The 259,726-nt window shown below is 43.7% G+C and overlaps 1 protein-coding gene across 1 annotated transcript; it reads left to right on the top strand.

The window, feature by feature from the left end:
- Window positions 1–30,095: 30,095 nt before the first annotated feature.
- adamts3 (ADAM metallopeptidase with thrombospondin type 1 motif, 3) lies at window positions 30,096–173,864 on the top strand (the record flags this gene model as incomplete). Its single annotated transcript, XM_055911966.1, has 19 exons — window positions 30,096–30,310; window positions 35,323–35,561; window positions 40,350–40,433; window positions 44,842–44,998; window positions 49,005–49,110; window positions 50,365–50,508; window positions 53,137–53,269; window positions 79,095–79,208; window positions 79,288–79,433; window positions 97,527–97,702; window positions 104,514–104,647; window positions 105,661–105,784; window positions 130,334–130,414; window positions 133,256–133,419; window positions 139,363–139,519; window positions 140,974–141,106; window positions 147,333–147,540; window positions 148,522–148,639; window positions 173,259–173,864. Coding segments are annotated over 19 exons (3,130 nt in total), but the record flags the coding sequence as incomplete, so codon positions are not given.
- Window positions 173,865–259,726: the final 85,862 nt, after the last annotated feature.

The raw sequence follows: 259,726 nt of genomic DNA, 5'->3' as shown, positions 1-259,726 counted from the left end.
CTGTTAGTGGTTATTACTCATCTCCATGACAGTAGTCTGTTAGTAGTTATTACTCATCTCCATGTCAGTAGTCTGTTAGTAGTTATTACTCATCACCATGTCAGTAGTCTGTTAGTAGTTATTACTCATCTCCATGTCAGTAGTTAGTAGTTATTACTCATCACCATGTCAGTAGTTAGTAGTTATTACTCATCACCATGTCAGTAGTTAGTAGTTATTACTCATCACCATGTCAGTAGTTAGTAGTTATTACTCATCTCCATGTCAGTAGTTAGTAGTTATTACTCATCTCCATGTCAGTAGTTAGTAGTTATTACTCATCTCCATGTCAGTAGTTAGTAGTTATTACTCATCTCCATGTCAGTAGTCTGTTAGTAGTTATTACTCATCTCCATGTCAGTAAATAGTAGTTATTACTCATCTCCATGTCAGTAGTTAGTAGTTATTACTCATCACCATGTCAGTAGTTAGTAGTTATTACTCATCTCCATGTCAGTAGTTAGTAGTTATTACTCATCTCCATGTCAGTAGTTAGTAGTTATTACTCATCACCATGTCAGTAGTCTGTTAGTAGTTAGTACTCATCACCATGTCAGTAGTCTGTTAGTAGTTAGTACTCATCTCCATGTCAGTAGTTAGTAGTTATTACTCATCTCCATGTCAGTAGTTAGTAGTTATTACTCATCACCATGTCAGTAGTTAGTAGTTATTACTCATCTCCATGTCAGTAGTTAGTAGTTATTACTCATCTCCATGTCAGTAGTTAGTAGTTATTACTCATCTCCATGTCAGTAGTTAGTAGTTATTACTCATCACCATGTCAGTAGTTAGTAGTTATTACTCATCTCCATGTCAGTAGTTAGTAGTTATTACTCATCTCCATGTCAGTAGTCTGTTAGTAGTTATTACTCATCACCATGTCAGTAGTCTGTTAGTAGTTATTACTCATCTCCATGTCAGTAGTCTGTTAGTAGTTATTACTCATCTCCATGTCAGTAGTTAGTAGTTATTACTCATCTCCATGTCAGTAGTTAGTAGTTATTACTCATCTCCATGTCAGTAGTCTGTTAGTAGTTATTACTCATCTCCATGTCAGTAGTTAGTAGTTATTACTCATCTCCATGTCAGTAGTCTGTTAGTAGTTATTACTCATCTCCATGTCAGTAGTTAGTAGTTATTACTCATCTCCATGTCAGTAGTTAGTAGTTATTACTCATCTCCATGTCAGTAGTTAGTAGTTATTACTCATCTCCATGTCAGTAGTTAGTAGTTATTACTCATCTCCATGTCAGTAGTTAGTAGTTATTACTCATCTCCATGTCAGTAGTTAGTAGTTATTACTCATCTCCATGTCAGTAGTCTGTTAGTAGTTATTACTCATCACCATGTCAGTAGTTAGTAGTTATTACTCATCTCCATGTCAGTAGTTAGTAGTTATTACTCATCACCATGTCAGTAGTCTGTTAGTAGTTATTACTTATCTCCATGTCAGTAGTTAGTAGTTATTACTCATCACCATGTCAGTAGTCTGTTAGTAGTTATTACTCATCTCCATGTCAGTAGTTAGTAGTTATTACTCATCTCCATGTCAGTAGTCTGTTAGTAGTTATTACTCATCTCCATGTCAGTAGTCTGTTAGTAGTTATTACTCATCTCCATGTCAGTAGTCTGTTAGTAGTTATTACTTATCTCCATGTCAGTAGTTAGTAGTTATTACTCATCACCATGTCAGTAGTTAGTAGTTATTACTCATCACCATGTCAGTAGTTAGTAGTTATTACTCATCTCCATGTCAGTAGTTAGTAGTTATTACTCATCTCCATGTCAGTAGTCTGTTAGTAGTTATTACTCATCTCCATGTCAGTAGTCTGTTAGTAGTTATTACTCATCTCCATGTCAGTAGTCTGTTAGTAGTTATTACTCATCACCATGTCAGTAGTCTGTTAGTAGTTATTACTCATCTCCATGTCAGTAGTCTGTTAGTAGTTATTACTCATCACCATGTCAGTAGTCTGTTAGTAGTTATTACTCATCTCCATGTCAGTAGTCTGTTAGTAGTTATTACTCATCTCCATGTCAGTAGTTAGTAGTTATTACTCATCTCCATGTCAGTAGTTAGTAGTTATTACTCATCTCCATGTCAGTAGTCTGTTAGTAGTTATTACTCATCACCATGTCAGTAGTTAGTAGTTATTACTCATCTCCATGTCAGTAGTTAGTAGTTATTACTCATCTCCATGTCAGTAGTTAGTAGTTATTACTCATCTCCATGTCAGTAGTTAGTAGTTATTACTCATCACAATGTCAGTAGTTAGTAGTTATTACTCATCTCCATGTCAGTAGTTAGTAGTTATTACTCATCACCATGTCAGTAGTCTGTTAGTAGTTATTACTCATCTCCATGTCAGTATTTAGTGGTTATTACTCATCACCATGTCAGTAGTTAGTAGTTATTACTCATCACCATGTCAGTAGTTAGTAGTTATTACTCATCTCCATGTCAGTAGTTAGTAGTTATTACTCATCTCCATGTCAGTAGTTAGTAGTTATTACTCATCTCCATGTCAGTAGTCTGTTAGTAGTTATTACTCATCTCCATGCCAGTAGTCTGTTAGTAGTTATTACTCATCACCATGTCAGTAGTTAGTAGTTATTACTCATCTCCATGTCAGTAGTTAGTAGTTATTACTCATCTCCATGTCAGTAGTTAGTAGTTATTACTCATCTCCATGTCAGTAGTTAGTAGTTATTACTCATCACCATGTCAGTAGTTAGTAGTTATTACTCATCTCCATGTCAGTAGTTAGTAGTTATTACTCATCTCCATGTCAGTAGTTAGTAGTTATTACTCATCTCCATGTCAGTAGTTAGTAGTTATTACTCATCACCATGTCAGTAGTCTGTTAGTAGTTATTACTCATCTCCATGTCAGTAGTCTGTTAGTAGTTATTACTCATCACCATGTCAGTAGTTAGTAGTTATTACTCATCTCCATGTCAGTAGTCTGTTAGTAGTTATTACTCATCTCCATGTCAGTAGTTAGTAGTTATTACTCATCTCCATGTCAGTAGTCTGTTAGTAGTTATTACTCATCTCCATGTCAGTAGTTAGTAGTTATTACTCATCTCCATGTCAGTAGTCTGTTAGTAGTTATTACTCATCTCCATGTCAGTAGTCTGTTAGTAGTTATTACTTATCTCCATGTCAGTAGTTAGTAGTTATTACTCATCACCATGTCAGTAGTTAGTAGTTATTACTCATCACCATGTCAGTAGTTAGTAGTTATTACTCATCTCCATGTCAGTAGTTAGTAGTTATTACTCATCTCCATGTCAGTAGTCTGTTAGTAGTTATTACTCATCACCATGTCAGTAGTCTGTTAGTAGTTATTACTCATCACCATGTCAGTAGTCTGTTAGTAGTTATTACTCATCTCCATGTCAGTAGTTAGTAGTTATTACTCATCACCATGTCAGTAGTTAGTAGTTATTACTCATCTCCATGTAAGTAGTCTGTTAGTAGTTATTACTCATCTCCATGTCAGTAGTTAGTAGTTATTACTCATCTCCATGTCAGTAGTCTGTTAGTAGTTATTACTCATCTCCATGTCAGTAGTCTGTTAGTAGTTATTACTCATCTCCATGTCAGTAGTTAGTAGTTATTACTCATCTCCATGTCAGTAGTTAGTAGTTATTACTCATCTCCATGTCAGTAGTTAGTAGTTATTACTCATCTCCATGTCAGTAGTTAGTAGTTATTACTCATCTCCATGTCAGTAGTTAGTAGTTATTACTCATCACCATGTCAGTAGTCTGTTAGTAGTTATTACTCATCTCCATGTCAGTAGTCTGTTAGAAGTTATTACTCATCTCCATGTCAGTAGTCTGTTAGTAGTTATTACTCATCACCATGTCAGTAGTCTGTTAGTAGTTATTACTCATCTCCATGTCAGTAGTTAGTAGTTATTACTCATCTCCATGTCAGTAGTTAGTAGTTATTACTCATCTCCATGTCAGTAGTTAGTAGTTATTACTCATCTCCATGTCAGTAGTTAGTAGTTATTACTCATCACCATGTCAGTAGTCTGTTAGTAGTTATTACTCATCTCCATGTCAGTAGTTAGTAGTTATTACTCATCACCATGTCAGTAGTCTGTTAGTAGTTATTACTCATCTCCATGTCAGTAGTTAGTAGTTATTACTCATCACCATGTCAGTAGTCTGTTAGTAGTTATTACTCATCTCCATGTCAGTAGTTAGTAGTTATTACTCATCTCCATGTCAGTAGTCTGTTAGTAGTTATTACTCATCTCCATGTCAGTAGTTAGTAGTTATTACTCATCTCCATGTCAGTAGTTAGTAGTTATTACTCATCTCCATGTCAGTAGTTAGTAGTTATTACTCATCTCCATGTCAGTAGTTAGTAGTTATTACTCATCTCCATGTCAGTAGTCTGTTAGTAGTTATTACTCATCTCCATGTCAGTAGTCTGTTAGTAGTTATTACTCATCTCCATGTCAGTAGTTAGTAGTTATTACTCATCTCCATGTCAGTAGTCTGTTAGTAGTTATTACTCATCTCCATGTCAGTAGTTAGTAGTTATTACTCATCTCCATGTCAGTAGTCTGTTAGTAGTTATTACTCATCACCATGTCAGTAGTCTGTTAGTAGTTATTACTCATCACCATGTCAGTAGTCTGTTAGTAGTTATTACTCATCTCCATGTCAGTAGTTAGTAGTTATTACTCATCACCATGTCAGTAGTTAGTAGTTATTACTCACCTCCATGTAAGTAGTCTGTTAGTAGTTATTACTCATCTCCATGTCAGTAGTTAGTAGTTATTACTCATCTCCATGTCAGTAGTCTGTTAGTAGTTATTACTCATCTCCATGTCAGTAGTCTGTTAGTAGTTATTACTCATCTCCATGTCAGTAGTTAGTAGTTATTACTCATCTCCATGTCAGTAGTTAGTAGTTATTACTCATCTCCATGTCAGTAGTTAGTAGTTATTACTCATCTCCATGTCAGTAGTTAGTAGTTATTACTCATCTCCATGTCAGTAGTTAGTAGTTATTACTCATCACCATGTCAGTAGTCTGTTAGTAGTTATTACTCATCTCCATGTCAGTAGTCTGTTAGAAGTTATTACTCATCTCCATGTCAGTAGTCTGTTAGTAGTTATTACTCATCTCCATGTCAGTAGTCTGTTAGTAGTTATTACTCATCACCATGTCAGTAGTCTGTTAGTAGTTATTACTCATCTCCATGTCAGTAGTTAGTAGTTATTACTCATCTCCATGTCAGTAGTTAGTAGTTATTACTCATCTCCATGTCAGTAGTTAGTAGTTATTACTCATCTCCATGTCAGTAGTTAGTAGTTATTACTCATCACCATGTCAGTAGTCTGTTAGTAGTTATTACTCATCTCCATGTCAGTAGTTAGTAGTTATTACTCATCACCATGTCAGTAGTCTGTTAGTAGTTATTACTCATCTCCATGTCAGTAGTTAGTAGTTATTACTCATCACCATGTCAGTAGTCTGTTAGTAGTTATTACTCATCTCCATGTCAGTAGTTAGTAGTTATTACTCATCTCCATGTCAGTAGTCTGTTAGTAGTTATTACTCATCTCCATGTCAGTAGTTAGTAGTTATTACTCATCTCCATGTCAGTAGTTAGTAGTTATTACTCATCTCCATGTCAGTAGTTAGTAGTTATTACTCATCTCCATGTCAGTAGTTAGTAGTTATTACTCATCACCATGTCAGTAGTTAGTAGTTATTACTCATCTCCATGTCAGTAGTTAGTAGTTATTACTCATCTCCATGTCAGTAGTTAGTAGTTATTACTCATCTCCATGTCAGTAGTCTGTTAGTAGTTATTACTCATCTCCATGTCAGTAGTTAGTAGTTATTACTCATCTCCATGTCAGTAGTTAGTAGTTATTACTCATCACCATGTCAGTAGTTAGTAGTTATTACTCATCTCCATGTCAGTAGTTAGTAGTTATTACTCATCTCCATGTCAGTAGTCTGTTAGTAGTTATTACTCATCTCCATGTCAGTAGTCTGTTAGTAGTTATTACTCATCTCCATGTCAGTAGTCTGTTAGTAGTTATTACTCATCTCCATGTCAGTAGTTAGTAGTTATTACTCATCTCCATGTCAGTAGTTAGTAGTTATTACTCATCTCCATGTCAGTAGTCTGTTAGTAGTTATTACTCATCTCCATGTCAGTAGTTAGTAGTTATTACTCATCACCATGTCAGTAGTTAGTAGTTATTACTCATCTCTATGTCAGTAGTCTGTTAGTAGTTATTACTCATCTCCATGTCAGTAGTTAGTAGTTATTACTCATCTCCATGTCAGTAGTCTGTTAGTAGTTATTACTCATCACCATGTCAGTAGTCTGTTAGTAGTTATTACTCATCACCATGTCAGTAGTCTGTTAGTAGTTATTACTCATCTCCATGTCAGTAGTTAGTAGTTATTACTCATCACCATGTCAGTAGTTAGTAGTTATTACTCACCTCCATGTAAGTAGTCTGTTAGTAGTTATTACTCATCTCCATGTCAGTAGTTAGTAGTTATTACTCATCTCCATGTCAGTAGTCTGTTAGTAGTTATTACTCATCTCCATGTCAGTAGTCTGTTAGTAGTTATTACTCATCTCCATGTCAGTAGTTAGTAGTTATTACTCATCTCCATGTCAGTAGTTAGTAGTTATTACTCATCTCCATGTCAGTAGTTAGTAGTTATTACTCATCTCCATGTCAGTAGTTAGTAGTTATTACTCATCTCCATGTCAGTAGTTAGTAGTTATTACTCATCACCATGTCAGTAGTCTGTTAGTAGTTATTACTCATCTCCATGTCAGTAGTCTGTTAGAAGTTATTACTCATCTCCATGTCAGTAGTCTGTTAGTAGTTATTACTCATCTCCATGTCAGTAGTCTGTTAGTAGTTATTACTCATCACCATGTCAGTAGTCTGTTAGTAGTTATTACTCATCTCCATGTCAGTAGTTAGTAGTTATTACTCATCTCCATGTCAGTAGTTAGTAGTTATTACTCATCTCCATGTCAGTAGTTAGTAGTTATTACTCATCTCCATGTCAGTAGTTAGTAGTTATTACTCATCACCATGTCAGTAGTCTGTTAGTAGTTATTACTCATCTCCATGTCAGTAGTTAGTAGTTATTACTCATCACCATGTCAGTAGTCTGTTAGTAGTTATTACTCATCTCCATGTCAGTAGTTAGTAGTTATTACTCATCACCATGTCAGTAGTCTGTTAGTAGTTATTACTCATCTCCATGTCAGTAGTTAGTAGTTATTACTCATCTCCATGTCAGTAGTCTGTTAGTAGTTATTACTCATCTCCATGTCAGTAGTTAGTAGTTATTACTCATCTCCATGTCAGTAGTTAGTAGTTATTACTCATCTCCATGTCAGTAGTTAGTAGTTATTACTCATCTCCATGTCAGTAGTTAGTAGTTATTACTCATCACCATGTCAGTAGTTAGTAGTTATTACTCATCTCCATGTCAGTAGTTAGTAGTTATTACTCATCTCCATGTCAGTAGTTAGTAGTTATTACTCATCTCCATGTCAGTAGTCTGTTAGTAGTTATTACTCATCTCCATGTCAGTAGTTAGTAGTTATTACTCATCTCCATGTCAGTAGTTAGTAGTTATTACTCATCACCATGTCAGTAGTTAGTAGTTATTACTCATCTCCATGTCAGTAGTTAGTAGTTATTACTCATCTCCATGTCAGTAGTCTGTTAGTAGTTATTACTCATCTCCATGTCAGTAGTCTGTTAGTAGTTATTACTCATCTCCATGTCAGTAGTCTGTTAGTAGTTATTACTCATCTCCATGTCAGTAGTTAGTAGTTATTACTCATCTCCATGTCAGTAGTTAGTAGTTATTACTCATCTCCATGTCAGTAGTCTGTTAGTAGTTATTACTCATCTCCATGTCAGTAGTTAGTAGTTATTACTCATCACCATGTCAGTAGTTAGTAGTTATTACTCATCTCCATGTCAGTAGTCTGTTAGTAGTTATTACTCATCTCCATGTCAGTAGTTAGTAGTTATTACTCATCTCCATGTCAGTAGTTAGTAGTTATTACTCATCTCCATGTCAGTAGTCTGTTAGTAGTTATTACTCATCTCCATGTCAGTAGTTAGTAGTTATTACTCATCTCCATGTCAGTAGTCTGTTAGTAGTTATTACTCATCTCCATGTCAGTAGTCTGTTAGTAATTATTACTCATCTCCATGTCAGTAGTCTGTTAGTAATTATTACTCATCTCCATGTCAGTAGTTAGTAGTTATTACTCATCTCCATGTCAGTAGTTAGTAGTGATTACTCATCACCATGTCAGTAGTCTGTTAGTAGTTATTACTCATCTCCATGTCAGTAGTCTGTTAGTAGTTATTACTCATCACCATGTCAGTAGTCTGTTAGTAGTTATTACTCATCACCATGTCAGTAGTTAGTGGTTATTACTCATCTCCATGTCAGTAGTTAGTAGTTATTACTCATCTCCATGTCAGTAGTCTGTTAGTAGTTATTACTCATCACCATGTCAGTAGTTAGTAGTTATTACTCATCTCCATGTCAGTAGTCTGTTAGTAGTTATTACTCATCTCCATGTCAGTAGTCTGTTAGTAATTATTACTCATCTCCATGTCAGTAGTTAGTAGTTATTACTCATCTCCATGTCAGTAGTCTGTTAGTAGTTATTACTCATCTCCATGTCAGTAGTCTGTTAGTAGTTATTACTCATCTCCATGTCAGTAGTCTGTTAGTAATTATTACTCATCTCCATGTCAGTAGTTAGTAGTTATTACTCATCTCCATGTCAGTAGTCTGTTAGTAGTTATTACTCATCTCCATGTCAGTAGTTAGTAGTTATTACTCATCTCCATGTCAGTAGTTAGTAGTTATTACTCATCTCCATGTCAGTAGTCTGTTAGTAATTATTACTCATCTCCATGTCAGTAGTTAGTAGTTATTACTCATCTCCATGTCAGTAGTTAGTAGTTATTACTCATCTCCATGTCAGTAGTTAGTAGTTATTACTCATCACAATGTCAGTAGTTAGTAGTTATTACTCATCACCATGTCAGTAGTTAGTAGTTATTACTCATCACCATGTCAGTAGTTAGTAGTTATTACTCATCTCCATGTCAGTAGTTAGTAGTTATTACTCATCACAATGTCAGTAGTTAGTAGTTATTACTCATCACCATGTCAGTAGTTAGTAGTTATTACTCATCACCATGTCAGTAGTTAGTAGTTATTACTCATCACCATGTCAGTAGTTAATAATTATTACTCATCTCCATGTCAGTAGTTAGTAGTTATTACTCATCTCCATGTCAGTAGTTAGTAGTTATTACTCATCTCCATGTCAGTAGTCTGTTAGTAGTTATTACTCATCTCCATGTCAGTAGTCTGTTAGTAGTTATTACTCATCTCCATGTCAGTAGTTAGTAGTTATTACTCATCTCCATGTCAGTAGTCTGTTAGTAGTTATTACTCATCTCCATGTCAGTAGTCTGTTAGTAGTTATTACTCATCTCCATGTCAGTAGTTAGTAGTTATTACTCATCACCATGTCAGTAGTTAGTAGTTATTACTCATCTCCATGTCAGTAGTCTGTTAGTAGTTATTACTCATCTCCATGTCAGTAGTTAGTAGTTATTACTCATCTCCATGTTAGTAGTTAGTAGTTATTACTCATCACCATGTCAGTAGTTAGTAGTTATTACTCATCTCTATGTCAGTAGTTAGTAGTTATTACTCATCTCCATGTCAGTAGTCTGTTAGTAGTTATTACTCATCTCCATGTCAGTAGTTAGTAGTTATTACTCATCTCCATGTCAGTAGTTAGTAGTTTTTACTCATCTCCATGTCAGTAGTCTGTTAGTAGTTATTACTCATCTCCATGTCAGTAGTCTGTTAGTAGTTATTACTCATCTCCATGTCAGTAGTCTGTTAGTAGTTATTACTCATCTCCATGTCAGTAGTTAGTAGTTATTACTCATCTCCATGTCAGTAGTTAGTAGTTATTACTCATCACCATGTCAGTAGTCTGTTAGTAGTTATTACTCATCTCCATGTCAGTAGTTAGTAGTTAATACTCATCTCCATGTCAGTAGTCTGTTAGTAGTTATTACTCATCACCATGTCAGTAGTTAGTAGTTATTACTCATCTCCATGTCAGTAGTTAGTAGTTATTACTCATCTCCATGTCAGTAGTTAGTAGTTATTACTCATCTCCATGTCAGTAGTTAGTAGTTATTACTCATCTCCATGTCAGTAGTTAGTAGTTATTACTCATCACCATGTCAGTAGTTAGTAGTTATTACTCATCTCCATGTCAGTAGTTAGTAGTTATTACTCATCTCCATGTCAGTAGTTAGTAGTTATTACTCATCTCCATGTCAGTAGTCTGTTAGTAGTTATTACTCATCTCCATGTCAGTAGTTAGTAGTTATTACTCATCTCCATGTCAGTAGTTAGTAGTTATTACTCATCTCCATGTCAGTAGTTAGTAGTTATTACTCATCACCATGTCAGTAGTTAGTAGTTATTACTCATCTCCATGTCAGTAGTTAGTAGTTATTACTCATCTCCATGTCAGTAGTCTGTTAGTAGTTATTACTCATCTCCATGTCAGTAGTCTGTTAGTAGTTATTACTCATCTCCATGTCAGTAGTCTGTTAGTAGTTATTACTCATCTCCATGTCAGTAGTTAGTAGTTATTACTCATCTCCATGTCAGTAGTTAGTAGTTATTACTCATCTCCATGTCAGTAGTCTGTTAGTAGTTATTACTCATCTCCATGTCAGTAGTTAGTAGTTATTACTCATCACCATGTCAGTAGTTAGTAGTTATTACTCATCTCCATGTCAGTAGTCTGTTAGTAGTTATTACTCATCTCCATGTCAGTAGTTAGTAGTTATTACTCATCTCCATGTCAGTAGTTAGTAGTTATTACTCATCTCCATGTCAGTAGTCTGTTAGTAGTTATTACTCATCTCCATGTCAGTAGTTAGTAGTTATTACTCATCTCCATGTCAGTAGTCTGTTAGTAGTTATTACTCATCTCCATGTCAGTAGTCTGTTAGTAATTATTACTCATCTCCATGTCAGTAGTCTGTTAGTAATTATTACTCATCTCCATGTCAGTAGTTAGTAGTTATTACTCATCTCCATGTCAGTAGTTAGTAGTTATTACTCATCACCATGTCAGTAGTCTGTTAGTAGTTATTACTCATCTCCATGTCAGTAGTCTGTTAGTAGTTATTACTCATCACCATGTCAGTAGTCTGTTAGTAGTTATTACTCATCACCATGTCAGTAGTTAGTGGTTATTACTCATCTCCATGTCAGTAGTTAGTAGTTATTACTCATCTCCATGTCAGTAGTCTGTTAGTAGTTATTACTCATCACCATGTCAGTAGTTAGTAGTTATTACTCATCTCCATGTCAGTAGTCTGTTAGTAGTTATTACTCATCTCCATGTCAGTAGTCTGTTAGTAATTATTACTCATCTCCATGTCAGTAGTTAGTAGTTATTACTCATCTCCATGTCAGTAGTCTGTTAGTAGTTATTACTCATCTCCATGTCAGTAGTTAGTAGTTATTACTCATCTCCATGTCAGTAGTTAGTAGTTATTACTCATCTCCATGTCAGTAGTCTGTTAGTAATTATTACTCATCTCCATGTCAGTAGTTAGTAGTTATTACTCATCTCCATGTCAGTAGTTAGTAGTTATTACTCATCTCCATGTCAGTAGTTAGTAGTTATTACTCATCACAATGTCAGTAGTTAGTAGTTATTACTCATCACCATGTCAGTAGTTAGTAGTTATTACTCATCACCATGTCAGTAGTTAGTAGTTATTACTCATCTCCATGTCAGTAGTTAGTAGTTATTACTCATCACAATGTCAGTAGTTAGTAGTTATTACTCATCACCATGTCAGTAGTTAGTAGTTATTACTCATCACCATGTCAGTAGTTAGTAGTTATTACTCATCACCATGTCAGTAGTTAATAATTATTACTCATCTCCATGTCAGTAGTTAGTAGTTATTACTCATCTCCATGTCAGTAGTTAGTAGTTATTACTCATCTCCATGTCAGTAGTCTGTTAGTAGTTATTACTCATCTCCATGTCAGTAGTCTGTTAGTAGTTATTACTCATCTCCATGTCAGTAGTTAGTAGTTATTACTCATCTCCATGTCAGTAGTCTGTTAGTAGTTATTACTCATCTCCATGTCAGTAGTCTGTTAGTAGTTATTACTCATCTCCATGTCAGTAGTTAGTAGTTATTACTCATCACCATGTCAGTAGTTAGTAGTTATTACTCATCTCCATGTCAGTAGTCTGTTAGTAGTTATTACTCATCTCCATGTCAGTAGTTAGTAGTTATTACTCATCTCCATGTTAGTAGTTAGTAGTTATTACTCATCACCATGTCAGTAGTTAGTAGTTATTACTCATCTCTATGTCAGTAGTTAGTAGTTATTACTCATCTCCATGTCAGTAGTCTGTTAGTAGTTATTACTCATCTCCATGTCAGTAGTTAGTAGTTATTACTCATCTCCATGTCAGTAGTTAGTAGTTATTACTCATCTCCATGTCAGTAGTCTGTTAGTAGTTATTACTCATCTCCATGTCAGTAGTCTGTTAGTAGTTATTACTCATCTCCATGTCAGTAGTCTGTTAGTAGTTATTACTCATCTCCATGTCAGTAGTTAGTAGTTATTACTCATCTCCATGTCAGTAGTTAGTAGTTATTACTCATCACCATGTCAGTAGTCTGTTAGTAGTTATTACTCATCTCCATGTCAGTAGTTAGTAGTTAATACTCATCTCCATGTCAGTAGTCTGTTAGTAGTTATTACTCATCACCATGTCAGTAGTTAGTAGTTATTACTCATCTCCATGTCAGTAGTTAGTAGTTATTACTCATCTCCATGTCAGTAGTTAGTAGTTATTACTCATCACCATGTCAGTAGTTAGTAGTTATTACTCATCTCCATGTCAGTAGTTAGTAGTTATTACTCATCTCCATGTCAGTAGTTAGTAGTTATTACTCATCTCCATGTCAGTAGTTAGTAGTTATTACTCATCACCATGTCAGTAGTTAGTAGTTATTACTCATCTCCATGTCAGTAGTTAGTAGTTATTACTCATCTCCATGTCAGTAGTTAGTAGTTATTACTCATCTCCATGTCAGTAGTCTGTTAGTAGTTATTACTCATCTCCATGTCAGTAGTTAGTAGTTATTACTCATCTACATGTCAGTAGTTAGTAGTTATTACTCATCTCCATGTCAGTAGTCTGTTAGTAGTTATTACTCATCTCCATGTCAGCAGTTAGTAGTTATTACTCATCTCCATGTCAGTAGTTAGTAGTTATAACTCATCTCCATGTCAGTAGTCTGTTAGTAGTTATTACTCATCTCCATGTCAGTAGTTAGTAGTTATTACTCATCTCCATGTCAGTAGTCTGTTAGTAGTTATTACTCATCTCCATGTCAGTAGTTAGTAGTTATTACTCATCTCCATGTCAGTAGTTAGTAGTTATTACTCATCTCCATGTCAGTAGTTAGTAGTTATTACTCATCACCATGTCAGTAGTCTGTTAGTAGTTATTACTCATCACCATGTCAGTAGTTAGTAGTTATTACTCATCTCCATGTCAGTAGTCTGTTAGTAGTTATTACTCATCTCCATGTCAGTAGTCTGTTAGTAGTTATTACTCATCACCATGTCAGTAGTTAGTAGTTATTACTCATCACCATGTCAGTAGTTAGTAGTTATTACTCATCTCCATGTCAGTAGTCTGTTAGTAGTTATTACTCATCTCCATGTCAGTAGTTAGTAGTTATTACTCATCACCATGTCAGTAGTTAGTAGTTATTACTCATCACCATGTCAGTAGTTAGTAGTTATTACTCATCTCCATGTCAGTAGTCTGTTAGTAGTTATTACTCATCTCCATGTCAGTAGTATGTTAGTAGTTATTACTCATCTCCATGTCAGTAGTCTGTTAGTAGTTATTACTCATCTCCATGTCAGTAGTTAGTAGTTATTACTCATCTCCATGTCAGTAGTCTGTTAGTAGTTATTACTCATCTCCATGTCAGTAGTCTGTTAGTAGTTATTACTCATCTCCATGTCAGTAGTCTGTTAGTAGTTATTACTCATCTCCATGTCAGTAGTCTGTTAGTAGTTATTACTCATCTCCATGTCAGTAGTCTGTTAGTAGTTATTACTCATCTCCATGTCAGTAGTTAGTAGTTATTACTCATCTCCATGTCAGTAGTTAGTAGTTATTACTCATCTCCATGTCAGTAGTCTGTTAGTAGTTATTACTCCTCTCCATGTCAGTAGTTAGTAGTTATTACTCATCTCCATGTCAGTAGTCTGTTAGTAGTTATTACTCATCTCCATGTCAGTAGTTAGTAGTTATTACTCATCTCCATGTCAGTAGTTAGTAGTTATTACTCATCTCCATGTCAGTAGTCTGTTAGTAGTTATTACTCATCTCCATGTCAGTAGTTAGTAGTTATTACTCATCACCATGTCAGTAGTTAGTAGTTATTACTCATCTCCATGTCAGTAGTCTGTTAGTAGTTATTACTCATCTCCATGTCAGTAGTTAGTAGTTATTACTCATCTCCATGTCAGTAGTCTGTTAGTAGTTATTACTCATCTCCATGTCAGTAGTCTGTTAGTAGTTATTACTCATCTCCATGTCAGTAGTCTGTTAGTAGTTATTACTCATCTCCATGTCAGTAGTCTGTTAGTAGTTATTACTCATCTCCATGTCAGTAGTTAGTAGTTATTACTCATCTCCATGTCAGTAGTTAGTAGTTATTACTCATCTCCATGTCAGTAGTCTGTTAGTAGTTATTACTCATCTCCATGTCAGTAGTCTGTTAGTAGTTATTACTCATCTCCATGTCAGTAGTCTGTTAGTAGTTATTACTCATCTCCATGTCAGTAGTTAGTAGTTATTACTCATCTCCATGTCAGTAGTTAGTAGTTATTACTCATCACCATGTCAGTAGTCTGTTAGTAGTTATTACTCATCTCCATGTCAGTAGTTAGTAGTTAATACTCATCTCCATGTCAGTAGTCTGTTAGTAGTTATTACTCATCACCATGTCAGTAGTTAGTAGTTATTACTCATCTCCATGTCAGTAGTTAGTAGTTATTACTCATCTCCATGTCAGTAGTTAGTAGTTATTACTCATCACCATGTCAGTAGTTAGTAGTTATTACTCATCTCCATGTCAGTAGTTAGTAGTTATTACTCATCTCCATGTCAGTAGTTAGTAGTTATTACTCATCTCCATGTCAGTAGTTAGTAGTTATTACTCATCACCATGTCAGTAGTTAGTAGTTATTACTCATCTCCATGTCAGTAGTTAGTAGTTATTACTCATCTCCATGTCAGTAGTTAGTAGTTATTACTCATCTCCATGTCAGTAGTCTGTTAGTAGTTATTACTCATCTCCATGTCAGTAGTTAGTAGTTATTACTCATCTACATGTCAGTAGTTAGTAGTTATTACTCATCTCCATGTCAGTAGTCTGTTAGTAGTTATTACTCATCTCCATGTCAGCAGTTAGTAGTTATTACTCATCTCCATGTCAGTAGTTAGTAGTTATTACTCATCTCCATGTCAGTAGTCTGTTAGTAGTTATTACTCATCTCCATGTCAGTAGTTAGTAGTTATTACTCATCTCCATGTCAGTAGTCTGTTAGTAGTTATTACTCATCTCCATGTCAGTAGTTAGTAGTTATTACTCATCTCCATGTCAGTAGTTAGTAGTTATTACTCATCTCCATGTCAGTAGTTAGTAGTTATTACTCATCACCATGTCAGTAGTCTGTTAGTAGTTATTACTCATCACCATGTCAGTAGTTAGTAGTTATTACTCATCTCCATGTCAGTAGTCTGTTAGTAGTTATTACTCATCTCCATGTCAGTAGTCTGTTAGTAGTTATTACTCATCACCATGTCAGTAGTTAGTAGTTATTACTCATCACCATGTCAGTAGTTAGTAGTTATTACTCATCTCCATGTCAGTAGTCTGTTAGTAGTTATTACTCATCTCCATGTCAGTAGTTAGTAGTTATTACTCATCACCATGTCAGTAGTTAGTAGTTATTACTCATCACCATGTCAGTAGTTAGTAGTTATTACTCATCTCCATGTCAGTAGTCTGTTAGTAGTTATTACTCATCTCCATGTCAGTAGTATGTTAGTAGTTATTACTCATCTCCATGTCAGTAGTCTGTTAGTAGTTATTACTCATCTCCATGTCAGTAGTTAGTAGTTATTACTCATCTCCATGTCAGTAGTCTGTTAGTAGTTATTACTCATCTCCATGTCAGTAGTCTGTTAGTAGTTATTACTCATCTCCATGTCAGTAGTCTGTTAGTAGTTATTACTCATCTCCATGTCAGTAGTCTGTTAGTAGTTATTACTCATCTCCATGTCAGTAGTTAGTAGTTATTACTCATCTCCATGTCAGTAGTTAGTAGTTATTACTCATCTCCATGTCAGTAGTCTGTTAGTAGTTATTACTCCTCTCCATGTCAGTAGTTAGTAGTTATTACTCATCTCCATGTCAGTAGTCTGTTAGTAGTTATTACTCATCTCCATGTCAGTAGTTAGTAGTTATTACTCATCTCCATGTCAGTAGTTAGTAGTTATTACTCATCTCCATGTCAGTAGTCTGTTAGTAGTTATTACTCATCTCCATGTCAGTAGTTAGTAGTTATTACTCATCACCATGTCAGTAGTTAGTAGTTATTACTCATCTCCATGTCAGTAGTCTGTTAGTAGTTATTACTCATCTCCATGTCAGTAGTTAGTAGTTATTACTCATCTCCATGTCAGTAGTCTGTTAGTAGTTATTACTCATCTCCATGTCAGTAGTCTGTTAGTAGTTATTACTCATCTCCATGTCAGTAGTCTGTTAGTAGTTATTACTCATCTCCATGTCAGTAGTCTGTTAGTAGTTATTACTCATCTCCATGTCAGTAGTCTGTTAGTAGTTATTACTCATCTCCATGTCAGTAGTTAGTAGTTATTACTCATCTCCATGTCAGTAGTCTGTTAGTAGTTATTACTCATCTCCATGTCAGTAGTTAGTAGTTATTACTCATCTCCATGTCAGTAGTCTGTTAGTAGTTATTACTCATCTCCATGTCAGTAGTTAGTAGTTATTACTCATCTCCATGTCAGTAGTCTGTTAGTAGTTATTACTCATCTCCATGTCAGTAGTTATTAGTTATTACTCATCTCCATGTCAGTAGTCTGTTAGTAGTTATTACTCATCTCCATGTCAGTAGTTAGTAGTTATTACTCATCTCCATGTCAGTAGTCTGTTAGTAGTTATTACTCATCTCCATGTCAGTAGTCTGTTAGTAGTTATTACTCATCTCCATGTCAGTAGTTAGTAGTTATTACTCATCTCCATGTCAGTAGTCTGTTAGTAGTTATTACTCATCTCCATGTCAGTAGTTAGTAGTTATTACTCATCTCCATGTCAGTAGTCTGTTAGTAGTTATTACTCATCTCCATGTCAGTAGTTAGTAGTTATTACTCATCTCCATGTCAGTAGTCTGTTAGTAGTTATTACTCATCTCCATGTCAGTAGTCTGTTAGTAGTTATTACTCATCTCCATGTCAGTAGTTAGTAGTTATTACTCATCTCCATGTCAGTAGTTAGTAGTTATTACTCATCTCCATGTCAGTAGTCTGTTAGTAGTTATTACTCATCTCCATGTCAGTAGTCTGTTAGTAGTTATTACTCATCACCATGTCAGTAGTTAGTAGTTATTACTCATCTCCATGTCAGTAGTCTGTTAGTAGTTATTACTCATCTCCATGTCAGTAGTCTGTTAGTAGTTATTACTCATCTCCATGTCAGTAGTCTGTTAGTAGTTATTACTCATCTCCATGTCAGTAGTTAGTAGTTATTACTCATCTCCATGTCAGTAGTTAGTAGTTATTACTCATCTCCATGTCAGTAGTTAGTAGTTATTACTCATCACCATGTCAGTAGTCTGTTAGTAGTTATTACTCATCTCCATGTCAGTAGTCTGTTAGTAGTTATTACTCATCTCCATGTCAGTAGTTAGTAGTTATTACTCATCTCCATGTCAGTAGTTAGTAGTTATTACTCATCTCCATGTCAGTAGTTAGTAGTTATTACTCATCTCCATGTCAGTAGTTAGTAGTTATTACTCATCTCCATGTCAGTAGTCTGTTAGTAGTTATTACTCATCACCATGTCAGTAGTCTGTTAGTAGTTATTACTCATCTCCATGTCAGTAGTCTGTTAGTAATTATTACTCATCTCCATGTCAGTAGTCTGTTAGTAGTTATTACTCATCTCCATGTCAGTAGTCTGTTAGTAGTTATTACTCATCTCCATGTCAGTAGTTAGTAGTTATTACTCATCTCCATGTCAGTAGTTAGTTGTTATTACTCATCTCCATGTCAGTAGTCTGTTAGTAGTTATTACTCATCTCCATGTCAGTAGTTAGTGGTTATTACTCATCTCCATGTCAGTAGTTAGTAGTTATTACTCATCTCCATGTCAGTAGTTAGTAGTTATTACTCATCTCCATTTCAGTAGTTAGTGGTTATTACTCATCTCCATGTCAGTAGTCTGTTAGTAGTTATTACTCATCTCCATGTCAGTAGTTAGTAGTTATTACTCATCTCCATGTCAGTAGTTAGTAGTTATTACTCATCTCCATGTCAGTAGTCTGTTAGTAGTTATTACTCATCTCCATGTCAGTAGTCTGTTAGTAGTTATTACTCATCTCCATGTCAGTAGTTAGTAGTTATTACTCATCTCCATGTCAGTAGTCTGTTAGTAGTTATTACTCATCTCCATGTCAGTAGTTAGTAGTTATTACTCATCTCCATGTCAGTAGTCTGTTAGTAGTTATTACTCATCTCCATGTCAGTAGTTAGTAGTTATTACTCATCTCCATGTCAGTAGTCTGTTAGTAGTTATTACTCATCTCCATGTCAGTAGTCTGTTAGTAGTTATTACTCATCTCCATGTCAGTAGTTAGTAGTTATTACTCATCTCCATGTCAGTAGTTAGTAGTTATTACTCATCTCCATGTCAGTAGTCTGTTAGTAGTTATTACTCATCTCCATGTCAGTAGTCTGTTAGTAGTTATTACTCATCACCATGTCAGTAGTTAGTAGTTATTACTCATCTCCATGTCAGTAGTCTGTTAGTAGTTATTACTCATCTCCATGTCAGTAGTCTGTTAGTAGTTATTACTCATCTCCATGTCAGTAGTCTGTTAGTAGTTATTACTCATCTCCATGTCAGTAGTTAGTAGTTATTACTCATCTCCATGTCAGTAGTTAGTAGTTATTACTCATCTCCATGTCAGTAGTTAGTAGTTATTACTCATCACCATGTCAGTAGTCTGTTAGTAGTTATTACTCATCTCCATGTCAGTAGTCTGTTAGTAGTTATTACTCATCTCCATGTCAGTAGTTAGTAGTTATTACTCATCTCCATGTCAGTAGTTAGTAGTTATTACTCATCTCCATGTCAGTAGTTAGTAGTTATTACTCATCTCCATGTCAGTAGTTAGTAGTTATTACTCATCTCCATGTCAGTAGTCTGTTAGTAGTTATTACTCATCACCATGTCAGTAGTCTGTTAGTAGTTATTACTCATCTCCATGTCAGTAGTCTGTTAGTAATTATTACTCATCTCCATGTCAGTAGTCTGTTAGTAGTTATTACTCATCTCCATGTCAGTAGTCTGTTAGTAGTTATTACTCATCTCCATGTCAGTAGTTAGTAGTTATTACTCATCTCCATGTCAGTAGTTAGTTGTTATTACTCATCTCCATGTCAGTAGTCTGTTAGTAGTTATTACTCATCTCCATGTCAGTAGTTAGTGGTTATTACTCATCTCCATGTCAGTAGTTAGTAGTTATTACTCATCTCCATGTCAGTAGTTAGTAGTTATTACTCATCTCCATTTCAGTAGTTAGTGGTTATTACTCATCTCCATGTCAGTAGTCTGTTAGTAGTTATTACTCATCTCCATGTCAGTAGTTAGTAGTTATTACTCATCTCCATGTCAGTAGTTAGTAGTTATTACTCATCTCCATGTCAGTAGTCTGTTAGTAGTTATTACTCATCTCCATGTCAGTAGTCTGTTAGTAGTTATTACTCATCTCCATGTCAGTAGTCTGTTAGTAGTTATTACTCATCTCCATGTCAGTAGTCTGTTAGTAGTTATTACTCATCACCATGTCAGTAGTCTGTTAGTAGTTATTACTCATCTCCATGTCAGTATGTTCCTGTGCTCCTGTGATATGCTCCCTAAGCTACAACTCCTATGGAGGAGCCCTCTAATATGGTCAGTTTTCTAATTACGTTTGTGAAATATTTTCTTGGTCTTCATTTTATTTGCCCGCCCAGAAATACAGATATTATTTTCTTTCTCCGCCGACAGGTGACTTTCACTTCTACCTCTTTTTTAGTTTTTTCAAATCTGAAGACATTTGCCGTTGTAGTTTTTCTTTAAAGTTCCTTTTTAAAGGGTGGATAAAAATGGCAAGTAATGATGACGAAGGTTTGCACACATTTCTAAACTAAATACACCTTTAAACAACACACCCGATGAAAGGTGGCAGTGTCCTGTCTGAATCCAGGCTTTTAAAAAAGTGGCAGGATTTTTTTTTTTTTAATAAAGCAAGTTCTGAAGTGGAGACTGGAGAGAACTGGACCTCTACAGTCCGACAGGCTGTTTGCTTTGGCAGGGAGATGGGACCGACACCTCTCCCCCTCAGACCCAGCCTCTACAACCAGTCCTATACCTCAGACCCAGTCCTATACCTCAGACCCAGTCCTATACCTCAGACCCGGTCCTATACCTCAGACCCGGTCCTATACCTCAGACCCAGTCCTATACCACCAATACCTCCCAACACCACAGTACATCACAGTCCCACCAATACCTCCCAACACCACAGTACTGTACATCACAGTCCCACCAATACCTCCCAACACCACAGTACATCACAGTCCCACCAATACCTCCCAACACCACAGTACATCACAGTCCCACCAATACCTCCCAACACCACAGTACATCACAGGCCCAACGATACTGTTGGAACTCCACAGCATAAAATACGTGAATCTGGTTTCTAGGCTACCAATTACAGTTATTTTAGCGTGTGGTTTGTGCGTGCCTTTATGCAGATGGATATACAGAATGTTTAGCTTGTGTCTGGAATAATGATATGGATTTAATATTTGTTCTCAAAACTCAAATTAGCATCAGAATTCGTCCTTATTTGTGACTCACCACCTGGATTCGGTCTTATGTAGCAACATTTTAATTTCTGTTGTTTTACATTGGATAAAAGTAGAGACTCAGAGCTACAAAATGGTATATCATACACTGCATTTGAGGAAACAATCGGAAAGTAATTCTGCTTTGAAAGTTGATCAACTTGTAAACTTACTTTTGAGAAAACCGTCTTTCAATGTTTTGGTACTACTATTGGAGAGCTCTTCTTTGTTTACACCCCATATTCAGCATTGTTCACACCCTCTTAAACCTTAGCCCCACCCATCTCTTTAAGGGTTGATCCAAGCGTAGTGTACTAACCTGCCAGCTACTTCCAGACACAAATGAGAGAACAGCTCACTAAACATTACTCACCCTAGCAGAGCTGGTTAGGCTGTTATGTGATCCAGAGTGTTGGTGACTGCAACTGTGCTGTCAGATTGTCCGTTTGTAAATTCAGAGCTTTTCACGTTCAGAGCGCACACTGGACTCCCTGGCCAAAATAGGTATGATTGTTCCGAAGGCTCTGACCTCACAACGAAAGAAGCACCCAAGCTAGCTGACTAACATTGGCTAGCTACTTCCAGGCGCATAATGAGAGAACACCCCACCCAGAGCTGTTTAGGCTCATGTTATCCAGAGCATTGGTGACTGTAACAGTGCTGCTGGCAACAATTTAATTTTGTTTTGTTGCCGTTTACTGACACCAGATATATTCAACTGGTGTTGAACTTTCAAAACTTCCTCAGTGATTCTGCGCTCTGGCACACTAAGACGAGAGTATTTTGTTAAGAAATGTAGCTAGATAGCTAGCTCGGAAAACAATGAATCCCAACGCATGACGTAACATTAGTTAGCGAGCCAGCCAGCTAACGTCAGCTAGCTTGCTAACAGTACACTAACTTGAAATGAAAATGCTTTGTCAAAATTAGAGTGGGGTCTTTTGTTAAGACATGTATCTAGCGAGCTAAACAATGGACCATAATCACAACGCATGACGTTACTACCCTACTTGAATCTGCTAACCAACCAGGTTCTATGTCTATAACTAGTCAAGAAAATGTGTCTCCGATACAAAGAATAAGATCATACACAACATTAGCTAGCGACCCAGCCAGCTAAATCTGTAATATCTGAACTTGTAGCTAGCTAGACTATCTTAGCAGTATACATCATGTTTGGACGCGTCTTCTGTCTGAAACCATGCATGGTTGCCCAGTAGTTTGATGATGTAATCCATACTGGTGTTTTCTCCATCACCTTAGCTATCATACTCGAATTCCACTGATTTCAAAACTCGGTCCTCCAGAAAGTGGAGAGCATACACATAACGTTAGCTAGCGAGCCAGCCTGCTAACATTAGCTTGCGAGCCAGCCTGCTAACATTAGCTAGCGAGCCAGCCTGTTAACATTAGCTATCGAGCCAGCCTGCTAACATTAGCTAGCGAGCCAACCTGCTAACATTAGCGAGCGAGCCAGCCTGCTAACATTAGCGAGCGAGCCAGCCTGCTAACATTAGCTAGCGAGCCAGCCTGCTAACATTAGCTAGCGAGCCAGCCTGCTAACTTTAGCTAGCGAGCCAGCCAGCTAACGTTAGCTAGCTAACGGTACACTTTAATTGACATTAGGTTCATGCAGTTTTACTACGCGATACATTTTTTTTAAAGCCGCGTTTGACACGATTACCTAGACATACTGACCAGCTCCAAAAGACAGACGTGCCAGATCAATACAAAGTCATCTCTCGGCAAGTCCAGCCCACTCATTATATCAGCCAATCATGGCTAGTGGGAAGGTTGCTTGCTTTCTGTGGCTGAACCAACTAGGCTCGTAATTTAACTATTTTATTCTTATTTACAGATGGCATACAAGTTTGATATTAAGGCACATGAAAGGTTACGTTCGAGAAGGCATTTGTGCCAAAAAACGAGTTTCCTGAATCGGGTCACATTAAGCATATCAAAAGCATATCAAGTTCCTGATATGGACCTCAGTCAACAGCATATGCATCGTATACTATGTAGGCCTACTGTCAGTATTTGTCATCGTATAGAGAAATCAAGATGTCCACATAGACGTTTTTGGAGAAATGTCCTCTGGTCTGATGAAACAAAAATAGAACTGTTTGGTCCATAATGACCATCGTTATGTTTGGAGGAAAAAGGGGGAAGCTTGCAAGCCGAAGAACACCATCCCAACTGTGAAGCACAGGGGTGGCAGCATCATGTTGTGGGGGTGCTTTGCTACAGGAGGGACTGGTGCACTTCACAAAATAGATGGCATCATGAGGAAGGACAATTATGTGGATATTTTGAAGCAACATCTCAAGACATCAGTCAGGAAGTTAAAGCTTGGTCACAAATGGGTCTTCCAAATGGACAATGACCACAAGCATACTTCCAAAGTTGTGACAAAATGGCTTAAGGACAACAAAGTCAAGGTATTGGAGGGGCCATCACAAAGCCCTGACCTCAATTCTATAGAAAATGTGTGGGCAGAACTGAAAAATGTGTATGCAAGCAAGGAGGCCTACAAACCTGACTCAGTTGCACCAGCTCTGTCAGGAGGAATGGGCCAAAATTCACCCAACTTATTGTGGGAAGCTTGTGGAAAGCTGCCCGAAATATTTGACCCAAGTTAAACAATTTAAAGGCACTGCTACCAAATACTAATTGAGTGTATGTAAACTTCTGACCAACTGGGAATGTGATGAAATATATATTTTTTTAAATAAATAATTCTCTCTACTATTATTCTGACATTTCACATTCTTAAAATAAAGTGGTGATCCTAAGTGACCTAAGAAAGGGAATTTGAACTAGAATTAAATGTCAGGAATTGTGAAAAACTGAGTTTAAATGGCTAAGGTGTATGTAAACTTCCGACTTCAACTGTATATAAATATTTTGATTTATTTATTTCGCCTTTATTTAACAGGTAGGCTAGTTGAGAACAAGTTCTCATTAACAACTGCGACCTGGCCAAGATAAAGCATAGCAGTGTGAACAGACAACAACACAGAGGTACACATGGAATAAACAAACATACAGTCAATAATAAAATTGAAAAAGTCTATATACAGTGTGTGCAAATGAGGTAGGATAAGGGAGGTAAGGCAATAAATAGACCATAGTGGCGAAATAATTACAATATAGCAATTAAACACTGGAGTGATAGATGTTCAGAAGATGACTGTGCAAGTAGAGATACTGGGGTGCAAAGGAGCAAAGTAAATAAAATAAATAACAGTATGGGGATGAGGTAGTTGAATGGGCTATTTACAGATGGGCTATGTACAGGTGCAGTGATCTGTGAGCTGCTCTGACAGCTGGTGCTTGAAGTTAGTGAGGGAGATATGAGTCTCCAGCTTCAGTGATTTTTGCAGTTCTTTCCAGTCATTGGCAGCAGAGAACTGGAAGGAAAGGCGGCCAAATGAGGAATTGGCTTTAGGGGTGACCAGTGAAATATACCTGCTGGAGTGCGTGCTACTGGTGGGTGTTGCTATGGTGACCAGTGAGCTAAGATAAGGCAGAGCTTTACCTAGCAAAGACTTCTAGATGTTCTGGAGCCAGTGGGTTTGGCGATATAGTATCTGTAACATATTTTGGTATGTAATTTGTCTGCATCTTAACTTCTTAAAGTGGCAATCAGCAGTAGAAACAATTACAACGTGTCTCCTTGCTCCTCTTTCAGTAAAAAGCTGAGGAATGGAACCACTCTCAAGTTCATAGACAGGGCTATAGATACAAGGACTGACCATCCATGATATCAACATTGTAATATTGTTTCTGTGATCTATTTCCACTGGGTGATTGGGTCAGGTACCCAGTTCGCTTTGGATATATTATTAAAGTCTACTTTGATTCTGCCAACTAGCTTCCCAATGTAGTTACCATTCCTTTCCAATGGATAGCAGCCAATGTTAATTGAAGTCACTACTCTAGCAACAGGGACACGGGGTTAGTGCACGTTGAAAGCAGTTTTATCTTCAAAGCAAGTTTATCTGGTTACGCTTGAACCTGTTGTTATACATAAGGTGCAGGCATTAGGTCTATGTCTTGAAAAAAAGGACAGCAGGCTAGATTTACTAAGTCAACTGGTTTTATTCAAACTCAAACCCTATGTAAATGCCTTTGCTTCTGGGTATGCACACTTTATGGAAGATAATACACACGCAGGGATGACATGCTGTACACCTCGTCTAATTCTCCCTTGTGCCCATAGGGTGAACTGGTGATAAACTGCCAGCCTGTATGCTCTGCAAACAAAATCACAAGAAAAGTTAGTCTGATACCGAAACTAAATATATTTATAATGAGCACGCCCCATTATTGGTTAGAATGAGATTTCATGAATCATGATGCTGTCTCTAGCCATTAGTATTGAGGGGCTCCTGAGTGACGGTCAAAGGAACTGCTAGAGGCGTCACTACAGACCCTGGTACGATTCCAGGCTGTATCATAACCGACTGGGATTGGGAGTCCCATAGGGCGGTGCACAATTGGCCCAGCCTCGTTAGGGTTTGGCCAGGGTCGGCCGTCATTGTAAATAAGAATGTGTTCTTAACTGACTTACCTAGTTAAATAAAGATTAAAAAAAAGAAAATCTGACCGCATCCCCACTAACAGCAGTTTGTGTTTGGCTGAACCTCTAGCTGAGGTGTTTCAGGCAGCATGTCTGTGTTATTACTGCTACGAGAACTCTTTGTTTTGGGGCAACGATCGGCTCGAACATGAGCGGCTTCAGTAGGTTTATTGGCTCCCTAACTAACATTATTTCATTCTCTGTAATAAACTCATTCTCAGACTCGGAGCTACTTGGTAAATTCTACCATTTTTGGGAGTTCCAAAATATTCTCTCCTGTCAGTGATGCAACAATGCCAATATGGCGATTTACAGTTAGCTGGCGTTCTAAATCCTAGTGTTTCCATTACCCTTTAAGACCACACCTCTGTTACCTGATTTCACAGATGATAATGCCTTTTTAGCATAAGAGCTGTTTGAAAATACTGCCTGAAATGTCAGCCTGTTTTGGTAGAATGAAGTTTTGGCCTGCCTGGTGACATCAGCAGGAGGTAAATTAGTTAATAGACCAATAAGAAATAGTTCTAAATGTCTCTGCCAATAACAAGTTTTCAGTTTTCCCTTCCCGACTCAGACCACTCCCTGGGCAGCTCGCGGCTGGGTTTCCCTTTGTAGTCTGTAATAGTTTTCATGCCCTGCCACATTCGACGAGCGTCAGAGCCGGTGTAGTAGGATGCAATCTTAATCCAGTATTGCCGCTTTGCCTGTTTGATGGTTCGTCTGAAGGCGTAGAGGGATTTCTAATGTGTCCGGATTATTGTCCTGCTCCCTGAAAGCGGCATCTCTAACCTTTAGCTCGATGTGGATGTTGCCTGTAATCCATGGCTTCTGGTTGGGTGGTATACTCCTCAATGCCATTGGATGAATCCCGGAACATATTCAAGTCTGTGTTAGCAAAACAGTCCTGTAGCATCCGCATCATCTGACCATTTGGAGCACCGCTTCTGGATGAGTATTTTCTTGTTTGCTTATAACCTTATACAGCTGGTTGAGTGTGGTCTTAGTGCCAGCATCGGTTTTTAGTGGTAAATAGCAGGCTACAAATAATATATATGAGAACTCGATTGGTAGATAGTGTGGTCTACAGCTTATCATAAGGTACTGTACCTCAGGCGAGCAATACCTCAATACCTCTGGACTTATTTAATATTAGACATCGCGCACCAGCTGTTCTTGACAAATAGACACACATCCCCACCCCTCATCTTACCAGATGTTTCCTGCATGTAAAATCCCGCCAGCTCTATATTATCCATATCGTCGTTCAGCCATGACTTTGTGAAACATAAGATATTACAGTTTTTAATGTCCTGTTGGTAGGATAGTCTTGATCGTATATCATCCATTTTGTTCTTCAATGATTGCACGTTGGCCAATAGAACGGATGGTAGTGGAGGTTTACTCACTCGCCTACGAATTCTCAGAAGGCAGCCCGACCTCCGTCCCCTTTTTCTCCGTCTTTTCTACATGCAAATGATGGGGATTTGGCCCGTTCCGGAGAAAGCAGTATATCCTTTGCGTCTGACTTTTTAAAGAAAAAATCTTTGTCCAGTTCGAGGTGAGTAATCACTGTTCTGATGTCCAGAAGATATTTTCGGTCATAAGAAACGGGAACAGCAACATTATTATAAAATAAGTAAAAAAGCAAGTTACAAACAACTTGAAAAAATGAACAAAATAGCACAGTTGGTTAGGAGCCATTTAAACTGCAGCCATCCCCTCCGGCGCCATCTGGCAGTCCAACGGACGCTTTTGGGTTTGGTGGAAATCAGGAGAACGCTACCTGCCCCAATGCATAGTGCCAGCTGCAATGTTTGGTGGAGGAGGAATAATGGTCTGGGGCTGTTTTTCATGGTTCGGGCCCCTTAGTTCCAGTGGAGGGACATCTTAGCGCTACAGCATACAATCGCATTCTAGACGATTCTGTGTTTCCAACTTTGTGCCAACAGTTTGGGGATGGCCCTTTCCTGTTTCAGCATGGCAATGCCCCCGCGCACAAAGTGAGGTCCATACAGAAATGGTTTGTCGAGATCCGTGTGGAAGAACTTGACTGGCCTGCACAGAGCCCTGACCTCAACCCCATCAAACACTTTTGGGATGAATTGTGACTCCGACTGCGTGCCAGGCCTAATCACCCAACATCAGTGCCCAACCTCACTAATGCTCTTGTGGCTGAATGGAAGCCCCCTCAGCAATGTTCCAACATCTAGTGGAAAGCCTTCCCAGAAGAGTGGAGGCTGTTATAGCAGCAATGTTCCAACATCTAGTGGAAAGCCTTCCCAGAAGAGTGGAGGCTGTTATGGCAGCAAAGAGGGGAACAACTCCATATTAATGCCCATGATTTTGGAATGGGATGTTGGACGAGCAGGTGTCCACATACTTATGGTCATGTAGTGTACGTACATGAAAGCAGGGACAAGTGACTAGGCATCAGGATATATATTAATAAGGTATTTGAGGTAGATATGTACATGAAGGCAGGGTAAAGTGACTAGACATTAGGATAGATAATAATAAGATATTTGAGGTAGATATGTACATGAAGGCAGGGTAAAGTGACTTGGCATCAGGATAGATAATAATAAGGTATTTGAGGTAGGTATGTACATGAAGGCAGGGTAAAGTGACTAGGCGTCAGGGTAGATAATAATAAGGTATTTGAGGTAGATATGTGCATGAAGTCAGGGTAAAGTGACTAGGCGTCAGGGTAGATAATAATAAGGTATTTGAGGTAGATATGTACATGAAGGCAGGGTAAAGTGACTAGGCGTCAGGGTAGATAATAATAAGGTATTTGAGGTAGATATGTACATGAAGTCAGGGTAAAGTGACTAGGCGTCAGGGTAGATAATAGTACAAGTCAAATAAATAACTCAGTAGCAGCAGCAGATGATGAGTGTAAAAGTGTGTGTAATGTGTGTACCTCGCTTGGGTACGTGAGACGTTAGCGTCCCACCTCTTCAACAGCCAGTGAAACTGCTGGGCACCAAATTCAAATACAGAAATACTCATTATAAAAATTCAGAAAACAAAACATATTTTACATAGGTTTAAAGATGAACTTCTTGTGAATCCAATCACAGTGTCAGATTTTAAAAATGCTTAACGGCGAAAGCATAACTTACGATTATTTGAGAACATAGCCCACTAGACAAATCATTACAAACAGTAACCAGCCAAGTAGAGCAGTTACACAAGTCAGAAATAGAGATAAAATTAATCCCTTACCTTTGATGATCTTCATATGGTTGCACTCAGCAGACATTCATTTACTCAATAAATGTTCCTTTTGTTCGATAAAGTTTCTTTATATCCAAAAACCTCAGTTTTGTTGCTGCGTTTTCTTCAGTAATCCACAGGATCCACAAAAATCCAAATTGTATCCGTAAAGTTCATAGAAACATGTCAAACGATGTTTATATTCAATCCTCAGGTTGTTTTTAGCCTAAATAATCGATAATATTTCAACCGGACAATAACGTCGTCAATTTAAAAGGTAATTAAGAAAGGCACTCTCTCGGTCTGGCGCATGAAAAAGCTCTGTGACACTTTAGGGTCCACTCGTTCAGACTGCTCTTACTGCCTAATTTTTCAGAATACAAGCCTGAAACAATTTCTAATGACTGTTGACATCTAGTGGAAGGCATAGAAACTGTAATTTGAGTCCTAAGTCAATGGATACTGTAATGGCATTGAATAGAAAACTACAAACCCCCCCCCAAAAACGACTTTCTGAATGGATTTGTCTCAGGTTTTCGCCTGCCAAATCAGTTCTGTTATACTCACAGACACTATTTTAACAGTTTTGGAAGTTATATGCATATCATATCTTCTGGGCCCGAGAAGCAGGCAGTTTAATTTGGGCATGCATTTCATCCAAAATTCCGAATGCAGCCCCCTACCCTAGAGAAGTTTTAAGCAATGCAGTTAACCCCCAACAGCAGCAACGGCTCCCCGGGCGCCGATGACATTGGCGTTGATTAAGGCAGCCTCCCGCACCTCTCTGAATCAGAGGGGTTAAATGCATTAGAAACTTTTCATTTGGATGCATTCAGTTTTACAAATGACTAGGTATCCCTTTTATTTCCATTCCCAATTTGCATCACTTCTGAAGAATCACCCATTTGGCCAAATATATATTCTCTCAGACTCTTTTCCCGCTCTCTCTCCAGGCTGGTATGATCCGGACAGACTCAGATGAGTACTTCATTGAGCCGTTGGAGAGAGGGACTCAGGAACATGAGGACCAGGGCAGAGTCCATGTTGTCTACAGGAGATCTGCTGTTCTACAGGCCCCCTCTGACATCTCATTGGACTACCAACTGGAAGGTAAGCTGTGTGTGATATACACTGCTCAAAAAAATAAAGGGAACACTTAAACAACACAATGTAACTCCAAGTCAATCACACTTCTGTGAAATCAAACTGTCCACTTAGGAAGCAACACTGATTGACAATAAATTTCACATGCTGTTGTGCAAATGGAATAGACAACAGGTGGAAATTATAGACAATTAGCAAGACACCCCCAATAAAGGAGTGATTCTGCAGGTGGTGACCACAGACCACTTCTCAGTTCCTATGCTTCCTGGCTGATGTTTTCGTCACTTTTGAATGCTGGCGGGGCTTTCACTCCAGTGGTAGCATGAGACGGAGTCTACAACCCACACAAGTGGCTCAGGTAGTGCAGTTCATCCAGGATGGCACATCAATGCGAGCTGTGGCAAGAAGGTTTGCTGTGTCTGTCAGCGTAGTGTCCAGAGCATGGAGGCGCTACCAGGAGACAGGCCAATACATCAGGAGACGTGGAGGAGGCCGTAGGAGGGCAACTTCCCAGCAGCAGGACCGCTACCTCCGCCTTTGTGCAAGGAGGAGCAGGAGGAGCACTGCCAGAGCCCTGCAAAATGACCTCCAGCAGGCCACAAATGTGCATGTGTCTGCTCAAACGGTCAGAAACAGACTCCATGAGGGTGGTATGAGGGCCCGACGTTCACAGGTGGGGGTTGTGCTTACAGCCCAACACCGTGCAGGATGTTTGGCATTTGCCAGAGAACACCAAGATTGGCAAATTCGCCACTGGCGCCCTGTGCTCTTCACAGATGAAAGCAGGTTCACACTGAGCACGTGACAGACGTGACAGAGTCTGTAGACGCCGTGGAGAATGTTCTGCTGCCTGCAACATCCTCCAGCATGACCGGTTTGGCGGTGGGTCAATCATGGTGTGGGGTGGCATTTCTTTGGGGGGCCACACAGCCCTCCATGTGCTTGCCAGAGGTAGCCTGACTGCCATTAGGTACCGAGATGAGATCCTCAGACCCCTTGTGAGACCATATGCTGGTGCGGTTGGCCCTGGGTTCCTCCTAATGCAAGACAATGCTAGACCTCATGTGGCTGGAGTGTGTCAGCAGTTCCTGCAAGAGGAAGGCATTGATGCTATGGACTGGCCCGCCCGTTCCCCAGACCTGAATCCAATTGAGCACATCTGGGACATCATGTCTCGCTCCATCCACCAATGCCACGTTGCACCACAGACTGTCCAGGAGTTGGCAGATGCTTTAGTCAAGGTCTGGGAGGAGATCCCTCAGGAGACCATCCGCCACCTCATCAGGAGCATGCCCAGGCGTTGTAGGGAGGTCATACAGGCACGTGGAGGCCACACACACTACTGGGCCTTATTTTGACTTGTTTTAAGGACATTACATCAAAGTTGGATCAGCCTGTAGTGTGGTTTTCCACTTTAATTTTGAGTGTGACTCCAAATCCAGACCTCCATGGGTTGATAAATTTGATTTCCATTGATCATTTTTGTGTGATTTTGTTGTCAGCACATTCAACTATGTAAAGAAAAAAGTATTTAATAAGAATATTTCATTCATTCAGATCTAGGATGTGTTATTTTAGTGTTCCCTTTATTTTTTGGGGCAGTGTATATACTACCATTCAAAAGTTTGGGTTCACTTAGCAATTTCCATGTTTTTGAAAGAAAAGCAAATGTTTTTTCCATTAAAATAACATCAAATTGATCAGAAATACAGTGTAGACATTGTTAATGTTGTAAATGACTATTGTAGCTGGAAACAGCTGATTCTTAATGGAATATCTACATAGGCCCATTATCAGCAACCATCACTCCTGTGTTCTAATGGCACGTTGTGTTAGCTAATCCAAGTTTAGCATTTTAAAGGCTAATTGATCATTATAAAACCCGTTTGCAATTATGTTAGCACAGCTGAAAACTGTTGTTCTGATTAAAGAAGCAATAAAACGGGCCTTTTTTAGAGTATCAGCATTTGTGGGTTCAATTACAGGCTCAAAATGGCCAGAAACAAAGTACTTTCTTCTGAAACTCATCAGTCTATTCTTGTTCTGAGAAATGAAGGCTATTACATGGAACACAGGAGTGATGGTTGCTAATAATGGGCCTCTGTACGTCTATGTAGATATTCCATTAAAAATCAGCCGTTTCCAGCTACAATAGTCATTTACAACATTAACAATGTCTACACTGTATTTCTGATTAATTTGATGTTATTTTGCAAACTTTTGATCTGTATGTATATTGTATAATTTACCAGACACTTTTAACCAAAGTGACTTACATTCCTGCGTGCATCATTTTTTTTACGTGTGGATGGTGCCGGGAATTGAACCGGAAATTGAACCCACTACCCTGGCATAGCAGGTGTGTTTGTGTGTGTAAAACTACAGGTGAAACGTTAATGAAGCACCCGGAGTAGTCTGCATCACTCACCTGACATCGGCTGATGTTATAATGAGTCTGTTAGAGGTATGGTAGAAGTCTGTCATGTAGATGGGTGTGAATGGTTATCCAGCCTACTGTTCCATGTAGATGGGTGTGAATGGTTATCCAGCCTACTGTTCCATGTAGATGGGTGTGAATGGTTATCCAGCCTACTGTTCCATGTAGATGGGTGTGAATGGTTATCCAGCCTACTGTTCCATGTAGATGGGTGTGAATGGTTATCCAGCCTACTGTTCCATGTAGATGGGTGTGAATGGTTATCCAGCCTACTGTTCCATGTAGATGGGTGTGAATGGTTATCCAGCCTACTATTCCATGTAGATGGGTGTGAATGGTTATCCAGCCTACTATTCCATGTAGATGGGTGTGAATGGTTATCCAGTCTACTATTCCATGTAGATGGGTGTGAATGGTTATCCAGCCTACTGTTCCATGTAGATGAGTGTGAATGGTTATCCAGCCTACTGTTCCATGTAGATGGGTGTGAATGGTTATCCAGCCTACTATTCCATGTAGATGGGTGTGAATGGTTATCCAGCCTACTGTTCCATGTAGATGGGTGTGAATGGTTATCCAGCCTACTGTTCCATGTAGATGGGTGTGAATGGTTATCCAGCCTACTGTTCCATGTAGATGAGTGTGAATGGTTATCCAGCCTACTGTTCCATGTAGATGAGTGTGAATGGTTATCCAGCCTACTGTTCCATGTAGATGGGTGTGAATGGTTATCCAGCCTAGTATTCCATGTAGATGGGTGTGAATGGTTATCCAGCCTACTGTTCCATGTAGATGGGTGTGAATGGTTATCCAGCCTACTATTCCATGTAGATGGTGTGAATGGTTATCCAGCCTACTGTTCCATGTAGATGGGTGTGAATGGTTATCCAGCCTAGTATTCCATGTAGATGGGTGTGAATGGTTATCCAGCCTACTGTTCCATGTAGATGGTGTGAATGGTTATCCAGTCTACTGTTCCATGTAGATGGGTGTGAATGGTTATCCAGTCTACTATTCCATGTAGATGGGTGTGAATGGTTATCCAGCCTAGTATTCCATGTAGATGATTGTGAATGGTTATCCAGCCTACTATTCCATGTAGATGGGTGTGAATGGTTATCCAGCCTACTGTTCCATGTAGATGGGTGTGAATGGTTATCCAGCCTACTGTTCCATGTAGATGGGTGTGAATGGTTATCCAGCCTACTATTCCATGTAGATGGGTGTGAATGGTTATCCAGTCTACTATTCCATGTAGATGGTGTGAATGGTTATCCAGCCTACTGTTCCATGTAGATGGGTGTGAATGGTTATCCAGCCTACTATTCCATGTAGATGGGTGTGAATGGTTATCCAGTCTACTGTTCCATGTAGATGGGTGTGAATGGTTATCCAGCCTACTGTTCCATGTAGATGGGTGTGAATGGTTATCCAGCCTACTGTTCCATGTAGATGGGTGTGAATGGTTATCCAGTCTACTATTCCATGTAGATGGGTGTGAATGGTTATCCAGCCTACTGTTCCATGTAGATGGGTGTGAATGGTTATCCAGCCTACTGTTCCATGTAGATGGGTGTGAATGGTTATCCAGTCTACTATTCCATGTAGATGGGTGTGAATGGTTATCCAGCCTACTATTCCATGTAGATGGGTGTGAATGGTTATCCAGCCTACTGTTCCATGTAGATGGGTGTGAATGGTTATCCAGCCTACTGTTCCATGTAGATGGTGTGAATGGTTATCCAGCCTACTATTCCATGTAGATGGAATACTACCAAACAATATATTGTCACAACAGATAGTGATCACCACTCTGTTCCCTCGTCCCAGTGCTCCTTACTCCCATCAACATATTGTCACAACAGCTAGGGATTACCACTGTGTTCCCTCATCCAAGGGCTCCATACTGCCAAACAACATATTGACACAGCAGCTTGGGTACACCAGTCCTTTCCCTCGTCCCATTGCTCAATACTGCCAAACAACATATTGTCTGTATGTTGCATGACAGAACTCCTTGTGGTCTATGCCTGGATCCTGCAGATCGCCCAGCTTGTTTTTGAGAATGCAAGGGGCCATACCAAGTATTGGAGAGTTTAGGTTTCTGGGAAATGTAGTTATAATCTAGAACAAATACTGCATTCTAGCCGGAGGCGTCTCCAAGAACACCTCTACACACAAACTCAGCTATCTAAAATCTAAAGTTAAGACATAGCTGTTGGCTAGCTAACCACCCAAATGAAAGTTAGCTGTCAGCTAGCTAACCACCTGAATGAAAAGTTAGCTGTCAGCTAGCTAACCACCTGAATTAAAAGTTAGCTGTCAACTAGCTAACCACCTGAATGAAAAGTTAGCTGTCAGCTAGCTAACCACCTGAATGAAAAGTTAGCTGTCAGCTAGCTAACCACCTGAATGAAAAGTTAGCTGTCAGCTAGCAAACCACCCAAATAAAAACTTAACTTAACAAAAAAGTTAGCTGTCAGCTAGCAAACCACCCAAATAAAAACTTAACAACTTAACAAAAAAGTTAGCTGTCAGTGAAAGGTTTACAGCTAACTGTCTGTTCATCCTTCCTCTCCAGAACCAGAAATAGAGCTGTCCCTGCCAGGTGTTCCGGGGGTTCTAGACCAGCTGTCCCTGCCAGGTGTTCCGGGGGTTCTAGACCAGGTGTCCCGGCAGGTGAACCAGGCGGTGAGGAAGCGCCGCCACGCCGGAGATGACGACTACAACATTGAAGTTCTCCTGGGTGTCGACTACTCTGTGGTGCGTTTCCACGGCAAGGAGCATGTGCAGAACTACCTGCTGACCCTCATGAACATTGTAAGTCACTTCTTCTCTTATCTAACTCTAACCTTCATTGTTAGTCACTTCTTCTCTTATCTAACTCTAACCTTCATTGTTAGTCACTTCTTCTCTTATCTAACTCTAACCTTCATTGTTAGTCACTTCTCTTTACTTTCTCCTCCTGATACATTTAGCTCTGTGTACAGTGCCTTGCAAAAGTATTCACCCCCTTGGCATTTTTCCTATTTTGGTACATTACAACCTGTAATTTAAATTGATTTTTATTTGGATTTCATGTAATGGACATACACAAAAAAGTCCAAATTGGTGAAGTGAAATGAAAAAATTACTTGTTTAAAAAAATTCAAACAAATTTAAAACGGAAAAGTGGTGTGTGCATATGTATTCACCCCCTTTGCTATGAAGACCCTAAATAAGATCTGGTGCAACCAAAAAATGTTTTAACCTTTATTTAACTAGGCACATCAGTGAAGAACAAATTCTTATTTACAGCCTAGGAACAGTGGGTTAACTGCCTTGTTCAGAGGCAGAACGACAGATTTTGTACCTTGCCAGCTTGGGGATTCGATCTTGCAACATTCCGGTTACAAGTCCAACGCTCCAACCACCTGCCGCCCCAATTACCTTCAGAAGTCACATAATTAATTGAATAAAGTCCACCTGTGTGCAATCTAAGTGTCACATGATCTGTCACATGATCTCAGTATATATACACCTGTTCTGAAAGACCCCAGAGTCTGCAACACCACCAAGCAAGCGGCACCATGAAGACCAAGGAGCTCTCCAAACAGGTCAGGGACAAAGTTGTGGAGAAGTACAGATCAGGGTTGGGTTATAGAAAAATATACAAAACATTGAACATCCCACAGAGCACCATTAAATCCATTATTAAAAAATGGAAAGAATATGGCACCACAACAAACCTGCCAAGAGAGGGCCGCCCAGTATTCCAGAGATTTGAGACTGGGATAGAGGTTCACCTTCCAGCAGGACAATGACCCTAAGCATACTGCTAAAGCAACACTAGAGTTGTTTAAGGGGAAACATTTAAATGTCTTGGAATGGCCTTGTCAAAGCCCAGACCTCAATCCAATTGAGAATCTATGGTATGACATAAAGATTGCTGTACACCAGCAGGAACCCATCCAACTTGAAGGAGCTGGAGCAGTTTTGCCTGGAAGAATGGGCAAAGATCCCAGTGGCTAGATGTGCCAAGCTTATAGAGACATACCCCAAGAGACTTACAGCTGTAATTGCTGCAGAAGGTGTCTCTACAAAGTATTGACTTTGGAGGGGTGAATAGTTCTGCACGCTCAAGTTTTCAGTTTTTTTAAACTTATTTCTTGTTTGTTTCACAATAAAAAATATTTTGTATCTTCAAAGTGTTAGGCATGCCAAGGGGGGTGAATACTTTCGCAAGTGTCAAGCCCTGACCATAGAGAGCCCTTGGTTCTCTATGGTGTAGTAGGTCAGGGCGTGACTAGGGGGTGTCCTAGTATGTCTATTTCTATGTTGGTGCTAATATGGTTCCCAATTAGAGGCAGCTATTTATCGTTGCCTCTGATTGGGGATCATATTTAGGTAGCCATTTCCACACCTGTGTTTTGTGGGATATTGTTTGTGTTTAGTTGCCTGTGTGCACGTCATGACTTCACGTTTCGTTGGTAAATTATTTATTTTTTAATGGAGTTTAAAAATATGAGGAACTATACTCACGCTGCGCCTTGGTCCGCTCATTGCGACGATCGTGACAGCAAGGCACTGTATATCTCTAGTATCTCTAGTCCCTAGAGATATTTTTTTTGAAATTGTACCTTTTTTACTTCAGTTTATTTAGTAAATATTTTCTTAAGAAAATAGAGTTAAAACTGCATCGTTGGTTAAGGGCTTGTAAGTAAGCATTTCACACATTTATATATCTAGTCCCTGTTTCGTCTTGCTAAGCCTGAGGACTGTGTATACATCTAGTCCCTGTTTCGTCTTGCTAAACTGAGGTCTGTGTATATCTCTTGACCCTGTTTCCAGCTGCCATGGTACTAAGCTTCCTTCAGTACCATGACACACAGCAGAGTAGAGCTAGCTTCCTTCAGTACCATGACCCACAGCAGAGTTGGGCTAGCTTCCTTCAGTACCATGACCCACAGCAGAGTTGGGCTAGCTTCCTTCAGTACCATGACACACAGCAGAGTTGGGCTAGCTTCCTTCAGTACCATGACCCACAGCAGAGTTGGGCTAGCTTCCTTCAGTACCATGACCCACAGCAGAGTTGGGCTAGCTTCCTTCAGTACCATGACCCACAGCAGAGTTGGGCTAGCTTCCTTCAGTACCATGACCCACAGCAGAGTTGGGCTAGCTTCCTTCAGTACCATGACCCACAGCAGAGTTGGGCTAGCTTCCTTCAGTACCATGACCCACAGCAGAGTTGGGCTAGCTTCCTTCAGAGTAGGCCTGTTTACTATTTTATTGTTATACTCTGGTCCTAGCTGGTGAGGTGTTAGTTGCTTTTATGTATTTCGTTTTTGTGCTTTTGCTCTGTTTGTCTGTCTGCTACGTGTTGCTTGTCCTATGTTGCTTTGTCTGTCTGCTACGTGTTGCTTGTCCTATGTTGCTCTGACTGTCTGTCTGCGTGCCACGTGTTGCTTGTCCTATGTTGCTTTGTCTGTCTGCTACGTGTTGCTTGTCGTATGTTGCTCTACATTTTTTGAACGGGCTTATTAAAGATGGCGAGGAGGTCAGCCACGCTCAAGGTCTTAAACGATTTCATAACCGCCATCGATAAGAGACAGTACTGTAAAGCCGTATTCATCGACCTGGCTTTCGACTCTGTCAATAACCACATCCTCATCGGCAGACTCGACAGCCTTGGTTTCTCAAATGACTGCCTCGCCTGGTTCACCAACTCATTCTCTGATAGAGTTCAGTGTGTCAAATCGGAGGGCCTGTTGTCCGGACCTCTGGCGCTCTGTATGGGTGTGACACAGGGTTCAATTCTTTGGCCGACTCTCTCCTCTGTATACATCAATGATGTCGCTCTTGCTGCTCGTGATTCTCTGATCCACCTCTACGCAGACGAAACCATTCTGTGTACTTCTGGCCCTTCTTTGGACACTGTTAACTAACCTCCAGACGAGCTTCAATGCCATACGACACTCCTTACGTGGCCTCCATTTGCTCTTAAATGCAAGTAAAACTAAATCCATGCTCTTCAACCGATCGCTGTCCGCACCCGCCCTCCAATCCAGCATCACTACTCTGGACGGTTCTGACTTAGAATATGTGGACAACTACAAATACCTAGGTGTCTGGTTAGACTGTAAACTCTCCTTCCAGACTCACATTAAGTATCTCCAATCCAGAATTAAATCTAGAATCGGCTTCCTATTTCGCAACTAAGCCTCCTTCACTCATGCTGCCAAACATACCCTTGTAAAACTGACCATCCTACCGATCCTCGACTTCGGCGATGTCATTTACAAAATAACCTCCAACACTCTACTTAACAAATTGGATGCAATCTATCACAGTGCCATCCATTTTGTCACCAAAGCCCCATATACTATCAATCACTGCGACCTGTACGCTCTCGTTGGCTGGCCCTCGCTTCATATTCGTCGCCAAACCCTCTGGCTCCAGGTCATCTACAAGTCTCTGCTAGGTAAAGTCCCTCCTTATCTCAGCTCGCTGGTCACCATAGCAGCACCCACCCGTAGCACGCGCTCCAGCAGGTATATTTCACTGGTCACCCCCAAAGCCAATTCCTTTGGCCGCCTTTCCTTCCAGTTCTCTGCTGCCAATGACTGGAACGAACTGCAAAAATCACTGAAGCTGGAGACTCATATCTCCCTCACTAGCTTTAAGCACCAGCTGTCAGAGCAGCTCACAGATCACTGCACCTGTACATAGCCCATCTGTAAATATCTCATCCAACTACCTCATCCCCATACTTTATTTATTTATCTTGCTCCTTTGCACCCCAGTATCTCTACTTGCACATTCATCTTCTGCACATCTATCACTCTAGTGTTTAATTGGTATGTTGTAATTACTTCGTCACCATGGCCTATTTATTGCCTTCCATATCTTACCTCATTTGCACTCACTGTATATAGACTTTGTCCATTGTGTTATTGACTGTATGTTTGTTTATTCCATGTGTAACTCTGTGTTGTTGTATGTGTCGCTTTGCTTTATCATGGCCAGGTCACGGTTGTAAATGAGAACTTGTTCTCAACTGGCCTACCTGGTTAAATAAAGGTGACATAAAATAAAAAAGGAGAGAGACTTTGTATTCAATTCATTGTCTCCTCCTCACGCATCGACTCGCTGTCTAACTGTCTGTGTCTTACTGTCCGTTTCAATACTGTCTTACTTTCTGACTGCCTGTTTCAGTCCTGTCTTGCTGAGTGTTTCAGTCCTGTCTTACCATCTGTTTCAGTCCTGTCTTACCATCTGTTTCAGTCCTGTCTTGCTGAGTGTTTCAGTCCTGTCTTACCATCTGTTTCAGTCCTGTCTTACCATCTGTTTCAGTCCTGTCTTACCATCTGTTTCAGTCCTGTCTTACCATCTGTTTCAGTCCTGTCTTACCATCTGTTTCAGTCCTGTCTTGCTGAGTGTTTCAGTCCTGTCTTACCATCTGTTTCAGTCCTGTCTTACCATCTGTTTCAGTCCTGTCTTACCATCTGTTTCAGTCCTGTCTTACCATCTGTTTCAGTCCTGTCTTACCATCTGTTTCAGTCCTGTCTTACCATCTGTTTCAGTCCTGTCTTACCATCTGTTTCAGTCCTGTATTGCTGTCTGTTTCAGGTGAATGAGATCTACCACGATGAGTCTCTAGGAGTCCATATTAATGTGGTGTTGGTGAGGATGATCATGCTGGGCTATGCTAAGGTAAGTAGGATACCACTTAGAAGATTGTTCTATCCAGTACAGTGAGTGCATACAGTTACAGCCAGTGGTGTGTATTCATGGATGCCAAGGGAAGCCAGGCTTCCACAAATAAATGTTTCATAATTGTCCTTCAATTGGGGAAAAGGCTGAATGTATCTCACTGGAGAAAGCATCTGAGCGAAACGGCGCCCCTCTGTCTCAGTATATGTAGGCCAACTATCTGATGCTGTCTGGTCAGTGAAACAGTGGCCCTCTGTCTCAGTATGTGTAGGCCAACTATCTGATGCTGTCTGGTCAGTGAAACAGTGGCCCTCTGTCTCAGTATGTGTAGGCCAACTATCTGATGCTGTCTGGTCAGTGAAACGGCGCCCCTCTGTCTCAGTATATGTAGGCCATCTATCTGATGCTGTCTGGTCAGTGAAACGGCGCCCCTCTGTCTCAGTATTTGTAGGCCAACTATCTGATGCTGTCTGGTCAGTGAAACGGCGCCCCTCTGTCTCAGTATATGTAGGCCAACTATCTGATGCTGTCTGGTCAGTGAAACAGTGGCCCTCTGTCTCAGTATTTGTAGGCCAACTATCTGATGCTGTCTGGTCAGTGAAACGGCGCCCCTCTGTCTCAGTATATGTAGGCCAACTATCTGATGCTGTCTGGTCAGTGAAACGGCGCCCCTCTGTCTCAGTATATGTAGGCCAACTATCTGATGCTGTCTGGTCAGTGAAACGGCGCCCCTCTGTCTCAGTATATGTAGGCCAACTATCTGATGCTGTCTGGTCAGTGAAACGGCGCCCCTCTGTCTCAGTATATGTAGGCCAACTATCTGATGCTGTCTGGTCAGTGAAACGGCGCCCCTCTGTCTCAGTATATGTAGGCCAACTATCTGATGCTGTCTGGTCAGTGAAACGGCGCCCCTCTGTCTCAGTATATGTAGGCCAACTATCTGATGCTGTCTGGTCAGTGAAACGGCGCCCCTCTGTCTCAGTATATGTAGGCCAACTATCTGATGCTGTCTGGTCAGTGAAACGGCGCCCCTCTGTCTCAGTATATGTAGGCCATCTATCTGATGCTGTCTGGTCAGTGAAACAGTGGCCCTCTGTCTCAGTATATGTAGGCCAACTATCTGATGCTGTCTGGTCAGTGAAACGGCGCCCCTCTGTCTCAGTATATGTAGGCCAACTATCTGATGCTGTCTGGTCAGTGAAACGGCGCCCCTCTGTCTCAGTATATGTAGGCCAACTATCTGATGCTGTCTGGTCAGTGAAACGGCGCCCCTCTGTCTCAGTATATGTAGGCCAACTATCTGATGCTGTCTGGTCAGTGAAACGGCGCCCCTCTGTCTCAGTATATGTAGGCCAACTATCTGATGCTGTCTGGTCAGTGAAACGGCGCCCCTCTGTCTCAGTATATGTAGGCCAACTATCTGATGCTGTCTGGTCAGTGAAACAGTGGCCCTCTGTCTCAGTATATGTAGGCCAACTATCTGATGCTGTCTGGTCAGTGAAACGGCGCCCCTCTGTCTCAGTATATGTAGGCCATCTATCTGATGCTGTCTGGTCAGTGAAACGGCGCCCCTCTGTCTCAGTATATGTAGGCCATCTATCTGATGCTGTCTGGTCAGTGAAACGGCGCCCCTCTGTCTCAGTATATGTAGGCCAACTATCTGATGCTGTCTGGTCAGTGAAACGGCGCCCCTCTGTCTCAGTATGTGTAGGCCAACTATCTGATGCTGTCTGGTCAGTGAAACAGCGCCCCTCTGTCTCAGTATATGTAGGCCAACTATCTGATGCTGTCTGGTCAGTGAAACGGCGCCCCTCTGTCTCAGTATATGTAGGCCAACTATCTGATGCTGTCTGGTCAGTGAAACGGCGCCCCTCTGTCTCAGTATGTGTAGGCCAACAATCTGATGCTGTCTGGTCAGTGAAACGGCGCCCCTCTGTCTCAGTATATGTAGGCCAACTATCTGATGCTGTCTGGTCAGTGAAACGGCGCCCCTCTGTCTCAGTATATGTAGGCCAACTATCTGATGCTGTCTGGTCAGTGAAACGGCGCCCCTCTGTCTCAGTATATGTAGGCCAACTATCTGATGCTGTCTGGTCAGTGAAACGGCGCCCCTCTGTCTCAGTATATGTAGGCCAACTATCTGATGCTGTCTGGTCAGTGAAACGGCGCCCCTCTGTCTCAGTATATGTAGGCCAACTATCTGATGCTGTCTGGTCAGTGAAACGGCGCCCCTCTGTCTCAGTATATGTAGGCCAACTATCTGATGCTGTCTGGTCAGTGAAACGGCGCCCCTCTGTCTCAGTATATGTAGGCCAACTATCTGATGCTGTCTGGTCAGTGAAACGGCGCCCCTCTGTCTCAGTATATGTAGGCCAACTATCTGATGCTGTCTGGTCAGTGAAACGGCGCCCCTCTGTCTCAGTATGTGTAGGCCATCGATCTGATGCTGTCTCAGTATGTGTAGGCCAACTATCTGATGCTGTCTCAGTATGTGTAGGCCATCTATCTGATGCTGTCTCTGTATGTGTAGGCCAACTATCTGATGCTGTCTCTGTATGTGTAGGCCAACTATCTGATGCTGTCTCTGTATGTGTAGGCCAACTATCTGATGCTGTCTCTGTATGTGTAGGCCAACTATCTGATGCTTTCTCTGTATGTGTAGGCCAACTATCTGATGCTGTCTCTGTATATGTAGGCCAACTATCTGATGCTGTCTCTGTATGTGTAGGCCAACTATCTGATGCTGTCTCTGTATGTGTAGGCCAACTATCTGATGCTGTCTCAGTATATGTAGGCCAACTATCTGATGCTGTCTCTGTATGTGTAGGCCAACTATCTGATGCTGTCTCTGTATGTGTAGGCCAACTATCTGATGCTGTCTCAGTATATGTAGGCCAACTATCTGATGCTGTCTCTGTATATGTAGGCCAACTATCTGATGCTGTCTCTGTATATGTAGGCCAACTATCTGATGCTGTCTCAGTATATGTAGGCCAACTATCTGATGCTGTCTCTGTATGTGTAGGCCAACTATCTGATGCTGTCTCTGTATATGTAGGCCAACTATCTGATGCTGTCTCTGTATGTGTAGGCCAACTATCTGATGCTGTCTCTGTATGTGTAGGCCAACTATCTGATGCTGTCTGGTCAGTGAAACGGCGCCCCTCTGTCTCAGTATATGTAGGCCATCTATCTGATGCTGTCTCAGTATATGTAGGCCAACTATCTGATGCTGTCTCAGTATATGTAGGCCAACTATCTGATGCTGTCTCAGTATATGTAGGCCAACTATCTGATGCTGTCTGGTCAGTGAAACAGTGGCCCTCTGTCTCAGTATATGTAGGCCAACTATCTGATGCTGTCTGGTCAGTGAAACGGCGCCCCTCTGTCTCAGTATGTATAGGCCAACTATCTGATGCTGTCTCAGTATATGTAGGCCAACTATCTGATGCTGTCTGGTCAAAAAGAGTATGACATTGTTGCTGCATGTGGCATTGAATACAAGAGAAGCCAGCGAACATTTGGCCTCCCTTGATAACGAATGATAATATTAGTCAATCAGCATTGAGAAACTGAGTGAGTTTAATTTATCAAAATAAAAGTGTCAAGGGAAGCCAGTTTGGATTTGGCTTCACTCCTATCACAAGCCAAACGTAATTTACAAAAAAAACGTAAATTGTTGCATCTCGTTGTGTCATTGACCTCCAATGGCTAGTTAACTAGCTAAAATTGTCTCTTTCCTAAATTACCCATAGATGGAGACAGGGATTTGTGGTTTTACTTAATTCTCTGTACTGGCCAATGATTATAATGACGATTCTGATCCAACCATAAATTCATGCATTGTGCCCCTGGTCTGAGAGGGTGGAAGTTCAAAATGTAGCTAGATGTAATAGGCTAATGTTAACTAGCTGGCCTGGGGCATCGTTGCCCCAAGGAAGTTAGCCTAGCGAGCAAGCATTTTAGTCAGGTAGTCTAGGACAACAAAAACTAAAAGTGTGTACTGTATGACAGAGGAAAGAGAGGGGGGCGGTATTTCTGGGTGAGTCAATATGCTTTGTGGACTTGCTATCCGGTTTTGTGATGAACCAAAGGTGTGGTTTAATTTATTCTGCCACTTATTGTCTCTGCCTTTAGGCCTATATATCACGGTGTTAAGGCATATAAACTAACAGGTTATAGAGATTATCCGATTAGATTAATATTATATTAAACACAATTATCACAACACATATGATGTAATATGGCTTTTTTGGGGGGGGGGGGGGGTTTGGCTTCCCCAGTGATTTTACCCACGCACCACTACTGGTTACAGCATGTGTTTGTGAATCTTGAGGGAATTGAACCCATGACCTTGGTGTTAATGGCACCATGCCATCAGGTTCTAACAGTTTGTCTGTCCTGACAGTCCATCAGCCTGATAGAACGAGGGAACCCGTCCAGGAGTCTGGAGAACGTGTGTCGCTGGGCGTTCGTTCAGCAGAAGGCAGACCATAACCACTCTGAGCACCATGATCACGCCATCTTCCTGACCAGACAGGGCTTTGGACCCACAGGCATGCAGGGTAAGACCACGACCCCTGATCCCTAACTCTGACCCTAAACCGTACCTCTAGCCCAATGGAATGTAGGTCCAGGATTAGCCCATGTGTACTGCTTCCTCCTCCTGTCAGTCTCACTGACTTCATTCCCTACCGGGCCTGCAGTCTTCTGAAAACGTTAGGTCACATAATGTAGTGTTTGAAGAAGACCTAATGTTACTCTTAGTACTATTTGTTGAAGCAGCCAGTTGTACTATTGGTTGTTGAAGCAGCCAGGTGTACTAGTTGATGATGAAGCAGCCAGTTGTACTATTTGATGTTGAAGCAGCCAGTTGTGCTATTTGATGTTGAAGCAGCCAGGTGTACTAGTTGATGTTGAAGCAGCCAGTTGTACTATTTGATGTTGAAGCAGCCAGGTGTACTATTTGATGTTGAAGCAGCCAGTTGTACTAGTTGATGTTGAAGCAGCCAGGTGTACTATTTGATGTTGAAGCAGCCAGGTGTACTATTTGATGTTGAAGCAGCCAGTTGGGCTATTTGATGTTGAAGCAGCCAGTTGTACTAGTTGATGTTGAAGCAGCCAGGTGTACTAGTTGATGTTGAAGCAGCCAGTTGGGCTATTGGATGTTGAAGCAGCCAGTTGGGCTATTGGATGTTGAAGCAGCCAGTTGTACTATTGGATGTTGAAGCAGCCAGTTGTACTATTGGATGTTGAAGCAGCCAGTTGTACTATTTGATGTTGAAGCAGCCAGTTGTACTAGTTGATGTTGAAGCAGCCAGTTGTACTATTTGATGTTGAAGCAGCCAGTTGTACTAGTTGATGTTGAAGCAGCCAGTTGCAGTATTTTAATTTAGCCATGCTGGATTTATCTGTTATACCAGAGTTGTTCTGAAGAAGAACAGTCTGTATCTTCTACCAACATTTATAGTTTCAGGCTCTCATTTTTCATACTAAGTTATAAATTTATTTTGTATTTATTTGTTTGCACCAAAGATTATAACAGAACATGACCAAGATGTTCAAACGTTCATAGATGACCAGCAGGGTCAGATTATAATAATCACAGTGGTTGTAGAGGGTGCAACAGGTCAGCACCTCAGGAGTAAATGTCAGTTGGCTTTTCATAGCCGATCATTCAGAGTTAGACAGCAGTTGTGGTAGAGAGAGAGTCCAAAACAGCAGGTCTGGGACAAGTAGCACGTCAGGGTTCCATAGCCGCAGGCAGAACAGTTGAAACTGGACCAGCAGCAAGGCCAGGTGGACTGGGGACAGCAAGGAGTCGTCATGCCAGGTAGTCCTGAGGTATGGTCCTAGGGCTCAGGTCGAGAGAGAGAGAGAGAGAGAGAGAGAGAGAGAGAGAGAGAGAGAGAGAGAGAGAGAGAGAGAGAGAGAGAGAGAGAGAGAGAGAGAGAGAGAGAGAGAGAGAGAGAGAGAGAGAGAGAGAGAGAGAGAGAGAGAGAGAGAGAGAGAGAGAGAGAGAGAGAGAGAGAGAGAGAGAGAGAGAGAGAGAGAGAGAGAGAGAGAGAGAGAGAGAGAGAGAGAGAGAGAGAGAGAGAGAGAGAGAGAGAGAGAGAGAGAGAGAGAGAGAGAGAGAGAGAGAGAGAGAGAGAGAGAGAGAGAGAGAGAGAGAGAGAGAGAGAGAGAGAGCACAGGGACACACAGGGACACACAGGGACACACAGGGACGGACAGGGACACACAGGGACGGACAGGGACACACAGGGACGGACACGGACACACAGGGACGGACACGGACACACAGGGACGGACACGGACACACAGGGACGGACACGGACACACAGGGACGGACACGGACACACAGGGACGGACACGGACACACAGGGACGGACACGGACACACAGGGACGGACACACACACACACACACACACACACGGACACACACACACGGACACACACACACGGACACACGGACACACGGGACACACACACACACACGGACACACGGGACACACACACACACACGGACACACGGGACACACACACACACACGGACACACGGGACACACACACACACGGGACACACACACACACGGGACACACGGGACACACACGGACACACGGGACACACACGGACACACGGACACACGGGACACACACGGACACACGGACACACGGGACACACACGGACACACGGACACACGGACACACGGGACACACGGGACACACACGGACACACGGACACACGGGACACACACGGACACACGGGACACACACGGACACACGGGACACACACGGACACACGGGACACACACGGACACACACGGACACACACGGACACACACGGACACACACGGACACACGGACACACACGGACACACGGACACACAGGGACACACACGGACACACAGGGACACACACGGACACACGGACACACACGGACACACGGGACACACGGGACACACGGGACACACGGGACACACACACACACGGACACACGGGACACACACACACACGGACACACGGGACACACACACACACGGACACACGGGACACACACACACACGGACACACGGGACACACACACACACGGGACACACAGGGACACACACGGACACACGGGACACACAGGGACACACACGGACACACGGACACACAGGGACACACACGGACACACGGACACACACGACACACGGACACACGGGACACACGCACACACGGACACACGGGACACACGGACACACGGACACACGGACACACGGGACACACGGACACACGGGACACACACACACACGGACACACGGGACACACACACACACGGACACACGGGACACACACACACACGGACACACGGGACACACACACACACGGACACACGGACACACGGGACACACACGGACACACGGACACACGGACACACGGGACACACACGGACACACGGACACACGGGACACACACGGACACACGGACACACACGGACACACGGGACACACACGGACACACGGACACACGGGACACACACGGACACACGGACACACGGGACACACACGGACACACGGACACACGGGACACACACGGACACACGGGACACACACGGACACACGGACACACGGGACACACACGGACACACGGACACACGGGACACACACGGACACACGGACACACGGACACACGGGACACACACGGACACACGGGACACACGGGACACACGGACACACGGGACACACGGGACACACGGACACACGGGACACACGGGACACACGGACACACGGGACACACACACACACGGACACACGGGACACACACACACACGGACACACGGGACACACACACACACGGACACACGGGACACACACACACACGGACACACGGGACACACACACACACGGACACACGGGACACTGGATAAGACAGGAGAAGTACTCCAGATATAACAGACTGACCCTAGCCCCCCGACACATAAACTACTGCAGCATAAATACTGGAGGCTGTTTTATTCTGTGTTTCAGCATTCAACCCACATAATGCGTAGTGCATTCATTGCTTTATTTTATTTTTTTATGGGATTATTTTTTAATAATGAAACTGAAGCGACCTCAACAACCACTATTCACACTACTACGCACCATTCTCTCTAGCTCCCTGTTACTCTCCTCTCTCTTTCAGCATATCTACCTCACTGTAGAATGATTTCTCTCCTCTCTCTTCCTACCTCACTGTAGAATGATTTCTCTCCTCTCTCTTTCCCCATATCTACCTCACTGTAGAATGATTTCTCTCCTCTCTCTTTCCCCATATCTACCTCACTGTAGAATGATTTCTCTCCTCTCGTCCTACCTCACTGTAGAATGATTTCTCTCCTCTCTCTTTCCCCATATCTACCTCACTGTAGAATGATTTCTCTCCTCTCTCTTTCCCCATATCTACCTCACTGTAGAATGATTTCTCTCCTCTCTCTTTCCCCATATCTACCTCACTGTAGAATGATTTCTCTCCTCTCTCTTCCTACCTCACTGTAGAATGATTTCTCTCCTCCTCCCTCACTGTGGAATGATTTCTCTCCTCTCCAGGCTACGCCCCCGTAACAGGCATGTGCCACACAGTCCGGAGCTGCACGCTGAACCATGAGGATGGATTCTCCTCTGCCTTCGTTGTCGCCCACGAGACCGGACATGTGTAAATTCTGATTATCTGTGTGTGTGTGTATGTGTTTACACGGGGGCGGTTCAAGGTTCCATAGTGTGGGAATAGAGTGTTTCCCATATTCTATTCAGTGGTTCTGTGTTCAGTTGGCTCCTCTGTGATCTGACGTTAGCATCAACCACCTTTCAGAGACAGGTCCATCTACAGCCTCTCCTCCTTATGATATTACATCATGTCCTGCCTCCTCCCGAATTGCGTCAATCTGACATAACATCCATATAGTGGCAGGACATAGGGGCAGGCCATAGAGTGGGGCCATAGAGCGGCAGGCCATAGAGCGGCAGGCCATAGAGCGGCAGGCCATAGAGCGGCAGGCCATAGGGACCCCAGAGGAGCTGGAGAGGTAGTGGGGAGCTGGAGAGGTAGTCCGGAACCCAGGGAAGAGGCAGTGGGGAACCCAGACGAGAGGTAGTGCGGAACCCAGACGAGAGGTAGTGCGGAACCCAGACGAGAGGTAGTGGGGAACCCAGACGAGAGGTAGTGGGGAACCCAGACGAGAGGGTAGTGGGGAACCCAGACGAGAGGGTAGTGGGGAACCCAGACGAGAGGGTAGTGGGGAACCCAGACGAGAGGGTAGTGGGGAACCCAGACGAGAGGTAGTGGGGAACCCAGACGAGAGGGTAGTGGGGAACCCAGACGAGAGGGTAGTGGGGAACCCAGAAGAGAGGGTAGTGGGGAACCCAGACGAGAGGGTAGTGGGGAACCCAGACGAGAGGGTAGTGGGGAACCCAGACGAGAGGGTAGTGGGGAGCTGGAGAGGAGAGGGTAGTGGGGAGCTGGAGAGGAGAGGGTAGTGGGGAGCTGGAGAGGAGAGGGTAGTGGGGAGCTGGAGAGGAGAGGGTAGTGGGGAGCTGGAGAGGAGAGGGTAGTGGGGAGCTGGAGAGGAGAGGGTAGTGGGGAGCTGGAGAGGAGAGGGTAGTGGGGAGCTGGAGAGGAGAGGGTAGTGGGGAGCTGGAGAGGAGAGGGTAGTGGGGAGCTGGAGAGGGTAGTGGGGAGCTGGAGAGGAGAGGGTAGTGGGGAGCTGGAGAGGAGAGGGTAGTGGGGAGCTGGAGAGGAGAGGGTAGTGGGGAGCTGGAGAGGTAACAAGTCAAATTAAATCTTATTAGGACTCAACGTCCCTAACTCGTACTCTCCTCTCCTCTCCTCTCCTCTCCTCTCCTCTCCTCTCCTCTCCTCTCCTCTCCTCTCCTCTCCTCTCCTCTCCTCTCCTCTCTCGTGTGTGTAAAGGCTGGGTATGGAGCATGATGGTCAGGGGAATCGTTGTGGAGACGAGACAGCCATGGGGAGTGTGATGGCTCCACTGGTTCAAGCTGCCTTCCACCGATACCACTGGTCCATGTGTAGTGGACAGGAGCTCAAGAGATATATACAGTATGTTACCCTCTATTAACCTACTTTTACTAGTATTGTTACTTTACTATTACGTTCCATTTACTTTACCATTACTAATACTATCACTAATACGTGTACTATTACTAGTATAATTACCATGACTGTTACTTTACTGTTACTAAAGCTAATGCTATTAATAGTACTTTACTGGTACTAAAATGAATACTATTAATAGTTATTTACTGGTACTAAAACAAATACTATGACTTTTAATTTACTGTTACTAAAACAAATACTATGACTTTTAATTTACTGTTACTAAAACGAATGCTATTACTAGTACTGTCGTGTCTTTGGCTATGCCAGATGAATTGCTATGACATGCTATTCTATAAAATAATTTCTTCGTAATTAATGATTGAACTAATCATGTAAATATAATTAACTAGAGAGGGACGCCACAAAATAATATTTATAGAGCTGTTATCTTCCGAATAAACTCTTAAAGATTTAGTAATATTTTACATCCATAGCAGTCACATTAATCGTCACCTTATTTCAGTCTCATCTGAAAGTGGTAAATCCTTAGTTATCTGCAAGAATCCTGGCTAACAAGTTGAATCAGCAATACAAAATTGGGTTTAATTATTTATTTACCAGATACCTAACTAATCACACAGAATCACACATAAACAATTAAATCATAACTTGATTACAAAGTGCCGTCATAAAGAAAAACGTCCCTAGCGGGCAGAATAGATATGACAGCTTGTTACACAAAGAAAAGGCCGGGATTTTAGTGAAAGAGCGGGAGACTGGAACAGAGGCGAGCTGTGCTATCGTAAATACAGTATCTTATGCATTCTAAATTACCGCCCATTTGAAAAAGGAAAATGCAATAAATATTTACTCTGAGCTGCGCTTCAGTAGGTTGGTGGTAGATGGACTGTGTCGCCAACCCGAGTCCTCTGTCCTTTGAAGAATGTCTCTGGTAGTCACTGGATACGTTGGAGTAACGTTGTGTGTAGTAGACGGGATACTCTGACTGTCCTTCCTAACCTGCGTTTGTAGCAGCTGTTGCTAACTCAACTGCTAGGAGGTATCACTTCTGTAGTGAATACGAGTTCAAAGTTCATACCATTTACAACCAAAGTCCATGCTGATGTTGGCTTAGTTCTGTAGTTATTATCTGAACCATTCTGACATCGGATCGTCATCCTAAATGTACCCGGAACAGGAAGTTATATTTTTGTCAATGGCTTTTATAGTGGATGGAGAGGGGTGTGTCTGAAAAGTTTGTAACCCATGTCTCTTCACAGGGACGGGCCACTGGTTGAGCAGAGCCCTAAACTTATGAAAACCCAAATCTCTCATTTGGAAGCTATAATTACATTTCATCTCTTCACAAATAATGTCATATTCAAACATTTGAATTAAACAACAATTCCATGTGAATCCGATACCTCTGACGTTTAGACTTTCCACAGTAGAGTTTGTCATTCTATCATTGATGAGAATGTGTCAGAGGGCAACCGAACTGACATAATATACCTTAAGTACCACCGCATATGTTCAGTTGGTCGGATTACCAGAATATAGTTCATTTCCCCCCAACTTCTGATGTTCCCAGAATCTCTATGTTAACTAATGGGTTTTCTTATGTCACATCAGTTATAGTAGGGAGAGGGGGAAAGAGGTATTTATGACTGTCATAAACCTACCCCCAATACCATTACTGTTACTAAAACTAATAATATTACTGTTACTAAAACTAATACCATTACTGTTACTAAAACTAATAATATTACTGTTACTAAAACTAATACCATTACTGTTACTTTACTAAAACTAATACCATTACTGTTACTAAAACTAATACCATTACTAAAACTAATACCATTACTATTACTGTTACTGTTACTAAAACTAATAATATTACTGTTACTAAAACTAATACCATTACTGTTACTAAAACTAATACCATTACTGTTACTAAAACTAATACCATTACTATTACTTTACTAAAACTAATACCATTACTGTTACTAAAACTAATACCATTACTAAAACTAATAATATTACTGTTACTAAAACTAATACCATTACTGTTACTTTATTAAAACTAATAATATTACTGTTACTAAAACTAATACCATTACTGTTACTAAAACTAATAATATTACTGTTACTAAAACTAATACCATTACTGTTACTAAAACTAATAATATTACTGTTACTAAAACTAATACCATTACTATTACTGTTACTGTTACTAAAACTAATAATATTACTGTTACTAAAACTAATACCATTACTGTTACTAAAACTAATACCATTACTATTACTGTTACTGTTACTAAAACTAATAATATTACTGTTACTAAAACTAATAATATTACTGTTACTAAAACTAATACCATTACTGTTACTAAAACTAATAATATTACTGTTACTAAAACTAATACCATTACTGTTACTTTACTAAAACTAATAATATTACTGTTACTAAAACTAATAATATTACTGTTGCTAAAACTAATAATATTACTGTTACTAAAACTAATACCATTACGGTCCCTCGACGCCCAGCGGTTCTAGTGTTAAACAATAAAAATAAATTTAACAACATTTCTGAAAATGAAATGAAACTCTTCTTTTGTCTCGTAGTTCGTACGACTGTCTCCTGGACGACCCGTTCAAACACGACTGGCCCCAGCTGCCGGAGCTGCCAGGAATCAACTACTCCATGGATGAACAGTGTCGCTTTGACTTCGGAGTCGGATACAAAATCTGCACATCAGTAAGTTTGGTCGCGGACATCGTCTAGTATAGTAGAGAGAGAGACCCTATAGAGCTGTCTGATATTTCAGACTCCCTTCCGCTCAGATATCCCTTTGAAGAGCAGAGAAATATACCCTCTGTGTTGGAGGGAAATACACATGACCAAAAGTATGTGGACACCTGCTTGTCGAACATCTCATTCCAAAATCATGGGCATTAATATGAAGTTGCTGCCATAACAGCATCCACTCTTCTGGGAAGGCTTTCCACTAGATGTTGGAACATTGCTGCTATAACAGCCTCCACTCTTCTGGGAAGGCTTTCCATTAGATGTTGGAACATTGCTGCTATAACAGCCTCCACTCTTCTGGGAAGGCTTTCCACTAGATGTTGGAACATTGCTGCTATAACAGCCTCCACTCTTCTGGGAAGGCTTTCCACTAGATGTTGGAACATTGCTGCTATAACAGCCTCCACTCTTCTGGGAAGGCTTTCCTCTAGATGTTGGAACATTGCTGCTATAACAGCCTCCCCTCTTCTGGGAAGGCTTTCCTCTAGATGTTGGAACATTGCTGCTATAACAGCCTCCACTCTTCTGGGAAGGCTTTCCACTAGATGTTGGAACATTGCTGCTATAACAGCCTCCACTCTTCTGGGAAGGCTTTCCATTAGATGTTGGAACATTGCTGCTATAACAGCCTCCACTCTTCTGGGAAGGCTTTCCACTAGATGTTGGAACATTGCTGCTATAACAGCCTCCACTCTTCTGGGAAGGCTTTCCACTAGATGTTGGAACATTGCTGCGGGGACTTGCTTCCATTCAGCAACAAGAGCATTAGTGAGGTCGGGCACTCGTGTTGGGTGATTAGGCCTGGCTCGCAGTCGGCGTTCCAATTCGTCCCAAAAGTGTTAGATGGGGTTGAGGTCAGGGCTCTGTGCAGGCCAGCCAAGTTCTTTCATACCACCTCGACAAACAATTTCTGTATGGACCTCGCTTTGTGCATGGGGGCATTGTCATGGTGAAACAGGAAAGGGCCTTCCCCAAACTGTTGCCACAAAGTTGGAAGCACAGAATCATCTAGAATTTCATTGTATGCTGTAGCGTTAAGATGCCCCTTCACTGGAACTAAGGGGCCCGAACCATGAAAAACTGCCCCAGCGCATTATTCCTCCTCCACCAAACTTTACAGTTGGTACTCTGCATTGGGGCAGGTAGCATTATCCTGACTGTCGCCAAACCCAGATTCATCTGTCGGACTGCCAGATGGTGAAGCGTGATTCATCACTCAAGAGATCGTGTTTCCACTGTTCAAGAGTCTAATGGCGATGTGCTTCACGCCACGCCGTTCTGTATGGTGCTGTTGGGTTCTGTATGGTGCTGTTGGGTTCTGTATGGTGCTGTTGGGTTCTGTATGGTGCTGTTGGGTTCTGTATGGTGCTGTTGGGTTCTGTATGGTGCTGTTGGGTTCTGTATGGTGTTGTTGGTTCTGTATGGTGTTATTGGCTCTGTATGGTGTTATTGGTGCTGAGGGGTTCTGTATGGTGTTGGTTCTGTATGGTGTTATTGGTTCTGTATGGTGTTATTGGTGCTGTTGGGTTCTGTATGGTGCTGTTGGGTTCTGTATGGTGTTATTGGTTCTGTATGGTGTTATTGGTGCTGTTGGGTTCTGTATGGTGTTATTGGCTCTGTATGGTGTTATTGGTGCTGAGGGGTTCTGTATGGTGTTGGTTCTGTATGGTGTTATTGGTTCTGTATGGTGTTATTGGTGCTGTTGGGTTCTGTATGGTGGAGTTGGTGTGTTGGGTTCTGTATGGTGTTATTGGTTCTGTATGGTATTATTGGTTCTGTATGGTGTTATTGGTGCTGTTGGTTCTGTATGGTGTTGTTGGTGTGTTGGGTTCTGTATGGTGTTATTGGTTCTGTATGGTATTATTGGTTCTGTATGGTATTATTGGTTCTGTATGGTGTTATTGGTTCTGTATGGTGTTATTGGTTCTGTATGGTGTTATTGGTGTTATTGGGTTCTGTATGGTGTTGTTGGTTCTGTATGGTGTTATTGGTTCTGTATGGTGTTATTGGTGTTATTGGTTCTGTATGGTGGTGTTGGTTCTGTATGGTGGTGTTGGTTCTGTATGGTGTTGTTGGTTCTGTATGGTGTTGTTGGTGTGTTGGGTTCTGTATGGTGCTGTTGGTTCTGTATGGTGTTATTGGTTCTGTATGGTGTTATTGGTTCTGTATGGTGTTATTGGTTCTGTATGGTGTTATTGGTTCTGTATGGTGTTGTTGGTTCTGTATGGTGTTATTGGTTCTGTATGTTGTTATTGGTTCTGTATGGTGTTATTGGTTCTGTTGGGTTCTGTATGGTGTTATTGGTTCTGTATGGTGTTATTGGTTCTGTATGGTGTTATTGGTTCTGTATGGTGTTATTGGTTCTGTTGGGTTCTGTATGGTGTTATTGGTTCTGTATGGTGTTATTGGTTCTGTATGGTGCTGTTGGGTTCTGTATGGTGTTATTGGTGCTGTTGGGTTCTGTATGGTGTTATTGGTGTTATTGGTTCTGTATGGTGTTATTGGTTCTGTATGGTGTTATTGGTTCTGTATGGTGTTATTGGTTCTGTATGGTGTTATTGGTTCTGTATGGTGTTATTGGTGTTATTGGTTCTGTATGGTGTTATTGGTGTTATTGGTTCTGTATGGTGTTGTTGGTTCTGTATGGTGTTATTGGTTCTGTATGGTGTTATTGGTGTTATTGGTTCTGTATGGTGTTATTGGTGTTATTGGTTCTGTATGGTGTTATTGGTTCTGTATGGTGTTATTAGTTCTGTATGGTGTTATTGGTTCTGTATGGTGTTATTGGTTCTGTATGGTGTTATTGGTTCTGTATGGTGTTATTGGTGTTATTGGTTCTGTATGGTGTTGTTGGTTCTGTATGGTGTTGTTGGTTCTGTATGGTGTTATTGGTTCTGTATGGTGTTATTGGTTCTGTATGGTGTTATTGGTTCTGTATGGTGTTATTGGTTCTGTATGGTGTTATTGGTGTTATTGGTTCTGTATGGTGTTATTGGTGTTATTGGTTCTGTATGGTGTTATTGGTTCTGTATGGTGTTATTGGTTCTGTATGGTGTTATTGGTTCTGTATGGTGTTATTGGTGTTATTGGTTCTGTATGGTGTTGTTGGTTCTGTATGGTGTTATTGGTTCTGTATGGTGGTGTTGGTTCTGTATGGTGTTGTTGGTTCTGTATGGTGTTGTTGGTTCTGTATAGTGTTGTTGGTTCTGTATAGTGTTATTGGTTCTGTATGGTGTTCTGTATGGTGTTGTTGGTTCTGTATGGTGTTGTTGGTTCTGTATGGTGTTGTTGGTTCTGTATGGTGTTGTTGGTTCTGTATGGTGTTGTTGGTTCTGTATGGTGTTGTTGGTTCTGTATAGTGTTATTGGTTCTGTATGGTGTTATTGGTTCTGTATGGTGTTATTGGTGTTATTGGTTCTGTATGGTGTTGTTGGTTCTGTATGGTGTTATTGGTTCTGTATGGTGTTATTGGTGTTATTGGTTCTGTATGGTGGTGTTGGTTCTGTATGGTGTTATTGGTTCTGTATGGTGTTATTGGTGTTATTGTCTCTGTATGGTGTTATTGGTTCTGTATGGTGTTATTGGTTCTGTATGGTGTTATTGGTGTTATTGGTTCTGTATGGTGGTGTTGGTTCTGTATGGTGTTGTTGGTTCTGTATGGTGTTATTGGTTCTGTATGGTGTTATTGGTGTTATTGGTTCTGTATGGTGGTGTTGGTTCTGTATGGTGGTGTTGGTTCTGTATGGTGTTATTGGTTCTGTATGGTGTTATTGGTGTTATTGGTTCTGTATGGTGTTATTGGTTCTGTATGGTGTTGTTGGTTCTGTATGGTGTTGTTGGTTCTGTATAGTGTTATTGGTTCTGTATGGTGTTATTGGTGTTATTGGTTCTGTATGGTGTTGTTGGTTCTGTATGGTGTTATTGGTGTTATTGGTTCTGTATGGTGTTGTTGGTTCTGTATGGTGTTATTGGTTCTGTATGGTGTTGTTGGTTCTGTATGGTGTTATTGGTGTTATTGGTTCTGTATGGTGTTGTTGGTTCTGTATGGTGTTATTGGTGTTATTGGTTCTGTATGGTGTTGTTGGTTCTGTATGGTGTTATTGGTTCTGTATGGTGTTATTGGTTCTGTATGGTGTTATTGGTTCTGTATGGTGTTATTGGTGTTATTGGTTCTGTATGGTGTTATTGGTTCTGTATGGTGTTGTTGGTTCTGTATGGTGTTGTTGGTTCTGTATAGTGTTATTGGTTCTGTATGGTGTTATTGGTGTTATTGGTTCTGTATGGTGTTGTTGGTTCTGTATGGTGTTATTGGTGTTATTGGTTCTGTATGGTGTTGTTGGTTCTGTATGGTGTTATTGGTTCTGTATGGTGTTATTGGTGTTATTGGTTCTGTATGGTGTTGTTGGTTCTGTATGGTGTTATTGGTTCTGTATGGTGTTATTGGTTCTGTATGGTGTTATTGGTGTTATTGGTTCTGTATGGTGTTATTGGTTCTGTATGGTGTTATTGGTGTTATTGGTTCTGTATGGTGTTATTGGTTCTGTATGGTGTTATTGGTGTTATTGGTTCTGTATGGTGTTATTGGTGTTATTGGTTCTGTATGGTGGTGTTGGTTCTGTACGGTGTTGTTGGTTCTGTATGGTGTTATTGGTTCTGTATGGTGTTATTGGTGTTATTGGTTCTGTATGGTGGTGTTGGTTCTGTATGGTGGTGTTGGTTCTGTATGGTGTTATTGGTTCTGTATGGTGTTATTGGTGTTATTGGTTCTGTATGGTGTTATTGGTTCTGTATGGTGTTATTGGTGTTATTGGTTCTGTATGGTGTTATTGGTGTTATTGGTTCTGTATGGTGGTGTTGGTTCTGTATGGTGTTATTGGTGTTATTGGTTCTGTATGGTGTTATTGGTGTTATTGGTTCTGTATGGTGTTATTGGTTCTGTATGGTGTTATTGGTTCTGTATGGTGGTGTTGGTTCTGTATGGTGTTGTTGGTGTTATTGGTTCTGTATGGTGTTATTGGTGTTATTGGTTCTGTATGGTGGTGTTGGTTCTGTATGGTGTTGTTGGTTCTGTATGGTGTTGTTGGTTCTGTATGGTGTTGTTGGTTCTGTATGGTGTTATTGGTTCTGTATGGTGTTATTGGTTCTGTATGGTGTTATTGGTTCTGTATGGTGTTATTGGTTCTGTATGGTGTTATTGGTTCTGTATGGTGTTGTTGGTGTTATTGGTTCTGTATGGTGTTATTGGTGTTATTGGTTCTGTATGGTGGTGTTGGTTCTGTATGGTGTTGTTGGTTCTGTATGGTGTTGTTGGTTCTGTATGGTGTTATTGGTTCTGTATGGTGTTATTGGTGTTATTGGTTCCTTATGGTGGTGTTGGTTCTGTATGGTGGTGTTGGTTCTGTATGGTGGTGTTGGTTCTGTATGGTGGTGTTGGTTCTGTATGGTGTTGTTGGTTCTGTATGGTGTTGTTGGTTCTGTATGGTGTTATTGGTTCTGTATGGTGTTATTGGTTCTGTATGGTGGTGTTGGTTCTGTATGGTGTTATTGGTTCTGTATGGTGTTATTGGTTCTGTATGGTGTTATTGGTTCTGTATGGTGTTATTGGTGTTATTGGTTCTGTATGGTGTTGTTGGTTCTGTATGGTGTTGTTGGTGATGTTGGGTTCTGTATGGTGTTATTGGTTCTGTATGGTGTTGTTGGTTCTGTATGGTGTTGTTGGTTCTGTATGGTGTTATTGGTTCTGTATGGTGTTGTTGGTTCTGTATGGTGTTATTGGTTCTGTATGGTGTTGTTGGTTCTGTATGGTGGTGTTGGTTCTGTATGGTGTTATTGGTTCTGTATGGTGTTGTTGGTGATGTTGGTTCTGTATGGTGTTGTTGGTTCTGTATGGTGTTGTTGGTTCTGTATGGTGTTGTTGGTTCTGTATGGTGTTATTGGTGTTATTGGTTCTGTATGGTGTTATTGGTGTTATTGGTTCTGTATGGTGGTGTTGGTTCTGTATGGTGTTGTTGGTTCTGTATGGTGTTATTGGTGATGTTGGGTTCTGTATGGTGTTGTTGGTTCTGTATGGTGTTATTGGTGATGTTGGGTTCTGTATGGTGTTGTTGGTTCTGTATGGTGTTATTGGTGATGTTGGGTTCTGTTATCGGTCAGACATAGAGGTGTAATGGGTTTGCACTCAAAAAGATGTCGCATAAATCTCATCTATTGAGACAAAAATATGTTGCATTAAAATATTTATTTTTTCGCTGCATCAGGTATGGCATGCAGACAGAGAAACATAGAACAAGCAACACGTAGCACGCAGACAGAGAAACATAGAACAAGCAACACGTAGAATGCAGACAGAGACACATAGAACAAGCAACACGTAGCATGCAGACAGAGACACATAGAACAAGCAACACGTAGCACGCAGACAGAGTAACATAGAACAAGCAACACGTAGCATGCAGACAGAGCATCATAGAACAAGCAACACGTAGCATGCAGACAGAGACACATAGAACAAGCAACACGTAGAATGCAGACAGAGTAACATAGAACAAGCAACACGTAGCACGCAGACAGAGCAACATAGAACAAGCAACACGTAGCACGCAGACAGAGTAACATAGAACAAGCAACACGTAGCATGCAGACAGAGCATCATAGAACAAGCAACACGTAGCATACAGACAGAGACACATAGAACAAGCAACACGTAGCATGCAGACAGACACATAGAACAAGCAACACGTAGCACGCAGACAGAGTAACATAGAACAAGCAACACGTAGCATGCAGACAGAGCATCATAGAACAAGCAACACGTAGCATACAGACAGAGACACATAGAACAAGCAACACGTAGCACGCAGACAGAGCAACATAGAACAAGCAACACGTAGCATACAGACAGAGCAACATAGAACAAGCAACACGTAGCATACAGACAGAGCAACATAGAACAAGCAACACGTAGAATGCAGACAGAGTAATAGCACAAAAAGCAACAAAACAAAATACATAAAAGTAAAAGTGTTTCCACACCTCACCAGCTACAGACAACATGGAAAGCGGCAATACACAGCTAGGGATTATGTTCACAAGTCTGATTTGTCTTTAGCCATGTATTCATTTTATTTATTTAACCTTTATTTATACAGGTTTTTCTCATTGAGATAACATCTCTTATCCAAGAGAGACCTGGTCCAATAGCTGCAGGGGGAACAATGTTTCAGACAAAACCTCTTACATACACTAACACAACATTAAACAAAACTATAAACACACATACAGTACAACGAAAACATTTTACGTTAAAAACACGAAAGTCTTGACTAAAAACAGCTGGCCTCAAAACAATTACATTCTTCTATGATATATACATCGATCAAGTGTTTAAACTCCACCAACGAAACTAGATCATCAAATGTTCAGGAGAGAATTCTAGGACCACGGAGCTGAGAAACTAAAACTATTTCTACCATGTCCTGTTCTAATTGTTGGTACTGTTAGAAGCAAATGACAATGGGACCGTAATTGATATAGCTGAGTAACTAAAGCGATGTTTTTTTGTGTGAAGGTGTGATAGGTGATGCAGTTATGTGTGTCTGATGGCAGTGTGTTCCACACATGGGCAGCTCTCACAGAGAAAGCAGATTGACTAAAGGTGCTTTTCCTTAAAGGAACTATACAGTCACCTCTCATGGCAGATCTACTGCCATGGGTTTGGGTTTTCTGTTTAACAGAAATACTGAGTGGAGGGGGAGCCAGGCCATTTAGGATCTTGAATACAAGACATGCGTCGGTGTATTGCACCAGATTTTCCCAACTCAGGAGCTGATGCTTTCTGAGGATGTGACAGTGATGATGGCTATTGGGCTTCCTATCAAGCACTTTGAGAGCCTGTTTGTAGACAGACTGAATGGGTTTTAATGTTGTACAGCAAGCTTGGGCCCAACTAGTCAAGCAGTATGTTAAGTAGGGGACTTGATTTGAAGTACAGTTTTGTGAAGAACATGCAGGCTGTTTTTGTTTCACATAGAGATTCAAACATGAGTCATTGAGCCACTTTGTAACCTGGACCATTACAGTAGTGAGTCACTGAGCCACTTTGTAACCTGGACCATTACAGTAGTGAGTCATTGAGCCACTTTGTAACCTGGACCATTACAGTAGTGAGTCATTGAGCCACTTTGTAACCTGGACCATTACAGTAGTGAGTCACTGAGCCACTTTGTAACCTGGACCATTACAGTAGTGAGTCACTGAGCCACTATGTAACCTGGACCATTACAGTAGTGAGTCACTGAGCCACTTTGTAACCTGGACCATTACAGTAGTGAGTCACTGAGTCACTTTGTAACCTGGACCATTACAGTAGTGAGTCACTGAGCCACTTTGTAACCTGGACCATTACAGTAGTGAGTCACTGAGCCACTTTGTAACCTGGACCATTACAGTAGTGAGTCACTGAGTCACTTTGTAACCTGGACCATTACAGTAGTGAGTCACTGAGCCACTTTGTAACCTGGACCATTACAGTAGTGAGTCACTATGTAACCTGGACCATTACAGTAGTGAGTCACTGAGCCACTTTGTAACCTGGACCATTACAGTAGTGAGTCACTGAGTCACTTTGTAACCTGGACCATTACAGTAGTGAGTCACTGAGTCACTTTGTAACCTGGACCATTACAGTAGTGAGTCAATGAGCCACTTTGTAACCTGGACCATTACAGTAGTGAGCCACTTTGTAACCTGGACCATTACAGTAGTGAGTCACTGAGCCACTTTGTAACCTGGACCATTACAGTAGTGAGTCAATGAGCCACTTTGTAACCTGGACCATTACAGTAGTGAGCCACTTTGTAACCTGGACCATTACAGTAGTGAGTCACTGAGCCACTTTGTAACCTGGACCATTACAGTAGTGAGTCACTGAGCCACTTTGTAACCTGGACCATTACAGTAGTGAGTCATTGAGCCACTTTGTAACCTGGACCATTACAGTAGTGAGTCACTGAGACACTTTGTAACCTGGAGCATTACAGTAGTGAGTCATTGAGTCACTTTGTAACCTGGAGCATTACAGTAGTGAGTCACTGAGTCACTTTGTAACCTGGACCATTACAGTAGTGAGTCACTGAGCCACTTTGTAACCTGGACCATTACAGTAGTGAGTCACTGAGTCACTTTGTAACCTGGACCATTACAGTAGTGAGTCACTGAGCCACTTTGTAACCTGGACCATTACAGTAGTGAGTCACTGAGCCACTTTGTAACCTGGACCATTACAGTAGTGAGTCACTGAGCCACTTTGTAACCTGGACCATTACAGTAGTGAGTCACTAAGCCACTTTGTAACCTGGACCATTACAGTAGTGAGTCACTGAGCCACTATGTAACCTGGATCATTACAGTAGTGAGTCATTGAGCCACTTTGTAACCTGGACCATTACAGTAGTGAGTCACTGAGCCACTTTGTAACCTGGACCATTACAGTAGTGAGTCACTGAGCCACTTTGTAACCTAGACCAATACAGTAGTGAGTCATTGAGCCACTTTGTAACCTGGACCATTACAGTAGTGAGTCACTGAGCCACTATGTAACCTGGACCATTACAGTAGTGAGTCACTGAGTCACTTTGTAACCTGGAGCATTACAGTAGTGAGTCACTATGTAACCTGGACCATTACAGTAGTGAGTCACTGAGCCACTTTGTATCCTGGACCATTACAGTAGTGATTCACTTTGTAACCTGGACCATTACAGTAGTGAGTCACTGAGCCACTATGTAACCTGGACCATTACAGTAGTGAGTCATTGAGCCACTTTGTAACCTGGACCATTACAGTAGTGAGTCACTGAGTCACTTTGTAACCTGGACCATTACAGTAGTGAGTCACTGAGACACTTTGTAACCTGGACCATTACAGTAGTGAGTCACTGAGACACTTTGTAACCTGGACCATTACAGTAGTGAGTCACTGAGCCACTTTGTAACCTGGACCATTACAGTAGTGAGTCACTGAGCCACTTTGTAACCTGGACCATTACAGTAGTGAGTCACTGAGCCACTTTGTAACCTGGACCATTACAGTAGTGAGTCACTGAGCCACTTTGTAACCTGGACCATTACAGTAGTGAGTCACTGAGCCACTATGTAACCTGGACCATTACAGTAGTGAGTCACTATGTAACCTGGACCATTACAGTAGTGAGTCACTGAGCCACTTTGTAACCTGGACCATTACAGTAGTGAGTCACTGAGTCACTTTGTAACCTGGACCATTACAGTAGTGAGTCACTGAGTCACTTTGTAACCTGGACCATTACAGTAGTGAGTCAATGAGCCACTTTGTAACCTGGACCATTACAGTAGTGAGCCACTTTGTAACCTGGACCATTACAGTAGTGAGTCACTGAGCCACTTTGTAACCTGGACCATTACAGTAGTGAGTCAATGAGCCACTTTGTAACCTGGACCATTACAGTAGTGAGCCACTTTGTAACCTGGACCATTACAGTAGTGAGTCACTGAGCCACTTTGTAACCTGGAGCATTACAGTAGTGAGTCAATGAGCCACTTTGTAACCTGGACCATTACAGTAGTGAGTCACTGAGCCACTTTGTAACCTGGACCATTACAGTAGTGAGTCACTGAGCCACTTTGTAACCTGGACCATTACAGTAGTGAGTCATTGAGTCACTTTGTAACCTGGAGCATTACAGTAGTGAGTCACTGAGTCACTTTGTAACCTGGACCATTACAGTAGTGAGTCACTGAGCCACTTTGTAACCTGGACCATTACAGTAGTGAGTCACTGAGCCACTTTGTAACCTGGACCATTACAGTAGTGAGTCACTGAGCCACTTTGTAACCTGGACCATTACAGTAGTGAGTCACTAAGCCACTTTGTAACCTGGACCATTACAGTAGTGAGTCACTGAGCCACTATGTAACCTGGATCATTACAGTAGTGAGTCATTGAGCCACTTTGTAACCTGGACCATTACAGTAGTGAGTCACTGAGCCACTTTGTAACCTGGACCATTACAGTAGTGAGTCACTGAGCCACTTTGTAACCTAGACCAATACAGTAGTGAGTCATTGAGCCACTTTGTAACCTGGACCATTACAGTAGTGAGTCACTGAGCCACTATGTAACCTGGACCATTACAGTAGTGAGTCACTGAGTCACTTTGTAACCTGGAGCATTACAGTAGTGAGTCACTATGTAACCTGGACCATTACAGTAGTGAGTCACTGAGCCACTTTGTATCCTGGACCATTACAGTAGTGAGTCACTTTGTAACCTGGACCATTACAGTAGTGAGTCACTGAGCCACTATGTAACCTGGACCATTACAGTAGTGAGTCATTGAGCCACTTTGTAACCTGGACCATTACAGTAGTGAGTCACTGAGTCACTTTGTAACCTGGACCATTACAGTAGTGAGTCACTGAGACACTTTGTAACCTGGACCATTACAGTAGTGAGTCACTGAGACACTTTGTAACCTGGACCATTACAGTAGTGAGTCACTGAGCCACTTTGTAACCTGGACCATTACAGTAGTGAGTCACTGAGCCACTTTGTAACCTGGACCATTACAGTAGTGAGTCACTGAGCCACTTTGTAACCTGGACCATTACAGTAGTGAGTCACTGAGCCACTTTGTAACCTGGACCATTACAGTAGTGAGTCACTGAGCCACTATGTAACCTGGACCATTACAGTAGTGAGTCACTATGTAACCTGGACCATTACAGTAGTGAGTCACTGAGCCACTTTGTAACCTGGAGCATTACAGTAGTGAGTCACTGAGTCACTTTGTAACCTGGACCATTACAGTAGTGAGTCACTGAGCCACTTTGTAACCTGGACCATTACAGTAGTGAGTCACTGAGTCACTTTGTAACCTGGACCATTACAGTAGTGAGTCACTGAGCCACTTTGTAACCTGGACCATTACAGTAGTGAGTCACTGAGCCACTTTGTAACCTGGACCATTACAGTAGTGAGTCACTGAGCCACTTTGTAACCTGGACCATTACAGTAGTGAGTCACTAAGCCACTTTGTAACCTGGACCATTACAGTAGTGAGTCACTGAGCCACTATGTAACCTGGATCATTACAGTAGTGAGTCATTGAGCCACTTTGTAACCTGGACCATTACAGTAGTGAGTCACTGAGCCACTTTGTAACCTGGACCATTACAGTAGTGAGTCACTGAGCCACTTTGTAACCTAGACCAATACAGTAGTGAGTCATTGAGCCACTTTGTAACCTGGACCATTACAGTAGTGAGTCACTGAGCCACTATGTAACCTGGACCATTACAGTAGTGAGTCACTGAGTCACTTTGTAACCTGGAGCATTACAGTAGTGAGTCACTATGTAACCTGGACCATTACAGTAGTGAGTCACTGAGCCACTTTGTATCCTGGACCATTACAGTAGTGATTCACTTTGTAACCTGGACCATTACAGTAGTGAGTCACTGAGCCACTATGTAACCTGGACCATTACAGTAGTGAGTCATTGAGCCACTTTGTAACCTGGACCATTACAGTAGTGAGTCACTGAGTCACTTTGTAACCTGGACCATTACAGTAGTGAGTCACTGAGACACTTTGTAACCTGGACCATTACAGTAGTGAGTCACTGAGACACTTTGTAACCTGGACCATTACAGTAGTGAGTCACTGAGCCACTTTGTAACCTGGACCATTACAGTAGTGAGTCACTGAGCCACTTTGTAACCTGGACCATTACAGTAGTGAGTCACTGAGCCACTTTGTAACCTGGACCATTACAGTAGTGAGTCACTGAGCCACTTTGTAACCTGGACCATTACAGTAGTGAGTCACTGAGCCACTATGTAACCTGGACCATTACAGTAGTGAGTCACTATGTAACCTGGACCATTACAGTAGTGAGTCACTGAGCCACTTTGTAACCTGGACCATTACAGTAGTGAGTCACTGAGTCACTTTGTAACCTGGACCATTACAGTAGTGAGTCACTGAGTCACTTTGTAACCTGGACCATTACAGTAGTGAGTCAATGAGCCACTTTGTAACCTGGACCATTACAGTAGTGAGCCACTTTGTAACCTGGACCATTACAGTAGTGAGTCACTGAGCCACTTTGTAACCTGGACCATTACAGTAGTGAGTCAATGAGCCACTTTGTAACCTGGACCATTACAGTAGTGAGCCACTTTGTAACCTGGACCATTACAGTAGTGAGTCACTGAGCCACTTTGTAACCTGGAGCATTACAGTAGTGAGTCAATGAGCCACTTTGTAACCTGGACCATTACAGTAGTGAGTCACTGAGCCACTTTGTAACCTGGACCATTACAGTAGTGAGTCACTGAGCCACTTTGTAACCTGGACCATTACAGTAGTGAGTCATTGAGTCACTTTGTAACCTGGAGCATTACAGTAGTGAGTCACTGAGTCACTTTGTAACCTGGACCATTACAGTAGTGAGTCACTGAGCCACTTTGTAACCTGGACCATTACAGTAGTGAGTCACTGAGCCACTTTGTAACCTGGACCATTACAGTAGTGAGTCACTGAGCCACTTTGTAACCTGGACCATTACAGTAGTGAGTCACTAAGCCACTTTGTAACCTGGACCATTACAGTAGTGAGTCACTGAGCCACTATGTAACCTGGATCATTACAGTAGTGAGTCATTGAGCCACTTTGTAACCTGGACCATTACAGTAGTGAGTCACTGAGCCACTTTGTAACCTGGACCATTACAGTAGTGAGTCACTGAGCCACTTTGTAACCTAGACCAATACAGTAGTGAGTCATTGAGCCACTTTGTAACCTGGACCATTACAGTAGTGAGTCACTGAGCCACTATGTAACCTGGACCATTACAGTAGTGAGTCACTGAGTCACTTTGTAACCTGGAGCATTACAGTAGTGAGTCACTATGTAACCTGGACCATTACAGTAGTGAGTCACTGAGCCACTTTGTATCCTGGACCATTACAGTAGTGAGTCACTTTGTAACCTGGACCATTACAGTAGTGAGTCACTGAGCCACTATGTAACCTGGACCATTACAGTAGTGAGTCATTGAGCCACTTTGTAACCTGGACCATTACAGTAGTGAGTCACTGAGTCACTTTGTAACCTGGACCATTACAGTAGTGAGTCACTGAGACACTTTGTAACCTGGACCATTACAGTAGTGAGTCACTGAGACACTTTGTAACCTGGACCATTACAGTAGTGAGTCACTGAGCCACTTTGTAACCTGGACCATTACAGTAGTGAGTCACTGAGCCACTTTGTAACCTGGACCATTACAGTAGTGAGTCACTGAGCCACTTTGTAACCTGGACCATTACAGTAGTGAGTCACTGAGCCACTTTGTAACCTGGACCATTACAGTAGTGAGTCACTGAGCCACTATGTAACCTGGACCATTACAGTAGTGAGTCACTATGTAACCTGGACCATTACAGTAGTGAGTCACTGAGCCACTTTGTAACCTGGACCATTACAGTAGTGAGTCACTGAGCCACTTTGTAACCTGGACCATTACAGTAGTGAGTCAATGAGCCACTTTGTAACCTGGACCATTACAGTAGTGAGCCACTTTGTAACCTGGACCATTACAGTAGTGAGTCACTGAGCCACTTTGTAACCTGGACCATTACAGTAGTGAGTCAATGAGCCACTTTGTAACCTGGACCATTACAGTAGTGAGCCACTTTGTAACCTGGACCATTACAGTAGTGAGTCACTGAGCCACTTTGTAACCTGGACCATTACAGTAGTGAGTCACTGAGCCACTTTGTAACCTGGACCATTACAGTAGTGAGTCAATGAGCCACTTTGTAACCTGGACCATTACAGTAGTGAGTCACTGAGCCACTTTGTAACCTGGACCATTACAGTAGTGAGTCACTGAGCCACTTTGTAACCTGGACCATTACAGTAGTGAGTCATTGAGTCACTTTGTAACCTGGAGCATTACAGTAGTGAGTCACTGAGTCACTTTGTAACCTGGACCATTACAGTAGTGAGTCACTGAGCCACTTTGTAACCTGGACCATTACAGTAGTGAGTCACTGAGTCACTTTGTAACCTGGACCATTACAGTAGTGAGTCACTGAGCCACTTTGTAACCTGGACCATTACAGTAGTGAGTCACTGAGCCACTTTGTAACCTGGACCATTACAGTAGTGAGTCACTGAGCCACTTTGTAACCTGGACCATTACAGTAGTGAGTCACTAAGCCACTTTGTAACCTGGACCATTACAGTAGTGAGTCACTGAGCCACTATGTAACCTGGATCATTACAGTAGTGAGTCATTGAGCCACTTTGTAACCTGGACCATTACAGTAGTGAGTCACTGAGCCACTTTGTAACCTAGACCAATACAGTAGTGAGTCATTGAGCCACTTTGTAACCTGGACCATTACAGTAGTGAGTCACTGAGCCACTATGTAACCTGGGCCATTACAGTAGTGAGTCACTTTGTAACCTGGACCATTACAGTAGTGAGTCACTGAGCCACTATGTAACCTGGACCATTACAGTAGTGAGTCACTTTGTAACCTGGACCATTACAGTAGTGAGTCACTGAGCCACTTTGTAACCTGGACCATTACAGTAGTGAGTCACTGAGCCACTATGTAACCTGGACCATTACAGTAGTGAGTCACTATGTAACCTGGACCATTACAGTAGTGAGTCACTGAGCCACTTTGTAACCTGGACCATTACAGTAGTGAGTCACTGAGTCACTTTGTAACCTGGACCATTACAGTAGTGAGTCACTGAGTCACTTTGTAACCTGGACCATTACAGTAGTGAGTCACTGAGCCACTATGTAACCTGGACCATTACAGTAGTGAGTCACTATGTAACCTGGACCGTTACAGTAGTGAGTCACTGAGCCACTTTGTAACCTGGACCATTACAGTAGTGAGTCACTGAGTCACTTTGTAACCTGGACCATTACAGTAGTGAGTCACTGAGCCACTTTGTAACCTGGACCATTACAGTAGTGAGTCACTGAGCCACTTTGTAACCTGGACCATTACAGTAGTGAGTCACTGAGCCACTTTGTAACCTGGACCATTACAGTAGTGAGTCATTAAGCCACTTTGTAACCTGGACCATTACAGTAGTGAGTCACTGAGCCACTATGTAACCTGGATCATTACAGTAGTGAGTCACTAAGCCACTTTGTAACCTGGACCATTACAGTAGTGAGTCACTGAGCCACTATGTAACCTGGATCATTACAGTAGTGAGTCATTGAGCCACTTTGTAACCTGGACCATAACAGTAGTGAGTCACTGAGCCACTTTGTAACCTGGACCATTACAGTAGTGAGTCACTGAGCCACTTTGTAACCTAGACCAATACAGTAGTGAGTCATTGAGCCACTTTGTAACCTGGACCATTACAGTAGTGAGTCACTGAGCCACTATGTAACCTGGACCATTACAGTAGTGAGTCACTGAGTCACTTTGTAACCTGGAGCATTACAGTAGTGAGTCACTATGTAACCTGGACCATTACAGTAGTGAGACACTGAGCCACTTTGTATCCTGGACCATTACAGTAGTGAGTCACTTTGTAACCTGGACCATTACAGTAGTGAGTCACTGAGCCACTATGTAACCTGGACCATTACAGTAGTGAGTCATTGAGCCACTTTGTAACCTGGACCATTACAGTAGTGAGTCACTGAGACACTTTGTAACCTGGACCATTACAGTAGTGAGTCACTGAGACACTTTGTAACCTGGACCATTACAGTAGTGAGTCACTGAGACACTTTGTAACCTGGACCATTACAGTAGTGAGTCACTGAGCCACTTTGTAACCTGGACCATTACAGTAGTGAGTCACTGAGCCACTTTGTAACCTGGACCATTACAGTAGTGAGTCACTGAGCCACTTTGTAACCTGGACCATTACAGTAGTGAGTCACTGAGCCACTTTGTAACCTGGACCATTACAGTAGTGAGTCACTGAGCCACTATGTAACCTGGACCATTACAGTAGTGAGTCACTATGTAACCTGGACCATTACAGTAGTGAGTCACTGAGCCACTTTGTAACCTGGACCATTACAGTAGTGAGTCACTGAGTCACTTTGTAACCTGGACCATTACAGTAGTGAGTCACTGAGTCACTTTGTAACCTGGACCATTACAGTAGTGAGTCAATGAGCCACTTTGTAACCTGGACCATTACAGTAGTGAGCCACTTTGTAACCTGGACCATTACAGTAGTGAGTCACTGAGCCACTTTGTAACCTGGACCATTACAGTAGTGAGTCAATGAGCCACTTTGTAACCTGGACCATTACAGTAGTGAGCCACTTTGTAACCTGGACCATTACAGTAGTGAGTCACTGAGCCACTTTGTAACCTGGACCATTACAGTAGTGAGTCACTGAGCCACTTTGTAACCTGGACCATTACAGTAGTGAGTCACTGAGCCACTATGTAACCTGGATCATTACAGTAGTGAGTCATTGAGCCACTTTGTAACCTGGACCATAACAGTAGTGAGTCACTGAGCCACTTAGTAACCTGGACCATTACAGTAGTGAGTCACTGAGCCACTTTGTAACCTAGACCAATACAGTAGTGAGTCATTGAGCCACTTTGTAACCTGGACCATTACAGTAGTGAGTCACTGAGCCACTATGTAACCTGGACCATTACAGTAGTGAGTCACTGAGTCACTTTGTAACCTGGAGCATTACAGTAGTGAGTCACTATGTAACCTGGACCATTACAGTAGTGAGTCACTGAGCCACTTTGTATCCTGGACCATTACAGTAGTGAGTCACTTTGTAACCTGGACCATTACAGTAGTGAGTCACTGAGCCACTATGTAACCTGGACCATTACAGTAGTGAGTCATTGAGCCACTTTGTAACCTGGACCATTACAGTAGTGAGTCACTGAGACACTTTGTAACCTGGACCATTACAGTAGTGAGTCACTGAGACACTTTGTAACCTGGACCATTACAGTAGTGAGTCACTGAGACACTTTGTAACCTGGACCATTACAGTAGTGAGTCACTGAGACACTTTGTAACCTGGACCATTACAGTAGTGAGTCACTGAGCCACTTTGTAACCTGGACCATTACAGTAGTGAGTCACTGAGCCACTTTGTAACCTGGACCATTACAGTAGTGAGTCACTGAGCCACTTTGTAACCTGGACCATTACAGTAGTGAGTCACTGAGCCACTTTGTAACCTGGACCATTACAGTAGTGAGTCACTGAGCCACTATGTAACCTGGACCATTACAGTAGTGAGTCACTGAGTCACTTTGTAACCTGGACCATTACAGTAGTGAGTCAATGAGCCACTTTGTAACCTGGACCATTACAGTAGTGAGCCACTTTGTAACCTGGACCATTACAGTAGTGAGTCACTGAGCCACTTTGTAACCTGGACCATTACAGTAGTGAGTCAATGAGCCACTTTGTAACCTGGACCATTACAGTAGTGAGTCACTGAGTCACTTTGTAACCTGGACCATTACAGTAGTGAGTCAATGAGCCACTTTGTAACCTGGACCATTACAGTAGTGAGCCACTTTGTAACCTGGACCATTACATTAGTGAGTCACTGAGCCACTTTGTAACCTGGACCATTACAGTAGTGAGTCAATGAGCCACTTTGTAACCTGGACCATTACAGTAGTGAGCCACTTTGTAACCTGGACCATTACAGTAGTGAGTCACTGAGCCACTTTGTAACCTGGACCATTACAGTAGTGAGTCAATGAGCCACTTTGTAACCTGGACCATTACAGTAGTGAGTCACTGAGCCACTTTGTAACCTGGACCATTACAGTAGTGAGTCACTGAGCCACTTTGTAACCTGGAGCATTACAGTAGTGAGTCATTGAGTCACTTTGTAACCTGGAGCATTACAGTAGTGAGTCACTGAGTCACTTTGTAACCTGGACCATTACAGTAGTGAGTCACTGAGCCACTTTGTAACCTGGACCATTACAGTAGTGAGTCACTGAGCCACTTTGTAACCTGGACCATTACAGTAGTGAGTCACTGAGCCACTTTGTAACCTGGACCATTACATTAGTGAGTCACTGAGCCACTATGTAACCTGGATCATTACAGTAGTGAGTCATTGAGCCACTTTGTAACCTGGACCATTACAGTAGTGAGTCACTGAGCCACTTTGTAACCTGGACCATTACAGTAGTGAGTCACTGAGCCACTTTGTAACCTGGACCATTACAGTAGTGAGTCACTAAGCCACTTTGTAACCTGGACCATTACAGTAGTGAGTCACTGAGCCACTATGTAACCTGGATCATTACAGTAGTGAGTCATTGAGCCACTTTGTAACCTGGACCATTACAGTAGTGAGTCACTGAGCCACTTTGTAACCTAGACCAATACAGTAGTGAGTCATTGAGCCACTTTGTAACCTGGACCATTACAGTAGTGAGTCACTGAGCCACTATGTAACCTGGGCCATTACAGTAGTGAGTCACTTTGTAACCTGGACCATTACAGTAGTGAGTCACTGAGCCACTATGTAACCTGGACCATTACAGTAGTGAGTCACTTTGTAACCTGGACCATTACAGTAGTGAGTCACTGAGCCACTTTGTAACCTGGACCATTACAGTAGTGAGTCACTGAGCCACTATGTAACCTGGACCATTACAGTAGTGAGTCACTATGTAACCTGGACCATTACAGTAGTGAGTCACTGAGCCACTTTGTAACCTGGACCATTACAGTAGTGAGTCACTGAGTCACTTTGTAACCTGGACCATTACAGTAGTGAGTCACTGAGTCACTTTGTAACCTGGACCATTACAGTAGTGAGTCACTGAGCCACTATGTAACCTGGACCATTACAGTAGTGAGTCACTATGTAACCTGGACCGTTACAGTAGTGAGTCACTGAGCCACTTTGTAACCTGGACCATTACAGTAGTGAGTCACTGAGTCACTTTGTAACCTGGACCATTACAGTAGTGAGTCACTGAGCCACTTTGTAACCTGGACCATTACAGTAGTGAGTCACTGAGCCACTTTGTAACCTGGACCATTACAGTAGTGAGTCACTGAGCCACTTTGTAACCTGGACCATTACAGTAGTGAGTCATTAAGCCACTTTGTAACCTGGACCATTACAGTAGTGAGTCACTGAGCCACTATGTAACCTGGATCATTACAGTAGTGAGTCACTAAGCCACTTTGTAACCTGGACCATTACAGTAGTGAGTCACTGAGCCACTATGTAACCTGGATCATTACAGTAGTGAGTCATTGAGCCACTTTGTAACCTGGACCATAACAGTAGTGAGTCACTGAGCCACTTTGTAACCTGGACCATTACAGTAGTGAGTCACTGAGCCACTTTGTAACCTAGACCAATACAGTAGTGAGTCATTGAGCCACTTTGTAACCTGGACCATTACAGTAGTGAGTCACTGAGCCACTATGTAACCTGGACCATTACAGTAGTGAGTCACTGAGTCACTTTGTAACCTGGAGCATTACAGTAGTGAGTCACTATGTAACCTGGACCATTACAGTAGTGAGACACTGAGCCACTTTGTATCCTGGACCATTACAGTAGTGAGTCACTTTGTAACCTGGACCATTACAGTAGTGAGTCACTGAGCCACTATGTAACCTGGACCATTACAGTAGTGAGTCATTGAGCCACTTTGTAACCTGGACCATTACAGTAGTGAGTCACTGAGACACTTTGTAACCTGGACCATTACAGTAGTGAGTCACTGAGACACTTTGTAACCTGGACCATTACAGTAGTGAGTCACTGAGACACTTTGTAACCTGGACCATTACAGTAGTGAGTCACTGAGCCACTTTGTAACCTGGACCATTACAGTAGTGAGTCACTGAGCCACTATGTAACCTGGACCATTACAGTAGTGAGTCACTATGTAACCTGGACCATTACAGTAGTGAGTCACTGAGCCACTTTGTAACCTGGACCATTACAGTAGTGAGTCACTGAGTCACTTTGTAACCTGGACCATTACAGTAGTGAGTCACTGAGTCACTTTGTAACCTGGACCATTACAGTAGTGAGTCAATGAGCCACTTTGTAACCTGGACCATTACAGTAGTGAGCCACTTTGTAACCTGGACCATTACAGTAGTGAGTCACTGAGCCACTTTGTAACCTGGACCATTACAGTAGTGAGTCAATGAGCCACTTTGTAACCTGGACCATTACAGTAGTGAGCCACTTTGTAACCTGGACCATTACAGTAGTGAGTCACTGAGCCACTTTGTAACCTGGACCATTACAGTAGTGAGTCACTGAGCCACTTTGTAACCTGGACCATTACAGTAGTGAGTCACTGAGCCACTTTGTAACCTGGACCATTACATTAGTGAGTCACTGAGTCACTTTGTAACCTGGACCATTACAGTAGTGAGTCACTGAGCCACTATGTAACCTGGATCATTACAGTAGTGAGTCATTGAGCCACTTTGTAACCTGGACCATAACAGTAGTGAGTCACTGAGCCACTTAGTAACCTGGACCATTACAGTAGTGAGTCACTGAGCCACTTTGTAACCTAGACCAATACAGTAGTGAGTCATTGAGCCACTTTGTAACCTGGACCATTACAGTAGTGAGTCACTGAGCCACTATGTAACCTGGACCATTACAGTAGTGAGTCACTGAGTCACTTTGTAACCTGGAGCATTACAGTAGTGAGTCACTATGTAACCTGGACCATTACAGTAGTGAGTCACTGAGCCACTTTGTATCCTGGACCATTACAGTAGTGAGTCACTTTGTAACCTGGACCATTACAGTAGTGAGTCACTGAGCCACTATGTAACCTGGACCATTACAGTAGTGAGTCATTGAGCCACTTTGTAACCTGGACCATTACAGTAGTGAGTCACTGAGACACTTTGTAACCTGGACCATTACAGTAGTGAGTCACTGAGACACTTTGTAACCTGGACCATTACAGTAGTGAGTCACTGAGACACTTTGTAACCTGGACCATTACAGTAGTGAGTCACTGAGACACTTTGTAACCTGGACCATTACAGTAGTGAGTCACTGAGCCACTTTGTAACCTGGACCATTACAGTAGTGAGTCACTGAGCCACTTTGTAACCTGGACCATTACAGTAGTGAGTCACTGAGCCACTTTGTAACCTGGACCATTACAGTAGTGAGTCACTGAGCCACTTTGTAACCTGGACCATTACAGTAGTGAGTCACTGAGCCACTATGTAACCTGGACCATTACAGTAGTGAGTCACTATGTAACCTGGACCATTACAGTAGTGAGTCACTGAGCCACTTTGTAACCTGGACCATTACAGTAGTGAGTCACTGAGTCACTTTGTAACCTGGACCATTACAGTAGTGAGTCAATGAGCCACTTTGTAACCTGGACCATTACAGTAGTGAGCCACTTTGTAACCTGGACCATTACATTAGTGAGTCACTGAGCCACTTTGTAACCTGGACCATTACAGTAGTGAGTCAATGAGCCACTTTGTAACCTGGACCATTACAGTAGTGAGCCACTTTGTAACCTGGACCATTACAGTAGTGAGTCACTGAGCCACTTTGTAACCTGGACCATTACAGTAGTGAGTCAATGAGCCACTTTGTAACCTGGACCATTACAGTAGTGAGTCACTGAGCCACTTTGTAACCTGGACCATTACAGTAGTGAGTCACTGAGCCACTTTGTAACCTGGAGCATTACAGTAGTGAGTCATTGAGTCACTTTGTAACCTGGAGCATTACAGTAGTGAGTCACTGAGTCACTTTGTAACCTGGACCATTACAGTAGTGAGTCACTGAGCCACTTTGTAACCTGGACCATTACAGTAGTGAGTCACTGAGCCACTTTGTAACCTGGACCATTACAGTAGTGAGTCACTGAGCCACTTTGTAACCTGGACCATTACATTAGTGAGTCACTGAGCCACTATGTAACCTGGATCATTACAGTAGTGAGTCATTGAGCCACTTTGTAACCTGGACCATTACAGTAGTGAGTCACTGAGCCACTTTGTAACCTGGACCATTACAGTAGTGAGTCACTGAGCCACTTTGTAACCTAGACCAATACAGTAGTGAGTCATTGAGCCACTTTGTAACCTGGACCATTACAGTAGTGAGTCACTGAGTCACTTTGTTACCTGGACCATTACATTAGTGAGTCACTGAGCCACTTTGTAACCTGGACCATTACAGTAGTGAGTCACTGAGCCACTTTGTAACCTGGACCATTACAGTAGTGAGTCACTGAGCCACTTTGTAACCTGGACCATTACAGTAGTGAGTCACTGAGCCACTTTGTAACCTGGACCATTACAGTAGTGAGTCACTGAGCCACTTTGTAACCTGGACCATTACAGTAGTGAGTCACTGAGCCACTATGTAACCTGGACCATTACAGTAGTGAGTCACTATGTAACCTGGACCATTACAGTAGTGAGTCACTGAGCCACTTTGTAACCTGGACCATTACAGTAGTGAGTCACTGAGTCACTTTGTCACCTGGACCATTACAGTAGTGAGTCACTGAGTCACTTTGTAACCTGGACCATTACAGTAGTGAGTCACTGAGCCACTATGTAACCTGGACCATTACAGTAGTGAGTCACTATGTAACCTGGACCATTACAGTAGTGAGTCACTGAGCCACTTTGTATCCTGGACCATTACAGTAGTGAGTCAATGAGCCACTTTGTAACCTGGACCATTACAGTAGTGAGCCACTTTGTAACCTGGACCATTACAGTAGTGAGTCACTGAGCCACTTTGTAACCTGGACCATTACAGTAGTGAGTCAATGAGCCACTTTGTAACCTGGACCATTACAGTAGTGAGTCACTGAGCCACTATGTAACCTGGACCAGTACAGTAGTGAGTCACTGAGCCACTATGTAACCTGGACCATTACAGTAGTGAGTCACTGAGCCACTATGTAACCTGGACCATTACAGTAGTGAGTCACTGAGCCACTATGTAACCTGGACCATTACAGTAGTGAGTCACTGAGCCACTATGTAACCTGGACCATTACAGTAGTGAGTCACTGAGCCACTATGTAACCTGGACCATTACAGAAGTGAGTCATTGAGCCACTATGTAACCTGGACCATTACAGTAGTGAGTCACTGAGCCACTATGTAACCTGGACCATTACAGTAGTGAGTCACTGAGCCACTATGTAACATGGACCATTACAGTAGTGAGTCACTGAGCCACTTTGTAACCTGGACCATTACAGTAGTGAGTCACTGAGCCACTTTGTAACCTGGACCATTACAGTAGTGAGTCACTGAGCCACTTTGTAACCTGGACCATTACAGTAGTGAGTCACTGAGCCACTTTGTAAACTGGACCATTACAGTAGTGAGTCACTGAGCCACTATGTAACCTGGACCATTACAGTAGTGAGTCACTGAGCCACTATGTAACCTGGACCATTACAGTAGTGAGTCACTGAGCCGCTTTGTAACCTGGACCATTACAGTAGTGAGTCACTGAGCCACTTTGTAACCTGGACCATTACAATAGTGAGCCACTTTGTAACCTGGACCATTACAGTAGTGAGTCACTGTAACCTGGAGCATTACAGTAGTGAGTCATTGAGCCACTTTGTCACCTGGACCATTACAGTAGTGAGCCACTTTGTCACCTGGACCATTACAGTAGTGAGCCACTTTGTAACCTGGACCATTACAGTAGTGAGTCACTGAGCCACTTTGTAACCTGGACCATTACAGTAGTGAGTCACTGAGCCACTTTGTAACCTGGACCATTACAGTAGTGAGTCACTGAGCCACTTGTAACCTGGACCATTACAGTAGTGAGTCACTGAGCCACTTTGTAACCTGGACCATTACAGTAGTGAGTCATTGAGCCACTTTGTAACCTGGAGCATTACAGTAGTGAGTCACTGAGCCACTTTGTAACCTGGACCATTACAGTAGTGAGTCACTGAGCCACTTTGTAAACCTTGATCAGGTGACCTACATCATTAATGTACAGGCTGAACAAGATGGGCCCCAGTATTGACCCACATCATGGCTGAGAGTGACCTACTGGTTGTGTGTGTGTACTGACATGTATGTGTAACTGATAGATACACACACTTCATGTTCTTAAATGGAAGTATTTTGTCTAATGTATTTTTAGTTATGTCGGACCCCATTTAGACTAGCTGTCTCCTAATGGGGATCCAAATAAAATATAAAAATGCATTCAGCCATACATACATTTTTAAATTATTATTTAAATTGTATTTCACCTTTATTTAACCAGATAGGCCAGGTGAGAAGTTCTCATTTACAACTGCAACCTGGCCAAGATAAAGCAAAGCAGTTCGACACATACAATACAGAGTTACACATGGAATAAACAAACATAGTCAATAATACAGTAGAAAAACAAGTCTATATACAGTGTGTGCAAATGGCGTGAGGAGGTAAGGCAATAAATAGGCCATAGTAGCGAAGTAATTACAATTTAGCAAATTAACACTGGAGTGATAGATGTGCAGATGATGATGTGCAAGTAGCAATACTGGGGTAAAAAAGAGCAGAAAGTAAAGAAAACCAATATGGGGATGAGGTAGATAATGATATACTGCAGCTGGCTGACTGGCTTCCTGAACATTTCCTGTCTCGCTCCGTTGGAACTCCAACCCAGTAAACCAGCGTTTAAAATGTCTTCTTCTTTTTCTTCTTCCAGTTTCGCACATTTGACCCATGTAAGCAGCTGTGGTGCAGTCACCCTGACAACCCATACTTCTGCAAGACCAAAAAAGGCCCTCCTCTGGACGGGACTGAGTGTGCTCCTGGGAAAGTGAGAACTCCTCCTAAACTATGACTACGTAACCATCAGGTTGTTGTGTCTGTCTGACTGTCCTTTGTCTCCTCTATAGTGGTGCTATAAAGGTCACTGCATGTGGAAGAATGTCAACCGGGTGACGCAGGATGGCTCCTGGAGCTCCTGGACGAAATATGGGTCCTGTTCCCGCTCCTGTGGGACCGGGGTTCGCTTCAGAACTCGCCAGTGCAACAACCCAGTGTAAGACCCGGCACCACACTCCCCCCTAACCCCTCCCATAGCACCACACTCCCCCTAGCCCCTCCCATAGCACCACACTCCCCCCTAACCCCTCCCATAGCACCACACTCCCCCTAACCCCTCCCATAGCACCACACCTCCCACTAGCTCCTCCCATAGCACCACACTCCCCCTAACCCCTCCCATAGCACCACACTCTCCCTAACCCCTCCCATAGCACCACACTCCCCCCTAACCCCTCCCATAGCACCACACTCTCCCTAACCCCTCCCATAGCACCACACTCCCCCTAGCCCCTCCCATAGCACCACACTCCCCCCTAACCCCTCCCATAGCACCACACTCTCCCTAACCCCTCCCATAGCACCACACTCCCCCTAGCCCCTCCCATAGCACCACACTCCCCCTAGCCCCTCCCATAGCACCACACTCTCCCTAACCCCTCCCATAGCACCACACTCCCCCCTAACCCCTCCCATAGCACCACACCTCCCACTAGCTCCTCCCATAGCACCACACCTCCCATAGCACCACACTCCCCCTAACCCCTCCCATAGCACCACACTCTCCCTAACCCCTCCCATAGCACCACACTCCCCCTAACCCCTCCCATAGCACCACACTTCCCCCTAGCCCCTCCCATAGCACCACACTCCCCCTAGCCCCTCCCATAGCACCACACTCCCCCTAGCCCCTCCCATAGCACCACACTCCCCCTAGCCCCTCCCATAGCACCACACTCCCCCTAGCCCCTCCCATAGCACCACACTCCCCCTAGCCCCTCCCATAGCACCACACTCCCCCTAGCCCCTCCCATAGCACCACACTCCCCCTAGCCCCTCCCATAGCACCACACTCCCCCTAGCCCCTCCCATAGCACCACACTCCCCCTAGCCCCTCCCATAGCACCACACTCCCCCTAGCCCCTCCCATAGCACCACACTCCCCCTAGCCCCTCCCATAGCACCACACTCCCCCTAGCCCCTCCCATAGCACCACACTCCCCCTAGCCCCTCCCATAGCACCACACTCCCCCTAGCCCCTCCCATAGCACCACACTCCCCCTAGCCCCTCCCATAGCACCACACTCCCCCTAGCCCCTCCCATAGCACCACACTCCCCCCTAACCCCTCCCATAGCACCAAACTCCCCATAACCCCTCCCATAGCACCACACTCCCCCTAACCCCTCCCATAGCACCACACTCCCCCTAGCCCCTCCCGTAGCACCACACTCCCCCTAACCCCTCCCGTAGCACCACACTCCCCCTAACCCCTCCCGTAGCACCACACTCTCCCCTAAACCCTCCCGTAGCACCACACTCCCCCCTAACCCCTCCCGTAGCACCACACTCCCCCTAGCCCCTCCCGTAGCACCACACTCCCCCTAGCCCCTCCCGTAGCACCACACTCCCCCTAGCCCCTCCCGTAGCACCACACTCCCCCTAGCCCCTCCCGTAGCACAACACTCCCCCTAACCCCTCCCATAGCACCACACTCCCCCTAGCCCCTCCCATAGCACCACACTCCCCCTAGCCCCTCCCATAGCACCACACTCCCATTAGCACCACACTCCCCCTAGCCCCTCCCATAGCACCACACTCCCCCCTAACCCCTCCCATAGCACCACACTCCCCATAACCCCTCCCATAGCACCACACTCCCCCTAGCACCACACTCCCCCTAACCCCTCCCATAGCACCACACTCCCCCTAACCCCTCCCATAGCACCACACTCCCCCCTAACCCCTCCCATAGCACCACACTTCCCCCTAACCCCTCCCATAGCACCACACTTCCCCTAGCCCCTCCCATAGCACCACACTCCCCCTAGCCCCTCCCATAGCACCACACTCCCCCTAGCCCCTCCCATAGCACCACACTCCCCCCTAACCCCTCCCATAGCACCACACTCCCCCTAGCCCCTCCCATAGCACCACACTCCCCCTAGCCCCTCCCATAGCACCACACTCCCCCTAGCCCCTCCCATAGCACCACACTCCCATTAGCACCATACTCCCCCTAGCCCCTCCCATAGCACCACACTCCCCCCTAACCCCTCCCATAGCACCACACTCCCCATAACCCCTCCCGTAGCACCACACTCCCCCTAGCCCCTCCCGTAGCACCACACTCCCCCTAACCCCTCCCATAGCACCACACTCCCCCCTAACCCCTCCCATAGCACCACACTCCCCCTAGCCCCTCCCATAGCACCACACTCCCCTTAGCCCCTCCCATAGCACCACACTGCCCCCTAGCACCACACTCCCCCTAGCCCCTCCCATAGCACCACACTCCCCCTAGCCCCTCCGATAGCACCACACTCCCCCTAGCCCCTCCCATAGCACCACACTCCCCTTAGCCCCTCCCATAGACCAACACTCCCCCTAGCCCCTCCCATAGCACCACACTCCCCTTAGCCCCTCCCATAGCACCACACTCCCCCTAGCACCACACTCCCCCTAACCCCTCCCATAGCACCACACTCCCCCCTAACCCCTCCCATAGCACCACACTTCCCCCTAACCCCTCCCATAGCACCACACTTCCCATAGCCCCTCCCATAGCACCACACTCCCCCTAGCCCCTCCCATAGCACCACACTCCCCCTAGCCCCTCCCATAGCACCACACTCCCCTTAGCCCCTCCCATAGCACCACACTCCCCCTAGCCCCTCCCATAGCACCACACTCCCCCCTAACCCCTCCCATAGCACCACACTCCCCCTAACCCCTCCCATAGCACCACATCTCCCACTAGCTCCTCCCATAGCACCACATCTCCCACTAGCTCCTCCCATAGCACCACACTCCCCCTAACCCCTCCCATAGCACCACACTCTCCCTAACCCCTCCCATAGCACCACACTCCTCCCTAACCACTCCCCCTAGCACCACACTCCCCCTAACCCCTCCCATAGCACCACACTCCCCCCTAACCCCTCCCATAGCACCACACTTCCCCCTAACCCCTCCCATAGCACCACACTTCCCATAGCCCCTCCCATAGCACCACACTCCCCCTAGCCCCTCCCATAGCACCACACTCCCCCTAGCCCCTCCCATAGCACCACACTCCCCTTAGCCCCTCCCATAGCACCACACTCCCCCTAGCCCCTCCCATAGCACCACACTCCCCCCTAACCCCTCCCATAGCACCACACTCCCCCTAACCCCTCCCATAGCACCACATCTCCCACTAGCTCCTCCCATAGCACCACATCTCCCACTAGCTCCTCCCATAGCACCACACTCCCCCTAACCCCTCCCATAGCACCACACTCTCCCTAACCCCTCCCATAGCACCACACTCCTCCCTAACCACTCCCATAGCACCACACTCCCCCCTAACCCCTCCCATAGCACCACACTCCCCCTAGCCCCTCCCATAGCACCACACTCCCCTTAGCCCCTCCCATAGCACCACACTGCCCCCTAGCACCACACTCCCCCTAGCCCCTCCCATAGCACCACACTCCCCCTAGCCCCTCCCATAGCACCACACTCCCCCTAGCCCCTCCCATAGCACCACACTCCCCTTAGCCCCTCCCATATTACCACACTCCCCCTAGCACCACACTCCCCCTAACCCCTCCCATAGCACCACACTCCCCCTAACCCCTCCCATAGCACCACACTCCCCCCTAACCCCTCCCATAGCACCACACTTCCCCCTAACCCCTCCCATAGCACCACACTCCCCCTAGCCCCTCCAATAGCACCACACTCCCCCTAGCCCCTCCCATAGCACCACACTCCCCTTAGCCCCTCCTATAGCACCACACTCCCCCTAGCCCCTCCCATAGCACCACACTCCCCCCTAACCCCTCCCATAGCACCACACTCCCCCCTAACCCCTCCCATAGCACCACATCTCCCACTAGCTCCTCCCATAGCACCACACTCCCCCTAACCCCTCCCGTAGCACCACACTTCCCCCTAACCCCTCCCATAGCACCACACTCCCCCTAACCCCTCCCATAGCACCACACTCCCCCTAGCCCCTCCCGTAGCACCACACTCCCCCTAACCCCTCCCGTAGCACCACACTCCCCCTAGCCCCTCCCGTAGCACCACACTCCCCCTAGCCCCTCCCATAGCACCACACTCCCATTAGCACCACACTCCCCCTAGCCCCTCCCATAGCACCACACTCCCCCCTAACCCCTCCCATAGCACCACACTCCCCCTAACCCCTCCCGTAGCACCACACTCCCCCTAACCCCTCCCGTAGCACCACACTCCCCCTAACCCCTCCCGTAGCACCACACTCCCCCTAGCCCCTCCCGTAGCACCACACTCCCCCCTAACCCCTCCCGTAGCACCACACTCCCCCCTAACCCCTCCCGTAGCACCACACTCTCCCTAACCCCTCCCATAGCACCACACTCCCCCTAGCCCCTCCCATAGCACCACACTCCCCCTAACCCCTCCCATAGCACCACACTCTCCCTAACCCCTCCCATAGCACCACACTCCCCCTAGCCCCTCCCATAGCACCACACTCCCCCTAGCCCCTCCCATAGCACCACACTCTCCCTAACCCCTCCCATAGCACCACACTCCCCCCTAACCCCTCCCATAGCACCACACCTCCCACTAGCTCCTCCCATAGCACCACACCTCCCATAGCACCACACTCCCCCTAACCCCTCCCATAGCACCACACTCTCCCTAACCCCTCCCATAGCACCACACTCCCCCTAACCCCTCCCATAGCACCACACTTCCCCCTAGCCCCTCCCATAGCACCACACTCCCCCTAGCCCCTCCCATAGCACCACACTCCCCCTAGCCCCTCCCATAGCACCACACTCCCCCTAGCCCCTCCCATAGCACCACACTCCCCCTAGCCCCTCCCATAGCACCACACTCCCCCTAGCCCCTCCCATAGCACCACACTCCCCCTAGCCCCTCCCATAGCACCACACTCCCCCTAGCCCCTCCCATAGCACCACACTCCCCCTAGCCCCTCCCATAGCACCACACTCCCCCTAGCCCCTCCCATAGCACCACACTCCCCCTAGCCCCTCCCATAGCACCACACTCCCCCTAGCCCCTCCCATAGCACCACACTCCCCCTAGCCCCTCCCATAGCACCACACTCCCCCTAGCCCCTCCCATAGCACCACACTCCCCCTAGCCCCTCCCATAGCACCACACTCCCCCTAGCCCCTCCCATAGCACCACACTCCCCCTAGCCCCTCCCATAGCACCACACTCCCCCTAGCCCCTCCCATAGCACCACACTCCCCCCTAACCCCTCCCATAGCACCACACTCCCCATAACCCCTCCCATAGCACCACACTCCCCCTAACCCCTCCCATAGCACCACACTCCCCCTAGCCCCTCCCGTAGCACCACACTCCCCCTAACCCCTCCCGTAGCACCACACTCCCCCTAACCCCTCCCGTAGCACCACACTCTCCCCTAAACCCTCCCGTAGCACCACACTCCCCCCTAACCCCTCCCGTAGCACCACACTCCCCCTAGCCCCTCCCGTAGCACCACACTCCCCCTAGCCCCTCCCGTAGCACCACACTCCCCCTAGCCCCTCCCATAGCACCACACTCCCCCTAGCCCCTCCCATAGCACCACACTCCCCCTAGCCCCTCCCATAGCACCACACTCCCCCTAGCCCCTCCCATAGCACCACACTCCCATTAGCACCACACTCCCCCTAGCCCCTCCCATAGCACCACACTCCCCCCTAACCCCTCCCATAGCACCACACTCCCCATAACCCCTCCCATAGCACCACACTCCCCCTAGCACCACACTCCCCCTAACCCCTCCCATAGCACCACACTCCCCCTAACCCCTCCCATAGCACCACACTCCCCCCTAACCCCTCCCATAGCACCACACTTCCCCCTAACCCCTCCCATAGCACCACACTTCCCCTAGCCCCTCCCATAGCACCACACTCCCCCTAGCCCCTCCCATAGCACCACACTCCCCCTAGCCCCTCCCATAGCACCACACTCCCCCCTAACCCCTCCCATAGCACCACACTCCCCCTAGCCCCTCCCATAGCACCACACTCCCCCTAGCCCCTCCCATAGCACCACACTCCCCCTAGCCCCTCCCATAGCACCACACTCCCATTAGCACCACACTCCCCCTAGCCCCTCCCATAGCACCACACTCCCCCCTAACCCCTCCCATAGCACCACACTCCCCATAACCCCTCCCGTAGCACCACACTCCCCCTAGCCCCTCCCGTAGCACCACACTCCCCCTAACCCCTCCCATAGCACCACACTCCCCCCTAACCCCTCCCATAGCACCACACTCCCCCTAGCCCCTCCCATAGCACCACACTCCCCTTAGCCCCTCCCATAGCACCACACTGCCCCCTAGCACCACACTCCCCCTAGCCCCTCCCATAGCACCACACTCCCCCTAGCCCCTCCGATAGCACCACACTCCCCCTAGCCCCTCCCATAGCACCACACTCCCCTTAGCCCCTCCCATAGACCAACACTCCCCCTAGCCCCTCCCATAGCACCACACTCCCCTTAGCCCCTCCCATAGCACCACACTCCCCCTAGCACCACACTCCCCCTAACCCCTCCCATAGCACCACACTCCCCCCTAACCCCTCCCATAGCACCACATTTCCCCCTAACCCCTCCCATAGCACCACACTTCCCATAGCCCCTCCCATAGCACCACACTCCCCCTAGCCCCTCCCATAGCACCACACTCCCCCTAGCCCCTCCCATAGCACCACACTCCCCTTAGCCCCTCCCATAGCACCACACTCCCCCTAGCCCCTCCCATAGCACCACACTCCCCCCTAACCCCTCCCATAGCACCACACTCCCCCTAACCCCTCCCATAGCACCACATCTCCCACTAGCTCCTCCCATAGCACCACATCTCCCACTAGCTCCTCCCATAGCACCACACTCCCCCTAACCCCTCCCATAGCACCACACTCTCCCTAACCCCTCCCATAGCACCACACTCCTCCCTAACCACTCCCCCTAGCACCACACTCCCCCTAACCCCTCCCATAGCACCACACTCCCCCCTAACCCCTCCCATAGCACCACACTTCCCCCTAACCCCTCCCATAGCACCACACTTCCCATAGCCCCTCCCATAGCACCACACTCCCCCTAGCCCCTCCCATAGCACCACACTCCCCCTAGCCCCTCCCATAGCACCACACTCCCCTTAGCCCCTCCCATAGCACCACACTCCCCCTAGCCCCTCCCATAGCACCACACTCCCCCCTAACCCCTCCCATAGCACCACACTCCCCCTAACCCCTCCCATAGCACCACATCTCCCACTAGCTCCTCCCATAGCACCACATCTCCCACTAGCTCCTCCCATAGCACCACACTCCCCCTAACCCCTCCCATAGCACCACACTCCCCCTAGCCCCTCCCATAGCACCACACTCCCCCTAGCCCCTCCCATAGCACCACACTCCCATTAGCACCACACTCCCCCTAGCCCCTCCCATAGCACCACACTCCCCCCTAACCCCTCCCATAGCACCACACTCCCCATAACCCCTCCCGTAGCACCACACTCCCCCTAGCCCCTCCCGTAGCACCACACTCCCCCTAACCCCTCCCATAGCACCACACTCCCCCCTAACCCCTCCCATAGCACCACACTCCCCCTAGCCCCTCCCATAGCACCACACTCCCCTTAGCCCCTCCCATAGCACCACACTGCCCCCTAGCACCACACTCCCCCTAGCCCCTCCCATAGCACCACACTCCCCCTAGCCCCTCCGATAGCACCACACTCCCCCTAGCCCCTCCCATAGCACCACACTCCCCTTAGCCCCTCCCATAGACCAACACTCCCCCTAGCCCCTCCCATAGCACCACACTCCCCTTAGCCCCTCCCATAGCACCACACTCCCCCTAGCACCACACTCCCCCTAACCCCTCCCATAGCACCACACTCCCCCCTAACCCCTCCCATAGCACCACATTTCCCCCTAACCCCTCCCATAGCACCACACTTCCCATAGCCCCTCCCATAGCACCACACTCCCCCTAGCCCCTCCCATAGCACCACACTCCCCCTAGCCCCTCCCATAGCACCACACTCCCCTTAGCCCCTCCCATAGCACCACACTCCCCCTAGCCCCTCCCATAGCACCACACTCCCCCCTAACCCCTCCCATAGCACCACACTCCCCCTAACCCCTCCCATAGCACCACATCTCCCACTAGCTCCTCCCATAGCACCACATCTCCCACTAGCTCCTCCCATAGCACCACACTCCCCCTAACCCCTCCCATAGCACCACACTCTCCCTAACCCCTCCCATAGCACCACACTCCTCCCTAACCACTCCCCCTAGCACCACACTCCCCCTAACCCCTCCCATAGCACCACACTCCCCCCTAACCCCTCCCATAGCACCACACTTCCCCCTAACCCCTCCCATAGCACCACACTTCCCATAGCCCCTCCCATAGCACCACACTCCCCCTAGCCCCTCCCATAGCACCACACTCCCCCTAGCCCCTCCCATAGCACCACACTCCCCTTAGCCCCTCCCATAGCACCACACTCCCCCTAGCCCCTCCCATAGCACCACACTCCCCCCTAACCCCTCCCATAGCACCACACTCCCCCTAACCCCTCCCATAGCACCACATCTCCCACTAGCTCCTCCCATAGCACCACATCTCCCACTAGCTCCTCCCATAGCACCACACTCCCCCTAACCCCTCCCATAGCACCACACTCTCCCTAACCCCTCCCATAGCACCACACTCCTCCCTAACCACTCCCATAGCACCACACTCCCCCCTAACCCCTCCCATAGCACCACACTCCCCCTAGCCCCTCCCATAGCACCACACTCCCCTTAGCCCCTCCCATAGCACCACACTGCCCCCTAGCACCACACTCCCCCTAGCCCCTCCCATAGCACCACACTCCCCCTAGCCCCTCCCATAGCACCACACTCCCCCTAGCCCCTCCCATAGCACCACACTCCCCTTAGCCCCTCCCATAGACCAACACTCCCCCTAGCCCCTCCCATAGCACCACACTCCCCTTAGCCCCTCCCATAGCACCACACTCCCCCTAGCACCACACTCCCCCTAACCCCTCCCATAGCACCACACTCCCCCTAACCCCTCCCATAGCACCACACTCCCCCCTAACCCCTCCCATAGCACCACACTTCCCCCTAACCCCTCCCATAGCACCACACTCCCCCTAGCCCCTCCCATAGCACCACACTCCCCCTAGCCCCTCCCATAGCACCACACTCCCCTTAGCCCCTCCTATAGCACCACACTCCCCCTAGCCCCTCCCATAGCACCACACTCCCCCCTAACCCCTCCCATAGCACCACACTCCCCCCTAACCCCTCCCATAGCACCACATCTCCCACTAGCTCCTCCCATAGCACCACACTCCCCCTAACCCCTCCCGTAGCACCACACTTCCCCCTAACCCCTCCCATAGCACCACACTCCCCCTAACCCCTCCCATAGCACCACACTCCCCCTAGCCCCTCCCGTAGCACCACACTCCCCCTAACCCCTCCCGTAGCACCACACTCCCCCTAGCCCCTCCCGTAGCACCACACTCCCCCTAGCCCCTCCCATAGCACCACACTCCCATTAGCACCACACTCCCCCTAGCCCCTCCCATAGCACCACACTCCCCCCTAACCCCTCCCATAGCACCACACTCCCCCTAACCCCTCCCGTAGCACCACACTCCCCCTAACCCCTCCCGTAGCACCACACTCCCCCTAGCCCCTCCCGTAGCACCACACTCCCCCCTAACCCCTCCCGTAGCACCACACTCCCCCCTAACCCCTCCCGTAGCACCACACTCCCCCCTAACCCCTCCCGTAGCACCACACTCCCCCCTAACCCCTCCCGTAGCACCACACTCCCCCCTAACCCCTCCCATAGCACCACACTCCCCCCTAACCCCTCCCATAGCACCACACTCCCCCTAGCCCCTCCCATAGCACCACACTCCCCCTAACCCCTCCCATAGCACCACACTCCCCCCTAACCCCTCCCGTAGCACCACACTCCCCCTAACCCCTCCCGTAGCACCACACTCCCCCCTAACCCCTCCCGTAGCACCACACTTCCCCTAACCCCTCCCGTAGCACCACACTCCCCCTAGCCCCTCCCGTAGCACCACACTCCCCCTAACCCCTCCCATAGCACCACACTCCCCCTAACCCCTCCCATAGCACCACACTCCTCCCTAACCCCTCCCATAGCACCACACTCCTTCCTAACCCCTCCCATAGCACCACACTCCTCCCTAACCCCTCCCATAGCACCACACTCCCCCTAACCCCTCCCATAGCACCACACTCCCCCCTAACCCCTCCCATAGTGAGAGAGGGATTTAGAGGTATTGTACTTAAATTCACAATGGACACCAGATAAGACAGGATAATTATACCAGATATAACACATGCCATATCTATCGGCCCCATCTCACTATTTCCAAGAAAGATGACGCCAATGGAGATGGCAGCTTAGCTTCTAGTCCTTAGGAAACTGTGCAATATTTTTTATTTTTTTATGTATTATTTCTTACATTGTTAGCCCAGAAAACCTTAAGTGTTGTTACATACAGCCGGGGAGAACTATTGGATATCAGCGTGACGTCAACTTACCAGCACTACGACCAGGAATACGACTTTCCCAAAGCGGATCCTTAGTCTGCACCTCCCAGGGCATTTGAACTGATTCCAGAGGCTAACCAGAAACAACGCAGCCGGAGGAGAGGGAGCCGGAGCGGTCTTCTAGTGAGGCCAACCAGAAACAACGCAGCCGGAGGAGAGGGAGCCGGAGCGGTCTTCTAGTGAGGCTTCGGATGCGCACACACCACCCACCGCTACCAAGTATATGTCCAGCTAATGTCCAGTCCCTAGATAACAAAGTCGACAAAATTGCTTTCCATAGAGATATCCAGGATTGTAAAATACTCTGTTTCACGGAGACATGGCTAGCTGGGGACCTGCTGTTGGAGTCCGTACAGCCAACGGGATTTTCAGTCTCTCTGGTAAGAAGAAGGGCGGGGTGTGTGCTTCATGATTAACGACTCATGGTGTAATTGTAACAACATACAAAAACTCAAGTCCTTTTGTTCACCTGACCTAGAATTCCTCACAATCAAATGCCGACCGTATTATCTCCCAAGAGAACTCTGCTCGGTAATCGTCACAGCCGTGTATATCCACCCGCATGCGGATACGAAGACGGCCATCAAGGAACTTCACGGGACTTTATGCAAATTGGAAACCATACATCCTGAGGCTGCTTTTATTGTAGCTGGGGATTTTAACAAAGCTAATCTGAGAACAAGATGGTGAGTCCAACATGGCGTAGCAGTCGGAAATGTGTTTGTCTTGTCACGTGTTAAAAGTCTGTAAATAGTCTGTTTTTCGTTTTTTTTTGTGTATATATTTTAATCTCACTTTCCATCTACGAACTAAATATACTTTCATGCAACCAGCCTCACCCAATGTGGTACGGATCTGCTATTTTTTTTATACCTTATAACTTGAACCTCTAGCCAGCAAACTAGCTACTTGCTACTAGTCATTGTGAGGCGCTACTAGCGGTCTTCACCTTTAGCTCGGACACTAGCCAGCTTTAGCTCGGACAATTACCTGCCAGTATGCACAGCGCGATATCAACCCAGTGCATATCAGACTGCTTTTATATACCATATCACTGTATTCCTGCCGCAATCTCTGGACCATTACACCGGATCCTCGCAGCTAGTTAGCTGCAACCGAGTGGCTATTGTGGGATAACGCCTCTTGTTCCGAAGCAAGCACCAGTTAGCCTTGAGAGAGCCTCGAGCTAGGCCCATCTCCCGGCCAGCCGACGGAGTATACCAGCTAATTCTTGGGCTACAATACTCGCCTAGCGTAGTAGTGACTACAGAACGGCTCCCTGACTCACCTATTGCTGCTCATTGGACCCTATGATCACTCGGCTACACAGCTGATGCCTGCTGGACTGTTCACTAACACTATCTCATTTTGTTTATCTGTCATCCCAGCCTCGAACTCAGGTCCTGTGTACCTAACTGACTCTTTGCCCATTCATCGCGATTTACCCGTTGTTGTCTTAGCTCTCCTGACCAACACTGATTGCTTTTCCTCGTCACGCCATTTGCACACACTGTATGTAGACTTTTTCTACTGTATTATTGACTGTATGTTTGTTTATTCCATGTGTAACTCTGTGTTGTTGTTTGTGTCGCACTGCTTTGCTTTATCTTGGCCAGGTTGCAGTTGTAAATGAGAACTTGTTCTCAACTGGCCTACCTGGTTAAATAAAATGCCTCTCTTTAATGTCAATATGCCTTGTCTACTGCTGTTTTGGTTAGTTCTTATTGTTTTATTTCAATGTAGAGCCCTCAGTCCCGCTCAACATGCCTTAGACAGCTCTTTTGTCCCACCCCCCATACATGCGGAGACCACACCTGGCTTAACTGGTGCCTCCAGAGATGCAACCTCTCTCATCGTCATTCAATGCCTAGGTTTACCTCCACTGTACTCACATCCTCCATACTCTTGTCTGTACATAATGGCCTGAATCTATTCTACCACGCCCAGAAATCTGCTCCTTTTATTCTCTGTTCCGAACGCACTAGACGACCAGTTCTTATAGCCTTTAGCCGTATCTAATCCTACTCCTCCTCTGTTCCTCTGGTGATGTAGAGGTTAACCTTTTACGGGGGCAGCCCGACACCGGTACACTTATGACAACATCCAGCTCAAAGTGCAGGGCGCGAAATTCAAAAGATATTTTTTTAAAATATTTAACTTTCACACATTAACAAGTCCAAGACACCAGATGAAGGGTGCACATCTTGTGAATCAAGCCAACATGTCCGATTTTTTAAATGTTTTACAGGGAAGACAAAATATGTAAATCTATTAGCTAACCACGTTAGCAAAAGACAACTTTTCTAACTCCATCAGTTTCTTACTCCATCAGGTGCTATCACAAATTCGACCAAATAAAGATATAAATAGCCACTAACCAAGAAACAAATTCATCAGATGACAGTCTGATAACATATTTATTGTATAGCATATGTTTTGTTCGAAAAATGTGTATATTTCATGTATAAACCATAGTTTACATTTCAGCTACAATCCGAAATTGCACCGAAAGCAGCCATAATATTTACAGACACCAACGTCAAATAGCTAATTACTCATCATAAAACATTTCTGAAAAATACATAGTCTGCAGCAATTGAAAGACAGGCATCTTGTGATTCCAAACAATATTTCCGATTTATTAAATGTTTTACAGCGAAAACAAAATGTATCGCTATATTAGCGTAGCTACAATAGACAGACACAATTGGCCGCCCACGGCCAGTTCACATGCACGACAGATATATGAAATAACATCATAAAATGGGTCTTACTTTTGCTGATCTTTCATCAGAATGTTGAAGAAGGTGTCCTCTGTCCAGATGAGACGTTGTTTCGATTCAGAATGGCAAATTTCCCTCTTCAATTAGCATTGGCACTAGCCGAGTGGCACAAATTTCTCCAACGTAAACAGTCATAGGACGGAACACGACAAAACTCCGGAAAAAAGTTTCAATAATCTGATTCAACTATATTGAAAAAACATACATTAAACATAGATATTGTTGTGTCTTTGGCATCATTAAACTGAAGATGAATCTTTATCAAAAATTCTCTGTAATTATTATTATTACGTGATTAAACTACTTAACCTCTAACGAGCCTCTACCCCGGATCCGGGAGCACCCCCCACCCCCCCCCCCCACACTGATTAGCATCGCTAGCATAGCGTCACAATTAAATAGTAGCATCTAAATATCATTAAATCACAAGTCCAAGACACCTAATGAAAGATACAGATCTTGTGAATAAAGCCACCATTTCAGATTTTTAAAATGTTTTACAGGGAAGACACAATATGTAAATCTATTAGCTAACCATGTTAGCAAAAATCACCATTTTTCTTTGTCCACCATTTTCTCTCAACACCAGTAGCTATCACCAATTCGGCTAAACTAAGATATTGATAGCCACTAACCAAGAAAAAACCTCATCAGATGACAGTCTGATAACATATTTATGGTATAGGATAGGTTTTGTTAGAAAAATGTGCATATTTCAGGTATAAATCATAGTTTGCCATTGCAGCCAGCATCACAACTCTCACCAATGCTCCTAGAATTACTACAGACAGCAACGTGTATTACCAATTTACTCATCATAAAACATTTCTTAAGAATACACAGCACACAGCAATGGACAGACACAGATCTTGTGAATTCAGACAACATTTCAGATGTTCTAAGTGTTTTACGGCGAAAACACAATAAATCGTTATATTAGCATACCACATACGCAAAAGTTACCCGAGCACTGATTCTAGCCAAAGAGAGCGATATCATATCATCGCCAAAATATATAATTTTTTTCACTAACCTTCTCAGAATTCTTCAGATGACACTCCTGTAACATCATATTATAACATACATATACAGTTTGTTCGAAAATGTGCATATTTAGCCATAAAAAAACGTGGTTATACAATGAAAATAGTAGCAAAACAAGCCTGGAAATGTCGGTCGCCATCTTTGAGTGATCTAGTTTAATCAATAGCTAATCATATACTTGACTAAAAAATACAGGGTTGACAGGAATCGAAAGACAAATTAGTTCTTAACCTCTAACGAGCACCTACCCCGGGTCCGGGAGCCCCCCCCCCCCCCCCCCCCCCACACTGATTAGCATCGCTAGCATAGCGTCACAATTAAATAGTAGCATCTAAATATCATTAAATCACAAGTCCAAGACACCTAATGAAAGATACAGATCCTGTGAATAAAGCCACCATTTCAGATTTTTTAAATGTTTTACAGGGAAGACAAAATATGTAAATCTATTAGCTAACCACGTTAGCAAAAGACACCACTTTTCTAACTCCATCAGTTTCTTACTCCATCAGGTGCTATCACCAATTCGGCTAAACTAAGATATTGATAGCCACTAACCAAGAAAAAACCTCATCAGATGACAGTCTGATAACATATTTATGGTATAGGATAGGTTTTGTTAGAAAAATGTACATATTTCAGGTAGATATCATAGTTTACAATTGCACCCACCGTCACAAATGGACTAGAATAAATACAATGAGCAACGTGTTTACCTAATTACTAATCATCAAACATTTCGTAAAAATACACAGCATACACTAATCGAAAGACACAGATCCTGTGAATACAGACAATATTTCAGATTTTCTAAGTGTCTTACAGCGAAAACACAATAAATCGTTATATTAGCATACCACATATGCAAACGTTACCAGAGCATTGATTCTAGCCAAAGAGAGCGATAACGTAAACATCGCCAAAATATATTAATTTTTTCACTAACCTTCTCAGAATTCTTCAGATGACACTCCTGTAACATCACATTACAACATACATATACAGTTTGTTTGAAAATGTGCATATTTAGCCACCAAAATCATGGTTAGACAATGACAAAAGTTGCCCAGCTGGTCAGACAATGTCGTGCGCCATATTATACAGTGATCTAGTCGTATACATAAATACTCATAAACGTGACTAAAAAATATAGGGTGGACAGCGATTGATAGACAATTTAATTCTTAATACAATCGCTGATTTACATTTTTTTAATTATCCTTACTTTTCAATACAGTTTGCGCCAAGCGAAGGTACGTCTAATAAGATGGCGTCATAAGCATTAACATTTTTCGACAGAAACACGATTTATCATAATAAATTGTTCCTGTTCTTCCATCAGAATCTTGGGCAAAGAATCCTTTCTTGGGTCTAATCGTCTTTTGGTCGAAAGCTGTCCTCTTGCCATGTAGAAATGCCCATTGCGTTCGGCATGAACTGGAACCGTGCCCAGAGATTCACAGTGTCTCAGAAATAAATGTCTCAAAATCGCACTAAACGGATATAAATTGCTATAAAACGGTTTAAATTAACTACCTTATGATGTTTTTAACTCCTATAACGAGTAGAAACATGACCGGAGAAATATAACTGGCTACACTAATGCTTGGAAAAAGAGCAGGTCGGTGTCCACCGGGCGCCCGACGCATCTGGAAAAGAGTTCCTACCTACACGTGTTTTTGTTTTATAGGGGCTGTGATTGCGCAATCGATACCATTCAAATCGTCATCACGTAAAGGCATCCAGGGGAAGACGTAAGCAGTGTCCGTATCCTGATAGCGTTCACAGTGGCCTTTAAACTGACTCCAGATCAGGGGCCAAAATGTGTGAAATCTGACTCCATGTCAGGGAAATTGCTGTAGAATGAGTTCTCTTCCACTAGTAATAATATGCATATTGTACGAGCAAGAATTTAGTAGGAAGCCGTTTAATCTGTAATGCAATTATGCTAATGAGAAAACAGCACCCCCTGTAGTCGCAAGAAGTTAATGCAATCGCTGATTTACATTTTTTAAATTATCCTTACTTTTCAATACAGGTTGCGCCAAGCGAAGCTATACAAAACAAAATGGCGGCGTAAGCTTTAACATTTTTCGACAGAAACACGATTTATCATCATAAATTGTTCTTACTGTGAGCTGTTCTTCCATCAGAATCTTGGGCAAAGAATCCTTTCTTGGGTCTAATCTTCTTTTGGTCGAAAGATGTCCACTTGTCCGTCGAAATGCCCACTAACGTACGACCGGGACCCCGAAATGTGCCCAGCGCGTCAAAGTGCACAACAAAGCAATGCCTCAAAATCGCACTAAAAGGATATAAATTGCTATACAACGGTTCAAATTTACTGGTGAGATTTTGCCTCCAAAACACCTGGTGATTTTGCATAAAAGATACATGGAATTTTAGATAAACTTCTCCTTAATGCAACCTCTGTGTCAGATTTCAAAAAAGCTTTGCGGAAAAAGCACACCATGCAATCTGAGTACAGCTCTGAGACCAAAACAAGCCATACAGATACCCGCCATGTTGTGGAGTCAACAGAAGTCAGAAATAGCATTATAAATATTCACTTACCTTTGATGATCTTCATCAGAATGCACTCCCAGGAATCCCAGTTCCACAATAAATGTTTGTTTTGTTCGATAAAGTCCATAATTTATGTCGAAAAACCTCCTTTTTGTTCGCGCGTTTAGTTAAAAAATCCAAATTCACGACGCGCAGGCCAGACAAAGTCAAAAAATTACATTACAGTTTGTAGAAACATGTCAAACGATGTACAGAATCAATCTTTAGGATGTTTTTAACAAATCTTTAATAATGTTTCAACCGGAGAATTCCTTTGTCTTTAGAAAGGAAAAGGAACGCACCTACCTCTCACGGGGGAGCGCCTGAGTGAGCTCGTGGCACTCTGCCAGACACCTGGTTGAAACAGCTCTCATTCTCTCCCCCTTCACAGTAGAAGCCTGGAACAAGGGTCTAAAGACTGACATCTAGTGGAAGCCTTAGGAAGTGAAATATGACTCCATAGACACTGTATATTGGATAGGGAAAGACTTGAAAATCTACAAACCTCAGATTTCCCACTTCCTGGTTGGATTTTTTCTCAGGTTTTTGCCTGCCATATGAGTTCTGTTATACTCACAGACATCATTCAAACAGTTTTAGAAACTTCAGAGTGTTTTCTATCAAAATCTACTAATAATATGCACATCTTAGCTTCTGGGCCTGAGTAGCAGGCAGTTTACTCTGGGCACCTTATTCATCCAAGCTACTTAATACTGCCCCCAGCCATAAGAGGTTTAACATGGCAAAATGTGTAGAATTGCAGGAAATTTACTTTAAAACTTCAAAATGTTCTCTCGGTCCATGGCAAAATGTGTAGAAGCGGTGTGAACAATTTGAGCAGTTTGGGTCGGCACGGGCCGTGCGGTGTTTTTTGTTGTTGATAAATGACAATATCCATCCAGAGCTTTTACCACACAGGACATTTGTGTGACTGAATGTTCTAAAATAGTATTTGAGTTCCCCTGCATTACCTGATAGGAGATATGTTTGTGTAATTTGGAAAAATGTATAATGATGATAGTGTATGTTTCTCCCCTCTCCTCAGCCCCTCTAACGGCGGTGGGGACTGTCCCGGGGTGAATTATGAGTACCAGCTGTGTAACACCGAGGACTGCCCCAAACACTTTGAGGACTTCAGGGCCCAGCAGTGCCAGCTACGCAACTCCCACTTTGAGTTCCACAACACCAAGCACCACTGGCTGCCCTATGAGCACCCTGACTGTGAGTAGTGTGTACACTGTTAGAAAAAAGCTTTGCAAAAGGGTTCTTCAGCTGTCCCTATAGGAGAACCCGTTTTGGTTCCAGGTAGAACCTTTTTCACAGAACCGAACAGGGTTCTGCAAAGGGTTCTCCTATAGGGAGACGTGCCCTATTAGCCAGTCACGGAGCACCACTGTGCCTCAACGTGCCCTACTAGCCAGTCACGGAGCACCACTGTGCCTCAACGTGCCCTATTAGCCAGTCACGGAGCACCACTGTGCCTCAACGTGCCCTATTAGCCAGTCACGGAGCACCACTGTGCCTCAATGTGCCCTATTAGCCAGTCACGGAGCACCACTGTGCCTCAACGTGCCCTATTAGCCAGTCACGGAGCACCACTGTGCCTCAACGTGCCCTATTAGCCAGTCACGGAGCACCACTGTGCCTCAACGTGCCCTATTAGCCAGCCACGGAGCACCACTGTGCCTCAACGTGCCCTATTAGCCAGTCACGGAGCACCACTGTGCCTCAACGTGCCCTATTAGCCAGTCACGGAGCACCACTGTGCCTCAACGTGCCCTATTAGCCAGTCACGGAGCACCACTGTGCCTCAACGTGCCCTATTAGCCAGCCACGGAGCACCACTGTGCCTCAACGTGCCCTATTAGCCAGTCACGGAGCACCACTGTGCCTCAACGTGCCCTATTAGCCAGTCACGGAGCACCACTGCCTCAACGTGCCCTATTAGCCAGCCACGGAGCACCACTGTGCCTCAACGTGCCCTATTAGCCAGTCACGGAGCACCACTGTGCCTCAATGTGCCCTATAAGCCAGTCACGGAGCACCACTGTGCCTCAACGTGCCCTATTAGCCAGTCACGGAGCACCACTGTGCCTCAACGTGCCCTATTAGCCAGTCACGGAGCACCACTGTGCCTCAATGTGCCCTATTAGCCAGTCACGGAGCACCACTGTGCCTCAACGTGCCCTATTAGCCAGCCACAGAGCACCACGGTGCCTCAACTTGCCCTATTAGCCAGTCACGGAGCACCACTGTGCCTCAACGTGCCCTATTAGCCAGTCACGGAGCACCACTGTGCCTCAACGTGCCCTATTAGCCAGCCACGGAGCACCACTGTGCCTCAACGTGCCCTATTAGCCAGTCACGGAGCACCACTGTGCCTCAACGTGCCCTATTAGCCAGTCACGGAGCACCACTGTGCCTCAACGTGCCCTATTAGCCAGTCACGGAGCACCACTGCCTCAACGTGCCCTATTAGCCAGTCACGGAGCACCACTGTGCCTCAACGTGCCCTATTAGCCAGCCACGGAGCACCACTGTGCCTCAACGTGCCCTATTAGCCAGTCACGGAGCACCACTGTGCCTCAAAGTGCCCTATTAGCCACGGAGCACCACTGTGCCTCAACGTGCCCTATTAGCCAGTCACGGAGCACCACTCTGCCTCAATGTGCCCTATTAGCCAGTCACGGAGCACCACTGTGCCTCAACGTGCCCTATTAGCCAGCCACGGAGCACCACTGTGCCTCAACGTGCCCTGTTAGCCAGTCACGGAGCACCACTGTGCCTCAACGTGCCCTATTAGCCAGTCACGGAGCACCACTGTGCCTCAACGTGCCCTATTAGCCAGTCACGGAGCACCACTGTGCCTCAATGTGCCCTATTAGCCAGTCACGGAGCACCACTGTGCCTCAACGTGCCCTATTAGCCAGCCACAGAGCACCACGGTGCCTCAACGTGCCCTATTAGCCAGTCACGGAGCACCACTGTGCCTCAACGTGCCCTATTAGCCAGTCACGGAGCACCACTGTGCCTCAACGTGCCCTATTAGCCAGCCACGGAGCACCACTGTGCCTCAACGTGCCCTATTAGCCAGTCACGGAGCACCACTGTGCCTCAACGTGCCCTATTAGCCAGTCACGGAGCACCACTGTGCCTCAACGTGAACTATTAGCCAGTCACGGAGCACCACTGTGCCTCAACGTGCCCTATTAGCCAGTCACGGAGCACCACTGTGCCTCAACGTGCCCTATTAGCCAGTCACGGAGCACCACTGCCTCAACGTGCCCTATTAGCCAGTCACGGAGCACCACTGTGCCTCAACGTGCCCTATTAGCCAGCCACGGAGAACCACTGTGCCTCAACGTGCCCTATTAGCCAGTCACGGAGCACCACTGTGCCTCAACGTGCCCTATTAGCCACGGAGCACCACTGTGCCTCAACGTGCCCTATTAGCCAGTCACGGAGCACCACTGTGCCTCAATGTGCCCTATTAGCCAGTCACGGAGCACCACTGTGCCTCAACGTGCCCTATTAGCCAGCCACGGAGCACCACTGTGCCTCAACGTGCCCTATTAGCCAGTCACGGAGCACCACTGTGCCTCAACGTGCCCTATTAGCCACGGAGCACCACTGTGCCTCAACGTGCCCTATTAGCCAGTCACGGAGCACCACTGTGCCTCAACGTGCCCTATTAGCCAGTCACGGAGCGCCACTGTGCCTCAACGTGCCCTATTATCCAGCCACGGAGCGCCACTGTACCTCAACGTGCCCTATTAGCCAGTCACGGAGCACCACTGTGCCTCAACGTGCCCTATTAGCCAGTCACAGAGCACCACTGTGCCTCAACGTGCCCTATTAGCCAGTCACAGAGCACCACTGTACCTCAACGTGCCCTATTAGCCAGTCACAGAGCACCACTGTGCCTCAACGTGCCCTATTAGCCAGTCACGGAGCACCACTGTGCCTCAACGTGCCCTATTAGCCAGTCACGGAGCACCACTGTACCTCAACGTGCCCTATTAGCCAGTCACGGAGCACCACTGTGCCTCAACGTGCCCTATTAGCCAGTCACGGAGCACCACTGTGCCTCAACGTGCCCTATTAGCCAGTCACGGAGCACCACTGTGCCTCAACGTGCCCTATTAGCCTGTCACGGAGCACCAATGTGCCTCAACGTGCCCTATTAGCCAGTCACAGAGCACCACTGTGCCTCAACGTGCCCTATTAGCCAGTCACAGAGCACCACTGTGCCTCAACGTGCCCTATTAGCCAGTCACGGAGCACCACTGTGCCTCAACGTGCCCTATTAGCCAGTCACGGAGCACCACTGTGCCTCAACGTGCCCTATTAGCCAGCCACGGAGCACCACTGTGCCTCAACGTGCCCTATTAGCCAGTCACGGAGCACCACTGTGCCTCAACGTGCCCTATTAGCCAGTCACGGAGCACCACTGTGCCTCAACGTGCCCTATTAGCCAGTCACGGAGCACCACTGTGCCTCAACGTGCCCTATTAGCCAGTCACAGAGCACCACTGTGCCTCAACGTGCCCTATTAGCCAGTCACGGAGCACCACTGTGCCTCAACGTGCCCTATTAGCCAGTCACAGAGCACCACTTTTCCTCAACGTGCCCTATTAGCCAGCCACGGAGCACCACTGTGCCTCAACGTGCCCTATTAGCCAGTCACGGAGCACCACTGTGCCTCAACGTGCCCTATTAGCCAGCCACGGAGCACCACTGTGCCTCAACGTGCCCTATTAGCCAGCCACGGAGCACCACTGTGCCTCAACGTGCCCTATTAGCCAGTCACGGAGCACCACTGTGCCTCAACGTGCCCTATTAGCCAGCCACGGAGCACCACTGTGCCTCAACGTGCCCTATTAGCCAGCCACGGAGCACCACTGTGACTCAACGTGCCCTATTTGCCAGCCACGGAGCACCACTGTGCCTCAACGTGCCCTATTAGCCAGTCACGGAGCACCACTGTGCCTCAACGTGCCCTATTAGCCAGTCACGGAGCACCACTGTACCTCAACGTGCCCTATTAGCCAGTCACGGAGCACCACTGTGCCTCAACGTGCCCTATTAGCCAGTCACGGAGCACCACTGTGCCTCAACGTGCCCTATTAGCCAGTCACAGAGCACCACTGTGCCTCAACGTGCCCTATTAGCCAGTCACGGAGCACCACTGTGCCTCAACGTGCCCTATTAGCCAGTCACAGAGCACCACTGTGCCTCAACGTGCCCTATTAGCCAGTCACAGAGCACCACTGTGCCTCAACGTGCCCTATTAGCCAGTCACGGAGCACCACTGTGCCTCAACGTGCCCTATTAGCCAGCCACGGAGCACCACTGTACCTCAACGTGCCCTATTAGCCAGTCACGGAGCACCACTGTGCCTCAACGTGCCCTATTAGCCAGTCACGGAGCACCACTGTGCCTCAACGTGCCCTATTAGCCAGCCACGGAGCACCACTGTACCTCAACGTGCCCTATTAGCCAGTCACGGAGCACCACTGTGCCTCAACGTGCCCTATTAGCCAGTCACAGAGCACCACTGTGCCTCAACGTGCCCTATTAGCCAGTCACAGAGCACCACTGTGCCTCAACGTGCCCTATTAGCCAGTCACGGAGCACCACTGTGCCTCAACGTGCCCTATTAGCCAGCCACGGAGCACCACTGTACCTCAACGTGCCCTATTAGCCAGTCACTCAGCACCACTGTGCCTCAACGTGCACTATTAGCCAGTCACAGAGCACCACTGTGCCTCAACGTGCCCTATTAGCCAGCCACGGAGCACCACTGTGCCTCAACGTGCCCTATTAGCCAGCCACGGAGCACCACTGTACCTCAACGTGCCCTATTAGCCAGTCACAGAGCACCACTGTGCCTCAACGTGCCCTATTAGCCAGTCACGGAGCACCACTGTGCCTCAACGTGCCCTATTAGCCAGTCACGGAGCACCACTGTGCCTCAACGTGCCCTATTAGCCAGTCACGGAGCACCACTGTGCCTCAACGTGCCCTATTAGCCAGCCACGGAGCACCACTGTGCCTCAACGTGCCCTATTAGCCAGTCACGGAGCACCACTGTGCCTCAACGTGCCCTATTAGCCAGTCACGGAGCACCACTGTGCCTCAACGTGCCCTATTAGCCAGTCACGGAGCACCACTGTGCCTCAACGTGCCCTATTAGCCAGTCACAGAGCACCACTGTGCCTCAACTTGCCCTATTAGCCAGTCACGGAGCACCACTGTGCCTCAACGTGCCCTATTAGCCAGTCACAGAGCACCACTGTGCCTCAACGTGCCCTATTAGCCAGTCACAGAGCACCACTGTGCCTCAACGTGCCCTATTAGCCAGCCACGGAGCACCACTGTGCCTCAACGTGCCCTATTAGCCAGTCACACAGCACCACTGTGCCTCAACGTGCCCTATTAGCCAGCCACGGAGCACCACTGTGCCTCAACGTGCCCTATTAGCCAGCCACGGAGCACCACTGTGCCTCAACGTGCCCTATTAGCCAGTCACGGAGCACCACTGTGCCTCAACGTGCCCTATTAGCCAGCCACGGAGCACCACTGTGCCTCAACGTGCCCTATTAGCCAGTCACAGAGCACCACTGTGACTCAACGTGCCCTATTTGCCAGCCACGGAGCACCACTGTGCCTCAACGTGCCCTATTAGCCAGTCACGGAGCACCACTGTGCCTCAACGTGCCCTATTAGCCAGTCACGGAGCACCACTGTACCTCAACGTGCCCTATTAGCCAGTCACGGAGCACCACTGTGCCTCAACGTGCCCTATTAGCCAGTCACGGAGCACCACTGTGCCTCAACGTGCCCTATTAGCCAGTCACAGAGCACCACTGTGCCTCAACGTGCCCTATTAGCCAGTCACGGAGCACCACTGTGCCTCAACGTGCCCTATTAGCCAGCCACGGAGAACCACTGTGCCTCAACGTGCCCTATTAGCCAGTCACGGAGCACCACTGTGCCTCAACGTGCCCTATTAGCCAGCCACGGAGCACCACTGTACCTCAACGTGCCCTATTAGCCAGTCACAGAGCACCACTGTGCCTCAACGTGCCCTATTAGCCAGTCACAGAGCACCACTGTGCCTCAACGTGCCCTATTAGCCAGTCACAGAGCACCACTGTGCCTCAACGTGCCCTATTAGCCAGTCACGGAGCACCACTGTGCCTCAACGTGCCCTATTAGCCAGCCACGGAGCACCACTGTACCTCAACGTGCCCTATTAGCCAGTCACAGAGCACCACTGTGCCTCAACGTGCCCTATTAGCCAGTCACAGAGCACCACTGTGCCTCAACGTGCCCTATTAGCCAGCCACGGAGCACCACTGTGCCTCAATGTGCCCTATTAGCCAGTCACAGAGCACCACTGTGCCTCAACGTGCCCTATTAGCCAGTCACAGAGCACCACTGTGCCTCAACGTGCCCTATTAGCCAGTCACAGAGCACCACTGTACCTCAACGTGCCCTATTAGCCAGTCACAGAGCACCACTGTGCATTAACATGCTTTTTATTTAGTTTTATTTTGTATTTAACTTTATTTAACTTGCATCAAATCAAATTTGTTGGTTACATGCACATATTTAGCAGATGTTATGATGGGTATAGCGAAATGCTTGTGTTCCTAGTTCCAAAAGTGCAGTAATATCTAACAATTCACAACAATACACACTAATCTAAACGTAAAATAATATAATTATGAAATTTAGCAATGTCGGAGTGGCATTGACTAAAATACAGTAGAATAGAATACAGTATATACATATGAGATGATTCAAGTGGCCAGTGATCGTCTATGTAAATATGCTAGCAGCCTCAAAGGTGCATTGTTGAGTAACCGGGTTGTAGCTGGCTAGTGATGGCTGTCTAACAGTCTGATAGCCTTGAGATAAAAGCTGTTTTTATTTTTTAAGCCGGACAGGATGCTCTCAATAGTGCATCTGTAAAAGTTTGTGAGGGTTTTAGGTGCCAAGTGGTGTCAGCTGTACTGTGTTTCAGCCAATAAGAGGTGCCACCTGTACTGCCAGTCGAAGGAGACTGCTGACGTGGCATACATGAAGCAGCTGGTGCATGATGGGACACGCTGCTCCTACAAAGACCCCTACAGCATCTGTGTCAGAGGAGAGTGTGTGGTGAGTAACCTAACTCTAACCTAATGTTACCTAACCTAATCTTAACCTATCCCAACTTTATCAGGGGAGAATGTTAGGTGAGTAACCTAGCCTTAACCTAACCCAACCCTAACCCTCCAGCATCTGTCAGGGGAGTGTCTTGAGTAGGCTAAACCTAACCTAACCTCTCTGTCAGGGGAGAGTGTCTTGAGTAGGCTAAACCTAACCTCTCTCTGTCAGGGGAGAGTGGCTTGAGTAGGCTAAACCTAACCTCTCTGTCAGGGGAGAGTGTCTTGAGTAGGCTAAACCTAACCTCTCTGTGTCAGGGGAGAGTGTCTTGAGTAGGCTAAACCTAACCTCTGTGTCAGGGGAGAGTGTCTGAGTAGGCTAAACCTAACCTCTGTGTCAGGGGAGAGTGTCTTGAGTAGGCTAAACCTAACCTCTGTGTCAGGGGAGAGTGTCTTGAGTAGGCTAAACCTAACCTAACCTCTCTGTGTCAGGGGAGAGTGTCTTGAGTAGGCTAAACCTAACCTCTCTGTGTCAGGGGAGAGTGTCTTGAGTAGGCTAAACCTAACCTAACCTCTCTGTGTCAGGGGAGAGTATCTTGAGTAGGCTAAACCTAACCTCTGTGTCAGGGGAGAGTGTCTTGAGTAGGCTAAACCTAACCTAACCTCTCTGTGTCAGGGGAGAGTATCTTGAGTAGGCTAAACCTAACCTCTCTGTGTCAGGGGAGAGTGTCTTGAGTAGGCTAAACCTAACCTCTCTCTGTCAGGGGAGAGTGTCTTGAGTAGGCTAAACCTAACCTCTCTGTGTCAGGGGAGAGTGTCTTGAGTAGGCTAAACCTAACCTAACCTCTCTGAACCAGCTTAATGTCTCTCCGTCAGAATTAGTCTGACTCTTTACTGAAAGTCATGTTTTGCCAATAGCTAATCAAGGGTTTAATCTACAGCTTCAGGCTTGTTACAAATATCACTCCTGATTTCCCAAAAACAGACTTGACGGGTGTTGTTTTTCTGTGTGGTTCTGTCTTCCAGAAAGTTGGCTGCGACAAAGAGATTGGTTCCAACAAGGTGGAGGATAAGTGTGGAGTGTGTGGTGGGGACAATTCTCACTGTCGTACCGTCAAGGGAACCTTCACCCGCACCCCCAAGAAAGCTGGTGAGAGGACACATAACACTGCAACGCACAGCCACATCAGTCCATCGCCTAGCAACAGTCATCTCACTGTGTCCATAACCTAGCAACAGTCCTTTCACTTTGTCCATCACCTAGCAACAGTCCTTTCACTGTGTCCATCACCTAGCAACAGTCCTTTCACTGTGTCCATCACCTAGCAACAGTCCTTTCACTGTGTCTATCACCTAGCAACAGTCCTTTCACTGTGTCCATCACCTAGCAACAGTCCTTTCACTGTGTCCATCACCTAGCAACAGTCCTTTCACTGTGTCCATCACCTAGCAACAGTCCTTTCACTGTGTCCATCACCTAGCAACAGTCCTTTCACTGTGTCCATCACCTAGCAACAGTCCTTTCACTGTGTCCATCACCTAGCAACAGTCCTTTCACTGTGTCCATCACCTAGCAACAGTCCTTTCACTGTGTCCATCACCTAGCAACAGTCATCTCACTGTGTCCATCACCTAGCAACAGTCCTCTCACTGTGTCAAGCACTCCGTCCACATTTGTGTTTCAAATCAATATCTCATTTTATTTGTCGCATGCCCCGAATACAACAGGTGTACATCTTACCATGAAATGCTTACTTAAGAGCCCTTTCCCAACAATGTAGAGTTTTTAAAAAGTAAGTAAGAAAAATGTGCTAAATAAACTGAAGGAAAAATAGTAACACAATAAAATAACAACAAGGCTATATACCTATATATAGCTGATGATGTGTTGATGGTGGTGGTGGTGATGATAGTGATGATGGTATTAATGATAGTGATGGTGGTGATGTGGTATTGATGATAGTGATGATGGTATTGATGACAGTGATGATGGTGATGTTGGTATTGATGATAGTGATGATGGTATTGATGATAGTGATGATAGTGATGATGGTATTGATGATAGTGATGATGGTATTGATGATAGTGATGGTGGTATTGATGAGAGTGATGATGGTATTGATGATAGTGATGATGGTATTGTTGATAGTGATGATAGTATTGATGATAGTGATGATAGTATTGATGGTGGTATTGATGAGAGTGATGGTGGTATTGATGAGAGTGATGGTGGTATTGATGAGAGTGATGGTGGTATTGATGAGAGTGATGGTGGTATTGATGAGAGTGATGGTGGTATTGATGGTATTGATGATGGTATTGATGGTATTGTTGATAGTGATGATAGTATTGATTATGGTATTGATGATAGTGATGGTGGTATTGATGATAGTGATGGTGGTATTGATGATAGTGATGGTGGTATTGTTGATAGTGATGGTGGTATTGATGATAGTGATGGTGGTATTGTTGATAGTGATGGTGGTATTGTTGATAGTGATGCTGGTATTTATGGTGATGATGGTGATGATGGTGTTGTTGATAGTGGTGATGGTGTTGTTGATAGTGATGATGGTATTGTTGATAGTGATGATGGTAGTGATGGTGATGATGTATTGATGGTGATGATGGTGATGTTGATAGTGATGATGGTGATAGTGATGTTGATAGTGATGATGGTGATGATGGTGATGATGATGGTGATGATGGTGGTGATGATGGTGGTGATGGTGATGATGATGGTGGTGATGATGGTGATGATGATGGTGATGATGATCGTGATGGTGATGGTGATGATGATCGTGATGGTGATGGTGATAGTGATGGTGATGATGGTATTGTTGATAGTGATGATGGTGATGTTGATAGTGATGATGGTGATGTTGATAGTGATGATGGTGATGATGGTATTGTTGATAGTGATGTTGATAGTGATGATGTATTGATGGTGATGATGGTATTGATGGTGATGATGGTGATGATGGTGATGATGGTGATGATGTTGATGGTATTGATGGTGATGTTGATAGTGATGTTGATAGTGATGATGGTGATGATGGTATTGATGATAGTGATGATGGTATTGATGATAGTGATGATGTATTGATGTATTGATGGTGATGATGGTGATGATGGTAGTGATGTTGATAGTGATAATGTATTGATAGTGATGATGGTAGTGATGTTGATAGTGATGATGTATTGATGGTGATGATCTTGATGATGGTGATGATGGTATTGTTGATAGTGATGATGATAGTGATGATGGTATTGTTGATAGTGATGATGGTAGTGATTATGGTATTGTTGATAGTGATGATGGTATTGTTGATAGTGATGGTGGTGATGGTGGTGATGATGGTGATGATAGTGATGATGGTATTGTTGATAGTGATGTGGTATTGTTGATAGTGATGATGGTATTGTTGATAGTGATGATGGTAGTGATGATGTATTGATGATGGTGATGATGGTGATGGTATTGATGATAGTGATGATGTATTGATGGGGATGGTGGTAGTGATGGTGATGATGGTAGTGATGATTATAGTGATGATGTATTGATGGTGATGATGTATTGATGGTGATGATGGTAGTGATGGTGATGATGGTGATGATGGTGATGATGGTAGTGATGGTAGTGATGATGGTAGTGATGATGGTGGTGATGGTAGTGATGATGGTAGTGATGATGGTAGTGATGATGGTAGTGATGGTGTAGATGATAGTGATGATAGTGATGATAGTGATGATAGTGATGATGATGGTGATGATGGTGATGATGGTAGTGATGATGGTAGTGATGGTGTAGATGATAGTGATGATAGTGATGATAGTGATGATGATGGTGATGATGGTGATGATGGTAGTGATGGTAGTGATGATGGTAGTGATGATGGTGGTGATGGTAGTGATGATGGTAGTGATGATGGTAGTGATGATGGTGGTGATGGTATTGGTGATGGTATTGATGATGGTGATGGTAGTGATGTTGATGATGGTAGTGATGTTGATAGTGATGATGTATTGATAGTGATGATGGTGATGATAGTGATGATAGTGATGATAGTGATGATGGGGATGATGGTGATGATGGTAGTGATGTTGATAGTGATGATAGTGATGATGGTGATGATAGTGATGATGGTGATGATGGTATTGTTGATAGTGATGATGGTATTGTTGATAGTGATGATGGTATTGTTGAATGTGATGATGGTATTGATGATAGTGATGATGGTGATGATGATGGTGATGATGATAGTGATGTTGATGGCGATGATGATAGTGATGTTGATGGCGATGATGGTGATGATGGTAGTGATGATGGTATGGTTGATAGTGATGATGGTATGGTTGATAGTGATGATGGTATTGTTGATAGTGATGATGGTATTGTTGATAGTGATGATGGTATTGTTGATAGTGATGATGGTATTGTTGATAGTGATGATGGTATTGTTGATAGTGATGATGGTATTGATGATAGTGATGATGGTATTGATGATAGTGATGATGGTGATGATGGTAGTGATGATGATGGTGATGATGGTAGTGATGATGGTATTGTTAATAGTGATGATGGTAGTGATGATGGTATTGTTGATAGTGATGATGGTATTGTTGATAGTGATGATGGTATTGTTGATAGTGATGATGGTATTGTTGATAGTGATGATGGTATTGTTGATAGTGATGTTGATAGTGATGGTGATGATGGTGATGATGATGGTGATGATGATGGTGATGATGATGGTGATGATGATGGTGATGATGATGATGGTGATGATTGTGATGGTGATGGATGGTGATGGGTGGTGATGGGTGGTGATGGGTGGTGATGGATGGTGATGGATGGTGATGGATGGTGATGGATGGTGATGGATGGTGATGATGGTATTGATAGTGATGGTATTGATGGTAGTGATGATGGTGATGGTATTGATGATATTGATGATGGTATTGTTGATAGTGATGGTGGTGATGATGGTGATTGTAGTGATGATGGTATTGTTGATAGTGATGATGATAGTGATGATGTATTGATGGTGATGATGATGATGGTGGTAGTGATGTTGATAGTGATGATGTATTGATGGTGATGATGGTATTGATGATAGTGTTGATGTATTGGTGGTGATGATGGTGATGATGGTATTGTTGATAGTGATGTTGATAGTGATGATGGTGATGTTGATGGTGATGATGGTGATGTTGATGGTGATGATGGTGATGTTGATGCTGATGATGGTATTGTTGATAGTGATGATGGTAGTGATGGTGATGATGGTAGTGATGGTGATGATGGTAGTGATGGTGATGATGGTAGTGATGGTGATGATGGTAGTGATGGTGATGATGGTGGTGATGATGGTGGTGATGATGGTGGTGATGATGGTGGTGGTGATGGTATTGATGATAGTGATGATGGTGATGTTGGTATTGATGATATTATTGAAGATAGTGATGATGGTATTGATGATAGTGATGATGGTATTGATGTTGGTATTGATGAGAGTGATGGTGGTATTGATGAGAGTGATGGTGGTATTGATGAGTGGTGGTATTGATGAGAGTGATGGTGGTATTGATGAGAGTGATGGTGGTATTGATGAGAGTGATGGTGGTATTGATGAGAGTGATGGTGGTATTGATGAGAGTGATGGTGGTATTGATGAGAGTGATGGTGGTATTGATGATAGTGATGGTGGTATTGATGATAGAGATGGTGGTATTGATGATAGAGATGGTGGTATTGATGATAGTGATGGTGGTATTGATGATAGTGATGGTGGTATTGATGATAGTGATGGTGGTATTGATGATAGTGATGGTGGTATTGATGATAGTGATGGTGGTATTGATGATAGTGATGGTGGTATTGATGAGAGTGATGGTGGTATTGATGAGAGTGATGGTGGTATTGATGAGAGTGATGGTGGTATTGATGATAGTGATGGTGGTATTGATGATAGAGATGGTGGTATTGATGATAGTGATGGTGGTATTGATGGTGGTATTGTTGATAGTGATGATGGTATTGATGATAGTGATGATGGTATTGATGATAGTGATGATGGTATTGATGATAGTGATGATGGTATTGATGATAGTGATGATGGTATTGATGATAGTGATGATGGTATTGATGATAGTGATGATAGTGATGATGGTTTTGATGATAGTGATGATGGTATTGATGATAGTGATGATGGTATTGATGATAGTGATGATGGTATTGATGATAGTGATGATGGTATTGATGATAGTGATGATAGTGATGATGGTTTTGATGATAGTGATGATAGTATTGATGGTATTTATGATGGTATTGATGATTGTATTGATGATGGTATTGATGGTGGTATTGATGATGGTATTGATGGTGGTATTGATGATGGTATTGATGATAGTGATGGTGGTATTGATGATAGTGATGATGGTATTGATGATAGTGATGATGGTAGTGATGATGGTATTGATGAGAGTGATGGTGGTATTGATGATAGTGATGGTGGTATTGATGATAGTGATGGTGGTATTGATGAGAGTGATGGTGGTATTGATGATAGTGATGGTGGTATTGATGATAGTGATGATGGTATTGATGATGGTATTGATGATGGTATTGATGATGGTATTGATGATGGTATTGATGATGGTATTGATGATGGTATTGATGATAGTGATGATGGTAGTGATGATGTATTGATGATGGTGATGTTGATAGTGATGTTGACAGTGATGGTGGTATTGATGGTGTTGATGGTATTGATGATAGTGATGATAGTGATGGTATTGATGGTGATGATGGTGATGGTATTGATGATGTATTGATGATGTATTGATGATGCATTGATGGTGATGATGGTGATGATGGTGGTGATGGTGTATTGATGGTATGATGATAGTGATGATGTATTGATGTATTGTAGGTGATGATGGTGATGATGGTAGTGATAATGGTGGTGATGATGGTAGTGATGATGGTAGTGATGATGTAGTGATGGTAGTGATGGTAGTGATGGTAGTGATGGTAGTGATGGTGGTGATGGTGGTGGTGGTGATGATGGTAGTGATGATGATGATGTTGATGGTAGTGATGATGATGATGATGATGGTAGTGATGATGGTAGTGATGATGGTAGTGATAATGGTAGTGATAATGGTAGTGATGATGGTAGTGATGATGGTAGTGATGATGGTAGTGATGATGGTAGTGATGATGGTAGTGGTAGTGATGATGGTGGTGGTAGTGATGATGGTGGTGGTAGTGATGATGGTGATGGTAGTGATGATGGTAGTGATGGGGATGGTAGTGATGGGGATGGTAGTGATGATGGTAGTGATGGGGATGGTAGTGATGGGGATGGTAGTGATGGGGATGGTAGTGATGGGGATGGTAGTGATGGGGATGGTAGTGATGGGGATGGTAGTGATGGTGGTGATGGTAGTGCTGGTGGTGATGGTGGTGATGGTGGTGATGGTAGTGATGGTGGTGATGGTAGTGATGGTGATGGTAGTGATGGTGATGGTAGTGATGGTCATGGTAGTGATGGTGATGTAGTGCTAATGTAGTGATGGTGATGATGGTGATGATGGTGATGATGGTGATGATGGTGATGATGGTGATGATGGTATTGATGATGGTAGTGATGATGGTAGTGATGGTGATAGTGATGGTGGTAGTGATGGTGGTAGTGATGGTGGTAGTGATGATGGTAGTGATGATGGTAGTGATGATGGTAGTGATGATGGTAGTGATGATGGTATTGATGATGGTGATGATGGTGGTGATGATGGTGATGATGGTGGTGATGGTGGTGGTAGTGGTGGTAGTGGTGGTAGTGGTGGTAGTGGTGGTAGTGATGGTAGTGATGATGGTGGTGATGATGATGGTGGTGATGATGGTAGTGATGCTGGTGATGATGGTGATGATGGTATTGTTGATAGTGATGTTGATAGTGATGATGGTGATGTTGATAGTGATGATGGTGATGTTGATGGTGATGATGGTATTGTTGATAGTAATGATGGTATTGTTGATAGTGATGATGGTGATGTTGATGGTGATGATGGTAGTGATGGTGATGATGGTAGTGATGGTGATGATGGTAGTGATGGTGATGATGGTAGTGATGGTGATGATGGTAGTGATGGTGATGATGATAGTGATAGTGATGATGATAGTGATGGTGATGATGGTAGTGATGGTGATGATGGTAGTGATGGTGGTGGTGATAGTCATGGTGATGATGGTAGTGATGGTGATGATGGTAGTGATGGTGGTGGTGATGGTGGTGGTGGTGATGATGGTGGTGATGATGGTGGTGATGATGGTGGTGAAGGTATTGATGATAGTGATGATGGTGATGTTGGGATTGATGATATTATTGAAGATAGTGATGATGGTATTGATGATAGTGATGATGGTATTGATGTTGGTATTGATGAGAGTGATGGTGGTATTGATGAGAGTGATGGTGGTATTGATGAGAGTGATGGTGGTATTGATGATAATGATGGTGGTATTGATGATAGAGATGGTGGTATTGATGATAGTGATGGTGGTATTGATGATAGTGATGGTGGTATTGATGATAATGATGGTGGTATTGATGATAGAGATGGTGGTATTGATGATAGTGATGGTGGTATTGATGATAGTGATGGTGGTATTGATGATAGTGATGGTGGTATTGATGATAGTGATGGTGGTATTGATGATAGTGATGATGGTATTGATGATAGTGATGATGGTATTGATGATAGTGATGGTGGTATTGATGATAGTGATGATAGTGATGATGGTTTTGATGATAGTGATGATAGTATTGATGGTATTGATGATGATATTGATGATGGTATTGATGATAGTGATGATAGTGATGATGGTTTTGATGATAGTGATGATAGTATTGATGGTATTGATGATGATATTGATGATGGTATTGATGATGGTATTGATGATGGTATTGATGGTGGTATTGATGATGGTATTGATGGTGGTATTGATGATGGTATTGATGATAGTGATGGTGGTATTGATGATAGTGATGATGGTATTGATGATAGTGATGATGGTAGTGATGATGGTATTGATGAGAGTGATGGTGGTATTGATGATAGTGATGGTGGTTTTGATGATAGTGATGGTGGTATTGATGATAGTGATGGTGGTATTAATGATAGTGATGGTGGTATTGATGATAGTGATGATGGTATTGATGATGGTATTGATGATGGTATTGATGATGGTATTGATGATGGTATTGATGATGGTAGTGATGATGTAGTGATGGTAGTGATGATGTAGTGATGGTAGTGATGGTAGTGATGGTAGTGATGGTGGTGATGGTGGTGGTGATAGTGATGATGGTGATGGTGATGATGGTGATGATGGTGGTGATGGTGGTGATGGTGATGATGGTAGTGATGATGGTGATGATGGTAGTGATGATGATGATGATGATGGTAGTGATGATGATGATGATGATGGTAGTGATGATGGTAGTGATGATGGTAGTGATGATGGTGGTGGTAGTGATGATGGTGATGATGATGATGGTAGTGATGGGGATGGTAGTGATGGGGACGGTAGTGATGGGGATGGTAGTGATGGTGGTGATGGTAGTGATGGTAGTGATGGTGGTGATGGTGGTGATGGTAGTGATGGTGGTGATGGTAGTGATGGTGATGGTAGTGATGGTGATGGTAGTGATGGTGATGGTAGTGATGGTCATGGTAGTGATGGTCATGGTAGTGATGGTCATGGTAGTGATGGTCATGGTAGTGATGGTCATGGTAGTGATGGTCATGGTAGTGATGGTGATGTAGTGCTGATGTAGTGCTGATGTAGTGATGGTGATGATGGTGATGATGGTGATGATGGTGATGATGGTGATAGTGATTATAGTGATGGTATTGATGATGGTAGTGATGATGGTAGTGATGATGGTAGTGATGGTGATGGTGGTAGTGATGATGGTAGTGATGATGGTAGTGATGATGGTAGTGATGATGGTAGTGATGATGGTAGTGATGATGGTAGTGATGTTGGTGATGATGGTGGTGATGGTGGTAGATGGTGGTAGTGGTGGTTGTGATGGTAGTGATGGTAGTGATGATGGTAGTGATGATGATGGTGGTGATGATGGTAGTGATGCTGGTGATGATGGTGGTGATGATGGTGATGATGGTATTGTTGATAGTGATGTTGATAGTGATGATGGTGATGTTGATAGTGATGATGGTGATGTTGATGGTGATGATGGTATTGTTGATGGTGATGATGGTATTGTTGATAGTGATGATGGTGATGTTGATGGTGATGATGGTAGTGATGGTGATGATGGTAGTGATGGTGATGATGGTAGTGATGGTGATGATGGTAGTGATGGTGATGATGGTAGTGATGGTGATGATGGTAGTGATGGTGATGATGGTAGTGATGGTGATGATGGTAGTGATGGTGATGATGGTAGTGATGGTGATGATGATAGTGATGGTGATGATGATAGTGATGGTGATGATGATAGTGATGGTGATGATGGTAGTGATGGTGATGATGGTAGTGATGGTGATGATGGTAGTGATGGTGATGATGGTAGTGATGGTGATGATGGTAGTGATGGTGGTGGTGATGGTGGTGGTGGTGATGATGGTGGTGGTGATGATGGTGGTGATGGTATTGATGAGAGTGATGATGGTGATGTTGGGATTGATGATATTATTGAAGATAGTGATGATGGTATTGATGATAGTGATGATGGTATTGATGTTGGTATTGATGAGAGTGATGGTGGTATTGATGAGAATGATGGTGGTATTGATGAGATTGATGGTGGTATTGATGAGAGTGATGTTGGTATTGATGAGAGTGATGTTGGTATTGATGAGAGTGATGGTGGTATTGATGAGAGTGATGGTGGTATTGATGAGAGTGATGGTGGTATTGATGAGAGTGATGGTGGTATTGATGAGAGTGATGGTGGTATTGATGAGAGTGATGGTGGTATTGATGAGAGTGATGATGGTAGTGATGATGGTGGTGATGATGGTGGTGATGATGGTGGTGATGATGGTGGTGATGATGGTGGTGATGATGGTGGTGATGATGGTGGTGATGTAGTGATGGTAGTGATGGTGGTGGTGATAGTGATGATGGTGTTGGTGATGATGGTGTTGGTGGTGGTGATGATGGTGGTGATGATGATGATGATGGTGGTGATGATGATGATGATGATGGTAGTGATGATGATGATGATGGTAGTGATGATGATGATGATGGTAGTGATGATGATGATGGTAGTGATGATGATGATGATGGTAGTGATGATGGTGATGATGGTAGTGATGATGGTAGTGATGATGGTGGTGGTAGTGATGATGGTGGTGGTGTTGGTGATGATGGTGGTGATGGTGGTAGATGGTGGTAGTGGTGGTTGTGATGGTAGTGATGGTAGTGATGATGGTAGTGATGATGATGGTGGTGATGATGGTAGTGATGCTGGTGATGATGGTGGTGATGATGGTGATGATGGTATTGTTGATAGTGATGTTGATAGTGATGATGGTGATGTTGATAGTGATGATGGTGATGTTGATGGTGATGATGGTATTGTTGATAGTAATGATGGTATTGTTGATAGTGATGATGGTGATGTTGATGGTGATGATGGTAGTGATGGTGATGATGGTAGTGATGGTGATGATGGTAGTGATGGTGATGATGGTAGTGATGGTGATGATGGTAGTGATGGTGATGATGGTAGTGATGGTGATGATGGTAGTGATGGTGATGATGGTAGTGATGGTGATGATGGTAGTGATGGTGATGATGATAGTGATGGTGATGATGATAGTGATGGTGATGATGATAGTGATGGTGATGATGGTAGTGATGGTGATGATGGTAGTGATGGTGATGATGGTAGTGATGGTGATGATGGTAGTGATGGTGATGATGGTAGTGATGGTGGTGGTGATGGTGGTGGTGGTGATGATGGTGGTGGTGATGATGGTGGTGATGGTATTGATGAGAGTGATGATGGTGATGTTGGGATTGATGATATTATTGAAGATAGTGATGATGGTATTGATGATAGTGATGATGGTATTGATGTTGGTATTGATGAGAGTGATGGTGGTATTGATGAGAATGATGGTGGTATTGATGAGATTGATGGTGGTATTGATGAGAGTGATGTTGGTATTGATGAGAGTGATGTTGGTATTGATGAGAGTGATGGTGGTATTGATGAGAGTGATGGTGGTATTGATGAGAGTGATGGTGGTATTGATGAGAGTGATGGTGGTATTGATGAGAGTGATGGTGGTATTGATGAGAGTGATGGTGGTATTGATGAGAGTGATGGTGGTATTGATGAGAGTGATGATGGTAGTGATGATGGTGGTGATGATGGTGATGATGGTGGTGATGATGGTGGTGATGATGGTGGTGATGATGGTGGTGATGTAGTGATGGTAGTGATGGTGGTGGTGATAGTGATGATGGTGTTGGTGATGATGGTGTTGGTGGTGGTGATGATGGTGGTGATGATGATGATGATGGTGGTGATGATGATGATGATGATGGTAGTGATGATGATGATGATGGTAGTGATGATGATGATGATGGTAGTGATGATGATGATGGTAGTGATGATGATGATGATGGTAGTGATGATGGTGATGATGGTAGTGATGATGGTAGTGATGATGGTGGTGGTAGTGATGATGGTGGTGGTGATGATGATGATGGTTGTGATGATGGTGATGGTAGTGATGATGGTAGTGATGGTGATGGTATTGATGATAGTGATGATGTATTGATGGGGATGGTGGTAGTGATGGTGATGATGGTAGTGATGATTATAGTGATGATGTATTGATGGTGATGATGTATTGATGGTGATGATGGTAGTGATGGTGATGATGGTGATGGTGATGGTGATGATGGTGATGGTGATGATGATGGTGATGATGGTGATGATGGTGATGATGGTGATGATGATGATGATGATGGTGATGATGATGATGGTGATGATGATGATGGTAGTGATGGTAGTGATGATGGTAGTGATGATGGTAGTGATGATGGTGGTGATGGTATTGGTGATGGTATTGGTGATGGTATTGGTGATGGTATTGGTGATGGTATTGGTGATGGTGATGGTAGTGATGTTGATGATGGTAGTGATGTTGATAGTGATGATGTATTGATAGTGATGATGTATTGATAGTGATGATGGTGATGATAGTGATGATAGTGATGATAGTGATGATGGTGATGATGGTAGTGATGTTGATAGTGATGATAGTGATGATGGTGATGATAGTGATGATGGTGATGATGGTATTGTTGATAGTGATGATGGTATTGTTGATAGTGATGATGGTATTGTTGATAGTGATGATGGTGATGATGGTAGTGATGATGATGGTGATGATGGTAGTGATGATGGTATTATTGATAGTGATGATGGTATTGTTGATAGTGATGATGGAATTGTTGATAGTGATGATGGTATTGTTGATAGTGATGTTGATAGTGATGGTGATGATGATGGTGATGATGGTGATGATGATGGTGATGATGATGGTGATGATGATGGTGATGATGGTGATGATGATGGTGATGATGGTGATGATTGTGATGATGGTGATGATTGTGATGGATGGTGATGGATGGTGATGGATGGTGATGATGGTGATGATGGTATTGATAGTGATGGTATTGATGGTAGTGATGATGGTGATGGTATTGATGATATTGATGGTATTGATGATAGTGATGATGGTATTGTTGATAGTGATGATGATAGTGATGATGTATTGATGGTGATGATGGTGATGGTATTGATGATAGTGTTGATTTATTGATGGTGATGATGGTGATGATGGTATTGTTGATAGTGATGTTGATAGTGATGATGGTGATGGTGATGTTGATGGTGATGATGGTGATGTTGATGGTGATGATGGTGATGATGGTGATGTTGATGGTGATGATGGTATTGTTGATAGTGATGTTGATAGTGATGATGGTGATGTTGATGGTGATGTTGATGGTGATGATGGTGATGTTGATGGTGATGATGGTATTGTTGATAGTGATGATGGTATTGTTGATAGTGATGATGGTGATGTTGATGTTGATGATGGTAGTGATGGTGATGATGGTAGTGATGGTGATGATGGTAGTGATGGTGATGATGGTATTGTTGATAGTGATGTTGATGGTGATGATGGTGATGTTGATGGTGATGATGGTGATGATGGTGATGATGGTGATGATGGTATTGTTGATGGTGATGATGGTATTGTTGATAGTGATGATGGTGATGTTGATGGTTATGATGGTGATGTTGATGGTGATGATGGTAGTGATGGTGATGATGGTAGTGATGGTGATGATGGTAGTGATGGTGATGATGGTGGTGATGATGGTGGTGATGATGGTGGTGGTGATGATGGTGGTGATGGTATTGATGATAGTGATGATGGTGATGTTGGTATTGATGATATTATTGAAGATAGTGATGATGGTATTGATGAGAGTGATGATGGTATTGATGTTGGTATTGATGAGAGTGATGGTGGTATTGATGAGAGTGATGGTGGTATTGATGAGAATGATGGTGGTATTGATGAGAGTGATGGTGGTATTGATGAGAGTGATGGTGGTATTGATGAGAGTGATGGTGGTATTGATGAGAGTGATGGTGGTATTGATGAGAGTGATGGTGGTATTGATGAGAGTGGTGGTGGTATTGATGAGAGTGGTGGTGGTATTGATGATAGTGATGGTGGTATTGATGATAGTGATGGTGGTATTGATGATAGTGATGGTGGTATTGATGATAGTGATGATGGTATTGATGATAGTGATGGTGGTATTGATGATAGTGATGGTGGTATTGATGAGAGTGATGGTGGTATTGATGAGAGTGATGGTGGTATTGATGATAGTGATGGTGGTATTGATGATAGTGATGATGGTATTGATGATAGTGATGGTGGTATTGATGATAGTGATGGTGGTATTGATGATAGTGATGGTGGTATTGATGATAGTGATGGTGGTATTGATGGTGGTATTGTTGATAGTGATGATAGTATTGATGGTATTGATGGTGGTATTGATGATAGTGATGATGGTATTGATGATAGTGATGATGGTATTGATGATAGTGATGATGGTATTGACGATAGTGATGATGGTATTGATGATAGTGACGATAGTGATGATGGTTTTGATGATAGTGATGATAGTATTGATGGTATTGATGATGGTATTGATGATGGTATTGATGATAGTGATGGTGGTATTGATGATAGTGATGGTGGTATTGATGATAGTGATGGTGGTATTGATGATGGTATTGATGATGGTATTGATGATGGTATTGATGATGGTATTGATGATGGTATTGATGATGGTATTGATGATGGTAGTGATGATGGTAGTGATGATGGTAGTGATGATGTATTGATGATGGTGATGTTGATAGTGATGTTGATAGTGATGTTGATGGTATTGATGATAGTGATGTTGATAGTGGTGTTGATGGTATTGATGATAGTGATGTTGATAGTGATGTATTGATGGTGATGATTCTGATGGTATTGATGATGTATTGATGATGTATTGATGGTGATGATGGTGGTGATGGTGTATTGATGGTATGATGATAGTGATGATGTATTGATGTATTGTAGGTGATGATGGTGATGATGGTAGTGATAATGGTGGTGATGATGGTAGTGATGATGGTAGTGATGGTAGTGATGGTAGTGATGGTGGTGATGGTAGTGGTGATAGTGATGATGGTGTTGGTGATGGTGATGATGGTGGTGATGGTGATGATGATGGTAGTGATGATGATGATGATGGTAGTGATGATGATGATGGTAGTGATGATGATGATGATGATGGTAGTGATGATGGTAGTGATGATGGTAGTGATGATGGTAGTGATGATGGTAGTGATGATGGCAGTGATGATGGTAGTGATGATGGTAGTGATGATGGTAGTGATGATGGTGGTGGTATTGATGATAGTGATGATGGTATTGATGATAGTGATGATGGTATTGATGATAGTGATGATGGTATTGATGATAATGATGATGGTATTGATGATAATGATGATGGTATTTATGATAATGATGATGGTATTGATGATAGTGATGATAGTATTGATGGTATTGATGATGGTATTGATGATGGTATTGATGATGGTGTTGATGCTAGTGATGGTGGTATTGATGATGGTATAGATGATGGTATTGATGATGGTATTGATGATGGTATTGATGATGGTATTGATGATGGTATTGATGATAGTGATGATGTAGTAATGATGTATTGATGATGGTGATGTTGATAGTGATGTTGATAGTGATGGTGGTATTGATGGTGTTGATGGTATTGATGATAGTGACGTTGATAGTGATGTATTGATGGTGATGATGGTGATGGTATTGATGATGTATTGATGAAGTATTGATGATGTATTGATGATGTATTGATGATGTATTGATGATGTATTGATGGTGATGATGGTGATGATGATGGTGGTGATGATGGTAGTGATGATGGTAGTGATGATGGTAGTGATGATGGTAGTGATGAGGTAGTGATGGTGGTGATGATGTTGGTGATGATGGTAGTGATGATGGTAGTGATGATGGTGATGATGTTGGTGATGATGGTGATAGTGATGATGGTGATAGTGATGATGGTGATGATGGTGATGTTGTTGATGTTGGTGATGTTGATGATGATGGTGGTATTGATGGTGATGGTGGTGGTGGTGTTGGTGATGTTGGTGATGGTGGTGGTGATGGTAGTGATGATGGTAGTGATGATGGTAGTGATGGTAGTGATGATGATGATGGTAGTGATGATGATGGTGATGGTAGTGATGATGATGATGGTAGTGATGATGGTAGTGATGATGGTAGTGATGGTGTTGGTGGTGGTGATGATGGTGGTGGTGATGATGATGATGGTAGTGATGATGGTGATGATGATGATGGTAGTGATGATGGTAGTGATGATGGTAGTGATGATGGTAGTAGTGATGGTGATGGTAGTGATTGTAGTGATGATGTAGTGCTGATGTAGTGCTGATGTAGTGATGGTGATGGTGATGATGATGGTAGTGATGGTGATGGTAGTGATGATGGTAGTGATGATGGTAGTGATGATGGTAGTGATGATGGTGATGGTGGTGGTGATGCTGGTGATGATGGTAGTGATGGTAGTGATGGTAGTGATGGTAGTGATGGTGGTGATGATGGTGGTGATGATGGTGGTGATGGTGGTGGTGATGGTGGTGGTGATGATGGTGGTGATGATGGTGGTGATGGTAGTGATGATGGTGGTGATGGTAGTGATGCTGGTGATGCTGATGATGGTAGTGATGATGATGATGGTGGTGATGATGGTGATGATGGTGATGATGATGGTGATGATGATGGTGATGATGATGGTGGTGATGATGGTGGTGATGATGGTGGTGATGATGGTGGTGATGGTGGTGATGGTGGTGGTGATGGTGGTGGTGATGATGGTGGTGATGGTGGTGATGATGATGATGGTGATGATGGTGGTGATGATGGTGGTGATGATGGTGGTGATGATGGTGGTGATGATGGTGGTGATGATGGTGGTGATGATGGTAGTGATGATGGTAGTGATGATGGTAGTGATGATGGTAGTGATGATGGTGGTGATGGTAGTGCTGATGTAGTGATGATGTAGTGATGATGTAGTGATGGTAATAGTGATGGTGATAGTGATGGTGATAGTGATGGTGATGGTGATAGTGAAGGTGATGGTGATAGTGATGGTGATAGTGATGGTGATAGTGATGGTGATAGTGATGGTAGTGATGATGGTGATGGTAGTGATGATGGTAGTGATGATGGTAGTGATGATGGTAGTGATGATGGTAGTGATGATGGTAGTGATGATGTATTGATGATGATGGTGATGGTATTGATGATGTATTGATGATGATGGTGGTGATGGTGATGATGATGGTGGTGATGGTAGTGATGATGGTAGTGATGATGGTGGTGATGATGGTGGTGATGATGGTGGTGATGGTAGTGATGATGGTAGTGATGATGGTAGTGATGATGGTAGTGATGATGGTCGTGATGGTAGTGATGGTGGTGATGGTGATGGTGGTTATGATGGTAGTGATGATAGTGATGATGGTAGTGATGATGGTAGTGATGATGGTAGTGATGATGGTAGTGAGGATGGTGGTGATGATGGTGGTGATGATGGTGATGATGGTGGTGATGATGGTGGTGATGGTGGTGATGATGGTGGTGATGATGGTAGTGATGACGGTGGTGATGGTAGTGATGGTAGTGATGCTGGTGATGATGGTAGTGATGATGGTAGTGGTGATGGTGGTGGTGATGGTGGTGGTGATGGTGGTGATGATGGTGGTGATGATGGTGGTGATGATGGTGGTGATGATGGTGGTGGTGATGATGGTGGTGATGATGGTGGAGATGATGGTGATGATGGTGGTGATGGTGATGATGGTGATGATGGTGGTGATGGTGATGATGGTGGTGATGGTGGTGATGGTGTGGTGGTGATGGTGTGGTGGTGATGATGGTGGTGGTGATGATGGTGGTGGTGATGATGGTGGTGATGATGATGGTGGTGATGATGATGGTGGTGATGATGGTGGTGATGATGATGGTGATGATGATGATGGTGGTGATGGTGATGATGGTGATGATGATGGTAGTGATGATGGTAGTGATGATGGTAGTGATGATGGTGGTGATGATGGTATGGTGGTGATGATGTAGTGATAATGTAGTGACGATGTATTGATGATGGTAGTGATGGTAGTGATGGTAGTGATGGTGGTGATGGTAGTGATGATAGTAGTGATGATGTAGTGCTGATGTAGTGATGATGTAGTGATGATGTAGTGATGGTGATAGTGATGGTGATAGTGATGATGATGGTAGTGATGGTAGTGATGGTATATTGATGATGGTAGTGATGATGGTAGTGATGATGATGGTGATGGTATTGATGATGTATTGATGGTGATGATGGTGGTGATGGTGATGATGATGGTGATGATGGTGGTGATGATGGTGATGATGGTGGTGATGCTGGTGATGATGGTGGTGATGATGGTGGTGATGATGGTGGTGATGGTGGTGATGCTGATGATGGTGGTGATGCTGGTGATGATGGTGGTGATGCTGGTGATGATGGTGGTGATGATGGTGGTGATGATGGTGATGATGGTGGTGATGCTGGTGATGATGGTGGTGATGATGGTGGTGATGATGGTGATGATGGTGGTGATGATGGTGATGATGGTAGTGATGATGATGGTGATGATGGTGGTGATGATGGTGGTGATGCTGGTGATGCTGATGATGGTAGTGATGATGGTAGTGATGATGATGGTGATGATGGTGATGATGATGATGATGGTGGTGGTGATGATGGTGGTGATGATGGTGGTGATGATGGTGGTGATGATGGTAGTGATGATGGTGGTGATGATGGTAGTGATGATGGTGGTGATGATGGTAGTGATGATGGTAGTGATGATGGTAGTGATGATGGTAGTGATGATGGTAGTGATGATGGTAGTGATGATGGTGGTGATGATGTAGTGATGATGTAGTGATGATGTAGTGATGATGTAGTGATGGTGATAGTGATGGTGATAGTGATGGTGAACGTGATGGTGAACGTGATGGTGAACGTGATGGTGATCGTGATGGTGATCGTGATGGTGATCGTGATGGTGATCGTGATGGTGATAGTGATGGTGGTAGTGATGGTAGTGATGGTAGTGATGGTAGTGATGGTAGTGATGGTAGTGATGGTAGTGATGGTAGTGATGATGGTGGTGATGATGATGGTGATGATGATGGTGATGATGATGGTGATGATGATGGTGGTGATGATGGTGATGATGATGGTGGTGATGGTGATGATGGTGGTGATGATGGTGGTGATGGTGATGATGGTGATGATGGTGATGATGATGGTGATGATGATGGTAGTGATGATGGTAGTGATGGTGATAGTGATGGTGGTAGTGATGGTGGTAGTGATGGTAGTGATGATGGTAGTGATGATGATGGTGATGGTATTGATGATGTATTGATGGTGATGATGATGGTGGTGATGGTGATGATGATGGTGGTGATGGTAGTGATGATGGTAGTGATGATGGTATTGATGATGGTGGTGATGGTAGTGATGCTGGTGATGATGGTAGTGATGATGGTAGTGATGATGGTAGTGATGATGGTAGTGATGATGGTAGTGATGGTAGTGATGATGGTAGTGATGGTAGTGATGATGGTAGTGATGATGGTAGTGATGGTAGTGGTGATGGTGATGGTGGTGATGATGGTGGTGATGATGGTGATGATGGTGGTAGTGATGGTGGTAGTGATGGTGGTGGTGGTGGTGATGATGGTGGTGATGATGGTGGTGATGATGGTGGTGATGATGGTGGTGATGGTAGTGATGGTAGTGATGGTAGTGATGCTGGTGATGATGGTAGTGATGATGGTGATGATGATGGTGGTGATGATGGTGGTGATGGTGGTGATGATGGTGGTGATGATGGTGGTGATGGTGATGATGGTGATGATGGTGATGATGGTGATGATGGTGATGATGATGGTGATGATGGTAGTGATGATGGTAGTGATGATGGTAGTGATGATGGTAGTGATGATGGTAGTGATGATGGTGGTGATGATGGTGGTGATGATGGTGGTGATGGTGATGGAGGTGATGATGTAGTGATGATGGTAGTGATGGTGGTGGTGATGATGGTGGTGATGATGGTGGTGATGATGGTGGTGATGATGGTGGTGATGATGGTGGTGATGATGGTGGTGATGATGGTGGTGATGATGGTGGTGATGATGGTGGTGATGGTGGTGATGATGGTGGTGATGATGATGATGGTGGTGATGGTGATGATGATGATGGTGATGATGATGGTAGTGATGATGGTAGTGATGATAGTAGTGATGATGGTGGTGATGATGGTGGTGATGATGGTGATGATGTAGTGATGATGGTAGTGATGATGGTAGTGATGATGGTAGTGATGATGGTAGTGATGGTGGTGATGGTAGTGATTGTAGTGATGATGTAGTGATGATGTAGTGATGATGTAGTGATGATGTAGTGATGATGTAGTGATGATGTAGTGACGGTGATAGTGACGGTGATAGTGACGGTGATAGTGACGGTGATAGTGACGGTGATAGTGACGGTGATAGTGACGGTGATAGTGACGGTGATAGTGACGGTGATAGTGACGGTGATAGTGATGGTGATAGTGATAGTGATGGTAGTGATGATGGTAGTGATGGTAGTGATGATGGTAGTGATGATGGTAGTAATGATGATGGTGATGGTATTGATGATGGTGATGGTATTGATGATGTATTGATGGTGATGATGGTGGTGATGATGATGGTGGTGATGATGGTGATGATGATGGTGGTGATGGTAGTGATGCAGGTGATGCTGGTGATGATGGTAGTGATGATGGTGGTGGTGATGGTGGTGATGGTAGTGATGGTGGTGATGGTGATGGTGGTGATGATGGTGGTAGTGATGATGGTAGTGATGATGGTAGTGATGATGGTGGTGATGATGGTGGTGATGATGGTGGTGATGATGGTAGTGATGATGGTGGTAGTGATGATGGTGGTGGTGATGATGGTGGTGATGATGGTAGTGATGATGGTGGTAGTGATGATGGTGGTGGTGATGATGGTGGTGATGGTGATGATGGTGGTGATGTTGGTAGTGATGTTGGTAGTGATGTTGGTAGTGATGATGGTAGTGATGATGGTAGTGATGGTGGTGGTGATGATGGTGGTGATGATGGTGGTGATGATGGTGGTGGTGATGGTGATGATGGTGATGATGATGGTGATGATGATGGTGATGATGATGGTGATGATGATGGTGGTGATGGTGATGGTGGTGGTGATGGTGGTGGTGATGGTGGTGGTGATGGTGGTGATGGTGGTGATGGTGGTGATGATGGTAGTGATGATGGTAGTGATGATGGTGGTGATGATGGTGGTGATGATGGTGATGATGGTGGTGATGATGGTGGTGATGGTGGTGATGGTAGTGATGGTGATGGTAGTGATGATGATGGTAGTGATGATGGTATTGATGGTATTGTTGGTATTAGGTAGGGACCTACTGCAGGGCTTTGCTTCAACACTTTACTAACACATCAAGTTCCTGATGAACTGCTGGTCATTAGAATGAGGTTTGTTAGAGCAGGGCAGGAACAAAACCCTGCATGAGTGTTATCCCCCCTTCCTGCTCTTTGATAACCCTTTCCTCTGTCTGTTGTCACTAAACCCCTCACCTTTCTTTCCTCTGTCTGTTGTCACTAAACCCTCACCTTTCTATCCTCTGTCTGTTGTCACTAAACCCTCACCTTGCTATCCTCTGACTGTCTGTTGTCACTAAACCCTCACCTTTCTATCCTCTGTCTGCTGTCACTAAACCCTCACCTTTCTATCCTCTGTCTGTTGTCACTAAACCCTCACCTTTCTATCCTCTGTCTGTCTGTTGTCACTAAACCCTCACCTTGCTATCCTCTGACTGTCTGTTGTCACTAAACCCTCACCTTTCTATCCTCTGTCTGCTGTCACTAAACCCTCACATTTCTATCCTCTGTCTGTTGTCACTAAACCCTCACCTTTCTATCCTCTGTCTGTTGTCACTAAACCCTCACCTTTCTATCCTCTGACTGTCTGTTGTCACTAAACCCTCACCTTTCTATCCTCTGTCTGCTGTCACTAAACCCTCACCTTTCTATCCTCTGTCTGTTGTCACTAAACCCTCACCTTTCTATCCTCTGTCTGTCTGTTGTCACTAAACCCTCACCTTGCTATCCTCTGACTGTCTGTTGTCACTAAACCCTCACCTTTCTATCCTCTGTCTGCTGTCACTAAACCCTCACATTTCTATCCTCTGTCTGTTGTCACTAAACCCTCACCTTTCTATCCTCTGTCTGTTGTCACTAAACCCTCACCTTTCTATCCTCTGACTGTCTGTTGTCACTAAACCCTCACCTTTCTATCCTCTGTCTGTTGTCACTAAACCCTCACCTTGCTATCCTCTGACTGTCTGTTGTCACTAAACCCTCACCTTTCTTTCCTCTGTCTGTTGTCACTAAACCCTCACCTTTCTATCCTCTGTCTGTTGTCACTAAACCACTCACCTTTTTTTAACAGGAAAAAAGTTAAGCAAGAGATCCCAAAAAGATATCCCTTTCTTGGAAAACACAACCTGCAAGTATCCAGTGTTCCAGAACTTACTGTTTCTCAACTCCTTAGTCCCCTAGTCCCCTAGTCCCCTAGTCCCCTAGTCCCTATACCCTAGTCCCTATACCCTAGTCCCTATACCCTAGTCCCTATACCCTAGTCCCTATACCCTAGTCCCTATACCCTAGTCCCTAGTCCCTAGTCCTTAGTCCCTAGTCACTAGCCCCTAGCCCCTACTCCCTAGTCCCCTAGCCCCTAGTCCCCTAGCCCCTACACCCTACTAGTCCCCTAATGTATACCTTACCTACGTACGCAAGGCAATAATGCAAGTAGCTACCCAGAACGGTGATCCTGCATACTTACATCAAGTCTGTGTATGTCATATACTCAAATATATAAAATACCCAGGATCACCAATTTGGGTGGCTCATTTTATTAATCAGGCTTTACAAATAACTTAGAAATGTTCCACTGAATTATGACAAAACTACTGCTTTTCACTCAGTAGAATTGATACAGATATAGGATCTTAATTTGAGCCAGTTTGCTACAGGAAATGTGAACTATTATGTGGATTATAATTCATTTACATTTTGATACATTTTTCTTAAGAGAAAACCAAGTTAAATTTCAAAAGTGGAAAATCAGAAATGTCAGAAGGCTTTTTAAACCTCAAATACACTACATGTTTTAAATGTCCTGCTTTGCATGAACGTTCTCCTGCAACAGGTTGATCAAATTAAGATCCCACATCTGTATGTTGTCCTGCTTCTGTGCCATAGCTCATCGTGAGACAGGTCTGCCAACCATAAAGGGAATATTGGCCACTCCCAGGCATCTGATTGATGACAGATTTAATCTCTGTAATGTAGGACACATACAGCCCTTTTTACATCAGCGGATGTCACAAAGTACTGTACAGAAACCCAGCAAGCAATACAGATGTAGAAGCACGGTGGCTAGGAAAAACTCCCTAGAAAGGCAGGAACCTAGGAAGAAGGGTAAAAGAATGTGTGTGAGAGAGAGGAGGATGGAGAGAGAGGAGGATGGAGAGAGAGGAGGATGGGGAGAGAGGGGGATGGGGAGAGAGGGGGATGGGGAGCGAGAGGAGGATGGGGAGAGAGAGGAGGATGGGGAGAGAGAGGGATGGGGAGAGAGAGGAGGATGGAGAGAGAGAGGAGGATGGAGATGGGGAGAGAGGAGGATGGAGATGGGGAGAGAGGAGGATGGGGAGAGAGAGGAGGATGGGGAGAGAGAGGGATGGGGAGAGAGGAGGATGGAGGATGGAGATGGGGAGAGAGGAGGATGGAGATGGGGAGAGAGGAGGATGGGGAGAGAGAGAGATATCATATTGTGATTGTTGCAACAGCAAATCAATGAAACGAAGGCATCAGAAAACAACTAATTGATTGTTTTTTTTTTGAAGGGAAGACGAGAGGAGCATTTACCTTGCCTAAAGGAGCTCGGAATGTTTGTCTGAATGAAACAGAAGATTTTAGAAATGTACTTGGTGAGTCTCGATGGGTTTGCAGAGGTGGTGGACATCCTTGGAGTAGAAAAGACGGCTTTGCAGCTTCAGTGTGGATTTACTGTTTCCTGCTTATTGACACCTGGCTCTAAGTTCACCCCATTCACTCATCATTCAGTGTCTTTACTATCAATGTCATTATGAGACATGCTATATACAATACTGGACACCTACCCAGTTTGAAATGTAGGCCTGTACTACATGAAGTCTTTATGACATTTAGTTTGAAATGGTAGTGGAACAGCCATGCTTCAATAGAGCTCCCTCACCCCTCACAGCCCTGTGTGCTCTGTTCTGGAAGCTGCTGTAGAAGTCTAGAAGATTCTAGGTGTGTCTAACTGACTCTAGGTGTGTCTAACTGACTCTAGGTGTGTCTAGATGACTCTAGGTGTGTCTAACTGACTCTAGGTGTGTCTAACTGACTCTAGGTGTGTCTAACTGACTCTAGGTGTGTCTAACTGACTCTAGGTGTGTCTAACTGACTCTAGGTGTGTCTAACTGACTCTAGGTGTGTCTAACTGACTCTAGGTGTGTCTAACTGACTCTAGGTGTGTCTAACTGACTCTAGGTGTGTCTAACTGACTCTAGGTGTGTCTACATTATTCTAGATGATTCTAGATGATTTTCGGTGTCTAAATGATTCTAGATGATTCTAGATGATTCTCCAAGCTGCCAGCTTCAGTAGAGCAAAGCCATAGCCTCAGGTTCATGTCCACGTCCACCTCTGCAAACAGAGATACGTTGTTCTACTCTCTAACTGCTGCCTCTTCCTCCTCTCTTTCCCAAACCACATCCTCTTCTTCCCCTCTGCTGACTGACTCACACTGTGCAAAGGTTTCCTTAAGATGTTTCTGATCCCTCCCGGGGCTAGACATGTGATCATTCAGGAGCATGAGGCTTCTCCTCAGATGCTTGGTAAGTCAGCATATCCTCCTTCACTACTCAAGGCTGGTGAAATGCATGACATTGAGCAGTATTGTTGAAATGAGATTTGAACCCATTCTAATTCATGGAGCGTCCCGACAGAACATGCATTTCTACATTTCTCAATCTAGACTCACTTTCCTTCCAAGAAAAATGTAGGACTATATAATAGCCATACAATTAATGTCTACCTCTCACTAAACCCCTGTCTTCATAGATAGTCCTGGTTAAATGGTTTTAATGTACACTGAGTGTACAAAACATTAAGAACACTAACGTTGGAGCAGATATCATGACGCAATATGCTCCTACACATGCGATCGTTCGGTTGTCATATTGGCAGGTTTACGAGCAACAAACTATCTAGCTAGCTTCTAGCCTAGTGTTTGATATGCAATGTGATCTCCTCGTAATGAACAGAGTCGACGAGTGTCCTGTGAGAAGGCACTACGCCAGGCAAAATCGGGCATCATCAGCTCATTGTTATGGATCTCTCCAAATTAATGTCAATAGAAAACAGCTTAGACAAACGCAAGTGCAGCTACTTTGCTGTTATTTTTGTCTGCAGAGGTTGTGACTGTGTTACCCGTAGCTAGTTGGTTAGCTATCATCAAACCAGGGATAAGAACGATGCCACCGAGCATGGACACGGAATGATGAATGACTGGGTCGCGTCCATAAATATAGAACTAATGGAACGATGTGCCTTAGATATAGAACTAATGGAACGATGTGCCTTAGATATGGAACTAATGGAACGATGTGCCTTAAATATAGAACTAATGGAACGATGTGCCTTAAATATAGAACTAATGGAACGATGTGCCTTAAATATAGAACTAATGGAACGATGTGCCTTAAATATAGAACTAATGGAACGGTGTGCCTTAGATATAGAACTAATGGAACGATGTGCCTTAGATATAGAACTAATGGAACGATGTGCCTTAGATATAGAACTAATGGAACGATGTGTCTTAGATATAGAACTAATGGAACGATGTGTCTTAGATATAGAACTAATGGAACGATGTGCCTTATATAGAACTAATGGAACGATGTGCCTTAGATATGGAACGGTGTGCCTTAGATATAGAACTAATGGAACGATGTGCCTTAGATATAGAACTAATGGAACGATGTGCCTTAGATATAGAACTAATGGAACGATGTGCCTTAAATATAGAACTAATGGAACGATGTGTCTTAGATATAGAACTAATGGAACGATGTGCCTTAAATATAGAACTAATGGAACGATGTGCCTTATATAGAACTAATGGAACGATGTGCCTTAGATATAGAACTAATGGAACGATGTGCCTTAGATATAGAACTAATGGAACGATGTGCCTTAGATATAGAACTAATGGAACGATGTGCCTTAGATATAGAAGTAATGGAACGATGTGCCTTAAATATAGAACTAATGGAACGATGTGCCTTAGATATGGAACGATGTGCCTTAGATATAGAACTAATGGAACGATGTGCCTTAGATATAGAACTAATGGAACGATGTGCCTTAAATATAGAACTAATGGAACGATGTGCCTTAAATATAGAACTAATGGAACGGTGTGCCTTAAATATAGAACTAATGGAACGATGTGCCTTAGATATAGAACTAATGGAACGATGTGCCTTAAATAGGTAGTCCGTCATTTTAATAAGAATCTGTTCTTAACTGACTTACCTAGTTAAATAAAATAAATTTTTTAATATAGAACTAATGGAACGATGTGTCTTAAATATAGAACTAATGGAACGAACGACTCTAGCAACCCAAATGATGAGAGAGCATGAATATCAACTACATATCTTTATTTCTACCGGTTAATGTGTGCTTAAGTATTGTTTTCTTTGGTAACTGTGGGATAAACGCCTCCCCTCTGTACATGATCTTATTCTGTGTTTTACAGCATTCAACCCACATGAGGCAAAGTGCATTTAATTGTCACGTCGTTCGTAATAATGGTCGGACCAAGGCGCAGCGGATGTTGAGTTCCACATATTTTAATGAAAGTGAAACTTAAGTAAATACAAAAACAAATAAAGAATAAACGAACCAGGACGACAATTCAGTGCGAACAGGCAACTAAACATAAACAATATCCCATAACCCCACAGGTGGAAAAAATGCAACTTAAGTATGATCCTCAATTAGAGACAACGATTACCAGCTGCCTCTAATTGGGAATCATATACAAACACCATCATAGAAAAATAAACCTAGAACCCCACATAGAAATAATAAACTAGACTAAATCAAATCAAATGTATTTATATAGCCCTTCTTACATCAGCTGATGTCTCAAAGTGCTGTACAGAAACTAAACACCCCTTGTCACGCCCTGACCTACTCTACCATAGAAAATACAGGCTTTCTATGGTCAGGATGTGACATTAATGTTAAAGAAATATATCGAAATCAAAAACTGTGATAATTTTTAAAATAATAGACCCGAAACAGAACCGACCACAAAAAGCACTAATCGCTCAGCACTACCAGGCGCACAAGTTTAAGTGTGTCAAGAACTGCAAACTGCTGGGTTTTTCACGCTCAACCGTTTCCTGTGTGTATCAAGAATGGTCCACCACCCAAAGGACATCCAGCCAACTTGACACAACTGTGGGAAGCATTGGAGTCAACATGGGCCAGCATCCCTGTGGAACGCTTTCAACACCTTGTAGAATCCCATGCCCCGAAGAATCGAGGCTGTTCTGGGGGGAAAAGGGGGTGCAACTCTATATTAGGAAGGTGTTCCTAATGTTTTGTACACTCAGTGTAACCCTAATTCCCGGTGTCTCCTAACAATCTGTTTATTCCAGCGATCAAGAACCAGGTGACAGGCCACTACATCCTGAATGGCCGAGGAGAGGAGGCTCGCTCCCGGAGCTTCATAGACCTGGGAGTGGAGTGGGATTACATTATAGAAGACGACGAAGAGACACTATACACTGACGGACCCTTACACGACGCTGTGGTCGTACTGGTAACTATCACACAACACACGAAAGCACACCATGGTTGTTCAAGTAAAGATTATTTTACCCTCATTCCTAATTTGTCATAATGGTGTTGCCAAGCAACATGTTTAATTTGTTTTGCCGGTGATTTGGTGCCGGTTACCGTAGCGCCTTCATACAGTACCTGTAAGGTCCCTCAGTCGGGCAGTGACTTTGCTGCCGGTTACCGTAGCGCCTTCATACAGTACCTGTAAGGTCCCTCAGTCGGGCAGTGACTTTGCTGCCGGTTACCGTAGCGCCTTCATACAGTACCTGTAAGGTCCCTCAGTCGGGCAGTGACTTTGCTGCCGGTTACCGTAGCGCCTTCATACAGTACCTGTAAGGTCCCTCAGTCGGGCAGTGACTTTGCTGCCGGTTACCGTAGCGCCTTCATACAGTACCTGTAAGGTCCCTCAGTCGGGCAGTGACTTTTCTGCCGGTTACCGTAGCGCCTTCATACAGTACCTGTAAGGTCCCTCAGTCGGGCAGTGACTTTGCTGCCGGTTACCGTAGCGCCTTCATACAGTACCTGTAAGGTCCCTCAGTCGGGCAGTGACTTTGCTGCCGGTTACCGTAGCGCCTTCATACAGTACCTGTAAGGTCCCTCAGTCGGGCAGTGACTTTCAAACACAGATTCAACTACAAAGGTTTTTCAATTCCTTGCAAAGAAAGGCTCCTATTGGTAGCTGGGGAAACAAAAAAAGCAGACATTGAATATCCCTTTGAGCATGGGGAAGTTATTAATTACACTTTGGATGGTATCAATACACCCCGTCACTACAAAGAAACAGGCGTCTTTCCTAACTCAGTTGCCGGACCTCCAGCAGGCCACAAATGTGCATGTGTCTGCTCAAACGGTCAGAAACAGACTCCATGAGGGTGGTATGAGGGCCCGACATCCACAGGTGGGGGTTGTGCTTACAGCCCAGCACCGTGCAGGACGTTTGGCATTTGCCAGAGAACACCAAGATTGGCAAATTCGCCACTGGCGCCCTGTGCTCTTCACAGATGAAAGCAGGTTCACACTGAGCACATGAGCGCATGTGACAGACGTGACAGAGTCTGGAGACGCCGTGGAGAACGTTCTGCTGCCTGCAACATCCTCCAGCATGACCGGTTTGGCGGTGGGTCAGTCATGGTGTGGGGTGGCATTTCTTTGTGGGGCCGCACAGCCCTCCATGTGCTCGCCAGAGGTAGCCGGACTGCCATTAGGTACCGAGATGAGATCCTCAGAGCCCTTGTGAGACCATATGCTGACACATGCACATTTGTGGCCTGCTGGAGGTCATTTTGCAGGGCTCTGGCAGTGCTACTCCTTGCACAAAGGCGGCGGTAGCGGTCCTGCTGCTGGGTTGTTGCCCTCCTACGGCCTCCTCCACGTCTCCTGATGTACTGGCCTGTCTCCTGGTAGCGCCTCCATGCTCTGGACACTACGCTGACAGACACAGCAAACCTTCTTGCCACAGTTCGCATTGATGTGCCATCCTGGATGAGCTGCACTACCTGAGCCACTTGTGTGGGTTGTAGACTCCGTCTCATGCTACCACTAGAGTGAGAGCACCGCCAGCATTCAAAAGTGACCAAAACATCAGCCAGGAAGCATACGAACTGAGAAGTGGTCTGTGGTCACCACCTGCAGAATCACTCCTTTATTGGGGGTGTCTTGCTAATGGCCTATAATTTCCACCTTTTGTCTATTCCATTTGCACAACAACATGTGAAATTTATTGTCAATCAGTGTTGCTTCCTAAGTGGACAGTTTGATTTCACAGAAGTGTGATTGACTTGGAGTTACATTGTGTTGTTTAAGTGTTCCCTTTATTTTTTTGAGCAGTGTATATTTTTATGTGTTTGTTTGACGGGGCGCTGTCCTCAGATAATTGCATGGTGTGCTTTCGCCGTAAAGCCTTTTTGAAATCTGACACAGCGTCTGGATTAACAAGAAGTTAAGCTGTATTTTGATGTATTACACTTGTGATTTTATGAAGTTAAATATTTATAATACTGTAGTTTAAATTTCTCGCTCTGCAATTTCACCGGATGTTGGCCAGGTGGGACGCTATCATCCATAAGAAGTTAACAAACTGTAGTTTTGGCAAGTCGGTTAGGACATCTACTTTGTGCAAGACACAAGTAATTTTTCCAACAATTGTTTATAGACAGATTATTTCACTTATAATTCACTGTATCACAATTCCAGTCGGTCAGAAGTTTACATACACTAAGTTGACAGTGCCTTTAAACAGCTTGGGAAATTCCAGAAAATTATGTCATGGCTTTAGAAGCTTCTGATGCAAATTTTCATAATTTGAGTCAATTGGAGGTGTACCTGTGGATGTATTTCAAGGCCTACCTTCAAACTCAGTGCCTCTTTGCTTGACATCATGGGAAAAACAAAAGTAATCAGACAAAAAATTGTAGACCTCCACAAGTCTGACTCATCCTTGGGAGCAATTTCCAAACGCCTGAAGGTACCACGTTCATCTGTACAAACAATAGTACGCAAGTAAAAACGCTATGGGACCACGCCGCCGTCATACCGCTCAGGAAGGAGACGCGTTCTGTCTCCTAGAGATGAACGTACTTTGGTGCGAAAAGTGCAAATCAATCCCAAAACAACAGCAAAGGACCTTGTGAAGATGCTGGAGGAAACAGGTACAAAAGTATCTATATCCACAGTAAAACGAGTCCTATATCGACATAACCTGAAAGGCCGCTCAGCAAGGAAGAAGCCACTGCTCAAAAACCGCCATTAAAAAAGCCAGACTACGGTTTACAACTGCACATGGGGACAAATATCGTACTTTTTTGAGAAATGTCCTCTGGTCTGATGTCACGTTCTGACCTTAGTTCCTTTTTTATGTCTCTATTTTGGTTTTTCAGGGCGTGAGTTGGGGTGGGCGTTCTATGTTTTACCAGGCCAGAGGCAGCTGTCTATCGTTGTCTCTGATTGAGAACCATACTTAGGTAGCCTGTTCCCACCTGTGTTTGTGGGTAGTTGTTTTGTGTCGTGTCACCTGATAGGACTGTTTCGTTTTTTCGTTGTTTCACCTTTGTTATTTTGTATTCAGTGTTCAGTTTAATAAATTTAACATGGACACGTACCACGCTGCATTTTGGTCCGATCCTTCATATTCCTCGTCGTCAGAAGAAGAAAATTGTTACACTGATGAAACAAAAATAGAACTGTTTGGCCATAATGACCATCGTTATGTTTGGGGGAAAAAAGGGGGGGCTCGCAATTGTTTTATTTTTTTTATTTCACCAGGTAGGCAAGTTGAGAACAAGTTCTCATTTACAACTACAACCTGGCCAAGATAAAGCAAAGCAGTACGACACATACAACAACACAGAGTTACACATGGAGTAAAACAAACATACAGTCAATAATACAGTAGAAAAACAAGTCTATATACAATGTGAGCAAATGAGGTGAGATAAGGGAGGTAAGCCAATAAATAGGCCATGGAGGCGACGTAAATACAATATAGCAATTAAACACTGGAATGGTAGATGTGCAGTAGATGAATGTGCAAAGTAGAGATATAAATAATGGGGTGCAAAGGAGCAAAATAAATAAATACAGTAGGGGGAGAGGTAGTTGTTTGGGCTAAATTATAGATGGGCTATGTACAGGTGCAGTAATCTATGAATGACCCAACAGCATCGCCTAGGGCTATATGGTCTCCCCCAGACTCATGGATAGAAAGTGTGGAGTGTAGCATGAGGTAACCATCCAGTATGCATAATAACACAGTCCACACTCAAAGGTGATTAGTCTATCAGATTCACATAAAAAATATATATAATAATCATTTTATTAAAAATAAAAAATCTTCACATTTTCAAACAGTACCTTTTATATTTTCCAACAGGGTTATACATTTGGGTGAGTTTTTTTCTCGCCTGAGTAGCCTCGTTTCACTGCCAAAAATAAAATTAAAACATCTAGTGTTCAGTGAAATAACAACACAATGTCAAATACAGTTAGCCTAGACAAATAATTAACATCCAATCACATTAACCGTTACTCTCTCGTGGGTAACCTTCATTCTTGCGCAGACATTTAGAAAGGAAACATGACAATTTGAAAAATAAACCACGGGAGCTTTTTGAGAGAATAAAGACGACTTTCGAGTAGTAAGACATGTATAAAAGCAACAGACACCATTAATAATATTGTGGAGGACTTAATTCTTCCTGCTGCCGCGGATAGGGCTGGGGGAAAAGGCCCAAAAAACTATACAGACAATTTCTTCATCAAACAACATTGTTTCATGACGCATCAGTGACATGGCAGGAGATGTTTTGAAATAATTACTGCTTCGCATACAAGCCAGTGAATTATATGCGTTACAGCTGAATGAGTCAACAGATGAGAAGGGCCTAAATAAAGAGCAGAATGATTTATTATTATATTATTATTATTGATTATTATTATATTATTATTTGTGGTCCTATAAGAGCTCTTTGTCACTTCCCACGAGCCGGGTTGTGACAAACTCACACTAATTCTAATGTTTAATAAATGTATCGTATAGTGTGTATAGACACAGTTTACAGAGTTAGCCTAGAATTAGAGTGAATTTGATTTTGAATAGCCAAGTAATAGGGACTTTTTTATGTTGTGACACATTACCTTCAGCTATACAGAATATCTCAGCACTGTGCGTTTCTATCTCCTCCTCTCTCCTTTATTCCTTTCTAGAGGGTGCAGAGGGGCTGTCAACAGTCTAGTGAAATATGTTCAGTCCTCTAACAGATTTCCCTAGGTTTCCCAAATGAAGCACTGGGTAGCTGCAGGAAAAGGGTTGGAGAGCCCATTGCATACAGAGTTTGGCGGAATATCACCTGTCACCAAGCGGGAGCATGCTCTTCAAATTGGGGTTGATGTGTGGAGTGAAATAAGTGTTTTAATATTTATTTCTCAGCTGCTCATATTAAGCACATGCTCCGCTATAAATCCGAAGTAGCCTAATCTGTATCATTGAAAAACGGACCGGCGGGCAAGCGAGGGGAATCCATTTTCTATTCGAGTGCGTATGGATTATATGTATTTTTCCCCGGCCCGGCCCGTGTCCCTGATCTTTTCCCCGGCCCGTGTCCCTGATCTTTTTCCCGGCCCGTGTCCCTGCTCTTTTCCCCGGCCCGTGTCCCTCCTCTTTTCCCCGGCCCGCGTCCCTGTTCTTTTCCCCGGCCCGTGTCCCTGCTCTTTTCCCCGTCCCTGTTCTTTTCCCCGGCCCGTGTCCCTGCTCTTTTCCCCGGCCCGCGTCCCTGCTCTTTTCCCCGTCCCTGTTCTTTTCCCCGGCCCGTGTCCCTGCTCTTTTCCCCGGCCCGCGTCCCTGCTCTTTTCCCCGGCCCTGTTCTTTTCCCCGGCCCGTGTTCCTGCTCTTTTCCCCGGCCCGTGTCCCTCCTCTTTTCCCCGGCCCGTGTCCCTGCTCTTTTCCCCGGCCCGCGTCCCTGCTCTTTTCCCCGGCCCGTGTCCCTCCTCTTTTCCCCGGCCCGCGTCCCTGCTCTTTTCCCCGGCCCGCGTCCCTGCTCTTTTCCCCGGCCCGTGTCCCTGCTCTTTTCCCCGGCCCGTGTCCCTGCTCTTTTGAGAATGGGCCTGTCTATATCTATTTTTTTTTTATATATTTTTTTACATATTAGTAAAGACACGATGAAATAGAGAATAGTTGGATGGGTGAGAATATGATCACTTGATGAAGAGAACAGCTGTGCAGCCTGAGGCAAGGAACAGAGCACAAGCTTTTTCTGCTACCTTTCTTAAATCATCAATAGCCAACAGTATATTCACATCATGCTGACCATATCTTTTGATTTCTAAGACATACGATTTGCATAGATCTGAATAATACTCTCATGAATGTTTGAATGTAATTTCTCCCTAAACTCAAACTCCCCTTTCCTTGATTCTGTTTCCTATTTAGATAATCCCTCAGGACAACGAGACCAGGTCGACCCTGATGTATAAATACATCATCCATGAAGACTCTGTCCCCGTCAACAACAACAACGTCATTCAGGAGGACACCTACGAATGGGCCCTGAAGAGCTGGTCACAGTGTTCTAGACCCTGTGCTGGAGGTAAGGTTCTAGAGCTGGTCTCAGTGTTCTAGACCCTGTGTTGGAGGTAAGGTTCTAGAGCTGGTCTCAGTGTTCTAGACCCTGTGCTGGAGGTGAGGTTCTAGAGCTGGTCTGTGTTCTAGACCCTGTGCTGGAGGTGAGGTTCTAGAGCTGGTCTCAGTGTTCTAGACCCTGTGTTGGAGGTAAGGTTCTAGAGCTGGTCTCAGTGTTCTAGACCCTGTGTTGGAGGTAAGGTTCTAGAGCTGGTCTCAGTGTTCTAGACCCTGTGCAGGGGGTAACGTTCTAGAGCTGGTCACAGTGTTCTAGACCCTGTGCTGGAGGTAAGGTTCTAGAGCTGGTCTCAGTGTTCTAGACCCTGTGTTGGAGGTAAGGTTCTAGAGCTGGTCTCAGTGTTCTAGACCCCTGTGCTGGAGGTAAGGTTCTAGAGCTGGTCTCAGTGTTCTAGACCCTGTTTTGGAGGTAAGGTTCTAGAGCTGGTCTCAGTGTTCTAGACCCTGTGTTGGAGGTAAGGTTCTAGAGCTGGTCTCAGTGTTCTAGACCCCTGTGCTGGAGGTAAGGTTCTAGAGCTGGTCTCAGTGTTCTAGACCCTGTTTTGGAGGTAAGGTTCTAGAGCTGGTCTCAGTGTTCTAGACCCTGTGTTGGAGGTAATGTTCTAGAGCTGGTCTCAGTGTTCTAGACCCTGTGCTGGGGGTAAGGTTCTAGAGCTGGTCTCAGTGTTCTAGACCCTGTGCTGGAGGTAAGGTTCTAGAGCTGGTCTCAGTGTTCTAGACCCTGTGTTGGAGGTAAGGTTCTAGAGCTGGTCTAAGTGTTCTAGACCCCTGTGCTGGAGGTAAGGTTCTAGAGCTGGTCTCAGTGTTCTTGACCCCTGTGCTGGAGGTAAGGTTCTAGAGCTGGTCTCAGTGTTCTAGACCCCTGTGCTGGAGGTAAGGTTCTAGAGCTGGTCTCACTGTGCTAGACCCCTGTGCTGGAGGTAAGGTTCTAGAGCTGGTCTCAGTGTTCTAGACCCCTGTGTTGGAGGTAAGGTTCTAGAGCTGGTCTCAGTGTTCTAGACCCCTGTGCTGGAGGTAAGGTTCTAAAGCTGGTCTCACTGTACTAGACCCTGTGTTGTATGTGAGTGGGTCTCTCAAAAAGCCAGATCTAGTTCAGGCTTATAACTCTACTGTACACTTGTGTAATAAATGGTTCCAAAATGGTTCTTTAGCAGTCCCCATTGTCCTTCTTGGTTCCAGGTTGAGCCCTTTTGTGTTTAATGTAGAACACACTCTGGAAATGGTTCTACAATGAACCCAACATTTTTTACCTGGAACCAAAACGGTTCTACTTGGAACCAAAAAACGTTCTTCAAAGGGTTTTCCTATGGGGACAAAAAATAACCCTTTTAGCTTCTAGATAGCACATTTTGTTCTAATAGTTTAGTGGTATTCCTACATCTTCCTCTCCATTTCCTCCCCTAGGGTTCCAGTACACTAAGTATGGCTGCAGGAAAAAGGGTGACATCAAGATGGTCCACCGGGGATACTGTGATGTCAGCAAGAAGCCAAAACCCATCAGGAGAATGTGTAACCTACAGGACTGTACGCAGCCACAGTGAGTATAGCCACCAGCACACCAGAACACCTTCAGGTTTCAGACTTAGTAGATGAAAACACATTCAGGTTTCAGACTTAGTAGATGAAAACACATTCAGGTTTCAGACTTAGTAGATGAAAACACATTCAGGTTTCAGACTTAGTAGATGAAAACACCTTCAGGTTTCAGACTTAGTAGATGAAAACACCTTCAGGTTTCAGACTTAGTAGATGAAAACACCTTCAGGTTTCAGACTTAGTAGATGAAAACACCTTCAGGTTTCAGACTTAGTAGATGAAAACACCTTCAGGTTTTACACACGACTTTGTAGATTATGCATGTAATGCTTTTGTTATAAAGGTGCATTTTTTTCATGGAATTCACGCGCTGCATATGTATGCCAATTAGGCTGTACATCCATTATAAAGCAGATTAATGTGCTTAATTTTAATGTGAGTCTGGAAGGAGAGTTTACAGTCTAACCAGACACCTAGGTATTTGTAGTTGTCCACATATTCTAAGTCAGAATCGTCCAGAGTAGTGATGCTGGATGGGCGGGCAGGTGTGGGCAGCGATCGGTTGAAGAGCATGCATTTAGTTTTACTTGCATTTGGAGGCCACGGAAGGAGAGTTGTATGGCATTGAAGCTCGTCTGGAGGTTAGTTAACACAGTGTCCAAAGAAGGGCTAGAGGTAAACAGAATGGTGTCGTCTGCGTAGAGGTGGATCAGAGAATCACCAGCAGCAAGAGCGACATCATTGATGTATACAAAGACGAGAGTCAGCCCGAGAATTGAACCCTGTGGCACCCCCATACTGACTGCCAGAGGTCCGGACAACAGGCCCTCCAATTTGACACACCGAACTCTATCAGAGAAGTAGTTGGTGAACCACGCGAGGCAGCCATTTGAGAAACCAAGGCTGTTGAGTCTGCCGATAAGAATGTGGTAAAACCTTGTCCAGGTCGATGAATACGGCTGCACAGTAATGTCTCTTATCGATGGAGGTTATGGTATCGTTTAGGACCTTGAGCGTGGCTGAGGTGCACCCATGACCAGCTCTGAAACCAGATTGCATAGCGGAGAAGGTATGGTGGGATTCGAAATGGTCGGTAATCTGTTTGTTAACTTGGCTTTCGAAGACCTTAGAAAGGCAGGGTAGGATAGATATAGGTCTGTAGTAGTTTGGGTCTAGAGTGTCTCCCCCTTTGAAGAGGGGGATGACCGCGGCAGCTTTCCAATCTTTGGGAATTTCAGACGATACGAAAGAGAGGTTGAACAGGCTAGTGATAGGGGTTGCAACAATTTCGGCAGCTAATTTGAGGAAGAGAGGGTCCAGATTGTCCAGCCCGACTGATTTGTAGGGGTTCAGATTTTGCAGCTCTTTCAGAACATCAGCTATCTGGATTTGGGTGAAGGAGAAATGGGGGAGGCTTGGGCAAGTTGCTGTGGGGGGTGCAGTGCTTTTGACTGGGGTAGGGGTAGCCAGGTGGAAAGCAAGGCCAGCCATAGGAAAAATGCTTATTGTAATTCTTAATTATCATGGATTTATCGGTGGTGACAGTGCTTCCTAGCCTCAGTACAGTGGGCAGCTAAGAGGAGGCGCTCTTATTCTCCATGGACTTTACAGTGTCCCAAAACTTTTTTGAGTTTGAGCTACAGGATGCAAATTTCTGCTTGAAAAAGCTAGCCTTTGCTTTCCTAACTGCCTGTGTATATTGGTTACTAACTTCCCTGAAAAGTTCATCTTCTACTGACGGAATGTTGTCAATATCCTTCCAGGATACCCGTGCCAGGTTGATTAGAAAGGCCTGCTCACTGAAGTGTTTTAGGGAGCATTTGACAGTGATGAGGGGTGGTCGTTTGACCGCAGACCCATTACGGATGCAGGCAATGAGGCAGTGATCGCTGAGATCTTGGTTGAAAACAGTGGAGGTGTATTTCGAGGGCATGTAGGTCAGGATGATATCTATGAGGGTACCCGTGTTTACGGAATTTGGGTGGTACCTGGTAGGTTCATTGATAATTTGTGTGAGATTGAGGGCATCAATCTTAGATTGTAGAATAGCCGGGGTGTTAAGCATGTCCCAGTTTAGGTCACCTAGCAGCACGAGCTCTGAAGATAGATGGTGGGCAATCAATTCACATATGGTGTCCAGGGCACAGCTGGGGGCAGAGGGGGGTCTATAGCAAGCGGCAACGGTGAGAGACTTGTTTCTGGAAAGGTGGATTTTTAAAAGTAGAAGCTCGAATTGTTTGGGTACAGACCTGGATAGTATGACAGAACTCTGCAGGCAATCTCTGCAGTAGATTGCATCACCACCCCCTTTGGCAGTTCTATCTTTTCGGAAAATGTTATAGTTAGGGATGGAAATTTCAGCGTATTTGGTGGCCTTCCTAAACCAGCATTCAGATACGGCTAGGACATCCGGGTTGGCAGAGTGTGCTAAAGCAGTGAATACAACAAACTTAGGGAGGAGGCTTCTAATGTTAACATGCATGAAACCAAGGCTTTTACGGTTACAGAAGTCAACAAATGAGAGCACCTGGGGAGTGGGAGTGGAGCTAGGCACTGCAGGGCCTGGATTAACCTCTACATCACCAGAGGAACAGAGGAGGAGTAGGATGAGGGTACGGCTAAAGGCTATAAGAACTGGTCGTCTAGTACGTTCAGAACAGAGATTAAAAGGAGCAGGTTTCTGTGCGCGATAGAATAGATTCAAGGCATAATGTACAGACAAGAGTATGGTAGGATGTGAGTATATTGGAGGTAAACCTAGGCATTGAGTGATGATGAGAGAGATATTGTCTTGAGAATCATTTAAACCAGCTGACGTCACCACATGTGTGGGAGGTGGAACTAAAGGGTTTGTTAAGGCAGATTGAGCAGGGCTAGAGTGCTCTACAGTGAAATAAGACAATAATCACTAACCAGGACAGTAATGGACAAGGTATATTGAGCAGGGCTAGAGGCTCTACAGTGAAATAAGACAATCACTAACCAGGACAGTAATAGACAAGGCATATTGATATTAGGGAGAGGCGTGTTTAGCTGGGTGATCATAAGGGTCCAGTGAGTGGTTGGGCTGGCTGGAGACACGGCGATTCAGACAGCTAGCAAAACGTTCTCCACGGCGTCTCCAGACACTATCACGTTTGTCACATTTTCTCATGTGCTCTGTGTGAACCTGCTTTCATCTGTGAAGAGCACAGGGCGCCAGTGGCGAATTTGCCAATCTTGGTGTTCTCTGGCAAATGCCAAACGTCCTGCACGGTGTTGGGCTGTAAGCACAACCCCCACCTGTGGACGTCGGGCCCTCATACCACCCTCATGGAGTCTGTTTCTGACCGTTTGAGCAGACACATGCACATTTGTGGCTTGCTGGAGGTCATTTTGCAGGGCTCTGGCAGTGCACCTCCTTGCACAAAGGCGGAGGTAGCGGTCCTGCTGCTGGGTTGTTGCCCTCCTACGGCCTCCTCCACGTCTCCTGATGTACTGGCCTGTCTCCTGGTAGCGCCTGCATGCTCTGGACACTACGCTGACAGACACAGCAAACCTTCTTGCCACAGCTCGCATTGATGTGCCATCCTGGATGAGCTGCACTACCTGAGCCACTTGTGTGGGTTGTAGACTCCGTCTCATGCTACCACTAGAGTGAGAGCACCGCCAGCATTCAAAAGTGACCAAAACATCAGCCAGGAAGCATAGGAACTGAGAAGTGGTCTGTGGTCACCACCTGCAGAATCACTCCTTTATTGGGGAGGTGTTTTGCTAATTGCCTATAATTTCCACCTTTTGTCTATTCCATTTGCACAACAGCATGTGAAATTTATTGTCAATCAGTGTTGCTTCCTAAGTGGACAGTTTGATTTCACAGAAGTGGGATTGACTTGGAGTTACATTGTGTTGTTTAAGTGTTCCCTTTATTTTTTTTGAGCAGTGTATATACCAGTCAAAAGTTTGGACATGTCATGACTTCCGCCAAAGTCGGTTCCTCTCCTTGTTCGGGCGGCGCTTGGCGTTCAACATCACCTGTCTTCTAGTCATCAACGATCCACTTTTCATTTTCCATTGGTTTTGTCTTTGTTTCCCACACACCTGGTTTTCATTTGCCAATTACTGGCCATGTATTTTAACCGTCTGTTTTCCCCATGTCTTTGTGTGTGATTGTTTATTGGTCAGGGCAGTACGTTTCCGGCTGTTTTTTTCCGGGTGCTGTTTTCACCCGTGTTTTGTGGCAACCGTTATTGTTCGCACATTGGTATGTTTACTGTGTGCTATTTTCTTAAGTAAAGTGCGTTGTTCACTCATGTCTGCTCTCCTGTACCTGACTTCATGCACCAGCTACACCCACCGCCTGACAGGACACACCTACTCTTCTACAGAGGATGAGTTCATTAGTTCAAGTTGGCAATTAACTGCACCTTAGATTACACCTCAAAGAGTTCAAGTAACAGACATATCTCAACATCAACTGTTCAGAGGAGACTGTGTGAATCAGGCCTTCATGGTCGAATTGCTGCAAAGAAACCGTTACCAAAGGACACCAATTAGAAGAGACTTGCTTGGGCCAAGCAACACGAGCAATGAACATTAGACCGGTGGAAATCTGTCCTTTGGTCTGATGAGTCCATATTTGAGATCTTTGGTTCCAACTGCCGTGTCTTTGTGAGATGCAGAGTAGGTGAATGGATGATCTCCGCATGTGTGGTTCCCACTGTGAAGCATGGAGGAGGAGGTATGATGGTGTGGGGATGCTTTGCTGGTGACACTGTCTGTGATTTATTTAGAATTCAAGGCAAACTTAACCAGCATGGCTACCACAGCATTCTGCAGCGATACGCCATCCCATCTAGTTTGGGCTTAGTGGGACTATCATTTGTTTTTCAAAAGGACAATGACCCAACACACCTCCAGGCAGCAGAGTGGGGTTCAGTAAAAGAACCTTGGCCGACTCTATGGTTCCTCTCCTAGTGTAACCCTATGGTCCTCTCCTAGTGTAACTCTATGGTTCCTCTCCTAGTGTCACTCTATGGTTCCTCTCCTAGTGTCACTCTATGGTTCCTCTCCTAGTGTCACTCTATGGTTCCTCTCCTAGTGTAACTCTATGGTTCCTCTCCTAGTGTCACTCTATGGTTCCTCTCCTAGTGTCACTCTATGGTTCCTCTCCTAGTGTCACTCTATGGTACCTCTCCTAGTGTCACTCTATGGTTCCTCTCCTAGTGTCACTCTATGGTTCCTCTCCTAGTGTCACTCTATGGTTCCTCTCCTAGTGTCACTCTATGGTTCCTCTCCTAGTGTCACTATGGTTCCTCTCCTAGTGTCACTCTATGGTTCCTCTCCTAGTGTCACTCTATGGTTCCTCTCCTAGTGTCACTCTATGGTTCCTCTCCTAGTGTCACTCTATGGTTCCTCTCCTAGTGTAACTCTATGGTTCCTCTCCTAGTGTCACTCTATGGTTCCTCTCCTAGTGTAACTCTATGGTTCCTCTCCTAGTGTCACTCTATGGTTCCTCTCCTAGTGTCACTCTATGGTTCCTCTCCTAGTGTCACTCTATGGTTCCTCTCCTAGTGTAACACTATGGTTCCTCTCCTAGTGTAACTCTATGGTTCCTCTCCTAGTGTCACTCTATGGTTCCTCTCCTAGTGTCACTCTATGGTTCCTCTCCTAGTGTCACTCTATGGTTCCTCTCCTAGTGTCACTCTATGGGTCCTCTCCTAGTGTCACTCTATGGTTCCTCTCCTAGTGTCACTCTATGGTTCCTCTCCTAGTGTCACTCTATGGTTCCTCTCCTAGTGTCACTCTATGGTTCCTCTCCTAGTGTCACTCTATGGTTCCTCTCCTAGTGTCACTCTATGGGTCCTCTCCTAGTGTCACTCTATGGGTCCTCTCCTAGTGTCACTCTATGGGTTCTCTCCTAGTGTCACTCTATGGTTCCTCTCCTAGTGTCACTCTATGGTTCCTCTCCTAGTGTCACTCTATGGTTGAACCTCTATGGTTCCTCTCCTATTGTAACTATATAGGTGTACCTCTATGGTTCCTCTCCTATTGTAACTATATAGGTGTACCTCTATGGTTCCTCTCCTATTGTAACTCTATAGGTGAACCTCTATGGTTCCTCTCCTATTGTAACTATATAGGTGATACACTATGCGTGTCACTCTTTGGTTCCTCTATGGTTGTAACTGTATGGTTCCTCTCTTGCTTCTATCCTGTTCTAATTATGGTTGTTATCATCTCTCCAGATGGATCTCAGAGGACTGGGAGCACTGCACTAAGACTTGTGGCAGTTTGGGTTTCCATATCCGGACGGTTCGCTGTGTCCAGTTCCTCAATGAGGGGACCAACCGCTCAGTCCACAGCAAGTACTGCAGTGGGGAGAAACCAGAGAGCAGACGGCCCTGTAACAGACTGCCCTGCCCTGCACACTGGAGGCCTGGGGCCTGGTCAGAGGTAATGAGTTATAGTTATACCTGGTCAGAGGTAATGAGTTATAGTTATACCTGGTCAGAGGTAATGAGTTATAGTTATACCTGGTCAGAGGTAATGAGTTATAGTTATACCTGGTCAGAGGTAATGAGTTATAGTTATACCTGGTCAGAGGTAATGAGTTATAGTTATACCTGGTCAGAGGTAATGAGTTATAGTTATACCTGGTCAGAGGTAATGAGTTATAGTTATACCTGGTCAGAGGTAATGAGTTATAGTTATACCTGGTCAGAGGTAATGAGTTATAGTTATACCTGGTCAGAGGTAATGAGTTATACCTGGTCAGAGGTAATGAGTTATACCTGGTCAGAGGTAATGAGTTATACCTGGTCAGAGGTAATGAGTTATACCTGGTCAGAGGTAATGAGTTATACCTGGTCAGAGGTAATGAGTTATACCTGGTCAGAGGTAATGAGTTATACCTGGTCAGAGGTAATGAGTTATACCTGGTCAGAGGTAATGAGTTATACCTGGTCAGAGGTAATGAGTTATACCTGGTCAGAGGTAATGAGTTATACCTGGTCAGAGGTAATGAGTTATACCTGGTCAGAGGTAATGAGTTATACCTGGTCAGAGGTAATGAGTTATACCTGGTCAGAGGTAATGAGTTATAGTTATACCTGGTCAGAGGTAATGAGTTATAGTTATACCTGGTCAGAGGTAATGAGTTATAGTTATACCTGGTCAAAACTATGAAATAACACATATGGAATCATGTAGTAACCAAAGAAGTGTTAAACAAATCAAAATATTTTTTATATTTGAGATTCTTCATGTCAGCTTTGCACACTCTTGGCATTCTCTCAACCAGCTTCACCTGGAATGCTTTTGAAGTGTACCTATGATGAAAATTACAGGCCTCATCTTTTTAAGTGGGAGAACTTGCACAATTGGTGGCTGACTAAATCCTTTTTTGCCCCACTGTATATGTGTGTTGTGTTTCAGTGCTCAGTGACATGTGGTGAGGGGGTGGAGAGGCGCTTAGTGACGTGTCGTATTGGAGATCAGTGTAATGGAGAGAGACCTGAGGCCCACAGACCCTGCAAACCAGGACCCTGTCACGGTGAGATACAACCCTGACCTTAACATTAACCCTGACTATTAACCCTAACCCACTCCGGAGTCCTACTCCTAACCCCTCAGACTCCCATACCTAACCCTAACCACTCCTGAGTCCTACTCCTAACCCCTCAGACCCCCATACCTAACCCTAACCACTCCTGAGACCTAACCCCTCAGACCCCCATACCTAACCCTAACCACTCCTGAGACCCGAGTCCTAATCCTAACCCCTCAGACCCCCATACCTGACCCTAACCATTCCTGAGACCTAACCCCTCAGACCCCCATACCTAACCCTAACCTCTCCTGAGACCTGAGTCCTAACCCCTCAGACCCCCATACCTAACCCTAACCACTCCTGAGACCTAACCCCTCAGACCCCCATACCTAACCCTAACCACTCCTGAGTCCTAACCCCTCAGACCCCCATACCTAACCCTAACCCCTCAGACCCCCATACCTAACCCTAACCTCTCCTGAGACCCGAGTCCTACTCCTAACCCCTCAGACCCCCATACCTAACCCTAACCTCTCCTGAGTCCTACTCCTAACCCCTCAGACCCCCATACCTAACCCTAACCCTAACCTCTCCTGAGACCTGAGTCCTAACCCCTCAGACCCCATACCTAACCCTAACCTCTCCTGAGTCCTAATCCTAACCCCTCAGACCCCCATACCTAACCCTAACCACCCCTGAGACCCGAGTCCTAACCCCTCAGACCCCCATACCTAACCCTAACCACTCCTGAGACCTGAGTCCTACTCCTAACCCCTCAGACCCCCATACCTAACCCTAACCTCTCCTGAGACCTAACCCTAACCCCTCAGACCCCCATACCTAACCCTAACCTCTCCTGAGTCCTAACCCCTCAGACCCCCATACCTAACCCTAACCTCTCCTGAGTCCTAACCCCTCAGACCCCCATACCTAACCCTAACCTCTCCTGAGTCCTGAGTCCTACTCCTAACCCCTCAGACCCCCATACCTAACCCTAACCTCTCCTGAGTCCTAACCCCTCAGACCCCCATACCTAACCCTAACTTCTCCTGAGTCCTAATCCTAACCCCTCAGACCCCCATACCTAACCCTATCCACTCCTGAGTCCTGAGTCCTAACCCCTCAGACCCCCATACCTAACCCTAACCACTCCTGAGACCTGAGTCCTACTCCTAACCCCTCAGACCCCCATACCTAACCCTAACCACTCCTGAGTCCTGAGTCCTAACCCCTCAGACCCCCATACCTAACCCTAACCTCTCCTGATTCCTGAGTCCTAATCCTCACCCCTCAGACCCCCATACCTAACCCTAACCACTCCTGAGACCTGAGTCCTAACCCCTCAGACCCCCATACCTAACCCTAACCTCTCCTGAGACCTGAGTCCTAACCCCTCAGACCCCATACCTAACCCTAACCTCTCCTGAGTCCTAATCCTAACCCCTCAGACCCCCATACCTAACCCTAACCACCCCTGAGACCCGAGTCCTAACCCCTCAGACCCCCATACCTAACCCTAACCACTCCTGAGACCTGAGTCCTACTCCTAACCCCTCAGACCCCCATACCTAACCCTAACCTCTCCTGAGACCTAACCCTAACCCCTCAGACCCCCATACCTAACCCTAACCTCTCCTGAGTCCTAACCCCTCAGACCCCCATACCTAACCCTAACCTCTCCTGAGTCCTAACCCCTCAGACCCCCATACCTAACCCTAACCTCTCCTGAGTCCTGAGTCCTACTCCTAACCCCTCAGACCCCCATACCTAACCCTAACCTCTCCTGAGTCCTAACCCCTCAGACCCCCATACCTAACCCTAACTTCTCCTGAGTCCTAATCATAAGCCCTCAGACCCCCATACCTAACCCTATCCACTCCTGAGTCCTGAGTCCTAACCCCTCAGACCCCCATACCTAACCCTAACCACTCCTGAGACCTGAGTCCTACTCCTAACCCCTCAGACCCCCATACCTAACCCTAACCACTCCTGAGTCCTGAGTCCTAACCCCTCAGACCCCCATACCTAACCCTAACCTCTCCTGATTCCTGAGTCCTAATCCTCACCCCTCAGACCCCCATACCTAACCCTAACCACTCCTGAGACCTGAGTCCTAACCCCTCAGACCCCCATACCTAACCCTAACCACTCCTGAGACCTGAGTCCTAACCCCTCAGACCCCCATACCTAACTCTAACCACTCCTGAGTCCTGAGTCCTAACCCCTCAGACCCCCATACCTAACCCTAACCTCTCCTGAGTCCTGAGTCCTAACCCCTCAGACCCCCATACCTAACCCTAACCTCTCCTGAGACCTGAGTCCTAACCCCTCAGACCCCCATACCTAACCCTAACCACTCCTGAGTCCTGAGTCCTAACCCCTCAGACCCCATACCTAACCCTAACCTCTCCTGAGTCCTAACCCCTAAGACCCCCATACCTAACCCTAACCCCTCAGACCGCCATACCTAACCCTAACCTCTCCTGAGTCCTAATCCTAACCCCTCAGACCCCCATACCTAACCCTAACCACTCCTGAGACCTGAGTCCTACTCCTAACCCCTCAGACCCCCATACCTAACCCTAACCACTCCTGAGTCCTACTCCTAACCCCTCAGACCCCCATACCTAACCCTAACCACTCCTGAGACCCGAGTCCTAACCCCTCAGACCCCCATACCTAACCCTAACCACTCCTGAGACCCGAGTCCTACTCCTAACCCCTCAGACCCCCATACCTAACCCTAACCACTCCTGAGACCCGAGTCCTAACCCCTCAGACCCCCATACCTAACCCTAACCACTCCTGAGACCTGAGTCATAACCCCTCAGACCCCATACCTAACCCTAACCTCTCCTGAGTCCTAACCCCTAAGACCCCCATACCTAACCCTAACCCCTCAGACCGCCATACCTAACCCTAACCTCTCCTGAGTCCTAATCCTAACCCCTCAGACCCCCATACCTAACCCTAACCACTCCTGAGACCCGAGTCCTACTCCTAACCCCTCAGACCCCCATACCTAACCCTAACCTCTCCTGAGACCTGAGTCCTACTCCTAACCCCTCAGACCCCCATACCTAACCCTAACCACTCCTGAGACCTAACCCTAACCCCTCAGACCCCCATACCCAACCCTAACCACTCCTGAGTCCTAACCCTAACCCCTCAGACCCCCATACCTAACCCTAACCACTCCTGAGACCTGAGTCCTAACCCCTCAGACCCCCATACCTAACCCTAACCACTCCTAAGTCCTAACCCCTCAGACCCCCATACCTAACCCTAACCACTCCTGAGACCCGAGTCCTAACCCCTCAGACCCCCATACCTAACCCTAACCACTCCTGAGACCCGAGTCCTACTCCTAACCCCTCAGACCCCCATACCTAACCCTAACCACTCCTGAGACCCGAGTCCTAACCCCTCAGACCCCCATACCTAACCCTAACCACTCCTGAGACCTGAGTCCTAACCCCTCAGACCCCCATACCTAACCCTAACCACTCCTGAGTCCTGAGTCCTAACCCCTCAGACCCCCATACCTAACCCTAACCTCTCCTGAGTCCTGAGTCCTAACCCCTCAGACCCCCATACCTAACCCTAACCTCTCCTGAGACCTGAGTCCTAACCCCTCAGACCCCCATACCTAACACTAACCACTCCTGAGTCCTGAGTCCTAACCCCTAAGACCCCATACCTAACCCTAACCTCTCCTGAGTCCTAACCCCTAAGACCCCCATACCTAACCCTAACCCCTCAGACCGCCATACCTAACCCTAACCTCTCCTGAGTCCTAATCCTAACCCCTCAGACCCCCATACCTAACCCTAACCATTCCTGAGACCTGAGTCCTACTCCTAACCCCTCAGACCCCCATACCTAACCCTAACCACTCCTGAGTCCTACTCCTAACCCCTCAGACCCCCATACCTAACCCTAACCACTCCTGAGACCCGAGTCCTAACCCCTCAGACCCCCATACCTAACCCTAACCACTCCTGAGACCCGAGTCCTACTCCTAACCCCTCAGACCCCCATACCTAACCCTAACCTCTCCTGAGACCTGAGTCCTACTCCTAACCCCTCAGACCCCCTTACCTAACCCTAACCACTCCTGAGACCTAACCCTAACCCCTCAGACCCCCATACCCAACCCTAACCACTCCTGAGTCCTAACCCTAACCCCTCAGACCCCCATACCTAACCCTAACCACTCCTGAGACCTGAGTCCTAACCCCTCAGACCCCCATACCTAACCCTAACCACTCCTGAGTCCTAACCCCTCAGACCCCCATACCTAACCCTAACCACTCCTGAGACCTGAGTCCTACTCCTAACCCCTCAGACCCCTATACCTAACCCTAACCTCTCCTGAGTCCTAACCCCTCAGACCCCCATACCTAACCCTAACCACTCCTGAGACCTGAGTCCTAATCCTAACCCCTCAGACCCCCATACCTAACCCTAACCCCTCCTGAGTCCTAACTCCTCAGACCCCCATACCTAACCCTAACCACTCCTGAGTCCTGAGTCCTACTCCTAACCCCTCAGACCCCCATACCTAACCCTAACCACTCCTGAGACCTGAGTCCTACTCCTAACCCCTCAGACCCCCATACCTAACCCTAACCACTCCTGAGTCCTGAGTCCTAACCCCTCAGACCCCCATACCTAACCCTAACCTCTCCTGAGTCCTGAGTCCTAATCCTCACCCCTCAGACCCCCATACCTAACCCTAACCACTCCTGAGACCTGAGTCCTAACCCCTCAGACCCCCATACCTAACCCTAACCTCTCCTGAGTCCTAACCCCTCAGACCCCCATACCTAACCCTAACCACTCCTTAGATCTGAGTCCTAATCCTAACCCCTCAGACCCCCATACCTAACCCTAACCTCTCCTGAGACCTGAGTCCTACTCCTAACCCCTCAGACCCCCATACCTAACCCTAACCCCTCAGACCCCCATACCTAACCCTAACCCCTCAGACCCCCATACCTAACCCTAACCTCCCTGAGTCCTACTTCTAACCCCTCAGACCCCCATACCTAACCCTAACCACTCCTGAGACCTGAGTCCTACTCCTAACCCCTCAGTCCCCCATACCTAACCCTAACCACTCCTAAGTCCTACTCCTAACCCCTCAGACCCCCATACCTAACCCTAACCCCTCAGACCCCCATACCTAACCCTAAACCCTCAGACCCCCATACCTAACCCTAACCTCTCCTGAGTCCTACTCCTAACCCCTCAGACCCCCATACCTAACCCTAACCACTCCTGAGACCTGAGTCCTACTCCTAACCCTTCAGACCCCCATACCTAACCCTAACCACTCCTGAGACCTGAGTCCTACTCCTAACCCCTCAGACCCCCATACCTAACTCTAACCACTCCTGAGTCCTACTCCTAACCCCTCAGACCCCCATACCTAACCCTAACCACTCCTGAGACCTGAGTCATAACCCCTCAGACCCCCATACCTAACCCTAACCACTCCTGAGACCCGAGTCCTACTCCTAACCCCTCAGACCCCCATACCTAACCCTAACCCCTCAGACCCCCATACCTAACCCTAACCTCTCCTGAGTCCTAACCCTAACCCCTCAGACCCCCATACCTAACCCTAACCACTCCTGAGACCTTACCCTAACCCCTCAGACCCCCATACCCAACCCTAACCACTCCTGAGTCCTAACCCTAACCCCTCAGACCCCCATACCTAACCCTAACCACTCCTGAGACCTGAGTCCTAACCCCTCAGACCCCCATACCTAACCCTAACCACTCCTGAGACCTGAGTCCTAACCCCTCAGACCCCCATACCTAACCCTAACCACTCCTGAGACCTGAGTCCTAACCCCTCAGACCCCCATACCTAACCCTAACCCCTCAGACCCCCATACCTAACCCTAACCTCTCCTGAGTCCTAACCCTAACCCCTCAGACCCCCATACCTAACCCTAACCACTCCTGAGACCTAACCCTAACCCCTCAGACCCCCATACCCAACCCTAACCTCTCCTGAGTCCTGAGTCCTAATCCTCACCCCTCAGACCCCCATACCTAACCCTAACCACTCCTGAGACCTGAGTCCTAACCCCTCAGACCCCCATACCTAACCCTAACCTCTCCTGAGTCCTAACCCCTCAGACCCCCATACCTAACCCTAACCACTCCTTAGATCTGAGTCCTAATCCTAACCCCTCAGACCCCCATACCTAACCCTAACCTCTCCTGAGACCTGAGTCCTACTCCTAACCCCTCAGACCCCCATACCTAACCCTAACCCCTCAGACCCCCATACCTAACCCTAACCCCTCAGACCCCCATACCTAACCCTAACCTCCCTGAGTCCTACTTCTAACCCCTCAGACCCCCATACCTAACCCTAACCACTCCTGAGACCTGAGTCCTACTCCTAACCCCTCAGTCCCCCATACCTAACCCTAACCACTCCTAAGTCCTACTCCTAACCCCTCAGACCCCCATACCTAACCCTAACCCCTCAGACCCCCATACCTAACCCTAAACCCTCAGACCCCCATACCTAACCCTAACCTCTCCTGAGTCCTACTCCTAACCCCTCAGACCCCCATACCTAACCCGAACCACTCCTGAGACCTGAGTCCTACTCCTAACCCTTCAGACCCCCATACCTAACCCTAACCACTCCTGAGACCTGAGTCCTACTCCTAACCCCTCAGACCCCCATACCTAACTCTAACCACTCCTGAGTCCTACTCCTAACCCCTCAGACCCCCATACCTAACCCTAACCACTCCTGAGACCTGAGTCATAACCCCTCAGACCCCCATACCTAACCCTAACCACTCCTGAGACCCGAGTCCTACTCCTAACCCCTCAGACCCCCATACCTAACCCTAACCCCTCAGACCCCCATACCTAACCCTAACCTCTCCTGAGTCCTAACCCTAACCCCTCAGACCCCCATACCTAACCCTAACCACTCCTGAGACCTTACCCTAACCCCTCAGACCCCCATACCCAACCCTAACCACTCCTGAGTCCTAACCCTAACCCCTCAGACCCCCATACCTAACCCTAACCACTCCTGAGACCTGAGTCCTAACCCCTCAGACCCCCATACCTAACCCTAACCACTCCTGAGACCTGAGTCCTAACCCCTCAGACCCCCATACCTAACCCTAACCACTCCTGAGTCCTGAGTCCTAACCCCTCAGACCCCCATACCTAACCCTAACCTCTCCTGAGTCCTGAGTCCTAACCCCTCAGACCCCCATACCTAACCCTAACCTCTCCTGAGACCTGAGTCCTAACCCCTCAGACCCCCATACCTAACCCTAACCACTCCTGAGTCCTGAGTCTTAACCCCTCAGACCCCCATACCTAACCCTAACCACTCCTGAGACCCGAGTCCTAACCCCTCAGACCCCCATACCTAACCCTAACCACTCCTGAGTCCTGAGTCCTACTCCTAACCCCTCAGACCCCCATACCTAACCCTAACCTCTCCTGAGTCCTAACCCCTCAGACCCCCATACCTAACCCTAACCACTCCTTAGATCTGAGTCCTAATCCTAACCCCTCAGACCCCCATACCTAACCCTAACCTCTCCTGAGACCTGAGTCCTACTCCTAACCCCTCAGACCCCCATACCTAACCCTAACCCCTCAGACCCCCATACCTAACCCTAACCCCTCAGACCCCCATACCTAACCCTAACCTCTCCTGAGTCCTACTTCTAACCCCTCAGACCCCCATACCTAACCCTAACCACTCCTGAGACCTGAGTCCTACTCCTAACCCCTCAGTCCCCCATACCTAACCCTAACCACTCCTGAGTCCTACTCCTAACCCCTCAGACCCCCATACCTAACCCTAACCCCTCAGACCCCCATACCTAACCCTAACCCCTCAGACCCCCATACCTAACCCTAACCTCTCCTGAGTCCTACTCCTAACCCCTCAGACCCCCATACCTAACCCTAACCACTCCTGAGACCTGAGTCCTACTCCTAACCCTTCAGACCCCCATACCTAACCCTAACCACTTCTGAGACCTGAGTCCTACTCCTAACCCCTCAGACCCCCATACCTAACCCTAACCACTCCTGAGTCCTACTCCTAACCCCTCAGACCCCCATACCTAACCCTAACCACTCCTGAGACCTGAGTCCTAACCCCTCAGACCCCCATACCTAACCCTAACCACTCCTGAGACCCGAGTCCTACTCCTAACCCCTTAGACCCCCATACCTAACCCTAACCCCTCAGACCCCCATACCTAACCCTAACCTCTCCTGAGTCCTAACCCTAACCCCTCAGACCCCCATACCTAACCCTAACCACTCCTGAGACCTAACCCTAACCCCTCAGACCCCCATACCCAACCCTAACCACTCCTGAGTCCTAACCCTAACCCCTCAGACCCCCATACCTAACCCTAACCACTCCTGAGACCTGAGTCCTAACCCCTCAGACCCCCATACCTAACCCTAACCACTCCTGAGTCCTAACCCCTCAGACCCCCATACCTAACCCTAACCACTCCTGAGACCTGAGTCCTACTCCTAACCCCTCAGACCCCCATACCTAACTGAGACCTGAGTCCTAATCCCAACCCCTCAGACCCCCATACCTAACCCTAACCCCTCCTGAGTCCTGAGTCCTAACCCCTCAGACCCCCATACCTAACCATTCCTGATGGAGGGGGGGGGGGGGGGGGGGGGGGTGCTATGCTGACATATGAATAACCTAAAGTAAAAAAATATATAATAGGCTATTTGTTTTATTATATAAGGAAATCAGTCAATTGAAAGAAATAAATTAGGCCCTAATCTATGATTTTTACATGATTGGGCAGGGGCGCAGCCATGGGTGAGCCAGGACCAGCAAATCAGAATGAGTTTTTCCCCACAAAAGGATTTATTACGGAACATTTCTGGGATCTTTTATTTCAGCTCATTAATCATGGAACCAAGTTGAATAACTAGGCAGGGAGGAAGATGAATAACTAGGAAGGGAGGAAGATGAATAACTAGGAAGGGAGGAAGATGAATAACTAGGAAGGGAGGAAGATGAATAACTAGGAAGGGAGGAAGATGAATAACTAGGAAGGGAGGAAGATGAATAACTAGGAAGGGAGGAAGATGAATAACTAGGAAGGGAGGAAGATGAATAACTAGGAGGGAGGGAGTGAGTTGAATAACTAGGGCGGGAGGGAGCTGAATAAGTAGGGAGAGAGGGAGCTGAATAAGTAGGGAGAGAGGGAGCTGAATAAGTAGGGAGGGAGGGAGCTGAATAAGTAGGGCGGGAGGGAGCTGAATAACTAGGGCGGGAGGGAGCTGAATAACTAGGGCGGGAGGGAGGTAGATGAACAATTGGGGAGGGAGGAAGATAGTTGAGTAACTACGGAGGGGTATGAATAACTAGGGAGGGAGGAACCTGAATAACTAGGGAGGTAGGGAGGGAGTTGAATAACTAGGGAGGGAGGGAGTTGAATACATTTACATTTACATTACATTTAAGTAATTTAGAGGGAGGGAGAGAGGGAGCTGAATAACTAGGGAGGGAGGGAGTTGAATAACTAGGGAGGGAGTGAGGGAGCTGAATAACTAGGGAGGGAGAGAGAGCTGAATAACTAGGGAGGGAGGAACCTGAATAACTAGGGAGGTAGGGAGGGAGTTGAATAAGTAGGGAGGGAGGGAGTTGAATACATTTACATTTACATTACATTTAAGTAATTAAGAGGGAGGGAGAGAGGGAGCTGAATAACTAGGGAGGGAGGGAGTTGAATAACTAGTGAGGGAGCTGAATAACTTGAGAGGGCGCTGAATAACTAGAGAGGGAGAGAGGGCGCTGAATAACTAGAGAGGGAGAGAGGGAGCTGAATAACTAGAGAGGGCGCTGAATAACTAGGGAGGGTGGGAGGGAGTTCAATAACTAGGGAGGGAGAGAGGGAGCTGAATAACTAGGGTGGGAGAGAGGGAGCTGAATAACTAGGGAGGGAGAGAGGGAGCTGAATAACTAGGGAGGGAGAGAGGGAGCTGAATAACTAGAGAGGGCGCTGAATAACTAGGGAGGGAGCGAGGGAGCTGAATAACTAGAGAGGGCGCTGAATAACTAGGGAGGGAGAGAGGGAGCTGAATAACTAGGGAGGGAGGGAGTTGAATAACTAGGGAGGGATAGAGGGAGCTGAATAACTAGAGAGGGCGCTGAATAACTAGAGAAGGAGAGAGGGAGCTGAATAACTAGAGAGGGCGCTGAATAACTAGGGAGGGTGGGAGGGAGTTGAATAACTAGGGAGGGTGGGAGGGAGTTGAATAACTAGGGAGGGAGAGAGGGAGCTGAATAACTAGGGAGGGAGAGAGGGAGCTGAATAACTAGGGAGGGAGAGAGGGAGCTGAATAACTAGAGAGGGCACTGAATAACTAGAGAAGGAGAGAGGGAGCTGAATAACTAGAGAGGGCGCTGAATAACTAGGGAGGGTGGGAGGGAGTTGAATAACTAGGGAGGGTGGGAGGGAGTTGAATATCTAGGGAGGGAGAGAGGGAGCTGAATAACTAGGGAGGGAGAGAGGGAGCTGAATAACTAGAGAGGGAGAGAGGGAGCTGAATAACTAGGGAGGGAGGGAGGGAGCTGAATAACTAGGGAGGCAGCTGAATAACTAGGGAGGTAGGGAGTTGAATAACTAGGGAGGGATGGAGTTGAATAACTAGGGAGGGAGGGAGCTGAATAACTAGGGAGGGAGGGAGCTGAATAACTAGGGAGGGAGGGAGCTGAATAACTAGGGAATAACTCGGGAGGGAGGGAGGGAGTTGAATAACTAGGGAGGGAGCTGAATAACTAGGGAGGGAGCTGAATAACTAGGGAGGGAGCTGAATAACTAGGGAGGGAGCTGAATAACTAGGGAGGGAGCTGAATAACTAGGGAGGGAGCTGAATAACTAGGGAGGGAGCTGAATAACTAGGGAGGGAGGGAGCTGAATAACTAGGGAGGGAGGGAGCTGAATAAGTAGGGCGGGAGGGAGCTGAATAACTAGGGCGGGAGGGAGCTGAATAACTAGGGCGGGAGGGAGGTAGATGAACAATTGGGGAGGGAGGAAGATAGTTGAGTAACTACGGAGGGGTATGAATAACTAGGGAGGGAGGAACCTGAATAACTAGGGAGGTAGGGAGGGAGTTGAATAACTAGGGAGGGAGGGAGTTGAATACATTTACATTTACATTACATTTAAGTAATTTAGAGGGAGGGAGAGAGGGAGCTGAATAACTAGGGAGGGAGGGAGTTGAATAACTAGGGAGGGAGTGAGGGAGCTGAATAACTAGGGAGGGAGAGAGAGCTGAATAACTAGGGAGGGAGGAACCTGAATAACTAGGGAGGTAGGGAGGGAGTTGAATAACTAGGGAGGGAGGGAGTTGAATACATTTACATTTACATTACATTTAAGTAATTAAGAGGGAGGGAGAGAGGGAGCTGAATAACTAGGGAGGGAGGGAGTTGAATAACTAGGGAGGGAGTGAGGGAGCTGAATAACTTGAGAGGGCGCTGAATAACTAGAGAGGGAGAGAGGGCGCTGAATAACTAGAGAGGGAGAGAGGGAGCTGAATAACTAGAGAGGGCGCTGAATAACTAGGGAGGGTGGGAGGGAGTTCAATAACTAGGGAGGGAGAGAGGGAGCTGAATAACTAGGGTGGGAGAGAGGGAGCTGAATAACTAGGGAGGGAGAGAGGGAGCTGAATAACTAGGGAGGGAGAGAGGGAGCTGAATAACTAGAGAGGGCGCTGAATAACTAGGGAGGGAGCGAGGGAGCTGAATAACTAGAGAGGGCGCTGAATAACTAGGGAGGGAGAGAGGGAGCTGAATAACTAGGGAGGGAGGGAGTTGAATAACTAGGGAGGGATAGAGGGAGCTGAATAACTAGAGAGGGCGCTGAATAACTAGAGAAGGAGAGAGGGAGCTGAATAACTAGAGAGGGCGCTGAATAACTAGGGAGGGTGGGAGGGAGTTGAATAACTAGGGAGGGTGGGAGGGAGTTGAATAACTAGGGAGGGAGAGAGGGAGCTGAATAACTAGGGAGGGAGAGAGGGAGCTGAATAACTAGGGAGGGAGAGAGGGAGCTGAATAACTAGAGAGGGCGCTGAATAACTAGAGAAGGAGAGAGGGAGCTGAATAACTAGAGAGGGCGCTGAATAACTAGGGAGGGTGGGAGGGAGTTGAATAACTAGGGAGGGTGGGAGGGAGTTGAATAACTAGGGAGGGAGAGAGGGAGCTGAATAACTAGGGAGGGAGAGAGGGAGCTGAATAACTAGAGAGGGAGAGAGGGAGCTGAATAACTAGGGAGGGAGGGAGGGAGCTGAATAACTAGGGAGGCAGCTGAATAACTAGGGAGGGAGGGAGTTGAATAACTAGGGAGGGAGTGAGGGAGCTGAATAACTAGGGAGGGAGAGAGAGCTGAATAACTAGGGAGGGAGGAACCTGAATAACTAGGGAGGTAGGGAGGGAGTTGAATAACTACGGAGGGAGGGAGTTGAATACATTTACATTTACATTACATTTAAGTAATTAAGAGGGAGGGAGAGAGGGAGCTGAATAACTAGGGAGGGAGGGAGTTGAATAACTAGGGAGGGAGTGAGGGAGCTGAATAACTTGAGAGGGCGCTGAATAACTAGAGAGGGAGAGAGGGCGCTGAATAACTAGAGAGGGAGAGAGGGAGCTGAATAACTAGAGAGGGCGCTGAATAACTAGGGAGGGTGGGAGGGAGTTCAATAACTAGGGAGGGAGAGAGGGAGCTGAATAACTAGGGTGGGAGAGAGGGAGCTGAATAACTAGGGAGGGAGAGAGGGAGCTGAATAACTAGGGAGGGAGAGAGGGAGCTGAATAACTAGAGAGGGCGCTGAATAACTAGGGAGGGAGCGAGGGAGCTGAATAACTAGAGAGGGCGCTGAATAACTAGGGAGGGAGAGAGGGAGCTGAATAACTAGGGAGGGAGGGAGTTGAATAACTAGGGAGGGATAGAGGGAGCTGAATAACTAGAGAGGGCGCTGAATAACTAGAGAAGGAGAGAGGGAGCTGAATAACTAGAGAGGGCGCTGAATAACTAGGGAGGGTGGGAGGGAGTTGAATAACTAGGGAGGGTGGGAGGGAGTTGAATAACTAGGGAGGGAGAGAGGGAGCTGAATAACTAGGGAGGGAGAGAGGGAGCTGAATAACTAGGGAGGGAGAGAGGGAGCTGAATAACTAGAGAGGGCGCTGAATAACTAGAGAAGGAGAGAGGGAGCTGAATAACTAGAGAGGGCGCTGAATAACTAGGGAGGGTGGGAGGGAGTTGAATAACTAGGGAGGGTGGGAGGGAGTTGAATATCTAGGGAGGGAGAGAGGGAGCTGAATAACTAGGGAGGGAGAGAGGGAGCTGAATAACTAGAGAGGGAGAGAGGGAGCTGAATAACTAGGGAGGGAGGGAGGGAGCTGAATAACTAGGGAGGCAGCTGAATAACTAGGGAGGTAGGGAGTTGAATAACTAGGGAGGGATGGAGTTGAATAACTAGGGAGGGAGGGAGCTGAATAACTAGGGAGGGAGGGAGCTGAATAACTAGGGAGGGAGGGAGCTGAATAACTAGGGAATAACTCGGGAGGGAGGGAGGGAGTTGAATAACTAGGGAGGGAGCTGAATAACTAGGGAGGGAGCTGAATAACTAGGGAGGGAGCTGAATAACTAGGGAGGGAGCTGAATAACTAGGGAGGGAGCTGAATAACTAGGGAGGGAGCTGAATAACTAGGGAGGGAGCTGAATAACTAGGGAGGGAGGGAGCTGAATAACTAGGGAGGGAGGGAGCTGAATAAGTAGGGCGGGAGGGAGCTGAATAACTAGGGCGGGAGGGAGCTGAATAACTAGGGCGGGAGGGAGGTAGATGAACAATTGGGGAGGGAGGAAGATAGTTGAGTAACTACGGAGGGGTATGAATAACTAGGGAGGGAGGAACCTGAATAACTAGGGAGGTAGGGAGGGAGTTGAATAACTAGGGAGGGAGGGAGTTGAATACATTTACATTTACATTACATTTAAGTAATTTAGAGGGAGGGAGAGAGGGAGCTGAATAACTAGGGAGGGAGGGAGTTGAATAACTAGGGAGGGAGTGAGGGAGCTGAATAACTAGGGAGGGAGAGAGAGCTGAATAACTAGGGAGGGAGGAACCTGAATAACTAGGGAGGTAGGGAGGGAGTTGAATAACTAGGGAGGGAGGGAGTTGAATACATTTACATTTACATTACATTTAAGTAATTAAGAGGGAGGGAGAGAGGGAGCTGAATAACTAGGGAGGGAGGGAGTTGAATAACTAGGGAGGGAGTGAGGGAGCTGAATAACTTGAGAGGGCGCTGAATAACTAGAGAGGGAGAGAGGGCGCTGAATAACTAGAGAGGGAGAGAGGGAGCTGAATAACTAGAGAGGGCGCTGAATAACTAGGGAGGGTGGGAGGGAGTTCAATAACTAGGGAGGGAGAGAGGGAGCTGAATAACTAGGGTGGGAGAGAGGGAGCTGAATAACTAGGGAGGGAGAGAGGGAGCTGAATAACTAGGGAGGGAGAGAGGGAGCTGAATAACTAGAGAGGGCGCTGAATAACTAGGGAGGGAGCGAGGGAGCTGAATAACTAGAGAGGGCGCTGAATAACTAGGGAGGGAGAGAGGGAGCTGAATAACTAGGGAGGGAGGGAGTTGAATAACTAGGGAGGGATAGAGGGAGCTGAATAACTAGAGAGGGCGCTGAATAACTAGAGAAGGAGAGAGGGAGCTGAATAACTAGAGAGGGCGCTGAATAACTAGGGAGGGTGGGAGGGAGTTGAATAACTAGGGAGGGTGGGAGGGAGTTGAATAACTAGGGAGGGAGAGAGGGAGCTGAATAACTAGGGAGGGAGAGAGGGAGCTGAATAACTAGGGAGGGAGAGAGGGAGCTGAATAACTAGAGAGGGCGCTGAATAACTAGAGAAGGAGAGAGGGAGCTGAATAACTAGAGAGGGCGCTGAATAACTAGGGAGGGTGGGAGGGAGTTGAATAACTAGGGAGGGTGGGAGGGAGTTGAATAACTAGGGAGGGAGAGAGGGAGCTGAATAACTAGGGAGGGAGAGAGGGAGCTGAATAACTAGAGAGGGAGAGAGGGAGCTGAATAACTAGGGAGGGAGGGAGGGAGCTGAATAACTAGGGAGGCAGCTGAATAACTAGGGAGGTAGGGAGTTGAATAACTAGGGAGGGATGGAGTTGAATAACTAGGGAGGGAGGGAGCTGAATAACTAGGGAGGGAGGGAGCTGAATAACTAGGGAGGGAGGGAGCTGAATAACTAGGGAATAACTCGGGAGGGAGGGAGGGAGTTGAATAACTAGGGAGGGAGCTGAATAACTAGGGAGGGAGCTGAATAACTAGGGAGGGAGCTGAATAACTAGGGAGGGAGCTGAATAACTAGGGAGGGAGCTGAATAACTAGGGAGGGAGCTGAATAACTAGGGAGGGAGCTGAATAACTAGGGAGGGAGGGAGCTGAATAACTAGGGAGGGAGGGAGCTGAATAACTAGGGAGGGAGGGAGCTGAATAACTAGGGAGGGAGGGAGCTGAATAACTAGGGAGGGAGGGAGCTGAATAACTAGGGAGGGAGGGAGCTGAATAACTAGGGAGGGAGGGAGGGAGCTGAATAACTAGGGAGGGAGGGAGGGAGCTGAATAACTAGGAAGGGAGGGAGCTTAATAACTAGGGAGGGAGGGAGGGAGCTGAATAACTAGGGCAAGAGGGAGGGAGGTGAATAACTAGGGAGGGAGCTGAATAACTAGGGAGGGAGCTGAATAACTAGGGAGGGAGGGAGGGAGCTGAACAACTAGGGAGGGAGGGAGGGAGCTGAACAACTAGGGAGGGAGGGAAGGAGCTGAATAACTAGGGAGGGAGGGAGGGAGCTGAATAACTAGGGAGGGAGCTGAATAACTAGGGAGGGAGGGAGGGAGGGAGCTGAATAACTAGGGAGGGAGGGAGGGAGTTGAATAACTAGGGAGGGAGAGAGGGAGCTGAATAACTAGGGAGAGAGCTGAATAACTAGGGAGAGAGCTGAATAACTAGGGAGGGAGCTGAATAACTAGGGAGGGAGAGAGGGAGCTGAATAACTAGGGAGGGAGTTGAATAACTAGGGATGGAGGGAGGGAGCTGAATAACTAGGGAGGGAGCTGAATAACTAGGGAGGGAGCTGAATAACTAGGGAGGGAGCTGAATAACTAGGGAGAGAGCTGAATAACTAGGGAGAGAGCTGAATAACTAGGGAGAGAGCTGAATAACTAGGGAGAGAGCTGAATAACTAGGGAGGGAGCTGAATAACTAGGGAGGGAGCTGAATAACTAGGGAGGGAGCTGAATAACTAGGGAGGGAGAGAGGGAGCTGAATAACTAGGGAGGGAGAGAGGGAGTTGAATTACTAGGGAGGGTGGGAGGGAGTTGAATATCTAGGGAGGGTGGGAGGGCGCTGAATAACTAGGAAGGGAGAGAGGGCGCTGAATAACTAGGGAGGGAGAGAGGGAGCTGAATCACTAGGGAGGGAGAGGGGGAGCTGAATAACTAGGGAGGGAGAGAGATGAATAACTAGGGAGGGAGAGAGGGAGCTGAATAACTAGGGAGGGAGGGAGCTGAATAACTAGGGAGGGAGAGAGCTGAATAACTAGGGAGGGAGAGGGAGTTGAATAACTAGGGAGGGAGAGAGGGAGCTGAATAACTAGAGAGGGCGCTGAATAACTAGAGAGGGAGAGAGGGAGCTGAATAACTAGAGAGGGAGAGAGGGAGCTGAATAACTAGGGAGGGAGAGAGGGAGCTGAATAACTAGGGAGGGTGGGAGGGACTTGAATAACTAGGGAGGGTGGGAGGGAGTTGAATAACTAGGGAGGGAGAGAGGGCGCTGAATAACTAGGGAGGGAGGAACCTGAATAACTAGGGAGATAGGGAGGGAGTTGAATACACTAGAGGGAGGGAGCTGAATAACTAGGGAGGGAGGGAGGGAGCTGAATAACTAGGGAGGGAGGGAGGGAGCTGAATAATTAGGGAGGGAGGGAGGGAGCTGAATAACTAGGGAGGGAGGGAGTTGAATAACTAGGGAGGGAGAGAGGGAGCTGAATAACTAGCGAGAAAGCTGAAGAACTAGGGAGGAAGCTGAATAACTAGGGAGGGAGAGAGGGAGCTGAATAACTAGGGAAGGAGCTGAATAACTAGGGAGGGAGAGGAAGCTGAATAACTAGGGAGAGAGCTGAATAACTAGGGAGAGAGCTGAATAACTAGGGAGGGAGCTGAATAACTAGGGAGGGAGAGAGGGAGCTGAATAACTAGGGAGGGAGCTGAATAACTAGGGAGGGAGGGAGGGAGCTGAATAACTAGGGAGGGAGGGAGGGAGCTGAATAACTAGGGAGGGAGGGAGGGAGTTGAATAACTAGGGAGGGAGAGAGGGAGCTGAATAACTAGGGAGAGAGCTGAATAACTAGGGAGAGAGCTGAATAACTAGGGAGGGAGCTGAATAACTAGGGAGGGAGAGAGGGAGCTGAATAACTAGGGAGGGAGAGAGGGAGCTGAATAACTAGGGAGGGAGAGAGGGAGTTGAATAACTAGGGAGGGTGGGAGGGAGTTGAATAACTAGGGAGGGTGGGAGGGAGTTGAATATCTAGGGAGGGTGGGAGGGCGCTGAATAACTAGGAAGGGAGAGAGGGCGCTGAATAACTAGGGAGGGAGAGAGGGAGCTGAATAACTAGGGAGGGAGAGGGGGAGCTGAATAACTAGGGAGGGTGAGGGGGAGCTGAATAACTAGGGAGGGAGAGGGAGCTGAATAACTAGGGAGGGAGGGAGCTGAATAACTAGGGAGGGAGAGAGCTGAATAACTAGGGAGGGAGAGAGCTGAATAACTAGGGAGGGAGAGGGAGTTGAATAACTAGGGAGGGAGAGAGGGAGCTGAATAACTAGAGATTGCGCTGAATAACTAGGGAGGGAGAGAGGGAGCTGAATAACTAGAGATTGCGCTGAATAACTAGAGAGGGAGAGAGTGAGCTGAATAACTAGAGAGGGCGCTGAATAACTAGGGAGGGTGGGAGGGACTTGAATAACTAGGGAGGGTGGGAGGGAGTTGAATAACTAGGGAGGGAGAGAGGGAGCTGAATAACTAGGGAGGGAGGAACCTGAATAACTAGGGAGATAGGGAGGGAGTTGAATACACTAGAGGGAGGGAGCTGAATAACTAGGGAGGGAGGGAGGGAGCTGAATAACTAGGGAGGGAGGGAGCTGAATAACTAGGGAGGGAGGGAGCTGAATATCTAGGGAGGGAGGGAGGGAGCTGAATAACTAGGGAGGGAGGGAGCTGAATAACTAGGGAGGGAGGGAGCTGAATAACTAGGGAGGGAGGGAGGGAGCTGAATAACTAGGGAGGGAGGGAGGGAGCTGAATAACTAGGAAGGGAGGGAGCTTAATAACTAGGGAGGGAGGGAGGGAGCTGAATAACTAGGGAAAGAGGGAGGGAGGTGAATAACTAGGGAGGGAGCTGAATAACTAGGGAGGGAGGGAGGGAGCTGAATAAATAGGGAGGGAGGGAGGGAGCTGAACAACTAGGGAGGGAGGGAGGGAGCTGAACAACTAGGGAGGGAGGGAGGGAGCTGAACAACTAGGGAGGGAGGGAGGGAGCTGAATAACTAGGGAGGGAGCTGAATAACTAGGGAGGGAGGGAGGGAGGGAGCTGAACAACTAGCGAGGGAGGGAGCTGAATAACTAGGGAGGGAGGGAGGGAGTTGAATAACTAGGGAGGGAGAGAGGGAGCTGAATAACTAGGGAGAGAGCTGAATAACTAGGGAGAGAGCTGAATAACTAGGGAGGGAGCTGAATAACTAGGGAGGGAGAGAGGGAGCTGAATAACTAGGGAGGGAGCTGAATAACTAGGGAGGGAGGGAGGGAGCTGAATAACTAGGGAGGGAGCTGAATAACTAGGGAGGGAGCTGAATAACTAGGGAGAGAGCTGAATAACTAGGGAGAGAGCTGAATAACTAGGGAGAGAGCTGAATAACTAGGGAGGGAGCTGAATAACTAGGGAGGGAGCTGAATAACTAGGGAGGGAGCTGAATAACTAGGGAGGGAGAGAGGGAGCTGAATAACTAGGGAGGGAGAGAGGGAGTTGAATTACTAGGGAGGGTGGGAGGGAGTTGAATAACTAGGGAGGGTGGGAGGGAGTTGAATATCTAGGGAGGGTGGGAGGGCGCTGATTAACTAGGGAGGGAGAGAGGGAGCTGAATCGATAGGGAGGGAGAGGGGGAGCTGAATAACTAGGGAGGGAGAGAGATGAATAACTAGGGAGGGAGAGAGGGAGCTGTAACTAGGGAGGGAGGGAGCTGAATAACTAGGGAGGGAGAGAGCTGAATAACTAGGGAGGGAGAGGGAGTTGAATAACTAGGGAGGGAGAGAGGGAGCTGAATAACTAGAGAGGGCGCTGAATAACTAGAGAGGGAGAGAGGGAGCTGAATAACTAGAGAGGGAGAGAGGGAGCTGAATAACTAGGGAGGGAGAGAGGGAGCTGAATAACTAGCGAGAAAGCTGAAGAACTAGGGAGGAAGCTGAATAACTAGGGAGGGAGAGAGGGAGCTGAATAACTAGGGAAGGAGCTGAATAACTAGGGAGGGAGAGGAAGCTGAATAACTAGGGAGAGAGAGAGGGAGCTGAATAACTAGGGAGGGATAGAGGGAGCTGAATAACTAGAGAGGGCGCTGAATATCTAGGGAGGGAGAGAGGGAGCTGAATCACTAGGGAGGGAGGGAGGGAGCTGAATACCTAGGGAGGGAGGGAGTTGAATAACTAGGGAGGGAGAGAGGGAGCTGAATAACTTGAGAGGGCGCTGAATATCTAGGGAGGGAGAGAGGGAGCTGAATCACTAGGGAGGGAGGGAGTTGAATAACTAGGGAGGGAGAGAGGGAGCTGAATAACTAGAGGGCGCTGAATAACTAGAGAAGGAGAGAGGGAGCTGAATAACTAGAGAGGGCGCTGAATAACTAGGGAGGGTGGGAGGGAGTTGAATAACTAGGGAGGGTGGGAGGGAGTTGAATAACTAGGGATGGAGAGAGGGAGCTGAATAACTAGGGATGGAGAGAGGGAGCTGAATATCTAGGGAGGGAGAGAGGGAGCTGAATAACTAGGGAGGGAGAGAGGGAGCTGAATAACTAGGGAGGGAGGGAGGGAGCTGAATAACTAGGGAGGCAGCTGAATAACTAGGGAGGTAGGGAGTTGAATAACTAGGGAGGGAGGAAGTTGAATAACTAGGGAGGGAGGGAGCTGAATAACTAGGGAGGGAGGGAGCTGAATAACTAGGGAGGGAGGGAGCTGAATAACTAGGGAGGGAGGGAGCTGAATAACTAGGGAATAACTCGGGAGGGAGGGAGGGAGTTGAATAACTAGGGAGGGAGGGAGGGAGTTGAATAACTAGGGAGGGAGGGAGCTGAATAACTAGGGAGGGAGGGAGCTGAATAACTAGGGAGGGAGGGAGGGAGCTGAATAACTAGCGAGGGAGGGAGTTGAATAACTAGGGAGGGAGGGAGGGAGCTGAATAACTAGGGAGGGAGGGCGCTGAATAACTAGGGAGGGAGGGAGCTGAATAACTAGAGAGGGCGCTGAATAACTAGGGAGGGAGAGAGGGAGCTGAATAACTAGGGAGGGAGAGAGGGAGCTGAATAACTAGGGAGGCAGCTGAATAACTAGGGAGGTAGGGAGTTGAATAACTAGGGAGGGAGGGAGTTGAATAACTAGGGAGGGAGGGAGCTGAATAACTAGGGAGGGAGGGAGCTGAATAACTAGGGAGGGAGGGAGCTGAATAACTAGGGAGGGAGGGAGCTGAATAACTAGGGAATAACTCGGGAGGGAGGGAGTTGAATAACTAGGGAGGGAGGGAGTTGAATAACTAGGGAGGGAGGAACCTGAATAACTAGGGAGATAGGGAGGGAGTTGAATACAATAGAGGGAGGGAGCTGAATAACTAGGGAGGGAGGGAGGGAGCTGAATAACTAGGGAGGGAGGGAGGGAGCTGAATAACTAGGGAGGGAGGGAGGGAGCTGAATAACTAGGGAGGGAGGGAGGGAGCTGAATAACTAGGGAGGGAGGGAGGGAGCTGAATAACTAGGGAGGGAGGGAGTTGAATAACTAGGGAGGGAGAGAGGGAGCTGAATAACTAGCGAGAAAGCTGAAGAACTAGGGAGGAAGCTGAATAACTAGTGAGGGAGAGAGGGAGCTGAATAACTAGGGAAGGAGCTGAATAACTAGGGAGGGAGAGGAAGCTGAATAACTAGGGAGAGAGCTGAATAACTAGGGAGAGAGCTGAATAACTAGGGAGGGAGTTGAATATCTAGGGAGGGAGAGAGGGAGCTGAATAACTAGGGAGGGAGCTGAATAACTAGGGAGGGAGGGAGGGAGCTGAATAACTAGGGAGGGAGGGAGGGAGCTGAATAACTAGGGAGGGAGGGAGGGAGTTGAATAACTAGGGAGGGAGAGAGGGAGCTGAATAACTAGGGAGAGAGCTGAATAACTAGGGAGAGAGCTGAATAACTAGGGACGGAGCTGAATAACTAGGGAGGGAGAGAGGGAGCTGAATAACTAGGGAGGGAGAGAGGGAGCTGAATAACTAGGGAGGGAGAGGGAGCTGAATAACTAGGGAGGGAGAGGGAGCTGAATAACTAGGGAGGGAGAGAGGGAGTTGAATAACTAGGGAGGGTGGGAGGGAGTTGAATAACTAGGGAGGGTGGGAGGGAGTTGAATATCTAGGGAGGGTGGGAGGGCGCTGAATAACTAGGAAGGGAGAGAGGGCGCTGAATAACTAGGGAGGGAGAGAGGGAGCTGAATAACTAGGGAGGGTGGGAGGGAGTTGAATATCTAGGGAGGGTGGGAGGGCGCTGAATAACTAGGAAGGGAGAGAGGGCGCTGAATAACTAGGGAGGGAGAGAGGGAGTTGAATAACTAGGAAGGGAGATGGGGAGCTGAATAACTAGGGAGGGTGAGGGGGAGCTGAATAACTAGGGAGGGAGAGGGAGCTGAATAACTAGGGAGGGAGGGAGCTGAATAACTAGGGAGGGAGAGAGCTGAATAACTAGGGAGGGAGAGAGCTGAATAACTAGGGAGGGAGAGGGAGTTGAATAACTAGGGAGGGAGAGAGGGAGCTGAATAACTAGAGATTGCGCTGAATAACTAGGGAGGGAGAGAGGGAGCTGAATAACTAGAGATTGCGCTGAATAACTAGAGAGGGAGAGAGGGAACTGAATAACTAGAGAGGGCGCTGAATAACTAGGGAGGGTGGGAGGGACTTGAATAACTAGGGAGGGTGGGAGGGAGTTGAATAACTAGGGAGGGAGAGAGGGAGCTGAATAACTAGGGAGGGAGGAACCTGAATAACTAGGGAGATAGGGAGGGAGCTGAATAACTAGGGAGGGAGGGAGGGAGCTGAATAACTAGGGAGGGAGGGAGGGAGCTGAATAACTAGGGAGGGAGGGAGGGAGCTGAATAACTAGGGAGGGAGGGAGCTGAATATCTAGGGAGGGAGGGAGGGAGCTGAATAACTAGGTCGGGAGGGAGGGAGCTGAATAACTAGGGAGGAAGAGAGGGAGCTGAATAACTAGGGAGGGAGGGAGGGAGCTGAATAACTAGGGCGGTAGAGAGGGAGCTGAATAACTAGGGCGGTAGAGAGGGAGCTGAATAACTAGGGAGGGAGAGAGGAAGCTGAATAACTAGGGAGGGAGGGAGTTGAATAACTAGGGAGGGAGTGAGGGAGCTGAATAACTTGAGAGGGCGCTGAATAACTAGAGAGGGAGAGAGGGCGCTGAATAACTAGAGAGGGAGAGAGTGCGCTGTATAACTAGAGAGGGCGCTGAATGACTAGGGAGGGTGGGAGGGAGTTGAATAACTAGAGAGGGCGCTGAATATCTAGGGAGGGAGAGAGGGAGCTGAATCACTAGGGAGGGAGAGAGGGAGCTGAATAACTAGGGTGGGAGAGAGGGAGCTGAATAACTAGGGAGGGAGAGAGGGAGCTGAATAACTAGGGAGGGAGAGAGGGAGCTGAATACCTAGGGAGGGAGGGAGTTGAATAACTAGGGAGGGAGAGAGGGAGCTGAATAACTTGAGAGGGCGCTGAATAACTAGAGAGTGAGAGAGGGCGCTGAATAACTAGGGAGGGAGAGAGGGCGCTGAATAACTAGGGAGGGAGAGAGGGCGCTGAATAACTAGGGAGGGATAGAGGGAGCTGAATAACTAGAGAGGGCGCTGAATATCTAGGGAGGGAGAGAGGGAGCTGAATCACTAGGGAGGGAGGGAGTTGAATAACTAGGGAGGGAGAGAGGGAGCTGAATAACTAGAGAGGGCGCTGAATAACTAGAGAAGGAGAGAGGGAGCTGAATAACTAGAGAGGGCGCTGAATAACTAGGGAGGGTGGGAGGGAGTTGAATAACTAGGGAGGGTGGGAGGGAGTTGAATAACTAGGGATGGAGAGGGAGCTGAATATCTAGGGAGGGAGAGAGGGAGCTGAATAACTAGGGAGGGAGAGAGGGAGCTGAATAACTAGGGAGGCAGCTGAATAACTAGGGAGGTAGGGAGTTGAATAACTAGGGAGGGAGGGAGCTGAATAACTAGGGAGGGAGGGAGCTGAATAACTAGGGAGGGAGGGAGGGAGTTGAATAACTCGGGATTGAGGGAGGGAGGTGCATAACTAGGGAGGGAGCTGAATAACTAGGGAGGGAGCTGAATAACTAGGGAGGGAGGGAGCTGAATAACTAGGGAGGGAGGGAGCTGAATAACTAGGGAGGGAGGGAGCTGAATAACTAGGGAGGGAGGGAGCTGAATAACTAGGGAGGGAGGGAGCTGAATAACTAGGGAGGGAGGGAGCTGAATAACTAGGGAGGGAGCTGAATAACTAGGGAGGGAGCTGAATAACTAGGGAGGGAGGGAGGGAGTTGAATAACTCGGGATTGAGGGAGGGAGGTGCATAACTAGGGAGGGAGCTGAATAACTGGGGAGGGAGGGAGGGAGTTGAATAACTCGGGATTGGGGAGGGAGGTGCATAACTAGGGAGGGAGCTGAATAACTGGGGAGGGAGCTGAATAACTGGGGAGGGAGCTGAATAACTGGGGAGGGAGCTGAATAACTGGGGAGGGAGCTGAATAACTGGGGAGGGAGCTGAATAACTGGGGAGGGAGCTGAATAACTGGGGAGGGAGCTGAATAACTGGGGAGGGAGCTGAATAACTGGGGAGGGAGCTGAATATCTATGGAGGGAGATGGATTTGAATAACTATAGAAGACATGAATTCATCTTTTTCCACAGCGTTCAGCAGAGGGAGGCTGTAAATCCACTGCTGTATTCAGACTAAAGACCATGACAGATCGGGAGATTACACCAAACTGATGAGATTTTTACAAATAAAGTAGAAAGAGATATCCCCTAACCTTTAACTGCTTTTCGCCGTGGTGGTTCACTGGACCAAGCAGATACGAAAGTACAGATGTGGGAATCTATGATATAAGAGAATGTTCGTATTACTATTACCTCCCTAGTTATTTGTATTACTATGTCCAAACTTTTGAATGTCATCTGTTTTAAAGGCCTAATATTGTTTGTGTTTCAGATGAGCCGTGTAACGGGGATAAGTCTATATTCTGTCAGATGGAGGTCCTGGTGAGATACTGCTCTATCCCGGGATACAATAAACTGTGTTGTGACTCCTGTGGCAGACGCAGAGGAACCCTGTCCCCCCTCCTAGTAGAAGCTGCCGAGATGGACCAGGAAGTACGCTTTGCCGCCGCCTCCCAGCTCCGGGAGACTCAGTCGCCCAATGGGACGCGTGATTTGTCTCTTCGCTCTCTACTGACCCCCCGTGGATCCTCAACGCTATGCCCCAGCATCAGACACGCCCACACGGTCCCACCCAGGAAAAGCTCCTTCCACCGCAGGGTTCCATCCCCCAGTAGCCTCTCTGGCAGGAACCTGTCCATCATGATGTCATCACTTACTGCCGGTGGCGCGGTTCAGTCAGATGCCACGGAGGGTCAAAGTTCAAACACGTTGAGGGAGAGCCGTTTGCTCAAAGAGACGGAGGTTGCTCTAACGGAGGTGGAGAGATGAAGTGGGATCGTTCCTCCTCTGGACTCCATGCAGATCACACTCCACCCTGCCTTTCTCACCTCACAACATCACCGGAGGGGAGAGAGAGAGAGGGAGCGAGGGAGGGAAGGAGGGAGCGAGGGAGGGAAGGAGGGAGCGAGGGAGGGAAGGAGGGAGCGAGGGAGGGAGGGAGCGAGGGAGGGAGGAAAGGAGAAGTGCTGGTTCACTTTCGTGTTAGAGACCCCCTAAGCAGCAGTGACAGGTTGTTTGAGTTGAAACGCACCATATACAGTATCACCAGAGCAGTTGGACTGAAGCCCCAGTCATGTTACAACGTTACTCTTCGGAAATCGTTCCTGTTGTATAGAATTTCAATATCCAGCTATTTTTGTTTACTGGCGCTCTCGTCTTTCTTCAACAAATCTAGATATTTCTAAAAGTAACTGTAACAACTATATAATATACAGTACATATGTTAAACATCGTTAAAATGTCAGTATTATTATAACAAAGGCAAGATGACTCTGTCAAAGGTTAAATCCCCTTTTGGTTCCTAAACTACAGACCCACAGACATACTAACATCTCCAGAACCATATCCAGATATTCCAGAACCATATTTCCAGAACCATATCCAGATATTCCAGAACCATATCCAGATATTCCAGAACTATATCCAGACATTTCAGAACCATATCCAGATATTCCAGAACTATATCCAGACATTTCAGAACCATATCCAGATATTCCAGAACCATATCCAGATATTCCAGAACCAAATCCAGATATTCCAGAACCATATCCAGATATTCCAGAACCATATCCAGATATTCCAGAACCATATCCAGATATTCCAGAACCATATTTCCAGAACCATATCCAGATATTCCAGAACTATATCCAGACATTTCAGAACCATATCCAGATATTCCAGAACCATATCCAGATATTCCAGAACCATATCCAGATATTTCAGAACCATATCCAGATATTCCAGAACCAAATCCAGATATTCCAGAACCATATCCAGATATTCCAGAACCATATCCAGATATTCCAGAACCATATCCAGATATTTCAGAACCATATCCAGATATTTCAGAACCATATCCAGATATTCCAGAACCATATCCAGATATTCCAGAACCATATCCAGATATTTCAGAACCATATCCAGATATTTCAGAACCATATCCAGATATTCCAGAACCATATCCAGATATTCCAGAACCATATCCAGATATTCCAGAACCATATCCAGATATTCCAGAACCATATCCAGATATTCCAGAACCATATCCAGATATTCCAGAACCAGGAACATGTAGCAGAACATTAATCATCTGATCTCAAGTCACAATCAGGCTGTCAATAGTCTGTTTAATTTCTTCATGAACACACAGGGACAACAGGCAGAGTGTGATGGAATCTCACCATCACCACATCTGAGATGTGATCTGATATATAGTATCGCTAAAGCCCTTTAGAGAGGGAATCTATGGATTCTATACCACCAGGGGGTTTGTTAGTATTTAACACACACATTGTGTGAGCTCTCCATGCCAATGCTTTTGTAAAGATGGACTTACAAAATATCTCTATTGGAAACATATGATAATAGATGTCTAGCTTTGTCAGCGAGGGAGAGAGAGAGAGAGCTATTTATTGTAAAATGATTTTGTCAACCACAATGCATCTGACTGCAATAGCGAACAAGCCGCTGTAGATGTTTCAGTTGAGTTCAATGTGCAACCGATCATTCTTACTCCTGTGTTGTCATTATAGGACCTAGTGTTGTCTTTATAGTACTTGTAAATAGGATTTAGAAGGTCAATATTTATTAAGATAGTGGTGCTGCTCTTTTCCCTGTACAGTGCCTTCTGGTTGCCGAGGTGTTGTAGAAATAACCAAACAATATTATTATTATTATTATTGGTTCTAATAATAACCAAACTAAACCCAACATCAAGACCAACCACCTCATTCCAGCTCAACGCTTTCACTTCAGATGAACGTCAGTGGATTCATCCCGCTGTCCGTCAGTGGATTCAACCCGCTGTCCGTCAGTGGATTCAACCCGCTGTCCGTCAGTGGATGGATTCAACCCGCTGTCCGTCAGTGGATGGATTCAACCCGCTGTCCGTCAGTGGATGGATTCAACCCGCTGTCCGTCAGTGGATGGATTCAACCCGCTGTCCGTCAGTGGATGGATTCAACCCGCTGTCCGTCAGTGGATGGATTCAACCCGCTGTCCGTCAGTCAAACGTAGAGTGGGTAGATTAGACCATCTTGTGTTAATAACCAACAACACATGAATATGTTGTTGCCCCTAACTGAACACAGAGAACATAGAGGCTAGTAGGTGTCTCGAACTACACACTGTGCTCAGAGTTACAGTGAGTTTTTCTGTTTTCCTGTCATTTAAGGTGTATGTGCTGTCTTTAAGACATTGCTGCTAATGTTATGCAACGCTTTTAATGATCAAGGACGCTAGCTAGTTTGTTAGGGTTGTACCATTTGCCCCTCCATATATACGGTAGAGAGTATCATGGGGGTTGTAATATGTTGTGGATGTCAGGTTCTACATAAATGGTTGAACTAATTCCTGTCTCCTGTCTCATCATTACTGAATTGTTAGTAAGGCGTGGTTATGAAACCAACAAGACATAGAAGATTGTCGACAAGTAAGTTTGAACCTACAGGAAGTATTCTGTCTGGAAATAGTTGGGTTTTTACAAGTTAAAGGGCAAAATGTTGATTTCCAGAAGGCATTTCTGCCCAAAAATAAATAGATATTTTTTTTGTGATGAAAATGCTTCTCCTTTGAAGTAATGAAGTGCGAGATATGCCTAGCTTCCTGACACGGGTCACATACATGATAGTTTTCTATTCAACAAAAGTGGGGCAACGGGGCTTGAAATGACTGAAATGCTTTCTAAATATAGTAACAATCAAATTATAAATGACTTACTGTGCGATTTCACTTTGCTTATAGCTGTAAAATAAATAGGATCATAATTAGCGACTGTACAATATTGGCACTATTTCATATAATTGCTGACAGAGAATGTACTCCTAAACATTCACTGGGCAGTGCAGAGACACCATTCACATTTATGCAGACTCATTACAACTTCAACGGTAAGCACAAAGGGATTTCGTCCATCTATGACCAACAGAAAGTAGGATTGTTTAAATTCTATCAAATAATTTAGGGCTCGTGTTCAGTCTAAAACTGAAGCGTTACAGATTCCAGGATAGAAATGTACTTTCCAATGGAGGCGACATATACAGCGTTACCGTGAATGCAGTCTCCGCTAACGTGGGAATATTGCCTTTAAATTTCAATAACTCTGTAAAACTGAACTTCCGCGACGGGGATGGAATGGAGCCTTCTTTAGATTTTAGCAATAGTGAAGTCATGTGCACAGAGAACATAGAGATATGTGTAGGGTAGTAGTCTGTCGAACTATGCTGAAGCACACCGATCAGAGTTAGTGAGTTTATTTTCCCTTGTCATTTTAATTTGTTGACGAGCTGCCTTTAACACTAGAAACCATACAGTCAAGGATATGTTTTGCATTATTCTAAAGGATTACTGTGACACGTAGCATGTTTTTTGTTTCCTTACAATACATTTGATTAGTAATAGAGTTACAGTAAATAAAACAGTCCCATAACAGTTTATTTTTTATAAAGTAAAAGAATGTTATCAACCAGGAAGGCGGTCAAATTATTTGTTGCTGATTATAACACAAACTCATCATTACACTATTGTTGTTCTTAAATCGACCTCCTCGCCTTCCTAATCATTCAGTTAGGCCAAATGTAAATACCTTTGTGAAGTAAGGTGCACAATTATTGCCCATTCATCCATTGGTTATTCATTAGCATTCGCACCTGGCTGGGTATCAACGTCCCACAGCACATTGTCTTGGCGGATTAAGTTGAGAATAGGTGTAAAATAAAAGGTTCTAAATACATTTTTTGTTTGGTTTCAAAATTCTGACAAATGAGCAAAACATAAAATACTAACATTTAGAAAAAGTAATGGAAGACGCAGGACAGCTTTTTTTTTGCAGATTTTTGTATTTATTTACAAAATAAATCGCCAGTGGTTGTCGGCACGAAGGCGGTCCAGTGTAAAGACATTGCTGTTAACGTTATGCAATGCGTTTATTGATTGAGGACGCTAGCTAGTGTTTTATGTATTAGGGTTGTACCATTTGCCCCTCCGTACTTATCGTAGTTGTACAGAGAGCATCATTGGGGATCTGTCATAGATGTCACGTTCTAAACGAATGGTTGAACTAATTACTTCCTGTCTCTTGTCTCGTCATTAGGGTTACCTCCATCAATAAGGGTTACCTCCATCAGTAAGGGTTACCGCCAAGCTGGTCTGCAATAATATAGTAGAGACAGTAGATCTAGATGGTCTGTAATTATATAATAGAGACAGTAGATGTAGCTGGTCTGTCATAACATAATAGATACAGTTTATCTAGCTTGTATGTAATAATATAATAGAGACAGTAGATGTAGTTGGGTTGTAGTAATATGGTAAAGACAGTAGATCTAGCTGGTCTGTCATAATATAATAGTTACAGTTTATCTAGCTTGTATGTAATAATATAATAGAGACAGTAGATGTAGCTGGTCTCCCATAATATAATTGCGACAGTAGATGTAGCTGCTCTGTCGTAATATAATAAACACAAAATATGTAGCTGGATTGTAGTAATATAATAGAGACAGTAGATGTAGCTTTTCTGTCATAATATAATAGAGACAGTAGATCTAGCTGGTCTGTCATAATATAATAGAGACAGTAGATCTAGCTGGTCTGTCAGAATATAATAGAGACAGTAGATGTAGCTGGTCTGTCATAATATAATAGAGACAGTAGATCTAGCTGGTCTGTCATAATATAATAGAGACAGTAGATCTAGCTGGTCTGTCATAATATAATAGAGACAGTAGATCTAGCTGGTCTGTCATAATATAATAGAGACAGTAGATCTAGCTGGTCTGTCATAATATAATAGAGACAGTAGATCTAGCTGGTCTGTCATAATATAGACAGTAGATCTAGCTGGTCTGTCATAATATAATAGAGACAGTAGATGTAGCTGGTCTGCCATAAAATAATATAGACAGTAGACCTAGATGGTCTGTCATAATATAATAGACAATAAATCGAACTGGTCTGTCATGATATAATAGAGACATTAGATCTAGCTGGTCTGTCATAATATAGTAGAGACAGTAGATCTAGATGGTCTGTCATAATATAATAGAGACAATAAATTTAACTGGTCTGTCATAATATAATAGAGACAAATCTAGCTGGTCTGTCATAATATAATAGAGATAGTAGATCTAGATGGTCTGTCATAATATAATAGAGACAATAAATGTAACTGGTCTGTCATAATATAATAGAGACAGTAGACCTATCTGGTCTGTCATAATATAATAGAGACAATAAATCTAGCTGGTCTGTCATATAATACAGACAGTAGACCTAGATGGTCTGTCATAATATAATAGAGACAGTAGATCTAGCTGGTCTGTAATTATATAATAGAGACAGTAGATGTAGCTGGTCTGTCATAACATAATAGATACAGTTTATCTAGCTTGTATGTAATAATATAATAGAGACAGTAGATGTAGTTGGGTTGTAGTAATATGGTAAAGACAGTAGATCTAGCTGGTCTGTCATAATATAATAGTTACAGTTTATCTAGCTTGTATGTAATAATATAATAGAGACAGATGTAGCTGGTCTCCCATAATATAATTGCGACAGTAGATGTAGCTGCTCTGTCGTAATATAATAAACACAAAATATGTAGCTGGATTGTAGTAATATAATAGAGACAGTAGATGTAGCTTTTCTGTCATAATATAATAGAGACAGTAGATCTAGCTGGTCTGTCATAATATAATAGAGACAGTAGATCTAGCTGGTCTGTCAGAATATAATAGAGACAGTAGATGTAGCTGGACTGTCATAATATAATAGAGACAGTAGATCTAGCTGGTCTGTCATAATATAATAGAGACAGTAGATCTAGCTGGTCTGTCATAATATAATAGAGACAGTAGATCTAGCTGGTCTGTCATAATATAATAGAGACAGTAGATCTAGCTGGTCTGTCATAATATAATAGAGACAGTAGATCTAGCTGGTCTGTCATAATATAATAGAGACAGTAGATCTAGCTGGTCTGTCATAATAGAGACAGTAGATCTAGCTGGTCTGTCATAATATAGACAGTAGATCTAGCTGGTCTGTCATAATATAATAGAGACAGTAGATCTAGCTGGTCTGTCATAATATAATAGAGACAGTAGATGTAGCTGGTCTGCCATAAAATAATATAGACAGTAGACCTAGATGGTCTGTCATAATATAATAGACAATAAATCGAACTGGTCTGTCATGATATAATAGAGACATTAGATCTAGCTGGTCTGTCATAATATAGTAGAGACAGTAGATCTAGATGGTCTGTCATAATATAATAGAGACAATAAATTTAACTGGTCTGTCATAATATAATAGAGACAAATCTAGCTGGTCTGTCATAATATAATAGAGATAGTAGATCTAGATGGTCTGTCATAATATAATAGAGACAATAAATGTAACTGGTCTGTCATAATATAATAGAGACAGTAGACCTATCTGGTCTGTCATAATATAATAGAGACAATAAATCTAGCTGGTCTGTCATATAATACAGACAGTAGACCTAGATGGTCTGTCATAATATAATAGAGACAGTAGATCTAGCTGGTCTGTCAGAATATAATAGAGACAGTAGATGTAGCTGGTCTGTCATAATATAATAGAGACAGTAGATCTAGCTGGTCTGTCATAATATAATAGAGACAGTAGATCTAGCTGGTCTGTCATAATATAATAGAGACAGTAGATCTAGCTGGTCTGTCATAATATAATAGAGACAGTAGATCTAGCTGGTCTGTCATAATATAATAGAGACAGTAGATCTAGCTGGTCTGTCATAATATAATAGAGACAGTAGATCTAGCTGGTCTGTCATAATATAGACAGTAGATCTAGCTGGTCTGTCATAATATAATAGAGACAGTAGATCTAGCTGGTCTGTCATAATATAATAGAGACAGTAGATGTAGCTGGTCTGCCATAAAATAATATAGACAGTAGACCTAGATGGTCTGTCATAATATAATAGACAATAAATCGAACTGGTCTGTCATGATATAATAGAGACATTAGATCTAGCTGGTCTGTCATAATATAGTAGAGACAGTAGATCTAGATGGTCTGTCATAATATAATAGAGACAATAAATTTAACTGGTCTGTCATAATATAATAGAGACAAATCTAGCTGGTCTGTCATAATATAATAGAGATAGTAGATCTAGATGGTCTGTCATAATATAATAGAGACAATACATGTAACTGGTCTGTCATAATATAATAGAGACAGTAGACCTATCTGGTCTGTCATAATATAATAGAGACAATAAATCTAGCTGGTCTGTCATATAATACAGACAGTAGACCTAGATGGGCTGTCATAATATAATATAGACAGTAGACCTAGCTGGTCTGTCATAATATAATAGAGACAATAAATCTAGCTGGTCTGTCATAATATAATATATACTGTAGATCTATCTGGTCTGTCATAATATAATATAGACAGTAGACCTAGCTGGTCTGTCATAATATAATAGAGACAATAAATCTAACTGGTCTGTCATAATATAATAGAGACAGTAGATCAAGCTGGTCTGTCAATGGATAATAGAGACAGTAGATGTAGCTGGTCTGTCATAATATATTTGAGAAAGTAGATCTAGCTTGTATGTCATAATATAATAGAGACAGTAGATCTAGCTGCTCTGTCGTAATATAATGAAGGCAGAAGATGTAGCTGGGTTGTAGTAATATAGAGACAGTAGATCTAGCTGGTCTGTCATCATATAAAAGGGACAGTAGATCTAGCTGGTCTGTCATAATATAATAGAGACAATAGATCTAGCTGGTCTGTCATAATATAATAGGGACAGTAGATCTAGCTGGTCTGTCATAATATAGACAGTAATTTTAGCTGGTCTGTCATAATATAATAGAGACAGTAGATCTAGCTGGTCTGTCATAATATAATAGGGACAGTAGATCTAGCTGGTCTGTCATAATATAGACAGTAATTGTAGCTGGTCTGTCATAATATAATAGAGACAGTAGATGTAGCTGGTCTGTCATAATATAATAGAGACAGTAGATCTAGCTGGTCTGTCATAATATAATAAAGACAGATCCAGCTTGTCTGTCATAATATAATAGAGACAGTAGTTCTTGCTGGTCTGTCATAATATAATAGAGACAGTAGATCTAGCTGGTCTGTAATAATAAAGATAGTTGATCTTGCTGGTCTGTCATAATATAATAGAGACAGTTTATCTAGCTGCTATATCGTAATATAATAGAGACAGTAGATGTAGCTGGTCTGTCATAATATAATAGAGACAGTAGATGTAGCTGGTCTGTCATAATATAATAGAGACAGTAGATCTAGCTGGTCTGTCATAATATAATAGAGACAATAGATCTAGTTGGTCTGTCATAATATAATAGAGACAGTAGATCTAGCTGGTCTGTCATAATATAATAGAGACAATAGATCTAGGTGGTCTGTCATAATATAATAGAGACAGTTTATCTAGCTGGTCTGTCATAATATAATAGAGACAGTAGATCTAGCTGGTCTGTCATAATATAATAGAGACAGTTTATCTAGCTGGTCTGTCATAATATAATAGAGACAATAAATCTAACTGGTCTGTCATAATATTAAATAGACAGTAGATCTAGCTGGTCTGTCATAATATAGATAGTTGATCTTGCTGGTCTGTCATAATATAATAGAGACAGTAAATCTAGCTGGTCTGTCGTAATATAATAGAGGCAGTAGATCTAGCTGGTCTGTCACAACATTATAGAGACAGTGAATGTAGCTGTTCAATTTTAACATAATTGAGACAGTAGATCTAGCTGGTCTGTAATAATAAAGATAGTTGATCTTGCTGGTCTGTCATAATATAATAGAGACAGTAGATCTAGATGTTCTGTCATAATATAATAGAGACAGTAGATCTAGATGGTCTGTCATAATATAATAGAGACAGTAGATCTAGCTGGTCTGTCATAAAAGAATATAGACAGTAGACCTACCTGATCTACAATAATATAATAGTGACAGTAAATCAAGCTGGTCTGTCATAATATAATAGAGACAGTTTATCTAGCTTGTATAACATAATATAATAGAGACAGTAGATGTAGCTGGTCTCCCATAATATAATTGAGACAGTAGATCTAGCTGGTCTGTTATAATATAACAGAGACATACAGTAGATCTAGCTGGTCTGTCATAATATAGATAGTTGATCTTGCTGGTCCGTCATATTATAATAGAGACAGTAAATCTAGCTGGTCTGTCGTAATATACTTGAGTCAGTAGATCTATCTGGTCTGTCATTATTTAAAACGGACAGTAGATCTATCTGGACTGTAATTATACACTGCTCAAAAAAATAAAGGGAACACTTAAACAACACAATGTAACTCCAAGTCAATCACACTTCTGTGAAATCAAACTGTCCACTTAGGAAGCAACACTGATTGACAATACATTTCACATGCTGTTGTGCAAATGGAATAGACAAAAGGTGGAAATTATAGGCAATTAGCAAGACACCCCCAATAAAGGAGTGATTCTGCAGGTGGTGACCACAGACCACTTCTCAGTTCCTATGCTTCCTGGCTGATGTTTTGGTCACTTTTGAATGCTGGCGGTGCTCTCACTCTAGTGGTAGCATGAGACAGAGTCTACAACCCACACAAGTGGCTCAGGTAGTGCAGCTCATTCCGGATGGCACATCAATGTGGCAAGAAGGTTTGCTGTGTCTGTCAGCGTAGTGTCCAGAGCATGGAGGCGCTACCAGGAGACAGGCCAGTACGTCAGGAGACGTGGAGGAGGCCGTAGGAGGGCAACAACCCAGCAGCAGGACCGCTACCTCTGCCTTTGTGCAAGGAGTAGCACTGCCAGAGCCCTGCAAAATGACCTCCAGCAGGCCACAAATGACCAGACCTGTATTATAATAGACCTGGCCTGTATTAAATAGACTTAATCTGTATTATAATATACCTTTCCAGTATAATAATAGTATCCTGGCCTGTATTAAATTAAACCTGACCTGTATAATGTTAGACCTGGTCTGTATTATAATATACCTGGCCTGTATTACCGGCCTGTATTTTAATATACCTGGCCTGTTTTATACCAGACCTGTCCTGTATTATAATAGACCTGCCCTGTATTATAATAGACCTGGCCTGTATTATAATAGACCTGGCATGTAGAACTGGCCTGTATTATAATAGACCTGACTTATATTATATAATACCTGGTCTATGTAATAATAGACCTGGCCAGTATTATAATAGACCTGGTCTGTATTATAATAGACTTGTCCTGTACTTTAATAGTTCTGGTCTGTATTATAATAGACCTGGCATGTATTATAATAGACCTGCCCTGTATTATAATAGACCTGGCCTGTATTATAATAGACCTGGCCTGTACTATAATAGACCTGACCTGTATTATAATAGACCTGACCAGTATTATACTAGACCTGGCCTGTAGACCTGGCCTGTATTATATTACACCTGATCTGTATTATATTAGACCTGGCCTGTATTCTACTAGACCTGGCCAGGAGACATGGTCAATATAATAATATTCCTGTCCTGTGTAATGATAGACCTGGTCTGTATTATAATAGACTTGACCTGTATTATAATAGACCTGACCTGTATTATAATAGACTTGGTCTGTATTATAATATAACTGGCCTGTATTATAATAGACCTGACCTGTATTATAATAGACCTGACCTGTATTATAATAGACCTGACCTGTTTACCCGGCCTGTATTATAATAGACCGGGTCTGTATTATAATAGACCTGGCCAGTATTATAATAGATCTGGCCTGTATTATAATAGACCTGACCTGTATTTTAATAGACCTGGTCTGTAAAACCGGCCTGTATTATAATATACCTGGTCTGTATTATAGTAGAAATTAACTGTATTATAATAGACCTGGTCTGTAGACCTGGCCGGTAAAATAAAATACCTGGCTTGTATTATAATAGTTCTGGTCGGTATTATATTAGACCTGGTCTGTAAACCCAGCCGGTATTATAATAGACCTAGTCTGTATTATAATAGACCTGACCTGTATTATACTAGACCCTGTCTGTAGACCTGGCCTGTATTATAATAGACCTGCCCTGTATTATAATAGACCTGCCCTGTATTATAATAGACCTGACCTGTAGACCTGACCTGTGTTATAATAGAACTGGTCTGTTTTATAATAGACCTGGCCTGTGTTATAATAGACCTGGTCTGTAATTGAATAGACCTGGTCTGTATTATAATAGACCTGGCCTGTATTATAATATAACTGGTCTGTAATTTAATAGACCTTTTCTGTATTAAAATAGACCTGGCCTGTATTATAATAGACCTGGCCTGTATTATAATAGACCTGACCTGTATTATAATAGACCTGACCTGTATTATAATAGACCTGGCCTGTATTAAAATAGACCTGGCCTGTATTGTAATAGACCTGACCTGTATTATAATAGACCTGGTCTTTATCATAATAGACCTGGCATATATTATAATAGACCTGTTCTGTATTATAATATAGACCTGGTCTGTAGACATGTCCTGTACTGTAATAGACCTGACCTGTATTATGATAGACCTTGTCTATATTATAATAGTTCTGGCCTGTATTTTAATAGACCTGGGCTGTGTTATAATAGACCTGGCCTGTATTATAATATAACTGGTCTGTAATTTAATAGACCTGGTCTGTATTAAAATAGACCTGGCCTGTATTATAATAGACTTGACCTGTATTATAATATACCTGGTCTGTAGACTTGTCCTGTACTGTAATAGACCTGGCCTGTAGACCTGAGCTGTATTATAATAGAACTGACATGTATTATAATAGACCTGTTCTGTATAATAATATAGACCTGACCTGTATTATAATATACCTGGTCTGTATTATAATAGAACTGGTATGTAATTTAATAGACCTGTTCTGTATTATAATAGACCTGGCCTGTAGACCAGGCCTGTATTATAATAGAACTGACCTGTATTATAATAGACCTGGCCTGTAGACAAGGCATGCATTATAATAGACCTGACATGTATTATAATAGACCTGGCCTGTATTATAATAGACCTGGCCTGTAGACCAGGCCTGTATTATAATAGACCTGGTCTTTATTATAATAGACCTGGCCTGTATTATAATAGACCTGGCCTGTATTATACTAGACCTGGCCTGTAGATCTGGCTTATATTACTCTACACCTGGCCTGTATAATAATAGACCTGGACTGTATTATAATGGACCTGGCCTGTATTATAATAGACCTGGTCTGTATTATAATAACCTGGTCTGTATTTTAATAGACCTGGCTTATATAATAACAGACCTGGCCTGATGACTTGGCCTGTATTATCATAGACCTGGTCTGTAATTGAATAGACCTGGTCTGTATTATAATAGACCTGGCCTGTATTATAATTTAACTGGTCTGTATTATAATAGACCTGGCCTGTATTATAATAGACCTGGCCTGTATTATAAAAGACCTGGCCTTTATTATAATAACCTGGTCTGTGTTATCATAGACCTGGCCTGATGACGTGGGCTGTATTATAATAGATCTGACCTGTATTATAGTAGACCTGGCCTGTAGACCAGGCCTGTATTATAATAGACATGGCCTGTATTACAATAGACCTGGCCTGTATTATCATAGACATGATCTGTATTATAATAGACCTGACCTGTATTATAGTAGACCAGGCCTGTATTATAATAGACATGGCCTGTATTACAATAGACCTGGCCTGTATTATAATAGACCTAGCCTGCATTATAACAGACCTGGTCTTTATTATAATAGACCTGGCGTACATTATAATAGACCTGACCTGTATTATAATAGACCTGGTCTTTATTATAATAGACCTGGCCTGTATTATAATAGACCTGGTCTTTATTATAATAGACCTGGCCTGTATTATAATAGACCTGGTCTTTATTATAATAGACCTGGCCTATATTATAATAGACCAGCCTGTATTATAATAGACCTGTCCTGTAGACCTGGCCTGTATTATAATAGACCTGGCATGTAGACAAGGCCTGTATTATAATATACTTGACCTGTATTATAATAAACCTGCCATGTAGACAAGGCCTGTATTATAATATACTTGACCTGTATTATAATAGACCTGATCTGTATGATAATAGACCTGGCCTGTATTATAATAGACCTGGCCTGTATTATAATAAACCTGGCATGTAGACAAGGCCTGTATTATAATATACTTGACCTGTATTATAATAGACCAGGCCTGTATAATAATAGATCTGGCCTGTATTATAATAGACCTGGCCTCTATTATAATAGACCTGGTCTTTATTATAATAGACCTGGCCTGTATTATAATAGACCTGGCCTGTTGACCTGGCCTGTATTATAATAGACCTGGCCAATATTATAAAAGACCTGGCCTTTATTATAATAGGCCTGGCCTGTTTTATAATAGCTCTGGCCTGTAATATAAAATACCTGGTCTGTTTTATAATAGACCTGGCCTGTATTATCCTAGACATTGCATGTACTATAATACACCTGACCTGTAGACCTGTCCTTTATTATAATAGACCTTGCCTGTTTTATAATAGACCTCGTCTGTAGACCTGTCCTGAACTGTAATAGACCTGGCCTGTATTATAATAGATCAGGCCTGTATTATAATAGCCCTGGCCTGTATTATAATAGACCGGCCTATATAATAATAGACCTGGCCTGATGACCTGGCTTGTATTATAATAGACCTTTACTGTAGACCATGGACTTATTCCCTATATAATACTTTACTGTAGACGAGGGCCCTATTCCCTATATAATACTCTACTTTAAACCAGGGCCCTATTCCCTATATAATCCTCTACTTTAGACCAGGGCCATATTCCTTATATAATAATCTACTTTAGACCAGGGCCCTATTCCCTATATAATCCTCTACTTTAGACCAGGGCCATATTCCCTATATAATACTCTACTTTAGACCAGGGCCCTATTCCCTATATAATACTCTACTTTAGACCAGGGCCCTATTCCCTATATAATCCTCTACTTAAGACCAGGGCCATATTCCCTATATAATACTCTACTTTAGACCAGGGCCCTATTCCCTATATAATCCTCTACTTTAGACCAGGGCCATATTCCCTATATAATACTCTACTTTAGATCAGGGCCCTATTCCCTATATAATACTCTACTTTAGACCAGGGCCCTATTCCCTATATAATACTCTACTGTAGACCATGGCTTTTTTCCCTATATAATACTCTACTTTAGACCAGGGCCATATTCCCTATATAATACTCTACTTTAGACCATGGCCCTATTCCCTATATAATACTCTACTTTAGACCAGGGCCCTATTCCCTATATAATACTCTACTGTAGACCAGGGCCATATTCCCTATATAATACTCTACTGTAGACCATGACCTTTTCCCTATATAATACTCTACTTTAGACCAGGGCCCTATTCCCTGTGTAAAACTCTACTGTAGACCATGGCTTTATTCCCTATATAATACTTTACTTTAGACCAGGGCCCTATTCCCTATATTTTACTCTACTGTAGACAAGGGCCCTATTCCCTATATAATACTCTACTTTAGACCAGGGCCCTATTCCCTATATAATACTCTACTTTAGGTCAGGGCCCTATTCCCTATATATTACTCTACTTTAGACCAGGGCCCTATTCCCTATATAATACTCTACCTTAGACCAGGGCCATATTCCCTATATAATACTCTACTTTAGGTCAGGGCCCTATTCCCTATATATTACTCTACTTTAGACCAGGGCCATATTCCCTACATAATACTCTACTTTAGGTCAATGGCCCTATTCCATATATATTACTCTACTTTAGACCTGGGCCCTATTCCCTATATAATCCTCTAATTTAGACCAGGGCCATATTCCCTATATAATACTCTACCTTAGACCATGGCCCTATTCCCTAAATAATACTCTACTGTAGACCAGGGCCCTATTCCCTATATAATACAGACCAGGGCCATATTCCCTATATAATACTCTACTTTAGACCATGGCCCTATTCCCTATATAATACTCTACTGTAGACCAGGGCCCTATTCCCTATATAATAATCTACTTTAGACCAGGGTCCTATTCCCTATAAAATACTCTACTTTAGACCAGGGCCCTATTCCCTATATAGTAATCTACTTAAGACCATGGCCCTATTCCCTGTATAATACTTTACTTTAGACCAGGGCCCTATTCCCTATATAATACTCTACTGTAGACGAGGGCCCTATTCCCTATATAATACTCTACTTTAGACCAGGGCCCTATTCCCTATATAATACTCTACTTTAGGTCAGGGCCCTATTCCCTATATATTACTCTACGTTAGACCAGGGCCCTATTCCCTATATAATACTCTACTGTAGATCAGGGCCATATTCCCAATATAATACTCTACTTTAGATCAGGGCCCTATTCCCTATATAATACTCTACTGTAGACCAGGGCCCTATTCCCTATATAATACTCTACTTTAGACCAGGGCCCCATTCCCTATATAATACTCTACTTTAGGTCAGGTCCCTATTCCCTATATATTACTCTACTTTAGACCAGGGCCATATTCCCTATATAATACTCTACCTTAGACCATGGAACTTTTCCCTATATAATACTCTACTGTAGACCAGGGCCCTATTCCCTATATAATACTCTACTTTAGACCAGGGCTCTATTCCCAATATAACACTCTACTTTAGACCAGGGCCCTATTCCCTACATAATACTCTACTTTAGACCAGGGCCATATTCCCTATATAATACTCTACTTTAGGTCAGGGCCCTATTCCCTATATATTACTCTACTTTAGACCAGGGCCATATTCCCTATATAATACTCTACTTTAGGTCAGGGCCCTATTCCCTATATATTACTCTACTTTAGACCTGGGCCCTATTCCCTATATAATCCTCTAATTTAGACCAGGGCCATATTCCCTATATAATACTCTACCTTAGACCATGGCCCTATTCCCTAAATAATACTCTACTGTAGACCAGGGCCCTATTCCCTATATAATACAGACCAGGGCCCTATTCCCTATATAATACTCTACTTTAGACCATGGCCCTATTCCCTATATAATACTCTACTTTAGACCAGGGCCCTATTCCCTATATAGTAATCTACTTAAGACCATGGCCCTATTCCCTGTATAATACTTTACTTTAGACCAGGGCCCTATTCCCTATATAATATTCTACTGTAGACGAGGGCCCTATTCCCTATATAATACTCTACTTTAGACCAGGGCCCTATTCCCTATATAATACTCTACTTTAGGTCAGGGCCCTATTCCCTATATATTACTCTACTTTAGACCAGGGCCATATTCCCTATATAATACTCTACTTTAGGTCAGGCCCCTTTTCCCTATATATTACTCTACTGTAGACCAGGGCCCTATTCCCTATATAATAATCTACTTTAGACCAGGGTCCTATTCCCTATATAATACTCTACTTTAGACCAGGGCCCTATTCCCTATATAGTAATCTACTTAAGACCATGACCCTATTCCCTGTATAATACTTTACTTTAGACCAGGGCCCTATTCCCTATATAATACTCTACTGTAGACGAGGGCCCTATTCCCTATATAATACTCTACTTTAGACCAGGGCCCTATTCCCTATATTATACTCTACTTTAGGTCAGGGCCCTATTCCCTATATATTACTCTACGTTAGACCAGGGCCCTATTCCCTATATATTACTCTACTGTAGATCAGGGCCATATTCCCAATATAATACTCTACTTTATATCAGGGCCCTATTCCCTATATAATACTCTACTGTAGACCAGGGCCCTATTCCCTATATAATACTCTACTTTAGACCAGGGCCCCATTCCCTATATAATACTCTACTTTAGGTCAGGTCCCTATTCCCTATATATTACTCTACTTTAGACCAGGGCCCTATTCCCTATATAATACTCTACTTTAGACCAGGTCCCTATTCCCAATATAACACTCTACTTTAGACCAGGGCCCTTTTCCCTATATAATACTCTACTGTAGACCAGGGCCCTATTCCCTATATAATACTCTACTTTAGACCAGGGCTCTAATCCCAATATAATACTCTACTTTAGACCAGGGCCCTTTTCCCTATATAATACTCTACTTTAGACCAGGGCCATATTCCCTATATATTACTCTACTTTAGATCAGGGCCCTATTCCCTATATAATACTCTACTTTAGACCATGGCCCTATTCCCTATATAATACTTTACTGTAGACCTGGGCCCTATTCCCTATATAATACTCTACTTTAGACCAGGGTTCTATTCCCAATATAATACTCTACTTTAGACCAGGGCCCTTTTCCCTATATAATACTCTACTTTAGACCAGGGCCCTATTCCCTATATATTACTCTACTTTAGACCAGGGTCATATTCCCTATATAATACTCTACTTTAGGTCAGGGCCCTATTCCCTATATATTACTCTACTTTAGACCTGGGCCCTATTCCCTATATAATCCTCTAATTTAGACCAGGGCCATATTCCCTATATAATACTCTACCTTAGACCATGGCCCTATTCCCTAAATAATACTCTACTGTAGACCAGGGCCCTATTCCCTATATAATACAGACCAGGGCCCTATTCCCTATATAATACTCTACTTTAGACCAGGGCCCTATTCCCTATATATTACTCTACTGTAGACCAGGGCCCTATTCCCTATATATTACTCTACTTTAGACCAGGGCCCTATATTCCCTATATAATACTCTACTTTAGACCTGGGCCATATTCCCTATATAATACTCTACTTAAGACCATGGCCCTATTCCCTATATAATACTCTACTGTAGACCAGGGCCCTATTCCCCAAATAATACTCTACTTTAGACCAGGGCCATATTCCCTATATAATACTCTACTGTAGACCAGGGCAGTATTCCCTATATAATCCTCTACTTTAGACCAGGGCCCTATTCCCTATATAATACTCTACTTTAGACCAGGGCCCTATTCCCTATATATTACTCTACTGTAGACCAGGGCCCTATTCCCTATATATTACTCTACTTTAGACCAGGGCCCTATTCCCTATATAATACTCTACTTTAGACCAGGGCCATATTCCCTATATAATACTCTACTTAAGACCATGGTCCTATTCCCTATATAATACTCTACTGTAGACCAGGGCCCTATTCCCCAAATAATACTCTACTTTAGACCAGGGCCATATTCCCTATATAATACTCTACTGTAGACCAGGGCCCTATTCCCTATATAATCCTCTACTTTAGACCAGGGCCCTATTCCCTATATAATACTCTACTTTAGACCAGGGCCCTATTCCCTATATAATACTCTACTTTAGACCAGGGCCATATTCCCTATATAATACTCTACTTTAGGCCGGGGCCCTATTCCCTGTATAGTACTCTACTTAAGACCATGGCCCTATTTCCTATATAATACTCTACTTTAGACCAGGGCCCTATTCCCTATATAATACTCTACTGTAGACCATGGCCTTATTCCCTATATAATACTTTACTTTAGACAAGGGCCCTATTCCCTATATAATACTCTACTGTAGACGAGGGCCCTATTCCCTATATATTACTCTACTTTAGACCAGGGCCCTTTTCCCTATATAATACTCTACTGTAGACCAGGGCCCTATTCCCTATATAATACTCTACTTTAGATCAGGGCCCTATTCCCTACATAATACTCTACTGTAGACCAGGGCCCTATTCCCTATATAATACTCTACTTTAGACCATGGCCCTATTCCCTATATAATACTCTACTGTAGACCAGGGCCCTATTCCCTATATAATACTCTACTTTAGACCAGGGCTCTATTCCCAATATAATACTCTACTTTAGACCAGGGCCCTTTTCCCTATATATTACTCTACTTTAGACCTGGGCCCTATTCCCTATATAATCCTCTAATTTAGACCAGGGCCATATTCCTTATATAATACTCTACCTTAGACCATGGCCCTATTCCCTAAATAATACTCTACTGTAGACCAGGGCCCTATTCCCTATATAATACAGACCAGGGCCCTATTCCCTATATAATACTCTACTTTAGACCAGGGCCCTATTCCCTATATATTACTCTACTGTAGACCAGGGCCCTATTCCCTATATATTACTCTACTTTAGACCAGGGCCCTATATTCCCTATATAATACTCTACTTTAGACCTGGGCCATATTCCCTATATAATACTCTACTTAAGACCATGGCCCTATTCCCTATATAATACTCTACTGTAGACCAGGGCCCTATTCCCCAAATAATACTCTACTTTAGACCAGGGCCATTTTCCCTATAAAATACTCTACTGTAGACCAGGGCCCTATTCCCTATATAATCCTCTACTTTAGACCAGGGCCCTATTCCCTATATAATACTCTACTTTAGACCAGGGCCCTATTCCCTATATATTACTCTACTGTAGACCAGGGCCCTATTCCCTATATATTACTCTACTTTAGACCAGGGCCCTATTCCCTATATAATACTCTACTTTAGACCAGGGCCATATTCCCTATATAATACTCTACTTAAGACCATGGCCCTATTCCCTATATAATACTCTACTGTAGACCAGGGCCCTATTCCCCAAATAATACTCTACTTTAGACCAGGGCCATATTCCCTATATAATACTCTACTGTAGACCAGGGCCCTATTCCCTATATAATCCTCTACTTTAGACCAGGGCCCTATTCCCTATATAATACTCTACTTTAGACCAGGGCCCTATTCCCTATATAATACTCTACTTTAGACCAGGGCCATATTCCCTATATAATACTCTACTTTAGGCCAGGGCCCTATTCCCTGTATAGTACTCTACTTAAGACCATGGCCCTATTCCCTATATAATACTCTACTTTAGACCAGGGCCCTATTCCCTATATATTACTCTACTGTAGACCATGGCCTTATTCCCTATATAATACTTTACTTTAGACAAGGGCCCTATTCCCTATATAATACTCTACTGTAGACGAGGGCCCTATTCCCTATATATTACTCTACTTTAGTCCAGGGCCCTATTCCCTATATAATACTCTACTGTAGACCAGGGCCCTATTCCCTATATAATACTCTACTTTAGACCAGGGCTCTAATCCCAATATAATACTCTACTTTAGACCAGGGCCCTTTTCCCTATATAATACTCTACTTTAGACCAGGGCCATATTCCCTATATATTACTCTACTTTAGATCAGGGCCCTATTCCCTACATAATACTCTACTGTAGACCAGGGCCCTATTCCCTATATAATACTCTACTTTAGACCATGGCCCTATTCCCTATATAATACTCTACTGTAGACCAGGGCCCTATTCCCTATATAATACTCTACTTTAGACCAGGGCTCTATTCCCAATATAATACTCTACTTTAGACCAGGGCCCTTTTCCCTATATAATACTCTACTTTAGACCATGGCCCTATTCCCTATATAATACTCTACTGTAGACCAGGGCCCTATTCCCTATATAATACTCTACTTTAGACCAGGGCTCTATTCCCAATATAATACTCTACTTTAGACCAGGGCCCTTTTCCCTATATAATACTCTACTTTAGGTCAGGGCCCTATTCCCTATATATTACTCTACTTTAGACCTGGGCCCTATTCCCTATATAATCCTCTAATTTAGACCAGGGCCATATTCCCTATATAATACTCTATCTTAGACCATGGCCCTATTCCCTAAATAATACTCTACTGTAGACCAGGGCCCTATTCCCTATATAATACAGACCAGGGCCCTATTCCCTATATAATACTCTACTTAAGACCATGGCCCTATTCCCTATATAATACTCTACTGTAGACCAGGGCCCTATTCCTTATATAATAATCTACTTTAGACCAGGGTCCTATTCCCTATATAATACTCTACTTTAGACCAGGGCCCTATTCCCTATATAGTAATCTACTTTAGACCAGGGCCCTATTCCCTATATAATACTCTACTGTAGACCATGGCTTTATTCCCTGTATAATACTTTACTTTAGACCAGGGCCCTATTCCCTATATAATACTCTACTGTAGACGAGGGCCCTATTCCCTATATAATACTCTACTTTAGACCAGGGCCCTATTCCCTATATAATACTCTACTTTAGGTCAGGGCCCTATTCCCTATATATTACTCTACGTTAGACCAGGGCCCTATTCCCTATATAATACTCTACTGTAGATCAGGGCCATATTCCCAATATAATACTCTACTTTAGATCAGGGCCCTATTCCCTATATAATACTCTACTTTAGACCAGAGCTCTATTCCCAATATAATACTCTACTTTAGACCAGGGCCCTTTTCCCTATATAATACTCTACTGTAGACCAGGGCCCTATTCACTATATAATACTCTACTTTAGACCAGGGCTCTAATCCCAATATAATACTCTACTTTAGACCAGGGCCCTTTTCCCTATATAATACTCTACTTTAGACCAGGGCCATATTCCCTATATATTACTCTACTTTAGATCAGGGCTCTATTCCCTACATAATCCTCTACTGTAGACCAGGGCCCTATTCCCTATATAATACACTACTTTAGACCATGGCCCTATTCCCTATATAATACTCTACTGTAGACCAGGGCCCTATTCCCTATATAATACTCTACTTTAGACCAGGGCTCTATTCCCAATATAATACTCTACTTTAGACCAGGGCCCTTTTCCCTATATAATACTCTACTGTAGACGAGGGCCCTATTCCCTATATAATACTCTACTTTAGACCAGGGCTCTAATCCCAATATAATACTCTACTTTAGACCAGGGCCCTTTTCCCTATATAATACTCTACTTTAGACCAGGGCCATATTCCCTATATATTACTCTACTTTAGATCAGGGCCCTATTCCCTACATAATACTCTACTGTAGACCAGGGCCCTATTCCCTATATAATACTCTACTTTAGACCAGGGCCATATTCCCTATATAATACTCTACTTTAGACCAGGGCCATATTCCCTATATAATACTCTACTGTAGACCAGGGCCCTAATTCCCTATATAATACTCTACTTTAGACCAGGGCCCTATTCCCTATATAATACTCTACTTTAGACCAGGGCCCTATTCCCTATATAATACTCTACTGTAGACCAGGGCCCTATTCCCTATATATTACTCTACTTTAGACCAGGGCCTTATTCCCTATATAATACTCTACTTTAGACCAGGGCCATATTCCCTATATAATACTCTACTTAAGACCATGGCCCTATTCCCTATATAATACTCTACTGTAGACCAGGGCCCTATTCCCCAAATAATACTCTACTTTAGACCAGGGCCATATTCCCTATATAATACTCTACTGTAGACCAGGGCCCTATTCCCTATATAATCCTCTACTTTAGACCAGGGCCCTATTCCCTATATAATACTCTACTTTAGACCAGGGCCCTATTCCCTATATATTACTCTACTGTAGACCAGGGCCCTATTCCCTATATAATACTCTACTTTAGACCAGGGCCCTAATCCCTATATAATACTCTACTTTAGACCAGGGCCATATTCCCTATATAATACTCTACTTAAGACCATGGCCCTATTCCCTATATAATACTCTACTGTAGACCAGGGCCCTATTCCACAAATAATACTCTACTTTAGACCAGGGCCATATTCCCTATATAATACTCTACTGTAGACCAGGGCCCTATTCCCTATATAATCCTCTACTTTAGACCAGGGCCCTATTCCCTATATAATACTCTACTTTAGACCAGGGCCCTATTCCCTATATAATACTCTACTTTAGACCAGGGCCATATTCCCTATATAATACTCTACTTTAGGCCAGGGCCCTATTCCCTGTATAGTACTCTACTTAAGACCATGGCCCTATTCCCTATATAATACTCTACTTTAGACCAGGGCCCTATTCCCTATATAATACTCTACTGTAGACCATGGCCTTATTCCCTATATAATACTTTACTTTAGACAAGGGCCCTATTCCCTATATAATACTCTACTGTAGACGAGGGCCCTATTCCCTATATATTACTCTACTTTAGACCAGGGCCCTTTTCCCTATATAATACTCTACTTTAGACCAGGGCCCTATTCCCTATATAATAGTCTACTTTAGATCAGGGCCCTATTCCCTACATAATACTCTACTGTAGACCAGGGCCCTATTCCCTATATAATACTCTACTTTAGACCATGGCCCTATTCCCTATATAATACTCTACTGTAGACCAGGGCCCTATTCCCTATATAATACTCTACTTTAGACCAGGGCTCTATTCCCAATATAATACTCTACTTTAGACCAGGGCCCTTTCCCTATATATTACTCTACTTTAGACCTGGGCCCTATTCCCTATATAATCCTCTAATTTAGACCAGGGCCATATTCCTTATATAATACTCTACCTTAGACCATGGCCCTATTCCCTAAATAATACTCTACTGTAGACCAGGGCCCTATTCCCTATATAATACAGACCAGGGCCCTATTCCCTATATAATACTCTACTTTAGACCAGGGCCCTATTCCCTATATAATACTCTACTTTAGACCAGGGCCCTATTCCCTATATATTACTCTACTGTAGACCAGGGCCCTATTCCCTATATATTACTCTACTTTAGACCAGGGCCCTATTCCCTATATAATACTCTACTTTAGACCAGGGCCATATTCCCTATATAATACTCTACTTAAGACCATGGCCCTATTCCCTATATAATACTCTACTGTAGACCAGGGCCCTATTCCCCAAATAATACTCTACTTTAGACCAGGGCCATATTCCCTATATAATACTCTACTGTAGACCAGGGCCCTATTCCCTATATATTCCTCTACTTTAGACCAGGGCCCTATTCCCTATATAATACTCTACTTTAGACCAGGGCCCTATTCCCTATATAATACTCTACTTTAGACCAGGGCCATATTCCCTATATAATACTCTACTTTAGGCCAGGGCCCTATTCCCTGTATAGTACTCTACTTAAGACCATGGCCCTATTCCCTATATAATACTCTACTTTAGACCAGGGCCCTATTCCCTATATAATACTCTACTGTAGACCATGGCCTTATTCCCTATATAATACTTTACTTTAGACAAGGGCCCTATTCCCTATATAATACTCTACTGTAGACGAGGGCCCTATTCCCTATATATTACTCTACTTTAGTCCAGGGCCCTATTCCCTATATAATACTCTACTGTAGACCAGGGCCCTATTCCCTATATAATACTCTACTTTAGACCAGGGCTCTAATCCCAATATAATACTCTACTTTAGACCAGGGCCCTTTTCCCTATATAATACTCTACTTTAGACCAGGGCCATATTCCCTATATATTACTCTACTTTAGATCAGGGCCCTATTCCCTACATAATACTCTACTGTAGACCAGGGCCCTATTCCCTATATAATACTCTACTTTAGACCATGGCCCTATTCCCTATATAATACTCTACTGTAGACCAGGGCCCTATTCCCTATATAATACTCTACTTTAGACCAGGGCTCTATTCCCAATATAATACTCTACTTTAGACCAGGGCCCTTTTCCCTATATAATACTCTACTTTAGACCATGGCCCTATTCCCTATATAATACTCTACTGTAGACCAGGGCCCTAATCCCTATATAATACTCTACTTTAGACCAGGGCTCTATTCCCAATATAATACTCTACTTTAGACCAGGGCCCTTTTCCCTATATAATACTCTACTTTAGGTCAGGGCCCTATTCCCTATATATTACTCTACTTTAGACCTGGGCCCTATTCCCTATATAATCCTCTAATTTAGACCAGGGCCATATTCCCTATATAATACTCTACCTTAGACCATGGCCCTATTCCCTAAATAATACTCTACTGTAGACCAGGGCCCTATTCCCTATATAATACAGACCAGGGCCCTATTCCCTATATAATACTCTACTTAAGACCATGGCCCTATTCCCTATATAATACTCTACTGTAGACCAGGGCCCTATTCCTTATATAATAATCTACTTTAGACCAGGGTCCTATTCCCTATATAATACTCTACTTTAGACCAGGGCCCTATTCCCTATATAGTAATCTACTTAAGACCATGGCCCTATTCCCTATATAATACTCTACTTTAGACCAGGGCCCTATTCCCTATATAATACTCTACTGTAGACCATGGCTTTATTCCCTGTATAATACTTTACTTTAGACCAGGGCCCTATTCCCTATATAATACTCTACTGTAGACGAGGGCCCTATTCCCTATATAATACTCTACTTTAGACCAGGGCCCTATTCCCTATATAATACTCTACTTTAGGTCAGGGCCCTATTCCCTATATATTACTCTACGTTAGACCAGGGCCCTATTCCCTATATAATACTCTACTTTAGTCCAGGGCCCTATTCCCAATATAATACTCTACTTTAGATCAGGGCCCTATTCCCTATATAATACTCTACTTTAGACCAGAGCTATATTCCCAATATAATACTCTACTTTAGACCAGGGCCCTTTTCCCTATATAATACTCTACTGTAGACCAGGGCCCTATTCACTATATAATACTCTACTTTAGATCAGGGCTCTATTCCCTACATAATCCTCTACTGTAGACCAGGGCCCTATTCCCTATATAATACACTACTTTAGACCATGGCCCTATTCCCTATATAATACTCTACTGTAGACCAGGGCCCTATTCCCTATATAATACTCTACTTTAGACCAGGGCTCTATTCCCAATATAATACTCTACTTTAGACCATGGCCCTTTTCCCTATATAATACTCTACTGTAGACCAGGGCCCTATTCACTATATAATACTCTACTTTAGACCAGGGCTCTAATCCCAATATAATACTCTACTTTAGACCCCGGCCCTTTTCCCTATATAATACTCTACTTTAGACCAGGGCCATATTCCCTATATATTACTCTACTTTAGATCAGGGCCCTATTCCCTACATAATACTCTACTGTAGACCAGGGCCCTATTCCCTATATAATACTCTACTTTAGACCAGGCCATATTCCCTATATAATACTCTACTTTAGACCAGGGCCATATTCCCTATATAATACTCTACTGTAGACCAGGGCCCTATTCCCTATATAATCCTCTACTTTAGACCAGGGCCCTATTCCCTATATAATCCTCTACTTTAGACCAGGGCCCTATTCCCTATATAATCCTCTACTTTAGACCAGGGCCCTATTCCCTATATATTACTCTACTGTAGACCAGGGCCCTATTCCCTATATATTACTCTACTTTAGACCAGGGCCCTATTCCCTATATAATACTCTACTTTAGACCAGGGCCATATTCCCTATATAATACTCTACTTAAGACCATGGCCCTATTCCCTATATAATACTCTACTGTAGACCAGGGCCCTATTCCCCAAATAATACTCTACTTTAGACCAGGGCCATATTCCCTATATAATACTCTACTGTAGACCAGGGCCCTATTCCCTATATAATCCTCTACTTTAGACCAGGGCCCTATTCCCTATATAATACTCTACTTTAGACCAGGGCCCTATTCCCTATATAATACTCTACTTTAGACCAGGGCCATATTCCCTATATAATACTCTACTTTAGGCCAGGGCCCTATTCCCTGTATAGTACTCTACTTAAGACCATGGCCCTATTCCCTATATAATACTCTACTTTAGACCAGGGCCCTATTCCCTATATAATACTCTACTGTAGACCATGGCCTTATTCCCTATATAATACTTTACTTTAGACAAGGGCCCTATTCCCTATATAATACTCTACTGTAGACCAGGGCCCTATTCCCTATATAATACTCTACTTTAGACCAGGGCTCTAATCCCAATATAATACTCTACTTTAGACCAGGGCCCTTTTCCCTATATAATACTCTACTTTAGACCAGGGCCATATTCCCTATATATTACTCTACTTTAGATCAGGGCCCTATTCCCTACATAATACTCTACTGTAGACCAGGGCCCTATTCCCTATATAATACTCTACTTTAGACCAGGGCCATATTCCCTATATAATACTCTACTTAAGACCATGGCCCTATTCCCTATATAATACTCTACTGTAGACCAGGGCCCTATTCCCCAAATAATACTCTACTTTAGACCAGGGCCATATTCCCTATATAATACTCTACTGTAGACCAGGGCCCTATTCCCTATATAATCCTCTACTTTAGACCAGGGCCCTATTCCCTATATAATACTCTACTTTAGACCAGGGCCCTATTCCCTATATAATACTCTACTTTAGACCAGGGCCATATTCCCTATATAATACTCTACTTTAGGCCAGGGCCCTATTCCCTGTATAGTACTCTACTTAAGACCATGGCCCTATTCCCTATATAATACTCTACTTTAGACCAGGGCCCTATTCCCTATATAATACTCTACTGTAGACCATGGCCTTATTCCCTATATAATACTTTACTTTAGACAAGGGCCCTATTCCCTATATAATACTCTACTGTAGACGAGGGCCCTATTCCCTATATATTACTCTACTTTAGTCCAGGGCCCTATTCCCTATATAATACTCTACTGTAGACCAGGGCCCTATTCCCTATATAATACTCTACTTTAGACCAGGGCTCTAATCCCAATATAATACTCTACTTTAGACCAGGGCCCTTTTCCCTATATAATACTCTACTTTAGACCAGGGCCATATTCCCTATATATTACTCTACTTTAGATCAGGGCCCTATTCCCTACATAATACTCTACTGTAGACCAGGGCCCTATTCCCTATATAATACTCTACTTTAGACCATGGCCCTATTCCCTATATAATACTCTACTGTAGACCAGGGCCCTATTCCCTATATAATACTCTACTTTAGACCAGGGCTCTATTCCCAATATAATACTCTACTTTAGACCAGGGCCCTTTTCCCTATATAATACTCTACTTTAGACCATGGCCCTATTCCCTATATAATACTCTACTGTAGACCAGGGCCCTATTCCCTATATAATACTCTACTTTAGACCAGGGCTCTATTCCCAATATAATACTCTACTTTAGACCAGGGCCCTTTTCCCTATATAATACTCTACTTTAGGTCAGGGCCCTATTCCCTATATATTACTCTACTTTAGACCTGGGCCCTATTCCCTATATAATCCTCTAATTTAGACCAGGGCCATATTCCCTATATAATACTCTACCTTAGACCATGGCCCTATTCCCTAAATAATACTCTACTGTAGACCAGGGCCCTATTCCCTATATAATACAGACCAGGGCCCTATTCCCTATATAATACTCTACTTAAGACCATGGCCCTATTCCCTATATAATAATCTACTTTAGACCAGGGTCCTATTCCCTATATAATACTCTACTTTAGACCAGGGCCCTATTCCCTATATAGTAAACTACTTAAGACCATGGCCCTATTCCCTATATAATACTCTACTTTAGACCAGGGCCCTATTCCCTATATAATACTCTACTGTAGACCATGGCTTTATTCCCTGTATAATACTTTACTTTAGACCAGGGCCCTATTCCCTATATAATACTCTACTGTAGACGAGGGCCCTATTCCCTATATAATACTCTACTTTAGACCAGGGCCCTATTCCCTATATAATACTCTACTTTAGGTCAGGGCCCTATTCCCTATATATTACTCTACGTTAGACCAGGGCCCTATTCCCTATATAATACTCTACTTTAGACCAGGGCTCTAATCCCAATATAATACTCTACTTTAGACCAGGGCCCTTTTCCCTATATAATACTCTACTTTAGACCAGGGCCATATTCCCTATATATTACTCTACTTTAGATCAGGGCTCTATTCCCTACATAATCCTCTACTGTAGACCAGGGCCCTATTCCCTATATAATACACTACTTTAGACCATGGCCCTATTCCCTATATAATACTCTACTGTAGACCAGGGCCCTATTCCCTATATAATACTCTACTTTAGACCAGGGCTCTATTCCCAATATAATACTCTACTTTAGACCAGGGCCCTTTTCCCTATATAATACTCTACTGTAGACGAGGGCCCTATTCCCTATATAATACTCTACTTTAGACCAGGGCTCTAATCCCAATATAATACTCTACTTTAGACCAGGGCCCTTTTCCCTATATAATACTCTACTTTAGACCAGGGCCATATTCCCTATATATTACTCTACTTTAGATCAGGGCCCTATTCCCTACATAATACTCTACTGTAGACCAGGGCCCTATTCCCTATATAATACTCTACTTTAGACCAGGGCCATATTCCCTATATAATACTCTACTTTAGACCAGGGCCATATTCCCTATATAATACTCTACTGTAGACCAGGGCCCTATTCCCTATATAATACTCTACTTTAGACCAGGGCCCTATTCCCTATATAATACTCTACTTTAGACCAGGGCCCTATTCCCTATATATTACTCTACTGTAGACCAGGGCCCTATTCCCTATATATTACTCTACTTTAGACCAGGGCCCTATTCCCTATATAATACTCTACTTTAGACCAGGGCCATATTCCCTATATAATACTCTACTTAAGACCATGGCCCTATTCCCTATATAATACTCTACTGTAGACCAGGGCCCTATTCCCCAAATAATACTCTACTTTAGACCAGGGCCATATTCCCTATATAATACTCTACTGTAGACCAGGGCCCTATTCCCTATATAATCCTCTACTTTAGACCAGGGCCCTATTCCCTATATAATACTCTACTTTAGACCAGGGCCCTATTCCCTATATATTACTCTACTGTAGACCAGGGCCCTATTCCCTATATATTACTCTACTTTAGACCAGGGCCCTAATCCCTATATAATACTCTACTTTAGACCAGGGCCATATTCCCTATATAATACTCTACTTAAGACCATGGCCCTATTCCCTATATAATACTCTACTGTAGACCAGGGCCCTATTCCACAAATAATACTCTACTTTAGACCAGGGCCATATTCCCTATATAATACTCTACTGTAGACCAGGGCCCTATTCCCTATATAATCCTCTACTTTAGACCAGGGCCCTATTCCCTATATAATACTCTACTTTAGACCAGGGCCCTATTCCCTATATAATACTCTACTTTAGACCAGGGCCATATTCCCTATATAATACTCTACTTTAGGCCAGGGCCCTATTCCCTGTATAGTACTCTACTTAAGACCATGGCCCTATTCCCTATATAATACTCTACTTTAGACCAGGGCCCTATTCCCTATATAATACTCTACTGTAGACCATGGCCTTATTCCCTATATAATACTTTACTTTAGACAAGGGCCCTATTCCCTATATAATACTCTACTGTAGACGAGGGCCCTATTCCCTATATATTACTCTACTTTAGACCAGGGCCCTTTTCCCTATATAATACTCTACTTTAGACCAGGGCCATATTCTCTATATATTACTCTACTTTAGATCAGGGCCCTATTCCCTACATAATACTCTACTGTAGACCAGGGCCCTATTCCCTATATAATACTCTACTTTAGACCATGGCCCTATTCCCTATATAATACTCTACTGTAGACCAGGGCCCTATTCCCTATATAATACTCTACTTTAGACCAGGGCTCTATTCCCAATATAATACTCTACTTTAGACCAGGGCCCTTTCCCTATATATTACTCTACTTTAGACCTGGGCCCTATTCCCTATATAATCCTCTAATTTAGACCAGGGCCATATTCCTTATATAATACTCTACCTTAGACCATGGCCCTATTCCCTAAATAATACTCTACTGTAGACCAGGGCCCTATTCCCTATATAATACAGACCAGGGCCCTATTCCCTATATAATACTCTACTTTAGACCAGGGCCCTATTCCCTATATAATACTCTACTTTAGACCAGGGCCCTATTCCCTATATATTACTCTACTGTAGACCAGGGCCCTATTCCCTATATATTACTCTACTTTAGACCAGGGCCCTATTCCCTATATAATACTCTACTTTAGACCAGGGCCATATTCCCTATATAATACTCTACTTAAGACCATGGCCCTATTCCCTATATAATACTCTACTGTAGACCAGGGCCCTATTCCCCAAATAATACTCTACTTTAGACCAGGGCCATATTCCCTATATAATACTCTACTGTAGACCAGGGCCCTATTCCCTATATATTCCTCTACTTTAGACCAGGGCCCTATTCCCTATATAATACTCTACTTTAGACCAGGGCCCTATTCCCTATATAATACTCTACTTTAGACCAGGGCCATATTCCCTATATAATACTCTACTTTAGGCCAGGGCCCTATTCCCTGTATAGTACTCTACTTAAGACCATGGCCCTATTCCCTATATAATACTCTACTTTAGACCAGGGCCCTATTCCCTATATAATACTCTACTGTAGACCATGGCCTTATTCCCTATATAATACTTTACTTTAGACAAGGGCCCTATTCCCTATATAATACTCTACTGTAGACGAGGGCCCTATTCCCTATATATTACTCTACTTTAGTCCAGGGCCCTATTCCCTATATAATACTCTACTGTAGACCAGGGCCCTATTCCCTATATAATACTCTACTTTAGACCAGGGCTCTAATCCCAATATAATACTCTACTTTAGACCAGGGCCCTTTTCCCTATATAATACTCTACTTTAGACCAGGGCCATATTCCCTATATATTACTCTACTTTAGATCAGGGCCCTATTCCCTACATAATACTCTACTGTAGACCAGGGCCCTATTCCCTATATAATACTCTACTTTAGACCATGGCCCTATTCCCTATATAATACTCTACTGTAGACCAGGGCCCTATTCCCTATATAATACTCTACTTTAGACCAGGGCTCTATTCCCAATATAATACTCTACTTTAGACCAGGGCCCTTTTCCCTATATAATACTCTACTTTAGACCATGGCCCTATTCCCTATATAATACTCTACTGTAGACCAGGGCCCTATTCCCTATATAATACTCTACTTTAGACCAGGGCTCTATTCCCAATATAATACTCTACTTTAGACCAGGGCCCTTTTCCCTATATAATACTCTACTTTAGGTCAGGGCCCTATTCCCTATATATTACTCTACTTTAGACCTGGGCCCTATTCCCTATATAATCCTCTAATTTAGACCAGGGCCATATTCCCTATATAATACTCTACCTTAGACCATGGCCCTATTCCCTAAATAATACTCTACTGTAGACCAGGGCCCTATTCCCTATATAATACAGACCAGGGCCCTATTCCCTATATAATACTCTACTTAAGACCATGGCCCTATTCCCTATATAATACTCTACTGTAGACCAGGGCCCTATTCCTTATATAATAATCTACTTTAGACCAGGGTCCTATTCCCTATATAATACTCTACTTTAGACCAGGGCCCTATTCCCTATATAGTAATCTACTTAAGACCATGGCCCTATTCCCTATATAATACTCTACTTTAGACCAGGGCCCTATTCCCTATATAATACTCTACTGTAGACCATGGCTTTATTCCCTGTATAATACTTTACTTTAGACCAGGGCCCTATTCCCTATATAATACTCTACTGTAGACGAGGGCCCTATTCCCTATATAATACTCTACTTTAGACCAGGGCCCTATTCCCTATATAATACTCTACTTTAGGTCAGGGCCCTATTCCCTATATATTACTCTACGTTAGACCAGGGCCCTATTCCCTATATAATACTCTACTGTAGATCAGGGCCATATTCCCAATATAATACTCTACTTTAGATCAGGGCCCTATTCCCTATATAATACTCTACTTTAGACCAGAGCTATATTCCCAATATAATACTCTACTTTAGACCAGGGCCCTTTTCCCTATATAATACTCTACTGTAGACCAGGGCCCTATTCACTATATAATACTCTACTTTAGACCAGGGCTCTAATCCCAATATAATACTCTACTTTAGACCAGGGCCCTTTTCCCTATATAATACTCTACTTTAGACCAGGGCCATATTCCCTATATATTACTCTACTTTAGATCAGGGCTCTATTCCCTACATAATCCTCTACTGTAGACCAGGGCCCTATTCCCTATATAATACACTACTTTAGACCATGGCCCTATTCCCTATATAATACTCTACTGTAGACCAGGGCCCTATTCCCTATATAATACTCTACTTTAGACCAGGGCTCTATTCCCAATATAATACTCTACTTTAGACCAGGGCCCTTTTCCCTATATAATACTCTACTGTAGACCAGGGCCCTATTCACTATATAATACTCTACTTTAGACCAGGGCTCTAATCCCAATATAATACTCTACTTTAGACCCCGGCCCTTTTCCCTATATAATACTCTACTTTAGACCAGGGCCATATTCCCTATATATTACTCTACTTTAGATCAGGGCCCTATTCCCTACATAATACTCTACTGTAGACCAGGGCCCTATTCCCTATATAATACTCTACTTTAGACCAGGCCATATTCCCTATATAATACTCTACTTTAGACCAGGGCCATATTCCCTATATAATACTCTACTGTAGACCAGGGCCCTATTCCCTATATAATCCTCTACTTTAGACCAGGGCCCTATTCCCTATATAATCCTCTACTTTAGACCAGGGCCCTATTCCCTATATAATCCTCTACTTTAGACCAGGGCCCTATTCCCTATATATTACTCTACTGTAGACCAGGGCCCTATTCCCTATATATTACTCTACTTTAGACCAGGGCCCTATTCCCTATATAATACTCTACTTTAGACCAGGGCCATATTCCCTATATAATACTCTACTTAAGACCATGGCCCTATTCCCTATATAATACTCTACTGTAGACCAGGGCCCTATTCCCCAAATAATACTCTACTTTAGACCAGGGCCATATTCCCTATATAATACTCTACTGTAGACCAGGGCCCTATTCCCTATATAATCCTCTACTTTAGACCAGGGCCCTATTCCCTATATAATACTCTACTTTAGACCAGGGCCCTATTCCCTATATAATACTCTACTTTAGACCAGGGCCATATTCCCTATATAATACTCTACTTTAGGCCAGGGCCCTATTCCCTGTATAGTACTCTACTTAAGACCATGGCCCTATTCCCTATATAATACTCTACTTTAGACCAGGGCCCTATTCCCTATATAATACTCTACTGTAGACCATGGCCTTATTCCCTATATAATACTTTACTTTAGACAAGGGCCCTATTCCCTATATAATACTCTACTGTAGACAAGGGCCCTATTCCCTATATAATACTCTACTTTAGACCAGGGCTCTAATCCCAATATAATACTCTACTTTAGACCAGGGCCCTTTTCCCTATATAATACTCTACTTTAGACCAGGGCCATATTCCCTATATATTACTCTACTTTAGATCAGGGCCCTATTCCCTACATAATACTCTACTGTAGACCAGGGCCCTATTCCCTATATAATACTCTACTTTAGACCAGGGCCATATTCCCTATATAATACTCTACTTAAGACCATGGCCCTATTCCCTATATAATACTCTACTGTAGACCAGGGCCCTATTCCCCAAATAATACTCTACTTTAGACCAGGGCCATATTCCCTATATAATACTCTACTGTAGACCAGGGCCCTATTCCCTATATAATCCTCTACTTTAGACCAGGGCCCTATTCCCTATATAATACTCTACTTTAGACCAGGGCCCTATTCCCTATATAATACTCTACTTTAGACCAGGGCCATATTCCCTATATAATACTCTACTTTAGGCCAGGGCCCTATTCCCTGTATAGTACTCTACTTAAGACCATGGCCCTATTCCCTATATAATACTCTACTTTAGACCAGGGCCCTATTCCCTATATAATACTCTACTGTAGACCATGGCCTTATTCCCTATATAATACTTTACTTTAGACAAGGGCCCTATTCCCTATATAATACTCTACTGTAGACGAGGGCCCTATTCCCTATATATTACTCTACTTTAGTCCAGGGCCCTATTCCCTATATAATACTCTACTGTAGACCAGGGCCCTATTCCCTATATAATACTCTACTTTAGACCAGGGCTCTAATCCCAATATAATACTCTACTTTAGACCAGGGCCCTTTTCCCTATATAATACTCTACTTTAGACCAGGGCCATATTCCCTATATATTACTCTACTTTAGATCAGGGCCCTATTCCCTACATAATACTCTACTGTAGACCAGGGCCCTATTCCCTATATAATACTCTACTTTAGACCATGGCCCTATTCCCTATATAATACTCTACTGTAGACCAGGGCCCTATTCCCTATATAATACTCTACTTTAGACCAGGGCTCTATTCCCAATATAATACTCTACTTTAGACCAGGGCCCTTTTCCCTATATAATACTCTACTTTAGACCATGGCCCTATTCCCTATATAATACTCTACTGTAGACCAGGGCCCTATTCCCTATATAATACTCTACTTTAGACCAGGGCTCTATTCCCAATATAATACTCTACTTTAGACCAGGGCCCTTTTCCCTATATAATACTCTACTTTAGGTCAGGGCCCTATTCCCTATATATTACTCTACTTTAGACCTGGGCCCTATTCCCTATATAATCCTCTAATTTAGACCAGGGCCATATTCCCTATATAATACTCTACCTTAGACCATGGCCCTATTCCCTAAATAATACTCTACTGTAGACCAGGGCCCTATTCCCTATATAATACAGACCAGGGCCCTATTCCCTATATAATACTCTACTTAAGACCATGGCCCTATTCCCTATATAATAATCTACTTTAGACCAGGGTCCTATTCCCTATATAATACTCTACTTTAGACCAGGGCCCTATTCCCTATATAGTAAACTACTTAAGACCATGGCCCTATTCCCTATATAATACTCTACTTTAGACCAGGGCCCTATTCCCTATATAATACTCTACTGTAGACCATGGCTTTATTCCCTGTATAATACTTTACTTTAGACCAGGGCCCTATTCCCTATATAATACTCTACTGTAGACGAGGGCCCTATTCCCTATATAATACTCTACTTTAGACCAGGGCCCTATTCCCTATATAATACTCTACTTTAGGTCAGGGCCCTATTCCCTATATATTACTCTACGTTAGACCAGGGCCCTATTCCCTATATAATACTCTACTGTAGATCAGGGCCATATTCCCAATATAATACTCTACTTTAGATCAGGGCCCTATTCCCTATATAATACTCTACTTTAGACCAGAGCTATATTCCCAATATAATACTCTACTTTAGACCAGGGCCCTTTTCCCTATATAATACTCTACTGTAGACCAGGGCCCTATTCACTATATAATACTCTACTTTAGACCAGGGCTCTAATCCCAATATAATACTCTACTTTAGACCAGGGCCCTTTTCCCTATATAATACTCTACTTTAGACCAGGGCCATATTCCCTATATATTACTCTACTTTAGATCAGGGCTCTATTCCCTACATAATCCTCTACTGTAGACCAGGGCCCTATTCCCTATATAATACACTACTTTAGACCATGGCCCTATTCCCTATATAATACTCTACTGTAGACCAGGGCCCTATTCCCTATATAATACTCTACTTTAGACCAGGGCTCTATTCCCAATATAATACTCTACTTTAGACCAGGGCCCTTTTCCCTATATAATACTCTACTGTAGACGAGGGCCCTATTCCCTATATAATACTCTACTTTAGACCAGGGCTCTAATCTCAATATAATACTCTACTTTAGACCAGGGCCCTTTTCCCTATATAATACTCTACTTTAGACCAGGGCCATATTCCCTATATATTACTCTACTTTAGATCAGGGCCCTATTCCCTACATAATACTCTACTGTAGACCAGGGCCCTATTCCCTATATAATACTCTACTTTAGACCAGGGCCATATTCCCTATATAATACTCTACTTTAGACCAGGGCCATATTCCCTATATAATACTCTACTGTAGACCAGGGCCCTATTCCCTATATAATCCTCTACTTTAGACCAGGGCCCTATTCCCTATATAATCCTCTACTTTAGACCAGGGCCCTATTCCCTATATATTACTCTACTGTAGACCAGGGCCCTATTCCCTATATATTACTCTACTTTAGACCAGGGCCCTATTCCCTATATAATACTCTACTTTAGACCAGGGCCATATTCCCTATATAATACTCTACTTAAGACCATGGCCCTATTCCCTATATAATACTCTACTGTAGACCAGGGCCCTATTCCCCAAATAATACTCTACTTTAGACCAGGGCCATATTCCCTATATAATACTCTACTGTAGACCAGGGCCCTATTCCCTATATAATCCTCTACTTTAGACCAGGGCCCTATTCCCTATATAATACTCTACTTTAGACCAGGGCCCTATTCCCTATATAATACTCTACTTTAGACCAGGGCCATATTCCCTATATAATACTCTACTTTAGGCCAGGGCCCTATTCCCTGTATAGTACTCTACTTAAGACCATGGCCCTATTCCCTATATAATACTTTACTTTAGACAAGGGCCCTATTCCCTATATAATACTCTACTGTAGACGAGGGCCCTATTCCCTATATATTACTCTACTTTAGTCCAGGGCCCTATTCCCTATATAATACTCTACTGTAGACCAGGGCCCTATTCCCTATATAATACTCTACTTTAGACCAGGGCTCTAATCCCAATATAATACTCTACTTTAGACCAGGGCCCTTTTCCCTATATAATACTCTACTTTAGACCAGGGCCATATTCCCTATATATTACTATAATTTTGATCAGGGCCCTATTCCCTACATAATACTCTACTGTAGACCAGGGCCCTATTCCCTATATAATACTCTACTTTAGACCAGGGCCCTATTCCCTATATAATACTCTACTGTAGACCAGGGCCCTATTCCCTATATAATACTCTACTTTAGACCAGGGCTCTATTCCCAATATAATACTCTACTTTAGACCAGGGCCCTTTTCCCTATATAATACTCTACTTTAGACCAGGGCCCTATTCCCTATATATTACTCTACTTTAGACCAGGGCCATATTCCCTATATAATACTCTACTTTAGGCCAGGGCCCTATTCCCTATATATTACTCTACTTTAGACCTGGGCCCTATTCCCTATATAATCCTCTAATTTAGACCAGGGCCATATTCCCTATATAATACTCTACCTTAGACCATGGCCCTATTCCCTAAATAATACTCTACTGTAGACAAGGGCCCTATTCCCTATATAATACAGACCAGGGCCCTATTCCCTATATAATACTCTACTTAAGACCATGGCCCTATTCCCTATATAATACTCTACTGTAGACCAGGGCCCTATTCCTTATATAATAATCTACTTTAGACCAGGGTCCTATTCCCTATATAATACTCTACTTTAGACCAGGGCCCTATTCCCTATATAATACTCTACTGTAGACCATGGCCTTATTCCCTATATAATACTTTACTTTAGACAAGGGCCCTATTCCCTATATAATACTCTACTGTAGACGAGGGCCCTATTCCCTATATATTACTCTACTTTAGTCCAGGGCCCTATTCCCTATATAATACTCTACTGTAGACCAGGGCCCTATTCCCTATATAATACTCTACTTTAGACCAGGAATCTAATCCCAATATAATACTCTACTTTAGACCAGGGCCCTTTTCCCTATATAATACTCTACTTTAGACCAGGGCCATATTCCCTATATATTACTATAATTTTGATCAGGGCCCTATTCCCTACATAATACTCTACTGTAGACCAGGGCCCTATTCCCTATATAATACTCTACTTTAGACCATGGCCCTATTCCCTATATAATACTCTACTGTAGACCAGGGCCCTATTCCCTATATAATACTCTACTTTAGACCAGGGCTCTATTCCCAATATAATACTCTACTTTAGACCAGGGCCCTTTTCCCTATATAATACTCTACTTTAGACCAGGGCCCTATTCCCTATATATTACTCTACTTTAGACCAGGGCCATATTCCCTATATAATACTCTACTTTAGGTCAGGGCCCTATTCCCTATATATTACTCTACTTTAGACCTGGGCCCTATTCCCTATATAATCCTCTAATTTAGACCAGGGCCATATTCCCTATATAATACTCTACCTTAGACCATGGCCCTATTCCCTAAATAATACTCTACTGTAGACAAGGGCCCTATTCCCTATATAATACAGACCAGGGCCCTATTCCCTATATAATACTCTACTTAAGACCACGGCCCTATTCCCTATATAATACTCTACTGTAGACCAGGGCCCTATTCCTTAAATAATAATCTACTTTAGACCAGGGTCCTATTCCCTATATAATACTCTACTTTAGACCAGGGCCCTATTCCCTATATAGTAATCTACTTAAGACCATGGCCCTATTCCCTATATAATACTCTACTTTAGACCAGGGCCCTATTCCCTATATAATACTCTACTGTAGACCATGGCTTTATTCCCTGTATAATACTTTACTTTAGACCAGGGCCCTATTCCCTATATAATACTCTACTTTAGACCAGGGCCCTATTCCCTATATATTACTCTACGTTAGACCAGGGCCCTATTCCCTATATAATACTCTACTGTAGATCAGGGCCATATTCCCAATATAATACTCTACTTTAGATCAGGGCCCTATTCCCTATATAATACTCTACTTTAGACCAGAGCTCTATTCCCAATATAATACTCTACTTTAGACCAGGGCCCTTTTCCCTATATAATACTCTACTGTAGACCAGGGCCCTATTCACTATATAATACTCTACTTTAGACCAGGGCTCTAATCCCAATATAATACTCTACTTTAGACCAGGGCCCTTTTCCCTATATAATACTCTACTTTAGACCAGGGCCATATTCCCTATATATTACTCTACTTTAGATCAGGGCTCTATTCCCTACATAATCCTCTACTGTAGACCAGGGCCCTATTCCCTATATAATACACTACTTTAGACCATGGCCCTATTCCCTATATAATACTCTACTGTAGACCAGGGCCCTATTCCCTATATAATACTCTACTTTAGACCAGGGCTCTATTCCCAATATAATACTCTACTTTAGACCAGGGCCCTTTTCCCTATATAATACTCTACTGTAGACGAGGGCCCTATTCCCTATATAATACTCTACTTTAGACCAGGGCTCTAATCCCAATATAATACTCTACTTTAGACCAGGGCCCTTTTCCCTATATAATACTCTACTTTAGACCAGGGCCATATTCCCTATATATTACTCTACTTTAGATCAGGGCCCTATTCCCTACATAATACTCTACTGTAGACCAGGGCCCTATTCCCTATATAATACTCTACTTTAGACCAGGGCCATATTCCCTATATAATACTCTACTTTAGACCAGGGCCATATTCCCTATATAATACTCTACTGTAGACCAGGGCCTAATTCCCTATATAATACTCTACTTTAGACCAGGGCCCTATTCCCTATATAATACTCTACTTTAGACCAGGGCCCTATTCCCTATATAATACTCTACTGTAGACCAGGGCCCTATTCCCTATATATTACTCTACTTTAGACCAGGGCCTTATTCCCTATATAATACTCTACTTTAGACCAGGGCCATATTCCCTATATAATACTCTACTTAAGACCATGGCCCTATTCCCTATATAATACTCTACTGTAGACCAGGGCCCTATTCCCCAAATAATACTCTACTTTAGACCAGGGCCATATTCCCTATATAATACTCTACTGTAGACCAGGGCCCTATTCCCTATATAATCCTCTACTTTAGACCAGGGCCCTATTCCCTATATAATACTCTACTTTAGACCAGGGCCCTATTCCCTATATATTACTCTACTGTAGACCAGGGCCCTATTCCCTATATATTACTCTACTTTAGACCAGGGCCCTATTCCCTATATAATACTCTACTTTAGACCAGGGCCATATTCCCTATATAATACTCTACTTAAGACCATGGCCCTATTCCCTATATAAAACTCTACTGTAGACCAGGGCCCTATTCCCTATATAATCCTCTACTTTAGACCAGGGCCCTATTCCCTATATAATACTCTACTTTAGACCAGGGCCCTATTCCCTATATATTACTCTACTGTAGACCAGGGCCCTATTCCCTATATAATACTCTACTTTAGACCAGGGCCACATTCGCTATATAATACTCTACTTTAGACCAGGGCCATATTCCCTATATAATACTCTACTTAAGACCATGGCCCTATTCCCTATATAATACTCTACTGTAGACCAGGGCCCTATTCCCTATAAAATCCTCTACTTTAGACCAGGGCCCTATTCCCTATATTATACTCTACTTTAGACCAGGGCCCTATTCCCTATATATTACTCTACTGTAGACCAGGGCCCTATTCCCTATATATTACTCTACTTAAGACCAGGGCCCTATTCCCTATATAATACTCTACTTTAGACCAGGGCCATATTCCCTATATAATACTCTACTTAAGACCATGGCCCTATTCCCTATATAAAACTCTACTGTAGACCAGGGCCCTATTCCCCAAATAATACTCTACTTTAGACCAGGGCCATATTCCCTATATAATACTCTACTGTAGACCAGGGCCCTATTCCCTATATAATCCTCTACTTTAGACCAGGGCCCTATTCCCTATATAATACTCTACTTTAGACCAGGGCCCTATTCCCTATATAATACTCTACTTTAGACCAGGGCCCTATTCCCTATATAATACTCTACTTTAGACCAGGGCCCTATTCCCTATATAATACTCTACTGTAGACCATGGCCTTATTCCCTATATAATACTTTACTTTAGACAAGGGCCCTATTCCCTATATAATACTCTACTGTAGACGAGGGCCCTATTCCCTATATATTACTCTACTTTAGACCAGGGCCCTTTTCCCTATATAATACTCTACTGTAGACCAGGGCCCTATTCCCTATATAATACTCTACTTTAGACCAGGGCTCTATTCCCAATATAATACTCTACTTTAGACCAGGGCCCTTTTCCCTATATAATACTCTACTTTAGACCATGGCCCTATTCCCTATATAAAACTCTACTGTAGACCAGGGCCCTATTCCCCAAATAATACTCTACTTTAGACCAGGGCCATATTCCCTATATAATACTCTACTGTAGACCAGGGCCCTATTCCCTATATAATCCTCTACTTTAGACCAGGGCCCTATTCCCTATATAATACTCTACTTTAGATCAGGGCCCTATTCCCTACATAATACTCTACTGTAGACCAGGGCCCTATTCCCTATATAATACTCTATTTTAGACCATGGCCCTATTCCCTATATAATACTCTACTGTAGACCAGGGCCCTATTCCCTATATAATACTCTACTTTAGACCAGGGCTCTATTCCCAATATAATACTCTACTTTAGACCAGGGCCCTTTTCCCTATATATTACTCTACTTTAGACCTGGGCCCTATTCCCTATATAATCCTCTAATTTAGACCAGGGCCATATTCCCTATATAATACTCTACCTTAGACCATGGCCCTATTCCCTAAATAATACTCTACTGTAGACCAGGGCCCTATTCCCTATATAATACAGACCAGGGCCCTATTCCCTATATAATACTCTACTTTAGACCAGGGCCCTATTCCCTATATATTACTCTACTGTAGACCAGGGCCCTATTCCCTATATATTACTCTACTTTAGACCAGGGCCCTATATTCCCTATATAATACTCTACTTTAGACCTGGGCCATATTCCCGATATAATACTCTACTTAAGACCATGGCCCTATTCCCTATATAATACTCTACTGTAGACCAGGGCCCTATTCCCCAAATAATACTCTACTTTAGACCAGGGCCATTTTCCCTATAAAATACTCTACTGTAGACCAGGGCCCTATTCCCTATATAATCCTCTACTTTAGACCAGGGCCCTATTCCCTATATAATACTCTACTTTAGACCAGGGCCCTATTCCCTATATATTACTCTACTGTAGACCAGGGCCCTATTCCCTATATATTACTCTACTTTAGACCAGGGCCCTATTCCCTATATAATACTCTACTTTAGACCAGGGCCATATTCCCTATATAATACTCTACTTAAGACCATGGCCCTATTCCCTATATAATACTCTACTGTAGACCAGGGCCCTATTCCCCAAATAATACTCAACTTTAGACCAGGGCCATATTCCCTATATAATACTCTACTGTAGACCAGGGCCCTATTCCCTATATAATCCTCTACTTTAGACCAGGGCCCTATTCCCTATATAATACTCTACTTTAGACCAGGGCCCTATTCCCTATATAATACTCTACTTTAGACCAGGGCCATATTCCCTATATAATACTCTACTTTAGGCCAGGGCCCTATTCCCTGTATAGTACTCTACTTAAGACCATGGCCCTATTCCCTATATAATACTCTACTTTAGACCAGGGCCCTATTCCCTATATAATACTCTACTGTAGACCATGGCCTTATTCCCTATATAATACTTTACTTTAGACAAGGGCCCTATTCCCTATATAATACTCTACTGTAGACCAGGGCCCTATTCCCTATATATTACTCTACTTTAGTCCAGGGCCCTATTCCCTATATAATACTCTACTGTAGACCAGGGCCCTATTCCCTATATAATACTCTACTTTAGACCAGGGTTCTAATCCCAATATAATACTCTACTTTAGACCAGGGCCCTTTTCCCTATATAATACTCTACTTTAGACCAGGGCCATATTCCCTATATATTACTCTACTTTAGATCAGGGCCCTATTCCCTACATAATACTCTACTGTAGACCAGGGCCCTATTCCCTATATAATACTCTACTTTATACCATGGCCCTATTCCCTATATAATACTCTACTGTAGACCAGGGCCCTATTCCCTATATAATACTCTACTTTAGACCAGGGCTCTATTCCCAATATAATACTCTACTTTAGACCAGGGCCCTTTTCCCTATATAATACTCTACTTTAGACCAGGGCCCTATTCCCTATATAATACTCTACTTTAGACCAGGGCCCTATTCCCTATATAATACTCTACTGTAGACCATGGCTTTATTCCCTGTATAATACTTTAATTTTGACCAGGGCCCTATTCCCTATATAATACTCTACTGTAGACGAGGGCCCTATTCCCTATATAATACTCTACTTTAGACCAGGGCCCTATTCCCTATATAATACTCTACTTTAGACCAGGGCCCTATTCCCTATATATTACTCTACGTTAGACCAGGGCCCTATTCCCTATATTATACTCTACTGTAGATCAGGGCCATATTCCCAATATAATACTCTACTTTAGATCAGGGCCCTATTCCCTATATAATACTCTACTTTAGACCAGAGCTCTATTCCCAATATAATACTCTACTTTAGACCAGGGCCCTTTTCCCTATATAATACTCTACTGTAGACCAGGGCCCTATTCACTATATAATACTCTACTTTAGACCAGGGCTCTAATCCCAATATAATACTCTACTTTAGACCAGGGCCCTTTTCCCTATATAATACTCTACTTTAGACCAGGGCCATATTCCCTATATATTACTCTACTTTAGATCAGGGCTCTATTCCCTACATAATCCTCTACTGTAGACCAGGGCCCTATTCCCTATATAATACACTACTTTAGACCATGGCCCTATTCCCTATATAATACTCCACTGTAGACCAGGGCCCTATTCCCTATATAATACTCTACTTTAGACCAGGGCTCTATTCCCAATATAATACTCTACTTTAGACCAGGGCCCTTTTCCCTATATAATACTCTACTGTAGACGAGGGCCCTATTCCCTATATAATACTCTACTTTAGACCAGGGCTCTAATCCCAATATAATACTCTACTTTAGACCAGGGCCCTTTTCCCTATATAATACTCTACTTTAGACCAGGGCCATATTCCCTATATATTACTCTACTTTAGATCAGGGCCCTATTCCCTACATAATACTCTACTGTAGACCAGGGCCCTATTCCCTATATAATACTCTACTTTAGACCAGGGGCATATTCCCTATATAATACTCTACTTTAGACCAGGGCCCTATTCCCTATATAATACTCTACTGTAGACCAGGGCCTAATTCCCTATATAATACTCTACTTTAGACCAGGGCCCTATTCCCTATATAATACTCTACTTTAGACCAGGGCCCTATTCCCTATATAATACTCTACTGTAGACCAGGGCCCTATTCCCTATATATTACTCTACTTTAGACCAGGGCCTTATTCCCTATATAATACTCTACTTTAGACCAGGGCCATATTCCCTATATAATACTCTACTTAAGACCATGGCCCTATTCCCTATATAATACTCTACTGTAGACCAGGGCCCTATTCCCCAAATAATACTCTACTTTAGACCAGGGCCATATTCCCTATATAATACTCTACTGTAGACCAGGGCCCTATTCCCTATATAATCCTCTACTTTAGACCAGGGCCCTATTCCCTATATAATACTCTACTTTAGACCAGGGCCCTATTCCCTATATATTACTCTACTGTAGACCAGGGCCCTATTCCCTATATATTACTCTACTTTAGACCAGGGCCCTATTCCCTATATAATACTCTACTTTAGACCAGGGCCATATTCCCTATATAATACTCTACTTAAGACCATGGCCCTATTCCCTATATAATACTCTACTGTAGACCAGGGCCCTATTCCCCAAATAATACTCTACTTTAGACCAGGGCCATATTCCCTATATAATACTCTACTGTAGACCAGGGCCCTATTCCCTATATAATCCTCTACTTTAGACCAGGGCCCTTTTCCCTATATAATACTCTACTTTAGACCAGGGCCCTATTCCCTATATAATACTCTACTTTAGACCAGGGCCATATTCCCTATATAATACTCTACTTTAGGCCAGGGCCCTATTCCCTGTATAGTACTCTACTTTAGACCAGGGCCCTATTCCCTATATAATCCTCTACTTTAGACCATGGCCCTATTCCCTATATAATACTCTACTGTAGACCATGGCCCTATTCCCTATATAATACTCTACTTTAGAACAGGGCCCTATTCCCTATATAATACTCTACTGTAGTCCATGGCTTTATTCCCTATATAATATTTTACTTTAGACCAGGGCACTATTCCCTATATAATACTCTACTGTAGACGAGGGCCCTATTCCCTATATAATACTCTACTTTAGACCAGGGCCCTATTCCCTATATATTACTCTACTTTAGACCAGGGCCATATTCCCTATATAATACTCTACTTTAGACCAGGGCCCTTTTCCCTATATAATACTCTACTGTAGACCAGGGCCCTATTCCCTATATAATACTCTACTTTAGACCAGGGCTCTAATCCCAATATAATACTCTACTTTAGACCAGGGCCCTTTTCCCTACATAATACTCTACTTTAGACCAGGGCCATATTCCCTATATATTACTCTACTTTAGATCAGGGCCCTATTCCCTACATAATACTCTACTGTAGACCAGGGCCCTATTCCCTATATAATACTCTACTTTAGACCAGGGCCATATTCCCTATATAATACTCTACTTTAGACCAGGGCCATATTACCTATATAATACTCTACTGTAGACCAGGGCCTAATTCCCTATATAATACTCTACTTTAGACCAGGGCCCTATTCCCTATATAATACTCTACTTTAGACCAGGGCCCTATTCCCTATATATTACTCTACTGTAGACCAGGGCCCTATTCCCTATATATTACTCTACTTTAGACCAGGGCCCTATTCCCTATACAATACTCTACTTTAGACCATGGCCCTATTCCCTATATAATACTCTACTGTAGACCATGGCCCTTTTCCCTATATAATACTCTACTTTATACCAGGGCCCTATTCCCTATATAATACTCTACTTTAGACCAGGGCCATATTCCCTATATAATACTCTACTTTAGGCCAGGGCCCTATTCCCTGTATAGTACTCTACTTAAGACCATGGCCCTATTCCCTATATAATACTCTACTTTAGACCAGGGCCCTATTCCCTATATAATACTCTACTGTAGACCATGGCCTTATTCCCTATATAATACTTTACTTTAGACCAGGGCCCTATTCCCTATATAATACTCTACTGTAGACGAGGGCCCTATTCCCTATATATTACTCTACTTTAGACCAGGGCCAAATTCCCTATATAATACTCTACTTTAGGTAAGGGCCCTATTCCCTATATAATACTCTACTTTAGACCAGGGCCCTATTCCCTATATAATACTCTACTGTAGTCCATGGCTTTATTCCCTATATAATACTTTACTTTAGACCAGGGCACTATTCCCTATATAATACTCTACTGTAGACGAGGGCCCTATTCCCTATATAATACTCTACTTTAGACCAGGGCCCTATTCCCTAAATAATACTCTACTTTAGGTCAGGGCCCTATTCCCTATATATTACTCTACTTTAGACCAGGGCCATATTCCCTATATAATACTCTACTTTAGACCAGGGCCCTTTTCCCTATATAATACTCTACTGTAGACCAGGGCCCTATTCCCTATATAATACTCTACTTTAGACCAGGGCTCTAATCCCAATATAATACTCTACTTTAGACCAGGGCCCTTTTCCCTATATAATACTCTACTTTAGACCAGGGCCATATTCCCTATATATTACTCTACTTTAGATCAGGGCCCTATTCCCTACATAATACTCTACTGTAGACCAGGGCCCTATTCCCTATATAATACTCTACTTTAGACCAGGGCCATATTCCCTATATAATACTCTACTTTAGACCAGGGCCATATTCCCTATATAATACTCTACTGTAGACCAGGGCCTAATTCCCTATATAATACTCTACTTTAGACCAGGGCCCTATTCCCTATATAATACTCTACTTTAGACCAGGGCCCTATTCCCTATATATTACTCTACTGTAGACCAGGGCCCTATTCCCTATATATTACTCTACTTTAGACCAGGGCCCTATTCCCTATATAATACTCTACTTTAGACCAGGGCCATATTCCCTATATAATACTCTACTTAAGACCATGGCCCTATTCCCTATATAATACTCTACTGTAGACCAGGGCCCTATTCCCCAAATAATACTCTACTTTAGACCAGGGCCATATTCCCTATATAATACTCTACTGTAGACCAGGGCCCTATTCCCTATATAATCCTCTACTTTAGACCAGGGCCATATTCCCTATATAATACTCTACTTTAGACCAGGGCCCTATTCCCTATATATTACTCTACTGTAGACCAGGGCCCTATTCCCTATATATTACTCTACTTTAGACCAGGGCCCTATTCCCTATATAATACTCTACTTTAGACCAGGGCCATATTCCCTATATAATACTCTACTTAAGACCATGGCACTATTCCCTATATAATACTCTACTGTAGACCAGGGCCCTATTCCCCAAATAATACTCTATTTTAGACCAGGGCCCTATTCCCTATATAATACTCTACTTTAGACCAGGGCCTTATTCCCTATACAATACTCTACTTTAGACCAGGGAGATATTCCCTATATAACACTCTACTTTAGACCAGGGCCCTATTCCCTATATAATACTCTACTTTAGACCAGGGCCATATTCCCTATATAATACTCTACTTAAGACCATGGCCCTATTCCCTATATAATACTCTACTGTAGACGAGGGCCCTATTCCCTATATAATACTCTACTTTAGACCAGGGCCCTATCCCTATATAATACTCTACTTTAGACCAGGGCCCGATTCCCTATGTAATACTTTACTTTATACCAGGGCCCTTTTCCCTATATAATACTCTACTTACGACCAGGGTCCAATTCCCTATATAATACTCTACTGTAGACCAGGGCCCTATATAATACTCTACTTTAGACCAGGGCCCTATTCCCTATATAATTCTCTACTTTAGACCAGGGCCTTATTCCCTATACAATACTCTACTTTAGACCAGGGAGATATTCCCTATATAACACTCTACTTTAAACCAGGGCCCTATTCCCTATATAATACTCTACTTTAGACCAGGGCCGTATTCCCTATATAATCCTCTACTTTAGACCAGGGCCCTATTCCCTATATAATACTCTACTTAAGACCATGGCCCTATTCCCTATATAATACTCTACTTTAGACCAGGGCCCTATTCCCTATATAATACTCTATTGTAGACCATGGCCTTATTCCATGTATAATACTTTACTTTAGACCAGGGCCCTATTCCCTATATAATTCTCTACTGTAGACGAGGGCCCTATTCCCTATATAATACTCTACTTTAGACCAGGGCCATATTCCCTATATAATACTCTAATTTAGACCCGGGCCCTATTCCCTATATATTACTCTACTTTAGACCAGGGCCCTATTCCCTATATAATACTCTACTATAAACCAGGGCCATATTCCCTATATAATACTCTACTTAAGACCAGTTCCCTATTCCCCTTAATAATACTCTATTGTAGACCAGGGCCATATTCCCTATATAATACTCTACTTTAGACCAGGGCCCTATTCCCTATGTAATACTTTACTTTATACCAGGGCCCTATTCCCTATATAATACTCTACTGTAGGCCAGGGCCCTATTCCCTATATAATACTCTACTTAAGACCAGGGTCCAATTCCCTATATAATCCTCTACTTTAGACCAGGGCCCTATATAATACTCTACTTAAGACCATGGCCCTATTCCCTATATAATACTCTACTTTAGACCAGGGCCCTATTCCCTATATAATACTCTACTTTAGACCAGGGCCTTATTCCCTATATAATACTCTACTTTAGACCAGGGCGATATTCCCTATATAACACTCTACTTTAAACCAGGGCCCTATTCCCTATAAAATACTCTACTTTAGACCAGGGCCGTATTCCCTATATAATCCTCTACTTTAGACCAGGGCCCTATTCCCTATATAATACTCTACTTTAGGTCAGGGCCCTATTCCCTATATATTACTCTACTTTAGACCAGGGCCATATTCCCTATATGATCCTCTACTTTAGACCAGGGCCATATTCCCTATATAATACTCGACCTTAGACCATGGCCCTATTCCCTATATAATACTCTACTGTAGACCAGGGCCCTATTCCCTATATAATACTCTACTGTAGACGAGGGCCCTATTCCCTATATAATACTCTACTTTAGACCAGGGCCCTATTCCCTATATAATACTCTACTTTAGGTCAGGGCCCTATTCCCTATATATTACTCTACGTTAGACCAGGGCCCTATTCCCTATATAATACTCTACTGTAGATCAGGGCCATATTCCCAATATAATACTCTACTTTAGATCAGGGCCCTATTCCCTATATAATACTCTACTTTAGACCAGGGCTCTATTCCCAATATAATACTCTACTTTAGACCAGGGCCCTTTTCCCTATATAATACTCTACTGTAGACCAGGGCCCTATTCCCTATATAATACTCTACTTTAGACCAGGGCTCTAATCCCAATATAATACTCTACTTTAGACCAGGGCCTCTTTCCCTATATAATACTCTACTTTAGACCAGGGCCATATTCCCTATATATTACTCTACTTTAGATCAGGGCTCTATTCCCTACATAATCCTCTACTGTAGACCAGGGCCCTATTTCCTATATAATACTCTACTTTAGACCATGGCCCTATTCCCTATATAATACTCTACTGTAGACCAGGGCCCTATTCCCTATATAATACTCTACTTTAGACCAGGGCTCTATTCCCAATATAATACTCTACTTAAGACCAGGGCCCTATTCCCTATATAATACTCTACTTTAGACCAGGGCTCTAATCCCAATATAATACTCTACTTTAGACCAGGGCCCTTTTCCCTATATAATACTCTACTTTAGACCAGGGCCATATTCCCTATATAATACTCTACTTTAGATCAGGGCCCTATTCCCTACATAATACTCTACTGTAGACCAGGGCCCTATTCCCTATATAATACTCTACTTTAGACCAGGGCCATATTCCCTATATAATACTCTACTTTAGACCAGGGCCATATTCCCTATATAATACTCTACTGTAGACCAGGGCCTAATTCCCTATATAATACTCTACTTTAGACCAGGGCCCTATTCCCTATATAATACTCTACTTTAGACCAGGGCCCTATTCCCTATATATTACTCTACTGTAGACCAGGGCCCTATTCCCTATATATTACTCTACTTTAGACCAGGGCCCTATTCCCTATATAATACTCTACTTTAGACCAGGGCCATATTCCCTATATAATACTCTACTTAAGACCATGGCCCTATTCCCTATATAATACTCTACTGTAGACCAGGGCCCTATTCCCCAAATAATACTCTACTTTAGACCAGGGCCATATTCCCTATATAATACTCTACTGTAGACCAGGGCCCTATTCCCTATATAATCCTCTACTTTAGACCAGGGCCCTATTCCCTATATAATACTCTACTTTAGACCAGGGCCCTATTCCCTATATATTACTCTACTGTAGACCAGGGCCCTATTCCCTATATATTACTCTACTTTAGACCAGGGCCCTATTCCCTATATAATACTCTACTTTAGACCAGGGCCATATTCCCTATATAATACTCTACTTAAGACCATAGCCCTATTCCCTATATAATACTCTACTGTAGACCAGGGCCCTATTCCCCAAATAATACTCTACTTTAGACCAGGGCCATATTCCCTATATAATACTCTACTGTAGACCAGGGCCCTATTCCCTATATAATCCTCTACTTTAGACCAGGGCCCTTTTCCCTATATAATACTCTACTTTAGACCAGGGCCCTATTCCCTATATAATACTCTACTTTAGACCAGGGCCATATTCCCTATATAATACTCTACTTTAGGCCAGGGCCCTATTCCCTGTATAGTACTCTACTTAAGACCATGGCCCTATTCCCTATATAATACTCTACTTTAGACCAGGGCCCTATTCCCTATATAATACTCTACTGTAGACCATGGCCTTATTCCCTATATAATACTTTACTTTAGACCAGGGCCCTATTCCCTATATAATACTCTACTGTAGACGAGGGCCCTATTCCCTATATATTACTCTACTTTAGACCAGGGCCAAATTCCCTATATAATACTCTACTTTAGGTAAGGGCCCTATTCCCTATATATTACTCTACTTTAGACCAGGGCCCTATTCCCTATATATTACTCTACTTTAGACCAGGGCCCTATTCCCTATATAATCCTCTACTTTAGACCATGGCCCTATTCCCTATATAATACTCTACTGTAGACCATGGCCCTATTCCCTATATAATACTCTACTTTAGGTCAGGGCCCTATTCCCTATATAATACTCTACTGTAGTCCATGGCTTTATTCCCTATATAATACTTTACTTTAGACCAGGGCACTATTCCCTATATAATACTCTACTGTAGACGAGGGCCCTATTCCCTATATAATACTCTACTTTAGGTCAGGGCCCTATTCCCTATATATTACTCTACTTTAGACCAGGGCCATATTCCCTATATAATACTCTACTTTAGACCAGGGCCCTTTTCCCTATATAATACTCTACTGTAGACCAGGGCCCTATTCCCTATATAAAACTCTACTTTAGACCAGGGCTCTAATCCCAATATAATACTCTACTTTAGACCAGGGCCCTTTTCCCTATATAATACTCTACTTTAGACCAGGGCCATATTCCCTATATATTACTCTACTTTAGATCAGGGCCCTATTCCCTACATAATACTCTACTGTAGACCAGGGCCCTATTCCCTATATAATACTCTACTTTAGACCAGGGCCATATTCCCTATATAATACTCTACTTTAGACCAGGGCCATATTCCCTATACAATACTCTACTGTAGACCAGGGCCTAATTCCCTATATAATACTCTACTTTAGACCAGGGCCCTATTCCCTATATAATAATCTACTTTAGACCAGGGCCCTATTCCCTATATATTACTCTACTGTAGACCAGGGCCCTATTCCCTATATATTACTCTACTTTAGACCAGGGCCCTATTCCCTATATAATACTCTACTTTAGACCAGGGCCATATTCCCTATATAATACTCTACTTAAGACCATGGCCCTATTCCCTATATAATACTCTACTGTAGACCAGGGCCCTATACCCCAAATAATACTCTACTTTAGACCAGGGCCATATTCCCTATATAATACTCTACTGTAGACCAGGGCCCTATTCCCTATATAATCCTCTACTTTAGACCAGGGCCCTATTCCCTATATAATACTCTACTTTAGACCAGGGCCCTATTCCCTATATATTACTCTACTGTAGACCAGGGCACTGTTCCCTATATATTACTCTACTTTAGACCAGGGCCCTATTCCCTATATAATACTCTACTTTAGACCAGGGCCATATTCCCTATATAATACTCTACTTAAGACCATGGCCCTATTCCCTATATAATACTCTACTGTAGACCAGGGCCCTATTCCCCAAATAATACTCTATTTTAGACCAGGGCCATATTCCCTATATAATACTCTACTGTAGACCAGGGCCCTATTCCCTATATAATCCTCTACTTTAGACCAGGGCCCTTTTCCCTATATAATACTCTACTTTAGACCAGGGCCCTATTCCCTATATAATACTCTACTTTAGACCAGGGCCATATTCCCTATATAATACTCTACTGTAGACCAGGGCCTAATTCCCTATATAATACTCTACTTTAGACCAGGGCCCTATTCCCTATATAATACTCTACTTTAGACCAGGGCCATATTCCCTATATAATACTCTACTTAAGACCATGGCCCTATTCCCTATATAATACTCTACTGTAGACGAGGGCCCAATTCCCTATATAATACTCTACTTTAGACCAGGGCCCTATCCCTATATAATACTCTACTTTAGACCAGGGCCCGATTCCCTATGTAATACTTTACTTTATACCAGGGCCCTTTTCCCTATATAATACTCTACTTACGACCAGGGTCCAATTCCCTATATAATACTCTACTGTAGACCAGGGCCCTATATAATACTCTACTTTAGACCAGGGCCCTATTCCCTATATAATTCTCTACTTTAGACCAGGGCCTTATTCCCTATACAATACTCTACTTTAGACCAGGGAGATATTCCCTATATAACACTCTACTTTAAACCAGGGCCCTATTCCCTATATAATACTCTACTTTAGACCAGGGCCGTATTCCCTATATAATCCTCTACTTTAGACCAGGGCCCTATTCCCTATATAATACTCTACTTAAGACCATGGCCCTATTCCCTATATAATACTCTATTGTAGACCATGGCCTTATTCCATGTATAAAACTTTACTTTAGACCAGGGCCCTATTCCCTATATAATTCTCTACTGTAGACGAGGGCCCTATTCCCTATATAATACTCTACTGTAGACCATGGCCTTATTCCCTATATAATACTTTACTTTAGACCAGGGCCCTATTCCCTATATAATACTCTACTGTAGACGAGGGCCCTATTCCCTATATATTACTCTACTTTAGACCAGGGCCAAATTCCCTATATAATACTCTACTTTAGGTAAGGGCCCTATTCCCTATATATTACTCTACTTTAGACCAGGGCCCTATTCCCTATATATTACTCTACTTTAGACCAGGGCCCTATTCCCTATATATTACTCTACTTTAGACCATGGCCCTATTCCCTATATAATACTCTACTGTAGACCATGGCCCTATTCCCTATATAATACTCTACTTTAGGTCAGGGCCCTATTCCCTATATAATACTCTACTGTAGTCCATGGCTTTATTCCCTATATAATACTTTACTTTAGACCAGGGCACTATTCCCTATATAATACTCTACTTTAGACGAGGGCCCTATTCCCTATATAATACTCTACTGTAGACCAGGGCCCTATTCCCTATATAAAACTCTACTTTAGACCAGGGCTCTAATCCCAATATAATACTCTACTTTAGACCAGGGCCCTTTTCCCTATATAATACTCTACTTTAGACCAGGGCCCTATTCCCTATATATTACTCTACTTTAGACCAGGGCCATATTCCCTATATAATACTCTACTTTAGACCAGGGCCCTTTTCCCTATATAATACTCTACTGTAGACCAGGGCCCTATTCCCTATATAAAACTCTACTTTAGACCAGGGCTCTAATCCCAATATAATACTCTACTTTAGACCAGGGCCCTTTTCCCTATATAATACTCTACTTTAGACCAGGGCCATATTCCCTATATATTACTCTACTTTAGATCAGGGCCCTATTCCCTACATAATACTCTACTGTAGACCAGGGCCCTATTCCCTATATAATACTCTACTTTAGACCAGGGCCATATTCCCTATATAATACTCTACTTTAGACCAGGGCCATATTCCCTATATAATACTCTACTGTAGACCAGGGCCTAATTCCCTATATAATACTCTACTTTAGACCAGGGCCCTATTCCCTATATAATACTCTACTTTAGACCAGGGCCCTATTCCCTATATATTACTCTACTGTAGACCAGGGCCCTATTCCCTATATATTACTCTACTTTAGACCAGGGCCCTATTCCCTATATAATACTCTACTTTAGACCAGGGCCATATTCCCTATATAATACTCTACTTAAGACCATGGCCCTATTCCCTATATAATACTCTACTGTAGACCAGGGCCCTATTCCCCAAATAATACTCTACTTTAGACCAGGGCCATATTCCCTATATAATACTCTACTGTAGACCAGGGCCCTATTCCCTATATAATCCTCTACTTTAGACCAGGGCCCTATTCCCTATATAATACTCTACTTTAGACCAGGGCCCTATTCCCTATATATTACTCTACTGTAGACCAGGGCCCTGTTCGAAATATATTACTCTACTTTAGACCAGGGCCCTATTCCCTATATAATACTCTACTTTAGACCAGGGCCATATTCCCTATATAATACTCTACTTAAGACCATGGCCCTATTCCCTATATAATACTCTACTGTAGACCAGGGCCCTATTCCCCAAATAATACTCTATTTTAGACCAGGGCCATATTCCCTATATAATACTCTACTTAAGACCAGGGCCCTATTCCCTATATAATCCTCTACTTTAGACCAGGGCCCTATTCCCTATATAATACTCTACTTTAGACCAGGGCCCTATTCCCTATATAATACTCTACTTTAGACCAGGGCCATATTCCCTATATAATACTCTACTGTAGACCAGGGCCTAATTCCCTATATAATACTCTACTGTAGACGAGGGCCCTATTCCCCAAATAATACTCTATTTTAGACCAGGGCCATAATCCCTATATAATACTCTACTGTAGACCAGGGCCCTATTCCCTATATAATCCTCTACTTTAGACCAGGGCCCTTTTCCCTATATAATACTCTACTTTAGACCAGGGCCCTATTCCCTATATAATACTCTACTTTAGACCAGGGCCATATTCCCTATATAATACTCTACTGTAGACCAGGGCCTAATTCCCTATATAATACTCTACTTTAGACCAGGGCCCTATTCCCTATATAATACTCTACTTTAGACCAGGGCCATATTCCCTATATAATACTCTACTTAAGACCATGGCCCTATTCCCCATATAATACTCTACTGTAGACCAGGGCCGTATTCCCTATATAATACTCTACTTTAGACCAGGGCCCTATCCCTATATAATACTCTACTTTAGACCAGGGCCCGATTCCCTATGTAATACTTTACTTTATACCAGGGCCCTTTTCCCTATATAATACTCTACTTACGACCAGGGTCCAATTCCCTTTATAATACTCTACTGTAGACCAGGGCCCTATATAATACTCTACTTTAGACCAGGGCCCTATTCCCTATATAATTCTCTACTTTAGACCAGGGCCTTATTCCCTATACAATACTCTACTGTAGACCAGGGAGATATTCCCTATATAACACTCTACTTTAAACCAGGGCCCTATTCCCTATATAATACTCTACTTTAGACCAGGGCCGTATTCCCTATATAATCCTCTACTTTAGACCAGGGCCCTATTCCCTATATAATACTCTACTTAAGACCATGGCCCTATTCCCTATATAATACTCTATTGTAGACCATGGCCTTATTCCATGTATAATACTTTACTTTAGACCAGGGCCCTATTCCCTATATAATTCTCTACTGTAGACGAGGGCCCTATTCCCTATATAATACTCTACTTTAGACCCGGGCCCTATTCCCTATATATTACTATACTTTAGACCAGGGCCCTATTCCCTATATAATACTCTACTTTAAACCAGGGCCATATTCCCTATATAATACTCTACTTAAGACCAGTTCCCTATTCCCCTTAATAATACTCTATTGTAGACCAGGGCCATATTCCCTATATAATACTCTACTTTAGACCAGGGCCCTATTCCCTATGTAAAACTTTACTTTATACCAGGGCCCTATTCCCTATATAATACTCTACTGTAGGCCAGGGCCCTATTCCCTATATAATACTCTACTTAAGACCAGGGTCCAATTCCCTATATAATCCTCTACTTTAGACCAGGGCCCTATATAATACTCTACTTAAGACCATGGCCCTATTCCCTATATAATACTCTACTTTAGACCAGGGCCTTATTCCCTATATAATAATCTACTTTAGACCAGGGCCTTATTCCCTATATAATACTCTACTTTAGACCAGGGCGATATTCCCTATATAACACTCTACTTTAAACCAGGGCCCTATTCCCTATAAAATACTCTACTTTAGACCAGGGCCGTATTCCCTATATAATCCTCTACTTTAGACCAGGTCCCTATTCCCTATATAATACTCTACTTTAGGTCAGGGCCCTATTCCCTATATATTACTCTACTTTAGACCAGGGCCCTATTCCCTATATGATCCTCTACTTTAGACCAGGGCCATATTCCCTATATAATACTCTACCTTAGACCAGGGCCCTTTTCCCTATATAATACTCTACTGTAGACCAGGGCCATATTCCCTATATAATACTCTACTTTAGACCAGGGCCCTATTCCCTATATAATACTCTACTGTAGACCAGGGCCATATTCCCCATATAATACTCTACTGTAGACCAGGGCCCTATTCCCTATATAATACTCTACTGTAGACCATGGCCCTATTCCCCATATACTACTCTACAGTAGACCATGGCCCTATTCCCGATATAATACTCTACTGTAGACCAGGGCCCTATTCCCCATATAATACTCTACTGTAGACCAGGGCCCTATTCCCTATATAATACTCTACTGTAGACCATGGCCCTATTCCCCATATAATACTCTACTGTAGACCAGGGCCCTATTCCCTGTATATTACTCTACTGTAGACCAAGGCCCTATTCCCCATATAATACTCTACTGTAGACCAGGGCCCTATTCCCCATATAATACTCTACTTTAGACCAGGGCCATATTCCCTATATAATACTCTACTGTAGACCATGGCCCTATTCCCTATATAATACTCTACTTTAGACCAGGGCCCTATTCCCTATATAATACTCTACTTTAGACAAGGGCCCTATTCCCTATATAATACTCTACTTTAGGTCAGGGTCCAATTCCCTATATAATACCTTACTTTAGACCAGGGCCATATTCCCTATATAATACTCTACTTAAGACCATGGCCCTATTCCCTATATAATACTCTACTGTAGACCAGGGCCCTATTCCCTATATAATACTCTACTTTAGACCAGGGCTCTATTCCCAATATAATACTCTACTTTAGACAAGGGCCCTTTTCCCTATATAATACTCTACTGTAGACCAGGGCCATATTCCCTATATAATACTCTACTTTAGACCAGGGCCCTATTCCCTATATAATACTCTACTGTAGACCAGGGCCCTATTCCCCATATAATAGTCGACGGTAGACCAGGGCCCTATTCCCTATATAATACTCTACTGTAGACCATGGCCCTATTCCCCATATAATACTCTACAGTAGACCATGGCCCTATTCCCGATATAATACTCTACTGTAGACCAGGGCCCTATTCCCCATATAATACTCTACTGTAGACCAGGGCCCTATTCCCTATATAATACTCTACTGTAGACCATGGCCCTATTCCCCATATAATACTCTACTGTAGACCGGTGCCCTATTCCCTATATAAAACTCTACTGTAGACCATGGCCCTATTCCCCATATAATACTATACTGTAGACCAGGGCCCTATTCCCCATATAATACTCTACTTTAGACCAGGGCCATATTCCCTATTAAAAATACTCTACTGTAGACCATGGCCCGATTCCCTATATAATACTCTACTTTAGACCAGGGCCCTATTCCCTATATAATACTCTTCTTTAGACCAGGGCCCTATTCCCTATATAATACTCTACTTTAGGTCAGGGTCCTATTCCCTATATAATACTCTACTTTAGACCAGGGCCATATTCCCTATATAATACTCTACTTTAGGTCAGGGCCCTATTCCCTATATAATACTCTACTGTAGTCCATGGCTTTATTCCCTATATAATACTTTACTTTAGACCAGGGCACTATTCCCTATATAATACTCTACTGTAGACGAGGGCCCTATTCCCTATATAATACTCTACTTTAGGTCAGGGCCCTATTCCCTATATATTACTCTACTTTAGACCAGGGCCATATTCCCTATATAATACTCTACTTTAGACCAGGGCCCTTTTCCCTATATAATACTCTACTGTAGACCAGGGCCCTATTCCCTATATAAAACTCTACTTTAGACCAGGGCTCTAATCCCAATATAATACTCTACTTTAGACCAGGGCCCTTTTCCCTATATAATACTCTACTTTAGACCAGGGCCATATTCCCTATATATTACTCTACTTTAGATCAGGGCCCTATTCCCTACATAATACTCTACTGTAGACCAGGGCCCTATTCCCTATATAATACTCTACTTTAGACCAGGGCCATATTCCCTATATAATACTCTACTTTAGACCAGGGCCATATTCCCTATACAATACTCTACTGTAGACCAGGGCCTAATTCCCTATATAATACTCTACTTTAGACCAGGGCCCTATTCCCTATATAATAATCTACTTTAGACCAGGGCCCTATTCCCTATATATTACTCTACTGTAGACCAGGGCCCTATTCCCTATATATTACTCTACTTTAGACCAGGGCCCTATTCCCTATATAATACTCTACTTTAGACCAGGGCCATATTCCCTATATAATACTCTACTTAAGACCATGGCCCTATTCCCTATATAATACTCTACTGTAGACCAGGGCCCTATACCCCAAATAATACTCTACTTTAGACCAGGGCCATATTCCCTATATAATACTCTACTGTAGACCAGGGCCCTATTCCCTATATAATCCTCTACTTTAGACCAGGGCCCTATTCCCTATATAATACTCTACTTTAGACCAGGGCCCTATTCCCTATATATTACTCTACTGTAGACCAGGGCACTGTTCCCTATATATTACTCTACTTTAGACCAGGGCCCTATTCCCTATATAATACTCTACTTTAGACCAGGGCCATATTCCCTATATAATACTCTACTTAAGACCATGGCCCTATTCCCTATATAATACTCTACTGTAGACCAGGGCCCTATTCCCCAAATAATACTCTATTTTAGACCAGGGCCATATTCCCTATATAATACTCTACTGTAGACCAGGGCCCTATTCCCTATATAATCCTCTACTTTAGACCAGGGCCCTTTTCCCTATATAATACTCTACTTTAGACCAGGGCCCTATTCCCTATATAATACTCTACTTTAGACCAGGGCCATATTCCCTATATAATACTCTACTGTAGACCAGGGCCTAATTCCCTATATAATACTCTACTTTAGACCAGGGCCCTATTCCCTATATAATACTCTACTTTAGACCAGGGCCATATTCCCTATATAATACTCTACTTAAGACCATGGCCCTATTCCCTATATAATACTCTACTGTAGACGAGGGCCCAATTCCCTATATAATACTCTACTTTAGACCAGGGCCCTATCCCTATATAATACTCTACTTTAGACCAGGGCCCGATTCCCTATGTAATACTTTACTTTATACCAGGGCCCTTTTCCCTATATAATACTCTACTTACGACCAGGGTCCAATTCCCTATATAATACTCTACTGTAGACCAGGGCCCTATATAATACTCTACTTTAGACCAGGGCCCTATTCCCTATATAATTCTCTACTTTAGACCAGGGCCTTATTCCCTATACAATACTCTACTTTAGACCAGGGAGATATTCCCTATATAACACTCTACTTTAAACCAGGGCCCTATTCCCTATATAATACTCTACTTTAGACCAGGGCCGTATTCCCTATATAATCCTCTACTTTAGACCAGGGCCCTATTCCCTATATAATACTCTACTTAAGACCATGGCCCTATTCCCTATATAATACTCTATTGTAGACCATGGCCTTATTCCATGTATAATACTTTACTTTAGACCAGGGCCCTATTCCCTATATAATTCTCTACTGTAGACGAGGGCCCTATTCCCTATATAATACTCTACTGTAGACCATGGCCTTATTCCCTATATAATACTTTACTTTAGACCAGGGCCCTATTCCCTATATAATACTCTACTGTAGACGAGGGCCCTATTCCCTATATATTACTCTACTTTAGACCAGGGCCAAATTCCCTATATAATACTCTACTTTAGGTAAGGGCCCTATTCCCTATATATTACTCTACTTTAGACCAGGGCCCTATTCCCTATATATTACTCTACTTTAGACCAGGGCCCTATTCCCTATATATTACTCTACTTTAGACCATGGCCCTATTCCCTATATAATACTCTACTGTAGACCATGGCCCTATTCCCTATATAATACTCTACTTTAGGTCAGGGCCCTATTCCCTATATAATACTCTACTGTAGTCCATGGCTTTATTCCCTATATAATACTTTACTTTAGACCAGGGCACTATTCCCTATATAATACTCTACTTTAGACGAGGGCCCTATTCCCTATATAATACTCTACTGTAGACCAGGGCCCTATTCCCTATATAAAACTCTACTTTAGACCAGGGCTCTAATCCCAATATAATACTCTACTTTAGACCAGGGCCCTTTTCCCTATATAATACTCTACTTTAGACCAGGGCCCTATTCCCTATATATTACTCTACTTTAGACCAGGGCCATATTCCCTATATAATACTCTACTTTAGACCAGGGCCCTTTTCCCTATATAATACTCTACTGTAGACCAGGGCCCTATTCCCTATATAAAACTCTACTTTAGACCAGGGCTCTAATCCCAATATAATACTCTACTTTAGACCAGGGCCCTTTTCCCTATATAATCCTCTACTTTAGACCAGGGCCATATTCCCTATATAATACTCTACTTTAGACCAGGGCCATATTCCCTATATAATACTCTACTGTAGACCAGGGCCTAATTCCCTATATAATACTCTACTTTAGACCAGGGCCCTATTCCCTATATAATACTCTACTTTAGACCAGAGCCCTATTCCCTATATATTACTCTACTGTAGACCAGGGCCCTATTCCCTATATATTACTCTACTTTAGACCAGGGCCCTATTCCCTATATAATACTCTACTTTAGACCAGGGCCCTATTCCCTATATAATACTCTACTTAAGACCATGGCCCTATTCCCTATATAATACTCTACTGTAGACCAGGGCCCTATTCCCCAAATAATACTCTACTTTAGACCAGGGCCATATTCCCTATATAATACTCTACTGTAGACCAGGGCCCTATTCCCTATATAATCCTCTACTTTAGACCAGGGCCCTATTCCCTATATAATACTCTACTTTAGACCAGGGCCCTATTCCCTATATATTACTCTACTGTAGACCAGGGCCCTGTTCGAAATATATTACTCTACTTTAGACCAGGGCCCTATTCCCTATATAATACTCTACTTTAGACCAGGGCCATATTCCCTATATAATACTCTACTTAAGACCATGGCCCTATTCCCTATATAATACTCTACTGTAGACCAGGGCCCTATTCCCCAAATAATACTCTATTTTAGACCAGGGCCATATTCCCTATATAATACTCTACTTAAGACCAGGGCCCTATTCCCTATATAATCCTCTACTTTAGACCAGGGCCCTTTTCCCTATATAATACTCTACTTTAGACCAGGGCCCTATTCCCTATATAATACTCTACTTTAGACCAGGGCCATATTCCCTATATAATACTCTACTGTAGACCAGGGCCTAATTCCCTATATAATACTCTACTTTAGACCAGGGCCCTATTCCCTATATAATACTCTACTTTAGACCAGGGCCACATTCCCTATATAATACTCTACTTAAGACCATGGCCCTATTCCCTATATAATACTCTACTGTAGACGAGGGCCCTATTCCCCAAATAATACTCTATTTTAGACCAGGGCCATAATCCCTATATAATACTCTACTGTAGACCAGGGCCCTATTCCCTATATAATCCTCTACTTTAGACCAGGGCCCTTTTCCCTATATAATACTCTACTTTAGACCAGGGCCCTATTCCCTATATAATACTCTACTTTAGACCAGGGCCATATTCCCTATATAATACTCTACTGTAGACCAGGGCCTAATTCCCTATATAATACTCTACTTTAGACCAGGGCCCTATTCCCTATATAATACTCTACTTTAGACCAGGGCCATATTCCCTATATAATACTCTACTTAAGACCATGGCCCTATTCCCCATATAATACTCTACTGTAGACCAGGGCCGTATTCCCTATATAATACTCTACTTTAGACCAGGGCCCTATCCCTATATAATACTCTACTTTAGACCAGGGCCCGATTCCCTATGTAATACTTTACTTTATACCAGGGCCCTTTTCCCTATATAATACTCTACTTACGACCAGGGTCCAATTCCCTTTATAATACTCTACTGTAGACCAGGGCCCTATATAATACTCTACTTTAGACCAGGGCCCTATTCCCTATATAATTCTCTACTTTAGACCAGGGCCTTATTCCCTATACAATACTCTACTGTAGACCAGGGAGATATTCCCTATATAACACTCTACTTTAAACCAGGGCCCTATTCCCTATATAATACTCTACTTTAGACCAGGGCCGTATTCCCTATATAATCCTCTACTTTAGACCAGGGCCCTATTCCCTATATAATACTCTACTTAAGACCATGGCCCTATTCCCTATATAATACTCTATTGTAGACCATGGCCTTATTCCATGTATAATACTTTACTTTAGACCAGGGCCCTATTCCCTATATAATTCTCTACTGTAGACGAGGGCCCTATTCCCTATATAATACTCTACTTTAGACCCGGGCCCTATTCCCTATATATTACTATACTTTAGACCAGGGCCCTATTCCCTATATAATACTCTACTTTAAACCAGGGCCATATTCCCTATATAATACTCTACTTAAGACCAGTTCCCTATTCCCCTTAATAATACTCTATTGTAGACCAGGGCCATATTCCCTATATAATACTCTACTTTAGACCAGGGCCCTATTCCCTATGTAAAACTTTACTTTATACCAGGGCCCTATTCCCTATATAATACTCTACTGTAGGCCAGGGCCCTATTCCCTATATAATACTCTACTTAAGACCAGGGTCCAATTCCCTATATAATCCTCTACTTTAGACCAGGGCCCTATATAATACTCTACTTAAGACCATGGCCCTATTCCCTATATAATACTCTACTTTAGACCAGGGCCTTATTCCCTATATAATAATCTACTTTAGACCAGGGCCTTATTCCCTATATAATACTCTACTTTAGACCAGGGCGATATTCCCTATATAACACTCTACTTTAAACCAGGGCCCTATTCCCTATAAAATACTCTACTTTAGACCAGGGCCGTATTCCCTATATAATCCTCTACTTTAGACCAGGTCCCTATTCCCTATATAATACTCTACTTTAGGTCAGGGCCCTATTCCCTATATATTACTCTACTTTAGACCAGGGCCCTATTCCCTATATGATCCTCTACTTTAGACCAGGGCCATATTCCCTATATAATACTCTACCTTAGACCAGGGCCCTTTTCCCTATATAATACTCTACTGTAGACCAGGGCCATATTCCCTATATAATACTCTACTTTAGACCAGGGCCCTATTCCCTATATAATACTCTACTGTAGACCAGGGCCATATTCCCCATATAATACTCTACTGTAGACCAGGGCCCTATTCCCTATATAATACTCTACTGTAGACCATGGCCCTATTCCCCATATACTACTCTACAGTAGACCATGGCCCTATTCCCGATATAATACTCTACTGTAGACCAGGGCCCTATTCCCCATATAATACTCTACTGTAGACCAGGGCCCTATTCCCTATATAATACTCTACTGTAGACCATGGCCCTATTCCCCATATAATACTCTACTGTAGACCAGGGCCCTATTCCCTGTATATTACTCTACTGTAGACCAAGGCCCTATTCCCCATATAATACTCTACTGTAGACCAGGGCCCTATTCCCCATATAATACTCTACTTTAGACCAGGGCCATATTCCCTATATAATACTCTACTGTAGACCATGGCCCTATTCCCTATATAATACTCTACTTTAGACCAGGGCCCTATTCCCTATATAATACTCTACTTTAGACAAGGGCCCTATTCCCTATATAATACTCTACTTTAGGTCAGGGTCCAATTCCCTATATAATACCTTACTTTAGACCAGGGCCATATTCCCTATATAATACTCTACTTAAGACCATGGCCCTATTCCCTATATAATACTCTACTGTAGACCAGGGCCCTATTCCCTATATAATACTCTACTTTAGACCAGGGCTCTATTCCCAATATAATACTCTACTTTAGACAAGGGCCCTTTTCCCTATATAATACTCTACTGTAGACCAGGGCCATATTCCCTATATAATACTCTACTTTAGACCAGGGCCCTATTCCCTATATAATACTCTACTGTAGACCAGGGCCCTATTCCCCATATAATAGTCGACTGTAGACCAGGGCCCTATTCCCTATATAATACTCTACTGTAGACCATGGCCCTATTCCCCATATAATACTCTACAGTAGACCATGGCCCTATTCCCGATATAATACTCTACTGTAGACCAGGGCCCTATTCCCCATATAATACTCTACTGTAGACCAGGGCCCTATTCCCTATATAATACTCTACTGTAGACCATGGCCCTATTCCCCATATAATACTCTACTGTAGACCGGTGCCCTATTCCCTATATAAAACTCTACTGTAGACCATGGCCCTATTCCCCATATAATACTATACTGTAGACCAGGGCCCTATTCCCCATATAATACTCTACTTTAGACCAGGGCCATATTCCCTATTAAAAATACTCTACTGTAGACCATGGCCCGATTCCCTATATAATACTCTACTTTAGACCAGGGCCCTATTCCCTATATAATACTCTTCTTTAGACCAGGGCCCTATTCCCTATATAATACTCTACTTTAGGTCAGGGTCCTATTCCCTATATAATACTCTACTTTAGACCAGGGCCATATTCCCTATATAATACTCTACTTAAGACCATGGCCCTATTCCCTATATAATACTCTAATGTAGACCAGGGCCCTATTCCCTATATAATACTCTACTTTAGACCAGGGCCATATTCCCTATATAATACTTTACTTTAGACCAGGGCCCTATTCCCTATATAATACTCTATTGTAGACCAGGGCCCTATTCCCTATATTATACTCTACTTTAGACCAGGGCCCTATTCCCTATATAATACTCTACTTTAGGTCAGGGCCCTATTCCCTATATATTACTCTACTTTAGACCAGGGCCCTATTCCCTATATAATACTCTACTTTAGACCAGGGCCATATTCCCTATATAATACTCTACTTAAGACCATGGCCGTATTCCCTATATAATACTCTACTGTAGACGAGGGCCCTTTTCCCTATATAATACTCTACTTAAGACCAGGGTCCAATTCCCTATATAATACTCTACTGTAGACCAAGGCCCTATATAATACTCTACTTTAGATCAGGGCCCTATTCCCTATATAATTCTCTACTTTAGACCAGGGCCTTATTCCCTATACAATACTCTACTTTAGACCAGGGAGATATTCCCTATATAACACTCTACTTTAAACCAGGGCCCTATTCCCTATATAATACTCTACTTTAGACCAGGGCTGTATTCCCTATATAATCCTCTACTTTAGACCAGGGCCCTATTCCCTATATAATACTCTACTTTAGACCAGGGCCCTATTCCCTATATAATACTCTACTTTAGACCAGGGCCATATTCCCTATATAATACTCTACTGTAGACCAGGGCCGTATTCCCTATATAATACTCTACTTTAGACCAGGGCCCTATTCCCTATTTAATACTCTATTGTAGACCATGGCCTTATTCCATGTATAATACTTTACTTTAGACCAGGGCCCTATTCCCTATATAATTCTCTACTGTAGACGAGGGCCCTATTCCCTATATAATACTCTACTTTAGACCAGGGCCATATTCCCTATATAATACTCTACTTTAGACCCGGGCCCTATTCCCTATATATTACTCTACTTTAGACCAGGGCCCTATTCCCTATATAATACTCTACTTTAAACCAGGGCCATTTTCCCTATATAATACTCTACTTAAGACCAGTTCCCTATTCCCCTTAATAATACTCTATTGTAGACCAGGGCCATATTCCCTATATAATACTCTACTTTAGACCAGGGCCCTATTCCCTATGTAATACTTTACTTTATACCAGGGCCCTATTCCCTATATAATACTCTACTGTAAGCCAGGGCCCTATTCCCTATATAATACTCTACTTAAGACCAGGGTCCAATTCCCTATATAATCCTCTACTTTAGACCAGGGCCCTATATAATACTCTACTTAAGACCATGGCCCTATTCCCTATATAATACTCTACTTTAGACCAGGGCCCTATTCCCTATATAATACTCTACTTTAGACCAGGGCCTTATTCCCTATATAATACTCTACTTTAGACCAGGGCGATATTCCCTATATAACACTCTACTTTAAACCAGGGCCCTATTCCCTATAAAATACTCTACTTTAGACCAGGGCCGTATTCCCTATATAATCCTCTACTTTAGACCAGGGCCCTATTCCCTATATAATACTCTACTTTAGGTCAGGGCCCTATTCCCTATATATTACTCTACTTTAGACCAGGGCCCTATTCCCTATATAATACTCTACTGTAGACCAGGGCCCTATTCCCTATATAATACTCTACTTTAGACCAGGGCCCTATTCCCTATATAATACTCTACTTTAGACCAGGGCCCTTTTCCCTATATAATACTCTACTGTAGACCAGGGCCATATTCCCTATATAATACTCTACTTTAGAACAGGGCCCTATTCCCTATATAATACTCTACTGTAGACCAGGGCCATATTCCCCATATAATACTCTACTGTAGACGAGGGCCCTATTCCCTATATAATACTCTACTGTAGACCATGGCCCTATTCCCCATATAATACTCTACTGTAGACCAGGGCCCTATTCCCCATATAATACTCTACTTTAGACCAGGGCCATATTCCCTATATAATACTCTACTGTAGACCATGGCCCTATTCCCTATATAATACTCTACTTTAGACCAGGGCCCTATTCCCTATATAATACTCTACTTTAGACCAGGGCCCTATTCCCTATATAATACTCTACTTTAGGTCAGGGTCCAATTCCCTATATAATACCTTACTTTAGACCAGGGCCCTATTCCCTATATATTACTCTACTTTAGACCAGGGCCCTATTCCCTATATAATTCTCTACTTTAGACCAGGGCCTTATTCCCTATACAATACTCTACTTTAGACCAGGGCCCTATTCCCTATATAACACTCTACTTTAAACCAGGGCCCTATTCCCTATATAATACTCTACTTTAGACCAGGGCTGTATTCCCTATATAATCCTCTACTTTAGACCAGGGCCCTATTCCCTATATAATACTCTACTTTAGACCAGGGCCCTATTCCCTATATAATACTCTACTTTAGACCAGGGCCATATTCCCTATATAATACTCTACTGTAGACCAGGGCCGTATTCCCTATATAATACTCTACTTTAGACCAGGGCCCTATTCCCTATTTAATACTCTATTGTAGACCATGGCCTTATTCCATGTATAATACTTTACTTTAGACCAGGGCCCTATTCCCTATATAATTCTCTACTGTAGACGAGGGCCCTATTCCCTATATAATACTCTACTTTAGACCAGGGCCATATTCCCTATATAATACTCTACTTTAGACCCGGGCCCTATTCCCTATATATTACTCTACTTTAGACCAGGGCCCTATTCCCTATATAATACTCTACTTTAAACCAGGGCCATTTTCCCTATATAATACTCTACTTAAGACCAGTTCCCTATTCCCCTTAATAATACTCTATTGTAGACCAGGGCCATATTCCCTATATAATACTCTACTTTAGACCAGGGCCCTATTCCCTATGTAATACTTTACTTTATACCAGGGCCCTATTCCCTATATAATACTCTACTGTAAGCCAGGGCCCTATTCCCTATATAATACTCTACTTAAGACCAGGGTCCAATTCCCTATATAATCCTCTACTTTAGACCAGGGCCCTATATAATACTCTACTTAAGACCATGGCCCTATTCCCTATATAATACTCTACTTTAGACCAGGGCCCTATTCCCTATATAATACTCTACTTTAGACCAGGGCCTTATTCCCTATATAATACTCTACTTTAGACCAGGGCGATATTCCCTATATAACACTCTACTTTAAACCAGGGCCCTATTCCCTATAAAATACTCTACTTTAGACCAGGGCCGTATTCCCTATATAATCCTCTACTTTAGACCAGGGCCCTATTCCCTATATAATACTCTACTTTAGGTCAGGGCCCTATTCCCTATATATTACTCTACTTTAGACCAGGGCCCTATTCCCTATATAATACTCTACTGTAGACCAGGGCCCTATTCCCTATATAATACTCTACTTTAGACCAGGGCCCTATTCCCTATATAATACTCTACTTTAGACCAGGGCCCTTTTCCCTATATAATACTCTACTGTAGACCAGGGCCATATTCCCTATATAATACTCTACTTTAGAACAGGGCCCTATTCCCTATATAATACTCTACTGTAGACCAGGGCCATATTCCCCATATAATACTCTACTGTAGACGAGGGCCCTATTCCCTATATAATACTCTACTGTAGACCATGGCCCTATTCCCCATATAATACTCTACTGTAGACCAGGGCCCTATTCCCCATATAATACTCTACTTTAGACCAGGGCCATATTCCCTATATAATACTCTACTGTAGACCATGGCCCTATTCCCTATATAATACTCTACTTTAGACCAGGGCCCTATTCCCTATATAATACTCTACTTTAGACCAGGGCCCTATTCCCTATATAATACTCTACTTTAGGTCAGGGTCCAATTCCCTATATAATACCTTACTTTAGACCAGGGCCATATTCCCTATATAATACTCTACTTAAGACCATGGCCCTATTCCCTATATAATACTCTACTGTAGACCAGGGCCCTATTCCCTATATAATACTCTACTTTAGACCAGGGCTCTATTCCCAATATAATACTCTACTTTAGACAAGGGCCCTTTTCCCTATATAATACTCTACTGTAGACCAGGGCCATATTCCCTATATAATACTCTACTTTAGACCAGGGCCCTATTCCCTATATAATACTCTACTGTAGACCAGGGCCCTATTCCCCATATAATACTTGACTTTAGACCAGGGCCCTATTCCCTATATAATACTCTACTGTAGACCATGGCCCTATTCCCCATATAATACTCTACAGTAGACCATGGCCCTATTCCCGATATAATACTCTACTGTAGACCAGGGCCCTATTCCCCATATAATACTCTACTGTAGACCAGGGCCCTATTCCCTATATAATACTCTACTGTAGACCATGGCCCTATTCCCCATATAATACTCTACTGTAGACCAGGGCCCTATTCCCTATATAAAACTCTACTGTAGACCATGGCCCTATTCCCCATATAATACTATACTTTAGACCAGGGCCCTATTCCCCATATAATACTCTACTTTAGACCAGGGCCATATTCCCTATAAAAATACTCTACTGTAGACCATGGCCCGATTCCCTATATAATACTCTACTTTAGACCCGGGCCGTATTCCCTATATAATACTCTTCTTTAGACCAGGGTCCTATTCCCTATATAATACTCTACTTTAGACCAGGGCCATATTCCCTATATAATACTCTACTTTAGACCAGGGCCATATTCCCTATATAATACTCTACTTAAGACAATGGCCCTATTCCCTATATAATACTCTAATGTAGACCAGGGCCCTATTCCCTATATAATACTCTACTTTAGACCAGGTTCCTATTCCCTATATAATACTCTACTGTAGACCAGTGCCCTATTCCCTAAATAATACTCTACTTTAGACCAGGGCTCTATTCCCAATATAATACTCTACTGTAGACCAGGGCCATAGTCCCTATATAATACTCTACTTTAGACCAGGGCCCTATTCCCTATATAGTACAGTACTGTAGACCAGGGCCATATTCCCTATATAATACTTTACTTTAGACCAGGGCCCTATTCCCTATATAGTACTCTACTTAAGACCATGGCCCTATTCCCTATATAATACTCTACTTCAGACCAGGGCCCTATTCCCTATATAATACTCTACTGTAGACCATGGCCTTATTCCCTATATAATACTTTACTTTAGACCAGGGCCCTATTCCCTATATGATACTCTACTGTAGACGAGGGCCCTATTCCCTATATTATACTCTACTTTAGACCAGGGCCATATTCCCTATATAATATTCTACTTTAGGTCAGGGCCCTATTCCCTATATATTACTCTACTTTAGACCAGGGCCCTATTCCCTATATAATACTCTACTTTAAACCAGGGCCATATTCCCTATATAATACTCTACTTAAGACCAGATCCCTCTTCCCTATATAATACTCTATTGTAGACCAGGGCCCTATTCCCTATATTATACTCTACTTTAGACCAGGGCCCTATTCCCTATATAATACTCTACTTTAGGTCAGGGCCCTATTCCCTATATATTACTCTACTTTAGACCAGGGCCCTATTCCCTATATAATACTCTACTTTAGACCAGGGCCATATTCCCTATATAATACTCTACTTAAGACCATGGCCCTATTCCCTATATAATACTCTACTGTAGACGAGGGCCCTATTCCCTATATAATACTCTACTTTAGACCAGGGCCCTATCCCTATATAATACTCTACTTTAGACCAGGGCCCGATTCCCTATGTAATACTTTACTTTATACCAGGTCCCTTTTCCCTATATAATACTCTACTTAAGACCAGGGTCCAATTCCCTATATAATCCACTACTTCAGCCCAGGGCCCTATATAATATTCTACTTAAGACCATGGCCCTATTCCCTATATAATACTCTACTTGAGACCAGGGCCCTATTCCCTATATAATACTCTACTTTAGACCAGGGCCATATTCCCTATATAATACTCTACCTTAGACCATGGCCCTATTCCCTATATAACACTCTACTGTAGACCAGGGCCCTATTCCCTATATAATACTCTACTTTAGACCAGGGCCCTATTCCCTATATAATACTCTACTTTAGACCAGGGCCCTTTTCCCTATATAATACTCTACTGTAGACCAGGGCCATATTCCCTATATAATACTCTACTTTAGACCAGGGCCCTATTCCCTATATAATACTCTACTGTAGACCAGGGCCATATTCCCCATATAATACTCTACTGTAGACCAGGGCCCTATTCCCTATATAATACTCTACTGTAGACCATTGGCCCTATTCCCCATATACTACTCTACAGTAGACCATGGCCCTATTCCCGATATAATACTCTACTGTAGACCAGGGCCCTATTCCCCATATAATACTCTACTTTAGACCAGGGCCATATTCCCTATATAATACTCTACTGTAGACCATGGCCCTATTCCCTATATAATTCTCTACTTTAGACCAGGGCCCTATTCCCTATATAATACTCTACTTTAGACCAGGGCCCTATTCCCTATATAATACTCTACTTTAGACCAGGGCCCTTTTCCCTATATAATACTCTACTGTAGACCATGGCCCTATTCCCTATATAATACTCTACTTTAGACCAGGGCCCTATTCCCTATATAATACTCTACTTTAGGTCAGGGCCCTATTCCCTATATAATACTGTACTGTAGACCAGGGCCATATTCCCTATATAATACTCTACTTTAGACCAGGGCCCTATTCCCTATATAATACTCTACTGTAGACCAGGGCCATATTCCCCATATAATACTCTACTGTAGACGAGGGCCCTATTCCCTATATAATACTCTACTGTAGACCATGGCCCTATTCCCCATATACTACTCTACAGTAGACCATGGCCCTATTCCCGATATAATACTCTACTGTAGACCAGGGCCCTATTCCCCATATAATACTCTACTGTAGACCAGGGCCCTATTCCCTATATGATACTCTACTGTAGACGAGGGCCCTATTCCCTATATTATACTCTACTTTAGACCAGGGCCATATTCCCTATATAATATTCTACTTTAGGTCAGGGCCCTATTCCCTATATATTACTCTACTTTAGACCAGGGCCCTATTCCCTATATAATACTCTACTTTAAACCAGGGCCATATTCCCTATATAATACTCTACTTAAGACCAGATCCCTCTTCCCTATATAATACTCTATTGTAGACCAGGGCCCTATTCCCTATATTATACTCTACTTTAGACCAGGGCCCTATTCCCTATATAATACTCTACTTTAGGTCAGGGCCCTATTCCCTATATATTACTCTACTTTAGACCAGGGCCCTATTCCCTATATAATACTCTACTTTAGACCAGGGCCATATTCCCTATATAATACTCTACTTAAGACCATGGCCCTATTCCCTATATAATACTCTACTGTAGACGAGGGCCCTATTCCCTATATAATACTCTACTTTAGACCAGGGCCCTATCCCTATATAATACTCTACTTTAGACCAGGGCCCGATTCCCTATGTAATACTTTACTTTATACCAGGTCCCTTTTCCCTATATAATACTCTACTTAAGACCAGGGTCCAATTCCCTATATAATCCACTACTTCAGACCAGGGCCCTATATAATATTCTACTTAAGACCATGGCCCTATTCCCTATATAATACTCTACTTGAGACCAGGGCCCTATTCCCTATATAATACTCTACTTTAGACCAGGGCCATATTCCCTATATAATACTCTACCTTAGACCATGGCCCTATTCCCTATATAACACTCTACTGTAGACCAGGGCCCTATTCCCTATATAATACTCTACTTTAGACCAGGGCCCTATTCCCTATATAATACTCTACTTTAGACCAGGGCCCTTTTCCCTATATAATACTCTACTGTAGACCAGGGCCATATTCCCTATATAATACTCTACTTTAGACCAGGGCCCTATTCCCTATATAATACTCTACTGTAGACCAGGGCCATATTCCCCATATAATACTCTACTGTAGACCAGGGCCCTATTCCCTATATAATACTCTACTGTAGACCATGGCCCTATTCCCCATATACTACTCTACAGTAGACCATGGCCCTATTCCCGATATAATATTCTACTGTAGACCAGGGCCCTATTCCCCATATAATACTCTACTTTAGACCAGGGCCATATTCCCTATATAATACTCTACTGTAGACCATGGCCCTATTCCCTATATAATTCTCTACTTTAGACCAGGGCCCTATTCCCTATATAATACTCTACTTTAGACCAGGGCCCTATTCCCTATATAATACTCTACTTTAGACCAGGGCCCTTTTCCCTATATAATACTCTACTGTAGACCATGGCCCTATTCCCTATATAATACTCTACTTTAGACCAGGGCCCTATTCCCTATATAATACTCTACTTTAGGTCAGGGCCCTATTCCCTATATAATACTGTACTGTAGACCAGGGCCATATTCCCTATATAATACTCTACTTTAGACCAGGGCCCTATTCCCTATATAATACTCTACTGTAGACCAGGGCCATATTCCCCATATAATACTCTACTGTAGACGAGGGCCCTATTCCCTATATAATACTCTACTGTAGACCATGGCCCTATTCCCCATATACTACTCTACAGTAGACCATGGCCCTATTCCCGATATAATACTCTACTGTAGACCAGGGCCCTATTCCCCATATAATACTCTACTGTAGACCAGGGCCCTATTCCCTATATAATACTCTACTGTAGACCATGGCCCTATTCCCCATATAATACTCTACTGTAGACCAGGGCCCTATTCCCTGTATATTACTCTACTGTAGACCAAGGCCCTATTCCCCATATAATACTCTACTGTAGACCAGGGCCCTATTCCCCATATAATACTCTACTTTAGACCAGGGCCATATTCCCTATATAATACTCTACTGTAGACCATGGCCCTATTCCCTATATAATACTCTACTTTAGACCAGGGCCCTATTCCCTACATAATACTCTACTTTAGACCAGGGCCCTATTCCCTATATAATACTCTACTTTAGGTCAGGGTCCAATTCCCTATATAATACCTTACTTTAGACCAGGGCCATATTCCCTATATAATACTCTACTTAAGACCATGGCCCTATTCCCTATATAATACTCTACTGTAGACCAGGGCCCTATTCCCTATATAATACTCTACTTTAGACCAGGGCTCTATTCCCAATATAATACTCTACTTTAGACAAGGGCCCTTTTCCCTATATAATACTCTACTGTAGACCAGGGCCATATTCCCTATATAATACTCTACTTTAGACCAGGGCCCTATTCCCTATATAATACTCTACTGTAGACCAGGGCCCTATTCCCCATATAATACTTGACTTTAGACCAGGGCCCTATTCCCTATATAATACTCTACTGTAGACCATGGCCCTATTCCCCATATAATACTCTACAGTAGACCATGGCCCTATTCCCGATATAATACTCTACTGTAGACCAGGGCCCTATTCCCCATATAATACTCTACTGTAGACCAGGGCCCTATTCCCTATATAATACTCTACTGTAGACCATGGCCCTATTCCCCATATAATACTCTACTGTAGACCAGGGCCCTATTCCCTATATAAAACTCTACTGTAGACCATGGCCCTATTCCCCATATAATACTATACTTTAGACCAGGGCCCTATTCCCCATATAATACTCTACTTTAGACCAGGGCCATATTCCCTATAAAAATACTCTACTGTAGACCATGGCCCGATTCCCTATATAATACTCTACTTTAGACCCGGGCCGTATTCCCTATATAATACTCTTCTTTAGACCAGGGTCCTATTCCCTATATAATACTCTACTTTAGACCAGGGCCATATTCCCTATATAATACTCTACTTTAGACCAGGGCCATATTCCCTATATAATACTCTACTTAAGACAATGGCCCTATTCCCTATATAATACTCTAATGTAGACCAGGGCCCTATTCCCTATATAATACTCTACTTTAGACCAGGTTCCTATTCCCTATATAATACTCTACTGTAGACCAGTGCCCTATTCCCTAAATAATACTCTACTTTAGACCAGGGCTCTATTCCCAATATAATACTCTACTGTAGACCAGGGCCATAGTCCCTATATAATACTCTACTTTAGACCAGGGCCCTATTCCCTATATAGTACAGTACTGTAGACCAGGGCCATATTCCCTATATAATACTTTACTTTAGACCAGGGCCCTATTCCCTATATAGTACTCTACTTAAGACCATGGCCCTATTCCCTATATAATACTCTACTTCAGACCAGGGCCCTATTCCCTATATAATACTCTACTGTAGACCATGGCCTTATTCCCTATATAATACTTTACTTTAGACCAGGGCCCTGTTCCCTATATGATACTCTACTGTAGACGAGGGCCCTATTCCCTATATTATACTCTACTTTAGACCAGGGCCATATTCCCTATATAATATTCTACTTTAGGTCAGGGCCCTATTCCCTATATATTACTCTACTTTAGACCAGGGCCCTATTCCCTATATAATACTCTACTTTAAACCAGGGCCATATTCCCTATATAATACTCTACTTAAGACCAGATCCCTCTTCCCTATATAATACTCTATTGTAGACCAGGGCCCTATTCCCTATATTATACTCTACTTTAGACCAGGGCCCTATTCCCTATATAATACTCTACTTTAGGTCAGGGCCCTATTCCCTATATATTACTCTACTTTAGACCAGGGCCCTATTCCCTATATAATACTCTACTTTAGACCAGGGCCATATTCCCTATATAATACTCTACTTAAGACCATGGCCCTATTCCCTATATAATACTCTACTGTAGACGAGGGCCCTATTCCCTATATAATACTCTACTTTAGACCAGGGCCCTATCCCTATATAATACTCTACTTTAGACCAGGGCCCGATTCCCTATGTAATACTTTACTTTATACCAGGGCCCTTTTCCCTATATAATACTCTACTTAAGACCAGGGTCCAATTCCCTATATAATCCACTACTTCAGACCAGGGCCCTATATAATATTCTACTTAAGACCATGGCCCTATTCCCTATATAATACTCTACTTGAGACCAGGGCCCTATTCCCTATATAATACTCTACTTTAGACCAGGACCATATTCCCTATATAATACTCTACCTTAGACCATGGCCCTATTCCCTATATAACACTCTACTGTAGACCAGGGCCCTATTCCCTATATAATACTCTACTTTAGACCAGGGCCCTATTCCCTATATAATACTCTACTTTAGACCAGGGCCCTTTTCCCTATATAATACTCTACTGTAGACCAGGGCCATATTCCCTATATAATACTCTACTTTAGACCAGGGCCCTATTCCCTATATAATACTCTACTGTAGACCAGGGCCATATTCCCCATATAATACTCTACTGTAGACCAGGGCCCTATTCCCTATATAATACTCTACTGTAGACCATGGCCCTATTCCCCATATACTACTCTACAGTAGACCATGGCCCTATTCCCGATATAATACTCTACTGTAGACCAGGGCCCTATTCCCCATATAATACTCTACTTTAGACCAGGGCCATATTCCCTATATAATACTCTACTGTAGACCATGGCCCTATTCCCTATATAATTCTCTACTTTAGACAAGGGCCCTATTCCCTATATAATACTCTACTTTAGACCAGGGCCCTATTCCCTATATAATACTCTACTTTAGACCAGGGCCCTTTTCCCTATATAATACTCTACTGTAGACCATGGCCCTATTCCCTATATAATACTCTACTTTAGACCAGGGCCCTATTCCCTATATAATACTCTACTTTAGGTCAGGGCCCTATTCCCTATATATTACTCTACTTTAGACCAGGGCCCTATTCCCTATATAATTCTCTACTTAAGACCATGGCCCTATTCCCTATATAATACTCTACTTTAGACCAGGGCTCTATTCCCAATATAATAGTCTACTGTAGACCAGGGCCCTAGTCCCTATATAATACTCTACTTTAGACCAGGGCCCTATTCCCTATATAGTACAGTACTGTAGACCAGGGCCCTATTCCCCAAATAATACTCTACTTTAGACCAGGGCCATATTCCCTATATAATACTCTACTGTAGACCAGGGCCGTATTCCCTATATAATACTCTACTTTAGACTAGGTCCCTATTCCCTATATAATACTCTACTTTAGACCAGGGCCCTATTCCCTATATAATACTCTACTTAAGACCATGGCCCTATTCCCTATATAATACTCGACTTCAGACCAGTGCCCTATTCCCTATATAATACTCTACTGTAGCCCATGGCCTTATTCCATATATAATATTTTACTTTAGACCAGGGCCATATTCCCTATATAATACTCTACTGTATACCAGGGCCCTATTCCCTATATAATACTCTACTTTAGACCAGGGCCCTATTCCCTATATAATACTCTACTGTAGACCAGGGCCCTATTCCCTATATAATACTCTACTTTAGACCAGGGCTCTATTCCCAATATAATACTCTACTGTAGACGAGGGCCCTATTCCCCAAATAATACTCTACTTTAGACCAGGGCCATATTCCCTATATAATACTCTACTTTAGACCAGGGCCCTATTCCCTATATAATACTCTACTGTAGACCAGGGCCATATTCCCCATATAATACTCTACTGTAGACCAGGGCCCTATTCCCTATATAATACTCTACTGTAGACCATGGCCCTATTCCCCATATACTACTCTACAGTAGACCATGGCCCTATTCCCGATATAATACTCTACTGTAGACCAGGGCCCTATTCCCCATATAATACTCTACTTTAGACCAGGGCCATATTCCCTATATAATACTCTACTGTAGACCATGGCCCTATTCCCTATATAATTCTCTACTTTAGACCAGGGCCCTATTCCCTATATAATACTCTACTTTAGACCAGGGCCATATTCCCTATATAATACTCTACTTTAGACCAGGGCCCTTTTCCCTATATAATACTCTACTGTAGACCATGGCCCTATTCCCTATATAATACTCTACTTTAGACCAGGGCCCTATTCCCTATATAATACTCTACTTTAGGTCAGGGCCCTATTCCCTATATATTACTCTACTTTAGACCAGGGCCCTATTCCCTATATAATTCTCTACTTAAGACCATGGCCCTATTCCCTATATAATTCTCTACTTTAGACCAGGGCTCTATTCCCAATATAATAGTCTACTGTAGACCAGGGCCCTAGTCCCTATATAATACTCTACTTTTGACCAGGGCCCTATTCCCTATATAGTACAGTACTGTAGACCAGGGCCCTATTCCCCAAATAATACTCTACTTTAGACCAGGGCCATATTCCCTATATAATACTCTACTGTAGACCAGGGCCGTATTCCCTATATAATACTCTACTTTAGACTAGGTCCCTATTCCCTATATAATACTCTACTTTAGACCAGGGCCCTATTCCCTATATAATACTCTACTTAAGACCATGGCCCTATTCCCTATATAATACTCGACTTCAGACCAGTGCCCTATTCCCTATATAATACTCTACTGTAGCCCATGGCCTTATTCCATATATAATATTTTACTTTAGACCAGGGCCATATTCCCTATATAATACTCTACTGTAGACCAGGGCCCTATTCCCTATATAATACTCTACTTTAGACCAGGGCCCTATTCCCTATATAATACTCTACTGTAGACCAGGGCCCTATTCCCTATATAATACTCTACTTTAGACCAGGGCTCTATTCCCAATATAATACTCTACTGTAGACGAGGGCCCTATTCCCCAAATAATACTCTACTTTAGACCAGGGCCATATTCCCTATATAGTACTCTACTTTAGACCAGGGCTCTATTCCCAATATAATACTCTACTGTAGACCAGGGCCCTAGTCCCTATATAATACTCTACTTTAGACCAGGGCCCTTTTCCCTATATAATACTCTACTGTAGACCAGGGCCCTATTCCCCAAATAATACTCTACTTTAGACCAGGGCCATATTCCCTATATAGTACTCTACTGTAGACCAGGGCCCCATTCCCTATATAATTCTCTGCTTTAGACCAGGGTCCTATTCCCTATATAATACTCTACTTTAGACCAGGGCTCTATTCCCAATATATTACTCTACTTTAGACCAGGGACCTATAATACTCTACTTTAGACCAGGGACCTATTCCCTATATAATACTCTACTGTGGACCAGGGCCCTATTCCCGAAATAATACTCTACTTTAGACCAGGGCCCTATTCCCTATATAATACTCTACTGTAGACCAGTGCCCTATTCCCTAAATAATACTCTACTTTAGACCAGGGCTCTATTCCCAATATAATACTCTACTGTAGACCAGGGCCATAGTCCCTATATAATACTCTACTTTAGACCAGGGCCCTATTCCCTATATAGTACAGTACTGTAGACCAGGGCCCTATTCCCGAAATAATACTCTACTTTAGAACAGGGCCCTATTCCCTATATAATACTCTACTGTAGACCAGGGCCGTATTCCCTATATAATACTCTACTTTAGACTAGGGCCCTATTCCCTATATAATACTCTACTTTAGACCAGGGCCCTATTCCCTATATAATACTCTACTTTAGACCAGGGCCATATTCCCTATATAATACTTTACTTTAGACCAGGGCCCTATTCCCTATATAGTACTCTACTTAAGACCATGGCCCTATTCCCTATATAATACTCTACTTCAGACCAGGGCCCTATTCCCTATATAATACTCTACTGTAGACCATGGCCTTATTCCCTATATAATACTTTACTTTAGACCAGGGCCCTATTCCCTATATGATACTCTACTGTAGACGAGGGCCCTATTCCCTATATTATACTCTACTTTAGACAAGGGCCATATTCCCTATATAATATTCTACTTTAGGTCAGGGCCCTATTCCCTATATATTACTCTACTTTAGACCAGGGCCCTATTCCCTATATAATACTCTACTTTAAATCAGGGCCATATTCCCTATATAATACTCTACTTAAGACCAGATCCCTATTCCCTATATAATACTCTATTGTAGACCAGGGCCCTATTCCCTATATTATACTCTACTTTAGACCAGGGCCCTATTCCCTATATAATACTCTACTTTAGGTCAGGGCCCTATTCCCTATATATTACTCTACTTTAGACCAGGGCCCTATTCCCTATATAATACTCTACTTTAGACCAGGGCCATATTCCCTATATAATACTCTACTTAAGACCATGGCCCTATTCCCTATATAATACTCTACTGTAGACGAGGGCCCTATTCCCTATATAATACTCTACTTTAGACCAGGGCCCTAGTCCCTATATAATACTCTACTTTAGACCAGGGCCCTTTTCCCTATATAATACTCTACTGTAGACCAGGGCCCTATTCCCCAAATAATACTCTACTTTAGACCAGGGCCATATTCCCTATATAGTACTCTACTGTAGACCAGGGCCCCATTCCCTATATAATTCTCTGCTTTAGACCAGGGTCCTATTCCCTATATAATACTCTACTTTAGACCAGGGCTCTATTCCCAATATATTACTCTACTTTAGACCAGGGACCTATAATACTCTACTTTAGACCAGAGACCTATTCCCTATATAATACTCTACTGTGGACCAGGGCCCTATTCCCGAAATAATACTCTACTTTAGACCAGGGCCCTATTCCCTATATAATACTCTACTGTAGACCAGTGCCCTATTCCCTAAATAATACTCTACTTTAGACCAGGGCTCTATTCCCAATATAATACTCTACTGTAGACCAGGGCCATAGTCCCTATATAATACTCTACTTTAGACCAGGGCCCTATTCCCTATATAGTACAGTACTGTAGACCAGGGCCCTATTCCCGAAATAATACTCTACTTTAGACCAGGGCCCTATTGCCTATATAATACTCTACTGTAGACCAGGGCCGTATTCCCTATATAATACTCTACTTTAGACTAGGGCCCTATTCCCTATATAATACTCTACTTTAGACCAGGGCCCTATTCCCTATATAATACTCTACTTTAGACCAGGGCCATATTCCCTATATAATACTTTACTTTAGACCAGGGCCCTATTCCCTATATAGTACTCTACTTAAGACCATGGCCCTATTCCCTATATAATACTCTACTTCAGACCAGGGCCCTATTCCCTATATAATACTCTACTGTAGACCATGGCCTTATTCCCTATATAATACTTTACTTTAGACCAGGGCCCTATTCCCTATATGATACTCTACTGTAGACGAGGGCCCTATTCCCTATATTATACTCTACTTTAGACCAGGGCCATATTCCCTATATAATATTCTACTTTAGGTCAGGGCCCTATTCCCTATATATTACTCTACTTTAGACCAGGGCCCTATTCCCTATATAATACTCTACTTTAAACCAGGGCCATATTCCCTATATAATACTCTACTTAAGACCAGATCCCTATTCCCTATATAATACTCTATTGTAGAACAGGGCCCTATTCCCTATATTATACTCTACTTTAGACCAGGGCCCTATTCCCTATATAATACTCTACTTTAGGTCAGGGCCCTATTCCCTATATATTACTCTACTTTAGACCAGGGCCCTATTCCCTATATAATACTCTACTTTAAACCAGGGCCATATTCCCTATATAATACTCTACTTAAGACCAGATCCCTATTCCCTATATAATACTCTATTGTAGACCAGGGCCCTTTTCCCTATATAATACTCTACTTAAGACCAGGGTCCAATTCCCTATATAATCCTCTACTTTAGAGCAGGGCCCTATATAATATTCTACTTAAGACCATTGCCCTATTCCCTATATAATACTCTACTTGAGACCAGGGCCCTATTCCCTATATAATACTCTACTTTAGACCAGGGCCTTATTCCCTATATAATACTCTACTTTAGACCAGGGCGATATTCCCTATATAACACTCTACTTTAAACCAGGGCCCCATTCCCTATATAATACTCTACTTTAGACCAGGCCCGTATTCCCTATATAATCCTCTACTTTAGACCAGGGCCATATTCCCTATATAATCCTCTACTTTAGGTCAGGGCCCTATTCCCTATATATTACTCTACTTTAGACCAGGGCCCTATTCCCTATATAATCCTCTACTTTAGACCAGGGCCATATTCCCTATATAATACTCTACCTTAGACCATGGCCCTATTCCCTATATAATACTCTACTGTAGACCAGGGCCCTATTCCCTATATAATACTCTACTTTAGACCAGGGCCCTTTTCCCTATATAATACTCTACTTTAGACCAGGGCCCTTTTCCCTATATAATACTCTACTGTAGACCAGGGCCCTATTCCCTATATAATACTCTACTTTAGACCAGGGCCCTTTTCCCTATATAATACTCTACTTTAGACCAGGGCCCTTTTCCCTATATAATACTCTACTGTAGACCAGGGCCATATTCCCTATATAATACTCTACTTTAGACCATGGCCCTATTCCCTATATAATACTCTACTGTAGACCAGGGCCATATTCCCAATATAATACTCTACTGTAGACCAGGGCCCTATTCCCTATATAATACTCTACTGTAGACCATGGCCCTATTCCCCATATACTACTCTACAGTAGACCATGGCCCTATTCCCGATATAATACTCTACTGTAGACCAGGGCCCTATTCCCCATATAATACTCTACTGTAGACCAGGGGCCTATTCCCTATATAATACTCTACTGTAGACCAAGGCCATATTCCCCATATAATACTCTACTGTAGACCAGGGCCCTATTCCCCATATAATACTCTACTTTAGACCAGGGCCATATTCCCTATATAATACTCTACTGTAGACCATGGCCCTATTCCCTATATAATACTCTACTTTAGACCAGGGCCCTATTCCCTATATAATACTCTACTTTAGACCAGGGCCCTATTCCCTATATAATACTCTACTTTAGACCAGGGCCATTTTCCCTATATAATACTCTACTGTAGACCATGGCCCTATTCCCTATATAAAACTCTACTTTAGACCAGGGCCCTATTCCCTATATAATACTCTACTTTAGGTCAGGGCCCTATTCCCTATATATTACTCTACTTTAGACCAGGGCCCTATTCCCTATATAATTCTCTACTTAAGACCATGGCCCTATTCCCTATATAATACTCTACTTTAGACCAGGGCTCTATTCCCAATATAATAGTCTACTGTAGACCAGGGCCCTAGTCCCTATATAATACTCTACTTTAGACCAGGGCCCTATTCCCTATATAGTACAGTACTGTAGACCAGGGCCCTATTCCCCAAATAATACTCTACTTTAGACCAGGGCCATATTCCCTATATAATACTCTACTGTAGACCAGGGCCGTATTCCCTATATAATACTCTACTTTAGACCAGGGCCCTATTCCCTATATAATACTCTACTTAAGACCATGGCCCTATTCCCTATATAATACTCGACTTCAGACCAGGGCCCTATTCCCTATATAATACTCTACTGTAGCCCATGGCCTTATTCCCTATATAATATTTTACTTTAGACCAGGGCCATATTCCCTATATAATACTCTACTGTAGACCAGGGCCCTATTCCCTATATAATACTCTACTTTAGACCAGGGCCCAATTCCCTATATAATACTCTACTGTAGACCAGGGCCCTATTCCCTATATAATACTCTACTTTAGACCAGGGATCTATTCCCAATATAATACTCTACTGTAGACGAGGGCCCTATTCCCCAAATAATACTCTACTTTAGACCAGGGCCATATTCCCTATATAGTACTCTACTGTAG

This window comes from Salvelinus fontinalis, unplaced genomic scaffold (genome assembly GCF_029448725.1).
Source record: "Salvelinus fontinalis isolate EN_2023a unplaced genomic scaffold, ASM2944872v1 scaffold_0117, whole genome shotgun sequence".
Taxonomy (NCBI): domain Eukaryota; kingdom Metazoa; phylum Chordata; class Actinopteri; order Salmoniformes; family Salmonidae; genus Salvelinus; species Salvelinus fontinalis.
The sequence above is the reverse complement of the archived record's forward strand: the minus strand, read 5'-3'. Positions and strand labels throughout refer to the sequence as shown.